This window comes from Barbus barbus, assembly GCF_936440315.1.
Source record: "Barbus barbus genome assembly, chromosome: 1".
Classification (NCBI taxonomy): domain Eukaryota; kingdom Metazoa; phylum Chordata; class Actinopteri; order Cypriniformes; family Cyprinidae; genus Barbus; species Barbus barbus.
In genome coordinates this window covers 29,010,909-29,299,266 of record NC_136729.1, presented here as the reverse complement: position 1 = coordinate 29,299,266, position 288,358 = coordinate 29,010,909, and the positions used below count along the sequence as shown (strand labels likewise).

The 288,358-nt window shown below is 39.3% G+C and overlaps 1 protein-coding gene across 4 annotated transcripts; it reads right to left on the bottom strand.

Annotated features, from left to right (window-relative positions):
• Nucleotides 1–64,459: 64,459 nt before the first annotated feature.
• On the bottom strand, nucleotides 64,460–249,177 carry LOC306868977 (zinc finger protein 536-like). 4 transcript variants are annotated; one of them, XM_079415485.1, is made up of 7 exons: nucleotides 248,712–249,177; nucleotides 241,446–241,479; nucleotides 190,179–190,293; nucleotides 155,633–157,884; nucleotides 120,394–120,552; nucleotides 113,172–114,884; nucleotides 64,460–65,557 (listed from the first exon to the last, which is right to left on the bottom strand). In XM_079415485.1, the coding sequence occupies exons 4-7, from the start codon at nucleotides 157,881–157,883 to the stop codon at nucleotides 65,304–65,306; spliced, it is 4,377 nt and encodes a 1,458-aa protein (XP_079271611.1). In that variant the 5' UTR covers nucleotide 157,884; nucleotides 190,179–190,293; nucleotides 241,446–241,479; nucleotides 248,712–249,177; the 3' UTR covers nucleotides 64,460–65,303. The 4 variants fall into 4 exon arrangements, with proteins under 4 accessions (XP_079271611.1, XP_079271612.1, XP_079271614.1 ...); XM_079415486.1 differs by lacking the exon at nucleotides 64,460–65,557 and adding an exon at nucleotides 77,148–79,307; XM_079415488.1 differs by lacking the exons at nucleotides 64,460–65,557; nucleotides 241,446–241,479 and adding an exon at nucleotides 77,148–79,307 and having other exon boundaries at nucleotides 248,712–248,833.
• Between the last annotated feature and the right edge of the window lie 39,181 nt (nucleotides 249,178–288,358).

Below are 288,358 nucleotides of genomic sequence, written 5' to 3'. Positions count from 1 at the left end.
GGGGGGATCTGATCCCAAATCAAGGGCTCAGGGTAACTCCTCTTTCCTCTGATCTCTGCCTGAATTTCATTAATCTTGACAATAAGAGATACTGCTCTCTGACAGCCTTTAGTCTACAAGCCCTTTACAGTCGGACTGGCTCGCGCAGGTTCTTCTGCTTCAGTGTGTCTGATTTATATCTTTAGTTAATCATCTTTTAGAAAGCAATCATTGATATGTTTTTCCTCCAGTGTACGTATACATTCTCACACACACAAACAGAGTCAAAATCTCTTTCCCCTTCCGCGCTGTGAAGCAGCGTTGCTTTGAAGATATTAGAAGTGAACACAACTCAATGGCGTCATCAATTTTACTGCGCAGCGATATTTTGTTTAAAGAGTCGAAAGAGAGGAGACACTCCTGGCTGTTGCTGTCATGATGTGATAACTTTGCAGAGCTCTCTTAAAGCGTCTGACACTGAGGCGCTCTTTAAAGGAAGGATTGGGCTATTTACTCTTCTCGCTGCTACTGCCTCTTGGCTCTGTTCAAAAAGGAGTACTGGTCCCTCACAAATTATTCGATCATGTAGGTCAATGACGTGATAATTGGATGTTTTTATTCAAAAATGAATTACAAATGCACCACATGAATGTAACAATTTGAATACACCTCTTCTGAGCATGTAGCATGTTTTTGACTTCTGAATTAAGACTCATTTTGTCGGTCCAATCAAAACTATCGTGCAGAAATATGCAGAGGGAAAGCGGATATTGATAGAGAGGATGCCTGCAGATCTTTGTGTCTAGGTCCAGAAGTCTCTTAAAATATCAGGTACTCAGAAAACCATTTCACTCAGAAATTGCTAGTAAATTTCATAAATAATTACAAAGAAATGGCAAATAACACAATGAATTAAACATGGAATTTTGAAGTAGAAAAACTGAAATAGTATTTTCTTGTAAAATGTACTCTAATAATCTTTATTTCATTTACAACTTTTTTTTCAGTCTAATCTGACCTTTTTATTGAGTATTTAAAAAGTACATTTAAAAACTTTTTTAAATGACTCGCCACATTACATTTATCTTGAAAAGCCATCATGCACAAGCATTCAAAGAAGAAGGAAAAAACGAAATTATGTTGACACCAGACCTTTTTTGTCCACAAGTCTCTTAAACTATCAAGTGATTTAACTTATTTATTGACATGGCAAGATTAGTTCACACCGTAAAAGGTTAAGCATCACCCCAAAATGTAATGATATTCATGATTTAATAACGATACTTGCAAAAGTATTTTAAAAGTACATTTAAAATTGGGTCACACTTTATTTTAAAGTCCAATTCTCGCTATTTACAAACCATTAACAACTACTTTTGCCTAAATAAACTCCTTATTTGCTGCTTATTAATAGCTAGTCAGGTTGTTAGGTTTAGGTATTGGGTATTATGGATGTAGAATGTGGTCATGCAGAATATGTGCTTTTTAAGTACTAATAAACAGCCAATATGTTAATAATAGGTATGCTAATAAGCAATAAGTTAATAGTGAAAATTTGTCCATATACTGTTAACTAAAATCGAAATTCGCTTTTCTATGTATTTATTTATGTTTTTATTTATAATTTTTTTTAAATCCCAATAAAAAGTCGTCAATACCATATGAAATGACCATAATAAATAAATACATATGTGCACATACTAAAATCGCTATAAGCGTTAATATCGTAGACGTTTGTAAAAAGATCCATCATGTTATGATCAGCCCCTCCCCCTGCATAGATGGGTGAGACACAGCGGCACATCAGTCCTTTATAACGCAGTGGGCGGCACACACCCACACACTCTCACTTCTTCTTCATATAAACTCACTTGCTGTTGTCTCTGTGTGAGGCATGCAGGAGTTGATTAGTACCTGCTTGCAGGTTTGATTTCGATGTTATTTTTTTCTGTTTTGACAAGGGGAATTTGAGGATACGATATGACTTGGCCCTGTCATTCACGGCTGGCTGACAGGTGTACTTGTCAAGGACGGGCCTGTCTCTGCCCATTAAGTGACACGTAAATCCTGGGAGGGTGGAGAACAGCTATTTCGGAGGGTTTGGGCTTGACATAAATCCAGTGTGGAAAAGCTTCCATCCCCTGCCTTCCTACCCGTCAAACATACAGATCCACTCTGATGCCTGTTTCAAAAAAATGCCCAACCTGCACGTGCACAGACACACACATGTTGGTTTTTGTGGTTTATGGGGACTCTCCATAGGCGTAATGGTTTTTATACTGAACAAACTGTGTGTGCTATTGCCCTACACCAACCCTACACCTAAACTTAGCCCTCACAGGAGACTTTGTGCATTTTTAGATTTTCAAAAAAACACCATTTAGTATGTTTTTTAAGGCTTTTGAATTACGGGGACATAGGCAGTGTCCTCATAAACCACCTTCATATTGTAATACCTCTGTCATACCCATGTCATTATACAAATTTGTGTCCTCATAAACCACATAAACATGCACACACACACACACACACACACACACACACACACAAACTTTATAGCAGACTCACAATCTTGCAATTAGACAAGGGAAAAGGCCAATAACTACTAATCCTTGTTTATTAGTATACATGATATACATTAGTATACATATGATACATATATATATATATATATATATATATATATACTGTACAGAGTATTGGCACAGTAAAGACAAAATTGCTCTGTTGGCTGTGGAGTCAAGACATTTACAAATATGATTAAAAGATGAATATGGGACAAAACTACATAATGTCACATTTTATTATTAGCTGTTTCAACACATACATGTTTTACCAGCTAAGAAGTTCAGCACTTTTAGAGTTTCATCCCTCTATCTGATGTGAGCATAAGTACTGGAGCAGTTGCCTCACAGGTCTTTCTAAGTGATCAGCTGTGTCCTGTTGCATTAATTCTTCAGATATTAAAAGCAGGGAATGTGTCGTATCAGTTATATCCATTACTTCTGCATTCTGAATCTTGCATTCGATGATGACACACACAAACCAGGATGAAGATGAGGGAGCTGACTTTGAGAGAAAAGCAAGCAATTTGAATGCTAAAAGAAAAGAGGAAGTCAGTTAGAGCTCTAGCAAAAACAAAGGGCATGGAGAAATCAAGAGTTTGGAAACCACCAGCGACACCAGCAACCAACAACGACCTGATCGGCTGATAAAACAACAGTAGTTGATGACAGACAAATCATAAAAGCTGTGAAAATTAATCCTAAAAGACATGTCTATAAAATCACCAACAACTTCCAGAAAACTGGGGTGATGCTCTGACAATTTACTGTCCTCAGGAGACTTTGACACAGAATTACAGATGCTACACAGCAAGATGCAAACCTCTGACCAGCACCAAAAATAGAAAGGCAATTTTAGAGTTTGCAAAAAAGCACAAAGGTGAGCCAGAAGAGTTTTGGAACTGTGTTTATGGACCGATGAGACAAAGATGAACCTTTATCTTAGTGATGGGAAAGCAAAAATGGAAGGGTACAAAACCATCTTGCCTCATAATATTCAAGAAAATGCCGCCAGATTAATTGGGAAGTGCTTCATATTGCATCAGGACAATGACCCAAACACCCTGCCAGTTCAGTCAAGGATTTATAAGGGCAAAGAAATGGAAAGTCTTAGATTGCCCAAGTCAATCTCCAGATTTAAATCTGATTGAACATGAATTCACCAGCTGGAGAGGAGAGTAAAGGCAGAAACTCCCCAAAACAAGCAACAATTGGAATTGGCTGCATTAAAGGCTGGGAAAAGTATTTCAAAGGATGAGACCAAGAGTCTGGTGATGTCTATGGGTCACAGACTCACTGCTGTGATTGATCTGCAACTAAATAATAGTTTTTAATCTTTTATATCTGCCTTATGTTCAACTGTCCCAATACTTATGCTCACATCAATGAGTGGGATGAGCTCTAAAAGTGCTGTTCTTTTTATTTGGTAAAACATGTATGTGTTGAAACGGCTAATAATAAAATATGATATTCTGTAGTTTTGTCTCATATTCATCTTTTAATCATATTTGCAAATGTCTTGACTCCACAGCCAACAGAGCATTTTTGTCTTTACTGTTCCAATACTGATGGAGGGCACTGTATGTATATATTTTTTTAAGGTAAGGTTTGTGAAATAAGTCTCTTATGCTCACTGTAGCCACAACTATTTGATCAATAAAACACAGTACTATTGTGAACTATAATTATAATTAAAAATGAACATATTATTATTCACGTAATTTATTCATATGACAGCAAAGCCAAATTTTCATATACTTTTCATATAAATATTATGAATTTTACTGATTAAAATTTTAGTGGAAACATATTCATAGAATTTCTCATTAATAGAAAGTTCAAAAGAACACCATTTATTTGAAATAGAAACATAATATTGTAAATGTCTATACTTTCACTTTTGGTCAATTGAATTTTTAAATAAATAAATAAGCAAAAAAATTAAATAAATAAAAAATACTATATTTACTGACCACAAACTTAAATGGTAATATGCGTAAATACCCGCCAAACATTTGTAAATATTAAGGATTAATACATGTACGCTAATTGAAATAAATTTGATTCCTTTTTGTATTATTTTGTCAGTTTTGACATTCAAAGCTGATACAACAAATACAGTACATATTTAAAAAAATTAAAATAAAATACAACAAAGAACTATTTAACAAAAAACACATCTTTAAAGCATTTATGTGTCATGTTCAACAGGTCAGGACTTTTGCTTTCATTTCATTTTTGCTTATCATTTCCTGTCAATGGAATACCCAGTGCCCTGTTAATAAAGCAGGGTTATTGTGTTAGGTTCGCAAATAAATAAATAAAGGTGTGAAATAATTGTGACTTTCCCAGTCACTATGGGCAACTGTGTCACCAGCTGATGATAAGTTGCCATGCATCTTGCCATCTGTGATGTTACTTGTGATATTCTGGTGTTATCAAGCATCACTTCAACACAGCTGGCTGAAACATTACTTTCTGTCTCAACTAGGAAAGGAGGAAACAGTCGATTTGACTTTGCAGATTCATTAACTTATACAGACATAACAGCTAACATAGACAAAAATATGCATCAAAGATAAAATTTACAAAATGTGAAATTTTGTGCAGGGGTGGAGTTTGCCATACAGGAAAGACTGGTTTAGGTACAAGCGCCATAAATTAAAGCCAAGTTGAAAAATAGCATGCAATTGTTCATCGTATATTTATTTAATTAGATATTAATAAGACATTCTTCCCAAAAAATATATTTCATTAAATTATAAGAGTATGCAGTCTTGCCTGCACCACACCTACTGAAATCATAGATACATTATACATTATAAATAAGGTTTCACTTAAGGTGTGTTCATCTAAAAATATAGTGTTTCTATGGTTTTATATGATGTTAGAAAACAATGTATCGACTGTACAACAACTGTAATGCACGACTTCTTGTTCTTTGTATGCTGCCAATGCTACTCCTACCACAGATTTCATAAGCATTTCAATAAATGTTAAAAAACACTTGTTAAATCAATAAGATACATATAACTAAATCATGAATGTTACACAAAATGAATAATTCAATTACCTTATACAAATCAAAAGAGGAGTCAAAGCTCTAGCCATTGCTTATAGTTAATATGCAGATGTTAATCAAGCTGTTGTGACTGAAACCATTGTTGCAAAATAATCACGTCTGAGACAGAATTATACAATATGCCTCCTCAAATTATAGCACACAGAAAAGAAAATAACACACAAAGTAAATGACTTGACTTTCTGAGAAACAATAAATTAAACCTGACTTCTATTTAAAGTTTAATTTCAAAAGTTTGTAAATATTGTTTCCCGCTTAGCTTTAATATGGAAAAAAAAAAATACCTCGTGACAATTTAAACATTTCATTGTAATCAGACAGAAAGGCAGCCATCATAATGTTTAAAATTAGACTTTAATATTTCATCGCATCAGAAGGTTGGTTCTTATTAAAGATGTGGGCTTTTTCTCAAAGCCTAAATGTCACGAGGAGGAATGTGTGAAGATGCTTCTGTTTGCTGAACTATTCTGCCTCTGTGTAGACGGCGTCCAGCGATCATAAATTTGTCACATCGACAGAATGATTTAGAAATTAAAATACATATGTATTTATTTAAATGAAGCCATTTTAAAGGAAGCATAATACCATAAATTGTTACATAACCAATTTTGTTACCCTAACTTTACTTTACCTAAACCTAAATTTTATTACCTTTAAATACATTTTAATATTTTAAGCTCCTACCCCCTCCACAACCTTAAACAAGACATGCACATACATACAAAATCTTCTTTTATTCATCTCTGAGCTTGTTTCCTAATCTAGCAGATTATACATTGTATACTATGGATATTGTCAGCGCTATGACAAATTCCTATATGTATGTCTTGTTCAGTAAGTGTCTGCCCAATGCATGAATGAATAGAATAGAATAGAATAGAATAGAATAGAATAGAATAGAATAGAATAGAATAGAATAGAATAGAATAGAATAGAATAGAATCATTATTTGTGCATGTTTTTGTTGGTGCCACTAGGGGTGTAAAAATTATTACACACTTTTAATGTTTAAATCACATATCACTCTGTTTAGTTTCAGTTTCATCAAATGTGCTTTCAAACAATAAATAAATAAATATTGCCACTGCTTGCAGTGCCTCGCCTAGAAAGTATCCATATCTCTGACGTTACTTGAACCCCACTTCATAAAGTTCAGGAACAAAGAATCACTGTGTTTCATCTTTTCATCATGACATGTCACTCATGCCACTACTCCTGGAGTTAAATAAATAAATAAATAATAAAAAGTCAAAATAAGCTGCTAGGGGTTATTCATTGATAAAGGCACAAGATTGATGTTAAGTGCCTTTCAAAATACAATTTAGAGTTGTTAAACAGAAAGATTGCATATAAAATAAGCCTATTCACTGAATATGCTCTCTGGGGACTTTCGTATATATTTCAGCACCACTCATTGTATTCTAATACACATTCTAATGCTCAGTGCATTTACACACACACACACACACACACACACTCTTCTAGAGACCACAGCCCCTGCCCACTCCCCCCAGGGACTACTCTATTGCTTTTGGTTTATCACGGTCCAGCGTGCAGTTGGCCACAGTAATTAGAAAACCTCAGACATGCATTTGAAGTGTCCTGCTTAGGCCCAGATCACCAATAACAGCATTTATTGTTTTCTAATCAGGGGCCCTTCGGCTGCCCCAATCACTCAGTAAATAATGGAGATGTCAATACTCTCAGGCCCGTGACTCACCCAAACCTCTGCTCCCGCTCAACATAAAAAGCCCTCATTAATCACTCTGTACCTTTGAAAAGAGTTAAAACTGTCAGTCGGTGAAAACCTGTCTTCCTGCACTACTTCTCCACCGTCCACGTCACCCCAACCACCAATCTCTCTAACCCCTTTTCCTCATCAGCGGTCAAGCGGCTCAAATCTTCCTGCGTAACAAGGGCACCTGAATTGATTAGTGCACTCATAGGCAGGTCCCACTGCAGGAATTACTCCACTAACTCTCAGTGAAGTTTTTTTTTTTTCCTCACACAAGCCAAATCAACAATGTATATGCGAACCCACTGTGGATTTGCTTTAAGCCTTCTGAACTAAACATACATCCTGTGCTAGTTTCTACAGATTTTGAGTCTTCACTCACTAAATGAAGCAGGAAAACATGACTTGCACTTTGATTCGCATCCAAGCTATACTACATATCATCAGCATATCATCATTCTCCTCAGTGATATTGATTCCATTTTACTTCCCATCATTTTGCAATTGTAAACAGGTATTAGTGAATTAGTGCTTTTAACTGCCAGAATATACTGAGTTAATAGAGAATTCTGGGCTATACATCACCATGTGGTTGTAACATGAAATTGCAAGTTACTTGCTGAGGAAATATTTTTACATCAGTTGAGAATCTGAAGTAGACCCAGTCATCTATGATCACTATATCAGAACAGATTTTGCTACATACACCAAAATCATCACTGGAAAAAAAAAACTCCCAAAAAAAGTAAATGTCATAAGTAAATATCATATCAAATATAAGCCAGAGCTCCTTTTCTTTGTTTACAAACACAACACAAATACATAAAGATAAATCATGGAAATCTGAATTTTCTCTGCAAATCAAACCCACAAGTTCTGATCTAAATTCAGGATACTGTAGGCTTCATAGTTTTTAAATGCACTGGTATTTTATTAATTTCAGCCAAAAAAATACACTTTTTTTGTGGTGCTTTTAAATTTGAGGTCACAGCATTACTTGAGCGTTCTCAAATGGTAGTGGATGGTGCTAGCAACTGCAAGAAATATCTTGAATGCAATATAAGTCGCTTTGCATGAAGCATCTGCCAAATGCATAAATAGAAATATGCTCCCATATGCACAAGGTTAGTTAGAGACAAGTCTCTACGGTGGAATGCCCCAACATTACATGACGGCTGGAAGATCTGCTTTCACTCTGGCCTTGATTTCCCCTGATGAGGTCATGCTTTGCTAGTATTTAGACAAGATATTGTGCAATTTTAATGTCCTTTTTATCTAAACAAAAATGATACGGTGGAGCAGTGCGAGCAGCCACATTGCAATACATTATTAGCCTGTCCCTAGATCATTTTATTTAACTTCAAACAACAGAGTGAGTTGTTTGACTGTGACAGAACAGATATATGAAAACTCACTCGACATGAGGCTTGATTGGAGGAGGCTCAAAGTGTGCCACCACTGAACAAGTGCCCTAAATCTCCTTGATGGGGTACATATTCTTTGCCCATATTTCTGTCATGTAGAAGGTAGAATGATGGTGGCTGCGTTCTGCCTGTGACCCAGCATTAGGTGGACTGTTGGGATGGCTTCAGGTTCAGTCTCGTGACTTACGGTTTGTCTCGGTAGTGTAATGCCAGTTTGAGCCCCTCCCAAACGTTCTCCTTAATTAGGCTGTGCGCCACATGAAAGTTACTGTGTTACTGTACAGGAAGTGATTCAACATTTTCCCCTGTCAAACATCCCCCCCCCTCCTTCTGCATGTCTCTAATGAGATTTAGGGTTTTACATAAAATGTTGTTTAGATTGGTTTCTCTCCATTTGGCAAGGCCTTTGGAAGAAAAAAAATAAAATAAAATGACTGACTCTGTCGGCAACCTCCCCTCTGTATGTCTAATCTAAGCCTGTAATTAGTTATTGCTCCACATCATGAACTCATTAGATATCTGCCTACGGGACATCAACAGAGCTCTGCGTCGCTGCTTTACTTTACTGTTGTTTCAGACCAAGAAACGCCCTTAAATCATAATTGTCACTTTTACGAAATAACAATTACTAACCAAAATCATCTTGTTTTTCAAACCGCATGCAGACGTACGGGTCATTACTTGAGAATGGCTCCTGAAATCTGTTTCTTTATCACGTTAGATGTCATACAGTTTCTAAACAGTTTATGACAGATAAATTACGGCAGGCTCATGTATTTGCGGTTCAGCATTGATGTATAACATGGCCTCTCACATCGTGGCTCAGACTGATAATGGAGTGCATCCTCAGTGGGACGGTCCTCTCTCGGGCTCGATTTGAACTGAATTTGAATCAGGGCTGGGTTCGTCTTAAAGCAGACCTTTAGCAGACACCATCTCCCTGTTGCCTATTTATATATTTTTCTTCTCCACAGATAAAGATCTCAGCTATCTCAACCTCCCCCTCCCCCAGCGTGTTTCTGCAGTTGTAACATGCTTTGCAACACTCTACACTACATGCATACCAAGAAGACGCATGCGCCCGCTGCGCGCCAAAGTCTAATGGCATCAGGAAGCAAAAAAAAAAAGCCATTTCCTCTCCCTCCCGTCCTCTACCCCACCAGCCCGCCCTGATGATGAAAACACAGACAGCCGAAGCAGAAAGCCATTTCTCAAGTTAAATGCCATGTGGTTATGTAGTGTGGTATTCACTCTGAAATTAAACACCTCGCTCCCTGAAAGCTGTCACACAACAAAGGGACCATAAGAGGCTGGGGTTCACCCAGCGTAGCCACAACGTTGCTTAGACGCTGGACGTTCGTGTTATGCCTCATTCCATTCCGCGCAGTGTTTAGCTGGGTGTGTGCCTGTGGCGTTATGATCGCTGCAGGATCACTATGTTCAGATGGTTTCATGTCTAATTTAATATTCTTTGGCTGCTAAGAAATTTCAGTTATTTAATTATGTCCTGAGTTTCTTTAGAGCAGCAGACTTTGTAATTCAGTGCCGTCCAAAAGTTCGAAAGCACCCTAGGTGTCATCATGTAGCCCAAGGCTAAATCAGCATAAATCCTTATTATTTTTTGACTTTACAGGGACAACATAAAAGCTGGATAAAACACATTGATTATCTATTAACTTAATATGAATTTGGGATTACAAAATCTCAAGATCATTTTTACACTTTAATGTGGCACACTTTATAGTACGAACAAATCCTTTTAATAAATCAGTCAAAACATAATGCATAACTAATATGATTATATGTTTTATATGTAGTATATACGATTATAGAACAATTTTATACAAATTATTCAAATTAAAGTTTACTTTAGTCATCCACAGATAAGTTTTTGGCTGTGTTGAATAAGTTGTAGCAACTAAACTGCGTAGTGTGGGCCTTGTTGTTAATTCTTCACATCAATATTTTCTTTTTTGTATGATTTGCAGCATTAGCTGAGATTTTGTGTAGGCATAATGGTCATTAAAATTGAAAAATGTCCAAATTTATCATGAATCGAATCAAAATGAACTAAAATCGGTAACACTTAATAACTACATGCTATGAATCATTAGGTAAGCATTAGTAAATAGTCTGTTCATCCTTTATAAAGCATTGTGCAACATTAATAGTCATTAGTAAGCAGTTTATAAATACAGCTATAAATGCTTTGTTCTTGATTTATAAGCAGATCTATTTCAACAGAGATTTAAAGGCTCAGTTATCTTCCTAACGGAAAAAAATAAACAACACGGAGGGATACAGAACTCAGAAATATTTATTTCAAGATGCAAAAAAAAAAAACTCTACAACTGTACACTTCAATTTGTATTTATTAATTTTTTTTCGATGAAATTGCAGAGGTTTATTTTTCATTTTCTAGCAAGTGTACAGTTGTACAGTTTCATTTTTTTTTTTTGCATCTTAAAAAAATATTTCTGTATCCCTCTATGTTGTGTTTGTTAGGAAGATAAATTAGTCTTTAAATCTCCTTTATAGATGCTTTACAAGGTATGAATTAGTGATGGGAAGTTCGGATCATTTTACCGACTCGGACCTTTGAGTCTCGTTCAGCAAAATGAACGAAGCTTTTTTCGAGTCATTTCGTTCATTTCGTTCATTTTAGCAAAATATAATTCAAATGTTATGTGTTACTTTCCAAACACATCTACTACTTATGCAAACGTTTATCACACTACAAACAATACAAAACTATGCTATAAGAAACAGAAAATATTACTTAATTGTTTACCTGGGTCTTTAGTCTATGATTTGCGCACCACCTCTTATCTGACAAGTGTTCGGATTTGAGTCGTTCGTTCATCACGTGACAGCCCCATACGCTTAACCAATGCAGCGTGAGCCGGAAAGAGAATTGATTAGTTCTTGTATATCGAGTCTCGGTTTTGAGTCGTTCGTTCATCACGTGACAGTCCCATACGCTTAACCAATGCAGCGTGAGCCGGAAAGAGAATTGATTAGTTCTTGTATATCGAGTCTCGGGTTTGAGTCGTTCGTTCATCACGTGACAGCCCCATACGCTTAACCAATGCAGCCTGAGCCGGAAAGAGAATTGATTAGTTCTTCTATATCGAGTCTCGGGTTTGAGTCGTTCGTTCTTTTGTCACGTGACCACTTGCAGGATCAGTACAAACCATAAAGTAAAACTGTATTTTTTGTATGTTGGATCATATTTAAGAATTATCATAAAATTATCAAAATATGTGTAATAAGCATTTTCCTAGAAATAAAAATGGTCTGTTCATTTTTTTTTAATGCAAACATGCCTTAAAGCATGTTCTAAAATATAGCCACAGTGTTATTTTAAAGCTTATTTATTTTTTATTTATTTAAAAAAGGCCTAGCTTGTTGTGCAGTATTTTGTTTTAGTTTTTTAAGGCTCTGTGGCTTTAGTATATTTTAATTTTCTTGTATTTTTTATTTAAATAGTTTAAATTCATTTTGGAATAGTTATCCTCTTTGCTATAGCTTTTTCTGGCACAAAAATAAACAATAAAAAACAATTCAGGAGTGTGTACAGAGTGTTAATGTCATAGTGTCATATGTTACAAAAGTATAGTAAGTAACACTATAGTCCAATCTAAAGGGTTAACTCAAAAGACATAAATACAACAAGGTATTGTATTTTATGAAGATTAGACTAAAAAAATAAAATAAAAACAAAGCATAACAAGTCAAGTCTGCTTTATTGTCAATTCTTCCACATGTACAGTACATACATACAGAGAAATTGCGTTACTCTCAGACCCTTGGTGCATACAGTTAACATTTAAGACACTGACAGTAGACGTTCAAATACAGATAAATACAGTTTAAACATATGCACATACGACTATACAAATGAGGACGTTTGTAGAAAAAGAAAGAAAGAGATAAAGTGGCATAAGGCACATGGCAGAATAGATAGAGTGCAAACCAGTTAAATAAAACAAAACTAAATGTGCAGGTATATGTGTAGTGCAAGAAGAGGTTAACCAACTCGTTATTATCTTTTTTTACCACATGGTGTTATGGAAAAGAACCATGTGACAGAAATTAAAAGCAATAATTTGAGACCAGAAAAGCATCACATAACTGTAAGAGTAAATAATAATACTAATAATTCGAATAATAATAATAATGACTATGCACCCGTTTGTAAGGAAGGTTGTAAAATAACTAATTTCTCTGTCCAAAACTGTCACGTCACGTGACAAAAGAACGAACGACTCAAACCCGAGACTTGATCAAGAACTAATCAATTCTCTTTCCGGCTCAGGCTGCATTGGTTAAGCGTATGGGGCTGTCACGTGATGAACGAACGACTCAAACCCGAGAATGCTGTGCAATGCGCATGCGCGACTGAACGAATCACTCCCCGAGACGACTCGTTCTTCTCGAGTCACATTAAAGATTCGTTCAAAATGAACGAATCGTTCAAGAACGACCCATCACTAGTATGAATAGTGTAACGGGGCGAACGAGACGTGAGACAGATCACTGTATATTTTGCCTCAGTTCAAGCAGCACGTGAACCAGTCGTCTTTTCGTATTTAAGCATGAAATAAGCATGAATGAATATCAGAACATATTTTATTTCAATCACGGAAAGACATCAATACAGAACATTTTTTCAAGTTTAAGTCCACCGAAGTTAATCTACTCTCCTGTCTGATTTGCTTGCCGGGCAAGATGGCGGAGTCAGCATTTTGACTCATGTGATCGCCTGTCAATCAAGCTCTTTGCGAATGGTCAATTGGCTATCATTAATGATAATAATGTCTCTTTTTTTGTCTAGGGCATTTCCAAACCTCTGAAGGGCACAGTATTTTTGTTTATCTTCTGAAAAAAAAACAAATTCTCAAATTGAGCCTTTAGGGGTACAATAGCTTGTCACTGGGGCAGTACCCTTAAAGGGATACATTACCTTGTACCTTATCTACCATTAAAATGTGCATATTATTACCTTAGAATAATATGTACACTTAAGGTAATACTATGAACCTTCTAGGGGTAAATAAGGTACTGTACAAAGATGTCTGCCCCAAAGATATTGCCCCAGTGAGAGTGTATTGCACTTCTGTTGAATGACGATAGTTTGTGATGGTGATTAACAGAATCCTTCTTGTAACTTTGTTTAATGGAGATATTCAATTAAATTAAAGCTTACCTCAGAGAAGGCCCAGACCTCTTAAGCCTTCACAAGGGACCTTTCACCTTAGTCGGGATACTTTGGTGACCCTGTCTCATTTCAGGCGACTGCTGTCCCTGTTCGTAGCTTCGATCGATGGAGGCTTTCAGTGGGCCCTGCCATCCATTCCCTCTCGTTAATGACAGCCATAATTCACAGGACTGGAAAATATATATATATAAATATTTCACCCCGAGCTGTGACCTTTCTGTCTCCCAGCTGACAGCTCAGGGGGGAAAAGGTGTCAATTAATGACATTTAGAAATTTCATATCACTCTCAATAACCCTGAGATTTTTACAGGGACCAGCGGGCGGGGGGCCGCAGGATGGGCTGGGCGCTCACACGGAGCAACTTTCATGAGGTAAGATAGGATCCGTGGCAAGCAATTAATGTCACTCGCTCCACCTGCAATCATTTCAAACCTGGGTCAGCATTAAATCTAATTGATCACCATGATTGTCTTTTGGGATGATATAGCCCTCATCACATCAATGCCCAGCCCTCTCTGTTCAGTGGCTGTAGGCAAGAAAAATGTCTTTGAAAGGTGATAAAGTTGGACAAAATCTGTATAAAAAGGTCTGGTTTGAGAGAATCGGCTCCCAAAATGGCTCCTTAGTTATGTTTTTATTAAGTCCTTACTCCCTAATGAGGTAGGTCTTGTCATTGATATTGAGAGAGATTGATGCATTTGATGATACAGGGAATTGTATAAGACCATCCTTGCAAAGCTTGTCAGGGGACAAATTATTTCATGGCTTGGCTAAAAAAGAAGTAGATCCCCAAAAATGAAAATTCTATCAACATTTACTAACCGTCAGCTTGCTCCGAACCTACATGACTTTCTTAATGAAAGTGTTGATAATTTGAAGACTGTTTAAATTGTTTTTTAACTGTCTATATAATGAAAGTTAATGGGTCCAAAACTTTTAAGCACTGAAAAGTACAGAAAGTTGTAGCATAAAATCAATCCACATGACCCAACTGGCATATTCCAAGTCTTCTAAAACAACACAATCAGTCTGTATGATGAACAGACTGAAATTTCCGCCATTATTAAGATAAAAACATTGTTTAACACACCTACAGAGGCTACATTAAACAACAAGATGTTCGTTTAAGAACCAATGGGAGTTTGGCGTTAGTTGATGTTTGAGGTTTGTGTAGCCATATTGGATGTAGTTGTGACGTGTGTACGTGAGTTGAGCAATATTTTGTCTTTTGGAGCTTTTGATCCCACTAACTTACACACTATGGAAAGAAAGTCATACTGATCTGGTGCAACAAGAGGGCAATAAAAAATTGAAAAATGTCCATTTTTGGGTGAACTATCTCTGGAAGTAAACACAAAACATGATCATCCACTTACAGCTAGCACACAAGGTTGTTCTTGACTTTTCTTGACTGTAAAGTTTGTAAAATATGCTGAGCTACAAAAGCAATCAGTGAGCTTGATCGTAATATCTAACGGCACATTATTCCATTGTTCCTTAAATGACAGGCCTCTCAGGCTACACTGTCACGCCAGCATCCCTGAGGATCTGAAACATGGAGCAATCTTGCACGGATCAGCCACACATTACTAGGCAATCATCTTGTTCACATACGAGTACAATGACATGGAGTCTGGCAATACTTCCCCCTTTCCCTCCAAGCCTCCCTGTCAATCTCTACCACAATCTCCATTCCACTCAAATGCTAGATCTGTTCCATATCAGTGGCGCTGGGCCTGCGGTTGAATATCAACCCCATTCAAATCGGGGGGTAAATAGCTAAGGGGTGACATAACCTTTCGTGTAGAGCCCGGCCGCACCGTATACAAATAATTGAAACCCTTGACCCTGTCTCACCGCATATGGCTGTAAGTACAAACCTGACATTTTGATTCAGCTCCTGGGCCCTTTTCTCACTTGTTATTTTTCTATTTCAATAATCCATGACGGGCAGTGGAAAAAGATGAGGGAGATGGAGGGGAAAGCGTGAATGATTAAGACTGTCAAGATCAAATAATGTCCTTCGAAAGCAGCCTATAAATCTGCTTTTGTGACATTTGCAAACCTGACACACCACCAACAGTTCGCTACCCTCAAATGTTTCACATGTTTTATTTATTTGTTTATTTATCACTATTTGTTAATCTGGTTTGGCCCATCTCGCAGGCAGAGAGAAGAATGTGACCTTCCCGTTAGTCGCAACGGCTAAAAATCAGACCGTATTATGATAATGCCAGACGTGTCGGTGATGAGGAAGATTCTGGGATTGAAAAGTCAATGCGCTCCAGTTGCCCAATGTGCTGTGGGGAGCACATACTAACAGTGTGAGTCGTTTTGGACTGACAACTATCGATAAGGTTGGTTTGTCTGGGGTACTGTGCCACACCGTAACTGTGTCCTAAGGAAGGATGTACTCATTTTCCCATTGACTGGGTTCGGTTCAGCCGATGGTCATCGCCTTCTATAGCTGCTCATTATAATATCAGTTTAACCACCTTCGTTCCTTTTCCTTTTCAACCCCCTCTCCATCTTTAACAGCCCCGTTTTAATCATTGCCCCATGCGGGCTTACTGTCTTGTTCTGGAATTTATACCCCATCAACTGCATTTGCATATTGCCTAATATGGACATTTCCAATTGAGAGTGTCACTGATAGCCTGCATGTTTCATGGCTATTATCCGGCACAATACACCGATAAGAAGGATGAGGTTAATTCCTGACCTTAAGATTCACTCGTTTCATCTCCAAATCGTTTTTCATTTGCCTCTGATTTGTATTATGATTCTGATATTCTTGTTGGTGCTCACATACATGCATAATTGACAGTATAATGAAAATCGCATTCATCGGAAATTGGAGGTAGGTGCGCTTGGTTAAATGTTTATTGACATGGAGACTACGGCTTTTTGAATAAGACAGAACAAACAGGTTCAAGTCTCGAGATGTAATAGGGGTTTTACCGCTAAAATCCAAGTGTGAGCAAAACTTTGATAAGAGCTTTAGTGGTGAAAAATTTGATTGTTTGCGGAGCATTTTAAATGAAGTCTTGAGGCCATGCCACATCCTGGCTCTTCCTTCTTCCTTCCCCTCCCCCTTCCTTCCCCTCCCTCTCGCTTGCATCTTCACCTCTTTAATGCCGCTGTGTTGTGATAAACAGCTGCCATCAGTGTGAAATATTAATAGCGGGGGCTGATTTGGGGTGTTGAGCAGTGTCATTCATTTGCCTTTTTAATCTACCGGCAAACAAAAAAAAGGAAAAGAACTTCCCTCGCAGTCTTTAACAGTGTAAAAGTCCTCCCAAAGTCAGCCACTTCCACACTGACAGCTGTATTTTGAATGTCGGGGAGAGAGTGAGCATTTGCGTGCCTACCCCGTTCACGACATACAGTAGAGGTGCCACACATGAAACACTTGTTAAGGAGAAAACTCACCGTGACACATTTTAAATATTTCACAATCTACAAAGGCTTGCTCGTCACACTGACAGAACAAAATGGCGACCGAGTCGCAAAAAGTTTGTTCCTCCTTGCATTTTGAGCACCGCACAATTGTCAAAGAGATGACTTTACATCCAAATCTATCTCTAATGCACATGATTACAGCGATCTTTGCTTCAGCTTTGTTTGGAGGATTTATTTTGCTTTTCTTTGTCTCTAAATTCCGTCTTAACTCCTAATGTGAACGTAGTCAGCAGCACGCAGAGGAAGATCTTTGATTAATGTGAATGCATTTATAATTCTGCTTAATATCATTATCATAATAATTGCATTAATCATCTCAACCCATCGACAGCATTAATGTTTCTCCAAATGTGATCACACACCAAGCACATATTAAAACGTGATGATATTTTATTCAGAGCCACCGATAAAAATGTCTCTCCGTGACGATACCTGTCTCAGCAGAGAGAGAAAGATTTATAACTCTGTTTAAACTCAAAGAAATACTCAGTTGTATCCCTCCCTGTCCCTTTGTCTTCATTTTAATAAGGCTATCCAATTAATATTTATGGAATAATTGTCTCTTTCCTTTTTTCGGCAGAAAAGGAATAACAAGGCCAAAGTACTGTTGTTGGTAATTAAGACAAATGCATCAATTATTAAAGATGCAAACATGTCAGGCAAGCATAACTAATTATTTGAGCGTGTTAACAGTTGTTTAATGTTAGCAGCTGATGAATTATTTAGTGTGCGCATGCCATTTTTGGATTGTTTGAAATGTGGAATGATAAGTAGGGTGAAGAAAGTCACAGTCTCTTTTGAAAAGAAAGAAAACAAGTCAGCCAAGTTTTACAGATGGCGCCCACCTATAAATACATATCTCAGGTTTCTAGGGGTTTCACGGTAAGTGTTTGTGCACATTCAAATGTGTGTGTGCAAATTCATACATGTTTGCATGTGTGTACAAAGCATTTCCGGTACCTTGGGGGTATATCAGGGAGGCAGATTTGACACCACTGCTTTGTTGTGGGGCACTGGGAGGATGGCAAGACGGCAGGGGTAAGTGAAAGTGACAGCAAACAATTTATTTTGTTACATCTTAATTGTCACCTGATGCGCTTACAATCTGGAGCCCTGTCAAAAAAAAAAAAAAACAGCTCATATCCCACTCATCTGTGCGAGGGAGGGGGCAAAGAGCTGCGGTAGATGAAATAGCGAAGTCTTACTAGGACTTACAATAAAATCAAACCAAAAAAATGCAACCTTTCACCTTAAACATTCAGTCAATCTTGTCTATTACTCAAAATGGTTCTGTCATGAAAACAAAAAAAAAAGTTGTTTTATTTTAAATAAATAATAGGCTCCAAATATAGTGACATTCATTGACTAAATATTTTTGCATATATATTATTTATTTGGGTATACATATACAGTATCATGGACTGTTAGTTCTTCAAAATTAAGAGATACCAAAAATGCTGCTGTAAAAAATAGCAAGAATATTGTTCTCCTCCTAATATACCTTTCTCAGCTCTTCTTTTCACATTTCATTTCCTTGCCAGACAAATTAAGCATGCCAAGATCCTTTAATGTGGAACACTTGATAAAAATCACCATACTGCTGTCCTGTGTAACAAATAAGCATTGCTATTATGGTAAAAATGACAATTATGTTTCATTTTGAGAGGCATACGCAATTCATTTATCACTGTCAGTCCTAATTTTGTCCGTGCAAATATTAAACAGAAAATCCTAAAGAGATATTTTATGAGGTAAATATCCTGAAAGAATACAAAAAAACAAAAATCACACACTGGTTTGCATATTGACTTTTATCAGAATCAGAATCAGAATGAGCTTTATTGCCAGGTGTGTTTGCACATACGAGGAATTTGTTTTAGTGACAGTAGCTCCACAGTGCGACATAATGACAGCAACAGGACAGGACAGATAATAAAAATACAAATTAAAAATAAAATAATGTACAAATATACAAAAATGGACAATGTGCCAAATAGCACAAACACAATATACAAAATAGACAGTTCGGTATGTACAGGTATGTTAGGTACAAATTTGAAATGTAATAAGTATGTGTGTAAAATAAAAATAAAAAGTATGATAGTGTTGCGTGTTTCGTGTTTATTGTTAAGAGTTCAAGTGTTCATGAGATGGATTGCCTGAGGGAAGAAACTGTTCCTGTGTCTGGTCGTTCTGGTGCACAGAGCTCTGTAGCATCGACCAGACAGCAACAGTTCAAAGAGGGAGTGTGCTGGATGTGAGGGTTAACTGCTGTGAAGATTTCCAAATCAGTTATAAGACATCAAGATTACTAGTTTCCATACATAAAAAATAGTCTTGCAAATCTTTCAACCACACCAAATGGATAAAAATGATACTTTCCCTTCAAAATACACTATACATCTACTACAACCCTTAGATTCATCTGAAACGCTAATGCAGTAGCCTGCAATGCAAATAGACTGGACAAAACAGCTAAGACTTCAAATGATAAATCTCCAACTCTGAGGGGGGTTGAACAGGAATGTGATGCAAGATGTAGCAACGCAGTCCACACACAACTTCGAGTACATCTGTTGGCTGGAATCAATCCCCTCAATGATCCATTGATTAAGCAGTACACGGTTGCATCAGATCTCACTGCGTGTGTACAGCACAGCCCTCAGTCCTGTCGCTCTCAATCAACGGGGCTGTGGGTTAAAGATCCCTCCTGCACACACAAGGAAACCATTCAAGCCCCCTTTACCCTTTTGACTACCCAAACAAACACACAAAATGTATTTTGCATCCTATCCGTTGCGCATGAGCACCCTATGAGTACTCTAACAGATCCTCAAAACCCCTTCCGGTGGTGTATATAAGGAGAACTGTGTAGGTGTGAGATTTGCCCCCGACCCCTCCCACTCCCACCCATCTCCACCCCACTCCTCATCTTTCTAGCTATGATTTATAGGCTGATCCTGGCCTGTGGGGAGTTGACAGTTGCTTTCATTTTCTTCTATATATTTTTCCCTCTCCGCCAAGGTCATAGGGGAGTAGGGCCTCCGCTTGTCCTCCATCACCCCTCCCTTTCCTCTCCTCCTCTGATGGTCCCATGAATCATCTCGTCTTCCCATCGAACCTTCTGACGCTTCCCTCCCGAAGTGCCCGCCCCGACTTCCGCCATCCCTCTTCATTCCCACTAACAATTTGGTAATGAAATATTGATTTTTAGTTAGATTCAAATGGATGTTATTACGTTTGCATTGATACATGGCTCCCTCTTCCAGCCATGGAAGCATCTCAGTCAAGAGTAGGGTCCAGACACACCTGGTGGCATGTTGACTGGGACGCCTAGTTTATGTCCCAATAAACTTCATGTAGTTTTGCCAATCCTGATATCCCACTGCAGACTAAACCCCTCACCTAACACACATATTAGTATACCACCAAAAGATACAGAACACACCTTATAAATGCTAAAAAGGGATGATTAATGATTCTGGTTCATTAGCAGTTTTATTGATGATTTGTTTAGTTTTTGAAGAAATACTTTAGAAAAAAGAAATGTAATTCAATTGCTAAATCATGAAATAATTTCAGTAATGATGAGGACAATGATTTAAAAAAAAAATATGATAATGATTGAAAAAAATTAAATAAAACAAACACAATCCAATAATTAGCCTTAACTATATAATAAATAACTACATTTAAAAAATATATTTTATACACTATATTTATTTATAAATAGACTTATTTAAATACATATAGGTTCATATCAGTTCTTTTTTGTGTGCTATGTGTGCTATTTGATTATTTAAAATTCAAATAAAATTAGTATCATAATATATTAATTTTGAATCTGTTCATAAGAATCATTAATTCCAGAATCCGACAACAAGTTTTGCTCTGTATGTTTTTGAGACACTAAAACCAATTTGTTCATAAGAGCCATTCATTCAGGCATCAGGTTGAACTGGTCACACTGTATGTGTCTGATTAAATTACAATATCTGGTTATTAAGTTATTTGTTCAGGAATCATTCTATACCGGTTGATGCATGTATCTATTCTGTAGATTCAGTAGGGTTTTTCTTACTATCAGATATTTTTAGGGTGTTTCTTCCACATGTGCAAGAATTGTCAATTGAATGAAATGTCTTTCGGGTATGAAAAAAAAAGAAGATTTTCAGTTAACCTAACCTATATGACCTAAATCACTATTCTTACACTGCAAAAGACAGTTTACAGTACATATTTGCTTGTAGATTTGTCAGTACTCTCAGAGTGGCCAAATTAAGGTGAAGTTGATGCTGGATGATACTGTGTACAGGTGTTTATTTTCTCTTTCACTGTATTTCTCAGATGTGCAAGGAGACATTTAAAGCTTCTAGAGCAAGCTTCAGGGCACTTGGAGGAAATGCCATGATAGGGGAAGTTTTCTCTTTTCAGGACAGCTGTTTATTTTAGCTTCACCTGTGCATTTAAATGCATCTGACAGAGAGGTGGGCTTTAAGAAAGTGACATTTCCTCCGCAAGGCCTGCTTTTACAGGCAGCTCCCATTTTCATTGTTTTTACATGGTAATTGCTCTGTGTATTTACTCTCCGGGGGATTTAAACACATGCCTTCATACTCTCAGCCTTTCAGTCACAGCTCCATCTCGCTCTCTCTCTCAGTTTCTCTCTCGATGCTTTTTCTTTTTTTTCTTTCGCTATGCCTTTCCAAACCACATCGGGCAACAGTAGATTCTTTCAGCTAACCGAACAGGACGCCTGCTGGTGGAGGAGAAAAAAAAGAAGACAATATAAGTGTGGTATTAAAAAGGCAGCTTTGACACTAGATGGACACCCTGAGGTGGGAGGCTATGGATGGGACCCCAGGGTGCATATGAGGTGTCCTTTCCGGGGAAGGGTATTTACATTTTTCTCCAGCGTCCCAGTGACAGGGACACAATTTCCTGTCCCGCTTGGCATGGTTTGACGTGAGCCTGGACTGAAATCTAATCTTGTGCTGAGACGTGGTTCTTCCCAAGAGTATTGCAGAAACCTTGGACTTCGGTTCAGTAATCCCCCTTTTTTGAACCCACTTCCATTTTGCCTGTAAAGAGCAACAAACTAAGGATGTGATGCTTAATTCTGATGGCCTATCATTCATCCATTTTTTTTCCCAGTGCATAAGGAAACACCCAAACGGAAAAACAGATTGAGGTAGTTAATAAAGAAATTTTTTTGTTAGGGACAAGAGTCCAAGTCAAAGTACGAGGGTGTGTGTGTGTGTGTGTTCTAGAGGTCACAGACATTTCTCGGGAGACCACAGCTCGGTAGAGGACGTGGGTTGTTCTGTCACTGTGATTAATGCGTGGACACACACACACACACCGATAAGTCTCACAAACTGGCACATGCGGGTTTGACATGTTCATGACCATGTTCAGCCCAAGTGAGCATGCATGACCTGTGAGTGACACTCCACATAAACATGCTAACATTCATGCACCAGAACTGGCGCTGTGTTGTGCTACTACATCCCAATTGCTTGATTTACAGATAATAAATGAAAAGTCTTGGGATAAGGCTCCAACAGAACTGAATTTTGGTAAAAACACCATACCTTCATTTCTGCATTTAGAAAACAATATTGTGCTAAGCATTGCCAACTGAAACATAATTTTCACAGGGAGAAAAAAAAAGAGCCAGATGCAGCAAATGATTGTCTGTTGCACACACCCAAATCCTTTTCCATCCCCCTGAGCACTGCAACCTTCTTTTTGCCAAGGTGGACGGAGGACCATATCAAATCCTCATCCAGCTGCTTCAGAGAGAGCAGTACTTGTCTCTTGCCGCATGTAGATAACCTATGTTATTAGCTACCCAATAGCCAATCAATAAAGCACTTCCATGGCCATGGTGATGAACTAAGTCTGCGAACTGATAAACATCTCTCTCATGCTGTAGCTGTAATTGGTAGCCTCTCAATCCTGGCTTGTTTGACAAGGACTTTGCATATTGAAATACAGCCAGCAAGGTTCATTCGCTATCAGAATTACTGCTGATCACAAAGACATCTCGGTTTAAGTGCTGATGCCAAAGCGCTCTTGGCTGGTGCTGTGAAAGAAGAATACATCTCAACACTTGTTTCAGTCACACCCAGAAACATAACTGTCTGACTGTAAAAAAAGAAAGTGACTAAAAGAAAAATAAAAGTGCTGAAAAGAATTTAGCTGCCACTAAGTTACATTTAGATTTATATATAATTGTAGGTCATGATTGTTCATACACATGAACTCAAAGTTTTAATAGTGGACAAGTACAAGGTTAACCATTACTTAATTTCATTTACATTTCTAAAAATTTTCATAATATCTAAGGCATGTCTCACTATGTGTGTGTGTATATACACACATTTTCCTCATACGGCAATGTAATATAGCCTATTTGACATATTGCCATATATGTTACATATAAGGTAATCAATCATTTTCACATATATGCATTCTCTGGATAGATGAAGATATACTGTATGTTTTAGCATATATATAAAATCCATATGTACATAATGCATTTTGATGGTATTATATGTAGCAAACATGTCAGTGATATTGGTCACACTTACTTGGAGAGCTATATATATTTACTATTAACTAACTATTAACTATGACTTTTGCCTCAAACTTTTGACTATTAACTTCTAATTTGCTGCTTTTTAATAGTAAGGTAGTTGTTAAGTTTCTGTATGGGGTAGGGTTAAGGGATCTAAAACACGATCGTGCAGAATAAGGCATTAATATGTGTTTTAAAAGTACTAACAAATAGCCAATATGCTGTTAATATGCATATTAATAAGCAACTAGTAATAGTAAGAAAAGGTAACTTTATGGCCAAAGAAACAAAAATATTTGAAGACAGAAAAAAAAGACCAAAAAAGGAGCCTATAAGGGTTGTGTATACCACTCTCTAAAACACTCTAGCGTAATTTACATAAGACAACAAAATGCTGAATCACATCAAAAGATGGCAATGCAGTGTCTAACATTATTGTTGTCACTTTCATGTAATAAATCATCTTCAGGAATACATTTTGTTAAAAGGACCTTTTGCTTTTTGTATTTTTTTTCCAATGATTAAATCTATGCACCCAATTATATCTTCTATTTTACTCAATTGGCAAAGTTATTTTTTTTGTGTGTGTTTTTATTTTCATATTTTTTAATATTGTGGTACCACTACTGGAATCCACCATTAAAAATCACTAGTGACTTCCGTTATAAAGCTGACCTGAGTAAACAATATCAATTAAATCAATAACTGATCAATAACATTAAATCGAAGCTACTGAAACATATTCTTACACAGTACGTACTATAGTTACCTAAACGTCACATGAAATGATCTAAGATCTCAGTGTATAACTATACAGAATACTAATTAAAAGTGTATTCCTACTATGAGATCAGTGACAACAATCAAACTTTCTTTTCAGAGAAGCACATGAATCTCCGGTGACCTCAGACATTTTATCAGGCAAAGGCTTGCAATAGACAGGCTGGTAATTATATGAAGGAAGACATAATGAGAGCTGGATCCAGAGCGTGATCCAGATGCATGCTAAATGGAGACGTGTACGAGCGGCAGATTGGTCCGCTGATGCGGGGAGGAGAGTCCCAGTCGTCCAGTTCTCTGTGGAGCAGCGCGGTGAGACCAGTCCCCTGTGGAGAGGGACTGAAATGGGGCTCAAATGTTGTTGAAACCAAAACACTCATCCATCTGTCTAACTCTTCTTTCTCTATATTTTCCTCCACTCCACCCTTTTCCCTTTGTTCTGGCTTTTGTCTGCAGTACGCAAGCGGCTTACATTCAAAATAGCTTCTCGTGACATCTTTATGGATAGACTGTGACAGTTCTCTTTGAGGATTTTTTTTGTGATTGTGTTTTCTGATATCTCAGTCTGTTTGTTTTGTGGCAGAGGCGGGGACGTTCTCTCCTGAGAGGAATAGGAGATGGAGAGTGTTGACAGCGGTGCAGGCCGGAGGGTGGAAGGGTTGAAGGGTCGTGTGCGTGCCTGACCAGACTGCTGGTAGTTGGCTTTCTCCTAGACCAGACTCTAGGGGAGAAGAGCGAGAACCAGGCCGGGAGGAGGAAGGCTGTCAGAGCTGGATCAGTATGCTGGTCGGCCACGTCGGAGCTGGTTTACCCCTTAAACCTCCACTGGGGGAGAGGCATCAGTCCCTTGGTGCTGTAGAGAATCTCACCACTGAACTCCAGAGCATTTAGATGCAGACATAAACACACACACTGTAAATCACACACAAACCGCAGACAAACACAAACAATCTGTGCATCCAGCTCCTCTTTTGGCAGATGTAAATGTATACAAATCTTGACTGTCTCACACAAACACGCACTCAAAGTCACACAAAGGCAAACTATGATTCATATACTCTGGAAACATAGGCCCAGTTTTAAAATCTGTAGTTGTTGTTTAGTTTTTTCCCCAAATACTGTGGTTTCATTTTTTTATTGGTTAATTAAATTAATAAATTAAAAAAAATGTCCAATCAATTTAATTCATAAACCCTAGCAATCTAATAATCTAATCTAATAGCAATTATTGAAATGCTAACAAACTGTAAATATTTGTGTTTTGTTTTGTGTTGTCTGTTGTAAATTTTCAAGATTTGTTTTTTTTTTAATTATTATTAAATATAAGCTTATTCATTTTTATTAGATGTGACAAATGAAATGACTGCATAAAATTAACAATTTAACTATTCTTTTAAAATGTAATCAAATTAAATTTGAACAATTACTTTAGTTTTTTTGGATTGAAAGTGCTGCAGACAGAGGTTTAGTGTTTAAATTAAAACATGAATAAAAAAGCATTATTGTGCGATAATTCTTATAAAACAACTGTAGTATTATTGTTACTATTTGTATTCTGCTGTACAGTAGGACAATATTTCTGTCATGCAGTAACTTCTAAAGTCAAATCAGACTTTTATCTTGGTGGGTTGTTGTAAAGACCTTTGAGTTTCTGTGTGCATCTGACGACAGTTTTATCAGATGAAATGGTAAAATGCTCATGAAGCAAACTCTTATAGAGCAGCTCTGAAGATGAAGATCTTGTGGAGTGTCATACATTTTGCCAAATTCTGTGACATTCTACATGATGTTATACAGTAAATTCCACTTTTATGACTGAATTATATGATTCCCTACATGTTTTCCACATCGCAAAAATCATAGGGCCCTACATACTGAATGCAGCTATTCTACAGTTTGTCATATGGCAGTAACATTTGCATAACAGCATGTATCCACTATACTTAGAGCATTCACTAAAGTGGATCTCAATTACTAAGAGATAAGAATCATGCCCCACTTTCCCAAAAGTAAGTTACCATGTTTTTGTTCTGTAAAAATAAATTACGTTATTTTATGAATATGAGGTTGTTTTGAGGGGAATATTTCTGTTAAATCATGTATTAACACATGGCAGACATATTCTTCATCGTACTGGGAAGGAAACAGCATTGAGGTCTTTGCAAAAAAGAGCAATTACAGCTATTAAGAAAGCAAAGCATGTCAGTGTGCCATAATTCAACTTCCACTTCTACATTTTTCAAGAACATAAATCTCAACCTAAAATGAAAAACATCTCATTTTTGCTCTGTGCCAAAGACTCTTGAGAGACAACTCCTTAATCAAAATATTGCTCTTCCTTTCTTCTCTCATTTTTTACCCCTCTCCTCCTCTGGGCATCTCTTTATGTTAACGCAGTTGGTCTTCACCTCTCTTTCAACCTCTGATCATTTTTCATGCTTATTAATATTACGGAAAGTGAGAACTTGCATCAGTCTAGCATTTTGTTTTTCACTGAACAACTTGAATGTAAATGTAAAACGATACCACTTGTAGACTTGAACCCACTACTAGTATAAATGAAAGATGGGTTCAAGTGTACTACAAGTGGTAACTAAATATATATAGGCCTATATTTTTTAGTACAGAGAAAGTTTGTAAAAAGCTCATTTTAGTTCATATTCATGGTGTCCCAAAATAGCATAGTTGAGTAAAATTAGATGCTTAAAGATTATGTTAAGTATATATTTAATTAAAATTAAATATTAAATCAAATGTTAATTAAATATTTTTTTAGTTTACTCAGTAGAAAATATGTGCATGAAAATAGAGCACTTTAGAATTTGCCTCTGACACTAGCCCTATATCTGAATATGCATATCTCCCTAGTAGGTGAAAATGCATGTCTGAATTCAAAGTATTCATAAAACATTGAACTGAAATTCACACAACTTACTCTAAAGCTCACGCGACAAAGACAACATAGAGGTAGATGAAGTACATTCTGACTGCATTCATACAAAACACCTGCTTGAACAGTAATAAAGTTCTTAAATGTGCAACCTACTTATACAACCTATTTCAAATTCAGTAAATAAGTAGAGAAATGCCACAGGAAAGGACAGCTGAAGGCCTAGGAAGAGGCCTAGGTTTTATTTTTTTAAAGAAACACCTGTTATATACCATAAAAGTGGACAAATAAACATGTTTGAAATATTTAAACATCTGTGTATCATCAGTTATTTTAAATAGTTAAATTTTAAAAAGGACACCTGTTTTTAAAGAAAACCATCAATTCCAATACATGTCATTTTGACCGCCCTTTATGCATTTGTTTGTTTATTTAAAAAAAAAAATAATAATTATATATATATATATATATATATATATATATATCAATTACTCCATTTACTCAATTGATGTCCTTTTACCCAACGTGCTGAACTAGGTCAGTGGGTCTATAGATCGATAGTCACTGTATCAGTGCCAGTGTATAGGCTATATAATGAATTTTAACAAAACGTTTTGTTTTTATTTGTTTAATATTATAATTTGTACAGGGAGGGAGGAAGGAAGGAAGGAAGGAAGGAAGAATGGAGGGTGGAAGGATCTAACCCTCCCTCCCTCTCTTCCTTCCTTCCTTCCTTCGGTCGGAAGTCAATAATCATTATATATATTTTTTTTTAAATATTAGCTGATTTGAAACTATAAGTGGTATGTCCACTATGTTTTAATGGATATTGTGTAAAGCTGTAACAAAAGCCCCCCCCCCCCCCCAAAAAAAAAAAAAAAAAAACGGTGAACTTCATCTTTTAAACTCCCTGGTTCTCTGGTCAGAGGTGAACAGGAGGCTACTGGAGCATGCCCAGCGATAGGCCACTACTGATGGGTCTGAGTCCATAAAGTGGCCTCCCATCATGAATCAGCCCCATCTTCCCCTTCCACCCACCCCCTTCATATTTTCGTGGAGTGTGTGTGTATGTGGGGGGGGGGAGTATACTCTACCATTACTGACTAATGAGCCGTGCAGAAGAATACACCTTCAGCTGCCACATGATGAGGGCTCACTGACACCATATCCCGCATCAGGCGCGGGCCGTGCTCACACTGCCCGCACAAGAGAGTGTGTATTGGACTGTGTGTGCATGTGTGCTCATGTACGCTCTCTTATTTTGTCCATCAATCACATCATTAGTCAAAGCAGACAGAGCTGTCAGAGTGTTCTGGCAGGAGGGCCAACAGACAGGTGTTAGAGTGTTAGTGGCTCACCCACCGGTAGCATCTACAGCGAAGCAGCCGTCCAGACTACACCCTCACACAATAACATGCTACAACAGAATGGAAAGAGAGATGGAGGAGGCCAGTGGACAGAGAGGACAGGTCAGGGAGAAGGATAGGAGGGCACTTAATGCACTTAATAGGAGGGCACAGAGTTAATGTACTACTGTATGTGACAATAACTCAAAACGTATAAGGTCACCAGATGTTTGACAATTAGGGACATTTCTAGTTCAGTAGTGAATACACTGCAGTTTATACTGTAAGTATTCCAGTTAATTTATTTAAATTCTGCCATATTTCTTAAGGAGACCTATTTCCTCTAGCTTCACTAATAGGCTTAGTAAAAAATTTTGCTTTCGCCTTTCCTTTACAACCTTATGTCTTAATGTGGTAAACAAACGCCTATCATGTTCCATTTTTGACCTAAGGGCTAACTTAATACCATGATCCCTTTGTTTCATAGGTAATCAAATTGTTTCATTTAACCAAGGTAAATATTAGGGATGCACGATATTATCGAACTGATATCGGAATCAGCCAATAATGGCTTTAAATGTAAATATTGGCATCGGCCTGATGCTTATAATTTATAATTTTGCTTATAATTTCTGCACAGGAGAGATTTGGTGTTGTTTCCAAACAAAAGGAAATATATCAGTATCGGCATCGGTATCGGCCAAATTAGATGAAAAATATTGGCATATCGGATAGTGGCAAAAATCCAATATTGTGCATCCCTAGTAAATATTATCTTTGTCCTGGTTTAGGTTTCACTTTCCTTGCATAACTGTCTATATATATTTTTTTTTTCAGTCATAAAAAAATTACAGTTTTGATCTACAGCCGCGTATGTTAAATAATCGTCCCAATATTTTTTTTTTTTTTTTTTTTTTTTTAATTATCCAGCTGACTTTTGGGTATTTTATATTTTTCTACCTTCTTATCAGAAGTTAGATTAAATCTGTTTTTAGTGAGCTCTCTTACGATCAGGATCATATTATGATTCACCTGAAGTTTGAGAACAATGGAATAGCAGACATCAGACTCTTTCACTGTACTATATTCCATTCACTGTTTTGCAGATTTATGAAAATTTAGATAAAAAAAAAAGGGTTTCCTCTTTTCACTGCCTGCATTTTGCGTTTTTACTTTGAAAATGGCTTTTCTTTGTTAACCGTCCCTGAGGAGGTCAATTTCCAACTAACAGACCTTTGAAAAACTCAGAAAAAAAAAGAAAAAAAAAGAGAGAGGTCTGGCCTCTCCCTTTCAGTTAAGCAGTTCACTTTAATTATGCCTGTTAGAGCCCGGCTATAAATCTGGGAAATCTGCTTGTAGCAACATCTGGCATGTACGACTACAGAATCAACTGTCTCTCCAATCAAACTTGAAAGAGTGAGACAGAGAAGAAGAAAGAGCGAGAACCGTAAAGACATAAGGAGACACAAAGCAGAGCAGAAGGGCACTGGAACGCTGCCGTTGATTAGAGAAGCGGATGATTTAGACCTGAATGGTGACATTTCCAGTGTTCCCAGGAAATAGGTTACAAATGATTGAATAGATAATCAGGATATGCTGCTATTGCTCTCAGACTTGCTTTGTTGGCCGCCATTCTTTCCTGTTCTAATGGTTGCCCAATGCCTTGAGGCATTCACACACACAAACACACACACGTACGCCTTAGAACAACTTGAGATGATTTCTATTTCTAGCGGATGGTCAATTTATGTTGCAAAGGGAATGTAAATTTTCTGTGAATCGAGAGACTGTACTCTAAACACAGCCACCTGTCAACATGAAAGCTAAGCAAGAATGAGAGGTGTTTAGAGACTCCAGGCACAAAGACACTTTCTGGATTTTTCTGCCAGCTACGTCAGCATTCAGGAAGCATCTGAACGCAGCCATGGTGGTCCTTGTCTGATTTCAGTCACTCATAACTCTGGCTTACACTGAAAGGAAAGCGTGAGCCAGATTCTGTCCATCTTTAGTCCTGTTTCCTTCCCTCACTTTCTCACTGTCATATTCCTTGAATTTTTTTGGTGTGTGTATGCTTCCTGAAGAAGATTTATTAAGCTAGCTGGTTTATAAATAACATTTAATGTTTAGAGACACTGAAAATAACAAGAATAACATGAACATGCCACAGCAGCCGCACCTGGACTCTCTGGGAGAGCTCACATCGGTTAAGCATTTTCTACTTTATTAACCCGTCTTTAGGGTGCAGACACCGTGTCTCCAGCATCCTGCCCTTCAGGGCCTTGAGATTTACGCCAAACCTTTTTATTTTTCCTTTTCTCCTAAAATTCTTGTTTGTTTATGATCTCCTATAGTCTCAGATAACCCCACTATCTATGTCTGCTTAATCAGCACTTTCAATTGTAGCACTACAATGTCTAGACAAAAAGTAGTTTTATTTGGGTTGAGAGTAGGATGCTGTCTTATTGAATTTGGGTGTCTGAAATGCCAGTGAAAAATCACCTCAGTATAGTAAGTCAGACGTACAGCATGTTTGTTTCTAGCATTTGATACTGTGAAGAAAGTTATGAAAATGCCATAATAAAGAAAATGGTCCTATGTGTAGTAAATGTTATTCAGAAGTGAATATAACAAAACAGAACCACAATACAATCTCCACAGCTACATTAAAAGCTAAGGATACACTTGAAACTACTGCAAGTAATAAGTCTACACAGGCTTTACCATGCAAAGCCTTCTCACACACATACACAAGCTCACACAGAGAACGGACACCAGAGGTTTAAAAAAGCAAAACTAATGATAGATTTCAGAGGCTGGATGAGCAAAGCGTCACAGGTGAACAGCAGCTCTGCTCCATACGGCCAAGGCTGCCATTTTTCATTTCCTCCCAAAGGCCTGGATATACTTGTAAACATTATTGAAAATAATAACTTAATGCTTCCTGGGGCTCAGTTGCATCACAGAGACCATGCTGCTAGTTATCTCTCTGTTCTTTACCGTGTCTTATATCTGATATAACAGCATTTTTTTCCCACTCATTTTAAAGGTTTATTTATACATGCAAATCACAATGTTTAAATATCAAACCACACATGATATGCTGAGTATTATTACACTATTCAAACGATTATAATGTGATTCACCCAGAAATTGCTAGTAAATTTCACAATTCCAAAGAAATGGCAAGTGACACAGAATGTTGAAACAGTAAATAATTTCTGCTATATACAGTGTAAACAATTAAATTGTGCTTTTTTTGTGTGTGCGCTTTTAAAACTGGGCTGCTATTATGTATTTTAATAATATAGGAGAGTTATATAGAGTTTTATGTATTTTTTTCTCTCTGAACAAAAGCACTATGTATTTGTTCCTTGGCCCCACTGCAGTAATGGGCATCCCAATAATCAATAAAAACAGATTAAATTAACTTCTACTTAATTAACTGTAACGGTCATTCAACCTGGATGACTACTTTTTTTTCCTTCTGCAGTTGTTGTTTTGATCACATTGATCATTTTATCAACACGCACACACAATCAACATAAATAAATTAATTAATCATTCATTCCAACAACAAAGTTCTGCAGCATTTCCCACAAGGCCAGAGAGCCATCGAGAGAGACATATCATAAAAGAATAAACAAGAAGAGACCCGTACTGAGTGATGCAGTCAAACGCTTTGAGGATAGAAAAAAGGGAGAGAGAGGGAGAGAGAAACCCACCACAGTGAAAAGGGCAGCATATGAACACATATGAGTGAGTACGCTGAAGTAATTCTCTGGCTAAAAACACAATATCACTTTTCCGCTGGCGTACATTGACAGGTTGGAATGCAGGCAGGGTCAAGTCCTGCATTCTGATTATGCGGCTGATATTCCCTGGGGTTCTGCTCATTGATTTGCACATCTAGTTTACCTTGTTTTCCTATCCATATATGACACTCTACAATGGCTCCTGATCGAGAAATGTGTCATACAAATAAATTATGGCCAACTATATGCTAAATAATTCTATAAATGTACTTGAGGGTGAGGTTGACAAAACAGAAGTAGTTTGCGGGCGCGTGTACATGTGGTGGCGCGCTCTGATTATTCAGCGTTGTCATGTGTAATGAAGCAAGTGGGCCCACCATTAATCAAAGGGACCAATCGGATAACTAATTTAGGCAATAGAACTGAACCACAAGACCAAATGGCCAGTGGGCAGGGGGGAAGGAAAAGAGAGAGAGGAAGAGAGAGAGAGAGAGACAATAGGGATCAATATTTCTCTTCGGGGCAGATGCAGTTCAAAATCAGTTTCTAATTTGGCATATTAAAGCCATAATGGTGGTTGTGGGGCTAAGTTGCGCGGAGGGACAGGCGAGGTTAATTAGCCCACTGCACTCGCAGTCTGAAGTGGAGTCACACACGTGCTCCTGCTTTAATTAACACAGAGAGAAATAGAAAAAAGCGAGATAGGGAGAGAGAAAGTAAAAACAAACCGTCAGCAGGGTTTGTTAAGTGGGGAAGTGCTTTGAAGAATGCCCATAGCACACAACAAAGTGAGAGAGGGCCAATAAAGCAAGAGCCGCAAATAATATTCTATTGTATTCAATGTTTCAGCACAGTTCTCTACCCCGAGTGTGCCGTCTATTGAATTTGACTGATCTGTTAGCTATCTCTCAGTTGCCTCATGTTTGTGCATTTTACCATGATTCCTTTCCTTTCAGATCAATCCATCCTTACTCAAATTCAATATTTATATTTGGGCATGATAACTGAATACAAAAGCATTTTCCATTAAAAAAAGAAAAAAGAAAAGAAAAAGACAACAGATAAAGTGAGGATAGTTTCAAATTAGAAATTAAGTCATATTTGGAGTAAGAAAGGTGACTAAGCTTGGGCTTTATATTGGGCTCTGTGCGTGTGTGTGTGTGTGTGTGTGTAATTTGTTCCTGTGACTATAAAGTTGAATGTATTAGCAGCCATTACTCCTGTCTTCAATGTCACATGGTATTTGAAAGAGTAATCTTTTGTAACATTGTAAGTGTCATTACTGTCGCTTTTGGTAAATTTAATGCATTCTTATTGTATACAATAAATCAATAAATATAAATTTACTGACCTCATACTGTTAACAAACCGAAAAACTATGTTTACATGGCAAAATGTAGTGCTTATGGTGCTTATACAGTATACTTGCCATATCGCAAATCATGTGTGTAAGAAATCACTGCCACTTATATAATACATAATATTCTGTTGCATTGGCCGAAAAGCTGCAAATCTAAAAGACTGGAGCCGGCAAACACAGACTCTGCTCAAATGCAAATCAGGGCTAAAACTGGTGTTAATGTAATTCAGTCATATTCTGCATCAGTCATATTGACAACTCGATTGTATGGCAGTGATACACTGATGTCCAGTGTAAATAAAAAGTAAAAATACAGAGTTCTACTTTTTGTCTATTCATTGTTTGTCTATTCAATGTCTATTCACTGATTTACTCATCAATAATATAGCATTTTTCAGTTGTGTTCACTCAGGGCTTTTCTCAGCAAATACTGATATATACAGTGCCTTGCGAATGTATTCATACCCCTTCATTTTTTCACATTTTGTTTTATTGCTGCCTTATGTTAAACTGCTTTAAATTACTTTTTTCGACCACATCAATCTACACTCCATGCACCATATTGACAAAGCAAATGCAGAATTGTCACAACTTCGTAAATTTATATAAAAAAACAAAAACAAAATCATAAGTATTCATACCCTTAACTAAATATTTACCTGAAGTACCTTTACAGCCTGAAGTCTTTTTTGTTTGATGCGACAAGGCAATTATCTGCCATTTGTCTCCTCACCTCTTCACCTCTCAAGCTCTGTCAGGTTGGATGGGGCAGACGCATATTTTCAGGTTTCTCCAGAAATATTTGATTGGGTTCAATCTCAGGCTGTGGCTGGGCCACTCAAGGACATTCACAGCATTGTGTATAAGCCACTCTTGCTGTGTGTTTAGGTCAATTGTACTGTTGGAAGGTAAACCTTCTGCCCAGTCTGAGGTTCTGAATGTTCTGGACTGGGTTTTCATTAAGGCTATCTCAATATTTTGGTGCATTGAGCTTTTCTTCTATTCTGATGAGTCCCTCAGTCCCTGCTCCTGAAAAACAGCCCCATAGCATGAGGCTGCTACCAGCACACTTCACTTTTGGGATGGTACTCTGCAGGTGATGAGCAGAGCTGTTTCCCTTCAAACCTGATGCTTAGAATTGAGGTTCATCAGACCAGAGAATCTTGTTTCTCAGAGTCTGAGGGTCCTATAGGTTTTCTTTTGTCTTCACTGAGGAGAGGATTGAGTTTTGCCACACCACCATAAAGCCCCGATCGGTAGAGTGTTGAAGTGATGTTTTTCCTTCTGTAGATTTATCCTATCTCCACATGTGATCATGGAGCTCAACTAGAGTGACCATCAGGTTCTTCATCACCACTCTAACCAAAGCCCTTCTCCATCAATTGCTCAGTTTGGCCAGGAGGCCAGCTCTAAGAAGAATCCTGGTTCTTTCAAACTTCTTCCATTAAGGGTAACAGAGACTACATGCTTCTGTGACTCTTCAGTGAAGCAGAATTTTTTTCTGAACTCTTCCCCAGATGTGTGGCTTGACGCAAACCTGTTTCTGAGCTCTACAGACAGTTCTTTTGACCCCAGGGCTTGTTTTTTGCTTTGAAATGCATTATCAGCTATTGGACCTTTTATTAAGACGTGTGCCTTTCCAAATCATACCCATTCAATTGAATTTGCCACAGGTTACCTTCAGTCAAAGTCTAGTAACACCTACAAGCAATATGAATGCTCCTGAGCTAAATTCCAACTGTCCCAGATAAGGGTATGAGTACTTATGCAATGGAATAATTTAAGTTCAATTTTTATTTTTTTTATTTTTTTCTTTGCTTTACCATTATAGTGTATAGATTGATGTGGAAAAAAAGTAACTTAAAGCAGTTTAACATAAGGCAGAAATATAAAACATGAAACAAATGAAGGGGTATGAATACTTTCACAAGGCACTATAGTATGTGATTTAGTGTTTATATTCAGTATCATGTACAAAAGATCATTACAATATTTAATATACAGTATGGCCAGCCATATTTATATTACAATTGATCAAAGAAGAATACTAATATTTTGGCCTAGTAGTATTGTGATCTTGAGTCAAACGACTGTACCTTAAGATAACCAGTTCATCTCTCTGCAACATGAGATGCATCAGTCCTCCGTTTGACATGCTGCCTGTGCTGCAGGCTGCTGATGTGATCAGACGGTGTGACCCTGCGCAGCACTTAGCTCACAGGAAGCAGTTGTTAAAGTGAGGACGTCCTCAACTGATGTGAGGTTCCTCTCTGCTAACACACTTGAAACACTATCACTCTAGAGCAAGAGAGAGAGAGAGAGAGAGAGAGAGAGAGAGAGAGAGAGAGTGATGAAAACCCTCATTATATCATGGAGTGTTCGGGTCACCTGTCACGTGTCAGACGTCCTGCTGGCGTTGTAAAATCTGCCTGATAGCCCATTAGTTCTGCTGTTATTTGTATGGGAATTTACATAAATATGTAATTCTTACAGGATAGTGTTTCACAAAGTCCTCAACAGAGGGTACTGTGCAACTAATTAGGTCTAATTTTTCATTGTTGCTGTTATGGAAACAAAAGGGGGATGATGAAGAGAGAGGTGTGTGTGTGTGTGTGTGTGTATGTGTGTTTCTTGATGAGGTCCAATCATGTCATTTATTCTCATTACAGTCGATGTCAGACTGTTTCCTTAACTGATTCAGGGGTCAGTGATTGAACTAGCCGGGCTTCATACACACACACACTAATGTGCAAAGCAAAACAATGGGACACGTTTAGTGCATACTCAATAGAAGAAAAAGAAAAGAAACAGGAAGGATTAGGTAATGGTTTTTGCAGCTGGACATGATTCAAGTCATATAGGTCATGGAAGAGTGAAGAAGAGGAAGTGAACTCATGTCAATGCATGTCTTTCAGCCATTTAACAATTTCAAAGATCGCTAAAGCATACAGTCGCTTTCTTATGTGCGCTGTTTTATTGGTTTCACTTTCGCTTTGGAAATCGATCACGTTCAGCAAGGAGGGGAGAGGATGGAAAGTGGGAGCACAGTTCTCGTTTGGGGGGTCACGGCCCGCGAATGCCTTAGCCCAGTCAGGTGTGTCGTGAAAAATTATCCATACTTCATATCTGAATTAACTCATTATTATTTTAAATCAGAGGGTTTTAAAATGTTTCACTAATGTCAATTGGAACACAGTTCATGCATGTAGCTCTCTTCTAACGAGCTGGTTATCTGAATCAGGTGTGTTAACAAATGCAGAGCAGGGGGCGCGAGGACTGGAATTGGGAACCGCTGGGCTACAACATGTGTCATTCACCAGTGAGAAAACTTTATAGCAAAGTTGGTAAAAGTACTACAATACCAGGAAGGAAGTTTGGGTTGGTGATGTTTGCCTGCCATTCTCGCTCTGTCTGCACAGCGTGCGTGAACGCGCTGATGACGTATCCTGTCTGTGTGAATAGGGTGCGCAGATATATGCAAATACATACGTTGACAGGCAGGTAGGAAAGCCAATTAAAACACTCGGACTGAACGTTTTGATTGGACAAACATTTCTTAGTCCTACACCTTCCACATAATATATAAATACAGATAAATACATTTAGACCACTTAACTTAATGATTGCTATCAGGATGTGAAGAGACTTTCAACCAGAATAACAAAAAATGTTTCTGAAGACAATCACCTATTGCACCTTTAGTATGAAATTGTGAGTTTAGTGGTACCCTGTCTTAACATAACACAAAGAAAACATACTGCAAAGACGCATGATATAAACCATTAGAGGAAAATAAAGTAGATAAAACATTTTAACATTTCAATTTAATAATTTGTTTAAAACAGAAGCCCCAGAGCATGACTTCATATCCCATTGTTCAAATTTGTAGCAAGGTCTGAAGTAATTTTTCATTTTTAAGGCCTAGTATTAGCATCACATCTTAAACCTGAATCCTTTTCACCATTATCCAATATAAAAAGTTCATTCAAGTAAAGACAGAAAGCGTACTGTAAATAGCAGCTGTAATTAATATGAAAACAACACAGCGTGTGAGTCTGTTTTTCTTAAGCCTGATTTGAGGCATTGCAGGACCATCTAATGATGTAAACTCTCAGTGTGTGCAGTTTAAATGTGTCCTGTTTCACTTGCAGCCCGGCTGGAGGTCAGTGTGATCGTTAATCTGATCCTGATCCTAGACCTGCCTGTCTCTTTCACACCAGACAGCTTATTGTCATGATGATGGCCATGACAACCCTTAACCTCCCTCCCACCCCCTCTCTCTCTTTCTCTCGTGCACATTCTCCCTCTCTCGATTGTCTCATCACTCTGAAAGGAGACTCGTCTCTCACGCAGATACCTGATGGCCGACAGGCCTCAGCTTCCTGTGGGTCTGATAATCAACGTGCTGTCAAGACTGTCAATATCCAGCAGACGAAGAGGGGACCGGGGCCGACACACATATAGATGCACACACACACAAATATGCGCACATGCATGCAGATACCTGCTCAAGGACTCTCAATCACAAGCTAAAGAGCCCATACGGTGACATATTCTCGTATATCCACTATCATTACGTTATACGGCACACATACACACACATGCACATACCTGGCATAAATCAGATGTGGCTGTCAGGCCGTGCTTTTAGTAAAGGATAGATTAAATTCTTTGCCTGGATCTCTCTTGATGATCGCTGCAGGCTTTATTAATTAGGCTTAATCGTGATGAATGCTGGGCCTGTCAACTCCTCACACTGACAGTAGACAGGGTTCACATGGCCTGCTGAAGCTCAGTGACAGGGAGAGACGGCACAGTTTTAAACAGGAAGCTGACCCACATCACCATAACCCTCTCCCACTCACACTGGGAAATCATCAGAATATATCACTCATTAGTGCATGTCACTAGCGATGAGAAGATAGATTTCAGCCAGTATGCAAGAGGAAAACTGAGCTATGGTCATCACATAAAGCCCACCATTTCATTGCAGTATTTCTAATTAATTTATAGATCCAGTCATACATTATGATTGGCAGAGCTGCATTTAAACCCTTGTAAAATACTCAATAAACACACAACTGTGACCTCATTACATCAGTTTTACTGTGCAACTGCATCTGTATACTTGGCAACCCTTATGCTGAACATTGCTGAAGAACGTACTCGGTTACTAACGTAACCTCGGTTCCCTGAGATATGGGAACGAGTACTGCGTCGTAAGACGCTGTATGGGAAAAACTCCTTTTTCCTCTTCATTGAAGCCTTTTCAATCACGCAGTGAAACTGCACGTCCATTGGTTCGTGCAGTGCAATTAAAAACGAACCAATGGCACGGCGGCGGTGATGAGCGAGCCTATGGCTATGCAAAGCTCGCCAAAATGGGGGGGACTTCTGGCTATATAAGCGGTCGCTTTGCCGCCGCAACTCAGATTTCTTCGAAAGAAGTGACTGAGGCGTGCAGCTCATAGCAGGCCAGGAACGCAGTACTCGTTCCCATATCTCAGGGAACCGAGGTTACGTTAGTAACCAAGTATGTTCCCTGCCGATATTTCACTCGTACTGCGTCGTAAGATGCTGTATGGGAACCAACACAATCCCGCCGTGCTATGATGGGGAACGACTCAAACATGACTCCCATGGGAGGGCCCAGGGGAGTTAAAATTACACCAAGCACAGGCTGAGCCACCGGGTCAACCATGGCCTGGGTGTCGTCCCGAAGGAGACACCTAGGCCTGGTTTCAAAGACAGGGCTTAGGTTAAACCAGGATTAGGCAATAGTTCAATTATGATATTTAAGTAGTTTTTATAAACATGCCTTAGAAAAAACAATACTTGTGTGCATCTTGAGACAAAACAAATGGAAGTGACATATTTTAAGATCAGTTAGTGCTAGTTTCTTTCAGTTGAAACAGCTCAGACTTACATTTTAGTCTAGGATTAGGCCTAAGCCTTGTTTGTGAAACCGGGGGTTAGTGCCCATAATATGGACCTTCCAAGAGAAGGAGGGCCTGGAGCAGAGATGGTCAAGGAATCCCAGAGATAGCTTATCTAGCCGTAACGGCAAATTTTAAGTGGAAAGGACCCTGGCCTGCAAGGCGGGGATGTCCAGGTTGTAAAACCTCAAAAATGTGGACGGCGAGGACAAGCCAACCGCCTCACAAATTTCTGAAATGGACACCCTGCTGGACCATGCCCAGGAAGAGGCGATGCCTCTGGTGGAATGGGCTCTGACTCCAATGGTGTTTAGTGTCCCGCAGCAGCTGTTTTGCGTTCAAATGCACGCAATAGGCTAAAGCTTGCTGCAAAACCCCAGCAAACATAACCATGAATGTGTCTGCGGGAAATAGTAAGGAGATATTTGAATTATTTACTACTAAACTAATGTTTTCTGAGTCTGTGTCGCAAGGATGAAGTTGCTGATCCTGACTCGTCGTCTCCTCATTAGACGCGCCTTTAGAGAGAAATGCATCTTTATTGATTATGATTAAAATTATAATAAACGAGTTTTTGTTTTAATTTTTTTATTTCGTTAAGTGATCATTTAAAGCTTTCTATAGATATATGTATCATGTCTGTGAGGCATGTATTCGCTCAGCTTCGGTTCATTTTTGGGAAGTGCTCCTGTTAAAGACGGCAGAAAGCGCATCATGTTTGTTTTCTTTGTTTTATAAAAGCCTTTTGTTGGTATTGTGAGTGCACACAAATACAAGTAGACCCTTTACAGGTCCGAATAATGTATTACTCTTACCTTTATCAATAAATAAATAAATAAATGACGGCGTAGGTTTCCACTGAAATAAATCCTTGTGTTTGCGCTGGTGCCTCCATGTCCTGCAGAGTGCGCTTTAGGTTCCACTCTCCGCACAAACTTAGATATAGCGCACATTATTATTATAGCAGGTTTAATGTTTAAACATTGTTATATACTTGAACTGTTTTAGTATATCTATAGATTTTATTTTAGGCACGTCGTGATGATATGAGAAGGCTAAATTGATCAAACATAGGCTATGATCAGCTCATGCCGCTGGCCGCTTGGTCGTTACTTAAAAAAAACAAAAACTTATAGGCTATTTTAACGAACAAAAATGCTCCAAACGTTTTTCTAAATTAACTTAATAAAAAAACAAAACGAAATATGTTAATTTTGCCATTACACACAAAACTGAACAATTGTAATTGCCGAAACAGTAGTATAAACTGTTTTAGGAGAAGGGGGAAAAAAAAGACGGGCTCGGGTTGGACTCGGGCCAGTAATTCTGATAAGCTGTCGGACGTGGGCCGGGCTAGGGCCTAAATTTGGGGCCAGTGCAGGGCTGTAGTTATGAGCTTTCGCTGAGGTCTTGAGGATCCAACGGCGTTAAGAAGTTTTACTGACAAGCTCTTTTTAATGATTGGCATTGGTTAAACATTTTAATTTGCGGGCCATGCCCCCCCCCCCCCCCCCCAAACGAGTTACTGTGCTCCCACTTTCCATCCTCTCCCCTCCTTGCTGAAAGTGATCGATTTCAAAAGCGAAAGTGAAACCAATAAAACAGCGCACATAAGAAAGCGATTGCATGCTTTAGCGAGGTCAGCGACTCACCCCCCCCCCCCCCCCCCATATATATGAACCCTTTAGAATTTTCTATATTTATGCATAAATATGAGCCAAAACATCATCATATTTTCATTATAAGTCCTGAAAGTAGACAAAGAGAACCGAATCAAACAAGTGAGAGAAAAAAATATTTTCTTTGTCTTTTATTTATTGAAGAAAATGATCCAGTATTACATATCTGTGTGTTGCAAAAGTATGTGAATCTTTGCTTTCAGTACCTGGTGTGACCCCCTTTTGCTGCAGTAACTGTGTGTGTATATATTTATATATGCACACACTAGGTAAGCGTACCGAACCGAAACGGTTCACGGGGCAAATTCTATCCCTATCCCCTTGGAGTGGGGACTTTGGAGTGAACAGGGCATGTGCGTGCCATTAGTCGTTTGGAATGCACTTGGCAAAAGGACAGACATAATTTCCTCGTTATTTTCAGCTGGGATGTTCCCGTGAAAATAAAAAATATACATTTTATATTTGAAAAAGTTTTTTACATATTAGTTTTTATATATTATATAGCAAAAAATAAAATAAAAAAACGTTTTAAAATATAAAACAGTTATGCTAACAACACTAAAAAGACATTTATGCTATGCCATTAAGACATCTGCTGACGCACAGCATGCTGCGTTGTCACGGGAACATCTCAGCTGAAAATAATGAGGAAATTACATCTCTCCTTTTGCCAAGTGCATTCCAAACGACTACATAATGGCACGCACGTGCCCTGTTCACTCCAAAGTCCCCACTCCAAGGGGATAGGGATGATCACTTCCATTTGGAATTTCCCTGTGAACCGGTTCGGTTCGGTACGCGTACCGCTACACACCTGGCACACACGCAAATTGTATTTTATTCCTAATTTATCAACATTCGTGTTAGATCCAAACATGAACTTTGTTAAGCAGCAAAAGACATGCATCTGCTGCCATATCTGCTCTCCTGTGTTCACATTTGTATGAATGAACATTATTGAAAAACATAGGCTTGGGTGATCAGATGTCCCTGTTTTCCAGGGACAGTAATGGTATTTGGTGTCCTGTCCATGACTCCATGACAATTGTCCCACAGATACACAGCAAAAAGGCCCAATGACTTGTTGTACACAAACACTTACTTAGAGAATACCCTTGCGCTGTGAGTGTTACACTGAATGAAATCCTGCATCTTTCCAGAAGATGCCATTTACATAATTTCCGGCATACTAAATGGACTCATTCAATGGATTGTATAAGTGGAATAATTTAGGGAATAGTGAATGAGAGTATTCACAGTGGCGGAGCCAGGATGTTTTTATAGGGGTGGCCAGGGAGGGGCCAGCAACCAGCCTGGGGTGGCACAGAAATCTTCATTATTTTAATATAAAAATGTGGTTGACTATAAACTATTTTAGTGCCTAAAACACAGCTGAATACAATTAATTTCTACTTAATTGTAATTGATATATTTGTGAATAATTATATCAAGTAATACTGAGTGAATATGACAATTTTTGTATTATTCCTCACCTCCAGGTTTTTTAATAAAGGGGCTTACTATAGCTTTATTGCTCTGTCAATTTGGTTCTGGTTCTCAAAAGCCCCAAAAACTTGTTCTCTAACATTGCATACTCATGGATGAGACATGCAGTTAGTGATACGAATGTGAAAAAGGCCGGAAGACAACAGCACATAAATGCCAGAATGTAAAATGAGTTACTTTATGCATTTAAATGGTTTCATTTTCATTTGTACTTTTAAAATTAATGAAGAAATAGCACATATTTTCTAGTATAAGTGCACTGTGCTCACATTTACTTGTGCATTAAATTACAAATTAAAATACATATCAGCTTGCGCCTTATTGTGATCTGGAATTACATGATAGCCTATATTTTAGTACGCATTTGAGAGACATTCTGAAATGTAATGCATACATACATGCATGCACAGTTTGCAGCTTTAATCACCTTTTCGGTAGTTTCATGACTTAACTGACGACAGAACTACGTTGTATGCTCATAGTTTCTTGTGCGCTTCTTTATGATGACGCGATCAGAGCGTGTGCCGTGAGCACTGTGACGGCTGACAGGACAGGAAAGTTTGTTTTACTGACATATAACCAAACAGCATCTCATTGTTCTACTGAAGCTAATTTGGCTGGTGTAACTTTTCCGCGCTCATTTCACTCGCGCATGGCGCTGAGGCAAAACTGAAATGCGCCTCTGAAAAGTCTCCCGTTTGATGTGGATGCAAAAAATACACCGGTTCCACGTCTTAATAAATGCATTTCTTGTCAAGAAAAAGGGGACAAAAACTGCAGTTTTGAGCAGGGTGACCCCTGGCCAGTGCTTGAAGTGGAAAAAAGGAAGTGCCGGTACTCACCCCATTTATTTATTTATTTATTTATTTATCTTTATTAAATAAACAAGTACTTTGTAATAATTCGCAATCTATGTATAGTGCCACAATCAATCAATCAATCAATAATTACATAAAAGTTTTCAATAAAAATTAGCACAAGTCAAGCTGCAATACCAAACATGACCACATGGAGACGCCAAAGACCACTAAAGCCTGCCTTTCATATATGGATCCATTCAGAATGGCTAAATCTCTGACCACTGCATAATCAGCATTCATTATAAAACACTATTGCATTTAAGTCAAATACACACTGAAAATAATACTTTTACTGACATCTGGACGTAAGTCACTATTCTCTCCATAATCACTGATGAAATCGGCTGTGTTTTCTCTGCATTAGCGATGTTTTGAGCTTACTGTTTGAATTCATTCACTGGATTCTTGGACTTTCCAGGAGTTTACGGTTTAAAATGATGTGATTGCTAAAGCCTGCTTCTTTTTAAGATATTATTTTTATTATAAAGTACTGATTTAAATTAGTAATCAATAATTAATTATTATTCTACTACTCCGCGCGCCTCCCCTGACATGCTCTCGCACACCACACAATGAAGTAGACCGACTCTGCTTGCGTTCATTCACGTGATTGGTCGAGATGAGAGGTGATCCCGCCTGGGTAGTGTGATTTACATAGTTTCTATATCATTTCTAATCATATATGCGATCATATAGCCTAATCACCCAGACCCTGACGATTTTACACTGAGTACCGGCAACATGTCAGAAGTGCCGGTACGCACAAAAAAAGTGCAGGTACTCTAAAGGGTAAAATAGAGAAGTGCCGGTACTGCGTACCGGTGAGTACCGGCCCACTTTAAACACTGCCCCTGGCCACCCCCTGGCTCCGCCTCTGAGTATTCAGGGGATGATTTCAGATTCCAGTGCACTATGACCACGACATTAGTTTCAAGATGGTGATTCCAGTTTTATTATTCCGTCTCTCTCACCCTTACCCTTTCACTTTCTCTCACTCTTTAACTTTCATCTTTTCACTGTCTCTCACATTGGCTAATCACCAGTGCTAACATGATAATGCCATAACTCAGTTGCTGTCCAATCATGTGCAGAGCACTGTGATGAGCAGCAGTTGAGCTGATGATCAGAGGGGGGTAAGAGGATGGTCTGAGCGGTGTTAATCAGCAAAGTGCTGAAACCAAGAGTTAAAGATTTTGTGTCAAATGGTCATGTACTCACAACCCATCCAAGGGCCATGCATCAACCCTATCAGAGGCCTTCTTCAACATCAGATTTTTTCCTTGATGTCCATTTTTCTAAGCAAAGTACAGAACAAAACACAAGCTCAGTCACTCAGGAGGTATCCTTTAAAAGGTTCATTAAGGTGTTATAATATGTTCTCTTTAGGTACTAATATGTCCCTTTAAGATGCTTATATACAACTTTAGGGGTTAATAATGTATAAAAGTTGTATTGTCAATTTTCAAAGATTCCTTGTTTCCAAAACAAGACAAATCTGTGTTTTTTTGTGTTTTTCAACATTTATTCACAGTGCACGTAAACCCTTGGCACAAAGATGTGTGGTTTGATGGTTTAATCAAAGTGAAACAATCAGCTGACATTTGATTGGCTGCTGTTACAGAGGGCTCTAATTATGATTGGCTGCTGATATCAGTTTAACAGAGAAGGGCAGGCATTCTGTAATCATGCTCGCAGCTGGTCAGCACTTCTTTATCTCCATGTGTATGTTAGTCTCTGTCCCTCACTGTCTCGCTCTTCTCTTCTCTCTGTACCGCTGAAGGGTATCAGTCGATATTCCCCTGTTCCTCTCTCTCTCTCTATCTCTCTCTCTCTCCATGTCTCTTGGAGCAGGACCCCAAATGAATGATTGCCCGGGCTGAAAGTACATGTTTCTCAAGGACCTCTGATGGGCAGCGGATAATAAAAATGATGTCGCGGCAAGAGGAAGTGTCCTCTTGGCCCCTCCCCTCTCATAATCACGGTCCTCCCGGGCCATTATCCCACCCACCAGCACCGCCAAGCAGCCTGTCAGAGTGAACAGTGCTCCAACCGTGGGTAGCATTAATGTTTTGAGGAGTGCTTTTGCAACAGGTCAAGGTGGAGTTTGAATGTACTTTATGATGGAGAGTGTGTTTCTGTGTTTTTACAGATACATATTCTGTATTATATTTCATATAAGCAGAAATGGAACACATGTACACTGCAGTATAGAATATGATTATTTTAATAACAACCTATCTGAAAGGAAAGTTACTGTATGGTCTGGCCTATGGCAGGAAAGCTTTGTAGGTATATTATAGCACCTTTTTAAAACAGTGATAAAACATTATAAAACAGTATATGTTTCACAGAGGACCTATAGACCTACATTTTTTATATATATTCAGAGAAAAACAAAAACAAAGGAAGATCAACAGTGTGAGAGCAAAATAAGTGCATTAAAAGAAAAGAGTGCATTAAAATAAATAAAAGAAATAGAATTAAATGCAAAATAAAGGGCAGAACAGAATTGAATATATTTATATATGTATACTACCATTAAAAAAATCTTTTTTTTTTATGTGTTTGAAATTAAGTCTCTTATTGTAACGTGGGGAGCATGACATCGGAGTTGGGGATCCAAATCCAAGGCTTTATTTACAAACGTGTTCAAAACAGGCAGGGTCGAACACCAGCAAACATTACAAGGCAGAGGCAAGAGAGTAATCCAGTATACAGGCGATGGTCAGGGCAGGCAGCAAAACAATCAAAAAACAAGGAAACAGTCCAAAGATCAAAACACGGGTAAACTAGGAAACACGGAAAGGTAAACTCGGAATCTAGGAACAAGGAAATGGCTATTCAGTACTCCAGAGTGAGTAGGCTTGTTCGACTTCATGTGGCGCTGCAAAGATGTGCTGCTGCCTGACAAAAACCAATGCATTCTGGTTAGAACATTTATCAGACTTTGACCGGCGCTGCAGTTGCTCAAATGAGACCAGCCACCTAGGTCAGGCGCTGCAGTTGCTCAAAATCGGCTGGGAGAGCCTTGACGACGACACACTTTATTCTCATTGGTCAGATTCTGTGATGACAAGCACGACATGAGTTGCGTGTTTTTTCTAATAATTCAATTCCAATAATGCTTACAAATCTGTGGTTTTATAACAGTAAAAGCATTTTTAGTGTAGTTGCATTGTTAGCTTGAGTCATGTTTATCAAAAAGCATATATACTCCCACTTTATTGGTATTTAGTAGCCTATATGTTTATGTTGAACTTTATTCTTGAATAGACAGCGCTGTATTAAGCAGTATATAAAAATTGTTCCCTTCGGATACTACACTCGTACTGTGTCCGTAGACGTTAATGGGAAAACTCCTTTTTCTCCGAGGACTGAAGACTTTTTCAGTAACGCAGTGAAACTGCACGGCAATTGGTTCGTGCAGTGATAAAGAAATGAACTAATTGCTTGGCAGCGGTGCTAAAAAAGCTAATTTCTCTCTCTAAAAGAGCAGCAGCGTTGTTACAAATGCCGCGCCATCATTGTGCGTTGTGCAGGATTGTGCTGCACTATGGTGACGGCCACTCAGAGTGCATTTCCTGCCTGGGTAAACCCGCGCAGAGGCCGCTCTGACCGAGATGGGTTGTTCACACTGCGTAAACATGAGTCTCAACACTCTGTGCACTTGAATCGCTTTATTATTCGAGAGCGAATCCGCCCCTTGCACCCTCCCGTTTTCTTCATCCCAGAGACCTGTAAGGAAAAAACAGCGGGGAAAAGGGACTAAACGCTCGGCCACGAGCAAGCTTACGCCGGCCCAGATCCTGCATGCCTTGCCCCGCCAAGCAAAGTGGATTCTCCCAGCTGATGCGAGTGACATGGAGTCGTTCGGTGCCATCGAGGACGAGCTATTAGATGACAGCATGTCTCTAATAGCATCAGACGTGGTGGATTTGTCAGGCTCTACTGCTGTCCGGACGAGTGGTTCCTGCCAGGGAGCCATCAGGTCCTTCGTCAGCGAGCCTCTCCGTTTTTTCCGGAGGTCCATGATGAGCTTACGAAGTCGTGGCGCGCTCCCTACTCAGCCCGCCATCGCTCTAACTCTTCTTCTGCTCTGCTCTTCTTCTGCTCTGTTGTGCCCTCAAGTGCCCCATTCGTTTCTGGGTGCAAGTGGCAATATGTTTGTTCAAGAAACTGTTGTGAGTCACGTGCCCGTTTGCAAAGCGCCCTCACGCACAGTCGCTGTTATAGCGAGAAAAAAAACATATATATTTTTCAGAAAAAAAGCAAATTTGGTCTTCCAGTTACCATGAGTGTCGAGCCCCCACACGGCGGCTCACCACCCAAACTAATCCAACACCTTGTCACAGGCCGAGGCTTGGCAGGCCATCCCTGTAGTGTTTCATTGGGTACTCGGGATTATAAAACAAGTTTATTCACTTCAGTTCGCTCGAAGACCCCCGCGGTTCAGCGGCGTGGTCTCCACCCTTCAAGTTGTCCCTGGCTCCCCGCACTTTTACGAAGTGCATGGACGCGGCTCTCTCCCCTCTAAGGCAGATGGGGGTCTGTATCCTGAATTACCTGGATTCCCCAACCTCCTCTTGTACACTTTCCCCCCAATCGCTCTGATCCCCCAGGTAATCAGGTGAGTCAGGGAGCACAGACATAGATTGCTATTAGTGGCCCCGCTCTGGAGAAACCATCCTTGGATCTCAGAGTTGTCTCAGCTGCTGATAGCAGCTCCGTGGCCCCTGAGGCGGGATCTCCTCTCTCAGGCGAACAAAATAATTTGGGCTCTCCTGTGGGCACGTGTGGGCTCTCGATGGGAATCGGTGAATCTCCCAGAGTGTGTCCTAAATACTATCTCACAGGCTGGAGCTCCGTCCACGAGACGCGCCCTTAAGTGGTCTGTCTTTTCCGCCTGGTGTGCAACCCGTGGCGAGGACCCCGTGTCATGTGGCATATCGATGATATTGTCCTACTTGCAAGAGCTGTTGGATAAGGGCCGCTCCACTTCCACGCTCAAGGTGTATGTGGCAGCTATAGCAGCTTCTCATGCTCCTATAGCCGGACAGTCAGTGGGCTGGAACAACCTAGTTGTCAATTTCCTGAGGGGATCCAGGAGGCTTCATCTGCCCCGGCTCCTCACGGTCCCTACATGGAATCTGCCCACGGTCCTGAGAGCCCTCGAGGGCTCCCCCTTTGAGCCACTACAGTCTGCAAGCTTAAAAACGCTGTTGTTGAAAACCGCTTTGCTACTGGCGCTAGCATCGGTTAAGCGAGTGAGCAACTTGCAAGCTCTCTTGATTAAACCCTGTATGTCTTGAGTTACAGACCTAACTATAAGCCAAGACAGGGGTATGTCCCTAAAGTTACTTATGTAACCTCGGTTCCCTGAGATATGAGAACGAGTACTGCGTTCCTTGCCATACCATGACGCTGCACGACTCAGTGTCACCGCTTCAGTCAGATTTACCTGAGATCCTATGGCGAAATCCCCGCTTATATAGCCAGATGGCCCCGCCCATTTAAATTTTTTTTTTTTTTTTTTTCACTTTTAATTCATTTTAAAACAAAACATAGCAGTTTTGTAATCTGTGATGTACTGTACTAGCTCATAAAGTAAAATCGATAACAAAGTGAAACTTTTTTCTTTCTACTGGGCAATTATAATCCTCAGAGAAGTAATGAACTTTAAATTATAAATTATAATGTCCTTTACATGTTATAAGAATACTATTGTAGCATTTGGACCAATCAGACACACAATTTTGCATTTGATTTAACAAATCAATTAGTTATTAGATTAACAAATGGTCACAGACCCCTCCACCCAATACACATACTAGGTGCTGGTATGTCTGTCAATGACTCCAGGCCCCTGGTTCCATGACAACCCATCTGATAACACTTGTTTTATTGCTCAAAAGAAATGCGGACAGAGCAACTCACTCCATTTCCCCTTAGGAAAGAGACATTAAAATGGACTCTTCTCTAATTAATTCATAGAAAAACCTTTCTTTGAATGAACACACATACCTTCAGGTCATTGTGTATATCATTACTGTTCTTGTATATGTTTTTGTGTATCATATCCTGTTTTATGCATGCTTATTATAGAACACTAGTTAATATTACCTCATGTGTATCATGTTTGGTCTCTCTCTATCAATTTGTCTTCGGATGATCTAATTGAGAGTGTATATTATATGTCGATACCGACGCAACATATAAATGTTCTAAGAATCTTTATTAGTTTGTATAGCAACTTCCAATCCGGTTCATATGCAAATTACCATGCATGGAGACAAAGAATCGTAAGCTTTCCCTCCAAAAGTTCAAGTCACCATAGGCCCTAGCAGATAAAGCTCTCGTGTAGGTGATGCCCCTGCAGTCTGCGGTTCTGTTAGATTCTAAGATGGGGATGTGAGCTAAAACTCTTCTGAACACTCTAAGTTTTGTGCCAGGCCTCAGAACATCTTTGGAATTCATTACTCTTCAACCCGGAAGAACGTGATCGGGAATCCAAAACCTTGAAATGATTAAGACTTTCATCTGAGACTGCATTCCGGACACTCGTCACGACCAAATGCATTGTAAGTATTGTACATTTAACTAAACAAAACAGAGGTTATTAGTACAAGTTATAGACCCCGTTATAAACGGCGCTGATGGTTTTACTCAGGTGGTTAAATTACTTTTTCCATAAGTGCATTCTCTGGTTTTCCTGATGGTTTCATCCATCAACTCTCATTAGCCCTTTCTCCATGTATGAGTGATTGTATGCATGTTTGTTTGTTTGTTTGTTAGACTAGTTTGCGTTAGTGTTTAGTTAATAAAAGTTGTGTGCACAAATTACATGAGTTTCTGGTTCTGCCTTGCAAATTAAATGTCTCTTTACGATTTTGACCCTCGCTACATGCTCTAATGCATTAATAGGAAATTATTTCCTGTGGCCAAGAAAATATCCTTTATTAGAGTTAATATGAACTTGCACTGAATGTTCACTGGACGGACAGATCAGTTGATGGCGATTTAATTCTGCTACAGTTATTACTGTCAGCCGATATAAATAATTGGAATTAATCATAATGAAATGTAATTATTTATATGCAATTCCCTTTTGAGCTCATATATTGTTACACTATTGAAAATGTTTCTAGTTATACTGAGCTTTAATAAAAATGAACAGCCAGCATGAACTCTGTTCATTTCTAATCATCACATGGTCTCTGCATCTACCTCTTAGGGTGCTTTCACATCTGTAGTTCGGTTAATTTGGTCCGGACCAAAGGCAAAAAAATTGTGTTATTACAAAAAATTGTAGCTATTTTTAGCCGTTTTGGTTCCTTTTCACACCACACTGTTTGCTCTGGTCCGAACCAGCTGAAACGAACTAAAATGCAGTCACGTGGCAACATCTGCTTCACTTGTTGGCTGGATGTGTCTTTGAACGCATTCCCTAAACTGCTTTTCGATTGGTCAGAAAAAGCGTGCGGGAAAATTCCTACGGTGCTCCTGGAAGTAAACAAAGACAGGAGTAAAATGCAGTAGACAGCATACTATTTTGAGGCTCCGCACCTCCTCACAACCCCAGTTTGTCCGCGACCTGCTATGCTAAACTGCAAACTGCCACAAACACTTCCTCATCCTATAATGCACAGCGCCGCTGACTACGCCAGCTGGTTTAGTCCAAAAATGCACAGTTCTTTTTGCAGTTGGGTCTGTTTAAGGTCGGATCGTTTTCTCACCACAAACGAACCGCTCCAGGGTTCGTTTGAAAGCGTACCGAGACCACCTCTTCGAGGAGGTCTCGGTACACTTGTTTGGTCCACTTTTGGTGCGCACCCGAGTGCGATTGCTGCTTTCTCACCTGCCCAAAACGAACCGCACCAAGAGGGAAAACGAACTCTAGTGCGATTCAACCGAACTAAATGAGGCAGGTGAGAAAGCACCCTTAGTTAGAGGTAACATGTCAAACAATTCAACATTTTTAATATAAGACAGTAATGACATTCTGATAGAAAGAGATCTGGTATCTACTGTAAATTAACTGGATCTAACAAATATGTGTGCCAGTATCTGTGTGGAGATTGGAGGTTGGCAGACATGGGGCTCTAATTATGTGTGGGATTAAACGCAAAATGCTCTTCAAATCCACTCCGCTGAGGCTGTTTTTAAAAGGGCAAAGTTATACTTAAACACTGTCACAGCCAGAGCGCTGGTGGTCTTCTCACTTTCAAACTTTCCACAACTTAATATTCTAGTTTGTTTCATAGGTTTTATTGTTGTTGTATTTAGGCCTTGACTTAATTTCTCCTTTAAGAGGATGCATATATATTCCAATGACATAATGTGAGATATATATTCATTCATTAATTTTTCTATATACATCTTCTGTGCATCAAAACCCCAGCTCATTTATATAACGTACCACACCATTGTGTACCAGCAAACAAGATTCACAGCACTTCACAAAAAAAAAAACAGGGCCAGGGAAACAAACATTTTAGTTATTAGCATTTTTTCAATTATGCATAAGACAGATATATACGCATTAAAAAGATGAAACTCAAATGCTCATTAAATTTACATAGAATGGCATCTAAACAACATGGCACCAGTGCACAAGCTCTTTTAATGGACTGATAAAACCGCATTAAAAATCAGGAGCTGGAGTATCTACGCTCATAGAATCACTCTTTATCTTGCACGATCACCCTTCAAAAGCCAAATTAATATAATTGACTTTTAATTAATCCCCTTGATATTTGCATCAGCACATCTGAGCAACAGGTGTTCTGTTTTGAGCCTGTGCATTATTTAAAGCATATTAAAGCAGCGGGTGATTAAGGTGCTCACATCTACGTGCTAATGTCAAATAAAGGTGATAAAAGTGACAGCCTGTTGTGTTTTTCTTTCTTATTCATTGTTTCTTTCCTTTTGTCTCTGTGCTATTCAAGAGACTAGAAAAGACATGGTGTGCTGCTTTGAATTCTGATTCTGAATTGTAAGAACCTATTTTTTAATGAATTAGTATTTGAGTCAATAATTTAGACATTAGACTAAGATGCACCCAAGAAATTCCCAGAATTCACCATAAAACCAGTAAGCATTAGCTGCTTTATACACACACTGAAAGACTTTAAATGTATGTACATTATCTGTTTTATCAGCAACGTACTTAATACCAGCTATACTTTCATGCACAAACCTGTAATTGAGTCATCAGTGTCCCATTGTTTACTCGATCAAGGCCTCGCAAGTGGCTGAATTAGTGTTAACGGTATACCAATGCACAACACAAGAAACTAGCGAGTGCAATGAAACAGCATTTGTTTAAGTGTCTTAAACTCTATTGCTATGGATGTGTTACCATGCCAACAAGGTCATCAGTGTTTAAAGCATCCGCGAGCAGCACTTTCGCTGTGATTGACAAGTCAGGGTCAAAAAGTCAATGTTATTATGTTATCGGGGGGTTTATTTAAATACCTCAAGTCGGTGGTGGAAGCAGACAGAACGGAAATCCTAATATCGCGCTCACGAGTGGCAAGAGCTCTGGCACCATAGAGCGCTATATAAGTTGTCCAAATACATTTGTATCTTCACTTTTGGTCTGTGGAGGTGATGCCACAGATGGCAGAATGAGAGAGGAGAAAGCAAGAGAGAAAGGTAGAGTCGGTGCTTTGATAGGCACGTCTCATTTCTGTGCCGACAGCTTTGTCAATAGCCCTAGGACACCTACCTCTCCCCCTCCCCTCCCTGTGATTGACAATCAGCAGGTGGCGGCTGAATGGAGTTGTCAGGAATGCTGCTGATCAGCCGCACGTTGCTGTTAACGATGGAGGAGCGGCCCGGCGCGGCTGCCCAAGGTGATCTCTTCTTTTACGAGCGACAGACGCCCGCTGTGTATCCCCACCTCACCACGGGGTTCCAGTCTAACACTGCCATTCATATCTAAGAAAGAGAGAGTCTATCTCTTCTTCATAGGACAGAAGGACTCTCGCTGTCTCGTAACAATGTTACATGATGAGAAATGAAGGAGACATTATCAGTTTATTCTGCTTAGACACAGGGAGGGAAATGTTAAAGGTGAAGTGTGTGATTTAAGCACTACTAGTGGCAGCAAACGGAACTGCAATCATAATAATTAGAATCGAACAGGTTTATAAAATACAGGTGCATCTCAGAAAATTGGAATATGGTGAAAAAGTAATTTTTTTCTTGTAACATTTCAAAAAGTGAAACTTTCATATATTTTAGATTCATTATATGTAAAGTAAAACACTTCAATTTTATTTATTTTTTTTATTTTGATGATTAGAGCTTACAGCTGATGAAAGTCATCTCAAAATATTAGAATATGTTCATTTATGCACTCAATACTTGGTCGGGGCTCCTTTAGCACAAATTCCAGCATCAGTGAGGAATGGCATGTAAGCGATCAGCCTGTGGCTCTGCTGAGGCACTATTGAGCCTTCAGCTCATCTGTATTGTTGGATTGAATGTTTTTTTTATCTTTCCCTTGAAAGTATCCCATAGATTCCATATGGGGTTCAGGTCAGGCATGTTGGTTGGCCAATCAATCACAGTAATATCATGGTCAGCAAACTACTTGGAAGTGGTTTTGTCACTGTGGGCAGGTGCTAAAGTCCTGCTGGAAAAGAAAATCAGCATCTCCATAAAGCTTGTCAGCAGATGGAAGCATAAAGTGCTCTAAAATCTCCTGGTAGACGGCTGTATTGACTTTGGACTTGACAAAACACAGTGGACCAACACCAGCAGACGTCATGGCACCCCAAATCATCACTGACTTTGGAAACTTCACACTGGACTTCAAGCAGCTTGGATTCTGTGCCTCTCCAGTCTTCCTTCAGACTCCAGACCTTCATTTCCAAATGAAAAGCAAAATTTATTTTTTATCTTAAGAGCACTTTGGACCACTGAGCAACAGTCCAGTTCTTTTTCTACTTAGCCCAGGTAAGATGCTTCTGAAGATGTTTCTGTTTCAGAAGTGGCTTGGTAGCCCTTTTCCTGAAGATGTCTGAGCGTGGTGACTCTTGATGCACTGACTCCAGCTTCAGTCCACTCCTTGTGAAGCTCTCCCAAGTGTTTGAATCGGCTTTGCTTGACAGTATTCTCAAGCTTGCCGTCATCCCTGTTGCTTGTGCACCTTTTCCTACCCAATTTCTTCCTTCCAGTCAACTTTGCATTTAATATGCTTTGATACAGCACTCTGTAAACAGCCACACCTTTCAGTGACTTACCCTCTTTGTGGAGGGCGTCGATGTTCGTCTTCTGGATCATTGCCAAGTCAGCAGTCTTCACCATTATTGTGGTTTCAAAGAACAAGAGATACCCAGAATTTATACTGTATGGATGGTCATTTATAGAAACTCAAATGTAAATATTCTAATATTTTGAGATACAGATTTTTGACTTTCATGAGCTGTACGCTCTAATCATCAAAATTAAAACAAAAAACTTTTGAAGTGTTTTACTTTACATGTAATGAATCTAAAATATATGAAAGTTTCACTTTTTGAAATAAGTTACAAGAAAAAATGAAATTTTTCACCATATTCTAATTGTCTGAGATGCACCTGTACTCTTCTGGACAAACTGATTAATGGTATTTTCTTTCTATTATTATTATTTTGGTTGATTCTGAGATATGTGAATGACCTTTAACTTTGTGAAGACCTGAAAGAGCCAAACACTAAAATACAAATAATTGAAAATAAAAAAAATATTTTTCATAACTATACCTACTTTGATCAATACAATGGTTTACCTACAGCAAAACATAGGCTAATACAGCTATGTGCGCTAAAGCTGCAAAATACAAATACTGTATATTTGATTATAAATCATGAATGGCCACACTTTTGACCTTTGACCTTTGACCTTTGTCAGGGACCTGAAAAGAACAAAATAACCATGAAGATATACAAGACTGAGATGTGCACACATTAACAAATTACTCAAGCGAAAACAATCAAGCATCTGTATCTTTCAGCATTAGACACAATCTTTGTTTTTATCTCTCAATTGAACAGCTTTTTCTTTTTTTTTTGATAACGACAATGAGTGGAGCTGGAGATGTCTGCCTCTGTTAAATGTGTTAACTTGTGTCTAAATGAGTGCATAATTACATATTAATTAGCGGTACTTAAGCACGTGTTTAAGTTACATCTGTTTTAATTACCTTGGCTAATCATATGATAGCAGATTTTTCTTGCACTGTATGCAAATGGGAGTCTCTTCTTGTCTGCTGAGAGTTTTCTCATGATTAGCAAGACACCTAGAATCCCACTGCAAATTAATTTACTTCAAGAAGCAGATTCTTTTATAACTCTGCACCTTACTATCTACTACCATATTGTGATAATAAGAACCATGTAACTGTTCAACGCTGGAGTGTGTCTTGGGCCAACAAAGGACTTTGCGGTAATTATGCAAGTTTCTCCCCAATCTCATGCCCGTCAACAGACTTCCTGCTTCTCCATGAAATGGTCATTATCACAGACAGAAATAGGTATATAAATTCAGTGTTAATGAAAATGTCAATTAGCAGGCTGTGCTGTCAGGTGATGCTACTTTGGCCTTACAGTTTCCAAAATCCACAGCTCTGAAGAATGACACCAACCCCTTCAAACACACACACACACACACACGCAGTCACACTTGCCTTGTATTCAGACAGCTGCTTAGAGGTGACACATTCTCCATCTCTTGTCTGTGTACAGACTCTTTGTTTATATTAGAATGAGAGAGAATATTATACGTCAAGCACTTGCACACATTCACAGGGGACTAACACAAAATTATGGTATCTTAAATTAAATTTAAATGAAGAAATAAACACACAAATAATTGATTGAAAATGATTTGATTTATATTATATAGCAATCAACCCAAACATACGTTTCTCATTAATTGTGCTTTAAAAAAAAAATGTCATTATTCACTTTCTTACACTTCGTTATTCACATGTTTAGGTCATTAATCATAATGAGACAGGCAGGCGAGGAGTGGACAGAACATGATATCTAACATATCTTACCCAGGGCTCAGATCAGTCTAACTCTCCTCAACGCACTGACATTAGACCCAAATCACCAAAAATAGAAAAAAGAAAATGATTACCATTATCGCTCCCACTTACTGGCTTCTCGACACCCGATAGAGAAAATAAATGCTCGAAGCCTTCAAACACTCACACGTACACAAGCGCTAACACCCTCAAACAAACATCTGTGGAGGCGAGCGAAATGGCAGAAATAAAACGAACAGATTTGCACCAAAACGTCAATAAAAGGAGGATGTATTAAAAACACATTTGAAATTCTTAGCAGCGTCGGGCCTCATTTGGAGAAGTCTGGGTCCTGCACTTTTAAAAGCACGGGATATAAATCAATTTTGGTGGCTGCTCATACTGAGACCTCAATAAAAATGAATAGATGAATGTAGCTCACCCTGGACACATTTTTCAAGTCTCTGAGCCATTCTGTAGCCATAATTATGATTTTGATTGTTCCTGACTACTTAGCACACAAGGACTGGAGGAATGAGCTCGAGTTTGTATGAAATCACAACTACCTATTTATGTCCACAAATCACGTCAAAATGGGCGTGCCAAACAAAATTACTTTATTTGTGTGACAAATGAGTATTTAACATGCAATAAACACTAAACAAAAAACTAAACTGTGACAAGAGAGGGCATGATTGATCTTTACACCTATTCTTGTTCTCTCTATCCTCTTCTCTTCCTCTTTTTGGTCAATAACCCATCAGACAGATGACAGGTGGAATTGTCTGTTGACTCTTTAAGTGATTGGAGCCCTTCAGCACCGTCCGCACACCCCGAACAGAGCCTTAATGATGGACACCTGCGCAATTTCACACAAGCTGGTCGATGTGGAAAAAGGAACAGAGTAAACACATCTATACAGCCACAACTCGACTGCCCCTTTAAAGACACTCGTAACACTCCACTAACGCCGATGCATTTCATTTGCCACTCGCCTGTGTTACAGACTCTCCCGAAATCACGCAGTGTTCGACGGATCTGTTTATTAAGCTTTGTTTTTTACCACTAGCGTTGAATGCTAGCATATTAATGGGGTATAATTATAAATCTCAGACTGTTGTTCCCCTGTGCAGTATACAGACTGCATGCCAGTGAAGCCACAAACTGCAGCATTCTACCCCATTACATCTGCAATGATTAGAAATGGAGGAGAACATCTGGCGTCTGTGCTGTGATAGAAAAGAGCATTCTGTCCTTTAATGAATATCTGCAGGCCAAACAGATCTTATATTTTATCTCGCAGAGTTAACTCTTCACACACCAGCTGCTCGGCTAAGTACAAAATGCTGGAGAAAGGGAGCGATTGGCGTTTTCTTTAACTATGTTGTCATTTCATAGGGTCCAGAGCACATACTCCACGGGGGTGACATTTTGGGGTTCTGAAAAGCAAGAAATGCAGATAATTATATAAGATTACACATGGAGCGTTACAATAAACGTTTGGATTTGGTTTAGCTTAAACTTACTGTGCCTGTGCATGCATCTGAATAAAATTATTATGAAAAACCCATTACGCATGCAAAATACAATTAAACATTTTCACCTTAGAACCATATGGAGAATTTCTGTGTTTTAAACGCTCAGAAAAGCACTGGCACAAAAGTACAAGGTTATTATTTGGGCCTTAACCTTTCAAATTAATTTTCAAATCGAATATATACACTTATAGGTACTAAATCGTATTTTTAAAGCACTAATGTGTACCATGCATGAGTAAATATGGTACAAAGATGTACCTTTTAGCTTTTATACCTTTTTTCCTGTGAGTGTTGTATCAATTGTAGCGTCTCCTCGTGCCCATTAGTTCAGTCAGGGTGAGTGAGCATGTGTTCTGGACTCTCTCGCCGGTGTAATCTGAGCATTCTCAGACCGTGCTCACCAAAGCAAACGCTGCGAGACTGTGTGAGAATATTTTCACTGCCGAAAAAGAAAAGATCTTCCCAGAGCTAAAAAAGATGTGCAAATATAAACAGAGACACACGTGCACTGAATTTCGACTCAAAACCATCTGTACAAAGGCACACAGCAACACAAATTGTAAGCAATTATGGGAATTGTAATGCAAGACGGTAATTAGACACAAAACCACACCTGATTCATGTGATGGCTATCACACTAACACCTCACGTGTAGGGCTTTGACATTATCTTTTGCAACCACACCCGATGAATGAATATTACGTGATGTCTGCCATATGAATGAATCTTTTTTTTTTTTTTTTTGGCCTACTGGTGCTAATTATGGGGAGCTGATGAAAGTCTACCTATAAGATGAAGGCGCCTTAATGAACATGAGCGGTAATTAAACAGGCTAGTAACACGACCCTCTCCTGCTGAGGGAGTTTCAATAATGACAGGGGAGCTTGGATATGGAAAATGGCCGTCTTTGCCTGCAATTCGTAAAAAAGAATATAATTGGGCGACCGCAGGCTCAAATGATGGCCTTTGCCAACTCCTGACAAAACAGGCATAATTAAGAGCTTGCAGCCTCAGGAGGGGCCTGCAGGGGCTGATCTCTGAACAGCAGTGGAGGATTAGAGCAATGAGAGACCTGCCCCTACACTAACACTAGCATCACGGATCACCTGTTTAAACTCACAGAGCTGGGTTGAACACAGATACATGAGGTCATGTTAAGATGAGAACGTTGAACACTGTATATATTGTACTATATATAATATTTAAATAAAAAAAGCAATGAAAACAAAAATGTTCTGTTGATACAGTAAGTCATTATAAAAGGAATGCTGCACATTGTATACACTTAAAAAAAATCAAAGTTGTAAATAAAGATTACTGGAGTACATTTTACAAGAAAATGCTATTTACGTTTTAAACAGTCTACTTCAGAATTTCTTGGTGTTACTTGCCATTTCTTTACTGTTTGTGAAATTAACTAGCAATTTCTGAGTAACAATTTTTCCACACCTAATGTTACACTAAATATATGCACATAGATAAAGTGCACTACAATATAATTAATGTTTTCAAAGGAGAGATGAAAAAAGAAACACATAATGCTTCAATAATCAATTAATACATTTTAAAGAGAAAAGAAAAACTCTCCATAAATTACACTGTATACCTCGTGACTGACATCAACAACCCAGTAATCCAACTGTGATTTAAATACATTCTGACTTTACTTTCTGTAAAATTTCAGTACATTTCAAAGAGCACGAATCATAATATTCACCTTTTTCCCTCCTTGTTTTTTAGAAGGACCTATAAATTAATAAAATACGACTGGAAGGTTTTATTAGTTGTGATGCAAACCTCCCAACTTTGTGCTGGGAGAGGGAAAATATGAAGGGTTATAGAGCGAACAATCTCTCGATAATTAACAGGAGGATAAACAAAACATAAATTTGGATATTGCGTTTATTTGGACTACCACTCAAATATGCGTGAACCACGCAATTTTAATTAAAAGATAAATCTATGTGACACTCTGCCTCAGAGTTAATTATTCAGTGTTGTATAATAAAAATAAAGCCTATTAAACATGCCACACACTGTATTTCTCCATTAACAGTAAAACGAGCATGCATTGGGGACGTGTTGTGTTTTCTCTTGTTTTTCATCGTTTTCAGCTCTGGGTTATCTTATGTGTTTTCTAAGAGAAATAGGACAAATAAATACATACATACTCATACAGTGTGTGTGTGTGTGTGTGTGTATACATATACAGTATACATACACACACACATATATATATATATATATATATATATATATATATATATTATATATAGAGAGAGAGAGTTAATTTGCAAAAACTTTTAAACTTTTTAACGATTCTCAGAAATCATGTTTTTTCATTGTGCATTCCAATTAATCTCAATCAAACTGCAGTTGGGTTATTTTGACTAGATAAAAAAAAACAGCTAACTAACACAATAAATACTTTGTATTTGGTCAAAATTATCGTTTTTTTTTTTTTTTTTATGCCAAAAATCATTAGGATATTAATTACAGATCATGCTCCATGAAGATATTTAGTAAATTTCTTACCATAAATATATAAAAACGTAATTTCTGATTAGTAATATGCATTGTTAAGAACTTCATTTGGACAACTTTAAAGGCAATTTTCTCAATATTTCGATTTTTTTTCACCTTCAGATTCCAGATTTTCAAATAGATGTATCTCGGCCAAATATTGTCCTATCCTAACAAACCATACATCAACGGAAAACTTATTTCTTCAGCTTTCAGATTATGTATAAATCTCAACTTTGAATAATTGACACTTAAGACTTGTTTTGTGGTCCAGGGTCACACACACACTTATTTACTTAATCATTTTAAGCCAACGGGTTTCCTAAAGTGATAAGTTGACTTAACTTAAAAAAATTGAGGAAACCCGTTGCCTTAAAATTATCAAGTAAATAATAATTTAAAAAATAAGTTAAGTGAACCTGACAATTCACTTAACTTATTTCTTTTAATTATTATTTACTTGATGATTTTAAGGCAACGGGTTTCCTCAATTTTTTTAAGTTAAGTCAACTTATCACTTTTTACAGTGTATATATATACACACACACACACACACACACACACACACACACTCACATATATACATAATATTATATAAAAACATGCTGCATTGGAGGAGGCACAAAGCCAGATAGTTTAATATTTACTGTATGTCAATGTTAAATTTTTTAACAATCATATGTTTGCATGTGGTCGGTGTTGATGACTTTGCTGGTCTCAGTGTTACAGGTGGTGCTCATTAAGGTTTATGAATGCCATTTGATTTCATTTAGTGCTGCTTACGGCTCTCTTTGAACACATCAACATACTATTTTTCAGTTTCATTATCTGTAAATGTTATGGCCAACAGCAGCCATGAAGCTTCTAAAAACTTTTTGACAAAGATCAGGGTTCTTCATTCATAAGAATTATCAACAAACACTCAAAAAACTCTCAAAAGCTCTTACTGTTAAAGGAAGTTTATATATTCAACATATGCACTTATTTCAAGCCAGATGAAATATTAAATATGCTTGCATGTTGAAAGATTTCAAGACAATTCACAGTGTTTCCAAAAAAAATATTGAATTAGACAGACACAAATGAGTAAGACAAAGTCATTGTTTTAAGAGGTAGAGGTTTTATTGCGTAAAACACTGGATAAAACTGTACTGCTTCAAAGACATTAGAACTTCTAAACAGCAGAAAGAAAACAGCCATTGCTGAAATAAAAACAACTTCTTGATAGTTCATCAGAATACATATATTTTCTCTTCTTTTGTCAGACAGATGTATGACAATAAATAATGACTAGGAATAGTCCTTAAATACAATAACAAGTCATCTACTTGTGAAAAGCATATAAGTAGCAATTTAATCCTCTAGCCTCCTCTGCAGCCCCTCTGATATAGAAATATTCTTCATTTAGGAATGTTGGACAGTATAATGTTCATGATCACATAGAGTATTATAGAGAGAAAGAAAACTGAAGAAGCACAATATTGCAGAGATCTAAACTATGCAAGTGACTGTACCAGTAAAATGACATGGTTACAGGTACTTTTGGAGGAATAGTCAATTATTATTTTTTTTGTCTTTTTTCCGGTAGGGGATGTAATGTGTACACATTAGCACCTCAATTTAAGGGATTGACAATCACTATACAACACAAAAAAATGGCAAGGAATTACAAAAAAAAAAAAAAAAAAAACAGTGTCACTAAAATAATTATTGTCTGTTTCAGAGCTCCAAACATGATCCAACAGGACAGATTACTGAAAAAGAAAAGAAAATGTGCTATAAATGAAATGTGTGTTTGTTTGTTTTTCAGTTTATTTACTCTAATATACTTGGAGTGTGCACACTTATACATACAAGAAAAGCAAGCAGTTGACAGTCACCAGAAAACACAGTAGTGCGTCGAAACCTCTAAAGCTCAATGCAGTTACAAAGTCTTTCATTTCAAACGTTGCCCCCCAGTAGAGCTTATACAAATATTTTTATTAAATTCATCAACTTGATTTAAGGCAGTGAGAACTATCCTAATAAAAATAAAAAGAAGAAAACAACAACAACAAAGAACAGACCAAAAATAAAAGACTTAAGTATATTCTTGAGTTATGGTGATTTAAAGAACCCTTGCTTGGAACCTTAGTTTGTTTGAACTTGTAAAATCTCTGTGCACCACTTCTAGACCACTTCTATCATCTTTTTTCAACCTCTTTCTATCTTTCCTTTTTTGTTTGTCAAGATGTTGTGGTCTTAGGGCTGTGATAAGGGTTTATGTTTTTATTTACTGCTTAGTGAGGAGTGTGGTGGGTATTTGTGAGTCCTCTAAACTCCTCTTGGCGTGAATAGAGCAGCCGTAAGGCCCTGGGGTTTAAGTGCTGAGCTTCCCTGTGCTGAGCGGGAAGATATTGACTTTCTTAAAGTCTGGATCATTTCTGTTTATCACAAAACATTAATATCCGCCCCCCTCCATCCATGCATCTCTAACCCCCTACTATACTTATTTACCTTCTAGCCCCTGCTAGCCTTCAATAAAAGGAAGTACAATGAAAGTTGATACACTTTATTTTGTTCTTTAAGAGGCTTGATTTCATAGGATCCAAACTGCCTGTGTTGTTAATCTCTTTTAGTAGAGGAATATTCAGGACAACAAACACACAAAAAATGGGGCCATGATGATGATATTCAAAAATAAAAAATACAATTTGTACAAAATCCATCAGATTATTTTAGGGGAAAAACAAACATACAAAAACACAAACAAACCCATAAATGCCATCCTGAAGTTTAGATTACAGACAGGTAGTGGAGAAGTGATTATCTATATACTTCATATCTACAGTGCCTTCATAGTGCTACTTTTTCAAGAGCTCCATAAAGAAAGTACTCCCACTGTGGGTCAATAAACCCCACAAAAGAGCTAAGGTTCCTTCATATTATTTCCAAGTTACATTTAACACATAGCATATTCAGCCTCTTGGTTACATACGGTCAGTGTCTGCCCAAAGTCCACCAGTTAGAAGGAAAGCAGCACCTTCTTCAAGAACAACAAAAATACTTTTTTTAAGAAGTGCTGAATGGAAATCACATTTAATGTGTCTCTGCCATTCTGTCGTGTCACTTTAAGTGATATACAAATTACATCCTAAAACTGCACAACAATGAAAAAGAAGGAAGAAATATTACCCACTTATTATTATGCAATTTAATAGTTTTTTTTGTTTTTTTTTTTAGGAGAAAGACAAGAAGGGAGGGAGGAGGGGAATTAAAGAGGCTGATAGGAAGTGCTAGTAGTCGTCAGACAGGTCTGAGGCTGACCCTTCTGCGGCCCGGCTGTACAGGCGACTAAGGTTTCTCTTGACGTGTTCTGAAAGAGTGAGGAGAGGCAAAATGGGGAAGGAGTGGGGGGAGTGAATGGAAGTAGCATGGGAGGGGGTTGAATTGATTTCCTCTGTGATGACAGCTCCAGTCAGGCTGGCACCAAACGCCCCAACCCCCCCATTTCACCATCCACATCCCTCCGTCCGCTCACTCCATCCCTGTGCGTCATTGGCGCTGGGCAAATGGCCACTGGTGGTGTCATGTTCTTGAAGGGTGCGCTCAACAGCTCACCTCCATCTTTCTTTCCCTTCCAACTGTCTTGAAATCGTTGGCGCGGATCGTTTTTCTGATAAAAGCATTATTTTTGGGACAAAAGTCACTCTGAGGAATTTAATGACAGTCTTTTTTTTTAACGTTGTCATTTTTTTCCTCTTCAGTAATGTCTCTTCAACGCTCAATTCAGGCAACTCCAATAAGAGCCGTGTATTTAGTTTCAGACTGATCAGAAAAGGGTTCAGGTTTCTTTACTTCATCATCTCCATCCTGCGCTTCACAGACTATTACTGAGACTGAAATGTTTCAGTTTGGGAATTAATGATCCCGAATTTAAGGAATACCAGATTTTTGGCAGAATTTTGAATTTCTTCATGTTTCTTTTACAATGATTCGATGAGAATGCTTGTTTGAGGTGGTTTCATTATCACTTCAAACCCATGAAGGTCCTTAGAAATCCCTGGATTCAGTTTTACACAGCTTCACTCAAGAGTGTGAGGAGTATCACCAGAAATACCTTCTCCTGTGTTCACCTGGCCAGAGGAGGAAAGATTGCAATCCTCGGAGTTCCCAGAGACATCAGAGTCTATGCGGGAACGTTTGAAGCGCCGGTCGGGGTACTGGCTGTTGTCAAAGGGCATGCGATGAACACACAACACGTGGGTCTTCAGGTTACCTTTCTGAGAGGCGTTGTAGGGGCAGTAGCGGCACTGGAATGGCCTCTGACCTCCATGACCTGGGAAAGAAACCGACAACATTATCATCCTGTACAATGTCAATAAAGCCTGTTACACATGCCACATACTTTACATCAAAATAATTCAACATTCTGTGCCTGATTTTAATCAGAGGGCCCAGATAACACTTGCGTGTAGTATTTAGTTACAATCAGCACAAGATGGATGTTTAATGTTTAATGATTAATCAGTATGTTTCAAAAGCATTTCCTCGATCCGTCCATAGACAATCTCTGCTGTTCAGATGAAGACGTTTTCTTTGTTGCAGTATCCTAAGTTCGAAAGTTCTCTTTTCAGCTTAGAGCAAGTACAACTGTTTAAGAGATTGGATCTGATCATCGGTGCATTGTACACAATGGCGCTTAATAGCCCACACAAGTCTGTTTGAGGAATGCAGATTACGTGCCTATCATATCTGGCTCTCTTATCGGGCCCATCCACTTAGAGCAAAGCCAGGCACTTTCAGCTACACGCTACTTTAGAACATTAATAACAGTACATTTGCTCTCCATTTTTCTCAATTCAATTTGAAAAGCACTAAATCAAATTAACATGGCGGTTTAAAATAGCAGCCGCGTTGGTGCGGAGAATGTAAAGCGGCTGCATTAAAGGTGTAGCCGTGACGCAACGTGAAAAATGTACGCATCCTCAAAGTAAGTGTGCATACTGTCGTCTGCTTGCATATGCGTGTTCGGCAAAAAAAAGAAGGATTTATAAGCACTTTGTGTTTGGCTTTGGAGTCTCAGCGGCTTTCGAATACCACAATGTCTGCTGAGGCCTCGCTACAAAGGGGATTGCTACAAGTTTTAGAGCTTTCGATGTTCCAGTTGTCTGATAAGCAAGCCGGCAACGCACAATCCCGGCCGTTTCATTCATACGCACTTTAATTTCACACTCCCTTACATTGCGCTAAGTCTAAGAGGCAGTATATTCTCATGCCACTTTATACTTAGAGTGAACTAGCATCACCAACTGTAAGTCTGCTTTCTTTCTCTTTTCTTCTCCTCTCTTTTCTTTTTCCCTATCTCGTCTCTTTTCCTGAAGCAGGAAAAGTTTAGGCAAATGTAAAGGGAGCTGGGAGCTGTCACAGATGGTCCAAGTGGCTAGAGAATGGAGTGGTTTTCAATCAATTTTCAGGATAAACATAAAGAGATCGACAAAAATAACGAGGAATATGGAGAGGAGAGCATCGTGCTCACTGTGGCCATGACAGGACCACAGGTAAATGATTAACAGGGCTCAGAAAGAAACACAAAAGAAGAAAGCTTATTGACATATAACCTCCGTCACAGCACTCCGTATTCATCCAGAAGGCTTCCTCCAGCTTCCCTTTTCAAAGTGAGATAATACTGCCCCTTCAGGGTGCCTATTTGATGGTCAAAATAATTGGCAACAATGAATCATATATCGAGGGGTGTTCTGTGGCAGGGCACATTTTTCTTATATCAAAAAGGCCATACGCATTGAACCCCTCTCAAAATGTTTCCCATAATAGTTGCCCCGATTACTTAGAAACTAATTGGGGCAATTTTGGCTTGTTGCTGCTAGTTTCTGAATGACAAGAGAAGAAGGAGCAGAGCTGGAGAGTTTATGTACAAAGATTACAGTGTGTCATAGTGTGGGTGCTATGCTAGAACACTACAGCATGTTTGTTTTTGAGTGCTCATAGCAAAGCATGTAAACATCATCATAAACAACATGATTTATTAATACAGTATATAGATGTTATAAGCCACTTTATATATCGAAAGTGATGGCATCTTTCTTTTTCTTTCTTGTGCGCTTTCTTTCTCTCATTCTTCTTTTCAAAGCTCTCCAGTGATTCACATCTACTGCAATTGAGGTGCCAAATAACATGAACTAGTATGAAGAATTTTATTTCTCCCTTCTCCTTCTCTTTTTCTCCAGTATGTGTCAATCCTTTCCACATTTTTTGTTCACTCTGTTTCCCGAAACTGTGAGTCCTGAGTGAGTAAAAATTCCAATCTGCTTGTTACCAATGGCCAATAAATCTTTTGAATGTTTTGTGGCCAAAAACCACATATAAGAACATATTTGTACCCCTATACGTACTAAGCTTTGTAAAACAACATATGGAAATGACAGGTGATTTTTATCCCTTCCCTTCTTTTTTTCTTACCCCTTTCCATCATTTTCTAACATTGTCTCAAAATAGAGAGAGAAAAAGAGTTCTATTATTTTCAGCAGTGTGCCATTATCACGCCTGCCTAATTAACCCCTGAAGGCCTCATATGTGGAGATCAGAGGGCGAAGGAGAAGAGGAGGAGGGAAACCGATGACAACACTCACTTCCTGCAAATTCCCCAATATCACTCCATCATTGTTCATCATTCCAAAATAAAAAAAGAACAAAAATAAACAAAGAATCGCATTTATTCAATCAGTTCACTTCTTTACTCTGTTCTAGATACACTTTCTTAACATCTATTGTATCTAGTCTGTATATTTTTAATTTTCTTCCTCTCTGAAGACACGATGCTAATGCTCCCTCTTGTGGCGCCTCCTGTTCTTGCTCTCTCACACTCTTCTTTTCATTCTCCTTTTCTTATTTCGTCATTCACACACATACATCGCAAAAAAACCCAACAAGATGCATTTGAACAGTAAGCTTGTGGTATGTAAGCAAGCAGACACAAGCTCCTCCACACAAACACACTCACACAGACATGGAGGTGCTTTGGCATGTAATCAAAATCAGTCTTATATAAATTCCATCTGATGCCAAAGCTACCATCTGTGAAAGAGTGCTGCCTCTCACCTCTGTCTGTCTGTGAGAAGTCACCCTCTCCAAAGCTCAGCAACAAAGAGTGTGTATGTGTGTGTGACAGAGAAAGAGCGGGGGGAGGGTGTTGAGGAGGAAAAATGATTAATTTGCAGAATGCTTGTGATTTGCTCATATATTATTATAACAGCTCATCAGCACATGACGAATCCCTTGCCCCACGCAGCAGAAAGAACCTGCAGGGCTTCAGCACTTTTACTGTGTGTGTGTGTTTACACACTCGAGCATGTGTCCCTGTGTATGTGTGGCATGTCTTTGAAAAAATAATAGCTCATGAGCATGTCATGAATGTCTGTTTCTGCATGTGTGTGGCTTTGTGTGAGGGGGATACTGCATGTATAGCATGTTGGGATGTTCGTGTGTGTGTGTGTGTGTGTGTGTGTGTGTGTGTTTGTGCGTGCGTGTGTATGGGCTGGTACATGACAGACTGCAGAGCCTCTAATGACTTTCAGATGCTCACTGTGAGTAACTCAAACCTGAGAATGTGCGATATAGGAATACTGAAGGAGAGAGAGAGACTTCCGCTCTACGGGTGATTAAGAGTTTAAACACTCATATCCTTTCAACTCACACTGCAGATATGAACAAGGTCACCAGTTAAACACTTTTGCTCCATGTCAAGACAACAAGAATACATGTCATATTGTTTTATACAACAGATCAACAAACATAAGTTAATATTGAGTTACATTTTGAGACAAAAGACACTTTCTGTCAAGAATCAGTGTTTTTGGAACACATCAGCTGAATGAATGATTCAATGACACACTCACAAAGACTTAAATCAGGGATTATAAATGCATATGTTAAATGAACCATGACTCTGACTACGTCCAAAATTGCATAATATTGTGATTTCGGGGAGATACTACTTTTTTTCATCTACTACATAGCAGGGAATTCTGAGCCAACCAGTCTCTTGTTTTTTTGTTTTTGTTCTCGAATGAATCAGGATTTTCAAATAAATCGGTAAAATGAATCATTCAATGACAGCCACATAAAGAGAGATGCTTGTTTTATTCTTGAGTGAATCAGTGCTTTGAACAAATCGAATCAATAAATTAATTAAATGACTCACTCATAGTCACCTGTTGCCACCTACTGGCATAATGATGTAACATGTAGAACGGGTCGCTGGAAAAACCTCACCACTTATACACAGACTGACAGAGATAAGTGATATTATATAGACAGTGAAAAGTCTGCAGTAAGTGCTGTTGGACTGCGTTCAACCAATCAGATTCCAGGACTGGAACAGTTGTATAAGTGTTAAATGCATAACCGTGGAGAGTCAACTGACTCAAAGATCACCTACATCTGACTCATATACTCTCCCTGGGAAATATTCATTTCTGTACTTCAAATGATTTTGAACAACACATAATGTGCTTCTGTAAGCAAAACCATGTCTGCCTATAAGATAAAAAAAGATACTCTAAGCCATTGTGATATTTCAAAGAATATCTATAATGAATCTGTATCTGTACAGGGATTACACAATGCTCTGCACGTGTATGTTTTGGGGCCAGGATTTTCTGCTCTGTGCAGCAAGGGTTGCATTTCCATTTGCTTATACCTTATATCTGGAAACTTTCCTTCTGTGTGTGTGTCTGTGTTTGAGTGTCACCTATATGGAAGAGAAGGAAAAGATAAAGAAAAACAGAGGGAGTGTGTGTCTGGGGAGAACGCAAGCCACAGAAGGTGTGAGCAGTAAAAAGTGATGTACCATCTGTCGGCCAGTAATAACCTGCGTGTTGTAAAGGCTGGGAGATTACTCAGCAAAGAGAGCTTCCAAACACCCAAATCCCTCCGCAACGTTAGTGCGCCACGCACTATCTCTCCCCACCTGCTCCCAAAACCCTGCTGAGGAAGATTCCACACTAAAACCACATCACACCTTCAGATCCACTCGCTCTGATTCGGTAAACAGAAAACAAGTAAAGACACCGCTACAATAGACAGGCATCAAGCTGAACATCTTTACACCTGCACTGTGCTGTTATAATATCTACCGTAGTTAAGTTGTATCATTACAAACTTTAAATGCATTCACATAAATATCAAGAGATTTCCACACAGAAAAAAAGGAACAGTTTGGACTGTTAATGAGCGTCTAGTCAAAATATTTCTCAGACTGAAAGAGAGATTTTATACGACCAAATGCAGCTCTAATGGAAATTGGTTTGTAGTTTGGAGAACTGATGCTGTAGTCTGGCTCTCTGGGGAAAAAAAAACAACACAGAAAAACTTGGATTTGTATGTATCCAAAGCAAACTCTAAAAGCGCCACCGGGGAAGCAGCTCCCATGTTATACACTGAACTAGATTACAAACTCCTGCAGCAGACGTACCTCTTAATACTCTCTCTGTTTCTCAGCTATACATTTCCCAGTCTGCCTGCCACTATATCTCTTTTCAATCTTCCATACTTGGCTTCATTTCTCTCGTTTCTGAACAAATGGAATTATTTGATGTGTTCCAGAGCATTTCGTTTTGTTTTTCCACATGGACATGTCTGAGTAACTGTGTGCAGAAAGTTTCACGGAAGGATTTTTGGGATAATATACCACTTCCTTCACTGAGAGTGCATGAGAGGTGCTGGCAAGGGCCTGCATGGAGCCCCGCGATTGGTCAAGAGTTAGAAAGGCTCATGGGTAAAAGGCAGTGTATACATCATGTGATGAGAGCGATGTGTCAGGCAGTCTCAGCAGGACTGTGTGTCTGTGTGTGGGTATCTGTGTGGCCAGGGGAGGAAGAGTTCATGAGTACTCATCTGCAGTACTGCTCACTTCTCTCCTTTTCTCTCTCCCAATAGAGCATATTGCTGCACATTCTAGTGCTGAGCTGTCACGACAGACACATAATAAATGTCTACGAGTGTGTGCAAGTGTGCCATGTGTGTGTTTGTGCAAAGGAGAGACCATCTCGTACCTGACTACTTTCACTCTGAAAGTGGTCACATTGAATAAAAAGCAGAATTGCCCCTTACAAAAAAAGCACTGTGGCATGGCTGAGTGAAGGAATCAGCACTTTGATATGTATGGGAGAGCAGGGATAATAATAACACTCAATGGAGCGTTGTTAAAAACGTCCAAAGCTTTAAAATGCAATCCTCTAAGTTCTCCCAAAATAAAAAGACAGCTTGAGTATTTGTTTAACAGTTTAGAATGATGTAAAAATGTAATTTGAGGGTTTAATTTAATTTATAATAAATAATTTTAAACAGTCATCATCCCTTTAAAAGTTACATTTTTGCTTTTCTGTTGTTTGTGAGTCAGCACCGATAATGTCTGAAAAAAGGAATAATAATAACCAAATAAAATAAAATGATTAAAAATAGCTGTCTCAAAGCAAGTAGAAATGAAAGTCTAATGCTAGAACACAGATAACCAAAACTTGCCTTTGCCATAACCATATAGCCTTTATTACAATATATTCATTCTTTAAAAAATAATTCAAATACGTACTTCAATTTCAGAACATAGTCTGATGTCTGATGTGTATTAATGTTCATCCTTCATAATCTTAAAATTTAGCCATGTCTGAGCATGTGTTGTACATCACATTAAATATAATTGTTCACATTATAAAGCGTTTTCATTTGTTTATATTCATCACGTACTGTACCACCCTAACAATGAGATATAAAATCGGCCTTTATGTACATGTGATTTAATTGCATCTGACTCAGTTATGTTAATGAATACATTTTATTGAAAAGGTAATGACGGCTGCAATGTCAAAGATATCTGAGATAAAATTTCAAAGACGTAGGTTAAACCTTTTAGAAATAAATGAGCAAAAAACCCAAAAGTGTTGAAATGATCTTTCCTCTGCCAGAATTTTGTGATTACCTTATTCTTGTTATTCTCATAGTACTGTACCATGGTATATAATGGTACCTGGTACATGGACTATCGTGGATGATAGTCTCCAAAACAGGATATTTTGTGGTATTAATATAGTATTAATATATTCAGTAAAAAATACTACAGCCACAAAAATGTAACTAAATACAACATACAAACAAAAATGAAACTAGGGGCAAACTCTGTTTTCTTCTATTAATAAAGTTCACAATTTTATCATCATTGCTGGAGAAAACACACTGTTGCTTTCAAATGCAATGATCGTTTCTTAAGAACTATTAACATTTTACAATAAGATTCAATTTCTATATATTAAATGAAAGTGAATGTAATAACATTTGACGCAAAGCAAGCAGTTGTTTATATAACTCTATATCATCCTTGACAAGATTAAATGATCATTCCAAGCTTTTATTTACAACTTTGTGTCTAAGGAATATAGCTAGAATACCATGATCTATCAGACCGCTGCTCCTCAAGGCCTCCACATTAAAAGACAATCCAAACATTCCCTTTCCCACAAGCCCAGGACTAAGCAGACAGATATACACAGACAGGAACCAAGCCAGAGGATGAAGGTGTGTGTGGCTGAAGCTCCAGCACTCGGTCAGCAGGGGTTGTTCTGCTGGCTATAACATGATCCATGGCTTTCTAATGGCTGAGGAGTAGGGCCGAGCATCAATGCTGGACCTAAGTGCTCATCTGCTCAGGTATCAATAACATTTCCAGTCAGCTTTTATATGCACCATTACTGATCTATTCCCATGCAGACATAGAAATATCGATGAAGGCGACTCAATGAAGACATAATATGTGACTGTTGGCATTTAAGCTACCTGGAAGTACATACAATCGAATAAATTAACTCGCTCTTGTGTTACAACTCTTTCCATGTCTTTCTCTTGAATTTCCCTTCTCCATCTTCTCCTCTCTTCTCATCCTTTCCTTTCTATTTTGTCCCCAGGACCTATTTGTCTGCCGTAAGAGAAATCCCTCAGTTCGGAGGAGTCAGTGGAGAAGGCTTTGGCAGGGGGGGAGGGCCAGGAAGGGCCACCTCCAAATAAGTTCCATTAATCACCCAACACACTCTAATGTAACTAATATTTTACAATTAGAGGAGACAAGACGGAGCTCCGAGCCATCTATCTCTCTTATACCACATGATCATCGATTCATAAGACCCTGCCTGAGAGCTGAGCAAACACACATACACACAAGCACGCACACTCTTGTTAAGTTGCATGTGTATGTGTGTGAGACTGTATGATGAGCATTATGACACGGTGTGTATCCAGACACACAGAGAGCTCTCGAATGGTGACAGATGACTGTTGTCTGCGTGTGTGTAAATGAGAGAGGAAGAGTGCGCAAAAATGTGTAAAAATGTGAAAAGCCTGTCAAAGAACGTCTGATAAGATTGATTACGGATTGACTGCAGATTGAAAATGGAAATAGAGTGCAATTCTCTCTGCAGACAATGCCTTTCTCTTTCAGATATCATTTAGTTGGCCCTAATGACAAGATATGCTACTGAATAAACAGGCTATAACCATGTGACTGACTTAATGGCAGAACAAAAACATAAGGTTTGAGTATTAAAATGTGTGCCACAAACTATCACATCATTTCTATCAAGATTTACTGTGGTAATATCCATTTCTTGAGTGTAATCTTTTATCTGGCGTGTGTTGGTGTTCAAAGATCAGTGTGTTAAGCCTCCATAAGTTGATTTATAGCGCCATCTGGTGGTCTGAATGAAGAATTGCGTTTGCTATAGTACGCAGCCTGCATGCTGGCCAAATGAAAGCCAGCTGAACAAATGAGAGAAAAGAGAGGTTCAAGCGCAGGTCACCATCTGCCTGGTTACAAGTGCTGGCTCACAGCAACCCAACCGCGCTGCCTTCTTAAACACATCAGCTACATACACACTCGCACAAATATGACACCATGACCAGATGGAGTGACACTAATGCGCTGAAATATATATTACAATATGTAAGGGTACAATTTGATATACACGTGTAAACACTGATATTACATATCAGTATATCTTAAATAAATACTATTTTGGAATAGTGACTGAAAGATCACCATTCTTTAAAGTATAACTGCAATACATAGAAAAAAAGAACTAATAATACAACCCCACCCCCCCCCCCCCCCCCAAATTGATTGTTTTCTGTCTTTTCAGTCAAGACAGTTAACTGTATGTGGCATACATGAGCCTAAAGGTATTTTTATTTTCTACCTCTTCTTCTTTTCAAGCAGTGCTTATAAAAACAAACATGAGGGGGGAAAAAACACTTAGAATAAGGTTCAATTCGTCAACATTAATGCATCAGGTATCATGAACTAACAATGAACTTCAAGTTTTTATAGCATTTATTTAATGTTTATATACATTTAGAAAAATAATAATAATAATAATAATATATATATATATATATATATATATATATATAGGCTACACTTCACAGTATATACAGTATACCACACTTCACAGTATATACAGTGTGTATACATACATATATACACACACACACACACGTATATATATATACAGGTCCTTCTCAAAAAATTAGCATATTGTGATAAAGTTAATTATTTCCTGTAATGTACTGATAAACATTAGACTTTCATATATTTTAGATTCATTACAACACAACTGAAGTAGTTCAAGCCTTTTATTGTTTTAATATTGATGATTTTGGCATACAGCTCATGAAAACCCAAAATTCCTATCTCAAAAAATTAGAAAAAAAGTCTAATGTTTATCAGGTTTTTTTTGAGAAGGACCTGTATATATATAAACATATACAGACACACACACACACACACACACACAAATATATATAGATAGAAAGATAAAAACCAAACTCTATCTATCTATCCTGTATACACTCTATTTAAAAAAAAAAAAAGGCTTGACTTTCATCAGTGCTCCACAGCGCTCAACAACTCCAGACAAGCTACACACATGGAGAGGGGCAGGAAAAAGAAACGGTTACTTTTTCAGGATGTGAGTTTTATTAGGTCCAGGCCTTTCTCCATCTGGTCTAGTGTAGCTGATCCGTTTAAAAATTAGTCAGGCGTTGACCTCAGACACCTCCCCTCAACAGGGTCTTGACGGCAGGTTAACACAAATATGGATCCCATCAGACTAAAGGAGATCGGGTTTCCCTCCACCGAGAACCCGCTAACTCACAGGAAAAGGTTAAGAAAAACATGAAATACGGACCTGTAATGGGAAAATGTTCTCTTGGTCTGCGGTGGAAGCGGTGCTCGTGTGTATATGTGTGAGTGAGGATGGTTTTCATGTGTTTGGAGAGCAGGCTCTTATCTCTCTGAGGTATTGACACAACAGGCCCCTGTGCCAAAGGGTGTCAGTTATCGCTTGTCATTGGCCTACGATGAGTGTGTTACGGGGCAAATCCATCTTTAAAAGAGAGCTGGGGAGAGGGAACGTCCTTGAAAGACATGTCCTGTGTTTATGTGTTTCTTTTATACAGTTAATGACATCAGAGAAACAACTGACATGTCTGTTTATTGTATTTAGATCACATGACTGCTTGGAAAGTCAAAAAAAGGTCATTTAATCTCATTTATGCCACATACACTGAATTGAATGTTCACATGGACTATAGAAATTATAGTCTTGACAAAAAAAGTCAAAAAAGGCAGAGAGAAAATTGAAAAAGAGTGGATGAGCATCAATTGGCACACTAGTCTCCAGCTCTCACAGGTTTGGGGAATTAACACGGCTATAGCCCAAGGGTAGAAAGCCACAGTTAGCAGGAACACAGCCGGTAATGTGAGCTGTCATAATCCGCACTGCTCGCAAATCAGACACACGCACGCACACACACACACACACACACACACACACACACACAGGCCATGTACTACACTTAACATGGGAGTTGGGGTGGGGAGAAACAGGAAGATAGAAAAATGTATAATTTTTGCTGTCCATCGTACAAGTCCTCAGCTCACAATAGTATGTTGAAATGTTGCCTGTGTGTGTCTGTGCAATTCTGTTTGAGAGAGGGCTGGGTTTATAATTATTTAGTTGTACAATAGATTCATTTATTTATTTTATCAAAACAGTTTGTTTTTTTTTTTACTTAAAAAGCATTTTTGCAAAGGATGTCACTGACTTATATTACTGATTATATCTTCGGTGTGTATTTGTCTTGTTTGTGGCAGATTTTCCATTATTTTAAATGTAAACCTTATAAATGTGAGGGTAAATGTAATGTATTATGTCTGTAAAAGAAAATGCTCATCAAGGCTCCTTTATTCGTAATTTGTAAAATTGTAAATTCTATTACTTCATTAGAGTCAAAATAACTTTTCTATTTTAAAATATCTTAAAATATAATTTATTAATGCGATGCCAAAGTTGAATTTTCAGCAGCCATTACTCCAGTCTTCCGAAATCATTCTAATATGTTGATTTTGTGCACAAGAAACATTTTATTATTATTATTATTATAAATGCTGAAAAGAGCTGTGTTGCTTATATTTTAGTGGAAACAGTAAAACGATAAAAAGGACAACCTCTGACAAAGAAATATTTTGTAATAGGCCTATTATAAAATCATTTTCTGTCACATTTTATAAATGTAATGTTTAATGGTCTTCATTGAACAAAAGTATCAATTTCTTTAAAAAGTGTATCAGAATTGACATTTTTTATATTTAGTAAAGAGAGGGAGGAATTTAAACATTTTCAAATTTGTATAACTATATAACTATATCTTTTTTTTTTAGTATAGTGCTAAATACAAAATCATGCATGGTACGTTAACATTTACCGCATTTCATTTTCACACAAAACATTTTGTAAGATCAAATTTAAAATTGCAAATATCTGGTCAAATGGCACAAAAACGCTCAGTTGTTCACTCTGGTGTTTCATAGTTTGAATACATTTTATTTCTCATTATAAGTACAGTTCAGTAGTTACAAAACAAAGCATCTGCCATGAGGATACAGCAACCAAATGAAAATCATACAGTCCACAAGACAGCTCAGAGGTGTGGAATGCTCATATATTAGTCCAGAACGACTGAAAGAGAGATATACTACACAGAGGAGGGAGCCAGAAGTGTGCTCATCTATAACCAGTGTATATAGGGATTGGTCAATACATATCCTATCACTGACCCTCCCTGTCATAATTCCTTTACCTTACGTAACCTGTACTAGTTTACTGAAACTAGTTCACTAAACAGACTTGTTTGTCTTTCTTTTTTATTAATTGTAGCATTTAAGAGAGTTGCATGGAAACTATAAAAACTATTTTTTTTTAGAAATATTTTTTGGAAAGAGGACAACTAAAGAATATATCTGAAGAAAACAGACTCGAACGCATTGGAGTCTACACACAATGACTTACTGGGAAGTTCATTGAATTGATTCTCAAAGCAACAGTGATGAGCATCATAAGATGAGATAGTTTGAACTACACAGACCAAATCAGCAGAGTTCACAAAAGAATTGAGAGAATATCAGTTCACAACGTCAAGGGACGCACAAACACGCACGCACACACGCACCTTCATTGTCCATTAGCGATCTGCGTACTGTATAGACTGGTTTTTCATTTACTGTCACAGTGCAAAATACTTCAGGGGGGAAACCTCGGTTTGTATTTGCTTGCATGAGGCATGGGTATATATAATGTATGGATTTATACGCTTGCAGCAACAGAAGAAGATTGTCGATCTTTCTTTTTTTCCTTTTCTTTTAATGTTATTGGTATTTTACAAAGGTGAAAGGCAAAAATTACAGTACTAGAGAAGAAAACTCCAATCTAATACCTACACTCTAAAACAGCTAGCTTTGTAAATGCAACAACGCATGACTGTATCTATGGCTAGACAATACTTGTTTCTTGTTTGCATGTTTCTTTTCTTATTTTTCTTTAATAATTGAATACATCAAACCATTTCAGTAGTCAGTAACACTTTGCAACACTGATTGGTGGCAGTATATTACAAACACAATCTCATAACCAGAGTACTTGAAGTGAGCAAGACTGAGATCAAAGCATGTAGGGTTAGGGGCCGCGTTTCTGTTTGATTTCTGCAGGCTGCACGTTCGCAGTCTCCTTGGCTCGTGCCGTCTCATCAGACACGCTGGGTGTAAACTGGTTCTTCTGTCACCTCGGTTGGTTTTCGTCTCGAATGCTACGGCAGAGTTCAGCTCTGAACGTCTCACAAACACATCGTGAAATCACGTCGCCAGTTCTCAAAGAAAAAGGCATAGCTTCCCTTTTTTTTTTTTTTAAACGCAGCGTTCTCATTTCCTGAAAGTACTGGATTGTCGTTCTTCTGCTTTGACGTCCAGGCACTGACTGCTGAGAGTGTGCTGATTACAAAGGAGTGTGCTTGGTCTCCAAACATGTAGTGGATTGGTCCAAACTTCCAGAGGAACGGGAGCCTCAGACAGATAACACTGGTGAAGTTTCAGTGGGCAGTGAGAAACACCGACAGAGAGAGAGAGAGAGAGAGAGAGGGAGGGAAGTCTGTTCAGTTTCTCGCTCTCTCATTCTGAGACTGGCAACTGGCCGCCATCTTGGTTCAAGGAATGTGTTGCTCTGAGGGACAAGCACTTCAAAGTTTCCTCACTAGGTCAAAGTCAAAAAAGCAATTAAAAACACAGAAAGTATTTATCAGCTACACAAGGGAGGTTTCAAGACACATAAAACACAGGAAGCAAAAAAAACTTTTTTTTTCCTTGTTTCCAGCTCACTAAACATCAACAAATCTTCTCTCCTTCATCCAGCGAGAACACTCGTGCAGGAAACCATCTGAGCTGTCCATTTTATTAGTCTTTTTTTTTCTCTCTCTTGAAGTCTTTTATGTTAAATAATGCTTTTGATAAGATAATGTCCTTCATAGTCACAGTCCTCTTCCTCTTTTTCCGCCGCCTGTTCTTGGCCGCTCAGTCCAGTAGGGGGAGGTGATGTTAGTTTCTGATTAGTCCTGCATCTCTGTGTCAGTTAGGCTATGTTCAGGGGTAAGAGCAGGACCAAACCGTCGGGATGCCTCTTCCTCCGCCCACAGATGAACTACGGTTAAGAGAACAAACGCAGATTAACACCACCACCTGTGTCCTTCCTCTCTCTCTCTCTCTCTCTCTCTCTCTTTCACACAAATGCATACAACTTTGACAGACCATTATTAACAGAAAAAAGGAAGAGAGTCGAATCAAATCATATTATTATGTTTGTTGTGATTCATTTTAAATTGGCATCTGGGATTTTGGTAACACTTCAAGGACATGAAATTCAAAGAACTCTCATGGCAATTAGCCTGTGATGATGACTATGACCATCGGTAATGATTAAAACGGGTTTTATAGAGTCCCAGTGATTTAAGGTCCACTTAAGTGTTAGCAAAATGTACATACTTTGATGCCCTTGAACAACAAAAGGGTTTTTAACAACAATAATTATTAAAAACACATTTTGCTTTTGATCACATAATTATGATTTCATACAAACAAAATGATCTGATATAAGGTGCATTTGTAAAGAAATGAACGACCAATGTAATGCCTTTGTGTTTGTGTGTCATATGTACCGTTCACCTCTAATGGCACTAAAGAAAACACATTTTGTGAATTATTAGATAAAACGTTAGATATGGGAGGAGGGTAATTTGAATACTTTTAGACTTCTTCCAGCTCTAATATAAAGATATAAATATATAAAGTCTTCTAATATAAAGACAATAACTCTCTGAACATTGCACTTGTGCAACTGCTGAAGTTTGAATCCGGTGAAAATGCTTACTGCTTTTTTTCCTATTTATGTGCTATCGCCATTTGAACTAAATAATATAAATGTTGTTTAATTCCCTCTACAAGCCCTAAGAAAATTATTTGGCAATAAAATCTACAGAGTGCATTTCCGAGTCGTGTTCTTTTTTAAAGTGCCTCTATGAAAATGACAAAATGAAATTAAAACATGCATTTATTTGAGTGTGCTCTCACAAGAAATGTTATGGAAATGAAACGAGGAGTCAGTTCTCCCCTAATAATGGAATAAAACATCGTCATTTAGATTTGCCAAAGAGCAATAACGCTGACGCCCACTCGCTTTGCATTATGCGCACATCTGAGGCGTGCACTTCTTTAACAGACACACTTTCCACTCGGATGTCAGACGCTTCTGAAATTGCTGATAGAGATTAAGAAAAATAATTAACCACTTTTGCGTTCTCAGATACAAATTATTATTGCACAAATAAAATAAAAAAAAATTATGTATATTTTATCACGCTTTTTTTTCCTCACAACTGACAAACTGAAAAAAAAATTATCATCAATTATCATTTTTTTAAGGTAAGTGGTTGCACACAATTCATTTTAGCTACATCAAAAAAAAAAAAAAAGTTGAAATTTAGTCAACTAAATTTGTTTATTTAAATGTAGCTAAAATAAATTGATTGCAACCACTTACTTAAAAAAAAAAAGAAAGTAAATTCAATTAATAATTTTTTTCAGAGTACTATTTGAGAAATTGCAAGATAAATATTTATAAATATAAGAAAATCTAATTATTTATTTGTTTGTTTGTTTACGGTCATCTTGAATTTATACTGATAGCAAATGTGGCTAAAACATTTTCAGCTACTGATGCATTTACAGAAATACCTACCCATAATTTATTTATTTCTCAAACAAAAAAGGGCCCAATAAAACAGGTTACCCGAAGAGTAGAATTTGACTGCTCCCTATAAAATAAAACAGTTTTTACTAGGCTACTTGTGTCTGGAGTCTTCATCTCATGTCTACACCATTAAAACTTATCTTTTAACATTTTTAAAATGTACAATTTATTTATTTGTACTTAAAAAAATTAAGTGCATCTTTAAAATTAATAGCAGACTTGCCAGGATAAGCAAATCAAAACAATGGGTTCTCTCAACTGCTTAGACTGAAGGATGCAATGCACAGTTTGTCCAGGAGATGGCAGTACAAGCCCCCGAATTAGCAATCCACCCAAATTCATGTTGAAAATAAGATCTTGTTACTCAATGTCATTTTCCTTTAACCTGCTGATATTTCATGTTAATCCACAGATAAAGTGGTTGTTATTTATCAAATCTGAAGTGATTGGCAGTGTTTTTAAAGACTATACTGCGGTCACAGCTCTACAGCTGTCTGATGGCATTTTTTTTGTGTGTGTCCGTGAGGAAATTAAGATAATCATAACCATAATGATAATAAATTACATTCTCGAGTTTTAAAAACGCCTGGTCTCCCAGGGGCCAGTGCTCTTCGTGACTTCCTCTTAAAGAAAGTTCTGGTAATGAGTTACAGATTCCGCCCCATATTTGATTTTCACTGTTCATTAACTAAGCCACCTGGAATGTTATTATTTAAGGACGCCATTTCTTTTCCCCAAACAACTGCCACTGCGATCTGGAGACTAGCACACCAACTTTATGATCCTCGCAACTTTTTTTTCTCCTCCTGTTCTGATCAATTTTGAAGTCTCCCTGTCCGCATGTGGAGTGATTGCTTAATTATTTCAACACCCTAGAAATCTTTATCATACTCTGGCCTGTCAAATTATGTTGTTATCGGTCTGTTTTCTCACAGGTTGAACCATGAGCCTTTGATTGTCCAAGTATTCGTTTTCCTTGCTTTCAGGTTCAATTATTTTTGCATGATCAATATTATTACTTCATGACCTTAGAAGTTACTCAGTTTAAAACGGTCATGAAAATGGCATGCCGTCCACCACTGAATAAGAAGCAAGAAAATGTGTCGCCCTCTACTGCTCAAGCCTGATATTACACTCTCACTGTAAGACAAGAGAGGGCCCTGGAAAGTAATACAAGACATATGGTAAGAGGACACATAGCTCCAGGATCCATCTTATGTTAATACATGTGTCATGCTTAACAGAACGGCTAAATGAAAAGGCAGACAGAACAATAGCACAGCACAAGGCTGGAAGCAAGCTCCGTTAACAAGGGCCAGTACACTTGGGGAAAAGAAGGGCTGTCTAGAGTCAAAGTCCTGACATTTCCTAACTGCTTCTTATTATTCCCGGACCACAGAGTTAAGGCATAGAGCGCTCCCATCTAAAACACTGGGCTGCTTTATACCCCGACCTCCCTCAGGTATTCTATTTTTACCATGAAATCTACTTAGTGTATATTTGTGTTTCAAAGGCCCGCTCGTTTTAGGTTTCCTGAGAACAGGGGTCATTTAATTGGAGGAAAATGTGAGGATATGAATTTCTGAACTATTGAATACATGTTTAAGCAATCAGATAAGGCAGAACATGCATTATGGAAAGGAGTAGGGGACATTTATTTTGCACATGGCCTCTTGACTGATACGTTTACCACATTATGTAGCTACTAAGTGCTTAGGCCATTTGCAATATCCTCTGTTTAAAAGAAAACTTGAGTTGAGCTGTTTTTGGTAGTCTGAAAGTCTCTGTTTTTCGATATGAATGAAGTCTAGATGTAAGTGATGTGGTTCGCCACCATCTCCTGCTGAACACAAACACAACACACACTGCACATTCTGCCACGGAGGGTGGCTTTGTTCTCTCCCAGGCATCCGGTGCTGCTGGAAAAGAGTTGTTTTTGGCAAAGGTAGACCTCATTGTACAGCCCAGTATTTATAAATATGTAAATAAGAGTCAGCGTGCGAATACACACACACACGCAAACACACATATATGCGGGCCGAACGCAAGGAAGTGCACCCAAATCATATTTTTAGAAGGTTTTAATGAATACAGGATGTTTATGAATACCATTTGTAGTGATTCACAAAGACTAGAAGAATCCTCGCACACCACCCCCTCCTCGCCCCTCAAAGCGAAAAAGAAACCCAATTTTTCTGGAGGAAACAGCAGAATTGTGTGTTCGGTGCTTGTGTGGGTTCAGATTGCCTTTAGATAAGTATACAGAGGAGCACAAAGAAGCAGGCGACCTCATGCATGTGGCACACTTGAAAAACATGCTTTTTTCATGTTAAAATGCACCGCGAGGAAAGGACGGCTGTGAAGGTAAAACAAACTGCGTGTTTGGTACTCTGCCGGGTGACTAGGCAGCAAGTAAACCTGCTTCAGATGATAGAGAACGACACCAAAACTGTTTATCTTGCACGTATTAACCAGAATGAGAGAAACATCCACAGGCAAACCAGACTCAAGAAGAGGAAACGAGGCAGTAGCTCTCAATTCCGGGGAAAACGGAGGGCTGGGATGTGGATGTGTCTTGCTCTCTGACTCAGTCTATTTCTGGGGCAGAGATTCTCACACTGATACTACCTCCACTGAGCAATTTAAAGCCAAACACTGATGTTGCAATCTGTCTTCTGTGCCTGATAGCGCTTTTCTCCCTCTCTAACCCAAATTACTTTCTTTTCATATCTAATTATATTTGCTAATGATCTTATAAGGGGATAATGGAATGTGCTTGATCTATTACCTTTTTTTACAATACATAAATACAATACAAATGGCTATGCAGCACTTTGAAATTTTCCATCATCCATTTCAAGCAAAGCGAAGAGAGAATATTTAAACAATATCTAAATTTTACCACTACCGCAATACAAATCTCTTTGCTCGTTCAAAGCTACTAAAGGGCATTCAGAGGAGCAATTTGTCCGACTACACTGTGGTCTTTTCATGCCTGCTCACTTGTGTGCTCATTCACTAACAGGTTGTGAGGGGGTGACCGCCAGGCCATGACCTCCGCCCCGGCATATTGAGTGCGGACAAACACGGCTAAGTAAATGAAAAGACACGTTTTAGGAACACATACGAGTGCTTTAACCAGCATCCAAGCAGATTTGAATGTTTCTTCCGGACTCCGTATTCTCTCCAGAGGTCATCTCTCTGTTTTTGTGCACTGTTGTTATGAATATTCCCGTCGGCCAAGCCCCGCCCCAGTCTAAGCCTCTCCCCATTCTTCCCTCAGTCTTTTTCCCACAGGCCCGGCGATGGCCACGGCATGACAGCCGCACTAAACCCCCCGCATTAATGGAAGGAAATGGCATTCGATCTCCATTTGATCTCCTAATCATTTCTGCTGAAATGATAATTAGCGTCCTCACAATCCTCCGACTGTGAGAGAACATTGTAAAATAAAACAGCGCTCTTGTAGCAGAAATTACGCTTCACTCAACAGCCGCTAGTTTTCAGTAACAAATACGTTCTTCTCGTACGTATATTTACGTAGGTCTCCGAAACGCGCACACACTCGGGCCTGGTCCGCTGGCGACTGCTGTCTGTGATTCTTTTCAACTGACATAATCCTGATTGATTCGTTCAGCAGATAAAAACTCAGTCCACTTGTGCCCTTTACTGCTGGAACATAATACGGCTCTTTATTCTGCAACAATGTAACATAATGGCGTCGGAATGTGAGGAGGAAAAAAACATTAGGGCTGCGTCTTAAATGACTGTGACACTCTGCGGTTCAAGCTCAAGCTGTGGTATAATGTAAAAGAGAGAAAGGAGGAAGAATGAGGGAGAGGTGAAGGGAGGGCGAGGGGGAAAAGAGAAAAATCATTAAGCACAGATTACCAGAGTGCCCCACTAACAAGGTCGAGGCAGGGCTGCTGGTAAAAGTTGCCATTGTCTGTTTCTCTTAAATGTGTGCACCTCACATTTCCCTCTGATGAGATTTGGGTTACGTTGTTTTAAATTCTTTGCTTCATGTCCGACCCCCCTCTCGTGCGTTTTTAAAAAAGAATCTTTTGTTTGACAACAGGAAGACATGAGGTCATTTTTTGTTCATCAGGACGATTGGAGAATGAATCATGCTTTTTATTTTGCAGGGCTTGCTTAAATAGGCCAAACACACACACACACACACACTCGCAGCATGAAGTTTTTGTGTCATTTCAATTAGGAAAATGTAGATTTCCAAGGGAAAATGTAAAATATTTAGAAACAGAGAAATTTTAACTGAAATTTCCCTGAATTTGGATTGAGGTAGCAAACTTGGCTGCAGAATGCAAATGCAGTTTGATTCTGAAAGTAAGGAATTTAAATGAAATCAAATTCAAATAAATTCATATCATTGTAATTTTTAATTAGAAAAGCAAAGTTCAAGATAAATCTTAAAAATGTTTTGAAGTGTTTCAGATAGATAGATAGATAGATAGATAGATAGATTATATTTATTAATAATTAATTATTAATTATATTTATTGAATTTATTAAAGATTATATAAACTATATAATATAATGCAATAGTTTATTAAATATTTTATAAACGTAAATTTTTATATATATATATATATATATATATATATATATATATATATATATATAAATAACTGTCGACTAGGGTGGAAGAATACTTAATTTCTCAGAATACATTATTCGTGCTTATATTTTTTTTATTACAATTCAGTAAATTCAATTTACTGTGGAGTGTGGCAATTTCAATTAAAAACCACAGTCATGAATTCAAAGGCAGCCAGTTCTTCAGTTCTGAATTTTGTATGACCCAGACATACACATGAATGCAAAGTTTTGCTTTTGTCGCAACCGCTTCCTACATGGCGTATACAAAAACAATGAGTAGCAGGAAACAAACAGCATTTAATGTGCTGTAAGAAAATGAGAAAAAAAAAAAACTTAAGCTCATCACAAAGGAGACCAACAGACGCAGCCTCATTCATAAACATTCAGTGTCTGAGATGTTCCTATAGGATCGTGTTCAGCAGGCCTCTCTCTCTCTCTGTCTCGCGTATGTGTTGTATTAATTGTGAGTCCTAATCTAGAAGAGTCGGGGGTCCCTGGAGCTAGCAGTGCTATTATTCGCGCAAGCATCGCGCACCGCACCGCTCTCGCTTACTAATTTTGTACGACGTTGCACCGCTCAGTCGAGGGAACGCACCGCCGAACGCTGCGTCTGAGTCAGTCAGACAGCTCCAGACGAGGTCCCTTTAGTGCCACGCTGTCAGTCACTTTATATGTTGTGAAATAGAGAGAATGAAAAGAGAAAGGGAGAGAATGAGCGAGAGACAGAATGTAGAAACAGAACAAGTCCTTTTATCCTGCTCGGCGGGACCTGTCAGTGCCACCTTCTATCTGGTTTCCCAGCAGTCCCAACACAGCAACTATCAGAGGGAACCTGACATCCACACACCACGTTTTCCAGGGGGGAAGGAAATCATGAGAGCGGTCCCACACAAGCGAGCAGCTACTACATACTCTCCTCAGATCAAGCAACGGTCTCTCGTAAGAGAAGAAAAGAGAGAGAGATTTGGATGTTTTAAGTGGGAATGTAGGCTGACAGGCTTTTGCTGCTTCTGACATGTGATAGAAACTAGGTTTGCGTCTCCCTGTGTTCATTTTGGAGTTTGGATGGAGATGAGAGAGTGAGTGTGTCGCAGCTTAAGCACTGATAGTTCTGTCTTAACAGCTCTTTATTCTCGCACACACGTCGCTCTTTTGACTCCAGGCACCTCCGGAGTCACTTCTATTTTTCTCCACATTTGCAGGCCTTTTTTGTTTGTTTTTAGAGGAAGGAAACGGCTCCTAATCCATACGTGACACACACATCCATGCATGCGCAGCACATTTCATGGATTGCAGTGCGGGAAAATCACCAGCACCTGGCTGAGTGTTTTTTTTTAAATATGATTTTGCCTGCTTCCCCACCGGTCTCTGATGATTCAACAGTTCCCGCTCTAACATCTGCTACTTACTCTTACTGGGTCTCAATTAAGACAGCAGTATTTATGAATCTGCTCTTATTTACATTTCTATTTTTCTGCATATGTGCATGAGCGGCGGCCAAAACAGCCCCTCTGCCCCACACAGCACGCAGATGTTTCTTCAGCGAGGCCAAGAGGTGAGTGCTCGGTTTGAGAAGAGCAAAGCAAGAGTGCGAGCTAAACAGAGAGAGATTTAGGACTGCAAGATTTGCAGCTTCGCTGTCACACAGATGAGGGCTCCTACTCTCAGGTGATTGTAAAATATGGGAGTTTGATTGAGGGATTGTGGAATTGGTGAAAGCCATTTCCCCCGTTAAAGAGAGGTGGTTGGTGTTGGAAAAGCCCACCTGTGTGTGTACGTGCGTGTGAGAGGAGCGTGTAAAAATTTGTGAGCCGAGGGATTGCTTTAATTAACTACAGTCCTTTTTTAGTTTTTAAGTGTTTGTGTTTGCTTTCAAGTCAAGGTGTTTTTAATTAAATCATCATGTTCCTCCTATTTGGCAATCACAATGCCCTTCAAAAAGCAATACTTTTTTCTTTTTTTCCCCCCAGACATACATTACATGTCCTACAGTACGGAGAGGCCCAAACAATACATGCATACGTATACACACACTACCATTTAAAGTTTAGGGTCAGTAACGATTTTTTCATGTTTTTGAAAGCAGTCTCTTATGCTCAAGGCTTCAGTGTCACATGATCCTTCGGAAATCATACTGATTGCTTTTTTGTGCTCAAGTATAATTTCTATATAATTTTTATATTTCAAGTATAAAAGCTTTCCACTATACTCTGGAACATGGAAACAGGGATTTGATCCCATTCAGATATAGTGACGCCAGGTACAATTGCTTGCAGTCGCCGTTCCAATTCATCCCAATGGTGTTCAATGGGATTTATGCTTTGTGCAGGCAAATCAAGTTCTTTCACACCAGACTTTTCCCCAAAGGGAGTCTGTTTGTCAGAGGAGATTGCATGGCTGTATCTTGGATTTTGTGCACCTGCTAGTAATGAGTGTAGCTGAAACAACCAAATATGTTCATTTGAAGAGGGTGTTCACATACTTTTACCCAGTACTACATAAATCTTCTACATAAAATGTATGGTTTTTCTTTTATGCCAAAATCATTAGGATATTAAGTACAGATCATGTTCCATGAAGATATTTTGTAAATTTCTTACCATAAATATATCAAAACTTAATTTCTGATTAGTAATATGCATTGCTAAGAACTTCATTTGGACAACTTTAAAGGTGATTTTCTGAATATTTAGATTTTTTTGCACCCTCAGATTCCAGATTTTCAAATAGATGTATCTCGGCCAAATATTGTCCTATCCTAACAAACCATATCAATGGAAAGATTTTATTATTTCATTTTATTTATTCAGCTTTCAGATGATGTATAAATCTCAATTTGGAAAAATTTACACTTAAGACTGGTTTTGTGGTCCAGGGTCACATTTTTCTAACATCTGTTGATTGTTAGTGTGGCCATGTCTTGGACTCTGAGAGTATATACTTGAATAAAGTGCCAGATTATGTTAAAGAAATTAATACACACCTCACAAAGGCTAACAGTTAGAAGTGTCAGTGTATTGGTTTCAACAGACCACTCATGTCTTTAATAAACAGTAATGTGTTTCCATCACACACAAGTGCCTAATCATGCCAACCTAATGATGCCATTAGAAGAAACAAACACAAATTACATCAGAATGGCATAAAAGCCTGGTATTATTCCATCTAATAGATATATAATCATGGGAATTCAATGCGAAAATACACCTGAGATCATTAAACACAGAACACTAGAGTATAGAGATCCAGGGTTATATGTGCACCAGAAACGAAGCCTTTGTTTACCTTTTATTTATTTACTAGCACAAGTAAAGCGCTGTTGAATATGAAATGTCAAACTATTTATGTGCAGTGTAAGCACTTAAGGCAAGGCTTTTTAGTTTTTGACACAACCTGTAAACAACAGAAGATCTAACGTTCTCTGTAAAGACCAAACATGAGTTGGCAGATATGAAAGCATTTATCCAGGGAAACAAGAATATGACTATTTATGCAGACAATAGCAGAGGGGGAAAAAAAAACAGTACTTTCGTTTCTCGAAATCCACTTCACACTCTTAAAGACCTCTTCTCTTTAGATATGGCAATTTTATCAATTAGAAATGCTTTTTAGTCTATTTCAACCTAAATAGCTGCTTCTATGGCCAGTCAAGGAACAGCAAGTCTCTCAAATGTGTTATTAATAATTCATCTGAGAATGCTGTTTATGAAGTTCGGGAGGCAGGTCTAATAAGCATGGACAGCATCTAATACGCCATGTGCTGGACAAAGCGCTTTTGAGAATCATTACTTTGTGTGCTTGTCTAATTGAGACTTCATAAATTACCCAGTAGGGCTCGACTCACTGCAGATTGCTCCCTGCCTTCGCTTGAACGATACGCCGCGCATTTTCTCCAGAGTCACATCATTTTTGAGTGCACATAAATGCAGGCACGTGAAAACAGTAATGGCAAATACGTAAATAATAATAACAATACAACTGTATCAAGTAAAATAAGCCAAAACGGCGAGCGAATAAAGGTCCTTTCTGTTTAACATTTCAGTACAATCACAACAATTATCTGCTTTTCCTCACTTTTCTCGGCTCTCATTGTTTTTGGCAGGCAGATCCATAACATTCTTTTTGTTCTACTTTGGTCTCCTCCTTTTTCCCAAGCCTGAGAAACTTCAGACATGAGAACCCTTAGCCGCCTCTAATATAAAACCAGTGAAATTTACCTAGGATTATAAGTCATTGACAAATAACCTTGCTGATAGATGCGAACTAGATTTTGTTCAAAGCACTCTGACAGCCTCAAAAGAGATTAGTGGAGTTCTTATCAGGTCAGGGGTGTCACGGGGGAAATGTGTTTAAAGTCACATTGATTTATTGAAAGATTTTCCAATAAGAAGACTTCTCTCGACTCTCAGACGTGTGTGTGTGTGAGAAAGAGAATCTAGCGTAGTCATTGTGAACTCTGCAGGACTACAATGGGGATTTTTTTTTTTAAAACAATTGTAAGACCGACACACAGACCCCAAATAAACACAAGAGGTCTTTGATGGCCGGGTAAAACTACACTGCATTTCCTTTCCCTTTCCCATCATCTACTGCAAGCTGTTCTTGCAGACAAAATAGCAATAGATGGCCGACATACACATGAACGTTAACACGCACCCACAAATACACACACATACACACTGACAAGCAAGCATAATAAGATCCTTTGTTCCTGCAGGCATTCATTTGACACTATTACCTTCTTAAGAGTAATTATGAATCTTTTCAGAAAGCTGGATTGTGGGAACCGTTGGGTTTGGCCCCGGATCCACCCAGCAGCAGCAAATGGATGAGAGAAAAAACTCACGAGTATCACTCTGCACCCCTGTCAGAGAAATGTCATTACCCCTGTATCTCTCTCCCAGTCTTGCAGTCTTTCACTATCCCGTCTTCTTCCCCCCTCCCAAACAACCCGCTCTTTCTCTCTCTCTCTCTCGTTCCCTCACACTCCCGCTGCTTCGTTTGATCTCTGAGGTCCACTGGAACCCTGGAAAGCTATTCCAGCATTTGCGGTCCGTCAGAGTCCTGTGGAGAACCTTCTGGATGTGTTGGTGTGTCCAGGCTGTAACCCTTCCTGCTGACATGGCTCTCCACCACACAATCTGTCAGAGACTTCAGGTTAACAGAGCACCACAAGCTCAGATAATGGACGGCGCTTCCTCAAATGCACCAAGACGACAGTCTTACAATTCTGTACCACAATTTGTGTGTCTGCATTGTATGGTTCCTTTTAAAAGACTCATGATCTGTTAGTACTTTGTTTTTATTGTTCTGTTTTTCTTTATTCTCCCTTGATTTTGCATCTACTCTATCAATATATTAAATATCATGGGATAGTGTGACACTCCACAGTATGTTCATATTTATACTCCATTACATGGTAAAGACATAAAAGCAGTGTTATAAACAGGTCACTACCAGATTATGATACTTAACCTGGGCTTCAGGTAACACGCTGATAAACTGAGCAAGGAACCTGAGAAGTCTTGAGAACTCGGAGACAAGTGTTTGTTTGTGTCTTTATCGAGTCCGAAATCAAAGCCTTGCCCCAGTTATGTGTCGACCCATGGTATAAACTCACTCTTTACTGTACATCATCACCTGATCTATAGTCACAGTCAGGACCCGCAGAGGTCTCTGCTCTAATAGCTTTTCTTAAAGGTACTATATCAGTCGACAACAGGAGCCAGATAATATTTTTATGTTATCAGTAACACTCCCACGTTTGTTTTCGCAGCCACTCAATGGCCAGAGCTCGGGGATGACAGGAAATGGCAGCGTTTGTTCTGATTTCGACCCCCCTCCCCTTCTACAATACAAGACCAAAGAACGTGGGAGGACCCACAATGCACAATGATCTCTTGTTCAGATTGAAATGCTTTGTGCATTCATCTATAACTGCCCAACACGCAAAGATAACCAGCCAGTCTGATGATCAATAAATAAATAGCAGACAGCATTAAAAAAAAAGAAGAAAAATAGAAAGGGGGAAAATAATGACACAAAGGCAGACAGAGAGATGGAGGATTCTTTGACTTCTATTTGTCTTGTTTTAATAGTGGAAAATAGAGAGGAACAAGAGGGAAATGCTAAAGAATCTTTTCATGAATATGGTGCACTTTAGTTTCCCCTTTCATACTATAGACACAAATTCAATGAGAAAAGCTAATTTAAATATATAAAAATGCCTGCATTCTCCCATTTAAATTGTGATCTTGGCTAAACCTTCCCTTTACCATTTAATATTATAAGAGCCTCATAATTTTAATATGCTATTCAAGCATACAGTATCAGTGTCATGAAAGTCACTGTAAAAAAGTACCTTAAATATTAGCTCATTTTAATTAATAAAAACACACTGAGTGCATTTTTACTATTACAAAAAAAAAAACACAAAATTCCTTAAAATTGTGAAATGCAAGAAGTAACATTTGCACTACTAATTTGTACTATTTTTATGTGATAAAATGGTAAATAATAAAAATTGGTAAATAATATTTTCAAATCCCATATTTATTTTTTTGTTTGTTCTTCCATCCATTAATGCATACATACATTATTTTTGCTACATTATTATTATTATTATTTATTCATTTGTAATAATATAACGTTCATTATGAATGCATTTGTCAAGTTCAGTCATTGAAGTTTGTTAAAAAACAAAAAACAAAGATAATCACAAAAAATATTTTTATGTAATTTTGGGGGAAAATGTAAGTTCTTCATTAACCACAAATAAACATTTGGTTTTAATTTTGTATTTCTATAAAATGTTGATGTTTATTTCATGTTAATTGAAAAAAAACCTGTTTACCTGTTTATACTAGTCCAAATTTTTGTAACATGGTTTTAAAACAAATAAATAAAATAAAATAAAATAATAACCATAATAGCAATACTTCATATAAAATTATTTTTTTAAAAATCAAACACCTCATATAATATTTAGAAATGAAGGTTAGAGAAAAATGAAGGCTAAGCAAATTAGCAAAATAAATCAATAAACAAACAACAACACTTTTTTTTAGGGTAGATTTTGTGCATTAGTCATGAAAGTGCCTAAACAAGAACATAAGTGCTACATGCACTATATAGATTACATTAGTATTGAATTAATTCTCACACTATTGTAAAATGCAAACAAATTTAAGAACTAAATAACTAAATAAACAAAATAATATCCATCATTTATGTCACAATGGATATTTAATCATGTCACCCTTTTCAGTGAAATCAACAATCTTGAGCTCACTCTATGCTACGCTATTCATTTATTTCGGTCAATAAAAGCAGTGGTAGCTGACATAAGGTCTATGATCAGATGCTGGACATCATCCTCTCATGTTAGCTTTGTAGCAGAGATCTTAAGAGCAAACGCAAGAGCATAAGGAGTGAATGTTAAAGCTTATAAAGTGGAGAGATGGAAAGAAAGGTTCACGGTGGGGTTATCACAGCCAGGCAGCACTGGGAACGACGTGGCTGTTTGTGGGTCTCCATGCACACACACACACGAGCACCGCAGAAATGACACTTGCGTATAGCTGTGTATCACAGAGCAAACAGCAGCTCTTTACCTCAAAGTCTGCCAGCCTAGAGAGCGGATCAAACGCAGTGTTTGGGTAAACCATATCGACAGAGTGTCAAGCACAACAGGGGCTGTGAGGAGGGGCACTCTCTGTCTTGCTTTCTTTTTTCTTTCTCTCTCTCCCAGCCTCTGTTTTTCCACAAAGAGTGTGTCAATATCTAATTGCTCTGATGGCTGAAGATGGACGGACAGAAAGGAGCGAGATGGCAATCAAGTAAGTCGGACAGAAGAAAAAGAGCTGTTTTATTACAATTCCATTACGGCTCTTTCAGTATTGTGACATGGATGAAGGAAAACTATTACTCAAGCTGCACACGCTATGAAAAATGAAACTAGTTCTGATATACAAAACTGCTTTGTTCTTGATGAAGATAAACAGTCTGGGTATGTTTGTATTCATTATATAAAGTCCATAGCAAAACCATACCAAAATAACACGTCAAAAATAATCAAAAGGGGGGAAAAAATCTCGCAAAAGCCATTTTAAACAGTGTGTCAGTACTGGACAAATGACTCTGTGGTAACACCCACCACCCTGCCTCCATACACAGGAAGACAAATATTGAACAGGACTCCACACGCATCAAACAACACTGTAGGGCAGGGCAGAGTAGGCCTGGGTCTCGTCTGTAATCACAAATGTCCAAATCCTCTAACAAGGTCCAGAGCTCTGTCCCCCACATCAAACTACGTCTCTGCACACTGGGTTTCCATTACGTTACTCTTTGTGGTGATCAATTAATTCTGTCGGGTGTATATCATTTTTAAAGTGATAAACATTACATCCACGTGAAAGATTAGGATAAAACAACAAATGAAAACAATATTGCATGTACCTGAGAGGTTATCTTGTTGTCCACACTGTCCTCTGCACATCCCTCACTTTAGTTTCAGTCAGTTATATTGAGTAACCTGTAGGGGGAGCTGCTCTTTTATGACTTGGGGGGTGTATTTGTGTAAGACAATAAAAACATTAATTTGCCCTGAAATCATTTCTGACGTAAATGTAAAATGGTGCCCATTGGAACCCAGTAATGAAGCATGCGGCATCTCTGCAGCTTCTAATTTGACTAGTTAAATGACTCCATTACGTGTTTAACAGACAGAGGCAAATCATTTCTGGTCAGTTGAGGCTCACTTAGCCGCGTCACAGGGCTTGGGGAGAAATCGGAAGATAACTGGTCCCGCTTCTTTCCTTTTTTGCACTCTATACTATTGCAGGCCAAAAGTAAGAGGCTGAAAGAAAAGTCCATGTTATGACCTGCACACGTTTCCTCTCATTCTCTCTTATATCTGTACATCTCTCTCTCTCTTTCTCCCCTTCTGTGATGGGGTTTGCATCCCTCTGTTAATTAGGTGTCCAGTGTGCATGATCACAGTCTGTATAGTGAAATACATAAATAGATGGTCATTAGGGAGTGTGTTTTCAGCACATATTGTACATAATGTAGAATCTGTCCTGTAGACTGGGTTAAAAGTTTGACTGGTTAAGACATTACTTTTTAATGCTTTGTGGAAGCAATAATTAATTAAATTAAATAAAAAAATAAAGACAGACAGATAGATAAAGATAAGCACTTTACACAGGATCAGTACTATATTTTATATTCAATAAATGGGCATTTAAAGTAGATGTGTTACGATGAGGAAAAAAAAAGTTAATCCCTTTTAGAAAAATGTTAAGCCTAAGGACTAAGCCTCAAACCATGTCTTATATTAGCTTTTATTTATTTATTTTGAGGTTTACATTTAGAAAGAAAGAAACTATTTCTAAATTAAAATCTAATTAAACCTATTAAATTGAAATTCCTAATTTGTGTTTTACAGTTTTCTAGCAAACTATTAAATAAACATTACAATTAAATGACATTAAAATGTAAATCAACAACAAAACTATATTTCATAGAGTTGAATATTAAACTAAAAATAAAACAAAATATAGGTTTGCAGTTATTGATAAAACTTATAACTGTCAATAAATCAAATAAAATATTAGTTTGATATTTTTTTCTAACAATGACCTGGGTAAGAGGACAAAACCAAACATAATGTGGGACGGTTGGTAATTAAAGTTATTTAATAATTAAATATATATCAAAAAATCTACCACAACAGTTTGAATATAATTATATCTTTTTTTATGATTTTAATTATTTTATAAAGTAGAGAAACCTCACAAGGCAGAAATAAACTGGGCAAAAACACTTGAAGTTTTTAAATCTAGATAGTTTACTTTTAATTTTAGGTTAGGATAATAATCAATATAGTAGTTAAAGTTTAATAGTTTATCTAACATAATAATATAATAATAGTTCTCAAAGGACAAAAGAAAATGGAGTTTGCAGCTTTTTTTTATTTTTCTTCCAAGGGACACTAAAGACCTCAATATTTATAGAAAGTGCCACACATTGAGATTGACACATGCTTTCACATATCATTCATCCATAGAATCTGAAGCCAGTGTGGAGATAGAGGGTTTGAGAATTATCAGACCCACAGGGAACGACACCAATTACTTATAGCAAGTGGCCATTCCACAAACAGACTCATCAGTCTAAAGACACACACTCACAAACACAGGTGGGTAAAGACAGGCACACTTAAGGGATATAGGGCTGATTAGAGCAGGTGCATATGTGTGAGTCAGATGGCCCTCTCACCTCTGGCTTTAAATGGAGTGATTAGGAATGGAAAAAAGAGTTAGTGTGGATGGGCTGATTCCTAGAACACTCTCTCTGCCCTCTGGCGCACTGCACGGAAGGACAGGAACTGAACCCCTCCGCACGTGCAGGAAGCAGGAACATCTCTGCTGATGGACTGAGAGCCAATCACAGACTGGCATCGCTCGAAAGGATCACAGCACATGCTGAAGGATTTCATCATATAATCTGTGAGGTTTAAAGTTTCTCTTTGCATTAAATGATTCAAATTTTACATGAATTAATTATATTGTGTATCTCATTGAAACACAATGGGCTTCTTTCAATGAAGTACTCAACAGGAAAAAGAAAGGTCACTCAAAAATGAAAATTATGTCTGCTGTATAATTTAAATTATTAAAGTGGTTTTTCTCAGTGGTTTTTGTCCATACAATGAAAGTCAGGGTCTAGACCCCATCTGGAAAAAAAAAAAACAGCTGAAACATTCTTCAAAATATCTTATTTAGTGTTCCACAGAATAAAGACACTCATACAGTGTGGGAATGACATAAATGATGACACAAACTTCATTTTTTGAGTGAACTAGCTTTTTTTTTTTTTTAAGTGCATGCCCCAGCTGTTCCTGCACAGGTCAGTGTGTGCATGCAGGGTCCAAAGTCTTACACTCTAATAGAATAGGTAATTATGCAGTCTGATCTCACAGACGAGGGATTTAAGAACTAAGTGTACTATGTGACACATGTCTGGGATTATAAATAGTCATAACTGGATGGACAGATGGACAGGCCCGAGATAATGCCATCAGATGCCATAATAATCTGCGCTGTGGGCTTCTTAAAGTACAAGCAAACCACAATGACCACAAAAAGAACTCAGTAAATGTCTCCGTACAGTAAGTTCCTCTATCTACTCCGTGCCGGTCTCACAGCAGATGTCAAACGCTGGTAAAATGCAACGGCGCGAGATCCTGAAGAGCAAAGCTCTCTTTATCCCTTTAGCGTCCGTGGCTCGACTCTTTGTAGTGCGACTGAAGTGCAGTGAAGTGGACTGTTTTCACCCCCCTTCCCAAACGTCCAAGTCCTAACAACCCCCCACCCCCCCATGTCTGATTGTTGATCCTCCTGAAGAGGACAGATCAAATATTCCACTCCAGTCTGCGAGCGGGGCATAGATATGATTGGGGTTGACGGACGGGGCCCCGAGTTTGAAGTCTTAACAGACAGTGCGACTTTGATATCTGTACTCGGCGCGTATCACCAAAGACACAGGGAATGAATGAGAGTGAGGGGGAACTGAGAGAGAGGCAATGAACAAAAGCATCTGTGGAGTGGTCAGGGCCAGCGGCAGCATGTGTCAGAGGCTTTTTGAAGTTTAACCCCCTTCCTCTCTCTTCTCCTCCTCCACCTCCTCCTCCCCGTATTCCTCCCCCCCAAAGGCCCCTCTTCTCCCTCACACTTCCTGCTTTCTGGGAGAGCCCAGTGGCGACACATATACACGCATACACACCAACAGCCTCATCCAACCAATAACCAGCCCCTTGACTCGCATTCGCAAGACAGTTTCGCTTCAAATAAAGGCAGGAAACTGCCGTTTATTTGCTAAAAATGAAACGTGTTAAATTGTTCGGATTGAAATATGAATGAAAATATTATATCGAACACATGTTGAGGAAACAACATGTGTTCCACACCAAGAACGATAACTATAAAGATAATTATAACAATATTAGCATCCAGACCAATGAACGATAATGTTCTGTTTATTATAAACACTCTCTGCAAATATGTAATCTGCCACTTGCTTGAGCTCTTTAAAATCAGGTGGATTCTGATTGGGTGTCAATGATTTGCATTCGTCAGCTGGAATAACATAAAAATGATTTCAACAATTGGCATTATAGAGTGGACTATTCTCATACTCCCACTATTCTCTTGGTGTGAATGGGCCTTAATTCACAATTACAGTACCGCCAGGAAGTCTTTCTGATGGCCTGCGAGCGAAAACTGAAATCCGAAAGCAGCAAAGTTCATCTAATAAGAGGAAAAGAGAAAAACGTGTGCAATCATCTTTTTCTTAACTTGTGTTTCCGCAGATTCAAAGCGCTGAGTTTTAGCATAAACAGCAGGCAGGAAAAGTGGGTTTTTAAAAACTCTGTCTTCCTGGGATTGAGCGTTCGGAGCAGAGGGATGAAGAAAAGACTAAACAGATGTCACAGCTTGGCGGGAACGAGGGAGTTAAATAGCTTTATTTTTTTCCTCCCTCTTTTTAAATGTCTCACGTATAAACAGATTTTGTTGCTTCTTAAAGTGGGCTCAAAATTAAAGCGTATCGTTTTACACACATATTGCATGCATATTAGTGAGCCCCAGCTGCCCGTGTCCTGTTCTTAAGAGCCATATGATTGAGTTAGGGGCCCGGGTTTCAGATAAGATTTAAGCCTGCTCTCCCTGTGCGCTCCCCCTCTGCATTTTACTGCTAACTTATTAAATGGAGAGAAATGACATTATTTTTCTGAGTGTATGTGTAATTATTGTCACACACCTGTGACTCCTGCCATAGACGACAAGAGGAGGAGAGGAAGGAAGAGACGGCGGCGAGGGGAGAGATGTCGCTCGGAGCAGCGGGAGCTCTGGGTTTTTTCCTTTAAATGGTGGGTGAGAGAAAAAACAGCGAGCTTGTTAATCACCGAATCTCTGTCGTGGGGAGAACAAGGATATTCTAACAACTTGAACGGCAGATATCATTGTGAATTTGATCTGAAATTAAGTGTCCTTTCATATTGTTTCCTTCAGACAATAACATTCTACATGTAGTCTGAAGTTTATGGAAAAGTTTCCCTTTTTTGTCTGCCAAACAGGCTTTCTTTCCACATACCACCAACAAACTGTTCTGTGTTGGCAGTTCGAGATGGCGAACAAAACGTCTCATCTGAAATTCTGATGCATGCGCCAAGCACACGTTTGTTCTTTTCTTTTCTTTCTTTGGTTCTTTTTTTTTTTTTTTTGAGGGGACCACCCCGTGGAAGGCAAGATGTGAAATACGGCTCTGAAGACAAAGGAAATTACCTATTAGAGAGGGAGCAATGATCTTCTTTTGCCCCGACTCCAAAAAGTGACTCAGAATGTTGTAATTGTTTACCTTTGACACTGACCGTAATTCTTCTCCGCTCCGCCGTAACAGAATATTTCAGCGTCGCTTTTCAAAAGCTCTCCTTCTCGCTCTCTCGCCGCACCGGCGATGCATCAAATGTCATCGAATCACTCGGTTTAACGTATTTCTTTTCAACACCCGCTCTTTGCTTCACAGGAGGAAGGGCCGAGCGAGTGAGAAAACGACAAGAAAAGCAGCAGATCGGCTTGTTTAAGATATCCCGGCATTGTTCGCTGTCAACTAGGCCCTTAAAATGTGACCTCCGCTCCGTCTGCGACTTGTGCAAATACATCGGGTGCCACTCAAAGCCTTTTATTCTGACGCTTTTGAAAGGGCTGTTGATAAAAGCTAAGCACGTCAGGAGGTTTTACACTGTCAGTCTCGCTTTCCTGTGCTGATCTAAAAGCATGGAAATATCAGCGTTTTTTGGTGTAATGTTTTAATAGAAAACAGATGGCCGCAGATGTAGGGCTGCACAGAGCTGGGTGACATGTCTTTAATATTTTAGAGTGGTCTTGCTGTAAATGTAGAAGCAGCTGTTTCCTCCCCGTTGTAAATTTGGAGTTTTTAATTTGTGATTGACAGCTATTGGATTTGCTGTAAATTACAAAATGAATATGGAAGCGATGGAACCGATGGCCAGGAAGGGGGGAGGAGGGGGCATTTGACGCCGTTCACGGATGAATAGATTTATGTGCACCGAAATGTGAGGTATTTACGCTCTCTCTCTCTCTCCTCGGTCTGATACCGCTCAAGAACGCCGCTATATACGCTGCTGATATTTAAATGTACATGAATATTAAAATATAAGTGCGGGTGGAGAGGATGCGAACCTGGGGGGGGGATGTGTCACTCGCACGGGGCGGCTGGTAACAGAGTTCTATTTCCATGTGTTTGTTTAGCTGCTGTTCGTTTAGTTTTAATGTCAACCGAGAGTACAGCTCCCTTGACGCTTATGGTAGAGGTGATTGTCATCAATTCGCATCTTGGCATTTAAACCACCTGCTTCAAATATGCGTATTTGAAATGCAAATAAACTGCATATGCCCAGACAAATTAAAAAACATGGTGAGTAAACACTTTTGAAGTCATAACTTTCTCTCTCTTTTTTTCATCAGGGACTTGCACTGTCAAATGTTCTTTTACTTGAGAAGGCAACGCCAGACAGATAATGCCTCTCAGAGCAAACCTGCATAATACTAACTGATTATATATTTATTTATGGTTTTGTTCACAAGGCATAGAGAGCGGTTATGTTTTTATCTCGGCCTCAGCTTGATTCTTCTGCCTCTGGAGTGTTTTCGATTAACAGTTTCTGTCTCTTTTTTTTGTCCTTCTGAAAAACAAATGCATTATATTTTCTCTCCTTATTTTCCACCTCTCTCTTCTTCATCGCCTGACACTACCGTTATTCAAACATCAATAGCTATACGTCTTCTTTAGCACTGACTCTTACTTTCATATTGATATTTATATGTGATCATTACTTTTCTTCTCCAGGCTTTGTTTCCGAGTGTCAGCTCTAAGGTGCAATATCCAATAGTGCATTCAGAGCAAAACACAGAGCAAATATGCCGCATCAGGCTGGATACCTTTATAATGAACCCGGTACATAATTCTTCTTAAGGTGTCAATTGAAACATGATCATGTTGCACATCTATTTTTTTCTTTCTATCTGCTTCATCTGTTTCTGTCCAGGCCGTGTGAGAGGATACTACGATAAAGATGAGTTTTTAATCAGGCAGATGGCTGACACGCTAAACACTCTTCCTGTATGTGTGTAATCATTGCCATCACTCTCATTAATCATCATCATCATCATTCTGGTCATCATCATCTTCAACATGTTTTAGATGAAACAGAAACACATTCACAATGACAATCTGTGCTTCAGCAGTGCATTATTTTCCGTCCACGAAAAGAACAAGGTGGGAAAAAAACAAAACCCCACTCAAACTTCTGCAGCACTGCTTCCCAGCATCTCCCTGTTCTCCCGGTTTTGATAAAAGTTGCTGAATGTTGTTTCTCAAATTAACGAGCAGCCGTTTCATTTTGTCAGATGAAAAATTTGAAGTAAACAGGGAGAGAAGACGAACATGAAACGCCTTCATTAGCGTTAAGGACCCCCTTCTAAAACGCACTCAAACGCCGAGTTCACTTGCCACACCTCGTTGAGTATCGATTGTGCCGCCGATCGGGCTCTCAGGAAAGTACCTGTCATCCGTTTGACGAGCAGTTGTCAAGCATGCACAGTGGCCCGTGCACCACCAACGCCGCCACCGCTAACGTTCACGCACCTGTCAAACGCAGGCAGGCAGAGCCCCTGATGAGGTGTTACCTAATTGTGTTTTAGAAAGCGATGACACCTCATCTCTACCTCTCTCTCGCTCCACTATGATATGTCTCTTAATGCAATTAGGCATAATGAAAAACTAGAAATGGTGAACACTGGAGGGCTGCTGGAACTGATGCAGGGTGGGGAGGGGGGTTGGACTTCCTGCGGAGAGCAGGCATTCAAATGAGAACATAATAGGAACATCAGAACAAGAGCAGTATTTTCTGTGAGATGACAACAACATTAAAATTCCAGGTAATTAAAAACATACTCTGTGTTTTGTCAAAGTGGCCGTCATTGTTGAAGTTGAAGCCTCTCCCCCCACCTTACCGATTTCGGCATAAATACGAATAATGATCTTGGGAAGAGAAAAACTAAGACGACGGTCACAGAAAAGCAGGAGAACAACATCAACAACAGGAAAAAAAAAAAATCAATCAAAGTATTAGACTGAAAAGTTGTTCTGTTCTCAAGGACATCGAGTTCTCGGGCATTCTGTTGGAGCTGTCCAGTAGAAAAAAATGAGACATAACTTGGATGAGACTCCAGCGAGAGGGGAGGGAGAACGGAGGGGGGGGGAGGAAAGAGACACAGAAATAAACCCAACTCCCATCTGATGACCAGCTTGTCTATAATACTGAATCCCTGCGCCGTGCCAAGATGCAGAAACAGGATAAGTCCAGATCGGAGAGATCTGAACCTGTCTCGGGCCTGTGCGAGAGCGGCGACAACTTTCAAGCATGAACGAAACGCTGTTTCACCTGCTTAACAGTCCTTTTCGTAAGCCGATAAGAGATTTAAGCGTAAAATCGAGTGAGGGAAAGAGAGGGGAAAAAAAAAACATGATACATGCATTCATCTTATCGTTTTCTCATCCCAAAAAATTACAGGCCAGATGATGTGGCCATCTTGAGATCGTTTGTCAACTGTCAGCCTGGGTTGACCTTGCAAAAAAAAAAAAAAAAAAATACAAACAGGGAAGTGGCTGATATCATCTTTACCGAAAAAAAGGGAGAACGAGGGGAGAGAAAGAACCGTTGTTTTTGATAATAAAGAGACATTTTGCCTTCCATTTGAAGCGCCAGTTAAAAGCGCAACCAACATGGAAATCCATTACGAAACGCTACTTAAAAAGTGTGACCAATCCTTGTGCAGTCAATTAAGGACTGGAGACAGACTATGAGGTTTGTCGGTTAGGGTCTGGCGCATTCTGATCAGTCAGGATTTAACGATGAGGAGGAGCGATTTGGTTAGTTTTTTATTGTTTTTTTTTCATCCCTTGTTTTTTCCACGGGGAAGGATACATAGATAGACGGATGACATGGATGAGAGGGGGCAGCCAAGTTCATCTTATCTGTTTTCTTTCTCTCTCTCTCTCTCTGTCTTTCCATTTACAGAAGCATTAATGTGCACAGCTATGTGCTCATCCATTGTTCTGAGTTTTACAGCATGAAGAATGTGTTTGTGGAGCGGAGATTGTCAAAAAAAACCCCAAAAAGCTGTGTTCTTAAACTGAGTGCAGAAAAAAGACACAATATGTAATCTAAACTGTGCAAATAGAATGATTGGCTGGAATAACTGGGGATGAGGTTTCATATTAAAAAAGATTTATCTTAAAGTATGGTGCTAATCCTCAGATTAATCCCCCCTCCAATTTATTTGTATTTTTTTGCATGCTGGCTTTCATAAAACCTATAACCCATAAAGTTCTTACATTTTCTGGAAACAGGCACGCTAGGCCTGATTTTACAAGAATTGCTGCCCAATGAATCATGCCGAGAATTCATCCTCTAGTGGTGTGCGACTCCAGAACTGATAATTAAACAACAAAACAAGTTTTTCAAAAGGAAGTGCAAAGAAACAAAGAACTTGTTACATAAATGCAGGGAATTTCGTTCACTAATCAAAAGAAAGAATAATGGCAGTTATCACGGATAAATGCAAGAATTGTTTTCAAAACTGCTGGAGCAAAATGTTTAATAAAATGTATTAATATGAATAATTATTATCATTGTCTTTCCTCTTTGTGTTCTATATAATTTGTAAATCAGTGTTCTTTGCTTCAGTGGAAACTCATCACATTAGAACTGCCTGTAAACTGCTGTTAGGCTGAAACATATGGGTGCATGCAATCGTTAGCCCACTTCATAAATATTTCATTCATATTTCCTGTTTGTGTGCGTGGAGCTGTGTGACTGAAAGCCTATGCATGTGTGTGTGTATGTGTCCGTGACTCTCTCGATCCCTCGCTCTGCTTTTTTTTTTCTTTCTGTGTATAATTAAATCTCAGCAGATTTCCTTTGAAACTGCTAATCATACCAGTAAATCAAGGCTGAGATTTATCTTGATGAAGGAATAGAAAATAACTTCTGAAAGTAACAGAAACACCACTCGAGAACAAACCGAAGCAGGCAAAAGGTGAGCTTGATTTCAGACTTTGCCTCGTAACTGTCATCAGCCATCATTCAGCCTCAAACGCACTCGAATCGCAATATTCTCCACGCAGACAGTGTGTTATAGTGTGCGAGAGAGAGCTAAAATGGGATCACAGGCCACTTATTGAGTTCTGACGGACACAAAAGGCCTACTGTTGCAGACAGCTAAAGCTGAGGCAGTTACTGTACCTTTCAAAACTAATATGTAACCATATCTGTTTTAAAAGGACGATTCATATTACTGTGAATGCAGTAGGAAAGTTGTTCCCATCTCCCAAGCCCTAGGAAACTCGAGTCCCGACCTAATGGCCCTCAATTGGAAGGTGGCCTTTTGTGGAAGGGGCATTGCATTTGTAGAAAAAATGAAAGATGAAATTTTTCCAGTGATGTAAAACATCTTCAGCTTTTTTTGACAGCACAATGGCACTTACTGTGCTTTATGTTCGCAGTGGCGACACAAAGGTCATTCCGTATATGACTCAGCGGACAAGGACAGCACTGAATGAAAATTAGGTTATATGTGATCAACCAAGTTATTAATCTGATTAAAATGGATTCTCTTTGCTTCCTATTTAGCAAGGCTTGGGAGAGAGAGAGAGAGAGAGAGAGACGAGGGGGGAGGAAGGGAAACAATAGAATATTCTGTTTATTTATCCACTGAAAAGTGGCAGCGCAAAATAGCGTAAATTTGTTAACGCAAAAGACAACATCAGTGGCGAGGAATGTGCATTTTTACTTTCCACATGCATCGGTGTCCTTGCGCTGCCGCCTCATCCAGGTAACCTTTCTAATCCTGATTAAATTACTGCAATTAGAACAGCAGCTCTCCTACCTCCCCCCATATTTCCCTAATAAACAATACGCCATCTTAAATCCATTCGATGGGATTTGCATGGAACAATGCTCGAGCTCGTGCAATTTATTTCCATCTCTACAGAGGAATTAAGTGCATTTTTTAACAGCTAATGGTATAATGTGGGCTTATCTCTCATGCAATGCTTTTCTTTTATGTCGCTCCTCCACTCCCTCTATTTGCAGGAACTTTGCTTCCACCCTGTTTATTTGAAGTCTAAATCAAATGTGGCTTATTGGACCGGCTCGTCTTTCACGCAGCAACTAGAAGTACGTGGAAGATTCCGACAGATTCGTCTGTAATTGCTACACGACCTCTCAAAACACACCCCTGTTGCCTCTGCCTCAGCCAGACTGTGTTTTCTGTATTTGTTTTATTAACTTTAGTGCGTTGTTTGCCATTGATGTGGAATAAAGGAGCAAATAAAAGTTGACATACTTGTGCTTTTTTCTTTTTTTAACTCCAGCGCCTGCCAGCCGGAGTCGGGGCATATTCTCTCATTACGTTTGGAGTGTATGTCATACGCTGTGTGTAAGCATGATCATTATATTGTGTGTGTCAGGTGTGCCCTTGCGCAGGCAGGAAGTGTTGTTCTGCCGGTACAATCCCTCTGAGAGCAGATCGTCACATCTGAGGGCACCTGGGGAACGCAAGCAGCTCAGCTACGAGGAATACCTCCAATTGAACAAAGTCGGAGAAACAAAACAAAACAAAAACAAAGAAATAAGATCAAATATGTGAGGGGAGAAAAAAAACCTCTGGGTCTAGGAGCAAATCTATTAAGTATTAGCTTAAGGGTTTCTGTCATTAAATGCAAACTATAGTGGGCTACGGGGGAATAAAAATAACGGAAGCATGCCGTGATTACTGCGCCAGTGAGAACACTTCATATTCTCCTCTCCCAAGGTTTTCTCTAACAAGATCTTTCTTTCCGTCTAATATTATGAATAGCATAATTGTTTTGCTGTCATTAGCATTGAATATTTCTCTTTCTTTGTTGTCATATTGGAACCCGATCCTTTATTCAGCGACCACTCTCTCTTTTTCTCCCCGCTGGAAACGGCGAAGCCTACTGTACTGAACGTCAGCAAGGTACGAGACAGGAGTGAAAGAGAGTGAAATTACGAGGCCTTTCAAAAGCTTTCAGCTCAGCCAAAGTTGATATCGGAGTAAATTAGCGTCAGGGAAAATATTTTTAGAGATTGCACAGCTGCTGGAGGAGAGCAACAGGTACCATCCAATGGGCTTGACAACAGCTTTTACAATTAATTGCTCTTTGAAAGCAGAATTTGCGTCGCTGAGTGACAAGGCGCTAATTCACCTAGGTTGAAGTTAAAATGGTAATATTGAACATGTGAAATAGCACCTCGCCTTCACCCGACGAGCCTTCATCACACTCCGCACAATGGAATGAGTGGAGATGCACCAACACTATCTGTCACCTCAGAGACTTCCAAGGAGAGCGAAAGAGAGCGAGCAGTCTTTCATTACGTGAGCGCTTCCCTCCGGCAGTGTGCTCTGAGACGGAGAAGCGTGGGACAAGGCTCAGAGAAAGAGTCTGATGTGTCGTGTCAAGAGTCTACCTTTACTCTGTAATAAGACTGTTTGACAGCTCTTAAATGTACCACAACAGTGCTCTCGGAGGCTGACAGCATTTAAACTCCCAGTGACAGGTTAAACATCATCTGTCAGAGATGAATGATTTGTCTTTTACAAATCAGTCGTACGTAACATCCCGGTTTGTCGCAGGTTCTCTGGCCCCGACTTCCACAGTACAGAGCTCAAGATTACGGAGGGCCTCAGCGTTCCCGGGGGAGGGATTAAGTGTGCATAAAACACGGACCGGGCGACCCTCGGGCCAAACGCATCATCAGAGTGTGACGGGATCTCCCGCCTCTCCGCAGTCGCCCGAACGCAGGGGCTGCGTGGATGCTAGCAGACTAACACGAGCCATATTACTGTTAATTAGCCACCTGATGAGGACAGCATTACTGGCAATTACCAAGTTTCATCCCCGCACCGCTTTTTGAGTGTGCAGATCTCTTTTTACCGAAAGGGAGATGAAAGTCAGGGGCAAATAGGGAGCGGAAAAAGGGAAATCAAGAGATGTTTTGTCTGTTCTGTGTTATATTCTCTCTCATTCGTGCTCGGCGTCTCTAATAGTTCTAACTGATAATTACTTAGTAGTAATTGCTATGTGGTAAACGAGCTTGTCATTGAGGTGACATGCAGTCGTGTGTTTGTGTGTGGAGTAAATTGTGTTTCCAAGAAAAATATTTCATGAATTCGAAAACTGCACCCTGTATGGCAGCGGTTCTTAACTGGTGGGTCGCAGGTCTGTTCTGACTGGGTCATGGGCAGTACAGATTTGTATTATTTATTTATTTTTTTAAACAAAATTAAGTAAAAACATAAAACAATATTATATTTTTATAAAATGTAATTTATTTAAAATCAGATTTGTTTTATTCTTTTAATAAAATCACAAAATAATTTATAGCATACACATAATAATCATAATTATTAATTGATATTTATTATAAATGGTATATTATTATTAAATAATTATAATTATTATTATTATTACATTGTGAATGTAAATAATCATGAATTTAATGATCATAAACTATATGGCAGTAGCTCTAAATGGTGGGTCGAGACCCAAAAATAGGTCGCAAGTCTGTTCTGATTCAGTCATTGTCAGTAGAGAGAGAGAGAGAGAGAGGAAGTCCTTTTCAAATTTTATGGCACTACCAAATGCAGAAAAATAAAGTCACATTTTAGGGGAAAATCCCAAAATGATCACAACAGCAGCAAGATATGTATCAGCCTGTCACAAACTAAGACTGTCAGAAAGTGGACAAAACTGAAGCAAGATCATTTCTTGCAAGTTGTACAAAGATGTTTTTTTTTTTTTTTTTAAGCAATGTCTTAAATATTTTTCTTGTTTGTGGAAAAAAAGAAAGAAAGAATGCATGTACTGTTTTATGTATTATACAATCGTTTGTTCCTTAATCATGTAATGGACAATGCTTTGGCAAAACTGTGCAAGTCATGCCAATAAAGCTCATATGAATTTGAAAACTTGAATTTGAGAGAGAGAGAGAGAGAGAGAGAGAGATTTAATTCATAGCTCTTTCTGTATTATCTATTACTATCATATTAAATTACATTACAGATGTATACTTATTTAAATATATGATTTTAGAATAAAACATCTATATTATAATTTAAAAATATAATAACAATAATAATAATAATAATATCTAAACATTATATTTAAAGTTTTGTCACTTGTTGTCCATTGATGACAACCGCTGATTTATGCTATTTGAAGTCTACTGAAATATATACTTACATTTTGTGGGAAATAAGAGCAAAGGAATATTACAATGAACAAGAAAGATCTGATCTATACTAAACGTTACTACTTGGAAGTGTGATGTGTGTGCAAGCATGTGAGGACGTGTCATCATGTTCCTCGGTATGAAAGGAAAGTCACAAGTCGCGTCTGTTCCTTTACATCTGTGGGTTCACTGTACGCACTGCAGGCACCATATGTTTTTTAATTATCATAATAGAACCTGGTCAGAGAACAACACACACTCACACGAGCACTTTATTACCGCACTCACTGGAGAAAAACATATTGAGAAAAAGAGAAAGAGTGAGAGGTACAGAGGCATATAAAGTTAGAAGAAGTTAGAGAGGGGGGAAAGATGGGAAAGATGAACTTAAGGCTGACAGGAAGACAGGAAGTAGTGCGCTCTTTCTGACCCGCACCAGACTGGGGTCAAGACCCGCCCAAGAGAGGGTCTGATCCTACACCCTCCTGACAGTGATAATTGGCCACTGGTGACTAAACACCATTTACATTTAACTACCCACTCCTGTCTGCTGGGCAAGATACACGCTAACATGCACACACACAGGCTAGCAGACAGGCGCTAAAATGAAACAAGTAAAAATACTGGGAATTCACAGTATTTCACACATCTACTTTAACTGCAGCGTTTATAAAGTCCTTTTTTTACTCAGTTTGTAAGTCTGCCATGACATATAAGGAGGACACATTGTAAATTGATAAACCCAAAGGGATTTGCATAGAAGAAGAAAAGGAAAGACATAAACCAATCCTCCTAAGCATACATCTCTTTTCTGACTTACAGTTATTCACTCAGTCCCTATTTCCTTCTATCTGTCTTTGTCTCCAATCATCTGTCATTCTCACTGAGTGGTTTGGAGTGAATGGGGACAGGGTTCACTGCTTTTCCACCAGGGGGTGTCATGGCCTTATGAACTAGGATGGTTGGGGTGAGCAGCCCCCTCTTTCAGCAGTCCTTCAAGTCTGATCTCTCTATACGTACATCATCTCTCGCTTTTTTTTCTGTCCATCTCTCTTTCTCTGCCCGTGGCTTGAGGAATGTCTTGACTGTGTGGCAAAACTGGATTGTGTGTGGTGGCTGGACGGCTCTTAGCGGTAAACATCTGAAACCTGGGCTCCTAAGCACCATCTAGGGCCTCAGACACTCACACAGAAGCTCACTTTATACTATTAAGCAGGGTATGAAAATTCACACACTTTAGACAGGCCGGGTAACTGTGCTCTGTACTACAAGCATGCGCTCGCAACTGCTCCTGTGAGAAATCTAAATGTGGCCATTTTTCACGACGGCTAATGGAGACAGGGCGGGTGAATCAAGATAACTGTTTACACTGCAAGCTACGACGACCACGACAATGAAAACAACAACAAAAACAAAACGGGGTGAGGGTAGAGAGTGTGCGAAAAAAGCTCGGTGAGAGTGATGGCGGCAGACGGAAAGGACACTAATAATCTCATTTCTCTCGTTCATCCTTTTTTTTCTTTGCTGTAAGTGGTGCTTCACAATAAATGAAAGCACTTTTTCTGGTGGCACGTTTCGATTCTTATAGCGCACCAGCAAACATTTAAAAAATGTTGAAGGCTACGTTTTTACTGTCTGCTGGCCATAACACTATTTCGCACAGGTGCCGCTGATAACCAGGACTGATGTGTGGTTATTATAACACTCGTAGCTTGTGATGATACCTTGTTAAATTAAGGGAAAGACAAAGAGGAGCAAAATAAAGACAGACAAAGAACACAATGCTCGAGACATGTGCAATGTATAGATGAAGATATGCCACTAACAGACCTAGTATTGATTATATGATACACTTACACAATGGCTGCCTTGCACAATGGAACAAGGCCATTAAGCAATGTGAACAATTCAAAGCTAATCCACTAGACTACACACAGTCTGAGGTGACTGATAGAACTTGGCGCTAAATCGTAGATATACTTCATGATTAATATGTGCTATGCTGTGTTTCAGGCCTTTTTTTCAACAAATTACGATATATTAATCTTAACGCTGATATGAGTAGATTTCCAACTAATTTCAGTAGGCTATTGAAGAAATAGCTTTTTAGTTTTAGCTTTCTGGTATTTGTTGTGATTGAAGGAAAATGTGCATTGTGTTTAAAATATGGGAGAGGGTTGAACTACAATATGAATGTAAGATACTTGACATGCAAGAGAGAGTAAATGTGTTTGTGTGTCTTACAAAAGCGGTATAATAATGAGGGTGTCACTTTAAAATGACTCTCGTTCATTCCATCCCGGATGTCAAGGCATACCATATTCAGCTGAGATTTCTAAATATTAATGATGTATGCACTATTTGCATACAAACCTAATGCCAAGCCACTTCAGATAATCATATTTTGCCCTGAATTAAATTTTCAGAGGGATTTTTGATTCATCTATGCCCAGCCCCAAGGAATTGTGTAGAACGTGTTTCACTCAATTTTGTACAAGAGGCCCAAGCTCAAAAGACTCGAGATCAGTTAGTTCCACCTGTATGGTATTTTTACATCTATTTGGGTTTGAAACTGAAAAAAAGTGCTTGTGCTGTTTTTGTATTTTTAAGTCAATTTCTATAGGCTATATGCACAACACCGGTGAGGTGTGAATTGTGAATGTCCACATACTGTAATACAGAAGAGATGGGTGAATGCACAAAATGCATAAAACAAAAATCATATTCTTAACAACTGTACCTGTCTTGTTTTCCAGTAAAAATATCTAAACATCCTTAAAACAATATTTCCTGATTTTTTTGCGTTTCCAAAGCATGCATGTTCCAAGCAAAAAAGTGAAAAAGAAAAATCTGCCAGATCTATTATATTATATTATATATATATATTTTTGTTTTTGTTCTGTTTTTTTACGTATACATACATAAATTTTAATGGAAAACAACACAAAAAATAGTAGTTAAGAATGCATTTTAGTAGAGTACCTTCCTCGGGCGTCGAAATCTCTATCACACACGCACACAATGTATGTAGAACAGGTTCAGCGGTAATACTAACACATTCCCTTCAGAATAGAAAGAATTAACTGTCTGTTGAGCTCTGCTTGTGGTCATTCAATGGTTTTACTGTATGTATTACTCAAACATGCCCACACACTGTCACAGCGTATACAGAGGCACTCGGCTACCCGTCAGCATCCACCAGAAACAAACTGATGGAGTCATGCTTTAAAAATGCCAAACAAAAAACTTTTGTTCTGTAGACAAAGCCTTATCTCTAAAGGTCAGTCCCTCTTCACAGCAGCAGGAGAGGAGGACGTCACAAGGGCACTTTTCAAATGTCTTTGATTAAAGAAGGATATTACAATACGATACATTCACTACGATGACAAAAAACTAGCATTCATTGTCAGCCAAGTGAATGACCTCCTCTAAATATTAAAAATGCAACAGGTTCCTCCTCCATGACAGACATATTTTCCATAATTGAAAGGTCAAAAGCACCATAAATTGTTAATGTAAACCGTTTTGAAGGGGGAAAGTGAAACACATGGAAGTCTTGAGACTTCACTTTTCTCTCTCTATTGTCTCCCTTGTATGAAAGATGGTGTAAAAACTAACAGACTATGGCGTTCCTTTCTTTTGTAAATTCAAACTATCATGGTGGAAACATGCTTAATTCTTTAACACAGCTACACAAATATTTGTTCATCTCTTTGACTTTTCATGTTTTTCCAAGGTTATAACTAGAGAGTTAGCCTTTTTTTTCTTTCTTTCCTTTTCTTTTCTCCAGATAACTGACTCACATTGTCGACTAGTTCAGCTGACGTGAGTGTTCGTTGTTGACTCGCTTGTAGTCAACATTACGGTAAAACAGAGATCCAAATGTCACTGGACAAAAAATATCAGATGTAGTAGCCTACCTATAGACACCCTATATTGAAATAACAACTTAAACTAAAATGACTATTACTAAAATAACTAACTAACACCTATACAGACTTTGTGTCATCCAAATCACTGTTGATAAATTAGTGGTTACTAATCAAGCACAATACACAACAACTAAACTGGATTGAATGAGCAATTTGCTAGTTACAATTTAAAGGAACAATAAGTATTAAGATTTGTGAGAATGAAGCAGCTTAATAAAACATGTCTGTTAAAAATACTTGCAGTTCCAGTTTAACCCCCCTGGTTAATCCTACACCTATTTGCAGTAAGATTGTTTTACTGGGAGCAAAAAAAAAAAAAAAGTCTGCCTTGCTTCTCTGTGTTTGCAGAGTACAAGTAATAACACCAATGTAAAGCACCAAGCTAAGAACATCTGTCTCAACTCCAGAATTGAAAATTAGTTGTCTCCTTAATGAATAATATATTAAGAACAAAAGGAAAATGTAGGATACTTACGTTTTATTACCTGACTGTTTTACTTCAGCAAAAAGTATCTCTAAACTGTAAGAAATTCCCTAAAAAAAGGACATCTAAAGGCTGTGGCACCCACTTACTTTCTACTACAGCTGCCCAAACCAAACTACAAATTCAGTTCTTAGAGATTTACTCTCTTTTTTTTTTCATTCACAGTTACTCTCTTTTTCTTTTTATCACCAAATTTTCAGAAAGGGCAGTGTGAAACACAGTAGTCTCAAGGAGCACCAGTAACCTTAGCAGAATCATGAAAGCTGACAGATCATTTTTCACAAGGCCATAGATCCCGGGCTCTTATAAAGTAATGGGCTTTTGGGAGAGGCCTTTATGAAAGCTAAGATAGTTAAGTTCTGTGAGCTAGAGATGACACAGGGAGCATCAGCTCCTGGTCTGTTCCAAAGCAGACACCCTTATTCCCAGAAAGAGGAGGGAAAGAGAGAGGGTGGGACTGGAGCTCTTGTAAAATGACAATATAATAAAGATTAATATGTTACTTTGTCATCCTGATGGTCTCTAAACTTGCCCGAAATAAGGTTGAAATCACTCAAAAGCAAATCTTGCTCCTTTAGAGAGTTTGTGTATTGGTGCAGCTCTGAGCAATGCGGGAAGCATTGAACAAATGTCTCAATGTGTAATTGCTTCACAAATAAGAAATAGTAGATGCTGTAGTGATGATGTGTTGCTCATAATGCATTGTATGCCATGTGTTTACTTGTCTGAGAGTGTGTATGTATAACAGTAAGTCATTTTGAAAGTCACTCTTCATGGATTTATGACACTAAAACAGGGCTTTATGTTGTCATACTCACCAGAGGGGTCATTTCTTTTCATGTTGCTGGTGCCACTGCCTCCTCCATAGGAGCTGCCGCCAAGGCCTCCGTTGAAGGCTGCAAGGTTCTCTGAACTGTAGGCCCGCAGGACAGATAGCATGTTCATCTGATGCTCCAGGTGGGCCTGATCAGGCTTTACCAGGCCAGGAGGACCACCGCTTGGGGAGAGGAGACCAAGGCCTGTCTGCTGCTGCTGCCACTGCTTCTCAGGGGTGGGAGGCTGAGGAGGAGAAAGGCCAGAGCTTTGGGGGCCCATAGTCAGCTTGCATCTTCGGATGTCCTTCCCTGACAATGGAGATTCAGGAAGCATTTGCATGGATCCACGGTCATCGTCCTCAGTGTCACCCATCTCCATCTCTTCTTCTTCCTCTGCCTCCTCTTCATCATCAGAACGCATATGCCTCTCTGTAACAGCAGGGTTAGGCAATGACTTGTCACGACTTACTTCATCTTCTTCAGACTGGCCACCATGTTCTTCAGATGCTTCTATTTCGCTGCAGGACGCCTTGTCGGATAGGTCGTCCAGGGGGCCCTGACCACCCATATCACTGGGCTGAATTTGTTGCTGGTCCAGGAATCCAACAGGCCCTCTAGCAGAGCCATCATACACAGGACCAAAGGGCTTGTAGAAGTCACTGGAGAACGTGCCCATGGAGGCTCCATGTGGGGGCTGCTCCAGATGGTTGGACCAGCCTGCTTGTCCCTTCAGCTCCTCAGACTCAGTCTCTCTGTCCCTGGACGGGGCTCCCTCATGGTGATGAAGAAGGCCTGGTGGTGGTGGTGGAGCCAAGCCAGTAGCTTTTCCTGCATGGGAAGGCTCTCCCAGGAGGTGCTCCTTAGCATCTTTTCCTGGGCCACACTTGCCTTTACCCAGGTGGTTGGCTTGCAGGTGGAGGGCCATCAGCTCCACAGAGGCAGTTGTGAAGGAGCAGAAGAGGCAGCCATGCCAGGCAACATTGTCCTGGATGGTGATGGAGGCTCCAGGGAGGGACCCTGCTTCAGGTCTAACGGACAAATCCAGAGGCTCATACTGGGAGCGACCACCCTCAGCTGGCTTGACATCACTGGTGGTATTCTCTTCCTGGTTGGCTTCACTGGCTCTTTTGGTCTTGGCCTCGGCACTCTCCTGGCTAAAGTGCTGGCCATGCAGCTGACTCTCTCTCATCTCTTTTTCTTTCTTCATGGAGTTGAGGACAAAGCTGTCCATGAAAGCCTGCAGGGAGCCCTGGAAGTTGATGCCGTTTCCCACCATACTCTGGTAAGCTCGGCCCAGGTCGGAGAAGCTGGCAGGACTGTCCCCTGCAGAGGCTGGCCCCTCAGGACTCTTCATGCTCTCCGAGGTGGGCTCTGACCCTGGTCCGTGGCGATCGCGTTCCCTTTCACGGTCTCTGTCTCTGGGTGAGAGCATTCCTGGTGGTACCCACTGGTGTGGGAGCATTTGACCCCCTCTGAAGTCAAGACCAGAGGGCATCACCCCTTTGAAGACCCCGCGAAGGACATCGGGCCGAGCAAAGACCCCACTGCTACTGCTGTTCTTGGCGTGGTCATCCTTGTGTTCAGAAGATGGAGGGTGGTTGGCTGAGGGGCCACTTCCATTCTGTCGCTCACGATGATGGCGCTCCAGGTGGTACTTCAGAGAAGCTGATTGAGTGCCTGCATAGTCACAATGAGGGCACCTGTAGGGCTTTTCACCTACAGCGAGAGTGATAGAAAGAAACAAAGACAGACAGGAGCTGATGTCAGTACAGCAGTAATAATAAAGGTGCCAACAAGCTCAGCAGGAACCCTGGGCTTGTTCCACCTGTCAGAAGAAGAGCAAAAAGAAAAACAACGTAAATATTTGACAGGAATCATGTCAGGGATTACGTCAAGCCTCTCTAAATCTCACATTCTGCAGCGTTCGACCACATTTATCACTTAGTAAACAGTCCATCAGCCTTTTTGAGACGAAGGAGGAGTTTCAATACGGGTCGATCCAGCTCAATCCAGATCCTAGGAGTGAGCCATCACTCACGTCAGCGCCATAAAAAACATATCACCATATGGTGCCTTCAGTCCACTACAGAGATCATATTTTCAACTGACAACAAAACTGTCTGGATGTTATCTCTTTTCACATGGGGAACTGCAGGCTTGTGGTGCTGCTGGTTGTTGCTGTCTTTCTCTCCCTCATTTTCTGTCTCTCTCCTGGCCTTGTCTGCTGTCAAGCCTCTACCTTGGTGGTGGAGCTTTTCTGTGGACATTCTCTATTTGTAGTTTATCATTGTGAGGATAAATCAAGCCCCACAGAAACTCTTTATTCCCCCCGGAGGACAACTGTGACCCCTCAGTCCAAAATGCACCCAATAAAAGGGCCTCATTTGAGAGTGAAGATAGTCTAAATGATATAAACACACCATATGTGGTGCACATGAACATTCCTCATAAGGCAGCCTCACACTGTGGATTACAAAATGCTAACCAGCATGAAATGTACTGTAAAAGAAGGTATGCAGGCAGTTTAGAAACACATGCAAATGTACAAGAATTCTTGTTAAAAGTGAAAAGGGAGTAGCTTTTAACAAGAGAAAGAGTCTAAATTGCATTTGCATGATCCGATCAATATCGATACAAAATACTTTCTGACAACAATTAGAATAGGCTTGGAATGAAAGCTAGATTTATAAGATCAATAAGCAATAAACTAAATGCAAGGCTTGATTTTTGAAACCCCGTAATGTTTCAGGAATTAAACGATGACGTGCGAGGTAGAAAAAAAAGACAGTGAGAGAGGGAGTTTCGAGAGATATGGGAAAATGAAAATAAAAGCATGTTTGTCGATGTGTGTGTGCGTGGCTATAAACGCTTAGATTATACACATGGAAAACATTTTTTAACCCAGAAAAAATGTTGCATTGTTACGCAAGACTGAATTGAATGATTTAAGTCTGGCTCTGTAGTAAATCATGGATATAATTAGCAAATGGCATAGTGCTCAAGTAATTTATCATTATTTGGAGGGCGCCATTCCAGAAAAAGAATGGAAGATCTGCAGACCCACTGCACAGCTTCCTAAATAAAGGATCGCAATCATAAACTCAATACTATATTGATAAGGAACAAATATACAGAGGGACATACAGTGAAGGGCAGGAGAGAGAGTGAGGATAAGAAAGAAAGAAAGAAAGGGGTCTTTTGTTCTTTCACACAAGAGTGTTTGAAGCGCATATTCAAAAGACATCATACAAGATGAGCTTTTAACCCAATAAGTGCTTATCCTCTGAGCAGGATAACAGAGGCTTGGTGTGATTCAATAAGGAAACGTCCTTGATGCAAATGATCATTTTCAGTTCCTTTAACTGGAAGGAATGATATTCTGTACCCAAAATTAGAGTACAATTAGAGTGATCTGCTTTTCTCCACCCCATCTCGTGCGTCTGCTTATGAAAATACTAATAACATTTCAATTTATTTTTACTTTAAAAAACATATTAGGACAAATATTACGCTAATAAATTATGAGATGCTAAAACTATAGTACATTCGATTATTATACATATATAGATCATTATTTATATACACATATTCTTTGTTTGCTGGTTGTATGTTGTGCCTGTGTAAGTCTCTGTGCATGTGGCATGTTCTTTGTGCACCATTTGGGCTCAGTAAGACATCTGCTCCATCATACGTCAGGGGCACGTGTGACATCTGGGGAATATACTGTATCCTGCCTTGCAACATTACACACAATTTACTGCTAAAGGTCATTATGTACCCGTTAATCCACTTTTAATTGATATCCACACAAACAACACAACCTCGGGGAAACAAAATGGATCGCCAAGGCAGAGAGGTAAAGAGATTATTATTTTTCATCTTTTGAAATGAGAGAATGCAAAACTCCCAAAAAAGTTTCCAATGCTCACTCTAATGGCTGATGGACTGTGTTAATAAAAATAGGGAGGAAAAAATACATATCAAATTGCCATCTGGTATAGTGTGACAGGCTTTATATAAATTACAGAGACCTCTCACTGTGAGTAGTACATATCCATTATCATTTCGCAAGTTTACTTCTAACAGAATGCTTTCAGTCTCAACACTTGAAGAAGTCCAGCACAAACTGATTTCAGATGGATTTGTGTGATTTGTCATGACTCCATAGTAACAGTTCAGAATAAACACCAACAGCCTTTACAGAAGGGCAATTAAAATAGTTAATAGATATGACATACTTTAAGATGAATTTCCATATGGCTTTACAGAATGGTGAAAAGACAACCTTCATTCCACAGGGGGATAAAAAGAGAGAGAGAGATTGACTGCGCTGGAAAAATCCTTAAGCCATGCTTTATCTACGCCAAATGTAGAGACAAGAATGTCAAGGTGTTTGAGTTCTCAAGCCCTACACGTAGTACCCAAAACTTCTATTTACATTTTAAATGATCCTTTACTGTATGGCCCATTACTTCAATCCTTCCATTCATCTTAAAGACTTTTAGAGAACTAACTCACCATGTAGTAAGCAAATAAGCATTACCAGAGAGAACAAAAACTAAACTAAACAAATACGAACTAAACAAAACCGCAAACCACGCACCAGACGATACAGTCAACTTTTCTGCTGGGAGTCTGCTGAGTGACCTTTGTAATTTACAATGCTTATGGTTTGGAGCCGTAGCAACTGACCACAGACCTGAGTTTAATGGCTCTTTCTCCCTCTTCAAAGCAAACCTTTAAAATGCTGTTCGATACAACCATAAACCTCCATCCAGCCGTATGAGCCAGATCTCCTCGGTCTGGTCCAAGTCTCGCTCAAGATGCGTAATGGCTCCCGATCACCAAGGTGAACTCGCACAGCCGATGCCTGTCTGTCCTCTGTCTCTCTTCAAACAAAGGTGATTCGTCTGGCATGTTAGTTCTCCTATAGCCTCGAGTTATGCGTAGCCATTGTCAGGAGCAAGGACCTTTTTATTTTTTATCTACAGCTGCTTACTGCTAAATACTGCCTTGTCCAGAAGGGGACAATCTGTGTCTCTAATTGCTGTCACTGAAGCCTAGATTCATTATGTGACTTTCCCATTAAAATGTGAGCATTAATTTGTATAATGAAATATCGCCCACTGCAGTGTTCATTAGCTGTGGCCCCACACTATACGCTGCACAATGTTAGCTACCTAGAAAACTGTGCTTAATTTCACTAATGGATATTTTCCCGCTCACTGTTGGAGAGGAAATTAATACTGTAACATTAGCTCTTTAACTTTTGGAGAAATTTAAATTCACTTCATTCCTTTCAAGCCAACGTTAGAGAGTCATTAATCTAACATTGTGTCACACAATGCCCTGGCCTCCTCAGTAAGCAACGCCATTGTGATGGGATAACGGCATCGGGATTGAGGCCCGCTTTGTGTCATCCGCATGTCTGATTGCTTTAAATCAGGGCAGAATATTTGTTTAATGTCAACAGCATAGTTTCAGCCTGATTGGAAGGGCCTGTTGTTCCTGTAAATTATTCGAGCAGAGCTAGACCGAGACCTGCCCCATATCTCCGATGTCTGTCAGCCGGGAATCTTTATGACAAACCTATAACCGATCAGCAAAGAGTCACACATCTTGCAAGTACATCAGGGCCAGTGTAAATTGCTGCATCGACAGAAAGCGAAGCGTCTGCGTGTAAACGCGCTCGGGCTACACCGCACACACGTGGATCACCCCAGCAAGCGGAGTGAGTGAGTGAGTTAACGGAGGCTCGGGACGAGGGCCTCTGTTTCCTCTCAGCTGAAATACGGCCCTACTGGGGACCCTTACCCCCTGCTCTGAGCAGGCATAACTCAACCTCCCTCAGCTAGAAACATATTTCCCCACTCCATCCGCTGCTCTCCTGCTAGGAGGATATAACCAGCCTGTCTAAAGCCTTAAGCTCTCTGTTTAAATGTACAGTTGACATTATCACTATCATATGTGTGATATTATCTATATGCTGCATAACATTTTAAATTAAAATACATTTTTCATAAAAAAATAATAATCATATTTCTTAAGTCATTTCAACTCTTTTCAACTGCCTCCCAGTCCATATTAGATAATAACAAATGCAGATGACAGCGTTCTGCAGACTTCATATGAGTACTGCATTGAAAAGTAATAGCATTTCATGTGCTTCTGTTACAACAGAAAATGCAAATACTGCAGGCTGAGAGAGTACTGAGAGAGTTACACATCAGCTCCATTGTTAAGCATGCCTTATAATCAACCTTAATGCTCCAGAATAGCGCAGCTATGTGCTTCTTATTAAGTGGGACAAATACCATCTGGGTGGTCTCCACTCTTGCTTGTATGCATATAGCAAAAAAATAACAACCATCGATTCCCTGAGCTGCGAGTGATTTACATTTACAGTTAAGGAATGAATCGGTAGTGGCCTCACATTATTTGCTGAATATAGAAAGCTGTTTCCTTCTTTTCTCTCTCTTACACTCTCTCTCTCTTCTTTCTATTTTTATGTCTGTCCTTTTTATGACTGAAGCTTCACTGTGAACATGTGCAGGTATTTCTGATCTGACCCATAAAAATTATTCTCATCGGTCTAGCCCAATGTATTTAGATATAGTTATCATTCTTAAGAGAAGACGAATAAAATGGCTTACAATTCAGTTAAATATAGATTATATATATATATATATATATATATATATATATATATATATATATATATATATATATATATATATATATATATATATATATATAACAACCACAACAACAACAACAATACTACTAATAATAACAGTAATAATAATAATAATGCATATTAAAATGCTGTCATTGTTTACACACTCATGAACATAAACAGAGACAGCAGTGTGCTGAATCTAAGGTGACCTCTGAGTGCTTATCCTGGTTATCCTGCATGTTAACTAGGCCAGCTGTGCCTGCTAGTGAGCCTCAGCCTTGCTCTTGGGTGGAACAGCAGGGTCTCCTGACAGCCACTGTACCAGCACTGCTCACATCATTACTCTGCTGGGCCGGGGCGTCCTGCCTCACATACCTGAAGTTCATTTATGGGCTCAGAGTTTTTAAATTCCACTAAAGTGGGCTGTTTAAAATGTGCATCATTAACGCCAGGAAAAACTGTGATTAGGTTTATTAGGCACATACTTCACTACATATCTGTCAAAATATAAATGCCCAAAATTTGCTTCTTGGACTTCTCACTCACCTGTATGTATTCTTAGATGGACCTTCAGATGGTGGGAGGTGCGGAAAGATTTGCCACAATAGGGGCAGTCCTTCATGCTTGAACCCACACTCCGTTCCCGGTGCTGAGTAGTTGGGGGCTGGACAGCACTCGCAGGTTTCGCCATCTCTTCCCCCACATCTAAGAAACAGAGAACCAGAGAGAGACATAATTCACAGACTGTTCTGTTTCACTTCAAACCGGCCGCACGCCAGAGACCTTTTTCCAGTCTTGTTTCTTCTGTTGTTCGCCATCCTTTCAGCTTTTGCCACCCAAATCTGCTAACGCCACACAAAGTCAAACACATCAATGAGTTCATGTGCACTACTTTCCCCCTCCCCACCCTACGCAACCTGACAGAATGCTGACAGTTCAGAAGCTTTCTTTAGAGATATCACCCCGACCCCCACCCAAGTACACTCACGTCCCGATGTTTTATCCAGCCTCTCATCATCTGTAGTGGGAAGCATATGGCAGATTGTGTTGAAATGAACAATACAGGGAGGGGAAAAAAATGAGAAAACAGCCATGTCAGCAACAGGGTCTTCGTTTCACCGATGCGCCCTGGTTTTGACAGGTGACGTCGGCAGGGAGCTTGATGGAAAACGGTGATAACGAAGGGCCGCTCTGATTGAGCAATTGTCACACCAGTAACATCTAAGAGTGTCAACAAGTCCACACTTGGAGATAATTAGTCACTATGCTTATATGTGAGATGTCAGCAGTGTTACACCATGGTGAGTTACAGGGGGATCTCATATTGTGTGAAGCGTTTGACACTCCAGAGAAGTTAATGTGACACAAGAACAGGTCAGGTCCTTTGAGAAGTTATAGTTGCCTACCACATCCTATTTTTTTGCATTATTCTACTTGGTCCAACTTTATTTCCAGTGGCCTACATTTAAATTAATCATTTGGTACAATACATACATGTTTTTACATAGTACTTATATTAAAAAAAATACCTGCATGTAACTACATCTGTAATTAATTTCTGTAATTACATTTATAATTACACTGTTGACCCATCCCTTACAACTTAACCAACCCTTAAACCTACCCATACCACTACACCTGTCCCTAACCTTACCCATATCCCACCTCAAAAGCAGCAAAAGTGTTTGCAATACAATATGAACACAATAAGTACATCGTACATATTTCTTGATGTAAGTACCAAGTAGTCAAGGCCACTTAATATAAAGTGGGACCTTTATTTTATTTTACTTTTCTTTTCTATTTTATTTACTCTGTAAACCCGACATCAAATAATAATAATAATTAAAAAAAAAAAAGAATTAGACAAAATATATACATCTCACAATAATCTAACTAATAGAGAGACAAAAATAAAAATAAAAACTAGATACAGTTGCCTACAAGAGATTTTTTTTTAACCACATATTGAATTTTATTTTATTTTAGAAATACCCATATGTCATATATTTGTTGTTAAAACTAAGATATATGACTAGGTCAGGTCTTTTAAGAATATATATATATATATATATATATATATATATATATATATATATATATATATATATATATATATATATATTCTTAAAATACCTGAAAAAAAGATATATATAGATTTTTTTCTTTTATAATTATTATTATTATTTTATTCAATGAAATACCTGCAAATAATACCTACAAGATTTTCTGTTAAAACTATTGCACATGCTTTACAGCAGTGCATGAGCTATGATTTTCAAATGGGCAATTTAAGTCTTCATAAATTTCACAAAATGAAAAACTGTGTTTTATAATGAAGGGGTGAAAAATCCAGTGGTGTATTTTAACAAATTAATAATACTTTGTTACAGTACTTTTTGGGGAGTGTCTGTACTTTACTTGAGTTTTTATATTTCAGCCAACTTTTACTTTTATTCCACTACATTTCCTAATTAAAATGTATACTTTTACTCCAATACATTTCCCCAAAGCGTATTCGTTACTTACTACAAAACAGTCAGAAGTCAGAAGAATATGGACTGCAGGAAAGCAGGTTTGACGAATCAGTGGTCTGGTGCTTGCATGTTAGACTCCTAAAAACACATTTGCTCATGTGCAAACAAGTGCCGCACAACTGCGGATGATTCATTTTCCACTCAAGTCGAGTCTGGGGTGTGCGATACAGCATCGTCTGCGATAATTTGGTAAGTGTTGTTGTAATGATGTGCGATCTGACATTATCAAGTAGGCTATATCACCAATAGGCTATAACACACAGAGTGCAAGCACATTGATTTATTAGTCTATTAAAACTTACAATTGCAGGCATTCTAAATTGTAGACGGCAAAAATGCTTCTGTATGCTTTTTATATTTATATAATTTGATATCATTAACTTAATCTATATCACACAAAGAGTACCGTTTTTCTGAAGATATAAGCATGATAACACATTTAATAATCATTTTATACAAGTTCAGTAAAGCAATAAGTTACTTAAATTTTAGACAGAATATTGCTTGTTTTTGCCCACGTAAAATAGTTCCAAAGAAAGATCACAGCACTGTTTTGCATCTCTGAGCAATGGACGGTGTTTACTTATTGAATGAATCAGCTTTTTGAACGAATCGGATGATAAAAATGAGTCAGTGATTCACTCATTAACACAGTCAAATGCTTTGTTTCTGAATGAATCAGCCGTTTGAATGAATCGGTTGAATCTCAATCACTCACTCATTAACAGTCACTTGCTGCCACCTACTGGCGGTTTTCATTTCACATTTTGACTATTTTGTCATGTCTTAAATTATTTTAAATATCAGTATTCAATGTTTTATGTTAAAAACAAAACATTAGGCCTATTTATGCATCTGTAACTGCAGTTTAAATGCATCCATGTCCCCTCTGAGATACATTAAACTGTGTAAATACATCTAAATGCTATTTCAGATGCAGATTCCAGACATGTTTTCTTATGTTGGAATAAAAGACACTAAGTAACAGGTGAACTGCTCTTTATTCATACCCAAAAATACAAAATGGAAGAAAGAGTTAAAACTGAACACAATCTTGCTACTCAAGCTGCGTATGAACATTTTTTATATATATTTATTTGCTTCTTTTCCATTTTGCATTTACTTGTACTTTTTCTTTCGTTTAAGATTAAAAAATAAATAAATAAATATTTTCGTACTTAAGTACAATGAATATCACATACTTTAAAAATGACTTTTACTCAAGTAATATTCTAAACGGTGACTTCAACTTCTACCAAAGTCATTTTCTGGTAAGATATCTGCTCTTTTACTTGAATATGGCTTTCATGTACTTTATACACCACTGGAAAAATCCCTCATATGCACACATTCTGACCCTAAAAACACATTTACCCCATAACGGCAACTGGCTTTGTGCCTTAACTTCAGCTCAAGACCAGCATGTGACCAGCCACAGTGCAAAAAAGCTTTGTAAATGCTTTCTTATTTCTGTGCCTACACATGATACGGTGTGTGTGTAGGGAGAGACGTCGTCTGAATGGCGCAACCCACTTTAGCAACCATTTGCCTCAATCAAAAGCTTTTGTACGAGTAATCTTTCTTTCTTTCCACACTTTTTTTTCTCCTCATTTCTCTACCCTCTTTTAAGAATCAAATAGGATTTGAGAAGTTAAAAAAGAAAGAGTGAAGTCAGCATCTCCTTCTCTCTTGTGACTGATCACATTCCTGCAATTTGCTGCCTCGTTTTGCCTACACGCGTTACATTGTGATGTGTGCCCCCATTTTCTGACCCAAACATACTCACAACGAAACAAACACAAACACTGACTCTGACCCATTTTAGCCTGGTACCCAGACACTTACAAATATTACTCCTATTGGCAAATTTTACAGGTTTTTAGTGAAAAGAGAGGATGTTATTGTCCCACAACCACACACAAACACATACACACCATATATTGGATATGTAAGTGTGAATGTGGCATTTGAGTGCCAATCATAACTCACACAATATTAAACGTTCCTTTAGATCCAGATTTTAACGTAAACCATCAGTCATGTCGCTCTCATTCTTGCTTACATACTAGAACATCAGACAGACAGATGCATGAGCATACAAAGCCTTTACAGGTAATACTGTTCTTTCATCTCTCTGTCAGTTTCACTCGCTCTCTCTCCACACACACATACACACACAGGCCAGCAGGGCCGTCTTTAATCAGCTGACTGCTCCCCAGCTTTTAATACGGCTGTTCCAATTACTGTAAAAGTCATCCTGCACCAAATAACCACAAATATTGACAGTTTATTGCACAACACATTTATGACATTTGAAGGTCACCCCATATATTACGCATCATCTCTCGGCCCAGGGTGTCTGGAGCAGAGAGAGTCTCGATAACCCGCCACCTATAACTATTTTCTGCATATTGATTTTCCATTTCTCAGCCCTTTTTTATGCAAAAGAAAAATCTGTAAGAGACACAGCATTAAAACGATTGTCACTAGCGAGCCACGGCCTTCATATATTATCCTGTTAAGCCTGAAAACAATAACTCTTTAGTCCAGGGCCTAGACAATACAGCAAAACATTATGAAATGCTACAGTGTTCTTTTATAGATGTTTACAGTCTGACTAATTAGACATGGGGATAATGAAGTTACATCTGTAATTTATGATTAACTTGCTTATTGAAACTATGCTGGTATCAATCATCTCCATCTCCATAAATATTTCATCGACCGCTGGATTCGCTTATGAGGTTTTTGCTGCCATAACCAATAATAAAGAGCATCTCCAAGCGCGTGACACGACATATCAATATCCATATATCATTGTCCATTGAGTTTGTCGCAACAAACCGCAGCAGTTAATGGTACATACGTGTAAAGTGAGGTGTTTAGAGCGATTTACTGGACTGGCGTTATAGAACATGGCAGAACAATAGACTGGAAGCGGACAGGAGGCCACTGGGAAAAGCCATCTGGGAGGAGGTGTGTCGCTCACCCTGCTGTCTGCTAGGTCTCTTTGACATACACAGACGATTATGGAAGCTACTAAGTTGCTGTGTGTGTGTCTATAAAAGGGAGGTAAAGGAAAATATGTTTGTCTCAGTGACATTAAATGCATGTGTGTGTGTGTGTGTGTGTATACAAGCTCTTACATCTCTCCAGATGGACCACACCCTGTTCCCACTAATAAAAAAGAAACATCAACAAAGGCTCACTATGACAACCCCCCCCCCCCCACACACACACCTTTAATGGATCTCTCACAATCACACTTCCACTCTAAATCAGTCTGTGGTTCTGATTACTCGCATATCACTTTCAGAGGGGAAAAAAAAGAGAAAAGAAGCAATCATAAAAACACAAGATGTCTCCCCTATCCATTAGAATAATGTGTCACGTGCCACAGTCAGTCATTGACCTCCCTTCCTCTGTAGCACCCGAGGAAAATGTGAGAGAAACATTTGGATTTAGATAGTAAAAAGCAGAGAGAGAGAGAGAGAAGGTAAAATGTGATGACATCATTTGAAAGGCATTAGGCTTTTAAAAATGCGCCCGGGGGGAGCTGATTTCCTTACGCTGGAGCAACACAACACCATCCGGCTGATGCGCACACTGCACTCTCTCTTTTTTGATTTGGACCGGTGCCATCTTTGTGAACAGTCTGGTTCAGGCGAGTTAATCAATTTGAGGTTTAGTTACACTGCTGAGGCTAGCATTCCGCCGACTGCTAGAAAGTAATCGGAACTCGCAGAATTTATTAACCAAACACCAATTATCATTAAACACCACTGCATTATCCCCTCCTTTTACTACCTGACAAGGACTACTTAATGAAATTTTAGATTAAAGTTATTTAGCCTGCTGATTTATGGTGGCTAAAACTCCTAATGCAGCCCCTTGGCACAGATGCTCACACAAGCAGTTATTTATTTATTTATTTTTTTAGGAGTACACCAGGGACCTCAAACCCTCTGTGGTACCACCGCAAGTCCTGCCCATGAATACAGAGGGGAAAAGAAAGAAAATGTCCAAACGTTTGTAAGATTCACTGGACACGAGAGCAGGCCTATCACTTGCAGGCGGCACATGCTGACCTGCGTGTCAATGAGATAATAAATTCATAGAGGCAAACTAGAATTTAAATAAATAAATAAATAAACACTAAATTCAAAAAGTGTTTACCCCCTTTCTGTTTGTGAGATGAAACAGCCGCAAAATGTGCTACATATAAGGCATGTGGGTAAACAGGGGCACCAGATGTTCTTTGATGTTAATAATGGCATTTATTATTAATATTAATTAGACTGCATTCAGCAATACATTTGGGCCATTTCCAAGTCAATTAAGCAAAATGGCATTCGGGAGATGTTGAAACGACATTTTAAGGCAGGTGTTCGGCGGTCCCCTAATAAAACATTTTTGCTGTGACTGAAAAACAACCCATTTTCAACAGATTCTGTTTTTTTCTTGGGCTGTAGGAAAGCAGCATTTTCTTGCTCCGAGCGCTGTCGTTTTTTTAAAACAGTTGTTGTTAAACATGAACAGCCATGCTCTGGAAATGTTTTCGTGTACCCCATAAATGATGCTAAACAGCTTGAAAATGTAATTTTCTTTGTCTCTGTGCATTTTTATATATATATAAATATGTAAATGTATATGTATAGAAAATATATGTAAATATTAAATGTACAACCTACTCAATTTAGTTCTGCTTGTTAGCAAATGCCAAACCAGATAACAGGTTATCCGTCTAACCATCCATCCACACAGCAAAGAGCCAAACTCCACAGTAAATACCAGTCTAAAAAAACCCACAAAAAACTAATTACTGCCCACATGGCGGTGAAAGATCAGATGGGAAGGCGAGTGTGGGGGGAGGCTATGTTGTTGTCTATATAATCCTTACTATATCCTATGTGTAAGTATAATCACACACACTCAGGCACACAAAACGCAGTTTTAAAGCTCCATTCTCTGTAATCTGGACCATAAAAAAGGGGGCCGCTAGCACATTACCTCCAGCTAGCACTGATTTGGCAAGAGGGCCCGGTGTTTTTTTTTTTAAAGCTTGTGAAGGCTCAGCCATACAATGGTACATTAACAATCTGCGCGTTCATTTATCAGCTCATGCGTTTTTGGACTCTGTGTTTATGGCGCAGTGCACTTTTCATCGCTGAAAATTAATGAACATGCCTCTGCTCGCAACAAACATGCACCTGTGCCGCCGTGATGCTAATCACAAACATTTATATTTATTAGCGGCAGCCTGAGTGAAAGTAGGATTACAAGAGGAGGAGGAAAGATTGTCCTTTTTCTGCTTTGTGAACAGAACACTGCATTTCTCTCTCTCTCTCTCGTTCTCTCTCTCCCTCTCTCTCTCTTTCAGAGCACATTTGTCATGCCTGCTGGCGGAAGGGCCAGGTGAAATTAAGCTTTAAGTATTCTCCCTCCGACTGTAAGAAGTTAGAAATCTTCCTCGACTTAACATGCTTGACTAAGTCCTCTCCACCAATAACATCAATAGTTTAATGGGCGACATAAAACACAAGAAATTCGACATGAATCTAGGATCTCGGCCAAGTCACGCGCGGCTCCGTCACAACTGAAATCTGATGAGTGCGTCTCGGGTTCTTGAAGACGTGCCCTTCACAAACACCGAGCATCATGCAGCAACACAACAACATTATAAAGTCTCAGGAGGTCAGGGAGGTGAAAGTGGCAGAATTGTGCAAATGAGCCACATTGACAGCACTCTTGACTGGAGGAACCCCCTCCCTCCCTCTCTCTCTCTCTCTCTCTTTTCCTCTCTATCTCTCTTTCCCTCCCACCATCAGTGACAGAAGGTGCGCCTCTCCCTCTTTAAAGGCTATGCCTCTGTCGAGCTGAGGGAACAGGAATGGTGCCATAAGTTTCCGCCTGGCACTCGCCCATCTTTGTTTGCTCCTCTCGAGTTGCTTTCAGGCTTCAAAGAGCAGCAAATTAAAAAAACGAGGAAAAAAAGAACGAAAGAAAAGAAATAAGATAAATAAATTAATAAATATGCACTGAAAAGAAAGTGAAACCCGGGCTGCTGAGGAGGCAGTGAGGTCTCACTAACTTTATTATTCTGCAAGGTGATCACAGCATGCAGAGGATTGGAGAGGGACCGCCGTGACCACTGCTGGCCTGACGCATGAGAGGAGACGTTCTGCCATGATCAGAAGCCATAGTGAGCTTGCGAGGGCCCTGAGGGTGGGCATCTTATTACAAGCCCCACTCCAGTAAGGCTGGCTGCTCTTAATCGTGGTAAATATTCATTGGACGCCCATTTTTTTTTGTAAAATGGGCAACTTTATCATTAGTGAAGCCTGGGTAGATGCTGTCTGTTCAGGGCACCATCCCAGTTGCTCAAAAAAAAAACCCGCGATGCACCATTCCCGCATCCGCAACCGCTCACACCTCATGTTTGTAGCTGAATGCAGATGATCATAATTGATGGACAACTATGCCCGTGAAAAGCAATCCAGCGCAAAGAAAAAAAAAAAAAAAAAAAGATGAAAACGAAGCCCGCACGTCACTTTCAGGTAGGCTACATTCATAATCAAAGAAGTATTACGATAATATATATATATATATATATATATATATATATATATATATATATATTTTTTTTTTTTTTGGTTATAAACACAGACCTAAGCCAACAACAGCCTTTAAAATGACTAAAAATGCTTTATATAAAAACAGTGAGGCAACAAATGAATCACAATTAAATCACAAATGCCATTACAAACATCAACTTTTAACCATTAAAGCCATTAAATATGGTTTTCTGTAGTGTGTTTTGAGACATATTCCATTAGGATTTATTGGTTTTAACGAGCCACCAATAGAAGGTGACCAATTACCAGTAGAGACCAACAGGGTCCATTACAATTTCCATTAAAACCAATACAAGTCCCATTATAACCAGTAAAACCATTAAAAATTTTGTGATGGTGTCTATTTTAATTTTTTTTCAACATTACATGTTATTACAAATGCCTGCAAAGGGAGCCAAAGGCCTGGTCATTGCTGCTGTTACACTTACAGGACGATCAAGTCCTTGTTTAATAGGCTAAGTGTAACAGCAGCAATGACAAGGCCTTTGGCTCTCTTTAAAAAAAAAATAGACACCAATAGGCTATTGACCAAACATTTAATTCAAATATCCACTTAATCTTTCATTTTTGGCCCCCTTTTTGCTATAGATGACACAGCCTCTATAATTTCTTCAACAAAAAACGTGGACATCACAACCCTTACAAAAATTAACCATGGTTTTCATAATAAAACTGTTTAATTTTCTTTTGCGTGATTTCTGAATGCTTGAGACCATAAAATCAATCAGACAACTGTTTTACTGCCATAGGTAACTGTCTAGAGCTACAATTGTAATTTGTAAATAATACAATTTATTTATTTACTTTTATATTTTATTAAAGTTCTATTTTGATCCCTATGGTAGGTGCGTTTTTTTTTACTTCCATAATATTTGAGGGAGGGGGCACAACAATAAAATCCTGCTTAGGGCACCCATTTGGCCAGCAGCGGCCCTGATAAAAATGTCTCCACAATCTGCTTTTGAAGAAATATCGTTGTATCTTGCTACAGCGCACATTCTATCAGCTGCAGCTCTGGCGCCGCCGTATCAATATACTGTACAGTGCCACATACATTCACATCAGTAAGAAGATATTTTGAAGAATCTGGGTAACCAAACAGTTGCTGGTCCACATTGACTTTGATAGCAGGGAAAAAAATACTATGGAAGTCACTGAGGACCAGCAACTGTTTGGTTTTCCACCTTCTTCAAAATAGCGTTTATGTTCTGCAGAAGAAGGAAACTCAGGTTTAAAACAACTTTTGAGTGAATGATGGCATAAAAATAAAACACTAGCCTATTTTAATTATTGGGTGAATTATTCCTTTAATGTTAATAAAACACCAAACACAAAGAGAAAAATCACTCACTACTCTTGACTGAAAAACTTTAATAAAGTTTATTTAATAGGAATCAATCTATATAGTGTTTTATTTTTATATTTGTTCATTCAGTTTCTTGCATGCTCCTGCTAAATTTACCTGAAAATAAAACACTGTTTATTTCATTGGTATATTGAGTGTATTTGTAATGTGTATCTTTGTTCTCATTTTTTTATAATAAAGATAAAATAATGACAAAGATTTTTATCTTCACCCACTTTGGCCTAAATATCTGCCATACTTTTTTATATTTTGTTACCTTGAAAGGCTTTGTCTTTATAATAGGGAAATTAATTTGGCTGTAATGCTCAAACAGCTTGCAAAATAGAAAAACCAACATGATAAATCGTGATAAAATCGTGAATCGTGATGCCCCTAGCCGATTGTGCCCCCGGTCCTCGATTGTGCCCTCGTAATGCCATTTCGCCCCTGCCCCTCCGGAGGTCTGTGCATGCCACTGCTTAAAGGGATAGTTCATCCAAAACTTTAAACACCGTTGTCTTTTGCTCACCCTCACATCAAGATGATATTTAGAAAAAAGAAAAAGAAAAAAGTCTCAGTGTTTGGACCCCACTGACTTTCATTGGATGGGCAAAACTGAGGCATTTTTCAAAATATCTTCTCTGTTCCACACAAGAAAGTCATGCATTACAGTGAGTTAATATTTGGGATCTAGTAGTTACTATTTCAGAAGCCTTTTTTTCTGTCCAAAAGAAATTAAATGAGAGAGAAAGAAAGAAAGAGTGGAGCTAAACAGCATTTCATGCATTACTTTAACATGGCGCTGTACCTTTAAAACTCTTTCAGGCTGGAAAAAAATCCTCCTCGCCTGACATTGATTTCCTATTCATTTTTCCACCCGACCAAATCAACAACAAGTACACCAGGCAATCATAAAGCTGACTTACACATCCCTTTACAGCACCTTCTAAATCCATTAGCATCCCTCTAAAGCCATGTGCTTTGAAAAGCCATTCCTCTATCACTTTCATTAATGAGAATTAAAACAATACTGATGTACTTGAAGATATTAGGGAAATTACCATATGGATGGTCTGATCAATAACAACATTACCAAGCTAGACATCCACAAAGACTGACACTATAATGTGAAGATGATGAATTACACGCAGGGCAGCGTTAACGGTTCTTCCCATCCTCACGTATCGCCTTAACCAAAAACCTGCGTCTTGACAGGAACTGTAAAACGTGGCTTTTTCGCCTCAGCCACATGGACTATAAATTGTGCGGTCAAGGACATCCCCGGTTTTACTCTTATATGCACTTGTCCAGTGTCTTGGAAAATGAAATAAAAAGATTTATCATGCCGCCCTAAACACAGGAGAGTCTCATGACTGAGTAACTCCATCAGAATACATTTCAAAATGCTGAGAGCTGGGCAGAAAAGCTTTAAAACTGTCCATCCCCCTCAAGGTTACATCATCCATCAAAAATAGCATTGGACATCTTTTATTTAACCCACATTAATCTGAGTGAGATGTCTGAATGAAGTCTGATAGAGTAATTTTAGAACAAAACATATCTAAAAACATCCAGGCAGAATGAGAAATGTTGGAACACAGACTGTGGAGCAAGACTGATATTAACAGTATGTGCTGCTTTTCCCCCTCTCTTCTAATGAGCATGTTTATAATTTCTGGAAAAAAAAAAATAAAGTAAAAATGAAATCTTAGTGAAGAAAGGTTAAAAGGAAAATCCTGTTAAGCATAATCATATATTATATCTATTATTGTTTTTAGAAACAAAATGCTTCATCACTGAAGAAAGAAAGAAAGAAAGAAAGAAAGAGAGAAAGAAAGAAAGAAAGAAAGAAAGAAAGAAAGAAAGAAAGAAAGAAAGAAAGAAAGAAAGAAAGAAAGAAAGAAAGAAAGAAAGAAAGAGAAAGAAAGAAAAAGAAAGAAAGAAAGAAAGAAAGAAAAATAATTTATATTTCAGATCCTCGTGAGCGTATCAAGGTCAAGAATTATCTTAAAATAATAATTAGATCTTTTTATGAGAAGACAAGTTTATTTCAGGTTGTAAAATGTCATGCTGCAAAACCTTAATGATATTTATGAAATAATAATTGATACAAAAATTAAGAAATAATAATAATAATTATTATTCTTTTTATGATTATTATTAAATATATATTTTTATTATTGAAAAAGGGATGTGATATAAAAAAAACCACACAAACAAACACACTTAAAATGCCATATTTTTTACACGACCAGAAAGCATTAACACAATTCTGACGTCATCATGCATGCCTTATGTTTATTTACGCCTTATTTCTTTCTCTCTTCTTCGTCATCCTTTCACTGTTGACTCTTTCTACAACTCCAATCCTTCCAGTTGATGGTGTGTCACCCCTCGCACATGTCAGTGAGAAAGCCTGCTCCTATCTCCTCCACAGACCAAATGTTCATTAGTTATGAAGGTCATTGACAGAGAGCAAGAATCACCATTGAGGAGCTAACAATTTGCCATTTCAGAACACTGCTGCACTGATGACTCAACTATTAATAGACTCCCCCCTCTTATATGACTAAAGCTATTCTGCCGATTGCACGGGCCACAGAAAAGATGGAGCCTTATGTCTTTATTTCTCTGTCTATTTTATCTGAGGAGAGATATCTGACATTTGGAGCAAATTAATGTGAACCTAAGCCCAACGAAAAGTGCTGCATGACAAGATATTGAAAATTAAATCACAATGTTACTGAGAGAAGGGCTTCAGATGCCTTGCTGCCCTATTCTTGAGTTTTTTTTCCTTTTTTTCCCCATCCACACTTGCATCTTTAAAAGACTGTGTTTGTACAATACCACCAACACGCTGTCACTTAAGCACGACCCTAGATTCCATTACAAGGATTCAATGTTTACAACTAAACAATAACAGTTTATTTCAAAACTCATTTACTGGCAAGCTCGCTGTTGCCAGGGCATTCAGACATACGTGTCTGTATTTGTCTGAGCGCACAATCATTTAGGCTTATGCTATTTTAGTCCAGCTACCAGCATTCGCTTTTCTCTCTCTCTCTCTCTCGCTCTCTTTTTTTTTTTAAAGATCCGTGTTTCTGGAATGAAGCATAGACTTTGGAATCCTTTATCTACAGAGGCTCAAAATCTCAAAACTAATTACAAATTAATCTGAATCTGTACATCTGAAATAAGAGGGCAATAACTCAGCATAATAACATCTATCTTTTATATATTTATAAATAGCTTCACATAGTTTGGTCCGAAGAATGAGAAGCATGACATAATTGCTTGTCGTCTACACCCATATGGGGACATTGGGGCTAGAGATTGTGAATATTAATAATTGATCATTAGCTTGATATGTGTGAGTGAGCTCAAGTTTGGCTTTCAGAGTTGACTAGCTCCATTAGGACTCTCTTCTGGGGCCACAACAACTGCGCTAGAAGGTCACCAAAGTCACTGCGTCATCTGTGGTCTGCTACTGCTATTAAAACTAAAGTGTTTTAAGCGTTAACTACAATGTTAACCTTTCCATAAATCACTGTACACCAGGATGACTCCAAAAAAAAAAAAAAAAAAAAAAACAGATATTTCCAAGCACAATGACAAAAATCCTCCAAAAAACATCCCCCGCCCCACCTTCAGCCAGGGTCTGGCGTGCTCCCCCAGCAGGGGAACCTCTGGGCATCTTGACTTTTGTTAACTGCTTGTGGCACGAGCTGAGGAAATGGGTCATTAAATGAAACGAGCCAGGGCCAACCTCCCAGACTCCCAGAACTGTTTCCAATCAGATTGCTTCCTTTAACAGGAGCCAGAATCTCACACAGTATTAGCGTCATTAGAGCCACCCCATCTCCTGCCCCCCTCTCTCCCAGACTACCTCTGCTCTGAAGGCACTAACACGGATCTCCTCGCTTTGGTAAAGGGCAGGCACCTTGTTGTTGGGGCAAATGCTTCAAATGCTATCCGCAGCTCACAGGCACGGCTGCATGTCAGACACTCGATTGACATGCCATCATCTCTCTTTCTCTCACTCCCACCCATTCACAAGCAGGTCTTCGCAAACAAATCTTAGACACACTGAAGGCTTGCATGCCAAGGCTTTTCTGATGAGGCCCTATATTTACACACCTCAAAATAGAATTAGCCAGAGCTGCCAATCAAAGTTTCAAATATGTAACCGAGAAGCACATTATTTACGGTGCTCAAACTCGCTGCGCACTTGTTGCCTCCCCGTCTGTGTATTACGCTTCTCCCCTTCATTCCGGGAAACAAGATAAATGAGCAACGCGCATCTCCCGCACCTGTCCCAGCATCCTGCTCCTCTCCAGGGTGATAAGGGATTTCATTAATGGCAGAGCATTTGGTCTGAAGGAAACATAATTGCTCGGCTGCTGCCGTCGCTGCTTCTGATGACGCCCTTATTTCCCATCATCCTTTGCTCTTGACTGTTAAGTGATCATCATATCAACAGAGAAGTGGGTGCAAGGTTGAGATATCGACACTCTGTGGTCATGTTGAAAAGCAAACACGGGTGTGGTGCCGAGAGAGAGAGCGCTGAAAGGGGAGGAAAGGGAGGGGGAGAAATGGACGGATGAAGTGTGGTAACAGAATGACAGTGGATGTGAGCGATAAGATCAATCGGGAAAGATTCACAGCATTCGGTAATGATTTAAGCGCCCAGACCGCTCCCTCTAATAGTCCTTGATGGATAACTGTATGAGAGATACATAATTTTTTGACTTGCCATTTACACAGCATTGCACCTGAAAGCCGGGTGGAATAATAGACAGTTTAAAATGTCAGGGAACTAACTAAGAAAGAGAGACGGATCGGCCAGCGGAATCTTAATTAGGAAACCCGGCTAATGGCCCTGGCAGCTCGGGGGGGGGGGGGGGGGGGGGGGGGGGGGTGTAGGCAAAGGGAGGAGGGGGCAGAGGAAGTGCCGCTCTGAAACAGACAACACTTCCCAGCAATGCTTTGGTTCAATTAGCCGAGGCCTCTCCTTCTCGTTTGTAGTCCTCCTTTGCCGCCATTCCTCGCCTCGATAGGCTGACCAGTCACATTGCAAATATATATCTAGTAGCGAAGCCCATCAAGAATATGCTCTGTCTGGAAAGGCATGTATAGGATTTACCTATCTGTCCCAGAGCAGACCTGCGTGTTGAGCTGAAGCCAGCAGCACATGATTGTGTTAATTAATCTGCCATTGTAAGCAGGGGGAACAGCTGCAGAGGCTCTCGTGGCTGCGTTGTCAAAGCAAAACAATGCCGTGTTAAGCTTCCCCCACTGAATCTTCCCATTACAAAAGCAGCTCCAACACAGGGGCTAAATTCATAAAACCCACAGATCAATTTTTACCAGCACTAATGTCTGACCTTTAAAGGGAAAAGGGTTTTAACATGCTTAATTTCGGCTTGAAATATGGTCAGATATGTGATACCTAGGATTTGGGCCAATTCCCTGGGCTTTGAAAACAAACAGATTGAGAGAAAAGGGTGAGCCGAGAAAGAGGGGTTGAGAGAAAGAGGGAGAGAGAGAAAGATGGGAGCTAAAGGGGTCTGATCTCTTAAACAGGGACAAACAGAAGAGCACCAGGATTCACCAGCTGAGTGCTGGTATTTTAAAACAATACGTCTAACGCGATTAGGAGGCAGCCATCGATCTCTGTTATGTGGATTTAATTTACAAGTGAGGGGGAAGGGGTGGGTGGAGGGTGAGGAAGGGCTGTGTTTGCACACAAATTCCGTGACAGAACCGGATGTATCCCTAAAAGGCGAGCGTGCAGTGTGGGTCGAGGTCAGGAGAGGTGATGCCACTGAAAGAGGCCTTTGAAAAGCTCAGAGAGGTCAAACGCTGCAACAATGATGCCCATATAGCATTTACCCTTCATGATAATAACAATGTTCATGGATGGCTTGCAATATATTTTGGGGGTAGATCACCCAACAATGAAAATGGTGCCATCATTTACTCACCCTCATGTCTTACAAACCTGTATGGCCTTTCCTCTACGGAACACAAAATAAATATTTCTTGGATTTGTATTCATACATTTTTGTCCATACAATGAAAGTCAATGGCATCAGCCATATGTTTTTCCATGTTAATTTGTAAAAAATTCATGGTTATTTTATTTATTTATTATCTTGTTTGCATTATTACATGGATGTTAAAGTTTCCTCATGAAACCATAGATGCCAATAAAGAATGTCATACATGTTTTTAAAAGGTGAACTATCCTTTTAACCTTTTAATCCTTAAAAAATCTTTATTTGTCAAGAAGTAGTGTTACATCCTGCCCCGTGACACGATTTTTTTTTTTTTTGGGGGGGGGTTGCAGCCATGTTTTAGAAGAATCATTTTGGTTTCAGAAAAACATGTTGCAGTTCTCAAAATAACCATTACGTTTTATGGTGAAAAAACATTTTAATAATCTGCAAAACCTTTTTCTACTATAAAGAACCTTTTGCACATTGTAAAGGTTACGTGGATGTTAAAGTGTCCTCATGAAACAATGGATGGCAATAAAGACTGTCATACAGGTTTTTGGGTGAACAATCCCTTTAACAAAAAAAAAAAAAAAATTTTCAAATAAATTTACAAAAAAACTTTATTCATCAAGATGTACAGTAGTGTTACATCCTGCACCATGATATGATTTATATATACAAAAAATGTCTTGTCAACTAAATTTTATTTTTTATTTTTTACCAGTTCAGTCATTTACCTTATTAAATTACTTTAGTCATTAATCTAAACAAATCAAATTATAACCAATAAGTAAAATGTTGAATTTGGTCAGTGGTCATGTTAGGTTTTACAGCTGACCATGTGTTACACCCATACACAATCTCCACTACTCTTGTAAGAGAAACATGACTAAGTGCTGGACTCAGAGCACTGCAAAAAGAGCTGTGCATTCATTAGCGTACCTTTTTTCACTCATCATTACGAGATCATTTCATGAAAGGTTGTGTTAGGGCCAGATAAACAGAATGAGATACATGAAAAAAAGTAGACTGAGAGCACGAGACATTACATATGTGTGTATGGCGGGAGGAACGAGGACTCTGTGGGCTATTTCTGTCAGGGACACCGAAGGGGTTAGACAAACAAAGTATTTGAGGGGAAGATTGTGGCGAGATTCTCTGGAAGCTCTGTAGGGGGGAAAGATGGCACTCTACTGCTTTCTGGTTTCCAAAGAGATGGGGATACGACGCAAAAAAAACTCATGGTGCTCCCTGGACCTTAACCCACTCTGCAGTGGGAGACCGTCTGTTTCTGCAAAGCTCCTCCAAAAAGCCCACCAAGTGTGTCCTGCTTTTAAAGGGATAATACTTAATTCTCTAAAAGTCTGATGGTAATGCTATCATGCCCTCAAATTTTAGTCGGAGGATGTGATGTGGTGAGAGGGTGAACCTGTTCCAGAAGCAGACACATTGAAGGTCTGAGAGAGAATATGGCCATAAAGCTGATGTAGATAAAGCTGATGTAGACGTGGATGTAACATTAGATCTCTTGTGCAACTATCAGCATAATATAATTTCCATATTGCTTCGTTTGAAATTGCAACTAAATAAAGTATTAAAAAAGAGCTATTCAAACGGAGCTGACAAATATCCAAAGTTAGATAACGGCTGTTTGATGTTGCTACAGTGAATTCTTAACTAAACACTGATACTTGTCTCGCCGCGTAAGTGAGAAACAATACTAGTGAACAGTGGCTGATAAATGAAAGCAGAATGTGCGGCAGCTCTTGTGAGTGTGTGAGCTTGGCAGAGACACACTAAAGGGAAATTTTTCTGAAGGCTTGCAGATGGAGAACGGTGACATGGTGTGAACACGCGTCTCCAAAGTGTCGCTCGCTCACGCATCTCACCTGTCCGCCACGCTGCATCACAGAGAGCCATCAGATGTTCAACTTACCGCTACAGTAAGCATGAGATAAGAAAAGCCTGTCTGTTAGCGCTAACGGCACAACGTACTTTTCAACACTGTTAGCTACGTTTAGGCAACGTTGGGCAACCTTTCGGTGATGATTCATTATCGTGTCTCGTGCGAAGAGGATGGAGATTTGATGTCGGGATGGTGCTCTCTCAAGCGCCGTGCGCAGAAGAATGGGTTTTTCACAATGCTAGCTGTCAGAAATATTTGGAATGAAGATGCGTCGACTTAAGATTCCTGCCTACATCCATTTAGTTGTTGATGGTGCTGGTGTCTTACTGTGCTGAGCCTTGCAGGGTGTAAAAATAAACTTTATGGAAATAGACATGCATTGACATAGTGCCATGTTCAGACTGCGAGCAGCTTGTGTCTCATGAACATAATCCAGAAATGTCCTCCAAACTTTTTCTCTTTCTAAAGTTCAAGTTGCTCCTCTTCATCCCTCTTCTTCTTGTTCTGCACCACGATAGACTAAACTGGTCTTCTCGAGCCCCGCTAGATACCCATGAAATGTGAGGATCAGAGAGGCAGAGATGAAGACGAAACGAGAGAAATCCAGCTTTGACATTCTTTCCTGAATCCCCATCTCTGAGTCTTACAGGAAATACCTGTTTCTGGCAGAGGAAGTGCTTCAGTGGCAAGATTACACCTCACCTGCACCCGGAGCCAGGAGAGGTGGCATTTGGGCGATCTGTCCCCAGTGAGGGGCTCGCAGGGTCTCATCCACGGTTTAGACACGCTGAGGGAGCGCACGCGCTAAACCTGCGTCCTGAGGGGAACGACGGCACAACTTTGCATGCACGAGGCCTGCGTGGTGTCGAATGAATCTCTAAGCCTGCGGTACTAAATCACGAGCTGATATTGTTTTTTCTTATTTTGTTATCTGTAATATGTCAAATCTATCACAATGCCCAGAGTCTGTTCACAACATCACATCTTTTCCATAACGTCTCGAGTGAGAATCCCCAGGGAAAAGTTTTCTGAATCGTAAAAAGGATATTATGCGCTTTGGAGAGAATGAAGGGACATGTGATGGAAGCCAAATGCAGACTGATACGAGCACCTTTAGCGATATAACAACATACAGGAAACTTGTTTAAAGAGACCTAAAAATTGTTTTGTCGTTTACTCACCCTCATATCGTTCCAAACCTGTTTGACTTTCTTTGTTCTGTGGAATACAAAAGAAGAACTGCTTTTGTCCAAACAATGAGAGTCAAATCCGAAAAGAACACTGAACCCCATTGACTTTCAATGTATGTGGGAGGAGAAAAAAATTAAAAATAAAAACAATTTTTTTTTTTTTTTTTTGAATAATGAAATAATTTTGTGTTACACTTTAATTTTAAGGTGCCCTTGTTACAGTGTAATTATACATTTAAGTACTGAGTAATATTAATTAAATACATGCCCTTACTATATGGTGAGGGTTAGGATTAGGATTTGGTTTAGGGTTACTTGCATGGTATGTTTGCATAATTAAGTGCTATTATAATAGTAATTACATGTAATGTCTAACAAGAACACCTTAAAATAAAGTTTCTGAACAGACAGCAAAAATCTGAAAAGAAAAGAAAAGTCTATCTAAAATGGGAAACAAGTAAAATTCTGACAAACTTAGTAAACACGAAAGCAAGTCTAAATGATTGTGAAGGTGTGAGGTTAATGATGCCCATGTGTTCCCTCATGTTTGATAAAGAGCAGGAAAATCACAGATGTAAGGTTTTGCACTGTTCTTTAGTTCCTCTACCGTGAATTAAGAGTGTTTGCTAGTTTGTAAACAAACTGTGCTAACAGCTCTTTTCACATGAAAGTTAAACTCAAATAACATATGTTAACAAAAACAATAGGTGTTAACCATCTAAATTGCAATTGGGGTAGATCTTACACAAACAAACACCAAGCTTTGTTTCCAAGACAACTAAAACAATGCGAATCCTGTGGCATGCTCAATGCTGCCACTTCTTGCTTGCTGTGCGTGAAGCGCCGTAACCGAGACTGTGGGAGTCTGCGAGCAAACACCGTCCTTTGTGGCAAGCTGCATTCGGTCAAATCAATATAAAAAAGCATGTACTGAGGGGGAATCAAACTAGTTCCCTATGTAGTACGAACAATTGAACTTTCGCTTTGCCTACTTTTATTTTCTTCTCCCTTTTTTAATCTCTCCAGTTCTCTCTCTCTCCTTCTTGTTGTATTCCCGAGCAGCAAAATGAATTCAACTCCAAACCTAATTAATCCACAAAGGTTTCATGTCTTAATCCCCAAAGTCAAGGGGGTTATTGTCCTCACAAATGAGGTCAATGTTTCTCCCAGTGGAAATACAGGAACAGCAGTGAGACTGATAGAGACGAAAGGAAAGAGAATAAGAGTGAGAAAACCAGAGCGCTCTCTTGGTGAAACTTACAGTAGGAGTTCTGAAGAGGGTGACAAGGGCTGCGCAAATAGGGTTAGAGGTGCTGGATTGTGTTTTTAAGCATCTCAGTTTGGCCCAAAAACTCCTTAAGATGACGGATAGTGACAAAAAAAAAAAGATAATTCAATAATTTCAATAACCTTTATACCCAATATGTCAGTTTTAAACAGATAACTACGAATGCTGTGATTACAAAGTTAGCATTAGCAGCGTAGCTCAATTAGAAAATTGAACTCTAGTCTCTAATGCATTCGCTTTGAGATGAACATGCAAAACAACTAAATGGAGAGTTCATGACCTCATCTATCAAGGAAAACATGAAGACCAGAGAGGAACCAAAAGAAACCATCTGCTATCGAATGCTAAGTATGATACAGTAAAGAAAGAGACTAACAATAATAAGATAAGAAATGAAACATAACGTAAAGGCGCAGTTTCAAATTGGTGTAAAAAAATGAAAAAGGACCACCACATGCAGAACAAAGAGCTGCTTCTTCTACCCACACTGGTTGCAGTGAAGAGGGGGCTCTGTATGAACCCAACATACAACACAGGCTCATTAGCAGGAGCTCCGCTGTTTATGATTACCCATAATTACCAGCACTCGAACGAGACCTAAGAAAAAAAAGTAGAGGAAGGAAGAGAAAAAAAAAAAAAAAAAAAAGCGAAAAAGAAAAACAATGTGACTGTAGCCTTGTTACAGGCATTTTCATTTCAAAGTTCTTTTAAGCTGAAGAAATGAAAGCAGTTTACATTGTCATCCCTACCGCTGTGCTTGACACTTTAGTTTAAACTGACAGTGGGAATTAAAATCTGTAAATGGCTTTTATTTTAGATGCACAATGTATGAATCAGCTGTCAAACTCAGTGTTTGTTGATTTTTATCGGGAGGGTTATTACATTTTGAGAATGTGACAATTAAAAAGCCCTCGATCATTCCATAACTTTGCCTCAGGGTGCTAATCTACAGAGTAGGAGTAGGGAGAGAAGAAGGCACATACGCTGTGGTGTAAAACTGATTCCCAATCAATCGCAGAAAAACAAACATGCCTTTTAAAACACACATTGTTTATGTGTATTTGATAAAAAATATGAAAAAGAAGGATTTTGACAGCAGATACGCTGACGTGCAGCTGCCACCGGAGTAGCGTGGTGGTTGAATGCGGTTATGATGGGAGCGGGTCTCAGGTTAGCCTCAGGCCACTGGAGCGCTGCAGGATTGAACATAACTGGATAATGGCACAGGACACAACAGATCAAGACGCTTGTGCACTAAATTGAGTGTGTTTTCACAGACAGGTCACATCGCCGGTACCTGCTGCTGCCACAGCTGTGAAAGAGAGAAAAAAGTCTGATATCTGTTTCTCCTCTCCGATTGCAGAGGATATTCAGAGGAGAAAAAAGATTTAAAGGGGAAAAAGGCGCAATTGTTTATTGATTTTATAATAGGCTTAATGCCAGAGAAATAAAGTGGAGGTCAGTAAGAGAGCTCAAATGTGAGGAAATGACATGACAATCACCAGCCTGCTGGAGCTAACAACACTTCTGCCCTGACAAAACATTCTTTCTTTCTCTTTCCCATTCTTTTTTCTTCTTTTCTCTCTTTCTTCCTTGTTCTTTCATTTATTCTTTCATTCTCATTTCCTTCCTTCCTTCATTCCTCCTCCTTCTTTAATTTTTTTTTTTTATTATCATTTCCTTCCTTCCTTCATTTGTTCTTTTTCTTATTTTTTACTTACTTTTTATTTTTTCCTTATTCATATTCTTTTGTTTTTCTTGCATTCTAATTTATTCATCTTCTTTCCTTATCTTTTCCATTTTCGTCCTTTCCTCTTTTTCCTTGCTTATTTTTCTTTCCTCACTTTTTATCTTATTTCCTTGTTCTTTTACTTATTTGTTTTTATTCAATTTGTTCTTCCCCCCTTTTTTCTGTTTCTCCTTCCTTCCTTTGTTTTTTCTTCCTTTATTTCTTTCCTTCTTGCTGATTGATTTATTTTTTCTTTCTCTTTTTTCTCTTCCTTATTGTAATCCTTTCTTCCTTCATTTGTCATTATTTTCCATCCCTTTTTCTTTACTTCCTCACTTTCTTATTTTTCTCCAACCTTCCTTGCTTTATTCTTTCCTCATTTTCCTTCCTTTTTATTTCTCAAATTTCAATTTTATTTTTCTCAGTTTTCTGGTCTTTTCTTCCTTTCATTTTCATTCTTTATTGCTTTTCCATTAATCCTTCTATTCTACCAACCTTCATTTCTTTCTCATTCATTTTCTTTATTTCCTTCTGTTCTTTCCTACATTCTTTCTTGTTTCTTTGCCTTCGTTTAGAGATATGTTCATCAGTCCTGTACTCTTTTAATAGCTTTAGGAATGATCCCTATAGACATTTAAGGCACTTTAAGAACAATATCATATATCTAGGCTGTTTGCGCTGAGAGACATAAAAGGAAACCTGATCGTATTTTCCAGTGTGTGAGCTATAATTTTACAGTTTGTGGCTGTATGTATCAGTGTCAAAACATTACATGTGAATTTGAGTCGTTCTGAGTGGCAAAAGTCAAGGCAACAAAAAATAAATAAAGATAATATCTAAATTCTACATAATTCCATAAGTCAACTATACCTCAATCACAAGTGATTGCAGAAAATGGGAAGGATTCTAAAGACAGGGTCATTTCTCATTGTAATGTTAGGGCACAAAAAAGCCCTGATCAGATTCTCCTATGATGGAAGAGCAGCATGATACTGTGTGTGTGTGTGTGTGTGTGCGTGTGCGTGTGTGTGTGTTTGAGCGTAGATCAGTGTGTATGCGTATGGCCTGATATATGGATGATAACACTAATTAGCTCATTTTGTTTGGGGCACAACACTCATTAAAAACCCAGTGGGACCATTAACGTTACCGTCCCTCCAAAATGCTGCAACCGCCATATTAATCTCCCCAGCTCTCACTCCTAATGGCGGCCGCTTCAGGTTGGGTTGCGGAATAAAATAAATAAGCGAATAAAGAAATATTTGTGAGTGCACATTTCTTGCATTTCTCTTTTCTAACCCCCTCCTTTCACCGTCAATTAATATCCATTAATAGTGAAATTCACAAACACATTCTCTCCCAGCACCAATTACTCTATGTACCTTCTGCTCAAGGCTAAACTCCGAAACGGTGTGCGCATAAGGATGCGGGACTCACCCGCGCCGCTTTTGACAGTGTTTTCAGCCTTACGCGGTAATGTACCCATAATTCCAGTGCTTCGCCGCAGCTTGCGCTGCCATAAGGCACCACTTACGGCGAGACAGCGGAGTCTGATATCTCAGGCCTGTTAGGATTAGGAAACTAGACGTAGCATCCTGCTAATAGACCAAATGCGGAAGCCAAACTCTCGCGGGTCGGTCACATGGAATCTTTAATGTGTCTGCTTTTCGCACCATTTCTCAAACACCACAACCTGTTCAGGGATTTTCGTTCAGCTGCGCTTTGCGCGAGACCCGCGATGCGAGCTATCAAAAATCAAGTCACAGTGCATGGCAAGCATCCATTCTTAAATGCCTTCCAGAATCGTGCTCTCCCCTTTCGGCCAGCGAAGAGGAAGCGGCAGTTCACGATAACCGGGAACCCGCTCCTCGACCGAGTCGGGCCTGGATGGAGGAGGGTGAAAAGGCTAATATTCTCCATCTCCAAGCTGGATATTAGGAGTGTTGATGAGATCTATGAGTTTGCCATTTGCCCGTGGAGCGTCGAGGCTGCGGCAGAGCCGGGTACCATATGGCTGGTGAGAGATTTCCTCCCTCTTTTCCCCCTCTCTGCGCCTGACAGCTGGATGCCTGCTAACAGGGGACGAGGAGCTTGGCAGCTGCAAGCTGAGAGCAATGCTTTGATGCCGTGCCGCGCAACTAACGCAAACTTTCTACAGGTAGGTGAGGGGAGGATAAGACGTATAGACAAAGAGTGTGAGAAAGGGGCAAGAGGGAGATGGTGTGCCAAGAGAACGGGGAGGAGTGAAAATGCTTCTGGGAGCACATTAAAACGTACAGCTGGCAAGTACAAAAGTGAGAGAGCTGCTTTTTTAAAATATTTTTCTCTTTTTTTCTTTGAGTCAAAGGGGCTTTCATCATCTGAAAAAAGCTTCCTTTGGAAACAATGATGCAGGTATGAGGATGTTTTGAAGAGAATGAATAAAACACTTCATCTCCTATTTTGCTGTTTTAATCAATGCAGAATAAAAGGCAGCTGGTAGAACATTGAATTTCACACGATAGAGAACCTCTACGTAGACATCTGAATTGCTAGATTAAAGAGCGAATGCAATGGTATTTTTTGGGTGGTGATGATTCAAGTGTCTCTGCGTGGAAGGAAATGAATAGCTCCACCATGCTGATAAGTCAAATGTCCCTCCTTTGGGGGAGCTTGTCAGCCCTCTCCTGTGAGAATGGAGAGGGGTAAAGCATATACATACTCCAGTGAAGATGCCACAGTGTCCTCCACTCCAGATCAAATAACTCACCTCTTATTAATCACGATCCGCTCACTCTAAACAGGAGGTAGTCATCTTCAAAGTGCCACTTATTGTCACTGTCAGCGGTCAGAAAACAATGTGGTGGCCTGCTTTAGTTTGTGAGAAACTAAACTAAACTAGTCTGGAACATTAAGTTTCTAAAAATGTGGGATGAACACTGCAGAAAGGAGGGAAACAATCCTTCTCTAGACAACGAGACAGCACAGATTGGCTGTTGTCAAGTAGTCCAGGTGGTTGTGGCATATTGGTGTTGGTTAAGGAGAGTCCCAAACCTGTGCTAAACATAGGAAATAATTCCTTTAGTCCTTCATTCATAGTCAGTTCAGCATTCATTCAAACTTTACTTCAGAGTAAAGACAGGAGAGGTGTTCAAAAAATAAATAAAATAAAAATGTTTTACCTGATAAAAAAAGTGCCTTATTTGGTAACATCTAAATTAATTGTTTTATTCAAAATATTATTTAATTTAACTGAATTAAACTGACTACTATATTATAACAAGTAATTTTAGATCAAATAAAAAATGTCACTTTAAGGTAATTACGGCACGTTTTCATTTTTACAGTGTATAAATAAACCTGATAATAATTATTCAGAATAAAAATGATTTTTGTTAGTGTAACCTAATTTGTTAGCTTGATATAAATAGGTTAAATAACATTTTTGACTTAATTTACATGTAACCACATGAAGCTAATTTTCTAGGTTACCTTGAAACACTTTTTTACAAAGTAGCCAGGAGGGGGAAAAAAGATTTAAACAGTTTGACTGCTGACTAAAGATGAAAATTCACCTTATCCATTTTAGAAATGCATGTCTTATATATATATATATATATATATATATATATATATATACACATATATATATATATATATATATATATATATATATACATATATATATATATATATATATATATACACATATACATATATATATATACATATACATATATATATACACATATATATATATATATATATATATATATATATATATATATATATATATATATATATATATATATATATATACCTGTATATATTTTATTTTATTTTTTTGTCCCTGTAATGTCAGATACGTCAATCTTCCTGAACGTCCTGATAGTTAAGTCACTGTCCTACACTTTTTTTCTTTTTCATAATCTCTTACACTGATGTACATCACAGTACTTTCAAATGATTTTAGAATTTAGCATTTAAGTGCTATAAGAAGCTAATTTGTTTTGAATCAAAAACATCCATTCTGTAAGTAATTGGCTTTAATAACCTGGCAGAAAAGCATGCAAACAGCATGATGCAATCTGCACGCGTCCTAATGGAATGTGAACAACGATGAGAACTAAAGTTTTTCAGTGAGCAAGAGAGAAAATGGATACGCTGCAGTCAGATGCAATTAAAAAAAAAAACTGTATTATGTATTATGATGTATATTTCCCCCTTTTTTCAGTCCTCGTGTTTTCCCTTCCGTTGTTCTCGCATTTCTTTCACATATATTCTCTACACTCCCTCGTTCACCATCATTATTTTAGACATTCATGAGCTTTCCTTCCTCATAACACATACAGTGTTTTCACTCATTTAGAACTGCATTCATTTTCACCCCTGCCTCACTTCCACCATGTGTTCATCTCTCTCTCATTGTAGTTACTCTACAGCAGACAGGATGGCTTCGCTGGGGCTGCTCTCTTGCCCCTGCCTGCCAGTACAGGGGTCTGTTGGGGGAGAGGTTTGCCCAACCAGAGCAGTATGTCATTCTGGATCTTTATTTCCCCGAGTTGCATTACCATCCAAATCTTTTGCCTTCATAATCTCAGCGTTCGGCTCCAAGAAGCGTATGAATGATTTTTTAATTCCCTTCAAGTGCCGTGCTTCTTTCCTTCTGTTTCTCCATCCCCTCGCTCTCTTGTTCTTTATCCCTGTTTCTTCCTCTCTAATTTCATCGCTCAGCATAGCTGTCTTTTTCAATCTTTCTCTTTAGGCTTTATTAGCGTGATCTGACCATCATTTGCTCGTCTCAGCCCTCCAACCATCCACACTTTTTCTTTAGCGTGCAACCTCTCTCTTTCTCTCTCATGCCAGCCCTCCCTTCTTTCCCTCCATCTCTCTCTCTCTCCAGGCCCCCTGTTGCTGCCTGCTACCAGAGCCGTGGTGTGGAGTTTGGCTGAAGCCGAGAGGAGCAGCTGGGCCAGGCTAACGGGGAATGATAATGACCTCAGAAATCTGCTCCTCGCTCCACAACAATAGGGTGCTCAGTCTAGTGGAAAATTGTGTTCATCAGCTAGCTCTGCTCACTTACTAATTGACATTGCCAAATATTTTAAGAACAATTGGAATGCACAGGCTAGAAAAAAAAAAAAGAAAAAGAGAAAATGAAGATCTTAATCCATGGACTTTTTTTGCCCAGTTTTCTTTTTTTTACCCTTCTTTCGCCTTTGATTAGAAGATAACTATCGCTAAAATGAATATGGGGGGTGCGGAGAAGAAGAGGCAAACTTTTCATGTCATTATCTGCCTCATGTCAGTGCCATGATGTTGACACAAAGGCTTTTTTATGTGGCCTGTCAATGGGGTTAGAAGGGAGAGAGGGAAAAGACGAGGGGAGAGATACTCATCAGTGCATGATGAATGCCCGTAAAGCCCCCCCATCCCGCCACAGCATGGCTGGGACTTTGACACATGTGTCTTTCTCTCTAAATACTGCTTTTAATCTACATAATGTTCTTGCTTTACACCTCTGTAACTTGTGTTTACGCAACTGCGTTAAAGAAAGACGGGTAAACGAGAGAAAAAGAGAGTGAGACAGCGAGAAGGGGAGGCAAATGGAGAAGGAGGATTCTTCTGTCATGGTATCATATGGCTGGTCCTCCATATTTAATGAGACAAAGGTCAATGTATTCACTTGCTCTTTCACACGGGAGGCACCCCAATCATGCCAAAGTTAACTTGTTCAAACAAAGCGCCCTCCCACCCAGATATGCCATTTGTATGCGCTGGTTTGAGAGAGAGAGATAGAGAGAGAGAGAGAGCGAGAGAGACGGGCGGTTTCATTCCAGAGGAATTCAGCTCTGACAGAGTAAGACAGCTGTCGCCCTCCGCTCACAAAAACCTCAGCACCATCCAACCTTTCAGCAAATAAACTTTTTGTTTTCTCCAGTAAAGAATGCGATTGTCAATAATGACACTTTGCATCTACTTTAGTGCGTACTAATTCAAAACTCTTCGATTTAAGAAATGAAAAGTGATATTTGTTTTCTTCCTGTTTTCCTTAGCAGCCTCATGATGATATTTTCATATGCCTCAGTCAAGATTGCTCTTTTTTTTTCTAACAAGTATATTTAATAGTATACAAGACCCCATTATCTCATTTAAAGTGATGACACCTTTCCAGTCGGCTGAAGGACGTCGTATTGATGCATTTCAAATATTAATATTCAAACTCTCTGCCTCCCCCAGTACGACAGCCTTCTGTTGGGGATAGATAAATATTATGTTTTAATTATAAAAACATAAAACAGAAAATGAAGAGACTGATGAAAAAGCGTGGCCCTGCCAAGGAGGCTTGTATGCAAAGGTAAGCAATGTTTTGGCAAAGACACGGAATTAAAATCTGGTATACTGCATGCGGCTTATGCTCCCTCTCTCTCTTTTTCTCTCTCTCTTCTTTTCTTTCTCTCTTTCTCCGAGCGGTACATAGCTCGCCGTTGTCTCCATAACCAAGCGGGGAATCCTAACAGGATCATTAAGACATAAAACAGACTGATAAATGTTTCATAAGGACTGCCCGTTGATAGCCTCACAGGGGTACGGTGAGCACAGAGAGACGACACTCACGGAAGCTCTTTCATATACACTTCGGAATACAATTGGAATTTTAAATATAGTGGAAAAAAGCAATGCTAATTCCCACTATGGGTAATATTTACGAATTGAGAGAAAGGGAGGAAAAAGGCGAGAAAAGGCGAGCGAGAGTATAACAAGGGAAAGAGAGAAAAAGTGAGCATGCGAAACAGAGAAATCAAATGAGCTGCTGCTAAGGGGAAATAAATTGCCCTTTTATTGTTCAAGCGTGCACAAAAATACTAAGTCTACATTTATCTAAGACACGTCAATCAACAGAGCACACTGACAATTAGCACGTTGAATAGAACTTTTATCATTTAAAGACACCAGAGTCCTGACCCACTGTACTGAAATAAAGCAGTATAATAACATTTTTCTCACACACCATGATGTTTTTTTTTAATTATTACACTTCAAAACGAGATGACAGATTTAAGAGAAAGAACACTGAGCTGGAAAATATGCATAGGAAGACTGAATGCAACATTCAAATAAAATACGAGAAGTGTGGAAAAAAGTGTGTGAGAGAGATGCATGCTGGGTGAGAGGGCAGAGGGCACGAACTATAATGAAGGTGAATGATAGGAATAAACATTGACATAATTCTTCCAAGGTCTACAGTTCCTAATTAGCACATGAGAGAGAAATGTAGTCTGTCCTCATTTTAAAGATTTGAGAGAGCAAAAGAGAAAATTAAAGACAGAGAAAGAGAGAGGAGGAGGAGGAAGACAGAGAATATGACAGAGATGCCGTTAATGATAAGGAATACTCTTTTTGTCTCACAAAAGCTATTTCATGTCATTTCAACTTATTTTCAGTCACAACAGACTTCATCAGATGTGTGGACATTTAGAAGTACAATCTCAAATATAATGAGTTCCTGACCATTCAAACATACAGTAGTTTACGAACTAATAACTGAATTCGACCGAAGTTGAGTAGCATCATTTCTCTTTCTCTAAATTGCACAAGTAACGTAATAAATGTCTGAATGAAACTGATGCCATAGGTCAGAAAGGATGAACAGGTCTGCGTCTCTGTGGACAGTCGTGCATTTTGCATAGCAGTTTGGGTTATTTCGACTTTAATTACACCACAATTACATTGTACAGCAAGTCTGCATATGTAATTACTCCAATTTGTAATTGTGTAATTAGATGAATATCCATGCTTTATAACCTAAGGCATCCATTGGCAAATCCAATTTCAATTTGTATGGAGCAAGTGCTTCGCCCAAAACGGCGGCAAGCTGTAAAGACCTGGGGATATACTGATAATCCTTGCCATGTTAAAATGCTGTTCCTCTTAACAATATTTAGACATAGGGGATTCTCAACTGGAGGAAAAAGACAAGGCAGGTTTGAAGCCTTAAGCAACAGAGATCCGGCGGTAGAAAGACAAAATGCTTTTCACTTGCTTTTCTCAAGTTAGTAGTACATGAGTCGTGTTAAAGAATGTCTTGAAATAAAAACAAGGGAGGAGTATGATCCTTAATAAGCAACAATGGATGTCACACAGGGCCTGATAGGAGAAATGTCAGTATACTAACTTTATAAATACACACTGTAAAATAATGATTTTTAAAGTTGTAAATAAAACTTAAGTATGTTTTACAACACCGTTTCAGTTTTTAGTATCAGTATTTATATAGGAGTGTAGTATTTGTTTTACAGTCAATCTATATTCAGTGTTAAGCTATGTAACTATTAAGCTATATATATATATATGTATATAAAGAGTTTGGTTCCAAAACGCGATAAACACCAATTTTAAAAATAAAATGAGTTTCTGCCAAAATCAGTATTGTATCTGGTCTGTATTGAAAAGTTCATTTTTAATTTTACGCAAAATTCGATATCTGCCGTGCTATTCTGTCATGTTTTCTGTCTTTTTTTCCAAACCTTTTTTTTCTCTGCAGAATACGATACATCCGCTCAGCCAATCACAGCATACCATTCCACACACTGTAAAAAGTACTGGTAATGGTGGCATTGACCAAGTTCAGAGGCTGTCATATGTGGATCAACTTACTTTATTGACTATTTTCAACAGTTTCAATATGAAAAATAACTTTTATATTGATTCAATCGATTTATTGCATTTTGAAAAAAAAAAATAAAAATAAAAAATACCGTCATTTATTGCATTTTGGGGGTAAAATAATCAGTTTTTATAATAAATCTTTGAAACTCAAAATCTGGATTTCAATTTATAATGTTATTATAACCTAAAGATGCTATGTGAAAGTTTGAAACAGAAAATAGTGGTTTTCATCTTGCCACTTTCTTGGTAAAGAAAACACATTTCTACTCAAATGAATCAAAATGGATTTATAGCGTTTTGGAACCAAACTCTTCATATATACATACATACACACACACATGTATGTGTGTGCGCGTGTGTGTGATGTGTTTTGCCATTCATTGTACGCTTCTGTTAAAAACATAATTTTCTCTCTCCATTGCTCTCTCTCTTCCTCTCTCTCTCTCTCCCTCTCTCTCTCTCTCTCTCTCTCTCACTATCTCTCTCTCTCTCTCAGCTGTCACTCAAAGTCCCACAATAATGAATTCAGAAACACTATCAGGAATGAACCCCCTTGTTTATGAAGCCCAATTCAGACTGCGGAATCTGAAATAACAATAGATCCCCTCCTCAGTCAAGCCAATCTTGTAATGGTAATAAGAAATAAAAGAGAATAGGGAAAATGTAATAAACTAAAAAAAGGAGAGAGAAGGAAAGAGGTGGAAGAGATGTACAGAGGCTGGAAATTCTATTGCACAAGAAGGATATTTAATGTTGATTATTGAGAGGAGAGGAGAAAGGCCTTTAGAGGACATTTCTGAGGCAACTTTTTTTTTTCATTTTTATCTGTCTCTCTCTGTGTTTAAACAAGTGCAGTGTCAAAGACAAAAGCGATTGTGTCGACCTTCTTTCACAGTTGAGATGTTATTGTTGATTACTGTAATTCAAGTTTAACTCAAAATTGCAGTGGGTAGGTGGTTTAGAGGTTGGGTGAGCTTGCTGAAGGGAGACAGCAGATGAATCTGCCGTACGTTAAAGAGAGGGTAAAGAAAAAATAAAATAAAATCAACACATGATAAAGGAAGTCTGTTCTCTTTGGGTTAGAGGAACGTGCAAGATATTAAAAGTAAAACAGAGGTATGACTTGCCACATCCTGTTGCATATTACATAAACATGCACCCTTCCTCCCCCCAAAATGAAAACAAAAAACACTGTGTGTGTATATATATATATATATATATATATATATATATATATATATATATATACACACACACATACATATATAATAAAAACAGGACATGACAAGTGTTTTCTTGTTTTATCCTTGCTAATTAAAAGAAATGAAATCATTTTGATGAGAAGAGACATATTTTCTCCACCTTAAATGCTGGGCTAATAAAGATATGCTGCATTAAACATTAAAGCACCAGTAGGTAAACAGACAGTGCAACACTTCCTTCCCTGTACATCACACCTTCAGTTAGTAAGGGTTTGTAAAGTACATGTTTTGTGTCATGGCCTGAAAGCACAGCCCGTGAGCATGTGCATGCATACTTTTAAATAAGTATGTCAGAGAATCTGCCAAACTGCCTGCCCCTTAATATGGCATCATTCCCCCATAAACACACGCACCTCCCTGTGCTTGCAAGCAAAGAGACCTGAAGGTCAATCTCAAGACAAGAGGGGGGGGGCTGGCATTATGCCCGCTTCACTGTGAGAGCTCCCTGCCTGCTCCAACTGAGCTGGGCAGCGACGTGGGATTTCAGTTGGTGATCACACTCTACCTTGACACTACCTCACACGCACAGTGAACAGGGGGGAGGGAAGGAGGGGGTGGGAATATATATGAAAAAAAAATGTGTACATGGGCATTACAAGTAAAACAGTGCAAACCAGAATGTAATCTACAGAGCTACAGAGTTTCAGGCCACAAAGTTCAGAAGCTGTAAACTGATTATACTGTAGGTTCAACAATCACTCGCATTATGAGCTGAGCTCAGCTCAGCTGGGTGGCACATACTGTATCTGGGAGGAAGAAGTCAGACTCAAGAATCATGTGAGAGGATGTTTGGACTTTGCCAAAAAAGCCAAGATTTTCCGCCAAAAATGTGAAACAATATGTGAGGCATGAATGTAACACTGCCCACACCTCAAAAACACCATACCTACAGTGAAGTATGGTAGCATGGCATCATGCTGTGAAACTGCTGTAGGCATTGAGTGTCTTGTTAAAATATAAGTAACAGAGGATGGGCCACAATATTGGGAAATTCTGCAAGGGAACCTGTTTCAGCCTGCTAAAAATACTTGGGTGAGTTAATCTTTCAGCAAGATGAAATTATCCAAAACATATGGCCATATCTGATATTTAAAACCAACAGAGAATCTGTATCATTAATAAATAAATAATAATTTATGAATAAATACATTATTATATTATATTATATTATGTTATATTTTATTATATAGTATTGTATTATATTACTATTTATGTCATTATTTATATATTTTTTAAAGTAATAACAGTTTTCAAAAATGTCAATAAATGCCAACAGACAAGCTGGAGGGAACCTCAGACAGAAAGAGAGAGAGAGAGAGCGAATAGATTATATCAAAAGAGCATGCAAATGGTAAGATGGTAAAAGAGGGAGAGAGAAAATAAGTAATGGTGACATTGGCAAAACATCACATAACCAATTTTTCAGATTTGTGTTTATTAAAACTGGTCTACTTATGTACAATAAAAGCTATGAGACTGCCAAAGAATCAATAAATAAATTGTATTTTCATTCTCTGTCCCATGATTCAGTTAGTGCTTAACATTTTCATTATTAAACACTAATCACTTTAATTCCAAATACCCTGCCAATCTAACAAAAGCTTGAGAAGAGTTTATAAAATGCCATAAGCTAAATCTCAAAGTAGTAGTAAGAGAGATGCAAAAGAAAGAAAACTTCCTGCATTAAAATTCACTGGATAATTACTTCCGTAACATACCCTCCTTTCTGTTGAGGAGTGTTTAGGTTTAATAGTATCTGTAAAGAAAATAGGTTTTATCTTCTTCTCATTTTCATTAATTCCTAATTGGGGTGGGGGTTGTCTGTTATTATTCCTTAGATTAAAATAAACATAGCCCACTGCATGTTCAAACTCATCTTACTACATGAGGGTGATAAGGACTGGGAATAAATAAACAATTTCTTCTTTGCTGTTGAAATTAAGTTGCTTACAGCCTTAAGCTAAGCCACTTTTTTCCGTTTTTTTTGATGACTTAAAAGTACATTTTACCCAGCAAATTAAGTTCATTTTTTGACCTGCTTTATATGTATATCTTTAATTAGTGTCTTGTTTAGCTTAAGCTAACTGATTATCACATAGACGTGACCTAATTAACAGCCAGGCTGCTTAACAGTGGTGTACCACCCCAAGGAATGAGAAAGTTACCTTTAAAACTTCTGTAATCATTAGCTGCAGCTTCACTTAATCCCACTAAACATACATTTTATCTCACAAGCTCTGAGTTCCACAGATGGGGAGGGGTTTGCTGTCCCTCTCCCTTGTAGCAGGATGTTTTAATCACTCGTAACATGTCCGTACATCCACATAGGCTTTCCATAGTGAGAATGGAATATGGATGTTGTTTTTATATATAGTTCACAGTTAACAGATAATTTAATGGATGCCAAAGGATAGCCAAAGTAGGGAAACCTCATTAATGAATTAGATTAAGTTCACAGTAAATAAAGACACTAACTCATAAAGGTGTTTGCTAGCTATTTGAACAGTGGCATTACTTGTCAAAGTTATGCACTGAATGTGCTGCTCAGATTTACGTTGGCATTGCTACATTGCTAGCGCATTTGATCACCTACCCACCACCTAACAGCAACAACACAATCAGCCATTTTCTGTAAACTGAAAGAACTAACTGTGAAGAATACCAAAGCACAACTGCATTCACTTCCTTTTCATTGGTTTCAGTGGTGGCTTTACTGCATTAGCTGTCTATTTTTAACTATCTCTAAATTCGACAGATAACTTGCAAAGTTTTAAAAGGCCAACTGTCGCATATTCTGAAAGACCTTAGCATTTCATTTACACAGAGAATATAGGCATCGTGCTAAGGCATGAGGATCAGTGTCTCACTGAGCCTCAATGGTAGACACAACTAGCATGCTAGTGCTATGTATGGATCTAAAACCCTTGATATGGCCATCACACCAATTTGCATCCCACATGTTCTTCTTTCTTACCCACTGTGAAATTGTTCTCTTAGGTTTGTAATTCTGCTACTTTGGAAAGCTTCCTTTAGATAATTTCTATTTAAATGTACTGATTTAACAGAACTGAATCCTGTTAGCATCACACACATTTTATTACTGTAATGACAGACAGTTGACTGAAAAGCATTAAGGCATTTAAATATATACGGTATGTGCAATGCTGTGAGCTTTATATATATTTAAATACCTTAATTCCTAGATTTGCTTTTAAGTCACTCAAGTTGACTGATACTTTTCTTACCTGAAGATGGAGAAGAAGGGTGGGGACTGTCATCCTGCACACTGCCCGTTTGGGAGTGTCCACCTCCAGCAACGCTTTCCTCCGTCACATTGGAGGAGCCTGGGGTGGTGGATCTGCTGATGGACTGAGATTCAGGGTCGCTAGCTGAGCCACGCCTTTCATCCAGACCATGCTGGGAGCTGTCCTCTAGCGTTCGACGGTCCTTGCTGTGTACTCGGGAGTGGACCACCATCTGGTGGTAGGTTCTAAAAACTCTGCCGCAATCAGGACACTCAGTTGTTTTCTCTTTCAGGCCAGCCAGGCTGTACTCAAGCCCTTGGCCCAGGCCCAGACCCCCATGGTGAGGCAAGAACTCACGGTGGCCATCAAAGCATACACCCTCATCTTTCAAGGGCATCATGCCTCCACTTGTCTTCACTCCATGAAGGACATCAGGGTGTTGCTTTTGCTTGGAACCATCACTAGGGCCTAAGGTTGGGTGATCAAGCTTGTCTTGTCCAAAGTGAACAATCCCAGCTGCACTGGCAAGTTCATCTTCTTGTCCATGCCCCTCATGGTGCTGCTCTTTTGGCATGAAGGAGCGTTCCATAGCCATTCCACGGGCCATGATTTGCCAGGCTTGATAGCTGTTCAGGGGGTCCATCTCTGCCACCTTAGCTGCGGCTTGCAAGCGCTCCATACAGCTTGACTTCAGAGGGGGCACCAGGTTCAGGCAACCCAAGAGTGAGCGCTTTTCATTTTCTCCTAAGCCATGGCCCATGCTGGCCATTGGGCTCAGGAGCTTTCCAAGCATCTCCTTCTCCTTCATAGCTATACCAGCCTTGGCCAGCATCTGATGCTGCTGTTCAGCCAGGCCTTGCTTGTTGGGTGTGAGGACACCACTTTGTAGACAAGAAATGTAACGTGAATACAGGTTGGCGTGGGCTTCTTGAGCCAGACTGCTCATGCTGTACACAGATGGTCTATCTTCCCCAGCTCCTCCACCAACAGGGGGCTTGCTCTTGATAGCCAGCTTGTTGAGATGCACCTTCATGTGATTCTTAAGGAACCAGGGCTCCTTGAAACGGCGTCCACAGATCTGGCAGCAATGTTCGAAGGAGTCCTTGTGTTTCCGCATGTGGCCTTTCAGAAACCAAGCTTGACTGAAGACCTGGCCACAAACCTCACAGCGAAATTCATTGTTGGGCTTCTCTCCATTGCCAGCTCCTGTGCCTTGTCCCTGGGCTGATTCAGCTGTGATGTGGGTTTTCTCCACATGGGAGATGAGGTCCTCCTCCTGGGAAGCAGCAAATTCACACAGGGTACACTTGTAGGGCTTGTGGAGAATGCGAATGTGGCGCTCTAGCTCCTCACGCTTCTTAAATTTACCCTTGCAAAAAGTGCACCGAAATCCTTGGGGTGGGTTGACGGCTTGCTCATCTTGCAGGTTGGTACCCGCAGGCTTAGGTGAGGCAGATGGCTGGCTCAGTCCATCAGGCGAGCCACCGACACTGGTTGGAGTGAGCAGGCCACAGGCAGAGCCAGGCTGTTGCTGGTTGTGACTCTGGATACCTAAGTGGGGTGGAAGAGGTTGAGAGGGTTGCAGCAAGCTGTTCCTCATCTGCTTATCACGTAGAATGGCCCTCTCTTCAAGTTCATGAAGCAGCCGGTTTTCCTCACGTACGCGACCACGGCCCTTACCGAGATTTCCAAGTTTATGGGTGCGGAGGTGGATCTTCAAGTTACCCTTTTGAGCAGCTCTGTGGTCACAATAGGGGCATTTAAAGGGCTTCTCTCCAGTGTGTGTACGCATATGAAGAGACAGAATGCTGTTGAAGCGGAAGCGCTTGCCACATAGCGGACAGGGGTATTTGCGGTTCTTGCGGGCATCATCTTCTATGTCGTTCATCTGGGACATGATTCCCAAGTTCTGCCCATTGAGAAATTGTTGCAAATCAACACGGCCATTGAGACCACTCAGGGCACTCACATCCATGTCACGGTTAAGCTGGTTGGCCAGTAAGGCCATCTGACTGCTGATTGGCTGACTAGCTAAGGCAGCGTGGGTTTTCTCATCCAGTGGGGTGGCTGCCTTTTCCTCTGGGATCTGTTGGCGACTCTGTAATTCAGGAAAGGCATGACCAAGCTGAGCAGTTAGCTGATGAAGTTTCTGACTGATTGGGTAGCGGCCATTAAGTACTGCATTGCTGAGATGGGTGTCAGCATCCGGGACCACCGAGGATACACCAAGGCACAAACTAGAGTCCTCCATCCTAAAGTACAAAAGACAGAAAACAGGCATTAAGAAGACTGTTAAAAAGCATAGTACAGCTGGTGAGCAGTGAACACACACCTCCTTATAGCCTTAAGGCATCACTAGAAAATGTATTGTATTATCACTGTGCACAATCAACAGGAAATACTGCACAATATATCAATGAAAGTAAAACGATATGCGTAACATCATGTACATAGTAACAAACATTCATAATTGGAGTAAACGTGCCACAATTTGAACAGAACAGGTCACAGCAGACTATCTTAACTTCACCATTGTCTGAGAACTGTTCGTGTAAAACACCCACTTTGCTCTCAGATTTCATGAAAAGTAAAGTCCTTTTCTCTTAGACCTTTAGAAATACTGTATAGTGTACTGAAGGTTATATTTCCAAGTTAAATAGCATCACAGCGTCAAGACTGTTTTAGGCATTAGCACAAATATTTTTATTTAGAGTTTTATTTTTTGATGAAGTGGGTGTAGGGGTGGAAACAAAACAGTAGATATAGTCTTTTGTGTGGATCTACATCTCCGATTATATACTGCATTGTCTGGCAAAGGAAATCACACCATACGCCAGTTAATTTGGTTCATTCTTGAGTACCCCTTTGTGTGTCAGCAGTCTGACTATGGTATGTGGAAATGGTTAACAACGATGACTGCACTTCAGTGACAAGTGTGAAGAAAAAAAAGAGTGAGTTCATCTCCCTCTGATTTATGAAGTACTACATGTACTCTCACACTTGGGGAGAGAAGCTGCAACTCTCAGAACTTTTTCTCAAACAGTAACACAATTTTGGAGGCAATAATTACCCAGTAAACACGGCAAGGCGCCGCATAATTAAGCTACTTGGTCCCATCCTATCAGAATCCCTCCAATTACACGCCTTAATGAAACGGAGCAATGGTATTGTCATGAAGCCGCCGCAATACTACAATTATGATATTAACAATAGCACTTAAAACCAAGGGGTTACTCCAGTAAACACAAGCCCTTATCTCACTGCTGCGACACTTGTCTTGGCGTAATTTTCCATTAAGAGGCACATTACGTTTGATGCAAATCATTCTGTGTTCACCTTCTTTTTTTTCCCTTCTCTCTGTTCTCTCACTCTTGTATGGCTTCCGATGAGAAGAAAACAACAGTGGGCGTTATTGAAAGGGTTCCCAAAGTATCAGAGGCTTCCCAGTCCTTTAAAATGGCCACAGAGTGGCCCAATGAACCGTCAGCCTAAAACGAATACATGAGCAGGGTCTGTTGTCATCTGGATAGCTTGTGCTTATTTAGCATGCTACTCACCATCTTAAGGAAGGATAATGATGTTGCTGCATTCCCCTGCAACTGACAGGGTCAAGCTTCAAACAATAAAGTGAGTTTAGCTTTGGTCAACAAAATATTGTATAATATCTCATTAAGCTGATTAGTATGCTGCCTGGTAACGGTGGCTATGCGCTTTAACACATGATTATGAATGTGAAATAAATGCACTGTGGTCATTTTAACAAAGACAATGGCAAGAGCAGGTGTTCAGGAAACTGCGTCCAGAATAATGGAGTTGAGAGCTTTCTCTTCTCTCCACATTATTTGGAAACACATGCTGGTTTGTCTCTCACACACTCATTGCCTGAGGAAGGGTAAAGTGTTCTGGGCCAGGAACCCACACCCTTTGGTCATTAATAAACCTTTTAAATGGTGCAGATTGACCCAGTTTACTTATTAGAGAGGGACTACCTAATGACTCAGCACCTAGGCTGCTGACAAATTATATTTCACTTTTCCTCATGGCAGTATGACAGCTCCTGTACATGGTTTTCACATGACCCAATGCACAGGAAAACAAATAACTGATTTCTTTGTTGACAGGCAGCAGCAATTCCAACAACCAGTTGAAGGAACCTACTAGTCTGGTACAAAAAAGCGCATTTCTGGAGACAAATACACAAAGGATAACAAACCAGCACACACACACACAGTCTGCCGTAGAAGGCAGTGGGCTTGGAGCACATATTTGCTGATGCTCTCATAAGAACTCTAATAAGGGCCGCCTGTTCTTTAGCTATTTGCTCTTCCTACGCCATGTCGGTTGCAGTCTTATCTCTCCAACATGAATAAAAACACTGAGGCCACTTCCAGTCCCTGCTAAACACACTGTGGGCTGCTGTTGAATGCCAGTCCTCTTTTGTCCAGAGCTATAACTCTGAGGAATTTAAAAGAATAAAAGGCTGGAATCTGGATGTGAACAATACACTGTAGGTGTATTATGTATTTAAAGACTGGGTGTGTTATAAACACACTCACGCGTGTAAGCACGTGCACTGCAAATTATACATGGCTAAGCAGTTCTGTGAGGATTTCTGATATTCAGCAAAATGTAATACAGGAGTAAATGCAAGACAAATATAAAATCACGGACGGTTCGCTCTGCCAGGTCATCTAATTAAAGCAACGGTCCTCAGACAAAGGCCTAAAAGTCCTGGGTGATGTTTGGGTTTAGTGCGACGCCTTATGACTTTGGCGTTTCTTTGGGTAGCGAGTTGTTCAAATTGCTTTTGTCGACGTCGCAGCAAATCCTGGCAGATATCAGACGTGGCCCTTTTTGAATGTGGCTAGCATGCCTTCTGCAAAAGAAATCTATGATTTAAGCAAAGCATGATGAGCAGTCGCTCATTTGGAGAGATAACTGCTTGCCCTTTTCTGCAATTTGATTTCCTTCTTTATCTTTACCATATAACAAAGGCAGATAGTCAAAGGAACAATGTGAAATGAACTGACGAATCCAGTTTGTTTTTCAACATAGCCTCGCCTGACGACTGTATGCAAATGAAGTGCATTAATATGCCTTCCTTGCTCCCAAGTCATTTCATTTTTTTTCTGATTAAAAAGGACATTTCATATGGTTAAAGAGGCGTCACACACTCTCTCTCACACACACACACACACACACACACACACACACAAACACTCACTTCTGCAGAGGCAAAGTATTAAGTTCATATGTGAATGAAAACACCTGACACAAATACACCCACAAACAATAACACACACAGTCTGCAATATTTTAAAGAGCATCTACAAATAAATTAAGAAATTAATACATTAATAAATAAAATTGATACTGGGAATACTTTAAGAGAGGCATCACTACGGAACAATTATCAGTAAAGTGCATATTTTCTACAGTATAATTAGCAGAAACTCCAAGCCAAAAGCCTTATCTCAAACGAAACAAAGTCATTAAAATCTAAACACATCTGCTCTTAAACGTCGACATGCTTAATGCGTATCTGAAAACATTGGGGGGGGGGGCATTTTAATTCAGAACAAAGCTGGAAAAAATGCTATGCGCAATTTGCTTCTTCACGTTTTCATGTGATTGTTCAACTATACATAGAAGCAAATTTAAAACACTCCACTTCATACATCTACAGCTCATTTAAAGTTTCAGCGTTCTGCCTCTCAATACATTTCTTCAGCGATGCACGTCTCTGTCATCTGCATTTGTAGGATGCCCTGCAAAGTTGCACTGCCTATCCTTCCTCTTTTAGAAATGCTAATGCCTCACCTATTTGGATCAGTGCCATTGAGTCGTGGCCCACAGCATGTAGCCCTGACAGCAAACACGGTGGTGGCTCCTTGTCCCAGACCCCTGTCTCCCTCTTCCCCCTCCTCTCTCTCACTCGCTCTCCTCAGGCTGGGGCAGCTGGGTTAGCCAGGAGCTAGACGAAACGATCGAGTCTCAGCGGCCTGATACTACCTGTCACACGTAGCGTAACAGCAGCAGCGTGCTCTAATTAACGTGTGCACCGCCGCCGTGTCTCTTGAAAAGCCACTGAGACTTCCTTTAGTGCACTGTCACACAGGGCCCAGTGGCATGCAGCTTTACAGTCTGTGGTTAATACTGAGCCTTTCAAGCAACATGGCAAAACAACCGGATTTATGTCTTATCTTTACCTCACTTTACATCTCATTCTGTTCTCTTTTGCAAGCTCTGCAAACCACATCTTAATTAGAGTGCACATGGCAACAACAGAATGATGTCCTTCTCTTCTTCTCTTTGCTTTGTCAAGCAGGGCCATTGTTTTAACACCAGAGCGTGCACTGTGAGATTTATGCCTGAACATCACATGTTATGAGCATAACATGAGAATGCAAATACACCAATGCACTTTGTTTCAAGTGTGATTCAAGCGGCAAACATGATGCACTGACGTTAAACAAAGGTGAATCTAAGATATTTGAACTGATCGTGGTTTCTGATAGAGCCTGCAGTAAGAATTGCAAAATGCATGAATATGTTTTGTATTATCTGGCAGTTAGATAGCTTTCGGGAGGGCCAGGCTTTGATTTTGGAACGTCAAGGTGAACACGACTAAATTAAGGCCTCTGTAGCAACAAAATATTACATTAAACTTGAGGTAACTGTGCGCGTGCGTGTCCTTGAGCTGGTCCTCTAGTGGCTTCTCGCAAATCAACATGGAGGGCAGAATCAAGGTTCCATATAAAACACACATACCTACATACACACACACACACACACACACACGCATGCACATAAGTAAACTTTAGCCTTGAACAGACTCTGAACAAATAGTTTTTAAGTGTACAGCTAAACTCAAAGAGGACATAAAACCCATCTAATCCTTAAATGTTCTAGATTGCACAGCATGTTCAAGCCCTAAATCAAATAACACAGAGCAGACCTGGCTCTTTCGGGCTTTGCGTCTTGATAATATAATTTTGGTGTCCTTCTGCATCCTTGTTTAGAAAAAGTATGTGTACATTTACAGAAAACGGTGGTTTCGAGGGGGGAGAAGGCATCGACAAGTAAAACAAACCGAAGTCAAATTATTCACGAGTTGAAATGAAAATAAAAATATAGATCACGAGGCCATTAGCTGCTCTGTTATTGTGAAGCTTTATCGACTGAAATCCATTGACTAATTACTATGCAGTAGCTGATTAATTAATTATGAAAGAGGTCATCGTTATTGATAAATCAATCATTATTTACAGAAAGTGCAAAAGTCAGTTTTATTTCCTCCGAATCATTAGCGGCCCCCGTATAAAATGAAAAGGAATGAACTCTTTGGTGTTTGAAAATGGCTGCCATATGCTGCATTTTTAATGGATGGAAACAGCACTGCATGCTATGCACCTACGGGAACATGGCCAGAAACGCACAATAACAAAATCATAAACCGATAGCGATTGTTAAAATCATAGCACGTTTATCAGCGAGGTCCGATCTGTCTTTCTCTCTCTCTTTCTCTGCCCATGTTTAGTCTGTTGCAGGTGGTCTTCAGAATAGTTCTAATTAATCCAATAAAATGTGGCTTGTTTTTCTTCCTCCCGATGCTCTTTGACTGAACTGGATTATTAGTGGCTGTAATGAGGCATTAAGCAAAGGTTCCCAGCACAAGACCGAAACTGAATCAAACAGAAGAAACGCACACAGCCTGAAAGGACGAACTCGTTCTCATCTAGCAAACAGCTTGCTGCATGATGCAGGTTGTTTTCTTATTTGTGGTTAGACAGTAAGTGACCTAATTATACCTAGTTCATAGGTTGCGAAGCCACCACACAGACAAATTGTTACAGTTACATATACACACGGGTCGCGTTGCCTTCCTCTCTACATAGCTCCCTTCTGTTAGCTCAGCCCGCAAAACTCTCTCAGTCTCTGCCGGTGTCTGTCTCGCACAATATGCCATTGAGAGCATCTTAAGAGAACATTTCAACAGGTAGTTCAGCTTTCAGCTCATCTCTACAGATCAGTATGAGCCCTTGAAACGATGAGCAGAGAGAAAAATGCTGCTGCTTTTATCCTGTGTGTCTGACAGGCTTGTTGGGATGCCAGGGGAGGGAAGATCAGTGGGAGACCAAAGAATTCCCACAGTTCATTGTCCTGGCCTGCTGCATCCTCATCCTCATCATCATCCAGAGCCGGCCTGAAGCTCAAAGCCTCCCTTTATGTTAAACATGTGCAGCATTATCCCGAAGACCAGCAGATGTGCTCTGTATGTGTGTGTATATGCGTGTGCGAGAGAGGTACAATGGTAGTCACAGCGTGTCAAGCCTCCTGCCTGTAGATCTCAGACTGTGAGAGGGGAAAAAAGATGGATAACTGTGAGCATTTGTTAAATTGTCGAGGTGGGCTAGAGGGGGTCTGTGCATAAAAAGTAGGATAGCTACAAAGAAAAGCGCTACGCTGTTCACCTCGCTCGCAAACAAAGAAAGAAACAAAGTCAAGTGACCGGTGATGAAGGCTAAAGTAGCGTATTACATACTTTGCTAAAGTTCAACACGTGACGATTCAAAACATTCCCTTGTGGTTTCCGCCCACGACTATGGAGAAATTAAAATTTTGCATGAAGTGGCAGACACTAAAGACTAAAAATGAATCATTTAACCCTGTCTGGCCTGAAGATCTTTTGGCAGTCCCATCAGAAACACAGGGATGTGTCTTTGTGGCAAAGCCGAGCGAGTCGTGTTCAAACCAGCCGTCACGCATGACTACACCTCAGCACAGAAAAGCTGAAAAACAATGAACGCAGTGTGGCGATGGGCAAAAGGGCCATCATCCAAACCTTGCATCATCTTTCCTTCTGCTCAGGACAGCAATTCTGGGACAATGCTGATGGATTCTATCAGAAATTGTAAAAAAAATCAAATAAATCAGGCCTCCATTGTTAGGATTGAGCACTACACCCCTCCACCATAACTGCCACTGTTGTATCAAGCTCTGAACTTTTAAAGAGATAACTGACCCAGTAATGTAAATTATGTCATAATTTCCTCCCCCTCATGTGGTTGCAAACATGTATGCTTTCTGTAGAACACACACAAAAATATATTTTGAAGAACATCCTGAACGATCAAACCTGCACTGTTCACTTCTTGACTTGTGGACAAATGACATTTTTCAAAATATCTTCTTTCGTGTTTCACAGTAGAAAAAAGCCATCATTTGGGGGTGACTATCCCTTTAAGGACACCAAAGAGGACCTGGCTAAATGCTATATAAAGCTGTATCAAAATCACTTATTTGTCTATCTGAAGGTGACAGTCTGTTTTCTCTCGACACCCTCTCTACCTCTCAGCCGTGGCGAACAAAAATTACCTTTGTGGAAAACTTAAATGTCAATGTAACCCCCAAATAAGTGAATATCAGAAATAATTGCTGTTTTCTTCTCGCACATGCTGGTTTTGTGCGTATGAGTTTTGCATAATGACTCCAACAAGGGGTGTTGTTTTGACAGGTGCTGAAATCGAGTCGAGAGGAGAGGGAGACAAGGTTCAATTTAGTTTGTGAATCTTTTAATTGTTGCATGGCTAATTAAAATAAAAGAAAAAAAAGGAGAAAAGAGAGAAAGAGAGAGAGAGAGAGAGAGAGAGAGAGAGATGTGACTCAGTGTTTAATGCTGCATGTGTGCATACATCGGCCCCGAATTGTGCTCAACGTAAGACAGACAGTACAGGAGAGAAAATCTGCTGCTACTTCAACATACTTACCAGCTCTTCACAACCGCAGCCTCTAGTTTGGAGTTTTCACAAAACAAATGTATGGCTAATTAGAGATACTCATTAAGGGAGGCAAGTCAAGTAATTATTTTACATCATGCCGCTGTTAATTGAATGATTCTTCAATGTCTTTTGAAAATATCTCCTTTTTTGTCTCTCCTTTTCCCCCCACACACAGAAAGAAAGGCGATAAGGCTATAAACAGGTACCGTGGCCATATGCTCTTGAATGAAAAAGCACTTCTGTCGTAGTAAATGGGCTTTTTAAATATTGAACCGCTGCGTGTCTTTTTAATACGGCTGATGTTAAATCTTCTTTATTCAGTCACTTTGATAAACTCCCTGAGCTATACTGAGAGAAAGTTTCACTTTTGTGAGAAAGTCTATGCGGAGACGTACAGTTACGCAAGCATTCTCTGTCCATAGAGCATGTTTTTAAAAAGCAGCCCTTTCACATCCTGTTTAAGAAAGCCACTAATCTTATCAAAGCCATCAGGAAGTCAGTCGACTGGAAATGCTCGTGACTCTTTGTATATGTTAAAATATGTTTTTTTCTTTTATTATTTTTTTTTTTTTGTAATTCTTTTTGTCTTCTGCTCTATTGTTTGGCTGTGAATGGTAAGACGAGATAGGCCTACTAAAGCTGCGTGTCTTCTCTCCACGGTCGCTCATCACTGCTGAGCAGAAGAGGAAGACCGTGGTGGGTGAGAGTATGTTAAAAAGCCTCTCTTTATTAAGAGAAAAGTGTGTTTTATTGTGGGCTAATTGTGAAGGGAGGAAGTGTGTGTGGAATGGGCGGACTCTGGAGAGAGGGTGGAGGACCTCAGGGAGATCAGGGCACATGTTTATTTATCAGGCTTTATCGGAAATGGTGAGGCCACAGATCCCTGCAGGATCAGAGACAGAGAGAGAAAAACGCTGCTCGACCACAAGCCGGGCAGAAAACGTTTACCTCCATGCCAGCATTACGCTGTCACACAACTATGATTAAACGACCAAAGCAGAGCTGGTCAAACCTCAAAGGCTTTTGTTTATATATATGAAAAAAGGGTTTATGATTCATGCAACAAAAAAAGCAACATTCACTGTTTCTTTTTATGCAGAAAAGCAACAAAAATAAGCAGGTGTTGAACAGTCTGTAGCTTAACTGATATTTTTCCATGCAAATTAACATTTTATACTTGATGTTTCAAGGAGCCATTTAGGGTAACGCACTGAGCAGAACTTAAAGATCAAGTGTGCAATTTTTTCAATGTTATGAATAAATGAATAAATAAATAATAAAAATACGCAGAGCCATCTATGAGTAGACCATTAGTAGGTTGATATCCCCTAAAAGTGTAAACGCTATCAAAACACTGCTGTTGAGTTGTTTTAACCTTGACCAGAATGACATAGCAACACTGACTCAACCAATAGCAAGTTTTGGGATTATTGATGTTTCTGACAAATCGCTGCTGGGGAAGTTTTTGGAAAGCCTCATTGTTACCTAATCATTTCACCTTTTAATCGCAGTTATTTTCAAGAGGAATGGTTGTCAAACTTTCAAGCAAGCGAGCCCTATAATTACATCGAAGAGAAGTCATGACCCAAAATATACAAAAACTTTATAATTTCTGTTTGTATGTTTGTTTGTTTTTTTTTTCTCTCATAGCACCTCAAAATTATTAACCAATAGTTTAAACACCAGTTTTCTACAGCATTTAAAAAGAAGGCATAACTCTTACATTTCATATATTTAAACAATCCACTGTACTAGCAGGAACAAAAGCTTGAGAACAAGGTACCAAATACATGGTCCCAATTCACAGGGTCAAAGCCAAGCCCACTTGACCTGGAAATCAAAGCCTGTCAGTGTAAGGCCCTCCACCTGCGGCATTTGGGCATCGGAGTTTAACTAATGGGGAAGAGAGAGAGGCACAGTTTGAGAGAGGTCTGGGTTGGCCAGAACACCAGATTCCACACGTCTCCTCACTCAGTCCCTCGTTCTTCTTCCCCTGGCCAGCTCAACACATTCTTATCCTCCTCGCTGCCCTCTGTGACCTTGAACATGATAACGCATTCATCCTCTTTCAGAAGGGGCTGCCACGGTGACCCAGAGTCAACGGGAGAGGAGGAAAGCAAAGGGAGATAAAGGAAAGATAAGTTCATAAAACCAAGGACGTTTTAGTGAAAAACGACCTCCCGGTATCTCTCAGTCCCAAGAGATGCGAGGTAGGCACGTGGCTCTTTCGTTCGCGTGGGGAGGGATTACAAATATTCCTCCCTTCATCTGTTTTGGTTTGGTTCGAGCTGCCATGTTAACATGTTGTATGTGTTACCATTGCTCGCCATGCGCCTCGCGTGCTGATCGCCGTATGAGCGTTGCCGGGGAGGTCGTGACCTCTGTGTGCAATTTGGCTGTCAGCATCTACACAGCAGCCGGGTGAGAAGATGGGAGGTTTTTATAGTGTTTATATGGCTGGTTTACATTAAAACAGACATAAATGTACTGGTATTATAAGAAGGAAAAAAAAAAATGAATGCAATTTATCCTTCAATAAAGAACAAAGCAGACATTTTCTGTATTTATTGAATATTTATTATTTTATAATTGTTTTTACCAAAAATACATTTAAAGTTTACTTTATTCTTTATAACTTTATCTGTACGCTATGTTGATTATAAAATCTGTTAAATAAATAGCAATTGAACTACAGCATGTTGGGTACTGTTATTAATTTTTAAAATGTATATTTCCATAAAAGTATCAAGTCAGAAGTTTCCCTGCATAATTTACAGCAACAGCTGAGACAGAATTTATTTTGTTTGCAAGCAAAATGTACATTGTAACTCAACTATACCAAGATAAATTGAATAGAATCAAACCTAATCCAAAATTGTAATTGAATTACATTGAACGCTTGTGAATCAGAATTGAATTAATCTGGAAACAAATGTATCGATAAACAGCCCTAGTAACCATTGTGACACCTGTTACACTAGGTTGCATAACACGGACGTAGATCATCAGGTCTCTTTCACTTGATTGGCTGTGATGAAGCCAATCACTGAGCTCTGCCTGTCTGAAACACTTCATATATCTCTGAGAAGAGGCCACCATCATCTCTGCCTTCTGCTTAAAACACACACACACACACTCCCAAACAGAAATGCACACACAGTCACACACACACACACAAAAACGCACCCTTAACCCCTTACGGGACCTGACACCGGCACCCCGCAAACATCATCCCCATCGGTAGAGAGGTTTAATCTTTCACTCTCCGCCATTTCAGAAGACCCTGACTCTTGTTTGTGCAGCCCCCTCCCCTCGATCTTGCCTTCTCTCCCTCCTTCCCTCCTCCCTTCCTCTCCCCTCTCCATATTTTCTCTCCTGCATCTGATTAAGTTAACAATGTGGCGTTATTTGCATGCTGATTTGGCGAGGTCCCTCTCCTCCCCACTCGCTCTCACAAACACAGGGGCTGGATCGCGGTAATGTGATAGCACAGCAGCCAGCCGATGCAATCTCTACCCCTCCTCCAAACCCAGGTGTGTGCTATCCACTTCCCTCTTAATTCCCTCCATGCTCATATTTTAGTCCCTCTTTATTTTTTCTGTCGTTCTGTGCCTTGTAAGGGTTGTATTATAATCAAATCTGGTGCAAAAAAAGGTTGGAGGAGGGGTGGATATCCTGTCTTTTTTTATTAATTATAGACCGCGGCTGATGCGAATGTATTCCGAAAGCATCTTCAAAATAGGTCGGCATACAGTTTTCTATTCTTATCACATTTAAATGTCAACATGGTGCAAAGCTCTACAAATTAGTTCAGGCAGACTTCAACCCCCATTTAACATTTAAAGCTCCGCTCAGTAAACCCCCAATGTGTGATTCAAATCAGTTTACACACACATAAAAAGGAAGCGGTGCGTCTTTCAAACTTCACATTTCAATACTGATATTATTGCCAACCTTTTGCCAGAGAATAGGCTGGCAGAGAGGGGAGAAAAAAGAACCACGAGATGAAGCAACAGAAACAATGCATTAGCTTTCATGAATTATATATCTGCCTTCATTCTGAGCAGAATCGAGGATTTTCTGAGCCTATGCATATATCCTAGACAGGAATGAATAAATCACGACCGTGGGGTCATTCCTTTTTACATGCATTGAGAGCCATATCGGGATAATAATGTCCACATAAAACACTTACTGTGGCTCATTTAGAATGCAAGCGATGCAAAAATTTCTCCCAGATTCTCATATGTCAATGGAAATGTCCCGAGGAGAGCTGCTGTATCAGGACATTTATTTGTTACAGAAGATGGCAGAGGCGAATATTGAAGGACTGGACTATTTCTGATGACACCAGAATTCTGACTTGATTTCTGAGCTTAGTTTACTTGACGGCCATAGGTCTATGTCTACCACATAAAAGGAGGGTTGTATTATTAAACGCCAGAGAGGGTATTAAAACACCTTAACATGTTGTAATTCAAGCCAATTGACTCAGAAGCACAGCACGGCTACTCCTTAATCATTGGCGTCTGTTCTCGGAAGACTTCCCTACGCTAGAGCAATGATTCTGTCCCAGTGCCACGGATTGGAGCGGCCTGCCCTGTTGCTCAGTTGACTCAGCATTATAGGGCGAAGAGGCTAAGGGCCCCGGGGATGAGTTTCACACCTCTAGCTGTTTTATGCCAACGAGCGCCATGCATGACCCTGCAAGTCTGCTCCACACAGCCCTGGAGGAGCACTCACTAGGCGTGTGAGGATAGGACGTGCTCCTCACGCCTCATTACCCAAACGTCCTATCTGAGTCCCCCAGTCACCATCGGCAGAGCGGAAAAGGCTACGGACGTGCCTCCGTGGCCTCGTATACCCACTCCTTCGTTTTAGCCTAATGCTCTTCCGCTACACCAAGGGGTGCTTTGCTATCCAAAGTCCTTTGGCCAGGATTGGTGTTCATGTATGTTGTCTCAAAGCTGCCGTTACCCAGCTGTCTTTGAAACACCATCTTCTAAACCTTTATGCCTGACATGCCTGTCAGATTGGAGAGGCGCCAAACTATTGAACAAATGAGCCTACAAAAATCATTTACCTAAACCAATACCCCATTTATTCTTCCATCCGCCTCCAACTGGACATGCTGGTGCAACATCTTCACCTTTCCTCATAAAAAGAAGGCAGACTCCCTGACCAATACTCAGTCGCCCTCTTTGGCTGTAGCTGGAACAGGTCTTTTAAATGTGCTATAAAGGCTATTCGCTCTAAATGTGCTCTGGGTGTGCCTAATATGTCCGCAGCCAAATGTCAAAAGAGTTATATATCCCTTTATGCACAGAAGGGCCCTGAGGGCTTTAATTGACTATGGTGTAAAGGGAGTTGAGGAGGGGTGAAGGACCATGATGAAAATGAATACTGTTCATTATCAGACAAACAGAGCCCAATGGCGCTCCTAAAATTGGCAGGGAGCGAAGATTTCCCAATGTTAAAGCACATTTGTCCGCCGAGTAATTATCGGACTGAACTTTCCATGGCATTGTTTCAAAATTATGAAGAATTATGCATTTTTCACATTTAATGTGTGTGAGTGGCAGAGGGCTGCCAACCGAAGCCCGTGCGAGTGTGTGCGTCTAACTGATCTAATATAAGCCTACACTCTATGTAATTGAGTTAATGCAGGTATAAATGCAGGTCTGCTGCGCTAGGTTACAAAATCGAGTCCCAGCAGATTAGCTTTTAACTTTAGAGGTGTATTACTCTAAACTAGTTTATCTGCGCAATACGCCATCTCCGTAACGTCTGATTTCCAAGCCCAACGTCTGTGATATTCCCAATCTTTGCGCTGTGCTCTACGACCGCCTGGCAACTTCAAATATTTATCAAACAGAGGAGGGGAAGAGAGAGCCCTCTCCATCCTGCTACAGTCATTTACCAATTATTTTGAGTACCTGCTGACAGGTACGTGTCACAGTCAGCTACCCTTCCCCAGTCCTTCTCCTCACATGATTTACCTTTCCCCCTGCTGAGGAGGAAGCCGCCAAGCTACAGGCAGGGAGACAGAGGAAATGTGGCAGCAGAGGGCTGCTGTGGCATACAACTGAAGTTCTCATGCTTTGATTCAGGGAACGGTTGATTCGGAAGAGGAAAAAAAAACTGTCATTCTCTGCCTCTAATGCATTGACAAAGAGAGAGGAAATGTAGAGGCGAACTGACAATTGGGTCGGAATAGAAAACAAGCTCATTAAACCAGGAGAGCGATATACCAACAAAACACCTATCAAGGTCTGTCACTGTATATTCTAGCATTTGAAAAAGAAAGAAACAATATGCACACCAAGAGCGTCACATGCACTTTTGGCAGTGTTTATTTCAGTATTTCTACATTAGTGTCAAGTTGGAAAGCTGAGCATTGGGGACTTAAAATATATTTTTGTTGTAGGCAGGGCCGTAGCTGGGGTTTGCCGGGCGCCGGTGCAGGTTGTACCAGTGGGCCCTGTTTGAAATGGTTTAATTTGTATGTTTGTTCTATTTATTTACTTGTGCTATTTACACAATGTTTAATTTTTTTTTTTTAAGTTTGTAGGTGTCCAGGTACAGAAAACGAATAATTAAATGTAAAATAGCACTGCATAGTCTTCACTTTAAAAATTAAATATACAGTCAAACAAAAATTTATTCAGACACCTTCAACATTTCTCACATTATATCACAGTTCATTTGCTATAGTTTAGAAAATGGTAATAAAATGACACAAACTCAGAGTTAAACTGTGCCAGATAAAATTCAGCTTGATAATGTCAGATAACTTTGATAGAAAGGTATGTAATGGATTACATCAAGCAAAAATTCAGACAACTGTATGACAATATTTACACAACTATCAATACTTTGTTGAACAATTACCAAGCAATGCTTAATTTTGTTCAGTCTGTGAAAAGGTAGCATTAGCAATTAAAGAAAAAACACGCAAGCAAAATATGGTAAGGTCAAAGTGTCTGAATAATTTTTGGATAATCCAAATGAATAATCCCAATTTTTTTATCAATTTTACTGGTAGTCCACCACTGTATGAAGAATTATTGGGTATGATGTGTCACAGTTTACTTTATTTTGCTTTGCTCGCTTAAATGAGCTATAGTGTCCTGCACCCACTAGTAAAACAAAAAAATATGTCTGAATAATTTTTGGTTTGAATGTGGATTAATTCTTGTTACAAAGTAATTCAGTCAAGAGCAGTGAGTGATTTTCTTTCTTTCATTTTCTTGGATTAACATTAAGGACACTGACAGCAGCTAGTAAATTAGGCGCGGTCACTTTAAGAGACAATGCATCAAATATAATGATGCACATCCGATTTCTTTCTCAACTGTTTACTTTCACTTTAGACTTAACCGACAGTTTTTTCGAGGATACTCTCCAAGACGAGTATTTTGACAGAATTTTGTATGTATTTGTCGGTACAAGAGTAAGAAGCGACAAATTCGGCATTCAAGTGATTTGAGACCGCGTCTCTCTGCGCGCGCCCTGTGCACACAGAACACCGTGAGCAGGTGCTGAATTGGGCTCTTTCACATATTTTTCTGTTTGCATGTTTAAACTGCAATTTGTATTTGTTTGTTCGGGTGCAGGAGAGCTCGGTTCGGTCTTGCTGTCTGTGAGACACAGCTCTCCGCATGCGCACCGAACACGGCGAGCAAGTACTCGGTTTAGTTTTTCCGCTTCTTGTGTTTGAATGCTTTAAACTCTTATAAATGTTTAAATTGGCAAGGTTTAAAAACACGTGCAAATGATAAGCTTTCGTGACAACGCGCAGCAGAGGCCCGTCAACTGTCCTGATCGTCTTTTTTAGGCTGGCCTCAGCCAGTCGCTTGAGATCGCCCTATAATCGTCAACACCTTTCACCCCACTAGCAACGACCCTGGTTGTAGGGCTAAAAAAGCTGTTCTCTTTAAACAAGCTCTAAATCAATTATGTTTCTTGTGCTTTCATATGTATGTGCAGGACTGAGATCTCTGAGATATATATATATATACACACACTCACCGGCCACTTTATTAGGTACACCTTGCTAGTAACAGGTTGGACCCCTTTTTGCCTTCAGAACTGCCTTAATTCTTCGTGGCATAGATTCAACAAGGTGTTGGAAACATTCCTCAGAGATTTTGGTCCATATTGACATGATAGCATCACGCAGTTGCTTCAGATTTGTCGGCAGCAGATCCATGATGCGAATCTCCCGTTCCACCACATCCCAAAGGTGCTCTATTGGATTGAGATATGGTGACTGTGGAGGCCATTTGAGTAAAGTGAACTCATTGTCATGTTCAAGAATCCAGTCTGAGATGATTTGAGCTTTGTGACATGGTGCATTATCCTGCTGGAAGTAGCCATCAGAAGATGGGTACACTGTAATCATTAAGGGATAGACATTCAACAATACTCAGGTAGGCTGTAGCGTTTAAACGATGCTCAATTGGTACTAAGGGGCCCAAAGTGTGCCAATAAAATTTCCCCCACACCATTACACCACCACCACCAGCCTGAAGTGTTGAGACAAGGCAGGATGGATCCATGCTTTCATGTTCTTTACGCCAAATTCTGACCCTACCATCTGAATGTCGCAGCAGAAATCGCGACTCATCAGACCAGGCAACGTTTTTCCAAACTTCTATTGTCCAATTTTGGTGAGCCTGTGCGAATTGTAGCCTCCGTTTCCTGTTCTTAGCTGACAGGAGCGGCACCCGGTGTGGTCTTCTGCTGCTGTAGCCCATCTGCTTCAGGGTTCGACGTGTTGTGCGTTCAGATATGGTATACTGCATACCTTTGTTGTATCGAGTGGTTATTTGAGTTACTGTTGCCTTTCTATCATCTCTGACCAGTCTGCCCATTCTCCTCTGACATCAACAAGGCATTTTCGTCCACACAACTGCCGCTCACTGGATATTTTCTCTTTTTTGGACCATTCTCTGTAAACCCTAGAGATGGCTGTGCGTGAAAATCCCAGTAGATCAGCAGTTTTTGAAATACTCAGACCAGTCCGTCTGGCACCAACAACCAGTCCACGTTCAAAGTCACTTAAATCTCTTTCCTTCCCATTCTGATGCTCGGTTTGAACTTCAGCAAGTCATCTTCACCACATCTAGATGCCTAAATGCATTGAGTTGCTGCCATGTGATTGGCTGATTAGCAATTTGTGTTACCAAGGAATTGAACAGGTGTAGTGTAACTAATAAAGTGGCCGGTGAGTGTATATATACAGTATAATATATATATATATATATATATATATATATATATATATATATATATATATATATATATATACAGTATAATATATATATATATATATATATTATATATATATATATATATATATCCAAGAGTGTTGTATGTATTAGCCACAAAACACTGAAGGCACGAAGTACTGCTCTCATCAGAGCAAGGAATAAATGAACAACTCTCCAATGCGTGTGTGTGCGCGTAGACCTCCTCGAGGGGGCACTTCACAACACTATCAACATTCTCTGTGCTCCAAATTGTCTGCTTTCTGTCTTTTGAGAAGAAGCAACACTCTATGAAAAAAAAAGGTAAAAAAAAAGGAGAAGAGTAAATGAAGATAAGAGACTGGTTAAGTAGGTATTCTCTCTCTCTCTTTCCTTTTGAGTGTAAATGGCTGGATTATGACATACAGGTTTGAGATTATCAGGGGAGAGATGGTGAACAGCAGTGCATCTCAACTGGTGGGTCATGACCAAACTGGGTGGGGCGAAAGGTACGCTTCGATAATATAATGATAAATATAAATTTAAAAAATCATATAATTGTGCATATTTAGGACAAATAGTGTTATTAAACATGCTTAACAACCTTTAAAAGGGTACAAGAAAACAATTCACATGTCTTTGTTGTTGCCAAATGTCACGCATCCAATCAAACTCTACAGTATTTTGGTGAAAATGCTTCTGTCATTGGGTAGACCCTAACAATTTAGGCTCATGTCAACATAAATAGTCTGCTTGACATGCCCTTATCCTCAGAAAGAAAGAAAGACAGAAAGAAAGAAAGAAAGAAAGAAAGAAAGAAAGAAAGAAAGAAAGAAAGAAAGAAAGAAAGAAAGAAAAATAAAACATTTCCTTCACGTTCTGTACAGAGAATGATTTGCATGAAAAATTTAAATTAATTTCTAAACAATTCTGGTAATGTGCTGGGTCACCACTTCATATCTAAAGTACTTGACATCCACTTGATATCTCATCCTAAATCAGTTGATAACCACTGCCATACAAGACCCTGGGGAATGACTTGATGGAAAAGAACTCAATAGGAACATTTTATATAATACAATATATATAAAAAAGCTTTTTATATCAAATCTCATGTGGGACTGGGGGGGGGGGGGGGTTAAACTGGTTTAAATCATTCTTAACAAATAGGAGATTTGTGGTAAAAACTGGAAGTTTTCTTAAGACCCCAGGCAACCTAACCTGTGGAGTTCCTCAGGGTTCTATCTTATCTCCCGCACTCTTCTCTCTTTATTTTCTTCCTTTGGGCGCTATTTACAGAAAACACAGCATCTCTTTTCACTGTTACGCCGATGATCTACAAATTTACTTGCCTTTGACTAAGGAACATTTTTTGCCATTGATACTCTTACTGCTTGTCTTGCTGATGTCAAATCATGGCTTTCAAATAACTTTCTGTTCTTGAACCCAGATAAAACCAAAGTTATTGTTTTCAGTCCATCCGAACATGGGGCAAGTATTCAACCCAACCTCGAGAACTTAAATTCCTTTATCTCTCCCCATGTTCGGAATATGGGTGTGGTGTTTGATAATTCCTTAAAATTTGATAAATTAGTGTTGTAGTAGGTTCTAGTTTTTTCCATCTTCGTTCTCTTTCTAAAATCAAGTAATTTCTCTCAAAAAGCTCTCTAGAGGTTGCTATTCATGCCTTTATTACGTCTCGGCTGGATTATTGCAACTCCCTCTACTTTGGTATATCAAAGTCTCAAATCTCGCGGTTACAAGTAGTTCAAAATTCAGCAGCTAGATTCTTAAAGGGGTGTAAAAAGTTTGATCATGGCACTCCCCTCTTGCCATCTTTGCATTGGCTGCCAGTTCACTATCGAATTGAGTTTAAAATCTTACTACTTGTCTATAAATCACTTAACAATCAAGCACCGTCTTATTTGTCTGATTTACTCCACCCCTACACTCCTGCGAGGGGACTAAGATCAGAGGGCAAACTTCTCCTCCAGACCCCTAGATCTCGCTTAAAAACCAGGGGATCTAGAGCCTTTGAAGTGGCTGGCCCCACCCTCTGGAACAACTTACCAGTTCTCATCAGAATGGCTTCCACGTTATCTGAGTTCAAGTCATATCTCAACTCTTTCCCCGCCAGCATTTTTTTTTTTAAAGTTGCCAGCCACCGCCAGCATTTTTGATGATTTTCACCTAAATTTGACGGCCCTCAGAATATTTCCTGCTATGAATATATGAACATATTATATATATCAAAATAAAGAACCGAGCCTCTGCTTTTAATAATAAAAAAAATATTTTATTCTATCTTCATGTTTTATCACCACTTGAATGCACATAGGTTTCATCCGAAATACATTTTGGACAAAAAACTGAGAAAAATTTATTTTTATCAAAGTAGTGCATTTTCAAGCAAAATACATTCAAATGTCATATTCTTTCACCTGTAAATAATTATGTGAATAACTGAAATTGCATTCAATAAACAGAAAAGACAGACACAGACACACACACACACACACACACATTCAGATTGACGGGTTATCGGTCCATCCACGACACAACTAGAGATGTTTCTATGTCTGTAAAGGCATCTCTCTCACTGAATACTTTGGCCCGATCAGATTCAAAGTGGTCAACACATGATCTACATATATGTGTCTACATATATGATCTACATTTTCTCTCATCCTTCCATTTATGCCGAGCGTAACTCATTCAGGACATGCGCTAGGGCTTTCCATACCGTAATATACCTAGAACGAGGATTGCCGTAAAAACTCGTCTTTGGCGGGGAAGCGTTGTCTCTTAATTGACGAGATATCTCGTCAATGGCGGGGACATGTAGTAATGTGTGCTTTTGAATGGTTTTAATCTGCTTTTGTTGTTGTATTGGTCCCTGAATTGTTTAAATTTGTTTACTAACTTTCTCCTCGTTATATATTATTATTTGCTGTGCAGCAATTTGGTCGGCCTGGTCTCGTGCTTAAATGTGCTCTAGAAATAAAACTGAACTTGAAATTATCTTAGAAAAGTACAATATATATAATTATAAAAATTAAATATATAAAAATAACAGAAAGTGCTGTGAGACGAGCCAGATTTAAACTCTAATTTTCCATATGAGCTCAGTGTTAGCGCAGATATGCGAGTCACTAGGCCACAACTCTAAACCTTTATAAATCTCACTGTTATCTTTTTCAAAGTTCATACAAAAAAGGAAAATTCTGTCATTATTTGCTCACCTTCGTGTTGTTCAAAACCTGTATGTCTTGCTTTCTTCTGTGGGACACAAAATATTATATTTTGAAGAGTGATAGTAAATGTTTTCACTAAATGAATAAACAAATAATCTAATAATATTTTCTTTCATATTCTACAGAAGAAATAAAGCCATATAGGTTTACAACAACATGAGAGTGAGTAAATTATGACATAATCTTTATTGTTGAGTGAACTATCCCTGTAAAATGAATGTATGTATTCTCAGCCCCACAGTACTCTGATCCTAACAGTATAGAGTGAGAGAGAGATGCTGGCGCTCTGTGAAGCTCACTAAGACATCTCTATTATCTTTCTAGTGTGTGACTTGCAGATAGGAGGGAGATGTGTCTGCCTGCTGTGATGTTTTCTGTTTTTCTGCACTGCTAGAACCACTACGTTGTTCTAATCCCACATCCTACCAGTGACCCGGACCCACTACATTACGATCCTATCGGGCTGCGCACGATACGCCTCTAATTGAAAAAGGCCCTGCACCATGTCTAAACCTCTCCTTGCAACTCCAGCGCATGTTGTGTCTGAAAGCGGAATCGGATCTGTAAGAGGCTTACGAGCTTGTGTGCATGTCTGTGTGAGTGTGTTATGCTAAGCATGCATGTGCACGTATGTGCAATACCTTTAAAACAGAGTAGATTGATATTTGAAACAGCCAGGCAAAGGAAGGAATTAACCACCTTTACTTAGGTTTAATTACAACGAAGTCCACCTCTGTAGCAGAGAACTAAAAATACACGCAGGGTTTCCCTGTGGGACTGAAGTTAGCATGCCTTACGGCTGCTCGTACCTCAAACACACACACACGCACACACACACACACACACACACACACACACACACAGCGCAACCTAAACCTTAACACCAGAAATAAAACAGGCCATACATCCTTACAGTGTATTTTGGGATCTCAGTCTAATTCAATAAGATAATGCTACAAAAAATTATACATTAAAAAAGAAAGAAATAGAAGAAAAGAAGAAAAAAAATCAAATTTGAAAAGAGAGAGCAAAAGGCACAGGGGAATATTAGATGAATCCAGGTCTTAGGGGTGTTCCAACGAGTAAAATAAGGTTGAACCTCAATAGGATCAACATTCAGGGCAAAACTGCAATAAAAGTAGAAATGTGACAGGGAAAATGATCTGTAATTAGGACAAACAGCACTAAAAGCAAGTTCAAAGATAATTGTTTTTGGAGGGGCGTGTGACTGACTGTCAGGATTCCCAGGGTGGCCAGTTTGCTTGCGTGAAGATTGAAAGAGAGAGAGAGAGAGAGAGAGAGAGAGAAGGAAAGACTACATGATAAAAGAAAGCAAAGATGAAGGACTCTGCAGAAAAAAGGTTAAGAGGAAGGAAGAAACCCTCAACAGCAGGACAGAAAGAGAAAAAGTGAGAACTTAAACTGAGCGAGTGGGTGACGGAAAGTCACTGAAGGTAAGATCAGTCCATTTGAAAAAAATAAAATAAAAAAAAATATTAAAAAAGAGACTGTGAGAGAAAGTTAACAAAGACACCCTACCAAACAAGCACCAATCCATCATAAGACCAAGCATAAAAAACAACAAGTGTCCCAACACCCTTATCCCCACACACATCTCTATACAAAGACTGCTATTGTTATCGGTTTTCACAACACTATGGCCTTTGATGGATTCTGCAAGCTAAAGAATAGCGACACAATAGATGGCAGGGGTCAGGGTATAAAACGTATTATGAATTAGATTTTTTTATGTTTGTAAAACAGCCCAGGCCCCACGTTTCTATTAATCACCTGAGAAGGGTGTTGCGTTCCCAAGGAGTCAAGGGAGGAGGGACCTGCAGGTCGTCCTTCATAACTTTACATGTCTCTCTGTCTGCCTGTGTATCAGGAAGCTGAAAAGCAGCAGGAAATCGTGACATTGTGAAATGCTATAAATGATATAGTTTTATTTTATTTGCAAAACTGCCCAGGCATCTTTCTTTTTTCTCCCATTTCCTCCCCGTAAAATGAAGTCACACTTGGCGTGTGTGAAACATAAGCATAATTGTGCTTGAACTGACTCAGACGAGACCTAAAAATACACACAATGGCAGTGAGATGAGCAGAGACAGATAGAGAGAAAGAGGGCCACTTGTCCTTTAGCAGTGCGTGCATTCTCCCTATTTTCCCGCACATGCCAATAACACAGGAATAAACGGATGCGAGAATTAAACCTCATTGTCCGCAGATATGTCCTGCTATATTTAGTCCATGTTTTTTTGGAGGATGCTCCGGGGTCGCTTTACATAGACAAAATATGGTGTCGTCAACGCCGTATCCGTCTCTATCTGTGCATGTTTGAAAAGAAAAAAGGGCAGAAAAACAGTTCATCCGTGCAATTTTTGCAATTAAAAAAGACACAAAAATAATTATTCCGCAGCACACTCGAGCGACACATCCTGAATTCACGAAGCACGGATCACGTGTTTAATAAAAAGGTTAATCAGTTGTTAATCAGAGGATTAATAACTTGTTATTTTCTTTACAAAACCATTAATATTATGCCATAAATATTTAATGCTGATGGGTGTGTGTTTTTTCTTTTTTTCATTGGGTGGGGTGGAGTAGACTGCGAGAATTAGGAATCCACACACTAATATGCATTAATCATGCTTTGTTAAAGACAAATAAATTCCTTCATGTTTATTAATACAACCTCGGAGACAACAATACACTTTACATTATTTAGAAAGTTATTAATAAAGTATTTATCAGCAGTGCCACTACAGGACAGAGAAGATTACAAGGAAGCTAATGTACGTAAGCCCACAGTCACAGAGCCTCAGGATAAGGATTTAAACGATGATAACTTTATCACTTTAGGATGGGGTTGAGGTTGCTGAACCTGAAGTCTTACACTTTTAGGTAAAACAGGAATCCAAAACTTTGATTTGAGAAAAGGTGTTTGGTTCTCTTTTGAAAAAAAAATAAATAAATCCCTGCCAATCTGCTAATAAAAGCAAAACAAATATTGCATTTCTCTCGCTCCATTTGTTAGAACGAATATATCACATTCCCAAAATACTCATTCTCGGTTCAAATGTAATTAAATTGTGCCTTTAGTGAAAACATGCAGTGGTTGTCCAATTAGTTCTGTTTATGTCATTCAAAAAAAATAAAAATAAAAATACTGGACTTGGGCACGCCCAAGGCACTGTCGCTTCCCGGAACATAGCAACGCCTGTGTGTTCGGTAGGTTGAACATCAATGCAATAGTTTAGTTTTTGGTCTTAAGACTATTGATGGAGAGAGCAGAGTACACAAACAGTGTGGGTGTTTTGATTGAAGTGAGTTAAAAATACAATTCTATTGATTTCATCTGTGATAGTGTTTGAACAACAGGAAGTGTGAGGGGTGCATTATGATGGCACAGACTCCGTGATTGACTGATTAAAGAACTATACATGGTGTTTTGTAAAAAATAATGATGTGAGTATGTAAGGCTGGAAGTGTTTGATATAAATTGCCCTGAAACTGTTAAGTACTGTAGTTTAAGGTAAATTGCTAGGCAGAAAGATAGCTGTCAAGACGCAGGAAGATGTTTCTCAGCAGTTCCAACCCCCCCCCACTTACACACTTTCGTTTTGGCTTTGATATATTTTATAACCCTCAAGACCCCTTTAATGTGAAATTTATTCTTGTTTGAGTATCATTTTGAGCTTTAATTTTATAAACAAAAACTGAACAATACACTTTAAGAGCTGTCCTCAAAAAAAAAGCTTATGTAAATACAGATGTAATAAATAAATAAATAATCAATCTTCTTCTTTGTGGTTGTTTATTAGTATTATTATTGTTGTTGTTGTTGCTATTATTATTATTATTATTATTATTAAATGTGATTAACAGGAATAACACGATTAAAGACATGATATGTTTGAATGATGCATGAAATTATGAATAAAGAAAGTTTTGATTTAGTCAGAGGAACATTAAATAATATAAAAGATAATAATAATTATAATAATAATATAACATGCCCTTCTCATATGTGACCCTGGACCACAAAACCAGTCATAAGGGTCAATTTTTCAAAATTGAGATGTTTACATCATCAGAAAGCTGAATAAATAATATTTCCATTGATATGGTTTGTTAGGATAGGACAATATTTGGCCGAGATACATCTATTTGAAAATCTGGAATATGAGGGTGAAAAAAAATCTAAATATTGAGAAAACTGCCTTTAAAGTTGTCCAAATGAAGTTCTTAGCAATGCATATTACTAACCAGAAATTAAGTTTTAATATATTTATGGTAGGAAATTGACAAAATATCTTCATTGAACATGATATTTACTTAATATCCTAATGATTTTTGGCATAAAAGAAAAATAGATAATTTTGACCCACACAATGTATTTTTGGCAATTGCTACAAATATACCCCAGCGACTGGTTTTCTGGTCCAGGGTCACATATATAGCTCCATCTTTATACTTAAAGCCAATATGACCACAAAATGAGGGTTAAGGTTCATGCAGATCTGCAATAGGAAGGCTCTTAACACAACATGTAAGAGACCATCACTGAACTGACTTTAAAAAATAGTGTATTTTCAATCAAAGTTGGGTTGTACTTCGATCAAATAACTGAATGGATTTCTCATAAAATGCAATCCATCTAGCTGTCAATGCATCCATCCATTCTCTTAGCAATCTAGTAGTGGCCCCGTGCCGTCAAAATATAAATAAATATAAATAATGCACATCTACGTGTCTTTAATGGATGTCAGCTGTGAACGACTTGACTGAAACCTCTACAAATCTATGAGCCTGAAGCCATTGGTGAATAATTGTTGAATAAAATGTTTGCCATGCTTCACACTCTCTTTCACATTAATAAATGGAAAGCGTGGTCATGACTCCATCCAATCCACCAGCTTTTATAGAGTCCCCCGGACCAGGCGCCCAGATGGACTCCATCAGAAAAAAAAAACATCTCCACAATGCCACCATCATGCCATCCCGCATGGCATTTAAACCACCTTCACCCCATTGTCTCAAACGAACAGAAAAACCTCAGACAGAGAGAGAGCGAAGGAAGAAAGAGCGAATGAAGAAAGAGCAGGAAAAGAGCGAGTCGCTGCCAAAAAAGAAGCCTAGAGAAAGTGGGAGAGAGATCCATTTTGTGTTTCGGTTAAACACTGATTTCATCACTGGACTTAAACACATAACTTTAAAAGCGAAATCAAATATTAAAAATGACAGGCGGTATAAGTATGGTGAGTGAGCCGGGGTCACGGAGGGAGGAGGCGCGGGCGGCTTGTCAGCCACTATCTGTCAGAGTGAATTAGAAACAATCAGGGGCGACTGAAAGGGAAGGTGATTGTTATTAAGCAGCGGGGCTGCGAGCAAGCTCCCCCAGATGTGGCCATGCATATAAAAGAACAGGAAGCCAGCAGTTTAATTCAGGAAGCGCTAGCGAACACGGCCTGCACAAAGGAGGAAGGAGGAGGGGGAGGGATGAGAGCAGGAGAAAAAGGCCTTTTGTTACTAATAAGCTGGAAGTTACTTTGATAACAGGCAAGGGTTAGGCACCGGAATAAAGGCGGCCCCCCTTCCCCTACGTGAGCGCTCACTTGTTTCATCCTCAATTCATATTTTTAGGAGGACAGGCCGCACCAGTCAGTCAATATCTGTGGGGGAATATAATGGGAGTGGGGAAATAAGGGGTGAAATGTAGATAAGTTGACCTTAACAAGGGTGAGGAGAAGAGACAGCCACAGCCATATATCAATTACCCAGCTGCGATCACACTCTGATGATATGGGAGAGGATTCGGGACGGACAACCCCTCCCTCCGCCGTCCCCTGACGATCTCTGTCTTTTTTTCCTCTCTCTCTTCACCACCAGCTCGGGGAAGCTCCTCGGAGGCAGCCATCATGGCCACGGATTGTCGTCAGGGGCGACGAGGGGGAGGGAGGGGAAGTGTACAATATGTTTTTCAAAGGGAGCAGAGGCTCGATTTGAATGATAAGAAAAGACGCTAATCTGCCACGCTATGGCCTCAAAGGCACATCCACTCTGACACTCTGACCCTCCCGCCACATGGGGAAATGCACGCTCGCACAAACGCTGACCTGAAGGGGCCGAGGACTCCGTCGCACATGTCCAAACACAGCCTCCGAGTAGCTACAAACATCCAGCACATAAAACATGGCTACTTTCAGGCAACTCTGACAACAGTGACACCGGGCTGCCAACTTCTCGGCTCAGAAACATAAGAAACGGAGGACTTTGGGTAGACGGCTCACTCTGATAGTTAGCGATCGTACAACGCTCTGTTAATATATGTAAGCTTGCATCACCCTATGTGGCGGAGAGAGTCTCTAGAGAGAGCGGTTTTGTTTGTTCTCCCCAGCTTGTCAAGAGAGACTGCTATCTTCAGCTATGCAAATACTTCACCAGCCAAAAAAAAATAAAAATGAAGAGTGTCATTTGAAAAGTCTGTGTCTTTCTTTAAATGACGGCAACGCTTTGATTTTCAGCTTTCTTTGTAGTGAGAGATATCTATGGAAATTATCCCTGCCTTGAGATTTTTTTTCTTTCTTTTTTTTTGTGATCCTGTAATAGCTATAACTGTTAAATAAAAGCCATGTTTTCTTCAGAGATAGAAAAGCAGCAGATTCAGAAACATGTCAGCCATCTCTGTTTTTTAGGCATGATGTGAGGATCTGTGACTGGAGGGTTGTGGTGTTAAACATGCTATTGCTAAATATTACCTCAGGGAGTAACAGTGTATGTATATATATATAACACCTGAGAAAAGGAGAGAAAGAGAGAGGGAGAAGTGAGGGGGAGTGGAGCATGTTACAAAAATCCAGGCGAGACACATATGGACTGATAGCGAATTAGCAGAAGAGAGGAAAATTGTTAGAGAAGGATGGAGAGAATGAGAGAACAAAAGAAGGGTGGTTGCAGTGATAGTTCACCTAAAAATACAATCTTACATCCTTTACTCAATCATGTTCTGTGGAACGCAAAAGGGGAAATGTAGCAGAATATCTGAGCTGCTCTTTTCCATACAGTGAAAGCAGATGGGGACTGGAACTGTCAAGCTCCAAAAAGGAGCAAAAATGCCTAATTAAAATGTATAATTCATGCTCCATAAATGTGGTCCTTATGGCTAATGTGCTCTACTTCAAATCTTCTGAAGCTATAGAGAGCAACAGTTATCACTATTAAGTCATTCACAGTGCTTCATGGGAGTGGGTGGAATTTGCGTTTTTGCGTTTTTGTGATTGGTGGATTATTTTGGGGCAAAATCATGGATTATGTTGTTTTTCACCAGGAATTCCACTAATAAAATGGTTATTAAAGGTGCCATAGAATGCATTGATACAATATTTTAAATTGTTCTCTGATATCTACATAGAAGGTATGTGGCTTAGGTAAGGGCAAAAATTCAGCAGAAACGGTTTTACATGTCCATTACAACCCTAGGATTTCTCCCTAGAATGAAATGGTCTGTTATTACCTTATTTGGATGGGTCATGAATAATAATGTTGAGCTCTGCTGTGATTAGCTCAATGTTGAGCTCTGGTCTGATTGCACAGCAGGAAGGAAACACAGGGAAAATATATATTTCAATACTTTCTCGCGCATTTATATTGTTGGGTAATTATACTGTAAATAAAATGCGGGCATCAGGGCGCCGCTATTAATATGCTGGGCATTGAAACTGCTTTCAAATGCACGATCACTTTTTAGTTTCACTTTCACTTTCGAGATTCACGATCACACATACTCTGTTTATACTATGGAGCGGCAGTTCTTACCACATATTTTACAAGATTAGATGCTTGTCAGTGCTGCTCAGGATCTGTAAATCATTCGCCATCATCCTCAGTCATCTCTCCTTACTCTGTTTATGTGGCAAGCAGAGTTGGGTATAACGCATTACACAGTAACAGTTTCAATTTATATAATTTGATTATAGTTAATTGTGTCAATAAAATTACGTTACTTAAGTTACAGATGCAGTGTTAAAAAAATGAAGTAAAAATCATGTTTTGCAGTCAGTATGCCCTTTAATAAATCACTGGAGAATGCGAGCTAAAAGCAGACGAGTCCTACAAGATTTGAAGCAATGAAAGGTTGCCTATCAATATTTCAATGTTCCATGTTGCACTGGACATATTTTAGTCTGGCATTATAGTTTGGGAAAAGTTCAATAAGTGAATGTGTACAGGTTTATGTCACAGTAACACTAACAAAGTAAAAAAAAATAAATGACTCATCAGAATGAGATCAATCGCCGGATTAAACCGCGTCGGCATCACATTTCAAGGCTTATTCCTCACAGCGCGTCTTCTTCCAAAAACGAAAAGTAGCCGTGATGAATTTGAATCTTTCTACAGAGGTGACATGAGTCTTTACATGTTCGTGCGTCTCAAGCTTTGCGTGGATGATTATCTTATTGCGCACGATGTGCGTGGGCATGATCACATTTTATAGGTGAGCTCAGACAGGAAAAACTGTACCTCGTGTTGGTTTCATATGGATTATTTTATCAGAGAATATTTGTTTTCCACATGACTTAGGCTACTTCATTTAATAGACACTTCAAGCTTTCTTTAGATATACCGTATTTCTCATGTCATTTTTGTTCATTTTAGTGACTCATTTCAGGAAGATATTCACGGAGACTGAGAATGCTGACAGCACACCCTATTTGTTTTCTTTATTTTACAAAACCAAAAAAAAGAAAAGATTTATTGATATTGGGAGTGAATCAGGATATACAAATAACAGGCCTACTTATGTATTTTCAGTCAATATTAAATTAATGAAAGAACTATGAGTTTCTCTTTGTAGTGTATTTTTTAGGTTTGATAACTTAAAAAGTAAATTAAACTTGAAAGTAACATGAAAGTAAAGTAATTAGTAATCTGATTACTTTTTAAATGCAGTAATCAGTAATGTAATCAAATTACAATTTTAAAGAAGTAATTAGTCATTTGTAGTGGATTACTTTTTTTGTAGCAACTTACCCAACACTGGTGGTAAGAGAAATCTTATTTACTGTAATGTAACAGGCTACCGCTTGCAAGGAGCTAACCATGTCCCTTTAGTGGCTCGCGTTATTTTATTAGAACGCATTATTTGCTTTCCGTGCCTTTCTGAATACAGACACCAACCCATCCCTGCACTTCACATCCCCTGCACAGCCTGGAAGACAACATTTATTTCCATGATCTGCCATTTTCGCCGTTGTCCTCGCTTGTTTCTTCACAATACCTGCAGAACTTCTGATGGTTCGGCTGGCATAGAACATGGGTGGGTATATGCAAATGTTGAGGGTCTCACTATTAGTGATCCTGACTGTAACGTCACAGTCGGTGTTATGTTCTGATTCAACTATTTTTCAGTGGTCTTTTGGATTCACAAGATTCACATAAGAAGGCATAAACAGTGGTGTTTGAGGCTCACGGTATGTCATTTCCATGTACAGAACTCTTATTATTCAACTATGCCAAGGTAAATACAGTTTTCCATTCTATGGCACCTTTAAGAAATAAAGTAAAAATAAAGTCGATGGCTTCAAAAATCATATACTATTGATTAACTTCCTTGTAGCTCACAATAGGTCTGTCTTTAAAGGTTATCATTAACAACAAATTTCCTTATGGAGAAAATGAATGGGATTTTACCTTCCACACCCCTAATGCTTCATTCTATAAATACTCTATAGCTTTCTGTGAAGAACAGACTGAAAATCTTTCTTGACAGCTGTGGTCACTTTGCGCTCTACAGAAGAAAGAGTGTCATATTCAAGATTCAAGATTCAAGATTTTTTATTCGTCACATACACAATTATACAGAGTATAACCAGCAGTGAAATGTAAGTATGTGTTTCATATGTGTTTCAAAATATGTGTATCAAATGTGTTTCAAAAAACACGAGGGTAAGTTATTCATTTTGGGTGACTGTTCCTTTAAGGTAAAAGCAGCAAGATTGTGAGATTGATAAAGTTACAATGAAGAGAGAGAGATGGTCCATGTAGTCCTATCGTCTCTTCTCCTCTCAGGACATGTCTTAGATTTCAGTGTGATTAGATAGTCAGGGATAGAGAGATGTTCTGAGGGAGTATTAGTAATTAATCACTACTGAAGCTGGGATTTCCACTCTCACTGTCTCGTCTACACACACACAGACACACGTTCCTTTAACCATTCAACAAAACACAAAGAGAAGGAAAAAACACCAGAAAACAAAATAAATAGAAATAAAAATAACAAAACAATACAACAAAAAAGCATTAAGCAGAGGCTTAAGAGGCAAACGGTTCTCTTTGTGTCATGTGCTAATTATTACCGTGCCCATAATGGGCTCCAGTCTCCTCCATAGACGATGTCTTAACACCTATCATTACTGAATGAAAGGGTGACCATTAAAAAAAAAAAAAAACAGCGGCCTCCGCTTACAGCTCTCCTACCACCCCTTCACAATCTTTTTTTCTATTTTAATTTTTTTTATTTTCTGTACTATGAATAAATGTAGTCTGTCCCGGACATGAAAATGTCAAATACCTAAAATACACCTAGGCTAAATAGCATATTAATTTTTAATGCTCCTTCATCCTATGCTGCTATTCTCATATCTAGTATGTCTGCCAACAGCTGTTGCAGGCTCTCTCATAGGGGGATTTATAATCTATCTAAAAGTGTGCTGGAGCATTGTTCAGGAGGAGGAGGAGGAGGAGGAGGAGGATACTTTTTACTCATAGGCTGCTTTTACCTCTTATTTTCCCTTAAAAAAAAATTAAAAATGTAAATCATTACTGCATCTTTTCATTTTTTATTTTGATTTAAAGATCACACTTGTAATTTTTTAATTATCCAAATATGCAAAGTGCAATAAAATGCATGAAGATTTTAATCATGCTTTTTAGCCCAGTGATTATTTCTCAGGCTGGTTTTATTATTTAAAGTTTATGTATTCTGTTTTCCTTAAAACCAAGGCTTGTAAGCTTTCACAATAAATCTGCCATTAATTAAGCAAAGTTAAACAGTAAAACAATGTGAAAATTCAATCCATGAAAAATTCAAAATACTTTAAGGTAACATACAAAATGTCCAACAATTATTCTGGACTACATGTATTTTAAATAATAAACTGAATAGATTTACACAATTTAAAGCATTTAAAACTTACCCTGTCCTGACCTATATGAGAACTGAGAACACATCAATCTTCAGTTAAAATACTGTCACTTTATAGCTGACTCTAGTCTGAATATAGCCTACACTACCATTCAGAATTTTAAGATGATTGTTTTCATGTTTTTGAAAGAAGTCTCTTATTTGAAAAAATAAAAATACAGTAAAAACAGTAGTTTATTGAAATATTATTACAATGAAATGAAATGTAGTTTATTCCTGTGATGGCAAAGCTGAATGTTCAGCAGTCTTCAGTGTCACATGATCCTTCAGAAATCATTCTAATATGGTGTTCTTGTGCTGCTTAATATTTGTGGAAACTGTAATACACTTGTTCAGGATTCTTTGATGAATAGAAAGTTCAAACGCATTTAAGTGAAATATTTTGTAAATGTCTTCTTCTCTGTCACTTATCAAATATAATGTGTCCTGAATAAAAGTACTAATATTATTTTAAAAAGTAGTGTAGTTAATTAATTTTGTAATAAATTTGGATAATAAAATGTATAATAATAATAAGATGTAATGAAACTGACATACAAACTACTGCTAGAGAAGACACACATGTAATCAGATTTTGTCTCAAAATACTAGTTCTAGTCTCCTCTACCTACTGTGTTATATATATTTTATATGTATTGAGACCTTTAAAAAGAAAATTCATGGTGGCCACATATGAAAAATGCCACTGAAAAGGCTTGAACCAGATAAAAGAGCAAATTGGAGAAGAAATTGCTCTAAATTGGGCTTTTATATGTCATTTAGGTGTTCAGCTTAAAGACACATCGCAGGAGAAGATTACAACCGTTCAGCACAAAACATGCCACTTCAAATGGACTGTCTGTTAGGGATCAGTCTCTAGGATCAGTTAATCTCATCCTGACACTGATGATTTGAGATCAGCGGGTAAGTGAGCATGCTTCATGTCTTATCTAAGGGCTGTTCAAGCGCGCAGATCTGGGATCAGTGAGCTAAACCTACATCCCGTATCTGGTCCAGGGGCAGTGTCGCGTTACAACTACTGAGGGAAGGGCCGTGAGGTGAACGTTGGCTTACCTGATCACTCTAACTGCATACTGGTCCGGGGCCCGTCAGGTTGAAGAGACCGTGACTCACCCCGCCACTGAGTCTGTACGGCAACAAGCGATGATAGCGGCGATGAGTCTTCACTCTGTCAGCAAGAAAGAAAGAGAGAGAGAGAGAGAGAGAGAGAGAGAGAGGGGATGTCAGGCCAAATGTAACAAATTCACTGAATCACAGCGGTGGCGCAGAGGTCAAGGAAAAGCAGCCGAAAAAGGTTAAAGATGAAATCAAAGCCGTGGCTCAGAGCGCCGCTGAAAATCTATCCCAGCGAGGCAAGGCCATCGCTGACGCGCTCGGCAGACAAGAAGCTAAATACTGCACGCCACTCTGGGATCTTTCATTTTCAGCCGATCAATAAGGACTTATATTTATCAGGATTCCAAGCAGCTGCCACATCTGACAACCTCCACTTCATTTTCGCACTGCGCCCTCCCTCCCTCCCTCTTTCTCTCTAGCCATCCATCGTCCAGCCCGTCTTCAGTGGCCTCGTGCTAAATCGGGACCTATCGACCGCCAAAGCGAAACGGGGGGCCTCCGGTGCAGCTCCAGCCCTCACGTACAGCCACGTCCCCCTACTAATATTGGGTTAAGAAGCGTGCGTTTTGTCATTAGCCTGTTGGCTCGGGCCCATCTCCCTGCTCTCTTTGTTCCGTGGCACGCCATTGAAGCCTGCCAAGAAAATGGCGGCATAAAACGCGAACACTTCACCACTACGTTTCCTCTGTGCAAGTTTATCTTCGAAAACGCAGATATATTTAGAGAGGAAAAGCAGAGGGAAAAGAAGAAACTCTCCAATTTAAATCATTCACAGAAGCAGAAGATTTGCTGAGAGGGCGGAGAAGGCCGAGTTAAAATAGCTCAATCTCTAATCATCTGTACGACAATATTTGCTGTGAGGCATTCTAAATAGATTATCGCTGGTCCATCTGCCTCATCACTGATTTATAAGGCGTTAAGCTGCTTTCCAAAGGCAAGGACTTCCTTTGCAGCTACAGTGGAAGGATTCTTGTTCGAATCAGGGCCAATGGCAGCTAAACAAGCCCGCAGCTCGCAGTAAAGGAGTTTCTGCTTTCAGCGAGTGAGAGAGGGAGAGGAAATAAAAATAGGACGGCACTATCCGGTTTGGAGTCGCCACATGAAGCGGTTTGAATCCAAAAATTTTCTATCTTGATTTTTTTTTTACAAAGAGACAGGGAGGAGGGGAGGAAGTGAAAAACACACACACAAACATACACACACAAAACAAGGGACATCATTAACATATGAATACTGTATGCAAATGGTTAGAAGAGAGCAGATGTTGGCGCATTTAATTGACCTATATGTGAATTGCATCCAAACCTTCTACACAGAGTATGCTGAGTGTAACACTGGATGCCCGGCACTGGCTTCCTTACACAACACAAACAGAGAGGAAATGAGAGGAGGGAGTGTGCTTGAGAGACAGAGAGAGTGAGAGAGAGGGGACGGAAAGAAGAGAGATAGAGATGTGTAAAGTGAGGCAGAGACAGATGAAGACAAAGAAACCCGTGTCGGTAAACGGCACGGCCACAGAGATTCCCAAACGCATCGGCTGTCAGCTCCTCGCGTCTCTTATGACATCACTGCGCCAAATATAAAATCAATCACGTCGTGGCCTTTGGGGAACATGAGCGTCGCTGACAGGTTATGAGCTGCAACCTGTGCTGTCTCCAGTTTGTCCTCCTCAACTCTTACTTGAACCATACTTTGCTGTCGCTCTTTTTCATCAAGAGACAACGGAATAAAAAGAAACGGGGTGGAGTCATAGCGCTTCTGTTGCCAAGTTTTGCATGGGTGAACTATAAGAACCACAAATGCTAATTTAATCTGGGCTTTGCCCTTTCTTTCCCCCCTTTCTCCCTCCTGCTCGGGAATGTCATTAAATTGTATTAAACAGCCTTTTGTCCACAGGGCAAGGACCACCCGATATATGATAATACATTAATGCCCTGGTCCTACAGCCACTGAGCTGAGACGCTCTTTAAGGCCGCAGGCTGAGCGGCAAACACATGGAGTCTGAGTGTGCGAGTTTGCATGTGCACAAGTGTGCACGAGAGAGAGAGAGGGAGGCTGGCTAACAAGTGTGACACATACTAATAGAAACATACCTAATAAATTACAAGCTTTCAGGGTCTGGCAAGCTGACATTTTCTCTGTGAACGGGACAATTTCATATCTGCGGAGCAGGGGAGCAAATTGCATCATGTGGAGATTGCTGGAAGATTAGCATAAAAATTAACACTTAAATTTCAGCTTATTGTCAAGCCTTCTTCTGCTCTTTCTGCAAAACCAACAATCAATTCCTCTTAGAAATCTGATTAGCTTCCATGATGCTTATTATCCTAGTCAGGTTCCCGCGTCGCCGTCCAAGACTCCTGGACTATTTGTTAAAATAGAATTAAGAGGCTGATCAATCCATAGGTGTCTCTCATATGCACGTAGCTTTTTGCACATTTTCTTTTTGTCCGGCCCCTTTATCAACAGTGGCTCATTAAACATGCTGATTAATTTGCCATAGATAGCAGAGGAGTATTTTACATTTAGATGGTTTATTATTTACATGTTAAGCCCAGCTGATGCAGCTGAAAGAAATAACATTAAGTGCGAAAAAATGAAATAAAATGTTTCATTAGAGTTCTGTTAATTCAGCTGACATATTTTATTTATTTATTTCATTTTAAGTGTTTCACTGAGAATATTACATTATTTTGCATATGCAAATAGCTCAAGATTTTTAAGTATCTGAATTCAGAAATTGGTTTTATGGACATCTCAAAATAAATAAGTATTACATAATAATAATAATAATAATAATAATAATAATAAATGACGAAGATTATTGTTATTCATTTAATATTTTAATATTAATTATTTAATATTTTAAGAAATGTAAGCTGTGTAGCTTATCCATTCATGTTCAATAATAATAATAATAATAATAAAGATGATAAGAAAATATAATTATTATTAATTTATATTACTAATTTATTTAATGTTTTAACAAATTTAGCTTATGTACTTGTGTTAAATAATAATAGTAATACTAATAATAATGAAGATAATTACTATTAATTTAATATTTTAAGAAACACATCAAACTATGAAGCTTAAATATTTGTGTAATAATAATAATAATAATGACAAAGATTATTGTTATTCATTTATTAATTTAATATTATTAATTTAATATTTTAAGAAATGTATCAAGCTGTGTAGCTTATCCACTCATGTCCAATAATAATATTAATAATAATAATAATAATAAAGATGACAGGGAAGATAATTATTATCAATTTATATTACTAATTTATTTAATGTTTTAAGAAAAGCATCAAATTATGTAGCTTATGTACTTGAGTCAAATAATAATAATAATAATAATGAAGATTATTATTATTATTAATTTATTTAATATTTTAAGAAACACATTAAACTATGTAGCTTAAATATTTGTGTTCAATAATAATAATAATAACAATAACAAAAATAAGGATTATTATCATTCATAATTTATATGATTAATTTATATAATATTTTAGGAAAAAGGTAAACAGATACTTGAACACTGTAACAGGACATGCTGTTATTGTTGTTATTATTATTATTATTCATAATTACAGCATATCCTGTTTTGAATTTGTTAAAGCCCAATGGTATAAGTGCATCACCATTTCTTCCCTCAATTCCGGCATGTGTAAAGTCACGGTATTCATGTTGACTCTTTCAGTGAAAGCTGTGAAAGTCATCATGCATTTTCAAAAGCGTTCATACTGCTGTAGTGAAATATCTGTCAATACAGTCCTATTAAAATCACTGCACAAGTATGTAGTGATGAGCAGCGTGCGCTCTGGGTGGCTTTCCAGGTGGAGAGAGAGGGGCTTCATTTTGTTTAAACAAATTCAATTTCATCGCATCCAGATGTCTTTAAGCGCAGTCCGTTCTCCATGTGCACACTCCAAGATCCACAAAAAATGTATACAAACATTTATTCATAACGGCATGCCTCTTCTCAGACTGAAGAGTTGTCATGGCTCCCTTGACTCCGTTTCAGGGGTAAACTAAGTGTAATGTGAAGCAAAAACAGTGTAACGTGATTAGCCGGAGCGCGCCGCTTCTGTGACCGGGTTCCTTGTTCTCTAGCCAGGCGTCTAAGCTGGGAACGTGTGCTTGTCGTGTGGCCCACAAAAGCTAGTTGGGCTCAGACCTTGAGGAGTGCCAAGACTGCTCTGACATGCCTGATACACCATTACCTGAAATTCTTGGACTTTATTAGTAAAAGTGAGAAGTACAAGTGAACATATGACGTGGATGACAACAGCTCCTGCTATGCAGAAGTTCATTTAAACCAGTAACCCCCACAAACTCATTCTGTGTCTATCTTTCTAGCCCTGCCTCCTCCCTGTCCTCTATTCTTATGTTAACATGGATAATAGGAATGGGCCACCCGGCAGTGAACTTTAAAACTTAAGTCCATGCTCAAGGAATATAATCAATTTCTTGCCATCCCCTGATGAAACTTAACTCACTTCAAACTTTATGTGTGGGCCCTCTATAGCTCTACCAATACATCTGCTGACTCCTTAAAGCATATTACTTTTCACACGGTTTAAAAATAATAAACGTGCACTTAGCCGAGCTGTTTTCTCGTCCTAATGCCACACGATGGCGTGGAATAATTCAAAAGTCTTTAAGTTCAGAGTAAACACTCCGTTCCTTTGTTGATTGTACAGCTATTTCGGCTTCTTTCCTTCTCTCTCTCTTTATCTCCTTCTGAGCTTGTTGTGTTTTGACTCTAAACAATACACCCTTCCTTCACATCTGAGCAACACACCTCACTGCCGTTTAATAGGTTAAATCCCGTAGAATGGAGAGTCATATTTTAAACCGGTGGTTTATTTTTATGAGCGTGTGTAATTAACGCAGCATGTCCTATCTCTTAGTCATCGATGCCAAGGTCTCTATTTAAACAACTTTATTGTGAAATGTTTGCATTCTCAGCATTCGCCAGGCCACACACAGATTATTATTTCATACTTCTCAGCGACGCTCTGAAACGTTTACGCTTTCCAATGGTTATTGTTTTTGATTACGGCTCTGTGGATGAATCACTCTTGGGGAGGACTGACTAGAAAACATGTTTATACAGGGCCAAGTGTGAACCTGAAGGCCTCGCTCAGGCCAAATGAACGCTCAACCACCTGATTTATGAAGCAAAGATTAAACTATTTATGTGCAAGCAGTCTGAGTTGTTTAATTTCTCTGCTTGAGGCCTTCACTTTGTTATTTCAATTTTTTTTTTAGTTTTTTTTTGGTTGCAGAAGTTCACACGTTAGACTCTCCATTATATTTATTGCAATGGAACATGTGAATAAGCATGAAGGAGGAATTGCAAAATCCTTGTTAGTTACCAGAAATGTAGTTTGATGCATTATGAAAGTTTTTTTTTTTTTCTCCTCATGCAACCCTACAGTCTTTTCTTATCAAAAATGGGCTCCTTTTATTGCATATTATTATTATTATTATTATTATACATGTATTTATTATTAGGCCATTACTGCATACTAAACATAAATTGATATTATTATTAATAATAATAATAAGCATATTATTATTACTATTAATAATAATAATAATATACATATTATTATTATTATTATAAATAATTGAAGGGGCATTATAAAGATTATTTGCTTTTAAACTAAAATACTGTGGGAGAAAAAAAAAGAGAACCACCTTCCTCACTTTTTAATACGACTCCTGGGCTTGTTCGTCTTAAGTTTTAACAGTTCAACTAAACTAAACAAAAAAAAATAATAAATAAATATATTTATATATAAAATAAAATTGAAAAGCAAATGTATTTATAAATGAAATTCAGATGGAACGTTTAAAAAAAGTAAAAAAAAAAAAACACATCTGCACTCCTTTTATGATGGAATTTGAATACAGAAGAAACTGAACAAGTATGAGGTATCTCCAATTTGTTTAATATTTAATAACAAGTTACAACTGTTACAAAATATGCAGGTGTATAAGGAAAAGTCTAAAAATCTTTTCAGGTACCCCAATGGAACCTGATTAAGTACCCCCTGGGGTACACATAACCCTGGTGGGCTCTACATTGTTAAAGACAGAAATGAAATATGGCCTTGAAGACATGACACTGAGACAGATCAGATGGCAGAGCAGATGTGTTTTAACAATGCCTTCTCCTCAATGATGTGCCCTGTGCCACCACAAACATTTTAAGACTTTCATTGTTACACAGGTGCTTTCTCAGAGCTCACGAGACAACAGAGCACCAGAGGCACGCGCCACCCCGACCACACCATTCGCACTTAATAAACCTCATGCTCAAGCCTCCAGGGTGATGAGGTGGGAAGGCTGAGATGGACGTGACAATCTGTGAGCTAACCACACTTCGACATATGGTAAAGGTCCACAGGCCTCCCTTAATCTGTCCGTCAAACCGGCTGCTCTGTTTCCCCACTGAAACATGAGAGCATTGCTTGTACCTGCGGCAAGACCAATGCTGGCGTACGCTATTAACCGAGTATAATGATGTTTTATTCTTTCACACTTAACGTTTTTCCCTTTCCAATGAGTTTTGAGATCCTGCCGGTGGGAATTACCTCAAGAGAAGCCCTGAAAACCCCAGCCCATAACCTCAAAGCATGATATCGCTTCATCGCCTTGCCCGTTCAGAGCAGCTCCAGGCTGTGCAGTGGCGTGCAGATGGGACTTTAGAGGTCTGTCATCTTTTGATTAAGAAAAGGAAATGATTTCACTTTAAAGACATTCCTCATAGCCATCACAGCCACAGCATAGACTCTCTGCTACTCTCATTCAGTCCGCATGCTGTAATTCTTTCCCTTGCACTATATACTGTTAAACTTTAGGATGATTGTTACCTGTCCGCCTATAGCTGTCAGGAGACAGACAGTAAAAAGCAAGCAAACCAATTCAGGTTAACACGAGAGAGCGAGCGAATCCATCCCTGCTTTTATTGTCAGGCTCTTACGACAGCGCACAGCGAATCAGCTCAGGGACCTGACCTTGGGTTAAGTGGGGCACTGTGCCATTTCTTCATGACCTCAGGCTTGTTAAGCGAAGAGATAGGGAGTCTGGGAGCACGGGGGGAGGTCTCAGAGATTGAGACGCATACATGGAGCTCCTCCATAAACCCGCAGAGACAGAATGAGAAGCGTCTCGCCTGTAACATTAAAACGTCTCTCAGCAACACATCTGCACATGAACTACAAATCACGCCTGGCCAGCGCTACAGCTGACAGGGAACTGTAAATGTTTCAGGAGATAAAAAACTCACTGACCCATCGCTAGGGTCCCTGTGTGAGTCCGGTCGTGTTTCAAGACTTTGATTTCTCTGACTGCATATGAAAGTGCCGGCCAAGCATCTGCTGTCTGAGCTCTGATCTAATACTTACCGATGACGTCTACATCATATGAGGATTTTATCGCAGATATCAGTGGATTGGTTTACATTACGTAGAATGAAAAATAATTATTAAGATCATTAAAATATTAATGTTATATTCATCATAACCGTAATACCAATCATAAAATTTCAAATGACTGAGCTCCAACATAGTATCACTGTCATTGGTTCCTACATTTTTGCTGATGTTACAGAGGGTGGGCTGGTGAAAAACTTTATAAAATCATGAAATATTATTACAATTTAAAATAATGGTTTTCTATTTTGCTATATTTTAAAATGTAATTTATTCCTGTAATGGCAAAGCTGAATTTTCAGCAGATATTACTCCACTCTTGGGTGTCACATGATCCTTCAGAAATCATTCTAATATGCTGATTTGGTGATTTTGTGCTGCTTTTGTGGAAACTGTAATGGCACCAAAAAAAACATTTCTTATTATTATCCATTTTGAAGACAGTTACACAGCTTAATATCTTATTTACCTAGCTATTTGTTTGTTTGTTTGTTTATTTATTTATTGATTGATTGTGAAAAATCTTGTGCATTTTTTCGGATTCTTTGATGAATACAAAGTTCAAAAGAAAAGCATTTTTTGAAATGGAAATATTTTCACATTTCTTTTTTTTTTCATTTATATAATTTGTTAAAAATGACAAATTCTTTGCTGCCACATCTTTGCTTGATCAATCTTTCCTGAATAAAAGTATTCATTTAATAAAAGTATAATATTTTCAAATTTTACTTTTTTATTTTATTTTATATTTTATTTAATATTATTTTATTTCGTTTTATTATTATTATTTATTTTATTGCCAGTAATACAATTGGAGAGAGAAAAAGAAAAAGGGGAACATGAAATGTCACAAGCAGAATTCAAACTCATGCTGACTGCATGCACACTTCAGTTCAGTGTACACATGAAACTTTTTAGGCCAACTGGCATCTCTCTACTATTTTACCTCACGCTTCCTCTGTTATCCAAGGGATCGAACCATGCAGGTGTCAGAGCTGAAGCTGAGACCACCGGCATGATAGTCCCTCACCTCAGTCCAGGAGAAACAGATCGAAGTGCTTACCTGCCTGCTGCCGATTAGGCGCTTTACACACCAGGACAACATACTGAAACCAGAACCACCTCAACAAGAAAACTCAGTGGTGTTGAGTTCACACACTGATTGTTGTTTGTCAAATAACACATAGCAAAGTATTAGCTGGTGAAAATATATGTTTGAGGCACATGTCCAGGTCACACTAACAGACAGACCAGCGTGTCTTTGAGTCACTTGTTCGTGTGCCCTATCGATTGCACCTGGACCCAACATATTATTCAAACATTCTCAATATTTAATCACCAGCCCAAACTCCACCCTACAGATTCTTCTGTTGAGCACCCCCCAATACACACACACGGTTTATGAGAGCAGGCCATCTAAGAATCATATAACATGCCTCACACACATGAAACTAATTAAACATTATCACACTTCCTGTGACAAAACATTCATTAAAACTGCAAACACACTCTCGCAAACACACACAAGCGAGTACACACTTCACATGCCCACCCAACCCACAACAGTTCTGTTTGACCTTGCGCTGCCATATTCATTACATCATTAAGTTACCTCTTCATTAACTTTTCATTATTTATGGGGGCTTTTGAGGAGGGGGAACTTTATCAAATACTATCTTTTGTTGAGCTCACAATGTGGAGGCAGACCCCCTCGAGAAATCGTCTGCCATGTCTCACTGCCAACAGGAGTATCAGCCATGAACTCTGTCATTTCAGAGCTTAAATCCAGCTCCCCAGACCAGGGACAAACACAAACGCGCAACAGAGACGGAAAATAAGTATTCCCTGCAAGATTACAAGCACAAACAAAGGCCAAAACGAACTGCGTAACTTCTTTAATAAGCCGCGAGACTCTGGAATTAAAGATGGGTTTGGTTTGTTTGTTTTCAAATTGCAACAATGTTTCGCTTTTGCTGCTGTATTTCGGTTCCATTGTGTCGCCGATGTTTTGGAAAAAGAAATCAATAGACAATGCCATTTGAGTTATGCAAACATCGCTGACTACAGATAAACATATTTGTGTTCCCTACCCTTACACGAGCACCATTCTGTTCCCAAGGCGTATCGCGCTAGCTGTCATTAGCGAACCATCGGCCCCTCCACCGCCACAGATTGCCTTTTTAAAAAAGTCTGGTTGCCGACCATTTCACATCGTAGGCCAATTATAAATGGCAAATCACAATCAAGCCGATTTTTCCCTTCCCCCCAGAAACACTCTACTCTGGCCTGGCTCCATGGCTGCTCTTGAATAATAGGGTGATAGCCCTTTGTGTGACAGCCTGCGCGGGCGTCGGGTATTTTACACATTCATGTGACGGATCCTGGGCTCAAACGGGCCCGCTCTTCAAACGCTGCGTCGCCTTAGCCAAGTCTCTAGCCTTTCGCCGAACACACATCGGGAACACTAATAAATGGCTTCCTTCCCCAACCTACCCCTATCGGTCGGTATTAATCTGCGCACACAAGACAGGTGACAGCAATAAATGCTGCGAAAGTCTGCGAAGCCCCCTGAAAAAGGAATAAGAAAGATGATTTCAGATCAATGCTGAAGAGGGATCGGAGACAGCAGAGGAAGCTATTAAAGTGTATTAGGGCCGAGCATTAGGCTTTGACTGATAGGGCCCTCGCTGACTTCCAGAATTGCGGCTGTACAGCGCCAGGCTGAGCATGTGTGTGGGTGTGCGTGCTGTGAGCTCTCTCTCCATCCACACTCCATCCCATGATCATTCGCCAATTACGGAGAGCTAATGCATCCAGAGCCTAGAATCCCACCCCAAAAACGAGGGGGGAAACTCTCCAGAGACCCGCTAATAATATAACTTAAAACATGCTGAGAGAGAGCATTATGCGCAAAATGGAAATCAAAAAAGAAAAACAGTGTAATTTAAACTGGGGCAAGGCTGGAATGGGTTTAACTTACAAATGGTAAATTCTCTATCTTTATATCTCTCTGTCACTCACTCAGCCTCACAGTAACACTAGCACCATGAACCAACACATTAGCTGTAGAGGGGGTCTGAAGGCTGCAATAGTAGTCCAGCTGTTGGCTGTGAAAGAGCTGAGGAGCAGGTTGGGATGAAGCGGCTGTGAGAACCACAGATTGTGTAGCTCACATACAGCCATTAAACACTGTAATGTAATTTAAAGATGTTTGAAAAGAAAGAAAAATACTGGTGATATCCTGATATTTTTTCTTCCTTTTAGGTGTTAGCTTTAGTCTCTCTCTGAATAGTGTATCCATAACTAGATCACTTTAAACAACATTTTACAATGTAAAAATCTGCTTGATTTGAAAATAACTTTGACATGGACTGCTTAATCATACTATTGACGGACCTTTTTGCCAGCAAAATCTCACAGAATACTTTGCTAATGTGACTGCACCTTAACACTTTATACATGTAATAAACATTACGGTAATTTTACACATCAAAATCATTGAGTCTGATTGGTGCACACAGAATTTTGACAGTAACCTGCTTTCCTCATTTACACAGGACAAAGCTTTATTCTCCCCACCCACTAAAAAAAAAAAAATGCCCACATAATGATAAATAAAGGCATACTAAAAGCTAAACTAGTATCATATTTAAATTCACAGATTGAGAGAATACAAAAATCATACCTGAACAAACTTTTGAACAGCTTCTGTCCTCGAAATAAAAACAGTTAGACTGAGAAACAGTTAAGTCCAGAATAATTGAAGTGTTGATCTGTTAATTATAAGCAGTTAAGTAGAGTGACAAGCCACTGTTTATAATATCTACCCTACTATCAGAAATGAATAGTGCAGAACTTCTAAAGGGCCAAGAATAATGGATTAAAAAGAGTCAATCACTCACTAACACACTCAGACAAAAGCCCTTCTCATTCTGCTTGACGTTATGCCCTAAGACTATGTTTTCCGAGCAGCTGGCTTGCCAAGAAGAGGTGTGCTGATATATTCTAATCAGTTCTTTAGCCCGTCTGATCCAATGGTTTGTGCGCCTATTTGTCGTTTTATCATCAAATTGCTCAGTAGAACAGAATGTTACCGTCCTCCCTCAGAATGCCTGCGCCCCTCGCTCCGATTTTTCCTCAGCAGACTGAATAATTATCTGTTGTTATGATTTTTCTTCCTCTCACCATCATTCTTAGTTTCTTTCATCGGTATGAGTTTCTGAATTTTTGTGGTGCTGTAGCTTTAGGACATTAAATCAAGTGTTAAATCCAAATAAGCAGGTGCAAATGACAAGCAGAGAATGTAAAGCATGTGTGTGCGTGCGTGTGTGTCAACCGCAAACCGTCCCACAGTACGCCTTCTCTCTACACTTCATTTACAGCATTATAAAGTCACATGAGGATTACTCCTCTCCTTCTCCTCTCCCATCTACCTCTCTCCTCCTCTCCTTCTCCATGTCTGCAGAGTGCTCAGTCATATTCCGAGACATAATCCAAGTGAATATTGGAGAGTGGTGGCGGAGTTCAGATTGGATCTGTGTAGCGCTGACAGACTACATCATCCGGGAGGGCCTCTAAGCCCCAGTGAAATAGTTGTGTCTGCCACACAATATTACTGTCATGTCCTCAATGTGAGCGCCCCCCCCCCCCCCCCCCTTACAAGCAGTTGCTCTGAGATTCCACACAAACATGCAGACCCACAGACTGTGTGAATGTACAATATTTATATACAGTATATTGAGAAAAGTATACAGAATATCCATTTATATAATGGAAATTGGAGGGGAAAAAAAACTGAGCTCAATATAAGCATGTTCCTGCAAATATGGACACTTTTCGAACATATTTGTAAAAAAAAAAAAAAAAAAAAATCACTGGATGGACTTACACAGTGAATTCTGCCATTTTTATGTATTTATTGGCTAGCATTTTTATGCATCTTAAATACAAAAAAATAAATAATATCACTTTTTTCATCATTTGAGAGGTTAATTTAAAGATTAAATTTTTGTACGAAGTGACAGACAATACAAATATACTGTTATATAATTATAGACATTTTCTTTACAAATTATGTGTTACTGTATGTCATGTTTAATCTCAAGCATGCTCTTCACTGACTATAAAGAAAAAAAAAAGGTTGTGATGGAAATGATACCAAAACAGCTATAGTTTCTGTAAAGATGCATATAAATCATTCTGAAACTAACTATTCAAATAGAATATATATGTATTTTTTCTGATTATCATTGTTTTTAACATTTTATATTTTTGTCATAGATTTTCATATTTTAAATTAAAATGAAGAAAGTCTGGATCTGGGACAAGAGTACAACAAAATATTTACATACAAAAGGCAAAAATATGCAAAAACATGAAGAGAAAAAAAAGACAAGAAAAAAAAGTAACAGTAAGTCTGTATAATTCTCTTTGAAATGACATTCTAATTGAAATTGTAATGTTTGCGAAGAAACAAATGTTTGGTTATATAAATACAACATTTAGTACTGTAGGTGTTGATAACATTCTTATGTCTCTGGGATATGATGAGGCAAGAAAACCACAATGTGTTAAGAGCAATAAAAGTTATGTCTGTTACCCAAGTTACAAATGTTCTCTTGGCTTATGGAGTTTCCATTTCCTCTTTGAGTCAGTTTGATCAATTAATAACATTAGATCACTTCAACTCTCCAGCACCTGTTCCCCCACTTTGAATCCCCTCAAGGTGGAACTATTGAAATGATACGGAGTCACTTTGAAGGGAGGCGTTTTGCTGGAGTGGGTGTTAGTCCAATGTACATGATTACTCATGAGCGAGTGCTGAATATGTATGCATGAGGATAAATGATGTCATATCACATTAGTATAGAGAAGAGGGACAAGAGAGGAGAGAGAGATGGATGGAGGAAAAGAATAAAGCAGAAGGAAAAAGGGAGGGGGACTGTAGGGAGTGTGGCAGAGGCTCTTGGGAAAGGGGACAGTGTGTCATATGAGCTTCAGAGTGAGAGGCCTTTATCAAGCGAGGCATGAGCCGCAGTTGAGACTGTCCCGCGCAAATATGGCAACCACCTGCTCACCATTGCTCTGCGTCTGCAAAGAATTAATTTGAAGTTTGGGGTAATTGTAACAAAAATACAAAATCTGGCCGCGTCACATTCATTTCTCTCGGCCCGGCGGCGTTTAATTTGAAACAGGTCTTTTCGGAGGACGCTCGTTCTTTTCTGGAGGGATTGCGGCAGGTTATTTTCCTGGGAGAGTTATTGTCCGGGTCGCCCTCGTACTACTCCGGCTTCACATTCCACACATCACGGATAAATGCGGAGGGCCGTGCCAATGTTGCAGCTGCGTGCAAATCAGGAACCTTTAAGGACGTATTTTAAGGAAGCAACAGGCCTATCGAACAGTTGTCCAATATAATTACCGCATCTGCGTATGTTTCTATATCATTGTGCAATATTCTTTGAGACTACAAACCATCAGTGTCTCTCTATATGATTGAAGGTGTTGACGCGATGCTGTGTGTGCGCAGGCATTGGGAAAACCAACTGAATATTTCATCATGCATAAGCGTGTGCGCGTGTGATTGAGTGTGTGTATATCTCCTGATTGAGATTGGTTTGACTGGCTGGGAGGGAACAGATGTCAGCATGTGTCGACTGCCAGCAAGACTGAACAAAGCCAATCGCATCATCTCCCTGTCCAAGAGCACTAAAACAAGGGACCTGCAAAACCATGGCCTAATATTAGCTGTCAACAAAACATACAACAGCACACATGTGTGCTCACACATAAAAAACTAGCATCTAAACTTTTCCATTTGCCCAGAATGAATTTGGAAATGCAATCAATTGGCATTGTTCGCGAGACCAAGCTCACAGTGCGCAGAATTTGTTACCGTTCCCTGTGTTGTTATTTACTAGGAAGTACTCCTGTGTGACCGCATGATTAATTAACATAGAACCACGAATTGCGTTAAGACCCAAACCGGTAATTTATGGCCCTATCTCATACACACATGGTCAAAACAAAGCGTTTAAATGGTTATGGAAAATATGAGTCATTCAATGAGGCATGTTCATCAGATATATGAGACCGAAGTTATGAGAAGACTCCGCAAGGACAACATTCTGCTCACTGATGCAAACGGTTAATATTAACACACGTGCAAATACTGCAATTATGTGCTATTTTTGTGGAGATGCAAAATATCACATGATCAATTTTCATAAAACTTTGAGGGGTAGCAAGAAAATGTCAGTGAAACGTTTCAAATCGGGTGAGCGTGGAAAGGAAAGGAAACCTGAATGACTCTTGTTTGGTACTAATGTGTGTTGACAGCTTATGTGGTATTTTTATTCTTTCAGGTAAAGCTCGTAATGACAGCTCTTACAAGGTTGTGCGAGTTTCTTCTTGGTCGGGTTTTTGAATGGTTCTCATTGTATTGATAATGACACCTCTTCTTCTGCATTAGAAGACATGCACATATAAATATACCCACACTGCGAGTGGAAGAGAGAAATTGAGTTTCTGGTGGGAAAAAAATGAAATGACTGTAAATACTGGCTGAGTTTAAGGGAAGACTGTTTTCGTCTCTTAGATTTCAGAGTTACTGCTTCACGAGGTCGTGTGAGTAACATTTGTAAGGATGCATTACGGAACTATTAGCTTGACATCCAACACCAGAGACACATGCAGGGGCAAGGAGGTGATGGAGAGAAAGAAGAGCGCAGACAGCAAAAGAGAGAAAGAGAGGATGTGATGCGTCATGATAAAAAAGCATCATGAGAATTGTGTGCATGGAAGTGTGCACGACAATATGTCATGCCTCTCCTCTCTCCTTATCTTCTTATCACCTTTAATTATTTATTTTTGATCAGTCAGCCTGTCTTGTCGCTGAGAGGACAGCAGAGGTTAACTGGTAAAGTAGGTTTCCCAGGTGCACACGTTGGGATTGGCGAATTAAAGGAAGCCCCTGTTAGAGGGGCTGTTGTATCGACTGTTGTGCATCCAATCGAGCATGTTCGTAATGACATGCTGGAAGAAGTGCGGGAAGAACTGGAACATAAAAAAAATGAGAGACAGAGGAGGAGACATAAGAAAGAAAAAGAAAAGCATACCAGATGCCTTGGATGACAGATTGCTGGAGTGCAACCCCATCGATGGCATTTTTCTTTCTAAGACTGCTTGTAAGAGGATGGGTGACTGTTTGCAGGGGTGGGAAATATTTCGGGTGAGACCACAGGCGATGGATTTTGGGTTTTTTACGAAGTTCCCAAAGTGGCCCGTCCATTGTGGCAGACATGAATGCGGCCCAGTCGCACACATGTGTTCCAACTCTGGTGACCTCTTAACTTCACCACATTGTAAACCGCACTCCATCTCCCTTAAGACTTTTACAGCCTGCTAGGGGTGCACAACCCTGGGGTTAAAAAGCAATCTGTAACTAATTAGCCATTTGACTGCCAGTGCTGGTTGCCGAACAGGAAGAATTAAGTGGACTGAGGTAGGATGGTGGTGACGGGGAAAAGGCAGCAGGTGGAAAGAACCGGGACGTGGGGTTTGATTTGGATCTAGATTATTTTTAACCACAGAACCTGGTTACAAAGGCATCGGCTGTCGTTTATGGGCCTCCTGGTGTGGTCCCTCAGTAATGGCTGCCAGACCTGGAGCAGACTAGCTTTTTAATGTTCACCAGTGTCTGAAGCATTCAGTACGTTTACATGCACAGTTATAATGGAACTACAGGGGATTTTGTGTAGTCAAGCTACAGTCTTCAGTCAGTCCATGTATGCATGACACACTTCAAATACAAATATATGAAGGATTAAATACGAGCCAAGGCAATTTGTAGTTGAATGCTGGATGAAGCTAAGCTACAAAATCACAAAATCTAGGTCTGATAGTCAGACTTCATGATAACATGACTACTGTATTAATCGCACAGAAATCGGACCTCACAATTCTTAATCAAAATGCTGGAATTTGACTTTGGCAATGTAGGGGCAAGGAGGTGATGGAGAGAAAGAATTCCAAATCAGTAGAGAAGAACTGTCGCAACTTCCGTTACATTGCAACTATAACATGCACATTGATGTACCTGTTAAAAATAAATAAATAAATAGAAACAGAATGAGTGGGACAAAGAAGAATAGATAAAGAAACCTCTTTGCTGCTCATTTGCATGAACACATGATCTGCTCAAATATACGGTTGGACTAATATATATACACATGACATTATAAAAAGACAAATTATTGCTTCAGTACAACCTAAATCATACTTTTAAAATGCAAATGTGTCGACTGAAGGAAAAAAAAGAGAGACCGAAAGATAAAGAGGAGACAACCTATGACAAATGGAGAATTTATTGAAGAAGATAAAATAGATATAGGGGAAGCGATGCATGATGGAAAAAGACATTTGTGTGGGATGGAAAAAACAAAGAGATGAAGAAAAAGTGAAAGGAGGTATTGCTAGGCAAAAGAGAGAGATGAATATAGATGGAAGGAGAAGGGAGAGAGAAGCGCAGAGCAGGCCTTGTTGGGGCTGGGCCCCTGCCCCTCATCCATCAGCGTATCTGCGGAGGGATCAGGGCCGTGCAATGAGCCGTGGGCACCCTTACACATGTTGACACTCCTCAAAATAAGATCCATTTACCTCCAGCCTGCCGTTCCAGCTGCAAGCACACCCCTCACTGGAGGTTAAGACAGCCCCCTCCACCACCAACCCCCACCCCATGTCTCAGATGGTCTCCGCTGCCAGGTTATCTATGTTAGGCGAGATAAAGAAAACTGAGGGATAGTGTGGGGCACAAAAACTGTTACTCTAATAATCTGCAGATGGCCCGAGTGCACTGTTCCCCTACGTAAGATTGCGATAAAAGTCTCCGAGTTCTCAATACTGCAGTCTCTGGTTTGAGCTACTTTCCAGAAAGAGAGGAATACCGTGATTCCATCTACACAGGCACTTCGGCCCTATCTGCACGGAATATAATGAGAGCAGAATTAGCTCTGGACTGTTTCGTTTTGCGTCCATATTCAGGGCTGATTACTTTCATTATCATAGATCTATCAGCCTTTTATTTTTCCTCATCAAGTTACAAATTTGGGTCTTCTTGTCCACTGTCCAGCCACTTTCACACCACCCTAAATGACTAATGATGCATTTAACTGGAGAATTATCAGCAGAGTGGAGAGAGAGAAAGAGAGAGAGATGGCAAGAGAGAGAGGCATGTATTAACGCAACGTCATACCTCCATGAAAATGGAGTGCCTAAGGAAAACAAAAGAACAAATCAGAGAGAGAGAAAGTGAGAGAGTTGTTGGGCGAAAGGGAATGCGTCAGATAATGAGACATTTCTTTTACCCACCAGCCCTGTGTGTGTGTGTGTGTGTGTGCAGTACCACGATGATACGCCTGTTTTCCCCCGGCCCCCATTATCAGTGCACTTGAACCCAGGCTAACAATGAGTTCATAGAGATTGAGAAGTGCCGAGCCCTTAATTGTATGTATTTAGTCACGCAAACAGAGGCAATGGCCTGAGAATGGCTAGTTAGCCAATGACATCATTTGAGCTTTGGAGTCGACTCAATGGACCCGTAGCAAATTTGCACAATGGCAAACGTCTATCCATCGCCGCTATGGAGGAGCAGCACGGTGTCTCTCCAGATCAATGTGGCCCTGTTGGTTGTGTCTTGAGATTTACCACACAATTTTGCTTTAAGGTCTCAGATGTCTCCCAAGTGACTTTCATCTCCACTGCTTAACCGTCTCTGTCTTCTGGCTTTTTTCAAGTACTTGCTTCGTTCTGTTGTGTGTGGCGGTGTGTGGAGTGCGTGATCTGTCAATCAATGGCTCTAGTCAGTGGCGGCGGTATGGAACCGCTGATCGCATCATGATGTTAGTGTGCCTGACTTGCTCTGCACAAAGGAAGAGGAGCACAAGGCTTCTCAAGCAGAGATGTCAGCACTCGAAAAATCAATCACCATCTGGGCTCTTCTTTTCCCAGACTAGAGGGAAAGAGAGAGAGAATGAGACAAGAAAGAAAGAAAAAAATGGAGGAAAAAAGAAATGGAAAGGACCAGCTGAGAGGCGCAAAATTGTTGCAATGTTGTGGCAACGTTGTGGCAATGTGGCAATCCACCCATTAGGCATTGTGAGAACAACGCACATTAGCCGCAAGCAAGGTCACACAAAGCAAACACAGATTAGCAGAAAGAAAGCACCGATTCATCTGCCTGACTAACACCTTGGGACCTGGGGGTCATCGGGTTTACCACAGATTTTTTTGTGACTCCTTTTACAATTTTTCAATTTTTTTGCACATTTCTTTCCCATCTGCTATGCGGCTACACATCTTTATCAGAGGCTTTTAAATGTAAACTCCTCTCTGTTCCCTTATAAACACAAAGATAAATACTTTACGCAGACGGCACCTCTTTTAAAGACCCCTACGGGTGGCTCTGCATTCGCAGAGGGGTGTTGGGACAGCGGTGCAATTTTTGCAACAGCGTTGCCTCTTTTCAGTAGCACAGCTGTGTGAAAAATACCAGTTAGAAAGGGTGCTGAGGCAGCAAAAGCATTTAATACTCAACAAACAGTTATCTAAGCCCATGTCCAATAACCAGACACCACTGTAATGTGACCTACATAGTAAGTGAATAAGAATTTTTACATCAGGGAGGGGCTGAGGAGAACAGCACAGAGCACAGCTCATTCAGCTGACAGTAATTAAATAGCAAGTATTCCTTTTCACTGCCCTTTTGCCTCTCTCCCAGCTAAGAAAGTATAATGTAACAGAACATATTGTGCCCTTCTCTGTATTCTTTTTTTTTCTCTTTCTCTCGCTTTCTTACTACTTCTTTCTCCACCTCCAAGCTCTCTGTCTCCTGCTTAACCTCAGCCAGATTTAATTTAATGAAGAATTGGAGTTTGATTGTTCATTTGATCTCTTTGCTTTGTGACCGTATATTGTAGATTGTAAATAGTTGCACAGGTGCATGCAACATTCAGATTTGTTTTGTCATTTAAACTTCGCAGACGCATGCACTCTCGCTCGCTTGCTCTCTCTGGAAGATGGGTGGCAAAGTGAAACCTCACCCTGCTGTAAGATCAGGTAAGCCCTTTGCAGACAGACCACTGAAAGATGATGAAAGAGAGGAAATGAATGTACTGCGGATCGCAAGCTGCCAGGAACAAAGCAGGTGTCCATATTAATGCTCGGAGCTCTCTTGAAAGCCCTGCCGGTGAAGCGGGTGCAAAGAGCAGAGTCACGGAAAAGAAAGTTTTACCCCCCAATTAGATGAACGAGAAATCACTGGGTTGTAAACTTTCAGTCAGAATGAATCATCGCAAAAGAAAACTCCTCTTTTAGGTTCTTCCAAACAATGACACTCATAGCTGCTTATGTTCTTTAACATTTCACGTACGATGCTTTTGAAAGTGTTTTTGGTGAAACTTTGAGGGGGCGACGGGGGCGGGGAGAGGAATAACACACAGGCTGTGTGGCGCGGGCTATATCGGACTCGAGTTCAAAGACTAAGAGTCAAACATCTCCAAATACAGCACTGAGTGATACAAATGATGCATTTAGCACAAGGCATAACATGTTCCCATTTGGAAAGACTGGAGATTATATAAATAGTCGCGCATGAGTCAGACAGCCGGTCCCTATTCTGAAAACAGGATTTTGTTTTCATAAAACAACAGCGCATAAAAAAAACTTTGAGGCAGAAAGAGGGTGAAAAGATGAAGGGAAAATGAACCAAAAGCTACTATGGATCAATTACTGCATGTCAGGAGTGGTTTAATTGAATTCTCGTTTACAGCTGCGACACTTTTGGCTGGTTTTTTCGCCCGTTCGCATTCGTCTGGTCGCATCGCCTTCAACCGCATTCAAAGGTCTGCACAAAACAAGACAAAGAGTCAGACTGACAACAAAAACATTGGAAACGTACAAAAAAGACAAAGGAAATAAAAGTGCGATGCAAACACCAGATAAAGTCTCAGCGTTCAAATGGGGATTAAGCTAAATCTTCGAGTAAACCCAAAAGTTACCGGTGAAGGAGGAGGAGAAGAAGGGAGGGCCGGGAACCACAACAATTCGCTTTTGCAGCAGCCTGAGGAACTTTGATGCTAAATGTGTACGAAGAAGGAGACAAAACAATGTAAAAAATGGCGTGAGATTTCCTCCAAGGCGCGTTTACACGCACCTTCGTTCTGTTAATTCAATTACAGACACTCCTGTGTTTCCTGCTTGCCTTCCCCTTTCCGTCTTTTTTACGGTGTGGTATTACAGCACAGCCTCACATTTCTGTAAAGCCCTCATAAATATAGAGAGGATGGAGGTGAAGAGGCGAGAGAAAACTATCACATTATTTATCCTTCTCCTTTTCATATTCGCTCTCCGAGCGCTTTGTCGATGACCGCTGTTTCTTCACACTACTGCTATCTTTAAGCCCCCACTGATTTTAAGCTTCCATGTAGAAACCAGTCTCCATTGAGAAGAAGTCCTTTGTTAACTTAAATACACCCCAATGTGTCCCTCAACAAAAGCTTCTCCAATTCCTTTCTGTCTGGCCTTAAGTTTAGGTGGTCTGTGGGTGGTAGATTTTTTTTCTCTCTCTCTCTCACTCTTTTTTTTTTTTTTTTTTTTTAATCAAGCATTAGCACTGCTCCCCATTCAGCACCACAGCGACTATAAAAATTCATCAGGATTAAAATGACCTCACAAGCAAAATTAAAGTTCCTATAGTACACAATGGGGGCTGTATCTTTTTTAACATGTCCTCAGGGCCTTGGGAACAGAATTGTTTCCTGACAAAGTGCTCTCGCATTGACAATGGGCACCTTTCAGGCCTTCTACACCGACTGCCTTTAGAGAGCAGGAGAGGGACTTATTTCACATATCAATCAATGAGAGGATGAAAAAATGGAGTGAGAGAGAGATAGAGTGAGAGAAACACCCTCATTTAGTGCAAGTGGTGCTTCAAAATGTGAACAGATCAAAATAGGTTATATGCTGCTTTTATGGGGGTCATTGACGAATGTTTAGAGGTGGACGGAGGGTGAGAGCGAGATCCCTGTGGGAAGGGAATCGTAGAAAGACTACATATCTGATACCCAACCAAGTATGTGTGTGAGTGCTCGAAAGTGTACTGCATCAAACCACAGAGATTTTACTTTATATGCATTCTCAAAAAGCACAACCATCATAAGAGTACAGTGGCACACATACACGCTCCTATTACGCCGGCCTACCCATATAAAGACCCCAGCGTCTGCGCCATGTGCCACCCACAGCGTCCTCCGTGTGGCTGTGTCCCTAATCATGCTGGAAATGAATTGGGTGCCAGCTGGGGTAAATCCACATCGTAGTTGAGCACCTCAGCCCAGATCTGAGGGACACATATAAATATAGTATTCCTGGACAGGTGGATTAATGAGGCTCCTTAAAGGCCTTCTTTATAGGTCAGTGCCTGCACCGCACAGCCACGACAGCCTAATCCCCAAAAAATCGTCTCATCTACCGCTCAATTCATTAAAGCACAGAAAGCGCTGGGAAGAGAGAGAGAGAGAGAGAGAGAGAGAGCGGGAGTGGGAAAGATGGAAAGGGCTAAGGAAAATATCTGAAGGGTATATACATGAGAGGACTTGGAAGCAATGGTTTACTCGTAATTCAAAGCGCTCTGATTTGAGAGCACCTACGCAAGTAGTTGGTAATACAAAGTGTAGGTGTTCTTTGCTACAAAGTACTCAGTTTCAATGACATTTTCAATGCCTTCTTTACGTTTAATAATATAGAGTGTGCTTACTTTTCATGCATATTCCATGTCTGAAAAGAAATAGAAACAATTTAGCCTGTGTCATCAGTTCAGTTGATGTGGTTTTAGAATTGGGGCAGGGCTTTTTTGGACAGAGCTTTGATAGGATATCATATTACACCTGATTAGATCATAGTAATAGCTTTAGGGCTCTTATGATAGATGCTAGCCTTAGGACCTGACTGTTTTCTTAATATTTCTTCTTGTGTGGAGAGCTTGAATTAATCTTTGTCTTATGTGGGTACAAACAGCTGAGCACGGCAAACTCTCTTTACACCTGAGAAGCCGAGGCTGGAGTGTAGAAATGTGTGTGTGTGAGTAGACAATACACATATGTAAAAACATTTTCATTTACACTTATGTTTATGCTATTAGTAGTGATTACTTTATTATTTTTGTGTGCTGACATACCAGACTACCAGACCCAGCTTCCAAGCGCAGCCTGATTGTGAGCATATTACTGCTGGGTCATTCTGCTCTTTCAGATCTTGTCACCCAAGTCCCAACCCTGGTCCCAATCTCCCCTCTGACTTCACCCACTATCATTCCACTCTCATTTTTATACATAAAACACAGAATTCATCATAGGTGTACCTTCTCTCCTGCGTGTGGGGTCGTCTTGTGTTAACTCAGGGCTGGGCGACATCTATCTTGCATGCACACCTTGAGGGCATCTCTTAAATGGCGGAATTTGGTCATTATGTGACATTAACCTCATTAGAAAACACTCTTTAGAGGCTGAGAGATAAAATTGATTTACAGCTGCCATTTCAACCACTGCTCTGCCGATCAATTGTTAAACTATCCTTTTTATGGCCCGCAATGCTGCATCTCACACTGCAAGCTCCTCTCCACCCAGCCCTCTGCTGTAGGCATGCCAGGTGTGTGTGTTTGTGTGTGTATGTGGCTCCGTGAAAAAAGGCGCAACGCTCAGTGTGGTTGAAAATTGAAAAATACCTTCCATAAGTGAGAATCTGCCATCCGCTCACAATACAGCAATGTGATAGCTTTTTTAAAGCTATGTGTGTGTGTCAAGGTAAACCTATCTGCACAGAGGATGTGTATATAAACTATAAGACTTATTTATGGTACGTATTTAGCCGTACGAAAACGTGTGTGTGGCTCCATCCATCTCTCCTGTATACGTATGCGTATGTATCTGTGTTTGTGTGTAAATGTCAGCATGTCAAGTCGGTGACAGCTGGGTTTAGTGTGGCCATTTAAAGCAAACACACGCTATATTCCACTGATAAATCGATAACGCCTCCCTCTCTACCCACTGGCTGCCTTGTGCAATCCCTGAGATTGATCTGTGGCTAGCACTCATGGAGACCAGGACACTTTTGAAGTATGAATAAAATATGGCAGGTTTTTGTTTCACATCTTCGTCAATGGTTCTGGTCATATGAGGCCATGAGACGCACATACAAGACGGACTTGTCTGCATCAACGCGACCTCTGTGACAAAATCCCACCTCTCGTGTCAAAGGTGTCGGCGACCCGGTTTCCATCAACACCTCACATTTCCCAAGGCTTCCAATGCCCTCTATATCATAACCGCTGACGTAACGAGAGACAATGTTATTTCAAAATAATGTGCGCTCTCAATTATTCAAACCCTTACAATACTACAATGCAGGAGTTCATAACCACAGGACTCTTCGCTCTCTCACACACACGTGCATAGACATACTCTGCGTATCTTCCCACTCTACTCAGAATTATGACACATATTTATTTCACGTCATCCTTCTGATTTTGGCAAGAGGCGAAAAGAGAGAGAGAGTGTGAAAGAACATAGAGAAAATGGCTTTGCACCACTGCATTTAGGTGTCAAGCTCGCAGGCCATCTTGACTTTAATATAAATAGATATAAATCATGGCAGCAGCTTTTTAAAATTTATTTATTTTATAATTTGTTTTTAAAATGTGACATCAATAGATGAGCGTCATGTATTCACACCATATTGCCACTCGCCTACATGGGCCTTTCCACCGGCTCCGTTAGAAATAGCTTTTAGGTGAGCTAACCCACCCGCTCATGTCCTCCTATTGGGACCACCTTGCCCCGAGCTTCCCAGGTATAGCTGCTTCCAAATTCACTGTATCCAGGCCACATTTTTTGGTTCTGCAAAAAAAAGTAGGGGTCGAACTTAGGCAGGACCCTTAAAGGGACAACGTTTTTTCTTATCTAGCCATAAAAGGTGTATATTAGTACCCTTTGTCCTTAAGGTACTACTGTGGAACTTCAGAGTTCATTAAACTGTTTGGTTACCAACATTCTTCAAAATATCTTTAGTGTTCCACAGAAGAAAGAAATGCCATACAAGTTTGGAATTACATTAGGGGGTGTTAAAGATGACAGTATTTTCATTTTTGTGTGGACTATCTCTTTAAGAGTACTGTCCAAGTGACAAGCTGTTGTACACCTAAAGATACAAATTTTGCACCTTTTTTCTGAGACCATATACATTTTTTTCCTCAGTGAATATGGTGTGACCGGCCTGTCCTGTAACGTGTTATTTTAAGAGATGTTGCTATGAGCGTCTCCACCATGGCTTAACATTTAGGAGATTAAAGGGGAATTAGCTTCTGCGCTCAACCACATGTATGGGGACAGATGATATAAAGCCACAAAGTGGGTAGTCATCATAATCATCTTCATCATTACGGTCATCATCATCACCCCATACGGCTTGCATCATGGGAATTACAGACAGGCGGTGGTGCCACCAGGCGTGCGCGTAGTCACGGCTCAGACGGAAGCTTATTCAGCGGGAACATCTCTCTCTCTCTCTCTCTCTCTCCTGTCTGCTTAGCTCTGGTCTGGGCCCTAGAAAATGCTGAGCTCACAGCAAGCAATCTCTTTTGCTGTCCCCCCCGTCTGCCCACCCCTCCCTCCCCCACCTGCCTGAAGGGTTTCCCCGGTTAAATAGGGCGGGGGGAAGAAGGAGGAGATGACTCACCTGTTTAAGCACCACCAGCCCCCAACCACACACACACACACTGCTGACCCGACTGAGAAGTACACGGTCATGAAATATCTCTCTCTCTCAGTTCATGCTGCCTATGTTTTCTCTTTGCTTTGTAATTTGGATTGGACAAAATAATAGATCGTACTGATAATTTGAACTGATGAAAAGTTATGTAGCATTGGCACAGCCAAAACAAATGTTCTTTTCTTATTGCCTCCCTCCCTTCCATAATCCCTTTGAATTAATAAAAAGAAAAGTACTAAAGGAAAACATACAGAAGATTTCACACATGAAAGTATTTGACAGATTCCCCATCACATATCTCTGTTTATCTGTCATTTTTTTTCAGTTGATGAAGCTCAAACCACAGGAATCACAACTCGTATTCACCTTAAAGGACCTCAGCTCTCTCGGTGCTCATACAATTTTATATAATACTGTTTGATTTTACTGTTTATTTATTTACGTATGCATGTATGTGCATATGTAAATATGCATTGGATATCATAACGTAAAATAAATTGCAGAATTTACTTTTAAACTATTTTTGCTTAGAAACCCCTAGTAATGAAATAAACGTAAAATTTTGAAGCAGAAAGGCTGAAATATTGTTTTCTTGTAAAGCATATTACAGTTATATTTGTTTTATTTACAACTTCAGAAAATAATTTTTTCAGCGTACACAATGCATTTATCTTCTGTAATAGTATGCATTTATGTGTGAAACAGAATATTCAGCTGGAAATAATATAAGGCAGAGGCAGGAATTTAGCAGAATTTGATTTGGTCGGAGGGAGTGAAACAAAAAAAGTAATTTCTTTTAAATTAAGTACTTTCAAAAAAAATTAAATGGAATTAAAAGTTAATACATTTTCATGGAAACATATGAAAACCTTATTTTTTTTAAAGTGAAGATAGTAAAGGTGATTTTATATTTCTCTCACAACACAGCAAGAAACAATTTAGCAGAGCATGGCACCAGACGTAAAAGCTAGTTCTAGGTAGTAGAGAGGGAGATGGTACTGTTAAAAGGGAAGCGTTGACAGCTGTGGATGGTGCTCGGTGTGTGGGGGTCACAGTGTAGTCTTAGGGGTCGACTGCCCCTTGCTAAACGAAGACTGGATGTGATATTGTTCCAGTCATCATGACCATCTGATGTCAATTTCACACAGCGGTGGGACCCTCCGCAAGCCAGTCCTCACCACCAACCACACGGGTAATAAACAAAACCATGACAGACACACACACACACACACACAAACCATTACAGCACAGACATAACACATACCAGTACTCCGTTAAAGATGTTGCTAAAAAAATGATGTATTCATGAATGTAATGACTGATAGAGAGAACAAGAGAGGGCTTAAGAATGATTCTTCTGAACATACTCATGCTTTTTATACAATCATAGCACCAAGACACATAACCTGGCGAACACTAACTTGCCAGGACGGTACATCACTCCCATCACACACACACAATCACATCATCTCTTGCCTCAAATGATGCTAAACACGAGACCATGGTATCCTGAATCTCTCCACAATCATCCCCTGTGCAAAAATAGCAATCTTGTCTTTCAGCTCAAGCAGGGCGAGAACCATTCTAAGAGGCAATGAATTTGGTTGGGGCTGAATAGGATGTTGGTACATGTTTTACTAAAGGAAATATAATGGCACACTATTATTAGATCACATTAATCATGAGGGTGCCAAAGGCACTGACAGCAGCCCTGAAAAGGATTGAAAACGTTGGTAATGGATATAAATTACCCATTGTGTGATAAAAGGATTTTTTCCACTAAGAAGGTGGGAATAAAACAGAGAGCCTACGAATGCGGGTGTGTAAAATACGAAATAATACAGGTTATCACGTTTGGATTAAAATTTTAAGGGAATCAGATAGTGACAACGAGGCCTAAAGTTAAAGCACGAGCTATAAAAGTATAGGAATTAAAAGCAGATTAATATCAGCGTGACTGAGAGAAAGCAACCGGGCGGATGAGAGCGAGAGAGGGGGCAGGAGGCACGAGAGTAGTTTTGATAGAGGTCTGTCAGTTGGCACAACGATAATGAGTCGCGTCTCTGTTATTCGGTTATTTATTGCCGACTTGGCTGGCAAACAAAAGATCAATAATTTTGAGCAAATCTAATGTTGTCCCTGCTGCTAATGTGCTCGTCCATCACTCCTGCCATCCTCACATGGGAGAGACACCGAATCCCAGCTTATTCCACATCAAATGCAATTATGTCATATGGCTTTAATAACACACCAGCCCCCCATGAATACGTGGGGACAGTTGATTATGTGTATGCATATGTGCCCAAACATGTCACATACTAGTAAATCATGATATATGTTGAGATATCATATGCATTTTTTGTTTTTTCGTCTGAATCAATCTTTATTTGCTGCCTCAGATTTCTAATATGAAGTGTCACAAAAGTCCATCAACGCAATGACAGAGAACACGCTTGCATGCAAATACTCATGCAGTACACATATACCCCTTTTCCACCAAGGCAGTTCCAGTGCTGGTTCGGAGCCAGAGCCTAGTTTCAAACCGGTTCTTTGTTTTTCGACATCCAAAGCACCAGCTCCGAACCAGGAAAAGCGGTTCGTAAGTAGCACCACAACATTGCTGGACTAGAAGAAAGAAGCGCTTGCGTCAGGGGCTGGGGTGGGGTTACCGTGACAACAAGACGAACAGAAACTTGGACCGCCATATTTGAAATAGCAGCTAAACGCTAACAAGTTTGATTCACCGTGTTTGGATGCCGAAGTAGGTTCGCAAAGCCATGATCATCAATAGCAACGCAACGTCCCCCATTGCTGATAGTTTGTTTAGGCTTGTCCGGGATAGATCGACGCTGCGCGGACCGGTCGGTGCGAGGCATATCAGGGTGCTACGGGAGCGACTGGAAAGCAGACGGCTCTTTATGCTTTTGGATCGCTCTCGCGGTGCTTTAGTGTGTTGTGTGCCGATCGATCGATCTGCGTAGCGCTGATGCTTTGTACAGATGCCTGTTGTGCCGCGCTAGTGATCCGAAACATGAAACATATTCAGTGACGTAAGACCTGGCTCTGTATTGGCTCTCTAGCCTGTGGAAAAGCAACTGGTTCTTAAAGCGCTCGCCAGTCGAACCAACTAAGAACCGGCTATAGCACTGGCTCTGAACTAGCACCTGGAACTGCTTTGGTGGAAAAGGGGTAATATAGGCCAATGGCATGTCGATTTTTTTTCGAACCTATTATATTATTCAAAAATACATAAAACTCCAACTTAAAAAGACAATGACTTCAATCTAAATTTACTCGAACATATAGATTATTTATTCTAAGAGGAGCTTGTAAAAATGTCAAATGCAACTGTCCAGGGATTTTTATGTTTTTTTATTTATTTATTTGTTATTATTATGCATGTATACATACATGCATGTAAGTTTGTATGTATGTATTTATGAAAAGGCAAAAAAAGAGTTCAGGTCAATTTAATATACCCAATATGCATGATAAAAATTTTTATAAATAAATAAAATAAAATAAATGAAAATAATAACAAACAAGTGCATTATTTTTCGCTTTAATTGATAGTTACACCTCTTGACATTTGAAAATCAAAACTTTTGCAACAGAAAAAAATATATAAATGTTGTTTTTATTTCTCAAAATGTATGAATCCAAAATCAATACTACTAGAAGTATGATCTAAGAATTTGGCACTAAGACCTTCTTTCTGCAGATGTATCCAGACGGACAGACAGAAGCTCCTACAGGTCAGCCTTTAACCTTCATTCCTCAACACAAATCCATCAACACACAATCCACCACTATATCCCATCCAAAGGCTTCAACAGAACATATTTTATCTTGAGTTTAAACATCATTATAAAAATATATTTAATATATCTTCTTGTACATCATGTCACCTATGCATCTTCACCTGCAGTGTTTACCCCAAGAAAGTCTAATTGACATCCGGCTCTCGTTGCCATTGTGCGAGAGTAAACTGGAGGCAAGCCATGTGTTAATGACAGTGGCGGAGTGGAGCATGGGAGAGACTCATCGGATATCATTAGCACTAGCTTGCAGTGCCTATGGAACAAGTGTCAGAAATCACAGCTCATAAAGACAGCTTTAACTGAAAAAAGAAAGGGGCTTCGGCCCAAAATACACTTCCTCAAAGACGACAACAAAAATGGTGGTGTGAAGATGTATGCTGCAAATCATGGCATCTCTGCACTGCCGTTCAAAAGTTTGGGAGCAGTAAGATTATTTTATTTTATTAAGTCTGAATGAAATGCATTACAACAGTTTCCACATAAGCAGCACAACTGTTTTCGACATTGATAATAATGAGAAATGGGTTTGAGCACTAAATCAGCATAACTGAATGATTTCCAAAGGATCAAGTAACACTGAAGACTAAAGTAATGGCTGCTGAAAATTCAGCTTTACCATCATAGGAATAAATTACATTAAATAAGTTAAAATGCATTACAATACAAACAGTTTTAAATTTTAATAACATTTCACAAATTTAATTTTATTGTATTTTTGATTAAACAATTGCAGCCTTGATGAGCATAAGATTTCTTAAAAAAACAAATATATATATATATATATATATATATATATATATATATATATATATATATATATATATATATATATATACATACATATATATATCAAATCTTAACAACCCCACACCTTTGAACAACGGTGTATATCATGTCATATAATGCTACAGTCACACTGTTTAATGCTCCTAAAATGGTGAAATTAAGATATCATCTTCTTTAACAGTCTGCTTTCTTCCTCTGAGCAATTGGTGCCATCATCTTCACTTTCACCACACGCACAAAATACTCTCGCACCCCCACCGAAGACAGCGAGTGCTCCGCGAGTCTTTAAAGATGTCATTTTTTTAAACATACACATCAAAGTAGTGGAAGAGAGGCTTTCTTTACTGAACATCTGCCTTTGTGTTCAAGTACAATCTAGCTTTGAAAAGAGAAGGAGGGAAAGCGAAAGACATCCAAAGATCGCTTTCCCATCCACATCCCCCGCGCCGACTGGCAATACATCATTTGTATTGATGCAATATTAAATTTCAATATCGCATGTCAAAAGGTACAAAATGATAGATCATAGCCTAACTAAATGAATTATTAAAGGGGCCAGACTGCACCGCGCTATCGGCTTCTCTCCCAATCAACGGTGTCTGAAAAGTACAGTTTGATACTGGCAGCATTTCAAAGCTCAAGCGACTCTCTCTCTTTGTCTCCGTCACTCTTCGCTTTCTTTTCCTCAAAGTTTTTTTGTTCGTCATAATGAATCTGGATTTGTGTCACCCCCAAAATCCACCCACAATGCAAAGCTGCGTGAGCGTGGCTTCCGATTGTGTGGAATTTTTGTTTGTTTGTTTTATTTTTTCCGTCCTGTTCGCTCCGGAGAATGCCAACCGTTATCAAATTACTCTAATCTGTTGCTAAAGAATTTAAAAGCAGGGCTGAAATTGTTTTCAACAGACCAAATATGTGCTTTATGGGTTTCACATCCAGGGACCTCCTTAGAAAACAAAGGCTTGTAAGGATCTTGAAACATATTGTTTTTAAGCAGTAGCTTTGGAGAGGATAAATTAATTAAATCAAAAATAATAATAATTGAATTAAAATAAAAGCATCAAAGTTAAAACTGCAACAAAACCTTTTATTTATCATCCAAAAAAAAGAATAGCTTCAGTGTTTCACTTTGGTGGTTTTGTTTTTCGACAGCTGACCACAGAGGCCCTATTATTTCATTTCATAAGCTGCTGGTCACCTAAACAAGAAACAAGTACAGTATGTAATTCTGAATTTCAATAATTATATTCAAATTCTAAAGTCAAAAACATGATAATTGTGTGTGTGTGTGTGTGTGTGTGTGTATGTATGTGTGTTTTTGTTGGTGGTAATGATGACTCCAGGGGGATTTAATTGGAGAGTCCAGATTGTCGGCCCGGTGACCCCACACAAGTCACGGCCACCATTAGCGTTCGGCTCGCATGTTAACAAACACAATCCCTTCGCCTTTTACCGTGGCGAAAATTCAATTTGAGCTCTTTGTCTGCCTGCTGCCTTTGCCCTAACGATGGTCCCCGTTTCTCTCTTCCTCGCTCTCTCTCCCGCTTTTTCCCCTTAACCAACAGAACACAGAGGAGTCGTTAGGACCCTCTCTTCATTACTTCAAAAAACCAATCATTAGACACCAGAGTATATACGTAATTAGAAAATCACTTCCTTTGCAATCCTGGCTAAGTAGTTTACATACTGTAATTACAGGGACAAAATCAATTTTTAATCATTCTACTGATTGGGCTCATCAGCTCAGTAGGAACATTGTATCCTGCTTGTTGTGCGAAAGCAACATCTGGGCTAAAACAATTACCCTTTTGTGTTCCAAAACTATTCAGCGCAGGGCATTCTCCAGCACCCGACGGCTGCCACTAAGCCCCTGCGTAGCCATCTCTTTCGTCCTCTTTCTCTCTCCCTCCTTTCCGTTTTCTTCCTCTCTTTCTGCCCTTGACTGTTGCGCAGCGGATCGCATTTAAAGCCTTATAAATCAATACGCTATAATAAGATGCTCTTGAGAAAACGCAGCATATTGCTTTTTTAACACCTATTGTTTCCCCCCACCCTTTTTTTAGACTTCGTCATGTTGCTTGTTGTTATTTGCGACTCAATCAGGAAAAAGGGAACAGATTTTGTTTTGCCTGAAGAAATATCACCTTATTAATAATACGTGTTCCACTCAGCTAACAATTAGAGTAGTATTTAATGCACAAGTACAATATTCACAGAGCAAAACTGTGACTGCATTTTAATTATCGTGGTTTTAAAGAAACAACAAGAACAGTGCGCACGACGAACAGTGGGAGTCATGGCCATCAGCTGCGGAGAAAAGAGACGAAGAAAGAAAGAAAGATGTTTCCTAATGCGAAGTATTGAACTTTGAAGTCAAAGCATTCCTAATATGTTCCTACCCTTCGCTGCATAATAAAACGCTTTGTATTCGTGTCTATGCGATGGCGGATCGATGGGCATTAGGCCCGACTCCCTTTCTCTCACTTTGAAAACAGAGGAAATCAGATTTGGAGAAAAAAAGGGAGATGAAAAATCAGTTAAAGCATTGATCGTGCCTGCTGTATGCAAATCACATTTGCCTCTATTTTTTGACTGATCAATAGGGTTAATTAACAGATTCGTTTTAACTGCACTTTGCGACACCGTCGACCTCAGAAATCATCCCACCGTCTCGCTGCCATCGCAGTAACGAATGACGGAGTGCGTGCGAGGGCCCATAAATCTAAAAATCCAATCCATCTATGAGCACAGGCATAACTGTAAAATATGAGCGTGCAGACAGCTTTCAGGTAGATCTTTGAACGTCAAAGAGGATGAGGATGAGGAGAGTAGAGGATCAAGGCTCATCGGAGTTGAAAAAGCGTATATCAACATCATCCATTTTAAATGTTGTTTTAGTATTTCGTAACTTCGACAGTCAGCGTTGCGTGTGTCGTGGCACTAGAGGTGGCATTTTTGCGATGGCTCTGGTGATGTTCTACTATTTTGGATTAATAATGGATGCTTTTTGAAATGATTATTATTCCCAAAATGCTCTTTTGTGATTTGCTTTGAAGGGGAAAGCTCTGGGAAGATTGCAATTGCGAAAGGGGGCCGCTCATTTGGAGAGCTTTTTCCAATTATACAATTAGTCAGGAATGTAGGGCAGCAGCCTCTGTGTACCGATCACTCCGACCCTGGAAAGAGAGAGAGCTTTTGCTTTTGCTTGTCGAGTAGAGTGAAAAAAAGTAAATAAATTAATTAATTAATTTTTAAAAATTAATAAAACAACTAGCCCAGAAAGCGGTGCAGTGGGAATGTACTGTAAAAAGTGGGATTAAAAAAAAATGAAAAGAAAAAGAAGTCCTGACCTTGCTAGTGTTGATTGCATGCAAACACCAAAAGCAATACATTCTCTACTATTAGACAAAGTAACAGGGTCAGGCATTTCTGTTGAAGTATATCTCTTTGTTTCTGAAGGACATTTTGCTGTTACATAGGGTCGGGTTGATTGGCCAGTGTTGGCACCCAGGACCAAAAAGTTCTAATTATGTCACTGATTATATATATTTTTTTCTTTTAGATGGTGAAGAGATTTTAATTTTATCATTTGCCCTTTCCATTGTCCTCTTGCCAAAGCTGGTATAATGCCTGCTAGTTTAATATGAGTGGGGAAGAGAAAGAGGGGGAAAAAAAAACAAAAAACACAACAGCTACCATCTGCTTGCCTGTGGATTTTCTGTAATCGCTCTTTACTGATTACACTGCTGACTACATGAACCTCTTAAATAATTATCCTGCAATAAAAAATGCTAAATAATTATTATCATTAACTCCTAGCAAGACGGCTGCCACTCCAACTAATGCTGCCTAAACTGTCAGAGACAGAGCGCCTATGTGCCATGTCAATCATCGGATGGTGAAAAAACGGACAATTTTTAGGATGCTTCATGAGAGAGATGAAGGTTTGATGGATAATGTCTGCCTATATTACAGATTAAACTCAAGAGCGAAGGGGTTTGTAGGCGGAAGCTACAAACCGCAGAAGTCGGTTTGAAAGTTTGTCCGCAGAAGTCTGTCTTTTGTTTCTCGCTTTGTTCTACGTGTTTGATTTTGTCCTCTGGATATCGTAAAAAATGACAGAAAGGGAGCAGTGCCTGACACCAGTACGTGGTTGTACAGTACGTGTCCCTCTCTGAAGCCGAGGCCGTCGTGTAGGAGTTTATTGAGTTATGAGTGTACGTATTTACAGAATTGCTTTGGATGGCACATGTTTATGTGCCGCGAGTCATATAGAGTTCAGATTAGAGGAAAAGCCAGTAGTTTGACAATAGTGGCGCTAAAACATACATGGTTGTTAATTTCTTTGATCATGTCATGAACTAAAACTATCTTCAAAATCTTACCCAAAAAAAATGGTGTAGGATTTACTTTGAAACAATTTTCGGTAACACTTATTTTAGGGTCTCTTAACTAGTTGCCTATTAGCATGCATATTACTAGAATATTAGCCATTTATTAGTAGTAATTAAGCACATATTAATGCCTTATTCTATGTGACTTTGTTCTACATCCATTATCCTACCCAATACATAAACTTAACAACTACCTTACTAACTATTAATAAGCAGCAAATTAGGAATTTATTGAGGGAAAAGTCGTAGTTAATAGTGAATAAGTGTTACACAATTTTCATTCAGAAATTGCTAGTGAATTTCACAAATAATTAAAGAATTGGCAAGTAACTCATTAAATTTAAAATGTTATTTTAAAGACTGAAAAAGTATTTTTCTTATAAAACATATTCCAATAATCTTTATTTAAAACTTCAAACTATTTCTTTCTTTATTTATTATAATTTTATATATATATATATATATATATATATATATATATATATATATATATATATATATATATATATGTAACCTTAACATTATTGTTTGTAGGGTTTGGAGTCTGAACTGAAGTCGGAACATTTGGCTGTGTGATGAGTCGACCAATGAAATCAGCTTTGAGGCGGGGTTTGCATTTAAGTGGTTTTCATAATAATAAAATAAAATAAAAAAAAGATGCAGAACAAACACACCTTCAAAAAATAGCATTACATTTTTTTTAAAAAAGGCTGAAAAAGTGATTTAGACATCGATTTTTGGTCAACAACATTCTCTGCGTCCTACCATTACACATTACCTTCCTTTACCGACGTTTCTCTCCATATTTTAATAAAAATGTTTTGCATTTTCAAGCTTCTAGAAAAAGGTTCTCATTGATTAGCACTTTGGCACCAAGCAATCAATTCCTACAAACTGCTCTGACCTTGCGCGCAGGACGATGACCTATTACGGATTAAGAGAAAGCTTTGTTCACTGCAGGAAAGTGAAAACTGAGAAAAAAGAAAGATACGAGCATCGGGACAGGAGGAGTCTAGGACATGAAGAAAGCAGAAAACAAAGAATACGTGAGAAGCAGCGCAGCAAGACAGATGTAAAACTGAGAAGTGTAGGAGCGCTACATCCCACCCTGTGAGCTTGTTGTGGAGCCATCATCCCTTTTCATCTCTTCTCTTTTTTCGGAGGACAGAAGATGTTCGAATAAAACGGCAGGCAGACCCAATCAGTCGAGCCCTGATACAGACAGATAATTCACCCCTCCTGTCACATGATCCCTCATCAGTCTGGGAGATGGGGATATATCGCCAGCAGCTCCTGGAATAATGGCTGCACCTGTTTACCGTGTCACCTCTGTTTGCTAATTGTCTCCTTGAGCTACATTGGGGAAGTGAATATGTCTCCTGCTTCTGACAGGCGGGCGTTTATTTGGAAAATATCATTACTTCCAGCATGATTGTTCTTTTTGCTGCTTTTTTTCTTCTTCTTTTTGTCACTTTATGCTTTTCTCTCTCTTTCTTTTGGTCTTTACTGTCTTCTCTCCAGCAGGAGGGGGGAGGAAGTGGTAAAAGTTAAATGACTATGCTTGGATTCAGATTTCACGTCCTGATTAGGCGAGGTGACAGCGCGCGGCTGAAAAGTTCAAATCCACTTGTTTCGCTGAGGAGGGGAGCGTGACAGACATCTTTAATATCCTCCTCTTTTGGCGCCATCAATCCCCGTGCCAAGCAGTCGTACCTGCAGCCGGGAGTACGAGGGAGGCGGCACAGGAAGAACACAGACAGGTTCACGCGAGGGGGTAGACAAGCTCCTGTAAACAAACTCAGCCCATGCAAGAGATTCAGCAACCATGCGTTTGATTTACCTGTAATTACAACTTCAGAAAGTCGCGCCATATTTGTGCAGCTAAAATGTGGCAGCTGCAAAAAGCGAAAAGATAATCAGTTGCCTTTTCTAATAAAACGCAGCACTGCCTTTAAAGCAGGTTTAGCATTTGGGTTCCATTTAGCCCGGGATGCTCTGGATCAGTTGTGTGTAACTGAAGCCTATAATGTTGCTCCACACTGGTTCAGATGCAATAAAGACACGTCCTGAGACAGACCATGAGCTCTGTATGTGGTGCAGGAGAGGAGGCCACTTTGATGATGAGGTAAAATATGATTCCTGTCCAAGGTGCCACTTTCCTGAGAACAAAACCTCCTTTCTTCCCTCATCCGCATCATCAGCATCTGTGTCTCTGTCATCAGTGTCATTGATGCTTTTTTTGGTTTTCCTCAAAGCAAAGCAAACAGACAGAATTTCTTGTGTGTGATCACAAATTGAGTTTGATAAAAAAAAATATATGCAGTTATTTATATGCTTTTTTCTTTTTTTAATGCAATTTTAAGAAATGTTTTATATATATATAATTTAATTAAAAGATAGTAAATTGTAAATGCTGCAACAAAATTTGTATATATAAACTGTTTACTAAAATAATTCATTTGAAAATTTAATTAAGCCAAAATACAACTTGATAAAAAAAAATAATAGTGTCAAAAATGGCAACATCATTTTTTTATTATAATAATTTTATTATAATATGTATAATTTTACTTATAATACACCCCCGCCCCCCCAACAAATTTAATCAGCCAGTCAGGAAAAAAGCCAAATATCTGCCAATGTGTCACACCTTCACAACCATCTCTACTTTTTCATATACCCTTAATTGAACAGGATGCTGTGAGCTGCTACAACTTTAAGAATGCCCCTTTCCCATGAAATGAGTAACAGTGCCTTTCTCTGATAAGACACAAGCTACAAATTCAATATAGCTTTTAACTGCCCCATCCTTCAATACTAGCATCTCTGCAAATCCTACATCACACTGTAACAGATACTGCACCTTAAACATCCACACTGAAATGTGCCACAAAACCTGAAATGATTAGAGATCTGCTTATTTCTATTTAAATCCTGCTTCACAGATTTCTCACCATAAGACCCCATATGATTGAATGCATATTCAATAAAAGCACCCACATGCTAAACACACTTTCGTGGAATGACTCCATTTATTTGGCCTTTTTGAGTTTTGTAACCATAACAGACACGTAGGCCAGAAAAAAAAAAAAAAAAGGTAAAATCTGACATAAATTTACAAAGTCTCGAGCGTTACCCAATCATGCTTTGAAAGACTCCTGCTCAGCGCTAAATAAATAATCTGGACGGCATAAACTCTGTGAACTACATAACCTGACCTCCCTTTAAAGTAGCACAGAACCCTGAGAATACAGGCCTCCCAGAGAGAGAAGGAGAGGGGGATAGAGAGAGAGGGCAGCAGTGAGAGGGCAGGGGCACAGATGTGGGGCTCAAAGCGGGCCACCCCCAGAGCCTGCAAGGGGAATTCTAATCACCCTGTAGTATTTCAATAGAGTGCCAAGACGAACGCACTTGCTCACATGTGTACGCACACACACACGCAAACAGATACACAGTCACACGCACACATTCACATACTCAAAGGCATGCTTGCCTTAAGTCACATTCTAAATTGGATCCCAGGAGCTTTTTCTCTACCTTGTTCACCAAAGGCATTGTGTATGTTTTCTGAGTACTCAGCATATGCTGGGTAACCTGAGCGCTCTTTAGCACACACATACGCACACACACACAAACATATTGTTTTCAGAAGTAGTAGTTGTGTCTTTTTTTTTTTCCTAAAGGTATTTCCCATTTAGGAGCTTAATTAAATAAAAAAAAAAACACAGATACATCTATTATGTCTAAACTTAAAAAATGAATAAATAAATAAACAAATAAACGCCCACCTGAAATGAAACCATGAAGCCAGTCTGTGTTCGCATGCTTATTATATTTTTTTGTTTGTTTGTTTGTTTTTTTTTCTATGAATTTTTAAGAAGATTCTTCAAAATACGTTCCTCCATAATATCATGCACAGATGATTGATGACTGACAATGATATCCTACAGTTTTGTTTTATTAAAACTTATTGTGGGATGCCAATAATTCCTCAAACTGCTCTGCTTAGAGCTTAAACATAATATTAACATAGCTTTTCAGCTGCTATCTATACATTTTACAGCTCTTTGAATCAAGCATTTTCTTAATTTTAGAATTATGTTTATTTTCATTAAATTGGATAGTATAAAAGCCACAGGAAATTAAAGGGAGAAAAGTGGAATTTGCAGCCAAATTTGAACTTGGATCGCCTGCAAAACATGTCAGAGCATGTGCGCTACCTGCCACAGTCTCCAGTAAATGAACGGAAGACTCTTGAGAATTAAAAGAAATTATGCTCTCAGTAACCTATTCACAATATTTACCTGTTAAAGGACCATTTTTACAGACTCAACAGACAGATGATGGAACAACACTGTCTGTCAGAGCGGCAAAATGGTAAAAGTAATAGCGAAACCAATGAAGTGTTGACTTTACAAAGGATACGAGGAAAAAAACAGACCCCCCTCTCCCACCCCCGCTTCATCACCATCTCTCTCTCTCTCTCTCTCTCTCTCTCTCTCTCTCCGGCTGGCATCCGAAGTTAACATTTTCAGAGAGAATATTCCTCCCTCCAATAGTGGAGCGTAATTCATTTTCCATCTCTGTTCATTAATCATTGTTAAAATTAGTGATCCATTTCTTCCACTCTGCCATCTGCACTCAGCTTCGTTACAAACATGACACCTTCCCGCATAATAAAAGCTGACAGGCAAAAGGATGCCTTTCCAAATAGCTTTCTGCATATGTGCACCTCTACAACTGATGCTGTTGTCAAGACAAAAGTAGGTTATTTAAGCTCCCCACTTTAACAACACACACACAAACGCAAACATAGACACGTCTGGCACACGCATACAATCACGCTCCTCCAGACACACGTATGCGGCATATAGACCAGATGTAGATGTCTGACAACAGAGCACATATTTACATTAAATGGCGAATGGATAACATTCGCAGGTTCCAACAAACCAAGTTTCTTAGTTGGTTTCTCTCACTCACTCTCCGCTTTACGCATGTGCACTTGCATACTCGCAAACATAATCTTATCTGGAATGTGCTCAAATCTGCAAAAAAACCCACACCGAAAGCTAAGCTATTGTCCTTATGGCAAGTAAAGTTATGAAATATCAGTCTTTAACACAGCCATCAGCTCCAAGACAACAAAGAACCTGTTGTGAGTTAATGTGCTGTTTACGTCCTCTGGATTTTTATTTCACCTTTCATTAACACATGCTTGTTGTTTGTCCACCAGGCCTTGAGAAAAAAAGGCTTTGGCCCTCACCCGCAGCGTGTGTATGTGTGTGCGTGTGTGTGTAATAGGATTCTCATTTATTGCATTCTCATTTCTCACACATGGGAGACAGAGCTTTGACCTTCTCTAGGAAAATAATAATGATAATGATGATGATAATAATAAATACATTATATTATACAAAACACATAATAAATACAACATATATTTAATACTCACACCTACTCTTGACTGGTATTTGTCCGGGATATTACTAGCAGAGTCTCCTATTCTCCAAGCAGGTGAAGACAGAGACGTGCTTGTTTGGTAAACGAAAGGTTGCATAAAATATAGAAGCCTGATTCTGCACCAGAGTAAAACAATAAAAAGGTAATTGTGAAAATTTTAAGATAAGAAGTAAAGTCACAATAATGAGAAATAAAGTAAAAATGTTAACACTTTAGTATAGGAACGCTTACGTGTTGGCGGAATTTGGGTACCGAATGTGAAAATATACGAGTGGACTGTGTTATTGACAAGTGACTAAGTGTGTGTGCACGTTGGTGAGTGTTTAGTGTCTCTGTTGGCAAGGAGAGGAGGGTCGTGCTGATATAATGAGCAGCTTGGAGCAGATGATGCCCCTACTCCATCCCTCCAGATCCAGACCAGAAGCCTGTGTTTGCTTTCAGCAGGCCGGGGCTCCAGTCTCTCCGCTCCCCCTTCCATCCCAGTCGAGTCCAAGGCTTCACACTAGGCCTCCCAGGAGCCCTTGGCCCAAACCATTAATCTATATAATGCCCTCAAAGAGCGAGCTTTTTCACACCACCGAGAGCCAAGCCGAAACAAGGGCAATGGCTACACCGTCGAGTCAGCTGTTCACCCTGCTGTCAACATACACACACACGCATATAGACACGACAGCCACAAATAAACGATTCAACTTATAAATATATCTGAAGGACCGTAAACAAGAAGAAACCTTGAATCGTGTATGATGCCTGTGAAAAAAACCTGTGAGTCGGAGCCAGTCAGCAGATGGGGCAGCAGCTAAATCGTGTTGACATTCACCCTCAACATGACCAAGAGAACGTCAGAGCTTCAGCAGTTTCCCCTATCTGCAAATTTGGTTTTCCTGGACCCTGAAGCACACACTAAAAAACACATCTCAACACTTCCATTCACAGCACACACGCATACATGTTTAATTTCAGGTTCTCACCACATCTGAGTTACAGAAAAACTGATGGTGGACAGAGGCCAGGCCCCGCCGGACTGATTAGCATCATTTAAGAAAGTGCGTAGCGCAGAGAAGACCGCCCAGCCTACAAGATGGGTGGCCTCTCCCAGCACTAGAAGTCAATACCTAATAAACTCATTTGAATTGAACAGTGAAAAAGCACTCCAGCGTCCCAGCCACCGCATACATTTCCCCTCTCCCCTCTCCCCTCTCGCACACATGTATTTATGTATGTGTCTTTCAATCGCTCCCTTTTTCCCTTTGTCTCATGCTAAGTGCTTTCTACGTTGGTCACCATAGACTAACGGCAGAGGTATGCATATACATTAAGAGTGGAACAATGTTCTTTTTCAGAGGTATGAAAATAATAGAAGCGAGAGGCGTCTCCCTCCCTCTAAATTAGATAAGCCATGCAAATGGCTTAAAATTTTGTAAAGCTTTTGAGAAAATCCTACTTATGGTTGCGATTCTGTGCCAAAAAGTTCATCTGGCCTGTAAATTTAAGCATGGATTACAAATATTCAAATCATGAGCTTACTGTTCAAATAAACATTTCCAACAGGGAGAAAAGTTGCAAGGCATACACTTTCAACATAATTCCCTGTCTGGCATCGCCTGCCCCTCACTCCTAATAAAACAAAACCTCTCCAAAAATTCAGGAGAGAGCGGGGGGGGGGGGGGGGGGGGGGGTGAACAAAACAAAGGAGTTAAAAGTTCGCCTTTTCATTTTTCGTCAGACTGAATAAACACCGCTGATGAAATCTGTAATGAATGTAATTGTAACCACCTATACAATTGCAATCTGCTGGATAAGAGAGCGAGACAAAAATGGATCGAGAGAAATCACAGGCACAGCACAGGCTGGGAAAGTGGAACAGATAGTAGTTTATATTTGAAAGAAAAAAAAAGTATGAGCGAGTGAAGGAGAGAATCAAATGGCTTAGGCTGGTCAGCTGCTTGCCACATGGTAGAACTAACAAGAACTGAAGTCACAATGATTCCAGCCTGGCTTGAATGTCCTTCCTCCCCTCTCTTAAAACTCTCTCACTCTTTCCAAAACAGTGGGACCAACTCAGACTCGGACCTGGGCGCTTCTTGTCACTTTAACCTTGACCTGGACGTCAAGTCTTTCGCTTCTCTTCTTCCGGCGAGAGAAGAAAAGAGAAAAGCGAAGGTCTTTTTGTGATGACAGCCGGTGCTACCCCAGGATTAGAATAGCCCCTATCATTCCAAAGCAAGAGTGCCATATTAAAGTCTTCCACATTTGCGAAATTGCAAACAGATGCAGCTCAAGTACCTGCAAATAATCTGCCAAGACCAATTTCAAAAGGGAGATTTCCAAATATGTGGAAGTCATTAGGACGCGCATTATTTTTGCGATGAGCAGGAGGCTGGAGCCGGTCTAGAGGCATATGGGTGCTGCTTTTATTTAGCCAGAAAAAAGGACTACGTGTTGTTCCATTATAAATGAAGATATATAACGCCAACAAAACAATTATACCCCAAATATTGATGATTAAAAGACAACAAAAGAATGTACGGTTTCCTTTTATCGTTACCGACCACAATCTTTCATCTTTCTCTTTCCTTTTTCATGTTTTGCTATTCACTTCTGATAACACGAGACTCAAAGAGATCTAACGGTGATGTAAAGAGAAAAATATTAAAGGTAAAACGCTTCAGATATCTGATTTCTAACTGCTGTTGTTTTCTTTCTTCCTGCTCTTTAAGAAACTGAATCAGTTCCTCTTGTTGACTTTCTCTATCTCTCGTTTTATGTATCAGTCTTTCCTGTGTTCTCCAAATAGCATTTTACCTCTGCATGCCTGTGCCGCATTCTCTAATTAAAAATGATTTTACCACCATGCACTGCGACAGACTTCATTAGGATGTGTCGAACAGCCTCTCTGCTCCATACTGCATGGGATATCCCAGTCACATGCATGTTATTCTCTATTATTTCGATGGAATGAAAAAGTTTGATTAATTGATCAAATTTTGCATTTTTAGCCTCTTGAAAATGGTGCTCAAATTCAGCCTATAAACAGTATTCAGTAAAATGTATTAACCATTACGTCACATTTCAGGCTTTACACCCACAACTAGTGAGTGCATGTGTACCAGTTTGTAAATGCTTTGAGTTAAAGAAGAATTGAGAAATCAAGACTGAATGTTAAAGGGAGGGATAGTTAACCAAAAAATGTTGTTCTAAATGGCTTTCTTTCCTGTGTGGAACATAAAAGATGATATTTTGAAGAATGAAGTTGAAACAACATTGGACCCCACTGACTTTCACTGTAAGGACAAAAAATATAGATATACACTACCGTTCATTTTTCCTTTTTTTTAATGTTTCTGAAAAAATTCCCTTATGCTAACCCACAATGCATTTGTCTAATCAACAATACAGTAAAAACACATACAGTATATTGTAAAATATTATTAATTTAAAATAACTGTTTTTTTTTTATTTTAGCATATACTAAAACATAATTTAGATCGTGTGATAGAAAGCTACATTTTCAGAAGCTGTTACTCCAGTCTTCAGTGTCATGTGATCCTTCAGAAATCATTCTAATATGCTGATTTGGTGCTGAAGAGACATTTATTACTATCAATGTAAAAATCTGTGTTGCCTAATATTTTTGTGGATTTTAGGATTTTTGATGAATAGAAAGTTCAGAACAGCATTTATTTTTAAATAGAAATCATTTAAAACAATATAAATGAGTTTACTGTCACTTTTGATCAATTGAATCCATGCTTGCTGAATAAAAATATTATTTTCTTCCATCTTACTGTCCGTAAACTTTTGAACTGTAGTGTATATACAGAGACATTCTTCAAAATATTTTCTTTTGTGTTCCACACAAGAAAGTCGTACAGGTTTGGAACGGCATGAGGGTGAGTAAATGATAAAATAATTTTCCTTTTTTGGGATGAACTATCCCTTTAACTGGTGAGGAACTGAAGAATGCAAAATGCAGTTTTTATCTCCCTCTTTCTCTTTGCACCGTCCATATTCGTTTTCTGTCTCAATGTGGCTGGCAAAAAAAGAAAATTCTATAATTGAGCGGTACAGAACATGTGCCCTCCCCGCTCCAAGATGACAGATGGATTATAAAAACTTCAAAGGCGAGCATTTGGAGCACCAAGGGAGAGATGGTAGGTATTTGAACTATCATTCTTTACCCAGGAGACAATGGCTGCCTGACACGGCGTATACATCAAGAAATAGTGCAACCACATAGACATAATCTCTCTCTCTTGCTCTCTCTCTCTCCCTCCCTATCTCTCTGCGATACATTAAACATCCTGTTATGAGTAACTTTCAGTCAGGCACAAAAAGGCTAAGGAGGGTTTGTAAGATTAAAAACAGTTCACAGCGCACACACTATTCGGAAGACCTTCGTAACTGCTATATAATGTGACATACACAGGCATAAACAGCAAATTAACTTGTCATCCACAGCGAGAAGTCACTGAATGTTGTATTAGTTTTAGAGTCTATTTAATGAAACACTACACTCATGAAGGCTATAGCTAGAGGAACATTTCCCCCCTTGAATGAATCCAGCAGCCAGTGAAAGAGAGGTGGTGCTATCCGTTTCTCTCATCCTCTGCCGTGCTTTAGATATGGTTGTGATCTATTAAAAAAACATGGCCATCTGTCCAACTTCCTTCAGCACAGAGGCAGCCTATGGGCAAACTACTTTTAATAATATAGAGACAAGATGTGGGAATGCCACCATGCATACCTAATGAGAAGATCTAGATCCCCTGCTGCAAATCACTACTGATTCTTATCCAAATCTGCCCCGGTGTGAACTTACTTGCTTTTGTTACTGGTTGAAAACAGACACTTGCACTAGAACACAATCTCATTTGTTCTGTGACTGTCGACTCTCGGCTTTAAGGATTCGTCTGCAGGATCTAGATAATATAAGTGAATTCTCAGTTGTTTTCTTAAGATTTTACTTCACTTCCTTCCAGTTAATTGCCACTTTTGGGCCTTTTTATGAGACATTTTGCTTAAAAATGAAATAAAAATATAAAGCAACATTGTACATGGACACAAATTTGGAACACAAGACAAAGAGAATCAGACAAAAACAGCATGAAAATCTACACAAATAATTGATAAAGCATATCTAAAATCCAGACATGGCCCACTAAAGCAGTCACACTTATTCATCCTTGATTTATAAAGCTGGTCAACGCTAAGAGTTTGTGCTAAGAGGGCTGCCCTATGACCTTTAGGATAACCCCAGTTTGCTTGCGTTTCTGTATGAATGTGTGTGGCTTCTGTGGTGGAGTGTGTAGTAACACTTTTCTCCGACTGGTCACCTTTTCAGTGTCCATCAGGATTTCCTCACTAATCCCAATGGATCATCCTATCAGTGCTTAAAGCATGTTTATGTGTAATGGAATCCATCTTTCTTGATACATCTCACTCCCCTACTCCTCCCTGTTTTTTTTTTGTTTTGTTTTTTTTAATCTATTTTCCTTTGGCCAGAAGTTTTGAGGTCAGAGTAATGAATACAATGAATATATCTGTGATTATATATATATTTTTTTATAGACATATCTATCTATCTATCTAATCTATCTATCTATCTATCTATCTATCTATCTATCTATCTATCTATCTATCTATCTATCTATCTATTTTTTCTATTAATATTACATGAATAAACATTATGTAATATATATATATATATATATATATATATGCGTGCGTGTGAAAAGTTAGGAGTTGGTAAGATTTTCTCTCTTGCTCACCAAGGCTGCATTTACTTGATCAAAAATCATAAATACAGTGAACAACAGTAATATTATTAAAATAAAAAAAATCACAGTTTATTTTAATTATCCAACTGAATTTAAACATTGTCTTGGGTGTCACATGATCCTTCAAAAATAATTTTAATATGCTAATTTGCTGCATAAGAAAAAATATTATCAATGTTGAAAAGTTGTGCTGCTTAATATATATATATATATATATATATATATATATATATATATAATAAAATATATATTTTAATCATATTTGCAAATGTCTTGACTCCACAGCCAACAGAGCAATTTTGTCTTTACTGTTCCAATACTTTTGGAGGGCACTGCAAATATATATATATAGAGCTCTAGAGCTCTAATTGACTTCCTCTTTTCTTTTAGCATCCGAATTGCTTGCTTTTCTCGCAAAGTCAGCTCCCTCATCTTCATCCTGGTTTGTGTGTGTCATCATCGAATGTAAGATTCAGAATGCAGAAGTAATGGATATAACTGATATGACACATTCCCTGCTTTTAATATCTGAAGAATTAATGCAACAGGACACAGCTGATCACTTAGAAAGACCTGTGAGGCAACTGTTCCAATACTTATGCTCACATCAGATAAAGGGATGTTGAACTTCTTAGCTGGTAAAACATGTATGAGTTGAATCACTCAATAATAAAATGTGACATTCTGTAGTTTTGTCTCATATTCATCTTTTAATCATATTTGTAAATGTCTTGACTCCACAGCCAACAGAGCAATTTTGTCTTTACTGTTCCAATACTTTTTAAGGGCACTGTATGTATGTATGTATGTATGTGTATATATATAATTTATATAATTTTTCGATTATTTGATGAATGGAAAGTTCAAGGGCATTTATTTGAAAACAATGTTCATGTCTTACCTGTCACTTTTGATTAATTTAATGTATCCTTGCTTAAGAAAAGTATTAATTTCTTTACATATAATATTTTTAGATTTTAACTAACACCATCGAGAACTAAAACTTCTGATGATCGGCCAAGTGGGCACACATATCAGCTGATATGATCTCAAAATGGCCAAATATCTGCCAGCGTATTAATCATTTACCAGCTGTGATCAACGAATCTCGACATATAAATCTTTGTTTTGTTAAACCCGTGTATTTGTCATAAATGGTGCTATAGTGAGTTTTTGCAACACACCCTCTCCAAAAGCAAGAATCCAGGTGCAATCTTTTACCTTTAGCTTCTCAGCTCCTCTCGAACACCTGCTCTATCCCTCCACACAGTCCCACGATGCTGTCTTCTCTCCAGCTATTTCTCTCTCTTCCTAGGCTTGGAGGTGGGAAGTTCCTCCCCCTTGCTCATAACCAACTGACTACAGTGTTTGATTAAAAGTGCATTTGGACGGTAGAACCCGACCCGGCCTACAGAATTAAGATCACTTCCGAGATTACTCACAACACCAAAAGTGTAAAAAGCGGGGATCCGGCGGCCAAGACGAGGGGATGAAACAGAGGTGCATGGGACGGGGCAGACGCCTCGTGTGCCTTGATCAAACGTCCAGTCGAGGGGAGACGGACCCCCACGGCTCCCATCGCACAAGTCCTTCTTGGGATACGAACACATCCCGCTCCACATATCAGCAGATGATATATTCAGTGCACGCCGGCATTTCACACATGTACACGCACGGCAATTTCACAATAAATCCCAAATTAGAGGGAAAGAAATAACAAAGTCCTCCCAAATAAAGGCACACAGACACATAGCACGGGAGCAAACAAACATTTTCGTATGCAATAACGCAAATACACACACTCCATTTTGGAGTAACAATGCTGCAGGTGCTGTTCAAGTCTAATGAAGACAAATAAACGTGCGAGAGTGCCTAGAAGTCACATAATAACAAATAAAGATCAATACTTCTCAGAGGAGAATTATTAGCCAGCTTTGTGAGTTTTAGCCAAAAGCCTCTGGGTGTGATTTGTTCTGTCTCACTCATAACTTCCCTTTTTCACAGCAGACACAGAAACCCCACATCACATTTCTCTTTCTCTCCTTCTCTCGTGCACGCTCTGCTACGGCTGTGGTTAGGGTGCTCACTGAGGTGTTGCGAGTTAAGTGGCCTGCCCAGAGGGAGCGTGGAGCTACGCTGTGGCCCACCTGGGCCTTGATCCCGAGACCCCCTGCGGTCAGAGGTCCATCTCCTTAACCGTTCCTCAGCAATGCTTCGCATTACCCTGGCCGTCCTCAGCCTCCAAACCCAGCACGGGAGGCCATTAATATAATCACAGGGATGTAGTGTGCGCCAGAGAGCCCTGAGGCTACGGCAATCAGCGGGGCTGAGTGAGGGCTAAGAGAGACTGAGGGGAGAGAGAGAGAGGAAGAAAAATATATAAACCGAGGAGAAAATCTCCCATAGCTTCCACGTTCAGCGCGCACCGAAACAGGATCGCGTCGGATCATCATTCCTGGAGACGCGGGACAAGAGGGGGGCTGAGGTTTGCACTTTAAAGGGGACCTCCCACGACGGAGAGAGGGAGAGAGAGGATCGGGGGAAGGGGGGGATCATGAATCTTCTCTGCACAACCTTAAGCCTCTCTAGTTAGTTGATCTAACGATGACTGGTCATAGTACCATCATCATGCAAATTTAAACAGAGATGATCTTTTACCCGCCTGATGAGGGGGCCACACATACAGGAAAAGTGTTAATGATCAACACCAGACCACAGGCCCCTTCCTCTGCGCCGATCACGTCATCGCCGCCTTGACTTGTTATGAAAGTCGCTCTCGCTCTGAAGCCGATATCCATAACGTTCTGATTAGCGTCATGAAATTAATTCACCCTTAAGCATCTTAGCAAAATCCAACCCACATTCATGTATAAAAGTCCAAACTATAAATACCGTGTTTATATTTAAAAAACCACATGGAAATTTATTTTACACCGTTTATGGAAAACACACAGCACGCTTTCAGATGCAAGCAGAAAACAAAATGCCATCTTGTTTCCCCAGACACAAAAGACAGGCTGTGAACGTACACTTCCATTGATGTTCTGAATTTTTTAACTCCAAAAATGCATTTTCCTACAACAAACAGGTTAAAAGGTAACTTGTTCGCTTGACCTCGGGAAGTTAAGAAGGATGCTGGCGGTTGATCTGACGCAAAGAAGTCATGCATAAAAACTTCCAGAAGTGTAACTGAACTCTAAGCTGTCCTTTCTGAATATGCCTTCCATTTTTTTCCAGCCTCCAGTCGTGTGGGTTTGGAGAGGATTGGATCGTCCACATTACCACAGGCTGATCTATACTGACAGCCTTATTTACAAAAACGTGGAGAAGAGTTACCCCACACTCTCTCCTTCACTCACTTAACTTAGCTTTCTCCCAATTACAACGATTGGCACAGACGCCATAACAAAAGAGATGAAACGGGCAACTTAAGAGACAGACAACAACACTTTGTGATCAAGACTGAAAAAAGGGAGCAGGCGAGAGAACAAAAACAATAACAGACAAGAAAGGGGGAGAGGGAAAAGAAGCTGATTTGTGAAAATCGGCAGAGATTGTGGGAGATGTGTTATGGGTACGCGTCAGCAGGAGGGGAGAAACACATCTTAAGACTTAAAAGGTGTGTAAAGTAAGCTGAGCATCGGGGGAATTCTCTCTGAGAGCCCCTTTAAAATTCACCTCTGCATTAATGCAGATAAATAAAGGCAAATTCCCCAAAGTAAATACTGTTTAACTCTCACCTTCAGCAAGAGTTACTTAAAGTGCTTCTCACAGGACTGACAGCCCTCTACAAACAAAGCAACCAGGTGGCTGATTGTATGTGTATATATGTCTACAGGATTTAAACAATGCAATTATTCCCATACAAAAGATGCTATACCCTCCAACACAAACACGACAGTAACACACAATTGAGGTTTTTATGATCTTATAATATTCAATTTCAGTGACATGCAAACATTTAAATTAAAGGGGGGCGGGGGTCTGTGTGGGTAATTGCATGAAAAAAGACCAAATAAATAAATAATAATAATAATAATAGTTAGTGCTGGGCAATGATTCATCACGATTAATCACATCCAAAATATAAGTTTCTGTGTACATAATATATGTGTGTGTACTGTGCATATATATATATATATATATATATATATATATATATAAATAAATACACACACATGCATACATTTAAGAAAAATATGTTATGTTTATATATTAAATATACTTATATATAATATAAATTATATGGATATAAATATATACATGTAAATACCTTTAAATGTGTTCTAAATATATACTGTATGTGTGTGTCTTTATACATAATAAATATGCACAGTGCACACACATATATACTGTATTATGTACACAGAAACTTTTATTTTGGATAACTTTTGGTTAATTGCGATTAATCGTTGCCCAGCACTACTACTACTACTACTTCTACAACTAATAATAATAATAATAATAACAAAACCCAGTTTGTCATCTATGAAATGTGTGATATTCTCCTAAATTCTAAAAGTTGTGATCCTCTGAAATTGGGCTTGGCCTTAACCTTGGACAGAAATGAGCAGATATACAAATACTTACATACTTAATATTTGTTCTGGGGGAAAAATGTAGGAAGGTCTGCATACTCATATGACACTGAGGGTCTGAAGATGTGGCAGTGCTGGTATGGCTAGAGGGGTGTGGGGTGGTTGACAGTCACAGAGGAGCATGTGTTCAAAGCCTGGAACGCTCATTAGCATTCAGACCTATTTATTTACTTTAGGATCGCCAGAAAAACAGTAAAACCCTATTAGAGCTTTTGGAGGAGGGGAATATGGTGTTTAAAAAGTTCTAGGTTGCAAGGTGTTTAAAGTCGCTAAATATTTGCAAAGAGCCATTTGTGTGAAAGATGCATTCATATTTAGAACTATAAAACTGTAAAATGTCAACTAAAGCATTGAGAGTGTATTTATAAAATCAATAATTCATTTAAAAAAATAAGTAAATAAATCACAATTAAAATAATTATTATTATTTTGAATGGTTGAAAGTATATTAATTGTGAAAGAAATTCCAATATTAAGGTCAGATATTGAACGATACGGCCCTGATGTGACCATGATTCAGTTCAAAGAAGCAGGACAGACGTGCAGAGGCATTAAAGAGCTTTGCAAACAGGCGGTCATGTCCCTGACTGATATCAAGCGGCAGTTATCAGCACTGCCACACACAGATCTCTCACAGCCTGTTCAAGAGCACAGCACAGATATGTTAAATACATCACCCTCTCTCTCTTTCAACATCTCTCTCGCTCTCTTTCCCAGTGCCAGTGCTTCCCTCTTTCCCCTCCGTATGCCATCTCTCTCTCTCTCTCTCTCTGGTTAGGAGCTGCTAATTCACAGGGTCTGATCTGTCTGTAAGGCTGGAGACGCCAATGCTATCATTATCAGCCAATTCAGCCAGCCGTTAAATGGAGGAATCAGGAGACATTTGCTCTCCTCCACTATCGCAATGACATCATTACCGGGAGAATCAACAGCACAAGCACTCTGACCGTGTGTTAGTGTGACTGTGTAAGTGTGTGCTTGAGCATGTGTGCATACACATTGCATGTGTGTGTGTGTGGCGTGTAAAACATAAAAGGGTCGTATTCAGGGGAAATTAGGGGGAAGTAAAAATAACATGAGCCTACCTGTGAGATACCAAGGACCAGGACACACTGTCAGCTGAAAGTTCCCAAGCGCAGAGCATGGAGAGACAAAAAAAAAAAGGGAGAGAGGGAGAAGGAAAAAGAGAGAGTGAGTGAAAGAGTCGTTTGCACATACAGGGTAAATGGCAGCTCGCCGCTAGCTGTGGCACTACTTTTTTTCCGCACACTCCCTCCCTCTTTTTCTATCTCCTTTTGCCGCCCCTCTCTAGCATTGCGCTAATAGCCACCTGTAAACCACGCAGCCATATGATCCACTCCCAGGCCTCTGGAGTGGAGTCACCTCTGTGTTTTTCGGCCCCCTCCTCCAATGATAAATCATCATCGTTTAGCTAATATCCGTTTTTAACCTCTCTCCCTGATTAACAACACTCTTCAACCCAGGATATAAACCACTCCTGCTACAGTGCGGCTAAATAGCTTGCCTCTTTTCCTTTTTTTTCCCCTACTCCGCTCTCTTTTTCGTATTCCTTTGCTCTCGGTTTCTCTTTCCTTCACTTTTTAAATTATAGGTCCTTCAAAGATAGGACAAATAACAATTCATTAACCATGACTGTCATGTCTGTTCGAAAGGGTCACTATCAGCATTTTAACCTTCAACTGTTCAAGAACAGGAAGAAAAGACACATGCATTTTAATTAACCAATAAAAACAATCCTAAGTCGCAAATAAACAAGAAACAGATGTTATGGATTATAAAGTGTCTGGAAATACATAAATATACTTGTGTAAAAGTGTTGCGGTGATTATGCACACACAGCTACAGAGATGAAAAATAAATAAAATAACAGATTGCGCTTTTGATACGGTGCCCCTAGTGGAGGAGGCAAGAGAGAAATTCATCCGCACAGATCTGACTGGAAATTGTCAAAATATTTGCAGCAAAGGGATTCCGACATGCGAGTGGCTTGGGCTCCCCAACAAAGGACCTGAGTAACAAGTGGAAGGAATGAGTGCCGACAGAGAAGCTAAAATCCCTCAGGCTAAAGAAATCCAGCTATTGTAGTAATAACCCCCGAGACCTGGCTGAGTATGTACAGCTTTCAGAGGTACTTCTCATCCTATTTGTAGCCCCGCCAGTGATGTATGTGTGCGTGCGTGTGCGTACTGGTAAGTGACGGCGAGTACATAACGTAGGTCACTTCACTGCTCATGCGCTCCTTTAAACAGGCTCTTTTTTTCCCATGTTCTCTTTCATTTTATTATATATATATATATATATATATATATATATATATATATATATACACTTTTTATTTTACACAAGTGTAACTTCCCACCACAAATACTCGCTGGGGTTTGGCTATAATACTATAATGTATTTTTCCATCTCTTCTCATTTTTTTTCATTTTTTGTTCCACAAGGCAAGTTTCATTAAAGATCCAATTATGCAAATCAGGTCCTGAAGAGCCAGTTGAATATGCAGTATAATAGTGTACCGTAATAGTTCAACACAATATACTGCATCTGAGGCAGATTTACGAGGCAACATAACTGCTACGCCTCCGTCCTTTGGAGAAAACCTCTTGATCATAATTAAAGGTGCAGGGTCCCTCTTTTTACTTCTCAGTGGCGTCCATTTTAACCAGGCTGCCCTCCAGGGGGCTGCAGTCCCTCACACTCAGGGGTGGGTTGTGCACCCGTTGGGGTCATGACCTGGAAACAGTTCAAGGGCAGGCGTTGTTAAACTCCCCCAATTATCTGGAGACATCTTGTAACAGATGCCCTCCGCTTCAACAGCGGACCACCCAGCCATCAGAGGTATCTGCCACTATTTTTGGTGCCTGTGCAGCACGGCAAATATTTACCACTATTTTAAGAGCTCGGATTAGAATGCAAAACAACATAATAGCATGTGCTTACGGCCAGTGATTGACAGGAAGTTGCTTGTTTGCGCAAAGCCCCTGTCTGCTGAGATGACATGGCTATAATTTTGTGCTTCTCACAGACTCAAAAGCAAACTGCCATGTCAGACGATGCCTTACAGTACATAGGAATTAGTTGTTTGCTAGTTTTTTAATTAAAAAAGTTAACTCAGCAGTAACCTTATTTATTAAAAATAAGATGCTAGGCATTAAAAAAAGAAAATTGGGGTGTGGTCAGATAAATAGGTGTCCCATTTCTGGAACTCGAGTAAGGCTGTAGCCAAATGCTGACCGTGTCTCCCAAGGCTGTGTAAACCTGCCCGATTCAACACTCTCCATAATGACCACATGTCCCACAGCCTTTCTGTACACACTCTCTCTCTCTCGCTCTCTAAAATGTGTGAGAGAGTGTGAGCACGTGTGTGGTGTTGGAGGGCTGATTTTCATCCACCCATTCTCTCTCCCACAGGAGAGAATTATGAGAAAGGGGGAAAAAACTTAGCAGGATACGAAACATCTGCACACATCTGTTCAGTTCTGTCATCTGCGCATGGGCTAACTTTAACTGTAACGTATGCTTCCCTTCCAGTGCTCAATATTCCTCAAAGCGCCATTAGTCTATCTATATATTTTCCTCATGGAAAGTGCCTCCGGGTGGAGTAGAGCAAGGACCCCCTCTCTCTCTCTCCCTCGCTTCGTAGACAGACAGACGCTCCTTCTGGTGGCACCCTGGCATGAGGCAGTGAGGACAAGATCATCCGTCACCACCTCATCTGTCAGGGCACTCTTTATTCTTAGATCACACACTGACTGACGTCTGTGATTAGCCCGCTCAAAAACTTCCACTCCTCTACCCCCTCTCCCCCTCTATCGCTCTATCTCTCTCTGTCTGTTTCGAACGACTACGAAAAGCCTTAGAAATCATCACTCATTTATAAGTGACATGTGCATAACGAAATGTCCTTATTCCACTATAATTATTTGTTAAATACAAAAGTTGACATCTGTCAGTAACCGAACATTCCCATTTATATTACGTAAAGTGACAAGCTGAACTGTGTCTTCGGCTGTACACAGGCGGATATTGAATGACAGGGAATTATGCGCTTAATCAATTGGAGAGGACAGGCATAGGAGTAATGTGATGCACTCTTTTTCTAAATGTACTTTCAGAGGAGGTTGGATTCTATAGCGATCGGTAGACAACCACACCCATAACTTTACACCAAAAATTAGGATGTTTAGAGATAATACCATTCACAACAATGTGGGGGAAAAAAAGTCTACACTCTTAAAAAAATAAAGGTTTCAAAAGGGGGGTTTCACAGCAATGCCAAATTTTTAAGATGAGGGGACAAAAATCAAACTTGATTGAAAAGTAAACATTTCATTTAAATGTTAGATTAAAATATTTCATTGAAAAAAAAAGAGAATACAAGTTGAATTTTTAAATAAAATTAAGATTATTTTTAATTAGTTTCACTTATATTGTTTTTACATTTCAATGCAAAAATAAAACAAAATATATATATATATATAAATGTAAAAAATAGAAATGAATAAGCATTTTTTTCAATGGCATTTTTATCCCTCCTCTTGTGATATGGCATTGTAGGCCAAATCAATAGTCATCACAGGCCAACGTTGGACATTCGTGCCATAGAAGGACCAATTTTGTGTTCCCTAAAGTGCATCAGTGAGTAGTTAAAATAACCACTTCTCTTAGTTTCAAGAATATTTAAAAATTAAAAAAAAAAACTTTTTCCACCCATAAATTTTTTTTGTGGAACTTTTTCCACAATAAACACATTTTGTGCAATGGAAAGGTTCCATGGATGTTAAAAGGTTCTTTATAGAACCATCAACACCAATAATAAAAAAGTAAGTGTAATTGTAAAATATTTGAAAATGTAATTAAACAAACATGGATTCTTTTCTCAGGAGTTAACATAACCTTCCTCATCAAGGTCACTAACGTTATTTGTTAATCCAAGAGCATCATGTGAATGCCCCCAACAAATAAACGTGACACTCCTGGCGTTTAGGGATTCTTCCGCCACGAGGGGAAAGGCCTGAGACTTCAGAGCTGGAGAGGAATGGAATGAGGGCGATGACGGGGTGGAGGCGCGGGGTAGGTGTCTCCACAGCACATATCAATTATTACCCAAACGCCAGGGCCTTGACTGCCATACTGTTCCCCCTGAGTTGCCTGGCTAGGGCCCGGGCATCTGGAAGACAATTTCCTCCAATTAAAAGGAGCGGGGAGGCATTTAAGTGTAGAATGGCTGTTTGATCAAGTCTCCAAGGCTCAAGCACAGATCCAGCCGGCTAAGCTGGAGAGTGACAGGCCTGGAGACAGAGAGAGAGAGAAAGAGAGAAGGCTCGTCTCTCCTGCCCGCTGGCACTGCCCTGCCCTCGGTCGTGGTAAAGGCTACTGGTGACGGCGGCGGCGAGCACGCAGACCTAGGGACACGCTAACGCTCTCGAACGCTGCCAAGTTCTGCCACACAACACACACTTTCCCTGACGAATGAGTGCAAGACGCATATGTAAATGAGAGCGTACACACCAGGGAGGAGACATTTTGACAGGATTGGCTTGGTCTGTTTAGCCCCATCGAACTGCTATCAGTTGCACTGGCAGAGTGTATTCACAAGAGTCTTCATAACACCCTCTCTCTCACTGCATTTAAACGAGTTTGATATTTTTCCGCCCCAAAAAAACATTTTGTCTCATAGATGATCAATTCCATGTGAGCACGATATACATTTTCAGCATTTTCAAAAAAACAATAATTAAAAATTAATTAAAACAAAAAAAATCTGCAATACTTGCAACAACATCAACATCTCTACGACGGTGGTTATCCCGTGCCTCAGCTATTTTTATTTTGCTCATTAGTAAAATATTTTTTAAAAAATAACACATTATTTTGCATAAAAACAACACACATTATTTAGCATAAAAACAATGATTACAAATCAATACTGTCGTCTAGGAACAATTTTAGATTAGTTCATAATTAAATACAATTAAAGCTTGCTGTTAAATAAATCAAACATTTCAAATAATACTATCACCTCAATTCAGATGGCCTCTCAATTGTAATGCATGACTATTTTATCTCCCTTTCTCACTGTCCACAATAATCCAACATACTGTTTATTGATTTATTTATTTTAATTTATAAAGGAGCTTGCAAGGCTATATTTGTGGTCATGTTAATGCTGGCCTTTCAAATGAATTGTGTGGGATTCTGAAAAGAATGTGTGACTTGACTACATTACAATGTCATTTCAAATCAGAAAAATGAAAGAGCTGACAAAAATGTCTACGCCCAGACACTATTACAGACATAATATCCGTTAAACAATGACAGTACATCTGTGCTGCCTGCTATTTGTCCTTTTCTATGAACAATGAACATGAGGAAAAAACAGTTATCTCATTTCAACATTATGAAAGATGCAAACAAACTAAAAGTAGCTGAATGTGTGTGAGTGTGTGTGCGTGTGTGTGTATGTGTATGTGTGTGTGAGAGTGTGTGTGTTTAATATTCTATTCCTTAAGTAAAAGTTTTGGATCATCTCATATAAAGTGACAGGAGAAATCTGGACCTGGATCTGAATGCATGAGACAGCAAATCAATTTTGCTAGATTTACAAAGACCTTTAAAGAATTAAGCACCTGAAGTGCGTGCAATAGATGCATGATGCAATGTGTCATATTATAATTCTGACCCTGACAGTGTTATAATTTGTGAAGTAGCAAAATATGCGTAAAGCAATGCGCGGAATGATTTTATTGAGTGTCGAAAGGCAGCTCATGCACGCCAACATACAACATTTTCTTCAATTATTCCCGCACTCCCGCGCGCATTCCTATCCCAATCTCCAATTCTTACAACTTTCTTGTTCTTTTTTTTTTTTTTCCTGCATAAAACATCATTTCCCCAAGCGACAATGCTCACAACAGTCGTTCAAATCTCCATTTCCAGGGGAGATGTGCGTGTTTTTTTTTTCCGCAGATAAAAAGGTTTTTAAGTCTGATATGACATTTAGCCCTCAGTTGTTGAATGCCATCATAAGGCTTCTGTTCATAAGAGGTCGATCACAGCACAAAATGGCAGGTCTCACCGGCTCTTCCATCTCACAAGTTTTGACACATGGCATGCACCGGGTAACTTTGATCCTAATTCTCCAACCGATCTGTGTTCACTTCAGCTGAAATCCTAAACGCAAAGCCCTTGGGGCTGAAGTGAGAAAGTTTGAGCAGAGATTTGAGGAAACTTTCTTCCAGCTCCATATCTCTGCTTGGCCAACACGAGCGAATCTGGTGCGCATCCCTGGAAAGCTTCTGTCCACCTTACAGTAATAACGCGCGATGTGTCTTTACACTTAATTAATAAAGTTAGCCTTGCAAGAGCCAAATTTAAAATATAACGGCGTGGGTTTTTTCCTTTCTTTCTTTAGAGTAAGTTCATCTAAGCGCGTGCAATGGCTTCCAGTAAACGCTTTCGATTATGAAGCCGTTTTATTAACTCACGCGACAACGATTTAGACAATTAATACTGCGTCTATTTCAAACAAATAGTGAAATATAATAACACACACACATCATTAGCACAAACTGACTTTTAGAAAGCGAATCGAGCGAAATCCATCCGCGAGCCCACTACTGATCTAGTCACTTCTTACCTTTAAATTCATCCGGACATCAAGACGCGTTGCGAAAGATTGTCTTCATTGAATAATGAAGCATGTCCACATAATTGAGCTGATCATTTTCTTATACTGCTGAGGGGGTTAAAGTATATACACACACGCACGCGCGTGCTTCGGACCTGTTATGATCGTCCTCCCGCGAATCCGTTTCCCAACTGTTCCTCGCGCATCCCGAGTGATGAAAAAGCGCCTTTGAGTTTATTCTCGATATAAATGCGTTCATTGATAGCGATCAGCCAGCATCACAAGTCATTTCCCCTCATCTGTCTGTTCGGACTCCCCCTATCTGGACGGTGAAACGCATTGTACCGTTAAAAAGACACTCCATTGTCGTCCATTCACAGAGAGCGGAGAGAGTCTTGCGGCATTTGATGGGACTAAAAGCTTGAACCCTTGATAAAGCAGCCCCGGTGCACGGAATATCATCTCGAATCGTCTATTTTCCCCACGCGGAGAGACTCAAAGGCGAAATTCACTCCATCGGATCATCTTATTGACCTTGACTTCCCTGTAAACACTTATTAAAATCTGTCTATCCTCACTCACATTGTCAGCCCCGTTATTCAGACGAGGCGTAATTGGCTTTGATGCCTGTCGCCGTTTAAAGAACACCGTGGAAAAACACTACAAATAGCTACAATTGCGAGATAAATCTGCTTACCTTTTGGGGAAAGTATCTGAAGTCTTGTATCCTCGAGAAAAAGTCCAGTGAGATGCGCGGAGAGCGCGAGCATCAGTCAGTATAAGAGAGAAGTAATGAGTGATAAAATGACGCTCATCTGCACTGTAACCTTGTGGCGTATTTAATGTAAATAAGCCGGTTATGTTGCACACAATCACACACACACACACATGCATGCACACAAACAGAGACCGGCCAAGACGGGAAGCGCTTTTTTCGCACTCTTATATGCTAACGCGTCACACAGGAGCGCATATTTAAAACAAATGCACGAGAAAGCTTATCAGTTTGTAAATATGAGATAAAATTGCCACTCGGCGTGGCGCGTAGCCTAACCAACAACCTCCCTCTTCATCACAGAAAGAGGAAAAGGCAGACAGCGGTCGAGACACGCGCTCAGAGACGTGGGAGAAGGTCCTCTGAAAAGGTACTTCGGTGAGGACATGAAACTTTTTTGGGGCTGAACTTCAGCGCTCAGGCCGATGTTGCTTTTCTACACGAGGAACGAGACGCAGACTAACGCAATGTCCCGGCAGCTGACAAAAGCTACTGATTCAATAAACTCTTTGTTGTGGGATTATATAATGATTATGTTGTAATTATGGGAGCGCTTTAATAACAACAATATACGAGTAGCCTATCCAATGGGAATGCGAGTGCGTGTGACTTTTAAGAAAAGGACACGGATGCGAGACTGATTGATTATCGATCGCTTATTAGATTGATTATACTGATTCTGATACATATCCAGACAAATCATAAGGAGGAAGAAGGGGAAAAGGCAGGTGGTTCAAATAATTAAAAACTTCTGTGCTTAACTTTATAGGTCCATTTTATATATTGTGCCCAAAAATTATAAAAATAAAAAAACAAATAAATTAAAATAATCTTGGCATGCATTTTAATTAGGCGCATCTTTAAGAATTAATATTAGCTATTTATGTGTAGGCCATCACGCATTTATTGTACAGCAGGAGCTTTCTAATTCGAAAAATCAAATCAATAAGACTGATTATGAATGATTTCTGCATTAGAAGCAGGTGACATCTAATGATTTACACAGGCAGGACAAAACGTGATCCAGAGAACTGTGTTACATTGTGACAAGTTGCAAAGTGGAAGGTTTTCCTCTTTCTCTTTCTGCTTCACTACACAGTTGTGTGTTTGTGATATTTAGTGTGTTCAAAGGAGCATTAATCGTTATTAAATCCCGAGGCAAAAGCTCGCCTTCTCTTTATTTTCTTTCCAGACAAAACACACGTTTTAAAAGATAGCACATTCATTATTCACTATGAAAATCAGATTCCCATGCTGCCCCTTAAACGCTCAGGAATTCAGCCCGCATTTTCCAGTCTGATGTGTATGAAATTCCTTTTTGAACAAATTCCAAAATAAAAGTTGTGCCTCTAAAGAAATTAGCATAACCATCCCATCAATAATATCGCTATCTCTATGGGAATGATAGCGAAAGCAGTAGGGGTGTTCCTTTACTCAATTCTTCATGGATTCTCTGTTTCTTTTGAACTTGTTATAGCAAGTCAAGTGATTCTTTATCGGTGACAGGCCTGACAATACACGACGAGGACGGGAAAGCAGGTCAAAAGGAAGTTGCCATATGGACTTCAACATGCACTTTCCTAACAATATAGAGCAGAGACCTAGTGTTTATCGCGCTCTCTATGTGTCGCTTATTTTTAAGTGCTTAGGGTTAAATGAAGTTGAAGGCATTTGTTGCGGATAAAGTGGGGCAGCTGTATTCTTGTTAAAGTCAGTCGCTCGTCTGTTTCTTGTCTGTTTACTTCTCCGTGGCTTTTACGCTAACAAACAAATGTGGATGCGTTCGGTTTGGCTGCTATCCATTTTATGGATTTTGGTGCAAAAGCAAGACAATAAGGTAAAATTGTCACGTTGTCTGCTGTGTTTGGAAGGGCAGCATTCGAGATTGATCATTTTGTCTCCGCAAATATCAACTTGTAACAGGAATCAAAAGGTCGAAAGATCCTGACGGCTCGAGTCACGTGACTCCTGGCTGCCCGCGAGCAACAGGTGCACTTGGGGAGGAGGAAGGACTCAAGGCATCCTTTCAGATTTCATTTTCTGTAGTCCTTGTCATGCTGGAAGATGATGTTTGTAGTTAATCAAGTGCAGTCATTTCTGGTTAAATGTTTCTTTATTTGTTTATATAGTCATTCTTTTAATTTGTTTTATTTGTGCATTTAACAATATTTCATAGGTTACTATTTACATACATACAACAGTATTGCATATTGATATATATACTAATTTACACACACACACACAGTACTGTACTGTATTTGTGTACTTTTTATAAATATATTGAAATCCTTGACAAAAGACATCCATGAGCTGTTTAAAATCAATATAAATTATGCAGAAGCTTAAGGGAAAGTTTATGTTTTCAATCATTTAAGTTTATATTTATATTTTAAATCCTTTTCGCTATTTTTTATTAATTTCTTTACTTCCACTAGTTCTTTTTAAGGTCCTTTTTCTTTTTATGGTCCTTCAGTGTGACAAATTAATTTTTAAAGAAAAAAAAAATCTATGTAGATTCTCAGTTAATATGAGGTAATGAAGACTCTGTAAAATAATTAAGAATTTACCGTTTTCTATAGCTTTAGATCACACTCCAGGACATGTCGACTTATACACATAGTCAGTCAAGTCACTTAAACCGTGTTTCGTCATGTTTGTGTAAAATTAAAAACATACAAATACTGATATTTCCTGCAGTAAAGCTGAGATTTCTGTGCCGCTCATGTTGCATTACTGCATCAGTAATGCTGGACTAGTTATTTTTGTGACACTGAAAAAGCTGTTGTGGGTAATACACTACTCAGAGAGTAACCCACAGGGTTTGTTTATACTATTAGACCGAGACCACACACGTCCAGTGTAAATATTTCAAGACTTCAAAGTACATGCAAACACTGCGCATTTTATTTTCAATACACCCTCATAACTGTTAACAACGTGTCAGCCACAGAAAAAAAGAATGACTCAAGGTTTGAGCAGTCATAAGGACAGATAAAAAGATCATGGCTGGGTATGACAGTTTCTCCAAAATTCTTTCTGACGGGAATTTAAGTACAAGCCTATCAGCACTGCGTCTGGTCTCTGCCCAAAACAGTAGGCCTCTAAAACAGACATGCCAGTGTTCAGAAAAAGAAAATATGAAGATGTTAGTTCTCTCCATCTACTTGGACTGAAAGCAGCTATTTAGCATCTTTTAGCAGATGTCCAGATAATTCACAAGTTTATCAAATTAATTCAATGGAGCAATGACCAAGGAAGTGATGTACTACTAATCAGCCACAAAGAGAGAGAGAGAGAGAGAGAGAGAGGGAGATGGGAGATATGTGGGGCGAGTGTCACTTTAAGACAGAGCAAATAAATGACTGCATAAGCATTTTATCCAGGAGCAGCCTGATGGTTTAATGCTGTGCCTAGTTTATATCTACATACAAACACACCAGAATGGTTTTCTCATATGGAAGAAGGGGAGGGGGGCTACATTACTTTTTAAATTGAGTTTCTCAGAGCATAATCTGTTCCAGGTCTTTGATGAAGAAATGTTCTCAAAGTATCACAGTGACTGATTTAATGAGAAGCAAGTGAGCACAATTTCAAACAATCTGATTTTCTGAACCTTCTGTGACTCTAAACTTTTAAAATTGCACTTAAGAATCAGATCAATTACTCTTTAAAGTATGACATCGGCTAACTAGGCGCACTAGCATAACAAACACACGCTATGGCGTATTTACTCCATATCCTCTCATCAGGATCTGATACATCGGTCCCTTATGTGAGCCTTCCGCGAAGCTCTTCCAACTCCATTACTGTTTCCCTTTCTCTTCAGCGAGGAGTGGAATAAATGTGTGGCGGATCTACAAGTCTGACGATGATTTAGTCAAATATTACAGACGCAAATATTTAGAACCGACTTCTAGGTTTTCAGCATCTGATGAGACTATACGTTTGTACGCTCTCCATATTCTTCAGGCCACAGTTTAGATAATGCTTCTGAACGCTGCTCCAAAATCCCACCCGGCGTTGATGAACTGAGAGAAGTGTATAATGTCTATGACTGATAACTGGACCAATGCTAATTTAAATCATCTGAATCAATGTCTGGCTGGGAAAAAAAAAAAAAAATATCTAAACGAAAACATCTGACTCAAATTGATTACTGACAATGTTGAGCATAAGAGATTTAATAATGATTACATGCTTAAAATATCCAGGCCTGTTTGAGAATCCATCACTCATATATCTCTTAGTAAAAGAAGCCACTGTCTGAGAGTCTGCTTGACAAGAAGAGCTATGACACAAAAACAAAAAACAACATTAGCATTGGGAAAAATTAGCTAGCTAATCAGTGTCTTAGTCCCTTCATTATAACTTTGGCTGCTCTTAAGCATAGTCTTGAGACTCAGAAAAGCTAAAAGACTGAACGTTGACACGAGACTTTAACTTAAACCGTTCCAAAATGACTTCTTTTTTTGCTGCACACTGAAAATAAGAACAAAACCTCTTAGCATGTATTCATCACACTCGCTCCAGCTCAAACACAGTGTCGCCTCCTCTTTAAGGTCCATATTTCTGTGAAAGCGAGCCATCATATTTTACTATTACCTATCAATTGGTTTCTAATCATGGTAATGAGGCGTCTGCCGTTTGGTGACAGTGAACTAACGGCCTCCGTGGGAGCATTAAGGAGCCTGGGTTATGCTGTGGGCCGTTAACTACCTACAGGCGCTTGCTAATGGCTCCAAATGACCTCCTCAGTGGCTATTAGCACATAATTAGAACCTTGCAGACCATCAATGACTTCCACCGGACATGCGTACCTCTTCGGTCTTCTCCTCCTTGCTCCCCCACTTACTGTTTAATGGTCAGATTATGGTGAGGTGCTGGGATACGACCACAATTGCTGCATTAAGTTGTGTGTGGCTCGCATGCACCCAATACTGCATACAGTAAAGCTGCAAATCATTTGCAGCACGGCGACAGCAGTGCTTCTCGACTAAAAATACCATGTGGACCGTTCACATGGACCTTTAACTTCAACAAGTCCCTGCAAAAAAATATAAATTCCTGGGTCAGCTAATTTTGACAAATTGAGACAATGAAATTCACTGCAAAGTCATCAATCTAATATAGTCATTCTTTTAATATCTGTGTAAAAAAATAGATAAAAAATAAAACATTTAATGTAAATAAATCCAAAAGGAAGAAATCACTGTAAATATGCAATATGCCACCTGCTATCTCTCCCCACCATCAGTGCCCTATCTGTTCTAGTCTCTTTTACTATTATGTGCTATTGTTGTGGATCACGCCGAGCGTAAAGTGCAGGGCACGGCCACACCGCACAAGTGGTTCAGTCACACCAAACTCTGCGTACACTTAGCAATGCTCTCCAGTTACCCAGAACAAAGGCTTGCTTTAGTGGGTTAATGTCAGCTCAGGAGCTGCGGAGAACAATCGCAGAGTTTGAGTAAAAAGAGCAATGCAATGTTTTGTAAAGAAAATACACCATGACACATCTATGTGGTAGTAACTTGTCAAATTATCAGCAAATTATCTTAGCTCACCGCAACAGTTATGCAAGTCATCTGTGAAAATCACAGACTTTGTGGCAAAAGTATCAAACAACTAATTTAAGCAGCAGGGGTCATCTTTCTAGGTCATCAACTAGCCTTGGACAATGGAATCTAAAAAAGATATATATATATATATATACTTGGTGACATATATATGTCACCAAGTATACCTGGGCGAGCCGCCCAGGTATATTTGGTGACATTTATCTTTATCCGCCCGAGAATGAAACCATCCGCGATCGATTAACTACTGGAAAATCTCCCCTGGCCCTACGCGTTTCGTAGACTGCTCGTTCTGTGTGCTCAAGAACTGTCGACACTCCCACAATCTTCAGTGTTTCCCATACGTTGATTTATTTGTGACGGGCCGCAAGAATATCCACCACCCGCTGCCATCAGCTCCCGTGTCTCTCACACACGAGCGCGACTTTAGCACAATATTTAGCAACTTTCAGACCCTTTTGGCGGCTTTTTTTACCCATTACAGGTACATGAACAGGTACTGACAAACCTAGCGACTTTTTTGAAAAAACCTTAGATATCGTTCAGTTGGAAAATGTCTCCAGTACTGTCCCGCGAGCGTGAGGTCTGACTCTCCCGGCGCAGTGTCGCCTCTCTCGGCGTCTGTTCTGTGCAGCAAGCGGCAGAGAAGCAGCGTATTCAGTTGGCCATAATGCAGCAAAATCATCAATAAACAATTTACAAAACAGCGTTTCCAAGCACCTGTCACTTACTGACTGTTTGGCCTTTTAAATATGAACATAATATGCGTCTGTTAATATGCGCATAGTTTGTTACTCAGACAGGCAGTGCGCTGAATAAATGAGAGACAAAACAGTAATATAGCCAAAACCATCGCATACAGTCGCTTTTTTAGTGTAAGTTAGATGCATATTGATTTTATCAGACGATGTCACGATTATAAATCAGGATAAGGAGCATAGTGAGAGTGATTCCTGGTTAACGTAGTACTAATGGGTCGTGTTTACTATTTATACTTGTTTTATTTTTTACAACAGAAAATATAATGTCAACAGCTTTACTGGGCATTCAGTTTTATTACAGTATGTGACATTTCATAGAGTAGATCTGAAGTGCCAAAACTTGACGCAATGACGTCATAAATATGCAAATTAATATTTGACACCTGCCGCCACAAGTCTCACAAAATCCTGTGGGAAATATATATTAGTGCTGTCAAACGATTAATCGCATCCAAAATAAATATTTTTGTTTAAATAATGTGTGTGTGTGTGTGTGTGTGTGTGTGTGTACTGTGTATACTTATGTATATATAAATACACACACAAACACACACACGCATGTATATATTTAAGAAAAATATGTTATGTTCATATTTGAAATATATTTATATATAATATAAATTATATTAATATAAATATAAATATATTCATGTAAATACATGTAAATATTTTCGAAATATATGCTGTATGTGTGTATTTTTATATACATAATAAATATACACAGTACACATACATATAATATGTAAACCAAAACTTTTATTTTATTGTTTCACAGCACTAATATATATATATATATATATATATATATATATATATATATATATATATATATAACTTTTATTTGAGATGCGATTAATTGCTTGACAGCACTAATATATGTATGCATATATATATATATATATATATATATATATATATATATATATATATATATATACTGTATGTGTGTGTGTGTGTGTGTGTGTGTGTGTGTATATGTATATATAAACATATATATATATATATATATATATATGTTTGAGGGTGGTAAGATTATTTAATGTTTTTGAAAAGTCACTGATGCTCACCAAGGCTGCATTTATTTAATAATAATAAAAAAAAACTAATATTGTGAACTATTTTTACTTTTTTTTTTCTATTTTAATATTTTTAAAAAACTAATTTATTCCTGTGTGGCCAAAACTGAATTTGCTGATTTGGTTCTCAAAAAAAAAAAAACATTTCTCTATCAATGTGGAAAACAGTTGTGCTACTTGATGCATTTGTGGGAGCAGTTTTTTTTTGATGATGATGATGAATAGACAGTTCAAAAGAACAGCCTTTATGGGAAATATAACTATTTCATAACATTCTGAATGTTTCACTGTCACTTTTGATGCATTTAATGCATCCTTGCTGAATAAAAGTATTAATTATCACCTTGTTGACCCCAAACTTTTGAATGATAGTGTATGCATCACTTTAAAAAATCTAGTTTACACAAGCCAGCATTATGTGCTATGGATGCATCTCCCTTCAAAGTTTGTAAGTATGGGCAGAGCACAGGGTCAGCAGTGCGCTTTCTAGAGGCCAGAGGCAGTACTGCAGGCTTTTTTTTTTTATTCTTTTTTTTTTTTAGCTAGAGAAGCCAGCAATGAGCAGAGGTCACCTACTTTGTGTTCACAATCACTTTCTGCATTCTAAATCTCCCAAACCACAGTTACCATTTTGGATGCATTTTCTGTGTCATGGATTTAAATCATTCTCTGACGATGCCACCACCCTCCAGTCTCTCTCTCTCTCTCTCTCTCTCTCTCTCAGCATTCCCTGAATTAATTTGTTTTCATTTGCAGTATGTCAACTGAAAATATGTAGTTGTTGTCTGTGGCAGTGCACAAGAATCTCTCTGGCGAGTGTGTTTCTGCTTCTTAATCATTAAATCTGCGTGTGTGTTTTTTTACACTGCAATATCAGTAAATACATAAACAGCCGGCTGTTGCTGCTCTCTTCTCAGTTGCATCTATGGTGCTTCCCTCTTCACAGTGTGCCATTCCGCAACATTCCCCTAGTGTTTGTCCTGTGTTGTCTGAACGCTGCCAGCCACTGCTGTTACAATGTCAGGCCAAACCACTGCCAAAGTGCAGGGACGGGTGACCGCGGCGGGTCCCAATTATCTGCAGGGTGACGGTGTTGTCCAAAAATAACTTATTTTTCCCATATACTTCTGGACTGGCTGCCCCCGGCCACGGGCCGTCCACCTCTCTAAGCCCATCTGGCAGGAGGACAAACAAAATCTTGGTAGTCCTTCAGTCGAAAACCTTTTCTCAGTCTGGAAAATGACTTCACCCCGTCATCCATTTCTCCACAGTGACCAAAACCCTGGACATAGTTAATCAGCGAAAAAGGGCATGCCTCCAAAACGCCATTCTTCCGCAGTCACATTAGTGCACAAGTAAGATTTACAGATCACTTAATGTTCTAGAGTTCTCCACATAAAAGTATATACAAAGGTTAATATTGTAATAATATCTTCCTGGAGGGCATTGCAATCATTATCTCTCTAGAGATATCAATTAGAAGCACTTTACAGCAGGTAATGAGAGAGATTCCGGTCCAAAATGACATTATTATTATTATCATCATCTATATTCTCGCACTCCCTATACCAGGCAAAAGAAGCAGCATATGTTCAGCCAAACAAAAGAAATAAACGTATCTTATGGCACACATTAATCTTAGTTTTATGTGGTCAAGCTGAGAGACTAACAAGCTTTCGATGTAACCCCTCTACCTTGGCATTTCATGTAGCGTGCAACAGTTGTCCGCACCTCACTCGTTCATCTCATATGCTACTCATCTCTCCTTTGTTTTAGGAGAATAACGTACATGGCGTGGAGGCCGGATACCCGCAAAGCAAACGGAAATGGTGATAGACACACATCGCGTGAGAGACACTGGGGAAGCGGATATAAACGATGGAGGCGGTTATGAATCAAAAGCTTTTTGCTGCCGCTCGGCTAATATTTGCTTGCCAACAAACACAGATTTACACCGTTGCTTTCGGTGTTTGTCTAGAAACGCAAAAAAAAAAGAAAGAGTCGGAACATTGGAAAAGTTACTGACTGACCTTTGGGCTTCGCTACTAACATTAATAAGGAGGATTTGTTATGTTATTGACCCTCTTATCAACAGCATGAATAATTCACAGCTGGGCCAGCACTTGTCCAAAAGCAGATGAGAAAACAGCACCCATGCATCTGACTGTTGATTTAGCAGTTTCATATTTAATAAGGAACTGGAGCGCTGGGAGGCGCTTTTTTTTTTAGAGAGATTTAATTGGGCACTGGTGACATCCATCACATGGTTGTCATGACCATGACCTTTCATTTGGGGCTATTCATAATAAGAGAGTTATGAGCCAGTTCCTCGTATTTCTAGCGACTCACCCCTGCGCTTGTGTAATGGATGCTGTAGCATTTGTAAACCTTATCTTACAGGAGTTGGTTAAAGCTAGCGTGCACATCAGATTTATTGCTTTCTGTCAGGCCGGTTAGGGGAGACGTAAAAGGGTGTGAGTATTTGGAGAAGGATGATTTAACGTGGATGGATAAAGTCCTATGGAAGAGGCTCTGACATGTTACTCTTTTACTGAGAGTAATCCTTGACACAAATGAGTATTTACAGCCTTAGGGGTGTGGGATATTGGAAAAAAATCCCTGTTTTAGCGAACAAGCTCTCCAGAGCTAAAAATGCCACAGAGAGGGAGCGGCGGGAAAATGGAAATCGAGATGGAAACGGAAGCGCAACTCTTTTAAAGTCATCTCCGTACAACTCAGAGGCGGCGAGGGAGAAAAGAGCTCCACGCGCAGGTTAATTTCATCAACCCTGCGGGCTCTAGGGACCGAGCCGGAGCCAGAGGGAGCTCCCGACGAGCCTTCTGTACAAGCCTTGAAGAAAGTTGCGAGACAGAAGGTGAGAGGGAGAGAGAGTGAGGGATCAAATACAGGTGAGCGTACTCCCTCAGGAGCACCAGATGGCCTGCACTACCCCCTGCGTTTGTGCACTTAACTGCTTCGCTGTGTCACCAGAACAATGGTCATTCACCGGCGAGCTCTCTTACACAACTCCTCCTTTATGCATAAACATAAAGCCATTGTACATTATTAAAGCAGGCCAGACACACGTAATCTTTTCAGACTGGGACAAACTTACCACCATTGATATCTATGTATTTATTACAGCAATAGAGCAATATGAGGGTGAGGCGCGGAGAGATATCGGCTTACCCGAGGCTGAGAGGGAAATTTAAGATAAAGGATATTTAATATCCAGTTCACATCACCAGGGCTAAGCCTTTAATAGCACGAGGGGTTTCCAAGCAGGTAATGCCTTTGTCTTTGTCTAAACACACTTCCACGGACTAGTCGTGGAAAGCGTGCGGGTCACTGATAAATGTGCCATAATGGCTCGACGTGGGAGATTGCCCATTTGTCCTGTCAGGTTATTAATGCACCTGGGCACTTCCTCCAAAGGTGTTATCTAGCAGTGGAAAAAAACGCGGCGATATATAATTAATTCACTATCTCCCGCGTGTTTGCCTCTCTTTTACAGTGTTCTTACATTTTGTCACATTGCATTAGAATCAGACGACGTGTGCTGCGGCTGGCAATAATCACGGAGACAAATATGCATGTATATTATTGGGAGTAACATTAGGCTGGTGACTTGCATTCCAGGGCACATTACTGCTGCTTATTTTGTGTCTAAATGATAATGAGCGGCGGAATGATAACCTATATCATTTAGAGTGAAATATGAATTTAAAACACTGCCTGCCATTTAGAGAGAAGAAATGTGTTGTGGAGAGATCACTCAGGTGTCTTCTGCGTTTATTTGAAAACCAGGGTGGGGTGGGGGGGAAGACAGGGCTTGAGTTTTATTCAAGTGGTAAAAGACTATTGTTGTCCTAATTACGAGCTGGCTGATGCATTATTTAACGATCCAACATACATCGCCAGGGCTGGATATGAGTAAAATAATTTATGACAAGATCTCTTTTTTGCCCCTCACTTTAAATCAAACTTCAATAAATGTGCCACCCCTATCCATATTACATGAGGCCTTGCTGGAAACAAGTAGCATGCAGGAGTCTGTTATTCAAAATTCTTTTGACAGCATGGGGTCAAAAAACAAAATCACACCGAAGAACCAGGAGGTGTGCTTGGTTAGCTCACCTTGGGCTGCGCAAAAGTAAAGACAGCAGAGGAAATACAACATGCACTCCCCTTCAAAACAATATCTTAAGAAGTCTATTGTTAGTAACCATAAAGGTTGACCTTTTACAAGATATTACTATGCAGCATAGAAAGGAAAAGAGAGATCGACTAGGGTTGTGTTGGGGTCTCAGAGCCCCCGAGGTCCTTTTAATAGTTCAAAAAGCATATTTAACGTTGACGTGTCAGGGTCAATCTTTATGACAGGGCCCAAACTTACAGGAACAGATAAACAAACTTCATAAAATTCATCACATGGTTTCCATGAAAAATGTTACATTACTTTACCAGGTTTAGGAATCTCAGGAATCAGATTGGTGTACACACTATAACAGCATACACTGTTAAAAATAAAGGTGCTTAAAAGGTTCTTCACAGCGATGCCATGGTTCCACAAAGAACCATTCAGTCAAAGGTTCTTTAAAGAGCCATCTCTTTCTTACCTTTTTATAATCTGAAGAACCTTCTTTCGCCACAAAGAACCTTTTGTGAAACAGAAAGGTTCTTCAGATGTTAAAGGTTCTTTATGGAACCATTTAGACAAAAAAGGTTATTCTATGCAGCACCTTTATTTTTAAAAGTGTACTTGTTTTAACTTCTAAATTTACTTTAAAAATCATGAACATGTCAACTTCAAAACTTGTTTAAATATATTTGTTTATATGTGAATGTGAAATCATACTATATGTCTGCATGTGCATGACTGAATTCTCTGGGACAATAAAGTCAATTAGCAACTTATTAGCCGAAAACATGTGTTTGTGTACCTTTTTTGTTGTGCTATACAGGTAAAACATCACTGACCTCTATTTAGCTCCTGTGCCGTCATGACAATGGCATCAGGACAGACTTTAATGAGCACTAACGCAATGGGCAGACCTGTAGCTATCCATCATCAAGTGTGCTGAGAGCAACACTGCAGCTTAAAAGCACAAGCTGAACAGACCCTGAAGAGGAGGAAAGCGGCCTTAACCAAATTTATATCATATTACACATTGAAATGTGACCCTGTAATGACATCACTGAAATTCAATCAAACCCTTTATTCGGTATTACTTAAGTTGAACTAGTGTCCTTCCTCATCCGAAATTAGTAAATTGAATATGCTTCTTGTTTTTGTTACAGCGGGCCCAAGACACAGCTTGATTTAAAGCGTTTTGATTTTCAGAAAGCCTAATTTTCGGGAGCACATCTGAAGAGCAAAAATAGCCCAGGAAGTTGGCAGAATTTTTTTTATTGATTGTGGTTTACGTAATTGCTATCTATCTGTATTTGTCTACTCGAGCACGAGGGTCATGTATTACGTTTCAACGCAGCCAGTGAACACTGTTAAAAGCCATTGAGAGCAGTGAGGGGTGCGGCGGGAGAGGTTTGTTTTTGAAGTTGTTGTGTTGTTGACACTGAGAGGCTCTCAAACTGCTGGTATTGAGAGTGATTGACACATTCATAATTCCACCATTATGTACTTGACTGATCTGCTCTAACGCTGATGTCAAAAACAACAGACTCAACAGTTCTAGATGCATCCATGAACGCTCAGTATTGGGCCTGTTTTTAAGATGGGCAACAAAGACAACACCATATATCAGGGGTCTTCAAGTCCGCTGTCCTGCAGAGTTTAGCTTCAAGCTAACCAAGATCTTCAGGATCACTCCATCCTGTTCTAAAAACACAAACAATTCAATTATCAGTACCCAACTAGAATGTTGTGAACACAGACTACACTCACCTAAAGGATTATTAGGAACACCTGTTCAATTTCTCATTAATGCAATTATCTAATCAACCAATCACATGGCAGTTGCTTCAATGCATTTAGGGGTGTGGTCCTGGTCAAGACAATCTCCTGAACTCCAAACTGAATGTCAGAATGGGAAAGAAAGGTGATTTAAGCAATTTTGAGTGTGGCATGGTTGTTGGTGCCAGACGGGCCGGTCTGAGTATTTCACAATCTGCTCAGTTACTGGGATTTTCACGCACAACCATTTCTAGGGTTTACAAAGAATGGTGTGAAAAGGGAAAAACATCCAGTATGCGGCAGTCCTGTGGGCGAAAATGCCTTGTTGATGCTAGAGGTCAGAGGAGAATGGGCCGACTGATTCAAGCTGATAGAAGAGCAACTTTGACTGAAATAACCACTCGTTACAACCGAGGTATGCAGCAAAGCATTTGTGAAGCCACAACACGCACAACCTTGAGGCGGATGGGCTACAACAGCAGAAGACCCCACCAGGTACCACTCATCTCCACTACAAATAGGAAAAAGAGGCTACAATTTGCACGAGCTCACCAAAATTGGACGGTTGAAGACTGGAAAAATGTTGCCTGGTCTGATGAGTCTCGATTTCTGTTGAGACATTCAGATGGTAGAGTCAGAATTTGGCGTAAACAGAATGAGAACATGGATCCATCATGCCTTGTTACCATTGTGCAGGCTGGTGGTGGTGGTGTAATGGTGTGTGGGATGTTTTCTTGGCACACTTTAGGCCCCTTAGTGCCAATTGGGCATCGTTTAAATGCCACGGACTACCTGAGCATTGTTTCTGACCATGTCCATCCCTTTATGACCACCATGTACCCATCCTCTGATGGCTACTTCCAACAGGATAATGCACCATGTCACAAAGCTCGAATCATTTCAAATTGGTTTCTTGAACATGACAATGAGTTCACTGTACTAAAATGGCCCCCACAGTCACCAGATCTCAACCCAATAGAGCATCTTTGGGATGTGGTGGAACGGGAGCTTCGTGCCCTGGATGTGCATCCCACAAATCTCCATCAACTGCAAGATGCTATCCTATCAATATGGGCCAACGTTTCTAAAGAATGCTTTCAGCACCTTGTTGAATCAATGCCACGTAGAATTAAGGCAGTTCTGAAGGCGAAAGGGGGTCAAACACAGTATTAGTATGGTGTTCCTAATAATCCTTTAGGTGAGTGTATATACAGTACTACAAACTAAATACTGATATAAACGTAATATATCAGCTCTAGAACACTACTTGTACAATCAAACTGAGGGACCAGAACATGCTGTATGCGTATGATTCAGTTTTATTTCCAGCTTACTTTTTTGTATTGTGTATTTATGTATTCCAGGGAGAGACATGACAGGAAATTGTGGAGAAAACAGGAAATAATCAAATTTGGAAAAGTCACAAGTCAAAGTCGCTATGACAAAAGATTCAAAGTGTCCATGTGAGCACCATGGCTTAGTGTGTCAAAACACTGATGCTAAGCACTCGGCTATCACTATGGCCTTTCTATCTCTTTAAGATTACAAGGCCACTGGCGAGAGGTCACACACACACATACTGTACAGTATGTGAATACTTGGGAGTCATACTTGGAACAAGTTTATTTATTTCTAGAAAATATCCTGTCTGAACATCAGAGCCTGTTGAATCAGACAGCAACAAAATGAATATTCTTCACCTGTCTGCTCATGTTGACTTCTCTTGTTTATATTTCACAGTGGGGGGAGAAAAAAAGAAAACCGCATATTTACTTTTAATTGAAAGGAAATTAAAGACGCATCCACATCCGCACATGACAAAGGAGTATCACAAGGCTTGGGAGTGATGATAGCTTTTGTTTAAGATGGATTTCATAAAGAAACCCTCCCCCACTGATAATAAAAAAATAAAAAAAAAAGAAGTCTTGGACATTTCTCCAAATACAATTACCTCTGCATCACCTGATTCAATCAAATGAATTTGCATTCTGTTTGCATCCAATGTTCCGTGGCCCAGTAAACAAGACAGGGGGAATAAATCTGATGTGTTTTCATGGTTCTGCCTGCACCCCCCCTATTCGCTACACTTTATTTGGAATATTTGAATTCTCATGAATCTGTAAACGCACCATGTGTGGGTGAAATTAAAAGCTTTACTTTGGAGTAAGGTGCGTCCTCTCAGGATGAGAAGAGAAATGCTTGTGAAATGTTTGAAATGTTTGTGACTGGCCATATGTTGCCTGATTGAAGAAAAAAATGGAGATCAATACATTCTAAAAAATGCTGGGTTAAATACCCAGAAGGCTGGTTTAAACATTTAACCCAACTGTTGGTTGAAAAAAACCCAATCGCTGGGTTTGTCCATATCTTAGCCAGCACTGGGTTGTATTTAACCCAGCATATTTTAGAGTGTATAAGCCCTCAATTGACCTTGAATGTGAAGCTGAGGCAACTGTCACAACTTATTATTAAAAAGAACTGGAAATAATAGAATTTAGTCAGCGTAGCAACATTATTACTTTTTCACCGGAATGAAAACGAGGCTGTGAGGGCCAGAAGTACATGCTAGTTGTTCATCTGACAAAACATATTTACATAAAAATTTAACAGACAAAAAAACTCCATAAATTGCTTTGAAATGTTGTGATTTTTGAAAATTGAATGCGATACAGTGCAGGTCATGGCAAAGACTAGTTTTCATCCACGATAAAGGGTTAGTTCTCCCAAAAAATGGAAATCAGTCCATGTTTTACTCACCCTCAAGGCATCCTAGGTGTATATGACTTTCTTCTTTCAGACGAATCCAATCAGAGTTATATTAAAAATTGTTCTGGCTCTTTCAGGCTTTATAATGGCATGGGCGGGTGTTTTTGTTCAACAGTCCAACAGTAGTCAAATAAAGCGTGCGCATCCATATTAAAACGCGCATTAGACGGCTCAAAAAAAATCCATATTTAAAACAATATAAACAGTTTTTTCTTTACGTCATATCTGATATGTCATATCTGCGCTGCCTTTCCAGAGGATGACGTAGGACGTATGAGTAAGCGCATTCACGTGTGCGTCTACCGAAAAACAACGTCTGTTTACAGGAGCAAAGGAAAACCTCCTCTTGGCTTATATCAAAATCCTCCAACATTTTTCTTTACAAATCCTCATTTTTTTAAAAATGTAACTCCGATTGGATTCAGCTTGAAGAAGAAAGTCATATACAGCTAGGGTGCCTTGAGGGTGAGTAAAACATGGACTAATTTTCATTTTTGGATGAATTAACCCTTTAAATTCAATAGGATGTTCTTAAATGGATAGTTCACCCAAAAATGAAAATTATGTCATTATTTATTTTCCCACGTCTTTCCAAACCTGTATGACTGACTTTCTTCAAAAAGAGAACTTCTAATGAATACTGCCACTGATCATTTCCATATACGTAAAAGGGACCAAAGCAAAAGCAGTTCATACAGCACAATGGTGTGAGGAACAGTAACTTAATTCATTATCTATTGATAATCTTCACCTTCACCACTGCAGCTTTCGAATCAAATATGGTGCTTTTATAAGGCTTTTATAGGAGCTTGATAGCCTGTGGTTACTATAAACATGTCTTTGTATGAGGAAAAAAAAATATTTTGTTGTGTTCATCGAGGCAAAAAAACAACAGCATACAGGTCTAGAAGAACAAGAAACTGAGTAAATACAGAACATTGCCTTTAACAAACAACCCCGTCAGAAAAATAAAATCATATCAGTGAATTTTGATGCATTTGAAAACACAACTGCATTGTAGCCACACACACTGCTACTCACACTCAGCCAATGCACAGAAAGTCAAAGTCCATTGTTCTGTCAAATAAAAAGCCCTAATCTATCTGTCTTGCTCTCCTCCCACCAGCTACTCCATGAGACCAGACTCATCTTCACATGTCTTCATATTCATATGAACACACAGAGGTGGGGGTCAGCTCGGTTAAAGACTCCCTTTACATCACGAACATCATAAAGAACACAGGCCTGTCTGAACGTGTACATTAACTGATCTCTGTGTTCCACTGGGACAGATCAAAATGAAGAATAATATTGTAAAGAGATAATGGAGAAAAAGAAATGTGAATATGCTAATGCTTCCTTCTGACATATGAATGTTTTGAATTCTTCAATACTGTAGTAGTCACATAAACATCTAGCAGAATAATGATGAGAAAACGCCCGGTGCTACCTGACGCTAACAGTTCAAACGTGTGCTAGCAGATCTGGCTTCCTACTTGGCTACAATCTTTCCTATAACTCAACAATTTATGCGACGAAAAAAAAAAAGAAAATAATGCAAAGTCTGCGACTGAACCGAGTCTATAAAAGATTGTATTAGCTTGATGATGGAAAATATGCATTTTCCATTCAGCCCATTTGTAGATGTTTTTGTAAGTACTGAAGCATACGCATACTGTATAAAGACCGCGGTGGTTTGATGTCGCTACAATACTCGTATTGAATGGGGAGGTAAATACCACAGCTTTGATTGAGGGTAGAAGAAGAGAGGTTGGGGTTGGTTTGGATTCCTTTAATGGCAGGCCGACCACTGTGTGTTGGAATAATAATTACGAAGACTATTTATTTTTAATTGATATGCCCTTTCTTACTATGAAAAGAACAATTATCCCAAGAACCGCACGCCTTTCTCATGCACAGTATGCCACTGAAATAAAAAGGGTCCTGTGCAAAATGAGCAAGAACATTCATATTTCTGCCAAAACCCTTTTTCTGTGTCAACGTTTATATCAAAGAACAATAATTTTGGCATTAAAACCACTCAACTCACCAGTCTAATATAATTTTTTGATGATTTGCTGGATTGATTGGGTATTAAAAGCAATGATACAAGATAAGAGCCAGTAAAGAAGGGAAAGATTTCATGTTAAGTGCATATTGCATTCATGGGGAGCTGCATAATTTGATGCGAGAATATTTGTTATGGATCGTGTTATATGCGGAGAACTATTTTACAGTTCTGAACTTTAGCTTTTCATATAAATAAGCGGTGTAATTACTCCTAAGTGGAGATCCCGAAATGACCAGAGGGCTTTTCACAAGTGTCAAAAGAACTCATAACCGCTCTCTCTTTCATTCTGAATCTCCGTCGACTGCAGGAGCGAGTCTTAGTCTGCGCCAGTGGATGTTTCTAGGTCTGCCACGATTTGTGTCTGTCTGTTTTTGCTCGTATATATTTAATTAGGTCAGCAAAAAAGAATATTTTTTTTGTCAAATTGTGACTTGAGAATTGACAAAATCCTTAACACTTTTCTCCCTGGAATAAATTATACATAGACTTTGAAAATAAATAAATGCACCATACATTATTCTGTTGACTATGACAGAACAGAAATAGGCCTTTTCTCTGACTGGTAAATTTTCTTTGCATGTCTCAGTGTGTCACTTATTTAGAGACATATTTATTTATTAAAGTTGAAATAGAAAAGCCAGTGCAATAGAACATAAAAGCAATCAGTCGCTGTGACTTAACAAGAATGTGCCCCTATTAAATAAACTCTAAACCCATTAATGAAAAACAGCTCAGTACATCAGCAACTTTCTGAGGCATTTGGAGAACAGACAACCTATAGCTATTTTTAATTTATTTATATTTTTCCCAGACTAAGGGATGTGTGTTATCTTTTATGGAATTGAAAGAAAATAAAAATTACGTTTGATCAATAGTTATATAGCAATTGTGGTTGCCGTGTTTGTGGGGGGGGGGGGCTTGGATCGTGAGGTTGAATGCGGGCCGATCCCCTGTTTTCTTGCCTCCTGGAGATGCAAATGTCAGCTTTGAGCAGTTTGTGGACTCCCTGCTAAGTGCTTGGCCCATATTAAACCAAACTGCTTCCATCTTCTGGACTTCTGGCATTCCACACCCTTACGTCGGCCATCAATGTGTCACATGACGACCCATTCTTTAGAACCAATTCCATAACTCCAGATCGTAAAAAAATAACTGTCTTTTGCTTTTCCTTCCCCCACCTTTTTACAGATCATTCCAACTCCTTTCATATCTAATTATTCAGTCTGCTATCACTATGTATTAGAATTTTAAGGTTCTGTCTCCCTCCCTATATTTAAAATGTGTGTATATATATATATATATATATATATATATATATATATATATATATATATATATATATATATATATATATATATATATATATATATATATATATATATATATATATATATATATATATATATATATATATGTGTGTGTGTGTGTGTGTGTGTGTGTGTGTGTGTGTGTGTGTGTGTGTATATATATATATATATATATATATATATATATATATCCTCCTGAGACCCCCCCAAAAAAAGCTTTGTGAATTTAGTATTTTTTCTTGTCATTACATTGTTTAGAGCATTAGAAAAAAAATTAATTAACATTTTTGAAAAATTATATTTTATTAATATTTTTTTCTATGTCCTCTGTAGAGGACACTAGGACTAAGTTTTTCTAAAATTATAATGGCATGAATAGACATCAAGGCTAAAACAATGGGATTTTTTTTTAAATCACCAATACATTTTTAGGTTTCAGGATATTTTTCTTCTAAACTTTGTTTAAGGATGATTCTCAACTATGTTATAAAATATATAACAAAATGATTTGATATACCATTTTGTTTTATGCAATATGTCTGTACAAATTTCCATAAACTGGTTTTCCATTTAAACACAGTGTATCTATACTGTATCAAATTTGCATATTAATGGTTTGCTGTTGGGACAGCATGTTGAACAAAAGAATTGTCATAATGGGAGTAATAATTGGCCTGATTTTCATAATAATATCTAATATTTCATAACAAAATAGATATATAATTTATTTTCCTATTCAATTGTAATGTCTCCCAAAATGCATCATAAACATCATTTTAGTCCTGGTGTCCTCCACAGTGCACATGTATGAAATGATGTCCTGTTTCATAACAGGATGAAGATGAGGGAGCTGACTTTGAGAGAAAAGCAAGCAATTTGGATGCTAAAAGAAAAGAGGAAGTCAATTAGAGCTCTAGCAAAAACAAAGGACATGGAGAAATCAAGAGTTTGGAAACCACCAGCGGCACCAGCAACCAACAATGACCTGATCGGCTCAGAAAACAACAGTAGTTGATGACAGACAAATCATAAAAGCTGTGAAAATTAACCCTAAAAGATGTGTATCATAAAATCACCAACAACTTCCAGAAAGCTTCCAGATGCTCTGACAATTTACTGTCCTCAGGAGACTTTGACACAGATTTACAGATGCTACACAGCAAGATGCAAACCTCTGACCAGCACCAAAAATAGAAAGGCAAGATTAGTGTTTGCAAAAAAGTACAAAGGTGAGCCAGAAGAGTTTTGGAACTGTTTATTGAGCGATGAGACAAAGATGAACCTTTATCTAAGTGATGGGAAAGCAAAAATATGGAGAAAAAAGGGGAACTGCAATGATCCCAAGCATGCCAACCCCTCAGAGGATTTTGGAGGATGCCAACGCTCAGACAACATACAGAATTACCAAATGACCACTGGAACCAGTTGAGACCTTACAATCTGACTTTGCTGCAGTTGGAATTTAACTGCTGGTTCGTTTGGCCAGAGGAGAACTGGCCCCCGACTGAGCCGGGTTTCTCCCAAGGTTTTTTCTCCATTCTGTCTCTGATGGAGTTTTGGTTCCTTGCCGCTGTCGCCTCTGGCTTGCTTAGTTGGGGACAATTCATTTCCAGCGATATCGTCGACCTGATTGCAATTTTTTTTTTTCTTTTTTCATTTTACACTATTGACACACTATTTCCTTTTTTTTGGATATTGTGCAGTTGCTTTGACACAATTTACATTGTTAAAAGCGCTATATAAATAAAGGTGACTTGACTTGACATACAGCCTCATCTGTAAAGCATGGTGGAGGTGGTGTCGTGGCATGGGCATGCATGCATGAATTTGGAAGTGTACAAAACCATCTTGCCGTGTCTAGTCAATCTCCAGATTTAAATCTGATTGAACATGAATTCACCAGCTGGAGAGGAGAGTAAAGGCAGAAACTCCCCAAAACAAGCAACAATTGGAATTGGCTGCATTAAAGGCTGGGAAAAGTATTTCAAAGGATGAGACCAAGAGTCTGGTGATGTCTATGGGTCCCAGACTCACTGCTGTGATTGTGCACAAGGGATCTGCAACTAAATAATAGCTTTTAATCTTTTATATCTGCCTTATGTTCAACTGTCCCAATACTTATGCTCACATCAATGAGTGGGATGAACTCTAAAAGTGCTGTTCTTTTTATTTGGTAAAACATATATGTGTCATACGGAAGCCAGTGGCTAAGTGAGAAGCAACAATAGCACTAAACTACTTTGGCACGAGATGACAGACACATTTTGAAAAAACAAACATGGCTCTGAGACAGCATAACTTCATCTCGGCTACTTAAAAATATCCTGTTTCATTGCAGTCCAGAAACATTCCATAATTGGGCTACACACGAAGAGTGCAGGAAGGAAAGGAGCAGCGTTTTCTCTTTCTCCCTCACACTTCTCTTTTTCTTTTCCTGAAGGCTATTACTACCATTATGTGAATGGCCTTTGTGGATTTACTGTGCGTGTTGTGCCAGCCCAGGCCAAAGAGAAGTCCTTGTGGTATAAGCTAATCCTTTTCAAATGGGACACGACTGACGCGGACATTACTTTGCAAAGGCAGGAAACAGAGAGTGATGTCACTGTCCAAAGTTTGGATTCAAAACACACACGCGGCCCCTCGCCCCTCCCTTTCTGCGGCCTTTTCTTTTGAAACTGGAGGCCAACTACAATAATCAGGCTTCGCTCAAAGTATTTATCAGATGGAAGGAGGCGCGATTACATCGAGTGCAAATATGTGTCCCCGTTATCCTTCCAAACTATACGATCCACCGGAGCAACACTGGAGGTGACACGGAAAGAGAGAGAGAGAGAGAGCAGAAGAGCTGTGGGATGAAGATATGGATAAACTGAGTGGGAGGTGAAGAGAAGAGAGAGGAGGAGGGGTAATAAGTTGAAAGAGAGACAAGACCAGCTGATAGTGAAGGAGAGAAAACTTGATAAAAAGAGGAACTGGGGGAAAAGAAAAAAAAAAAACGAGACGGGGTGGGAGGGAGCTTTGTATACTGCAACTCATTATCCCACAATCAAACCACTCCTTTTCTCTTACAGTTGCTCTCTCTGCCTCTCGGTTTTGTTTACGCTTTATTTTCCGTCTTCTTTTTTGTAACTTATTTATGAGGAGATAGAGCGAATCTGCAGAGCTTTGCATTTCACTCTCGGTTTATGTCTAATTTAGTAAACATCCTGGTACAAGTCGGGCCTGTCAACATCCCCTCCCCTCACCTCTCATTTAGATTGTGGCTTTATGTTTGTAGGGGGTGAGTAAAATAAGAGATGTTTTGATCGAGTTAGCCTATGTCTCAAGTATGGATCTTATTTTAGTCTCTGTAAGAGGTATAAGGCCGCTAACCGCATCACTGCATTGTGGTGGTGGTTCTGCTGTCATAGTGTGTTTTCTTCATTTCTCATTACCTGCTAATGTGGACAGGGGCCAAAACCACTAACCAGCCCTCAACCCACCTCTCAGTATCTTCGCTTTCTCCCTCTCTCTCTCTTCTTCCATCTCGGCCCCTGCTGATGGGCTAAATGGTCTGGCTGCTAACAAAAGCAGAAACGGAGAGAGATGAAATATATTTTGACTGTTTCATGGAAAAACAATCTGACACAAAGTAATATTCATCTCCAATGAATCCAATATTCTTTTTGGAATGATATTAGACAGTATCTATTCTATCTTCCATTGTGTTCCCATCTGCCCTTTTCAGGATCTAAATTATGTGCATTAGTACGTAAATGGGCTAATGCCTGTCTGTATTTAGCAGGCTACATGCCGTGAATATATTCTCTGCTTCACGAAGTAATTGGTAATTACAGTGGTCATTTAGGCAATCACTGTCTCTCCCAGATTCATGTCATTCTTAAAAATAACTAGCTCTTAACCTTTGACAGAATTCTACAGAAACTGTTCATCACCGCCCCCGCTTCGATTAATTTTGTGCATACACTTTCTCTCTCTCACAAGTGCGACTGCACACACTCTCGCACACACACACACACGCGCACAGAACTGTATCAATAATAGTGATGTTTTTGCATTTGTTAACTGTGACAGTTTGCCTCTCTCATCAAAACAGAGGACAGATGTGGGGAGAATAAAACAGTTAAATGTAAGGTACGCTTACTGTTCAAAAACGATTAGTTCCATTTATAAACAATTAGACAACAGGACACACAGGGCATTTAGCCTTATCATCTCTTCCTAATCTCCCTCTCTCAGTCTCTTTCTCTCTCCCGCTCTGCCACGAACAAATTCAGTACTTTAACTGTGATAATCTTTTGTCTGCATGCTCCCTGTATTTCACTTTCATTGTTTATACAGTTTTATTCACACATTATTCATTTCCACGCATAATGAAGCAGTGCACAGAAGAACTTTCGCTCTGCGGATACTGACTTTGAAAAATAACAAGGTCGACAGCTTTAGCTCCAAAACATTTCCCTCCGTGGCACTTAAGATCTCCATTATGTTGTCTAAGGCACTAAAGGATCTTCTCCCTCGTCTTCCCCACACCACATGTGAGATCAGTTTTGGGTTTTTGCAAAACTTGACAGGAAGTGTGGAAGCCTTTTAATATCACGTCAAAAATGGTTGCTGCAACAAGAACTGTTTAGATTTTAAAACGTTGCTTCTTGTAAAAAGAAAAAAAAAAATGTTTTCAGTGCTATATACCTATTTAAAAAGCACACCGTAAATCAGCAGTGCGGTGTGTTTGTGTGTAGCGCATCTCATATATGTCAGTCACAACAAGCAAGTGTCTTTTTTTTCTGGCTTTATTACAAGTGGAGAGATAAAGAATAAAACATTTCCAAAATAAAATATTTGAAAATCATTCAAAAAAGGGTTAATATAATTGAACAGCCTCCCAGAATACTGAATCTTAAAATATGATTTGTACCCCTTATAATTTCTTACCCTTGCAACGTTTGACTTCTCTCAAATGGAGAAATGAAATGAAATTAAGTCAAAGAATGGTCTCTGTAATATTAATGAGAGTTTGTATGGTATAATTTAAGCTTCCTTTTATGCCTGAGTTGCAAAGCCTGAATTATCTATTCAGAGGGATACAAAGTTTTACTGCCGTGAAAGTTTAAAGAATGTTCTTTCTGCCGCTGCCATAGCTGAATGGGGCTTAAAACAGAGGTTAGTGTAGAAGGATCTTCTGAGTACAGGATGCCCCTTTTATTACTAACCTTTGACCAGTCTGTCCTCTCCCAATTCTAATATTAACCGTTATGAAAGAGACAAAAGTACTAGCTTCAGCTGAGCATGAAAACGGACCCAGAAGAAGACGTCTGTCAGAGTTAGAATGAGGTCTGAAACAGTTCATCCATGACATGCTGTAGTATAGACTGGTGGACTGCAGTTCGGTGAGTGCCAACAGTTTGATACATATGAACATGCAAGAACACATTTTTTTGAAGTTATATGATTATTGGAGTACATTTTACAAGAAAATGCTATTTCAGTTTTTCTACTTCAAAAATGTACTTCACTTGCTATACACGCTGTATCAAATATATATGCATCAAGCATGCATTCAGACTTCACACTGCACAGCAAGTAAGCAAGACAAAATAAAAATGCTGTGGCCAGTTTATAAGAACTGAGAAGGAAATTAAAACATTAAGAACTATGAATAATATGGCTATTAGTTCCAGAAACAATACAATCAATATGAGCCCATATAAAAATTAAAAGAAGGCTTTGAGGAGAAAAAAACTGAACTACATACTGCAGTGGTGGAAAACCTGCAGCTCAGCAAAGAACTGATGCTTTTTTAATACATCAAAGCTTAAGAGCACATATAATTAAGAGTACATGAATCTAATGTGTTTTCATTCTCCGCGGGGATTTGCTTTAGCTCTGATTTCTTTGATTGTATTCCCAGTAAAGCACTCCAATTGTTTGTACAATCAAGCTGCAGGGACCGCACGTATTTGTGCGTGTGTGTGTGTTCTCAATGGCCAGCATAAACATTCATTTCAGTGTGTGTCTGTCCATGTGCATGTGTATGCGTATATGTGCAGTCATTGCCAAGCATAAGCGTGTATTTGTGATAATTCGGATCACTGCACGAGCACGTTCCCGCTGACACTGCTGCCACCCAATTCCGGCCTTATAGGCATTATGGAGAAGAAGCCGTGCTCCAACAGTACTCTGAGCCGGGCTCCGTCTCTGCTGTGTGCTTCTGGATTTTATCAAGATTTCCCGCTGAGCACCGATATATTAGTGTGGCAAACATATCTGCCAATTCAAACTTGCATCAAAAGCGTATCGACAACGCAGCCGAAACAGCATTTCCATGCACTTCGTCTTTTGAATTGCTAAAATCAGCTTGGCAAAAGAAGCGGCACCATAAAATTCAGCTGTGGTTTTCTTTCAGCCAAAGCGCTTTTCTTTTGTTGTGAAAAAGGAAAAAAAAGGTGGTGGTGGCGGAGGGGGTGTGGAGAGAAAAGCCTAGGTCTTAGCTGCGCAAGAGTATGGGGAATGCATCGGTCCATCTGGCATCCAAAGAGAAGGCTTTGTCAGGATCCATCCAAGACACACTGCTGCAGAAGGGTCCTTTTCTACAGCACCTGCAAAAATACCTCCGAGCCGCGCCAGGCGTCGTCTGCCCGCCTGCCTGCCTGTATCCTTAGCATTGTTTTTCTGTAACCTCTCTGAGCCCTGAAAAGAACGCAGCCACCCTGCTGCTTTTAGAAATATGGGAAGTAGAGAAAGATAAATATTTAAAGGGCCGAGAGAGTGTCAATGGAGGGATGGAAGTAAAATAGCGCTCTGGAACAAAGGAGCCTGATGCCAAATGTTACATTAAAAAGTGATACCTGTGTATTAGAGAGCGAGACAGAACGAAGAGATGGCTCTATCATTTACCCAGGGACACCTTGTGCTAGACTGTTCTTCGTTAAAGCATCTCATTTTGTCGCCGCTGCCTAATTTGCCGCTGATGTCCATGTGTTTTCGACTGACTCAAACGAACAAGTCGGTAAAGTCTGTCACAGGCCCCTTTAAAAGGCGCCTTGACTCCAGGGGCTGTTAGTAAAAGTTCACTGCATGAAGATGTCTGCGGAGAAAAAGGGAAAAACACACACACACTAGCTAACCATTAAATGAGTTTAATGTAGACTATTTCACAGATGCTTTTTATGAAAATGAGAATTAGGTTATGCTTGAAGCACAGTGATGATAAATCCTTTCTAAGCTTAATTATGATGTTATAAAAATTGTGCCCCGCATGGGCACATACAACTTTTAAAGTGTATTAAATATTGCAATCATATTTAAAAAATGCCATAATCTGTCTATATAATTAGAATTCAGTGAGTAATTGCATGAGAGTACCAGAGGTGAAGGTGAACTTAATTCTCACACAACCTTCACCCTAAATACAGACAGCATAGTGAATCTATAATGAAACCACTCAGGAAGCACTATATCTATTACCAAATATAATAGAATTCGTTCTACAAAGTCCACTCGCACATATCCGAATGTGCTCTTTTTTTGCTATTTATAGGCCTGTGTATTTTCAAGTGATCAAATCAGAGGCTACAATAGAGAAAAGAGCACTCAGGATGTGCTTAAAACACTGTGGCGAAGCTCAGATATAAGCCTGCTCCTTCTCTCAAAAGAGATCTTTAAAAGCATTACAGAAACTTCAGGATTTTTCCAAAGAGAGCTGTAACTGTAAATCAGGAATATGTCTGGCCGTCAGTATCAGGTGTTCCAATCGACACGGGTCAAGTTGGCCGTCTGACCCTCGCAGGGACGAGACTGTGGGTGAGACGTGCAACGGTGAAGTGGATCGCGGCAGGCATGATGAGCCACTTGAGAGAAGCATTGAGACAGGGTTGGATAGAAAGGCACAGAGAGAGGCTAAGTGGTAATAGAGCCTTATTATCGGGTCACCGTAGAGGCCCGGAGTGGAGGATAATAACAGAAGAGCTCTGCGCTACTCACACCTTAACCTCCCTCAATGTCTGATATCTATTCCTCAGGGGCGTCAACACTTACGACGTTGTCCTGGTCCACACACTGCACTCTTTCAGCTCTCGGTACTGCCACTTTTTATTCCTTCTCCAGTGCCGAGGCGCATTTTTTGTTTATCGGTTTGGCGCGGCATCTCTATTCCTCTCCCGTTTCAAATTAAGGCAGGTTGTGTTTCTGCTAATGATTGGGAGAGTACAACACAGTCCATACGCCAAGGGAGGACAGCTTCATTTCTCTCAGCATCTCGTGTGCTTGACTCTCAGCTTTAAGAAAGATGGCAGAGACGTCAGGGTCCTGACAAGTCTACACCATTAAAGCCCACGCTTAACTTCTGAGAAGCTGATTAGAGCGTTGCTGTGCCAGCCACAATCCATCACATCCAGTAAAGGAGCTTCTTATCCATCTAACCAAGAGACAGCCTCCAGTGCACCACAGGGAAGCGAAGGAAAGCTAAAACATTCCCTTATCAAATCCTGGACTGAGTAGCCCTTGCTTCAAATGGCTAGCGAATCTGGGATGACCAGCTGTACCACGAGACGGAGCTCGGCTTTGGCTTTGGCGCGCACCCGGAACGTTTCGCTGATGGCCTTGTTGATGAAGGACGCAGAGCACCCACAGACTCAGCATCCAACTGGAGCTCCTCTGAGGACCCCACACATCCCTGGCATGTGGGCAGAGATAAAGCTTGCGCCAGGCCTCGAAAGTTGCAGTCCAAAGTTTTGCCCGAAGAAAAGCGAAGGGAAAATAAGAAAGTTTAAGCTTGTTTAACTCCCCCCTCCCCATAAGACAAGCAGTCATGCCATCTGTGAAGATTCTCTCTCCAGCCATGGCCACTACACTAGAAGAATTGGGGGAGGGCAAAGAGAGGGGGGGGGGGGGGGAACGTGAGCAGGACATAAAAGGAAAAAATGCGTTTGTACAGAGGAGCGAACTGCTCCGCAGACAACGCAGGTACAAGGTGGGCACATGCCCCTGAAATCTTCAAACATCTCCCCGCTAGATCTGGATCGCTGTAGCCCTCGTACTGCTGGCAGAACAACTGAGGACGTTAACCCCTCCTTCTGTTCGCCTTTGATTTCGACGAGAGCAGAATGGAGACTCTCTCTTCTTTTTGCACATGAAAGCCCGCACTTGAAAAACGGACATGATTTCTGACACTGTCATGGCTCGAGTGTGCCTTGAAGGGTGGCTTCCTTTGACCAAAAAAGATCCCTAGTTTGTTCGTGTTTTTTTTTTATATTTTTTATTCCTGTTTCCTGGGAAAATCTGCCAGAGTTTATACATGGAAGCCAATGCATGAACTTTCAATCAGGGATTAGCCGGATTTTCCAATGTGGATCTTCTTTTGTGAATTTGGCCAGCGTCGCCTCTGTCGTTGGCAAGGGAAGCGTAAATAGAAAATGATCCCTGGGCCAACGGGGATTGCCTTGCCTATTTCAAAGAAAGAGTTAAAATAAAGGCCACTTAGCCCTCTCCATCAATGTGATGCTGCATCAGACCGGAATCACGTTCACATGACAGACCACCAAAAAAGTCCTTGTCCAAGTTCGCAGCATATTGCCGCCGCACACTTTGGTCCATTCGTCCAAAAGAAGGGGAATGTGCAACATGGCTGAAAAGAAAAGAGCAACAGAAATGACTGAAGATGGAATGAAAGAGCCAATAACGCTAATAGCTCAATGTGTTTCTGAGGCTCTGGTTTTGTTAAAGCCCTCATGGTTTCTATCCCTCTTTTCACATCCATTTCTACATCTATTTCCATATCTCTGGCCACTGTTCCACTTTAGAAGTCCATTTACCCCAATCTAGATGCTAATCCTAGCTTACCGTACTAGTACGTCAGATAAGGGCACAGGCCGTCTATGTTACTTTCATTCACTGATGCAGTTCTCTGCATGTCTGCAAGCCACTGTGCCCAATGTGTGTGTGTGTGTGTGTGTGTGTGTGTGTGTTTGTGTGTGTATGTTTGCTTGTGTAAAAGAGAATGCGGCTTTGCAGACCTACACAAAAGATGACCTAACTTCCAACAAGCTGAAGTTTTATCTGCTTGTGAACAATAGACAAATATGCCACCCATGTGAGCTCTTTGTTTGTTCTTTAAATGTCAACTTTGAAATCCACTACATTGCAGCGACTGCAGCTGGATACAGGCAGCAAATGAGACGCACTTATGCCACTAACACTCAGCTACATTAACTACTGTATCTAGAAACTATGACATAAAAATCAGTGCGCAGGTGTGAGCTGTACGTCTATCACAGATTTATTTTATTTTTTTATCACAATACAACTTATTTATTCATATGTTAATCAAATTATCTTATTCCTTTTGCCAGTCTTGCTTGTGCTATTCTTTCTCCCATAATGTCACACCCACATACACACAGCACACTCTCGGAAAAACTCATGTTCTCAGCCTCCTGTGGTGAGAGGCTATTCAGCAGGTAGAGAGCCGCCACATTGTACACGACAGGTTCCACAGGAGAATACTGTACGCTGGTATTAGTACAAGACAAATTTGATTGTTACTGAAAATGCCTTTAAACGTGGGGCACAAGCATGAATTAAGAGGAAAAAGTCTGTATTCTGTGTCAGTTTTCCTTCAGTCACTTGAGAGAAGGAAAACATGCTGGTTAGTGGCACCAAAAACACACTTAGCAGCATTCCTAGCTTTCTATCCAATTGAACGCCGCAGCAGAAAAAGAGTTAAGAGCGCAAAATCGCTTTGGGGAGAGGAAGTGTTGCTGTCCCAGTTTGTTTCCTCACCTATTCATGTCCTTTGTTCTTTAAGTTCTTTTTCTCCACTCCAATCCGTGTCTAACAAACTCTTTTCTTTGTTTTTGTCTTTGCACTGGCTCTTAAGGTGCTTGTTTCTCTACAGCTCCGAGCACCACAGCTTGCTGCTTGTTTGGGCGATTAGCACGGGGCTGCTGTGTGCTGTGTGTGCCGTGCATGTGTATCTGTTCTCGGGCTCCTCAGGGCCCCGGGGGCGTTACGCTCAGCGTAAAATGGCCCTCCACTCTGCCCACCTATCTCTCCCAAGACGAGGCCGCAGCCTCCCAGTGGAAAATCCCCATCCCCGAGCGCTGGGCGAGGAGGGGTAAGGATTAGGTGTTCCGCCTGAAAAGCACACTAAATTGAGTCCTCAATGTTTATTTTTATACTTTGTGTTGTAAATTAAAATGGTGGAAATTCATCTTTATTGTACTTTGTTCCCCTGCATGCATTCTTTAAAATCTGATTGTTTTGCGTGCGAGGGAGTGTGACTCGCTTTTCAGAGCGGGGAGAACAACTGTGAGGGGGAAAAGTAATCACCGCATACACATACACAAAAGGATTCAGAACGCTAAGGAATCAAACAAGCACTATATCCAGAGAGGAGAGCACATACTCACTCTAATCGCTCTGTTCCAGCACGTTTTCCATGATCCTGAACTTCTTCTCAAAGTCTGATAATAAAGGACTGTTTCATTACACACTAAAATATCTGAAAGATGTTCTGCTACTCTCATTTAAAGAAAATCATGTCAGTCTCTAATCAATGCCCTCCAATAAAAAGTCACATAACCAAACTCTCTCTTTTAATTTCCTGTCTGAGTTTGGAGTTAAAGCAACATTCCCTTTCTAGCCCCTCTCTTTCCTTTCAATCAAATAAATCAATAACACATCTCTTATGAATACATGACTGCGCTGAATGTGTTCCTCACCCTAACTTTGATTTGAGAGCTGAATTGTTTTGATCGAGACAGTCTCTGACAAACACAAAAACTGGACAATGCCTGAAATATCAAAACCGAACTATGTTTGTCTTTCTTTCTCAAGCATGGTCCTAAAATCAACAAGTAGCCAACATTTTCTCGAATGTGATTCTTCATTAATATTTTTCATACTCTCATAAATCATTGTTTGTTCTTAATAAAATTGAAACACACATTCAAACTGATTTATCTGATCTGATTTGGGTGAATTGTACAGACACTGTAAACTTAATCTTAATTTAAAGAAATCACATTTCATTTTTTTTTTCCACTTATTCTGCGAATTTCATGTTAGCATGCTAAATATAACTATTATAACTAAATGTAATGCATGGGAGAAAATGAGGGGAAAAGGGACTCTTCACTGCACTGACATAGCAACACTATTGAACACTGTATGAAACCACAGCGTGAGCTCCACACTTCAGCACAATCAAAATAATGGTAACTTCAATTAAAGTGTTTTATGCATTTACACACACACAAATCCACTTGTGATCCAGTCCCATACAGAGCATGTTTGGAACTAGATATTCACTGTCCAGTTTTTGCTGATGCATCAAAATACCACATGCAGTCCCAACACAAAAAGATTAATTTAAATTTTGTAAATATAATGATTAAAAGATGCCTGCACTGAGTAAACTGAGAATGAAGAGCATTCATTCTCTTAAAACAGAGCTAATTGACTTCCTTTGGTCACTCTGAGAGTGAAGCTCAGACTGAGACGTAAACTTAGACTAAGTTACAAAACAACATTTTCATAAAACTCTGTCTCTGCGTACAGAGGATAACAAGGGAAAAAAAGCCTCAAGAAAATAATTTGAAACGGGAGCAGATATTAAACAAATATTGCTCTTTTTACATCGAGACATGCTAGGAGGCGCCTGCAAAGCAAGATCCTTTGATGTATTCCAGTATATTACTCTAAATGGTTTCATCAGTCTCTGACGAGTGAGAATATATGACATTTTATCATCTCTTGATGATGGAGCCTGAATGTTTGCCAAAGGCCTCCACAGTCACACAGGGGAGGATGCTGGGGGTTCGAGGGGTGCCGGGGTTAGTCAATCTCTGGCAGCGAAAGCAGGGCGAGCGAGCGAGAGGTGGAGTGAATGGACAGCCCTGTCTCCTCCATCTAGACTGCTATTTTCCCAAAGTTATTTGTAAAAACGTTTTGCATCAGTCTTTAAAACTCTTCATTAATCAATCCAGTCGTCTTATTATTTCTGTAAGTGCAGAAGAGATTGCTAAATAAAAAGAGATTTCTCGTTCAGTGGGGGGAGGGAAAATAGCACAGTGAAATGAAACCGCATTCATTGAACCTTAAAATGTTTTGATGGCTTTTCAGAGGCACATTATATTTACATAGGAATGTGTCATTAACGTCAACGGCGAACCAGAAACTATTAAACTAATACAATGCTAAACTGAACAACCTTGAGAATTTGATTAGAGCCATTGTGAGTTTTAAAAATGCTCCATTCTTGGGTTAAAACAAAAGACTGATGCTTTCAGCTATGCTAATAATTCAGCTGTCAACTTTCATTGATGTATTTGACTGCTGCAGCTAGCATTTACATACTTTATATATAGCAAGGAGGGGTGGGGGTCGTCTATGCAAAGAATCATAATAGGGGTTCGAAACAAACACAAAACTGTTTGTGTTTCATTTCAAATTAGCCGCTGTAATTTTCAAAAAGACTGCAGGCATTGTTTGCTTGGCAAAGTCATGCGTTTTGGAGCAGTTTTAATTCTCCTATTATTGCACTTGCCGGAGATGCAGCATTTTCCTTTTCTCTGCTCTGCCAAGTGCTCTTAAACAGCTGAGAATAATCTTGCTGAAACTCTGCTTTAATATCAATGACCTTCTTAGACTGTTTATCAACCGTAGGTGGATGCGTCAGAATTCTGTCATTGCCTTCAAAGCGCAATTTCTTCACAAATCAACGTATTTCTGATGTCCACCGAGTTCCTGCTAATTGAAGTTTACGACTCCAATAACAATACAGCTTGTCATAGTTAGCAGGCAAACATGCACTCCCTAGATGCTATTTTAAATGCAATTATGAAATTTAATAAATACATAATGGGATGTTTCAGCACAAGACAAAAAAGGTAAAATAAGAACCTATTTGTGATTCATTATCTGTTCGAACATATATTACATCTTTGGCAAGATCCTTAACATTGTTTCATCAAACCCTGGAGATATTTTACAGAGTGATCTAATTAAAGTCACCATTTTGCCTAGTATCCCATTTAAGAAATCTATATGTTCTATATAATTATGAAATGATGCATTATTTAATACATAAACCCCAAAGCTCCATGTGTGCCTATAATTTTATTGAAAAAGCAAATGAATAGACTACCTCTTTTTTAGTCCTGTTTAGAGGCTTAATTGCAGAAATAGATGAATGATGAGTTTGTGAATGCTGAAAAGAAACAATAAATACAAAGGAACAACTGGAAGCATCATCTGAGGGTTTAAAAGTCATTATTAAAACTCCACAGATACACACACAGTACTATACATGCAAACTGACAGAGAAGTATGAAAAGTGTGTGTGTGTGCAGGTCAGGTTTTACCTGCATTGTTGGCAACGAATGTCCCCACAAAGACTGTAAAATCTGAAATCATCAGCCAACTATCCCCATGAGGAAAACGGCTTAATAAACATACTAAATAATGTCTTAATGAAAATGCAAAAAGGTTTGTGTGAGGGTTAGGCTTAGGATAGAAAATCACATTAGCTCATTATAAAAACAACAGAAGTCAATGGAAAGTCCCACTATGATATAAAACAAAGTGTGTGTGTGTTTTGTGCAAACTAAGGTGAAATAGAGATGAGGTGTAGCTAGTCTGAGCATGCTTGCCTGCCAAAGATTCAGGATCACCAATTTTGCAGGGAATATAACACGCATTCATATTGTTGTCTGCAGCATTGTTGCTAAAGTAGCCCATTAAAATGCAAGGATGTATATTAAAAAGCAACACTGCCTTTGATGGATAGTCGTCAGTTTATGAATAAGTGTGCATATTGATTTGCAAAAGGTGAAAAAGCTGTTTGACACAATTATTTCTGAAAGGGCCCCTTGATTTAAAAGCCATTTTAAATGCCCATCACTTACATTTCCTTATAGAATACCCCAATGACTCCCCTGGAAATAATAATTATGAAAATGTAGGAAATGGCATTGGTGTATATTGCTTCCATGGCAGACAGTACGCATAGCACAAGCGTGGATACTGATAGGCATCTGTGCAGCGGGTGATGGAGGAAAACCACAATCACGGTCAAAAGGACCATTGCTGTTTTTCCCTTTATCTTTGCACCTCGTCCTATTTCTTTCAGACTGTTTTTCATTCTCTTAACAAACCTCACATCTGCCCATGTGTTGCGTCCAGATTCAGATCTGCAGGGCCAATAAGATTAACATGAGCTTTTCTCCCTCTCTTAAATAAAAGAGCAGAGGAAACCGAGTCCAGTGGGCTTCTGAAGGACATACACCGGTCACAATGCGAGTTTTCAAGCCAGAGCGATGTCTGTGCTGAACATCTATTGTTACATAGTAGTTCAAAACCAACTCAGATTATGCACAAACTCCATTAGAAACATCATTGTGCAAAGAGAGGATGGTATAGGAAAGCACAACATGAAAATTATGGCCGATACCAAAAAGCTGATAATTGCTTTTATGCTCAATAACTAAAAATGGCTGACAGTAAAATGTGATAATATTTGTTCAAACAAAATAAAACAACTTATATAAAATCAGTGCTTTAGGCATCACAAGATTATAATATACAGTAAGAAAACAATATAATGTTGAGATTTGACAAAGATTACATTTAACACTGTTAAATTGTTAGTGTTTTTAAAAATGAACTGTGAAAAGGTAATATAGCAAAGATATATAAATGAAACATTGGGGAAATGAACATGCACCATTAAATATCCAATATCAACTGTTATGCACTCTTCAAAAATCATTTATTTATTTATTTGTTTGTAAAGAAATTAATATTATTTAGCAAGGATGCATTAAATTGATTGGCAGTAAAGACATTTTACAAAGTCTATTTCAGATAAATGCTGTTCTTTTGAACTTTCTATTCATTAAAGAATCCTGAATAAAATGCATCATATGTTCCACAAAAATATTAAGTAGTACAAATGTTTTCAACATCGATTATAAGAATTGTTTTATGGGCAGCAAATCAGCCTATTAGCATGATTTCTGAAGGATGACACTGAAGACTGGAGTAATAGTTGCTATGAAAATTCAGATTTGCCATAACAAAAATATTTTTTTAAATATATTAAAGAGTTAGAGTCTAGAGTTATTGACAGTTATTTTAAGCTGTAACTATATTTTATACTATTATTATTTTCACTGTATTATCTGTTCAAATTAATGCAGCCCTGGTGAGCATAAGAGACTTTCAAAAAAATATCTTACAGTCTCCAGACATTTGAATGCTAGTCTATATCCAATATCTATCAACAAAAAATAACCAACCAATCCGATAACCAACATATCACACATCCCTAAACTGGACAACAAAACCAAGAACCAAAACAATTAAGCATCAAATTGTTTCTGAGAGCACAATGCAGTCTGAATCTAAGAATCACGGGTAAATTAAACACAGGTCCCCAGGGAGAGGGGACGATATTTAATGTATACAGCTTAAAACGACACATTATGCAATTTAACTATTTCTCCAGCCATCAGCGGCTCCGTGCAGGGGCTGTTCACGCCACCAAAAGAGATATAGCGCTAAACTGTTATATTAGAGCAGAACCCTCACTTCTCAGCAGTGGAGGACGGATACTTAAAACGTGGACATCCAGATGTTCGCCATATATCCGCAATTTATTAAACAAAGCGTCCTTGCATGTGTTGTGTGCTGTGAATAAACCTCCACTTATTAGACCCCCTCTGTATGTGTGTGGGTGGGAGGTTTTTATTCTGATTATCATCACTCACCTTTCATCACACACCGCTCCGAACAACAGAGCAACAGAGATGGACGTTCACCCATGCTCGCATCCGTCCATCAGAGAAGCAACCAAATGCACGCGCGCACACACACACACACGGCAGGTCCCCCCCTTATCGACTTGGCCTGTGCTTGGATTCCCTTATTCTGTAAATGCATGCTCCCATGGTTAGCTAGAGAGCCCTTCTGCTCTCTTGTGTGCAGTTAAAAGCACAGGCTCTCGTCATCTGGGGAGTAAATTTGTTCGGAGAATGCCGTGTGTGGCTAACAGGGGGAACATTTCATGTTTTTAATGCGGTTTCCACTGGTATCAATCATTCCGTACAATTAGGCCAATTCCCACTCAATTTTCTATTTCTGAGGCGCACAGCCACGCTGTCCCACACCCTCGCTTGCACACACCTATCCGCCTGCACAAAGCGAACGGGGTAGGTGCTTGCACGTTACACCGGAAAGACAGGGAGGTGTTACCAATCTTTTCTAATTTCTCATTAAAAGCGAGACACACCTACGGCGCTCGAGCTCAGTTCCTCCTGTGTTCTCTTAGACCTCAAGTGTCATTTGTTTTCCATGGCAACCAGATTAAATTAGGTGAGTGATTATAGCTTATTAACACCAAACGCTGTTAGTTTATTCTTACCATTTTGTATGTAAACACTTTCTGCCTGTAGCGCTCTTTATTTGAAATTGCTTTGTATAGACTCGGAAGCCCGGAGCTTGCTTATAATAAAAATATAATTACGATTTAGAAAATAGCCACTCAGACGTACCGCAGTCACCCCCTCCTTCTTCTGACCATTCGGTGACTGCAAGTTACAAGGCGCAGCTAAACACGGTAATGAACAATGAAAGAGCAAGTCTCTCTCTCGCTGCCTAATTCGAACTAATAAAGCCACTAGAATTAACATTCACAATTGGCGTAATGAGGTGTGGGGGTTTGGTCTCTGCTACTTCATATTGACTACTCTTGCCCTCAGCCCCCTCTCTGCATTTAATGCAGCACTTCAGGCCCGAGTGTCGCTCGCATTATTTACGTATTTTGCGGAGCCACATGTGTAATTGGTATTAAAATGAAGCATTTCGTCAATGTTAGCTGCTGTACGTGTTGCTTACACATACACGCGGGTCTTTACGCTGCTCTCTATTTGTCACACGCAAATGCGTCTAGTGATCTGAACAGTGCCAATTCAAAATTTGATATTTAATTTAGCAAATTTTGGTAATGCTTTACAGTAAGGTTCCATTCGTTAAAAATGTTGCCATGAAATGGAAGTTGCGGTAGACGTTTTTTAGCACATTGTGACATATATCCAAGTTAATTTAATTTTGTTTAATTTAGTTTTTTTATTTGTCACATACACAATTATACAGAGTATAACCAGCAGTGAAATGTGTGCTCTGCATTTAACCCATCCAAGTGTACACTCAATAGCCAACGCTGCGGCGCCCGGGGAGCAGTTGGTGGTTCGGTGCCTTGCTAAAGGGTCTCACCTCAGTCGTGGTATTGAGGGTGGAGAGAGTGTTGGTTATTCACTCCCCCCACCTACAATCCCTGCCGGACCTGAGACTCGAACCCACAACCTTCGGGTTACAAGTCCAACTCTCTAACCATTAGGCCACGACTGCCCCCAAGTGAAACTGCTTCTTGAATAAGAAAAAATAAAAAATAAAATGTAGGACAGTACTTGATTTTTTTAATCTGGAATTGAAGTAATACTTTAGTTTAGGGACCAATTCTCATCATTATGTAGTTGTTTATTACTAGCTTATTGTCTGTTTATAAAGTGCATATAAATGCCTTATTCTGCATGACCACATGTTTGATCCCTTAATCCTTCTCCATATATAAACTTAACAACTACCTATTAACTAGTCATAGTTAATAGTTAGTTAATAGTGAGAATTGGTCCCTAAACTAAAGTGTGACCAAAAAAAAATAATCGAAGAAGAAGAAGAAGAAAAGGGATGCAATGATGTCCTTTATAATAAAATTGCAATATTTAATAATAATAATAAAATATTTTAGGGTGATTTTAACATTACATTAACATGAACTTACACTGGAAACTACTTATTAACCTTAGTTCATGTTAATTTCAACATTTACTAATACATAATTGTTTCAAATCAAACGTTGCATCTGTTAATAATATTTAATTTAACTAACATGAACTAACAACGAATAACTGTATTTTATTAACTAACATTAACAAATACTATAAAAAATGTATTATTAATGTTAGATACCGTAGTAAAAAAGTTATATATTTAAAATACATTTATTTCATTCTAAGTATAGTTTAAATCTATCAACATATTTACTGACATATAACTCAAGACTTACTGATATAAAAATTATAATTAAACTGTATTTGGAGTAATAATAAGCCTAAAATGAGTTTTAATGTTACTTACTATTGACGAGGATTGTAAGATCTTTGAATAATGTCAGCCTTTAAATGCTATATATTTAAAGTGTGCCTTAAGTATACTTGCAGTATTTCCACTTTAGCAAAATCAAATATACTTCAGTATATTTTTAGTTGCACTTCAGCTCTACTTCTGCACAATTAAAGTGCATTAAGTACAAAACGAGTTGTTCCAAATAAGCAGATTTTAAATAGGTATTTTTCTTAAGTACATAAATATGTAAATAAATTTGTAGTATACTTAGCATGAAATAAATGTATTTCAAATATATTTTAGTAAATTTATTTGTCACTAGGGTAATATAATCTAATGGAACCTTATTGTAAAGTGTTACCAAATTGTTTCCCAATCTCAAGCATAAATTTGAAATCAAGTTGCGTTATTTCCTCCTATGTGATGGCGGTTTGGTATCGCCACGCAGTGCCAGGATAGGTGCATGATGCGATGGAGGGGAGAAACAGAGACGAGGGGAGAGAGTGAGCGGCAGTTTTAGGCCGGGGGAAAGCGAGCAGGTGCAGGGAGGGAAAATTACTACTATAAACAAAGCTAGTTCTTGTAATTTATCATTAATCTGGCTGTCTGCGTTCCCAGTTTTCCGCTTCTTGTGCATGCTGATATCCATGTCATATTTCTTATCGGAGATTTGTTTATGCTTTTATCCTTGTCCCCGTGAACGTATCACAGTGGCATCAGTGAGGGATGAGTGAGAGCGACTGTAAAGGCATTTAAAGAAAAAATACACAGTCAAAAACCACACTCGCATTAATGACTTTTTTCATCGCACAAAAAGGCTCAACTGCACTCTGCACAATATCAGCTAATGCAAACAGCCATAATATCATCTTATCAGCACCTGCCTAAAAGTGCCTTCATTTGCTTTAGTCAT

Coding starts and splice junctions, on each gene's coding strand:
- LOC306868977 (XM_079415485.1), bottom strand. CDS start 157,883: ATGGAGGACTCTAGTTTGTGCCTTGGTGTATCCTCGGTGGTCCCGGAT. Junction 120,553..155,632: donor CCCTTCTTCTCCATCTTCAG/GTAAGAAAAGTA, acceptor TCTGTTTCTTAG/ATGTGGGGGAAGAGATGGCG. Junction 114,885..120,393: donor CCATCTAAGAATACATACAG/GTGAGTGAGAAG, acceptor CTCTCGCTGTAG/GTGAAAAGCCCTACAGGTGC.